Raw genomic sequence first — 288,358 nt, forward strand, 5'->3', positions numbered from 1 at the left:
CGCCCTAAAATTGGTTAGGCAAATGTTGCTGTGTGCAATATTCCCATGGTAAACACCTCCATCCCACATTTTCCAGAACAGCATATTTTTTATTTCTGTGGGTGTGGTCGACTCTAAGTGGGAGTTTTGTATTATATAAACCTTGAATTACATCAATGCAGAGGTAGGCAAGTCTCATTTTATAAGTGGGTGGATTTCATTTTGAGCCCATGCCTCTCCAGCTCCACTCAACAAAGTGTCTGTAAGAATAATTCACCCCTGCGAGGCCTTCAGTGAATGATGTGCTTCGCCCACACCGTTAAGAGGCACCTAATGGTGAGAGTTTGACTTGAGCTCAGTAATAGTGCTTCAAGCTGAAGCCTGTGTTGAATTCCACCCACGGCGCTGAAGCCCTGAAACCTCCTGGCCCCTGCAGGGCTTCAGCTACAGAAGGACGGTGTTATCACATATGGTAAACACACATCTTCAGCTTACACCCACAAAGACTCAACCAGCAGAGCAGAACCCTTTGGGAACTCCAGTCTTTTATGTCTCCAAGCTAGCTGTGATGATGATGTTGTTCTTTATAGACTGGGGTTACATAACCAGATCTACGTCAGCACACGCTTTGCAAGAAAGTTTCCTTTTGCTATTTTTTTTCTACAAAACATGCAACTGCAATGTTGAGACCTTTTAACTGCATATTAAGTTTCCTGTTAAATAAGCATTTTGGCTGGACTATCTTTGGCGATATTCTTTAACTTTTTAATGTAGTATGAGTAATTTATACAGTAAAATAAAATAAATAAGGCTTAGGAATATGGTAGCCTACCTTGTTGTCATCTGCTTGTACTTCTATACCAAAACAAAAGCAAGAAAAAGACTAAACATTCACTTAAGGGGAAATTCCATCTGACAATGAAAATGAAACCTGCAAGCCATTGAGGATGAGTGCAATAACATCTGTTGGGTCGACAATGGATAAGCTTGAATAATGGGGGTGGGAGTGTGACTCACTGCTTTCCAGTAAGAAAGTGATTCAGCTCCCTGGTTCACTGACCTTCAAACATGATGCCCTCTGTGTGCGACAGAATAGTTTAGTTGTTCCCTCAGCTGTCCCCATGTCCATGATGACATCATCACCGCAAGTGTTAATGACCCGTGTTTCACATGCAATCGCTTATAAAAGTAAAGTATTCATGTCTGGGTCCAACGCTGAAATAGTTTTCCGTGGAACACAATCTAAAATGGTCCCCCTGTTTTCCTGTAAATGTACATATGTGTGAATTATTGAGAAAAATACTAATGATCCATTTTTGTCAGTTACAGTAGACATGATTTGAGGCCTGTGGTAATTTTGATGATGACTAATCACAATGTGTCTGATCAGTCCAAACCTTTTATTCGCAACAAGTGCCACTCTGTTGGAACAACTGACCCCTTTTTATATCTGCTTGCTTTGTCTACTAACTGATAGTTGTTTATGATTTTAACATTTCTAGCTACTCCGCAACTAAATTCCTGATGTTGATAATTTACATTCCCAGAACTAAATGTTTAGAAAGAACAAACATTTTAATAACACCAATTCCTGTTAAACACTTAAAAAAACGAAATTATAAAACAGATAGTTCTGACCCTTGATTGGATGAGCAGCATTCGAAGCTGTTGTAAATTACTCTACAAACATACACCTGTGAACTCATTACATAAATATTAAAATAAATATTTCTATGGTCTGAATTTAGAACAGCTAAGGGGGTTTCTGCTCTACATCGTGCCTAAAACCTTTGGGTGTGTTCACACTTAACATGTTTGGTGCGATTAAAACGAAACCTGGTGCGATTGTTCTGTTAGTGCGGTTCATTTGAATAAGTGTGAACTCTGCCATCTGAATCCTGGTGCACCAAACAAGTGGACAGAGACCACTGAAAAGATGAGTCTCGCTTCGCTTACAAACAAACTCTGATGCGGTTCGACTGAAATATGAACGCAACACTGACCAAAGACATGTAAACGAACCAAAAACAGCACATGATGTAAGAAGATGAGACCCTAAAAAGGACAGAATGCTCAAGAATACCTGTTTTTTTCTCGTCATAGTCGTGATGTTGCTCATCACAGTTCGGTACAGGAATCAGAACCGCGTCTCCTTGCAGCAGATCTTAGTTTGTGTGTGTGACAAGGGGATTCCTGATGCTGTTTTGACTCCTTTACACATGAACACTGAACAACATTATACAATTATACTGGTCCGAAACTGGTTCGAAAACCAGTGTGACCACCATTTGCCTCACGCAGTGCAACACATCTCCTTCGCATAGAGTTGATCAGGTTGTTGATTGTGGCCTGTGGAATGTTGGCCCACTCCTCTTCAATGGCTGTGCGAAGTTGCTGGATATTGGCAGGACCTGGAACACGCTGTCGTATACGCTGATCCAGAGCATCCCAAACATGCTCAATGGGTGACATGTCTGGTGAGTATGCTGGCCATGCAAGAACTGGGATGTTTTCAGCTTCCAGGAATTGTGTACAGATCCTTGCAACATGAGGTGATGGTCGTGGATGAATGGCACAACAATGGGCCTCAGGATCTCATCACGGTATCTCTGTGCATTCAAAATGCCATCAATAAAATGCACCTATGTTCGTTGTCCATTTCATACGCCTGCCCATACCATTACCACACCGCCACCATGGGCCACTCGTTGACATCAGTAAAAACCGGGATTCATCTGTGAAGAGAACACCTCTCCAAAGTGCCAGACGCCATAGAATGTGAGCATTTGCCTACTCAAGTCGGTTACGATGACGAACTGCAGTCAGGTCGAGACCCCGATGAGGACGACGAGCATGCAGATGAGCTTCCCTGAGACGGTTTCTGACAGTTTGTGCATAAATGTTTTGGTTTTGCAAACCGATTGTTGCAGCAGCTGTCCGGGTGGCTGGTCTGAGACGATCTTGGAGGTGAAGATGCTGGATGTGGAGGTCCTGGGCTGGTGTGGTTACACGTGGTCTGCGGTTGTGAGGCCGGTTGGATGTACTGCCAAATTCTCTGAAACGCCTTTGGAGACGGCTTATGGTAGAGAAATGAACATTCAATTCATGGGCAACAGCTTTGGTGGACATTCCTGCAGTAAGCATGCCAATTGCATGCTCCCTGATAAAACTGCACATTTTAGAGTGGCCTTTTATTGTGGCCAGCCTAAGGCACACCTGTGCAATAATCATGCTGTTTAATCAGCATCTTGATATGCCACAACTGTGAGGTGGATGGATTATCTTGGCAAAGGAGAAGTGCTCACTAACACAGATTAAGACAGATTTGTGAACAATATTTGAGAGAAATAGGCCTTTTGTGTACATAGAAAAAGTCTTAGATCTTTGAGTTCAGCTCATGAGAAATGGGGGCAAAAACAAAAGTGTTGCGTTTATAATTTTGTTCAGTGTATGTAGCTACGCACATACAACAAGCACATTTAGCCCAGAACAGCATTGTTTAGGATGTTCGGTAAGTTCTGTCACGAAATATACATAATAAAAGCCGACCAATCATGTTGTGAACATATCCCTAAGCCTTTAGGTTCGGTGTTAAAATGCCAATGTAAACACTAAGCGGACCAGGACTTAATTTTTTTTTTTTTTTTTACGTTTTTTGGGTCGAACCAAGCGAACCGAACTACAAGTGTGAACACACCCTTAGTTGTTCTAAATCCTCAGACATCGGCACAGACAGGCCCTCTGAACAGATCTATGACCAGCTTCGTCTCTATACTGGCGTGATGAATCTGATCTTCAAAGGAACTAGATGAAATATTTGAATGCTATCAATCCAAAATCTGATCTGACTTGTGATGCTGCCTGAATCACAATAACACCATGTTCGTTTGTTGTGGTTTGCCGACTGAGCCTGGATTCTCCCAAGGTTTTTTTCTCCATTTCAGTCACCTGATGTAGTTTGGGTTCCTTGTCACTGTCGTCTCTGGCTTGCTTAGTTGTGGACACTTAATATTCAGCAATATTACTGATTTGACTTCACTGACTCTATTAGATGAGAACTCAACATAGCTGGATGAATACATCACTGTTTTCTGCAGAGCTGCTTTATAGATGATATTATCTAATTTCATAATTGATGATCTTTAAAACGGAACTATATCAACACTGAACTGACTTCAGCTGAACAATGACATTGTTTTCTTTTAGAGCTGCTGTTCAGCCAAAATGAACAGTTTGCGGTTTCTGTTGCATTGTCCTGTTATCACTGTAAAGCTGCTTTGTAAAAATCTGTATTGTATAAAACGCTATTATATAAATACAGAGGTGACTTGATTTTGACTAAATTCACTGTAAACCACGGCTTCACAGGGCTTAATGCTTTAATAAAGTATGTATTTTTTTTCCCATGAAACATAAAAAGAGATGTTTTGAAGAATGTTCATGCTGCTCTTTTCTGTAATGAGTGACCAGGTACTCTCAAGGTAAACAAAAATATGACATTATAATTGACATTTTATTGAGTATTATTGACTGTAAATCTTTTCCTTTGAAATCTCATTCACATGTTTTGCCAGGTTGGACGATTATGCCAATCCCTAATATCTCCATTTGTGTTTCAAACAAGAATGTCGTATGGATGTGATGAGAAAATATATAGGCTAGTTTATAAAAAATGTATGTATTAAATTGTAATGTTATTAGATTAAAAATGAATAGATATTATGAACTTGGTGTTTGTTTATTATTTATATTCAGAGCTGCAGGTGCTTGGAAGAGTCCTTTGAGGGGAAGCTAAAAAATGTTACAAACAGGATGTGCTGCAACATGGCTGTGTCCTTTACATCTCATGGCCGTTGAGAATCTCCTCCATCTCCTTCATGATACAAATTTGTTTACCACTTTGAAGAGCGCATAGTTCGAGTAACATTCCAACAGTGCCTCGTTGTTCAGCCATGTGGACAGATCTGTTCATTACGTGTGTGTGTGTGTGTGTGTGTGTGTTCAAACTCAAGGGATAGGGAGTGGATAAGGGTGCAACTCTTCAAACTCACATACATGCACGCGCACACAAATTGGGAACAGCAAGTACAGCTGGCCAGGAAAAACAACAGGGGAGAGGGAGGGACTTTCAGGAAGAGAGGGAAACTGAAGGAGAACAACCTCAACCAGACAGGATCTCATTCCCACAGTTTCTCTCTCTCTCTCTCTCTCTCTCTCTCTCTCTCTCTCTCTCTCTCTCTCTCTCTCTCTCTCTCTCTCTCTCTCTCTCTCTCTCTCTCTCTGTGTGTGTCTCTTTCTCTCTTTTTCCTATCCAAAGTGATAAACATTAGAGCGTCCCTGCATCACAGCATGTAAAAAAGTGTCACACCACGTCACAGTGAACAGTCACAGAAGACACTATCGCTGTTCTCGAGATGTTTGTTTATAGTAGTGTAATCTGTGTAAATTATCATTGCTAATTTTACCTTCCAAAATAGTGATAAATTGCTCCCTTGTGTATTGTGGTCGCCTCTGTATTGTGGCCCAAAAAGCATAAACAAACATTCTCTCATAAACTGAATTTAATGGAACTCATGACAAATGACAATTAAGCACATACCTCCCATTATTATCATTACCATAATGCAAAAAAAATGTATCCAATACTTTTTACTTTAATGCAAATTAGTTATTATTATTGTTTTAAATATGTAAATATTGAGTAATTGAAATGTGTAATTATTACTTCTTAATGTGTCAAAAAGATTTAATTTAATATTCATATTATAAGTAAACCATTCATTGATTCTCAATAAAAGTGTAACACTGTGCCTGTGGCATTATACAAATATTATTCTGTTCAAGCATGCCGAACCAGCCTGACATGACAACACTTGCTCAACCAATAGCGAGTTTGGGGCGGGACAATCTGTTTGTTGACCTGTGGCAAACAGAGGCCGTGTTTGTGAGAATTTGCAATTCAATTTAGTGAGGTACTGAAATTACACACTTCAGCTTTAAATTGTTAATCATTTGTAAATCGTTGTAGTTTCTCTATGCGGCTTTTGATTAATATTAATTCAAATAAAATAAAAATACTTTTACGGTACTTTTACAGTAAAAATACTTTACTACAGCAATGAGTCACCATTGAGAAAAACTTAAATGACAAAAAACGTATGTTAAGTTAATAATAAACTTTATTTTATAAAGCGCCTTTAAAAGCATATTCTCAAACTGCTGTTATAAGAATGTTTTTCTTAAAATAGTCATTTTCTTTATGAAACACACCTATATCTATCTATCTATATCTATCTATATATATAATTTTATTTTAGTGTGAAGATTGAGCTTAACATATTTTTATGAAATTATATAATTTGAAAAAAGATAAAACTTACATAATTGTATATGTTAATCAAAATTTCTACAGTGAGCTCTTAGCTTTTCGTGTAGACTTTGAAATCTCGTCCTCTCATCAAGACAAACAGTCTGGTTGCCTTATGTGGGCCTCAGCAGTACAATCACAGAAACTGTGAGAGCGTCTACCGTAGAGCGCTCCTGCCAGCCAAGTCACCAGAAAAACAAACAATCTCCTGAGATGGCCTCAACTTTACACAGAAGAAAAACAGCAGATGACCTCACATGGCAGAGAATGGCTTTTCCCTTTTCGCTTATTCAGCCGCAGCACTTGATGTCCGCTGTAACATAAAGCAATGCTAATGGCTTTGTTATGGCAATGTGCTACTTCATTAATAGAAGGTTGTGCTAATAAAGGTATGTTAGCTTATTCTGGTGTCCTATGTGTGCGTTTGAAGCTCTGAATGTTTTTGAAAAGGCTTGTTAAAAGCAGCCCGCCTTGAGAGGTGGAAATGGGGCCAAAGTGGTAAACACAGCTGTGACAGACCTCTATTGTCTCAGCTACTCATACAGGGCTTCACAAGACGCACGGAAAAAAGAAAACACAAACACTAACTGGAGTGTCATCGTAATGCAAGATAATACTAGTTACGGTTAAAAAGATTTGATTGCAAAGTTTCTAGAAAAAAAAAGGGATGTTGAACTTGTTTTAGGAAGTGCAGTTTCCAGGTGGTGGTTATCACAATATGCTCGTACGGTTGTCAAACACTCCCTTCCTGTCTTCCCTTTCTGTTTTCTGCTTCACTAAAGTCTGCCTGGTTCTCGATCTAGGAAGACCCCGGGCATCAATCAGTGTATGACCTGATTTTGGATGACAAAAGACTCAGAAACAGAACACACACACACACACACACACACACACACACACACACACACACACACAGACACACACACACACACACACACACACACAGACACACAGACACACACACACACACACACACACACACACACACATTTGATGAGATAAAGAGCTTGGATCATCTCAGTGTTCCAGACCGACTGTTTTGCTGTGTGTCTATGTCCAAGACCAAAATCAACACAGCAGAGATTATGCTCACTAAATATCCCTCCACATCCTCGCAGCACGGCTAAACTGCTTATAATATGAGCAAATCATTTATAATTGTTAGTGTTCTATAATATATGGTGTTTTGGTATTAACATATTGCGCTGTCTACACAGTTTGCTGCCACATAGGTTAAAAAATTTGTCCTATTTAGGGTTCAAGAGTTGTAGTTCTGTTAAAGTCCCCATGAAATCAAAATTTAAAGGGGACCTATTATGCAAAATTTACTTTTACACTGTGTTTGAACATAAATGTGTGTTGGCAGTGTATGTACACACCCACCCTAATAAAAATCCACCCACTCCTTTTTTAAAATCCCCATAAATCATAAGCAGTGTCTCAGAACAAGCACTTTACAGATTCTGGGCAAAGCGACGTCACTTTGTACAGGTCCTGCCCCCACGACCGTTGACGGACTCTGCCGTATTAGCATAGACACACTCACTATAGGGGACCAGGACCTGATCAATTTAGCATAGACCTGCCCTGAGCGAGCTGTACACTGTCCGCCATTGTCTCGACGCCGGAGCCGCTGTAGCAACAAAAATGTCTCGTAAGCAACTCAGGTGTTTTGTTGTTGGATGTAAGAATGAACATGACAGTCTTCATGTACTCCCAACATCAGAGAAGACGCAGAGGATTCGTTTTATTTTTGAAAGGAATGCGCCACCATTTACCTAAATTTGTTAATGTCTGCGTGAATCATTTATCTCCAGACTGCTGTAGCCTAACTCAGTAGCCTATGTATTTTTAATAATGTTTAAATGGTGTAATATTTGTGAATTTGATTATGTAGCCTACTTATCCATTTTCTTGCGAGTGCCGTCAAGATTACTCACTGGTGCTGTGCACTCGCCGCGAGACTCCGCCCACACACTGTTCTGATTGGCTGTGGGTTTTGATTGATTTCGACGCATCTCACTGTCGCGTCGTATCTAGTGTGGACAGACAAATTATTTGTCGCTGGAATCTTATTACATCGTGTCTGGTTAGGACTGCGTGTTAGTTGTAACGAGTGTTTTTGTTTAATTTGTGTATGTTGATGATAGTGAAAGGGCGAGAGAGAGTTTATGGATTAGACTTTAATGCGCACTACTTGTACTGTGTTTTATTCAGCTCTTACATTGATTTTCTGGAATAAAACTGACGCTTCATCTTTTGTGTTATAATAAACTTCATAAAACTCATCAGTAAAGTTTTGGCCATCATTCAGACAGGTTCCGCTACACCAGGATTGTTCTAATTGTTGACAAAAGCAAGATGACAACACAAGTTATAACTGTAACCTGTTCTTACCCCAATGCTGCATATATTCTCTGGCTCTGTAGGCATCATGGTCCGGTTCGAACTGAACACAGCTACTGACATTTTCAGTGCGTGAGATTTTCCTGTTTTGTTGCCAGTGTGAGCTCTTGAAGCTCCGCCCTCTTCTTGAAAGCAGCAGCTCATTTGCATTTAAAGAGACACACACAACAAAAGTGTAATTTTAACATGCTATATAAAAGATATATGGGCATTTTGAACTAGAACTTCATATACACACTCTGGGACATCATAGACTTATTTTACATCCTGTAAAAAGGGGCATAATAGGTCCCCTTTAAGTTTTTTGTCTTTTAGTATGAATATGTTAGCCTTACTGTTAAGTTAGTGTGCTCCAAAACAATGACAGCATTTGCATTTAGAAGATATAAACGTTCAAATCTTACAGTCTCTCACTTCCGCCAATATGGATCAATGATTTTGATGACATCACTCTGCACTTCAGCTTCTCTTCAGAGTTTCTGTCCAGTCAAATATGATTCAGACATTGTAAATATGCTTTCCATTGGGACGAATGAAGTCTGGTTTCACTTCAGAGGGCCTTTAAGGTGAAGATTCCTCTTGGGTTCCTTAAAGCAGCAGTACATAGATGGTTCTCTAAAGAAACTAAGAAGCAAAATTTTTACATCTTCTGATGATTTCGCTTGTCTCTGCGAAACTTTTGCCAACTTGTGTTGGTATGGTGTTTAAGCAGTTAGGATATTGCTAGTCAGTTTGTAGGCTTTTGCTAAGGTGTTCTGGGAGGTTGCTAGAGTTGTTTTAAGTGGTTAAGCTACCGGTATTATATTTTTGGTCATCAATAAGGGGTTGCTCGAGTTATGGGTGGTTAATAAGTTGTTGCTAGGGTGTTGTTTTTTGTTGTAAGGATGTTCTGGTTCATTGTTAGGGAGTTCTTAGTGGTTGTTAGTCTGTGGATCGGCAGTTAGTAGGGTGTTTTGGGCATTACTAAGTGGTTGGGCATGGATAAAAGATCCTACCCCCCCAAATATCCATAGCATTCTGGTCCCTAGTAGAGCTGCACGATTAATCGTTAAAAGATCACGATCTTGATTCAAACACCCACATGATCTTATTCCTAAATGACAGCGATTCTCCTGTGTCTTTTAAACCTTTGACAAAATCACACCGGAACATTCAGATCTGCGTCGGCGCTGCCGCTGAGCCAGAGCGAGCAGTTATCATGTATATGAAACAGCTTCACAAACAGTCTTTTCAACCACACAGTATCATTATTTATGTGTTACAACAATTCAGATTATCACAGAAGTACTGGGATAAAAGTTTATAGTTTGGAAGTAAACACAAATAGAGCAAATCACCGTAAACATTTTTTTTTGCCTCAATTACATCGATTACAAGTGACTGTTAACAAATGTATTTGTCATTGAATCGTTAATTTAAGAGATTCATTCAAAAGGGCTGAATCATCCATTAATGAAGCAAATTAAGTATTTATGAGTGAGTCGTTGAATAATTAATTCAAATTGATTTAAAAAAAATTTTTAATTCAGATTAATTACATTTTTTAAATAGACTGCAGCATTTTATTGCATGTTATTTTGTTTAGTTGTCTGTTCAGAATCGTGATCTCTGTTTGAAACAACAATTCTCAGTTTATCCAGAATCTTTATCTTCTTTAATGTAGGTAAGTCTACATTATATTTTTTAATATGAAAATTGTAAATCAGATAGTTTAGAAAAGTAGTAGCCCACTTCTTTACATGCTGGGGCAAATTATGAGCTGAAGTTTAATAGTTGTAGTAATAATAATAGCAATAGTAATACCGCCTCTGCACCATGAATATGCCTCAGGATCTAAAACCTGTTATTGCCTCCATCTTGTGCGTTTCTTTCAGTCTAAACAGTGTAATTGCCTCTGCCCCTGGGATTAAAACTCGTAATCCTCCACGAGCTTCTGTTGGGGGAGACTCACCTTGTGGGCGGGTATGGGGGCTTTCATTAATCTTCTTTACATCAGATCCCTTTAGTATCTGCACAGAGATCAGCTTTTCCCTTCTCAGTCACAGACATATCCATTCTACTCAGACGACAAAAGAAAAAACACAAAAACAGCCCTATTCATGGGGGATTTGTTTGATATTCCACACCGCTAAATATCCAATCTCTCAGCCAATGTTGTTAATAGAAGTTGATGTAAGTTGTGCTTATAACATATATATCAACTTCTGAGAATTATGATTTTTCACAAGTGCCTCTCTCTCTTCAGTATGTGTATAAGTGTGTTTTCCAACCACTGTGTGACGGATGCACAATGCAGTTCTTCATCCTCAGCAGTGTTCGAGGGCCACCAGCTGTCCCTCCCCTCCATCAAGCATCTAGATTCAGAAGATCAGATGTCAGAGGAATTCCCCTGAGCTCTGAGGCCTCTGTCTAATAGTGTAGAGCCCTCATCTGCGGTGTCTTGCAGGCATGCAGATCCACAATGATTGAATTTGAATGCAATCTAGAATATCAGTCAGATTGTGTACATGTTTGTTTGTGTTTATACACATACCATTGCTAGATGCTTTAGGGCAGTGGTTCTCATAAATGGATTGCAGGTCTGTTCTGATTGGGTTGCAGACAGCAAGTCTGCAATATACATTTCAGGGGCATTTATGAAGACATTTTCTACTCATAAACCCAGAATGCTGAACATTATAATACTTCAAATGAATATTCTTGGAGTTTTTTTAATGTGAAAATGATTTGTTTAATGTTTTTGTCTCTTATGCTCAACAAGGCAGCATTTATTTGATCAAAAATACAGTAAAAACAGAAAATATTAGTACAATATATATCAATTTAAAATAACGGTTCTCTATTGTAATATATTTTAAAATGTAATTTATTCCTGTGATGCAAAGCTGAATTTTCAGCATCATTACAGTCACATGAATCATGATCCTTCAGAAATCATTCTAATAAGATGATTTGATACCTAAGAAACATTTATCATTATTATTAATGTTGAAAAATGGTTTTTTGTTTGTTTGTAGAAACCGTGGTATATTTTTTCAGCATTTATTTGAAATAGATTTCTTTTGCAACAATGTAAAACATCTTCACTATCACTTTTTGATCAATGTATGTGTCCTTGCTGAATAAAAGTATTATTTTTTTTTTTTTTTTAAATGTGCCAACCACAAAGCATTTTATTCTGTAAATTATTGTATGCCAAGAGCACAAAAGCATTGAAATTCAAGAAATACTCAAATCAACAAGACTGTTTAGTTTTTCCAAAATAATTAAATGGGATCTGAGCATAGAAGAGACAATCATAACAGTAAATCACACTTCTGCTGTTGTATTCAGTCAATATTACAAAAAATATTTTTGCAAGGTGTTTAATATTAAGGAATTTTAAGGACACCACAGCTTTAAGGAAACCCTTAAGTGACAACTCTTAGTTCATAAATGTTTAAATTTCCTCTTTAAATGTACATCAAAGAAAACATATCAGTATTAGCAAGAGCATTTTCTGTCTGGTTTCAATTGTTTTGCCATTGCACAGTCCCAGACTTTTTCCAGAGTCCTGCTGTCTACGTACACCCGGATACGGCCTGTCTCATGGCAGTCAGAGCTAGAAAAAAGTGGATTGTTATGCAATCTGGTGTCAGCCTACACCATGATCCACGAATGAAGTATGCATGTAGCCCAGTTACTCGGTCCAACGCTGGCTTTTTCCATCCGCTACATATTGGAATAATTAGGAGTGTTTGGAGGGCCGACACTGATCTGTCAAATCAAAACTTGTGGGTTTTGGAGCAGTCTCAGGGATACTGCATTTTTGATAATCGCTGAAAAAGCTTCTTGGGAAGAAAAATGTGCATTGAACTACTGTTTCCTTCTCGTTATGCAACCATTTCAGGCTCAATAATGTGTTTGAAACAACCATATTTGCGTTATACCTTATTTTACTTAGTGTACAATAAATATTTAGATCTCATTACATCAAAGGTGTCATGAGTTTGTTTTAAATCATTTTATATTTTATAAACGGCTACTGTTATGATTGGCTAACGTCATTGCATAGGAAACAGTATTAACGCACACTCGCTATCGAACGCGAGTAAGTGTTTTGAAAACATTATCCATATATAATCATAATTTACCAGACAAAGTATTATGAAATCATCTGCTTATGGTTTGTGATGCAGCTGCTGTCAGATTCAATACAGTTGCTGCTTCATCTTTCAACTAAAGCTTCTTTGCGAACTCTCCATTACACTGTGCCTCATTTACAAAAGAAAATGCTCTGAACAAACATATAATCATTCGACACGATCCGGGACGCCATCAAAATAAACAATACACACTTGTTTCCGACTCTGGGATCCTTCTCGAGTCTGTACAGAGACACAAACAAGCTGTTTAAACTGGACGCGTCAAAGCGATTGTTCTTTCATTCTTCCATTTGTCCTTTTGTTGGGAGACTCAAGTGTGTGAAGTACATCAGAAACTGAACACGCATCTGTATACTGTATCCAGTGTAGACAGCGTTAGTTATTATAATGGCTTCTAATTGCTTTTGATGTATGCTGTAATTCAGCATACAGATGTGCATTCAGTATCTGAACTATTCGTCGATGTCTTGCTCTGGAGGCGGTCATATGCAAATACATTTGCCCGTGTGATGTCAAAGATCCCGAAATATCAAAAAGAGCCATTTTTGAGCTTGATTAAATAAATGCTTTGTTTATAATAATGATGTTTTAAGCTATGAAACTTGTAGGATGTTTTAATGGTACAAAGACCTCTTAAGTGTCAAAAGATCAAGGAGAATTTGATTTCTCATGTCATGACCCCTTTAACTAATCATATAGTTTGTTAATTGTAAAACTTGTGTAGTTGAGAATATGTTTCACTGAACACACACAGTTTCCCCGATGTAGCAGCTGTTCTCCACTCAACACAGCCATATTAATAGCAGTAAACACATGGCCCAGAACACACTGCTCTATATCACAGGATACAGACCTGGCTTGTGTTCGTTTCGAACAATTACGGACATTCAAAATTAAGTGAATCAGTCAACAGTTTCTCCAAACTGCTCCAGTGCTGACCTATCGTTCTCTTCCCCTTCATTTGGATCCGGGCCACGTCACTGGCACACAAAAACAACAGGTTTTTAAAGCTTTGGCAATAACAAACATGTTTCCCTTTGCGCTATTTATAAGAGTGTTAAGATGATTCAGTAGTGCAACAGAAACAACAGAACTTTTATGGGTTTTTTTCATGTTAAAGAACAAGGCAGAACCCAAGTCACATTAAAAGACAGTGGGGAACAGAGAGCCATTATTGGTCATTAGAAGTGTAAGGCAACAGTTGGATGTGAGTCAGAAATCAACCAGGAAAGGAGGAAATATGCCCCAGATAGTTAAAATGTGGGAGAAAAATGCTCCCATAATAAATTCATCCTTTTTTAATGTGTTATCTAACATTTGCTTTTCTTGGCGTATCTGCGTATGGCTGGGTTTATTATGGGTTTATTGCCCGACTACAGCTACACAATCTGTATTCACTGTCTATGTTGCCTAACAAAAATGAAACTGTGATGGTATCATATGGTAGATGGTAATATCATGGAATAACTTTTTACTCATGGAAATGTTACTGAAGACAATACTGTATTAAACATAATACAGTAATAACACAGTAATACTGTGTGTATTTAACAAACCAGTGAATAAAATGATATAAATCATGTGAAAACTATAAAATACAGAAAATATAATTCAGCTTCAATTATTGCAAACGCAAGAAGTTTGAGTTTGTTGTTTCAATTGAGTTTGTTCCCATTTGACCAGCAGACGGAGAATAACTTCATACAAGTTGAACGTTGCATGTCTTTATCAGAACATGAGGATGTGGTTCCATCAAAAATCTGGTGGAGGTACAACTCCATGGAAACCCAATTTTGACTATATAGTCTAAATGCACATGCTACATCGATTTACCCGTATAAGCTGACAATGCTGATTAAGTTCAAAATGGACACATTTCTACCGTAGCTCTCCTCTCTGAGAAAACCTCTGACTGAAATCTACATTGATCTATAGAGGTTTTCAGACTGTGGAAAAACTATCGATCAGATGTTTTCAATCTCATCTGAAATCAACAGTGTTGGGAGTAACGCATTACAGGTAACTGTCAGGATAATAACCAGAGGATTCAAGTGCAAGTAAAATAGATGTTTATTAACAAGCTGGTCAGATGCAGGTAGAGCGAAGATGAGTAGTATTCCAGAATGAAGGCACTTGGCAGCACAGGGACGCTGAGGACGAACCCGATCTCTCCGGTGACGATGACGATGAAGATGATGATGATGGCAGTCCGGGGAAAATGGAGATGAGTCGGAGAATGGAGACCAGGAAGTACGGCGTGAATAACAAGAGTGCAGGAAACGAACGACACACGGGAACTGGAAACAGGCAGGAACACACGGGAACTGGAGACATGCAGGAACACACAGGAACATCCAAAACGCTCTGACAAAGACAAGGTGACAACAGAGGGACTAAGTAGGGTTCGCTGATCAGCTGCAGCTGGTGTGCTGATCAGCGGCAGTGATCAGCAACCCCTGCCCACACGCACACACACACACAAAATGAAAAAGGAGACCGCAAATTCATAAACCGTGACAGTACCCCTCCCCCAGGAGCGCTTCCTGCCGCTCCCAGAGGAACTTACCTGTTAATTGTAATCATCAATAAGGGAGTGATCCAGAATGTCCCTAGCAGGAACCCAACTTCTCTCCTCCGGACCGGTCAGGTACTGAAATCCGCGTCCCCTCCGTCTCAAGTCCAGAATACGATTGACCAAATACGTGGGTTCCCCGTCTATGAGCCGCGGCGGTGGGGGAACAGGGGCCGGCGGATTAAGGTGAGAATGAAATACAGGTTTCAATTTGGAGACATGAAAAACGGAATGAATTCTCCTGTACACCGGAGGGAGTTTGAGTCGGACTGCCACTGGACTAAGGATCTTGGTGACAGTGAACGGGCCGATGAATTTGGGAGCTAACTTATTAGACACGGAGCGGAATGTTCTTGGTTGAAAGCCACACTTTTTGACCCACAACGTATATGGGAGGCCTTGACCGGTGGCGATCGGCCTTAGCCTTAGTGCGCGCCCCCACCTGGAGCAGAGTCTCACAGGCTCTGGTCCATGTGCGGTGGCACCTCTGGACGAAGGCGTGAGCAGAGGGGACCGCGACTTCGGATTCCAGACTCTGAAAAATTGGTGGCTGGTACCCTAGACTACACTCAAACGGAGAGAGGCCCGTGGATGACACTGGTAACGAGTTATGTGCGTACTCAACCATAGAAAGTTGTTGGCTCCAGGATGAAGGATTCTTGGACACCAAACATCGCAACACTCTCTCCAAGTCTTGGTTGGCTCGCTCGGTTTGACCATTGCTCTGGGGATGATAACCCGAAGACAGACTGACTGTAGCTCCTAGTAATCTACAAAACTCCTGCCAGAATTTGGACACAAATTGGGGCCCCCTGTCAGAGACCACGTCCATCAGGAGGCCATGTAAACAAAAGACGTGATCTACGACAGTCACCGCTGTCTCCTTGGCAGAGGGTAATTTGGGCAAGGGAATGAAATGTGCCGCCTTCGAGAACCGGTCCACTACGGTTAAAACAACCGTCATGCCATTAGAGGGCGGGAGGGCGGTGACAAAATCTAGTGCTATGTGGGACCAGGGTCTCGAAGGGACAGACAGCGGTTGGAGTAACCCATCAGGAGGTTGGTTAGACGTCTTACCAATGGCACAAACTGAGCAAGCCAAAACAAAACTGTGAATATCGTGAGCCATTAATGGCCACCAGAATCGTTGCTTTACTAAACAGCTGGTGCGGTTTACTCATGGATGACAAGCCACGTTGGAGCAATGGCCCCATCGTATAACTTCGGACCGTAACTCCTCCGGTACAAACAATTGACTCGGTGGGCAACCAGGAGGAGGCATTACCCCTTCTAAGGCCGTCTTGACCTTCGATTCGACCTCCCATGTGAGTGTGGAGATAACTACTTTCTCGGGTAAAATGCACTCGGGAGTAACCGGGCGTTCGGATGGATCAAAAATACGAGATAAGGAATCGGGTTTGATGTTTTTGGACCCCGGGCGGTACGAGAGAGAAAAGTCAAAACGTCCGAAAAAAAGTGCCCATCGAGCCTGCCTGGAGTTGAGTCTTTTAGCAGATCTAATATATTCAAGGTTCTTATGATCAGTCCAAACGATAAAAGGTACCCCCTGACCAATGACGCCACTCCTCCAACGCCAACTTGACGGCCAACAACTCTCTGTTAGCAATGTCATAGTTACGTGGCGAGCAGGACGAGGCCGAGGGCCGTGGCAGAGCGGCACGAGGCCGGTGGCGTAATTACTGATGAGCGACACCCGTGCAACGCACTGGTCTCGTATCTTCACTGTCGTTGCTCCTCCTTTATGCTTCCGCTCCTCCGTGAGAGATACGAGACCGGTGCGTCGCGCAGGTGTCGCTCATCAGTAATTACGCCACCGGCCTCGTGCCGCTCTCCCACGGCCCTCGTCCTCGGCCTCGTCCTGCTCGCCACAAATGCATCTTGTCGTCTACGGAAGAGCGTTGGGAGAGAACTGCACCTACCCCTACCTCTGACGCGTCGACCTCCACCACGAACTGACGTGAGGGATCAGGGGCGACTAAGATGGGAGCCGAAACGAAGCGACTTTTGAGGTTGGCCAATACAGCCTCGGCTGTATTGGACCACCTGAACGTCGTTCTGGGGGAGGTCAAGGCGGTCAGAGGTGGGGCTAGTTGGCTGAAGTTGCGAATGAAATGCCGATAGAAGTTGGCGAACCCCAGAAACCTGTGTAGGGCCTTACGGGAATCTGGACTTGGCCAATCTATCACAGCCTTAACCTTGTCAGGATCCATACGCACTCCCTCAGAAGAGACGATGTAACCTAGGAAAGGAACAGACTGTGCATGAAAAGCGCATTTCTCCACCTTGACAAAAAAGACATCAGCGACCCCGCCCATATGCACACACACACACACACATACAAAACGAGAAAGGAGACAGCGAATTCATAAACCGTGACAATAACATGCATTGCGTAATCAGATTACTTTTTTGATGTTGAGTAAAGTAACAAATTACAAGTAACATGCATTATGTAATCAGATTAGTTTTTGATGCAATGAGTAAAGCACCACATTACAAGTAACATGGATAATGTAATCAGATTACTTTTTGATGTAACGAGTAAAGCAACACATTACAAGTAACATGCATTAATTAATCAGATTACTTGTTTGATGTTACAAGTAACGCATTACGTGATCAGATTACATTTTTTGACGTAACTGCAAATTACATTCTAATAACACAAATACATTTATTTACAACCAAAAAAGTTACTGCATATGAAGTATTTTCAAGAACAGTCAAAGTAATAGTAGCCTATGAATTGTAGCTGAAATATAGCTAGTGATGCACAATGTCCAATTTAGTGGACTGATGATTAATCAGAATTTCCTCCCAATGTAAAATCAATACTTGGAATGGGGTGTAGAAATGAATAGTCAATTAACTGATTCAGTTGAAGTATAAATAAAAATGACACACTGTGTGTAGGCTATTGTATGGTTTAAAAAAATGTATTGGTAAAAGTCAATTCCAGGGGCAAATACAAAAATACAAATTAAAACGTTGTTTTCCCACACTGATCTGAACATAAAACAATAAAATAAAACATAATCCTGTGAGGGAGATATTATAATCTACCTTAGATGTGATATGTAAAGGGTAAACAGCAACAGTGGATAATCACTGATTTCAAATGGATTAAGAAAACAGTAAAATAATTAATGCTTTGTTCATTATTAACTCCACAAACACACATGCTTAGGAAGCGATATTATTATAGTCTTAACTCTCATCATAATAAAACAGTGTAAATGGATGTTTTGTTACTGTAGTTATGTTTAACGGCTCTGGTTATGTTGTGTGATTGCTCCCTCTAGTGGTCATTGTCAAAATTATTAGACTATTTTGACTTCTGCATAGTGCTATGACCATGTTGAATTGAGCTCCATTCTGTGTAGCCTACTAAACTTATAAATGTATAGCCTATAGGCTAATAAGATAACTATTTATGTAGGTATGTATAATTATAAATGCTGATGTTTATAAATGTATGCATTCATTATAAAACATTAAAACAAACAAGTAAAACATAATAAAAACAGAATGACAAAATGTGACTCGAAAAATGGTTATGATTATGATAATGATTATGATTGTTCACCGTATCACTCGAGCTATCCTAAATTAACAGATCAATAGCCTATGCCAAAAAATAACCAAAACAGATTTGGCAGTTTTAAGATTTCACTTAAGTATGCTGAATAATTTGTTTGAGGAGTCTGGGCAATTTCTGAGTTTCCCCTGTGGCACGAGCTATATGCATAAAGGGAGGAGTAACCCGTCACACGCCCGTGACGTTGTTTAGTGGACAGACTTGCAGGTACAGTGATTTAAAGTTAACCATGATTTAATGTCGCACAATGGACGTACTTTGGGGAATATTAAATCAATAAGACATCACATTTGAACCGAAGTGCTATGAAACATGAGGATTCACATTCCCTTTGAGCAGAGGTTTTTGTGGCGCGTTTTTGTGCTGCTCTCTTTGACTGGTGGACAAGCTTTCGGAGGTGAGTGTCAGCAAACCCACAGTTATAATATAATATAATATAATATAATATAATATAATATAATATAATATAATATAATATAATATAATATAATATGGGCCATTCATATTTAAAACAACACTTTTGTCGAATATAATTTTGTTGTGGTTCATACATTTGTAGTTTTATCTCAGTAGAACTTAATTTAATTTATTGAAGTAGTCTTAATTCTGTTCAGATGGAACGATTTTTATTCATGCAAACTACAGAAAATGTAATCAGTCAGTTATAAACGGTACATTTGGAGGTAGTGACACATAAGCAGTAATTAATACCTCACTGTAAGTGACTTCTACACATGTCTGAAATGGGATTAGATATAATCCGAATTATCCGATCTGTCCAAGTTCATTTTGTTTGCCTGCAGCATGAATGGAAGCGAACTCTCCCAGTCCAAAGCCAAATAGAGATAGTAATGCATTTTTAAACATCTGAACAACATTGATAGAAGGAGAAAATAATGTTTTTAAGCGTTTACAACTATATGATACTCATATATTCATGACTTCATGGGTGTATTTCCTCTCTATTAAATATTTGGTAACACTATTTTTACAGTGTCCTTGTTATGTTACATGTTATTAATAACTGCAGTAGTTAATATAAATTATGCATAATTACATGCAACTAAACCTAAAGTAATTACATGAAGTTAATTGTTATTACTCAGTCATCAAATGTATAATTACAATGTAACACTGACACCTTAAAATAAAGTGTAACAGAACATTTCATAGTTATGTAACAAGCACACATTTTCTGTGATGTTACTTTGACCCAGTGTTTTTAAGCAAACAGTGCATTAGGATGGATGCCACTAACTCTCTTTCTAACATAGGTGTTTATTGTTTGCTGCTGCTCTGTTTCTCGACTAGTTTATGCAGTAACCTCACGTGTGGAAAAATCAAATAATTACGTTTAATTCCCTACCCCTACTTACTTACTATGGTTAGCAGCATTTTGAAAAGCATATTTATCTCCAGTCATTGTGCTTATTGACTCCTCTTGACCCCTTTGACACAGTGCTCTAGAAATTAAGCTCTTAAAAGGCATTCAGCACATTAAATGCATTAATTGAATTCTGATAACGCATTAGAGGGCAGCAGACACAACAGCACTTAGTCTAAACTGCTTTAGGCACAGCTGTCACAGAGCTGTTCAGGCCGCGTCTAACTCAGATACATACAGTATGCAGGAATAATTCACACACATATAAGGATTGACAAAAGTGGATGGAGTTATGGTGAAGCAATTGTGTGATAATAATGAATGTGTTATATCTCTCAAAAAGCAAGATATATTTCACAATGAAAGATATTAGCTATTTGGATCTCTGTTTTCAGAACATCTTACCATCTGGCATTTTGTTTAAGGAATGTGACCTGTGCCCTTACTGTTGTAAAGTGCAGAATGTGAAAAACGTGTAATGTTTATGTATATGCTGTATTAAGCACACACAAATAACAGTTCAAAATACTTTGCAGCTTCTTTCTACGGAGATGGTTTTGTGCATTTGAAAACAGTTGAGTTGTCCAGTCAGACGTCTTTCCATGTACGGTTCCGAACCTCTGCACCCAGTGGCCTGCTCTTTTTGGCAGCTGGAGAGATGGACTTCCTCTGGATGGGACTGCATTCTGGCAGAGTACAGGTGATTCATTAAATGCATCAAATTCATGTCACTGAAAAGAGGTCTTCATATACAACACTGTATATCCACTTTATTGCATCCAGTAATTTGATGTTTTCTAGCTCTTAATTGCATATTAATACCCTTATGTTACTCATGCATTTGCTAGAATGGAGTTTAACTAATATAGATGAATGTGCAAAACAATGTTTTATCTTAAGAATGCTGTACAATCATTGTAGATTATTGCTGTTTTTAATTGCTGTAAGAGACTGAGATTAGCTACATAGTGAAATATTGCGATCAGTTTAAATGAATCAGTTTAACTATGTTGGAATCTTACAAATTAGTATCCTTCTAAATGATCTTAAACTTATACCCATCCTTGGCAGTTACATTTATCCGAGTTGTAAAATACTGCTTAAAACTGATATTGTATGCCCATTGCCCACAGGCAAAAACAAAAGGCAAGTGATTTCTTGTTGCTTCAAGACAGAAAAAGTATTCACCTCCACTTGCATCACTGTGCTGACAAGTCTTTTCATGCTGAGGAATACTGACATGGTGACTCTGTTACCTGTAGTTAATGTAATATGAGCTTCTTAGTAATATTATTTGATACACAAGTGTATATAAACCTTAAAGTTATTTAGGAAGATCTCTCGGGACAGGAGAGAAATTGACTGTTACTGTTCCAGTTTAATCCAGTTTGTCAAACCTTGTGAGGACTCAGGAGGTGCATAATTTTAGTCAGTGAAACTTAACACATCGATGGGAGACACAAAATTACCCAACACTGTGAAAATAACCCAACAGGCAGAACCCAGTAGTCTGGGTAATAAATTAACCCAGCAAATTTTAGAGTGAAATAATTAGCTTTTTAAAGATGATTTCCTACATTACTGTTAAGATCTTCTGTCCATCTCTGTCAGGTGCGGATTGATCTTGGATCTGGGGAACGGACGGTTCGTTCTGAGAAGGGTATCCCCTTGAATGACCTGACCTGGCATACAGTAGAACTTCAGCATGACCTTGCCAACATCACGCTGACTGTGGACAAAAACTCTATAACAACTGTTAAGATGCCAGGACCTGATCTTGAACTGGAAGTCCAAGATGGGCTTTTTGTAGGTGGTGTTGGGGATCTGGAAAAACCCTACCTCTCAGCAGATAAAACATCTTCTGGCTTTCGGGGGTGTGTCGATGAGGTTTTGTTCAATGAGCATAACCTTCTATCCTCCCTTAGGCCTTACTCTGGATACAAAATGATTCATGAAGTGTCACTTGGTTGCAGCCCAGAGTTTTCAGCCACTGTCAACAATTCAATAAGTTTTTTCAGCTCCAAAGCATACATGTCGCTGCCAGCATGGGACGTACCCCAAGAGGGTGTATTTGAATGTGAATTGCATACAGTAAATTCAGAGGGGATCCTTTTATACAGCTCTGCAGGCCAAAGTGACTATATTGCCCTGGAGATCCAAAAGGGTCACCTTGTTGCTATCCTTAAAATAGGTGCAACTAAGACAGTATTGCGTTCCTTTATGGTCGTCAATGATGGGACATGGCACATTTTGCGGCTCTATTTGTCTCCTCTGAATCTTCAGTTTACTCTGGGTTTGGAGATGCACAATTCTAGCTTTGGGATAAATGCCAGTGCGCTACAGTTTACTGGGCCTCTGTACTTAGGTGGGGTTGATATCAGCACTTACACAGAAATCCACAAGAATGGTTTGCTCTCTATGGTAGGCAAGCGAATTGGAGGAGGGTCGTTTAAAGGCTGTCTTCGAAATATCAGAGTTAATTACCAAAGGATGGGCCTTCCAAAAGCGTTGGTCACCAAGGATATTTCTGTTGGTTGTGAACCAGACAAACGGCTTGGACCCATTACCACAAGTCCATCAATTATTACTATGGATTATGAAAATTTGACAGATGTCCTACCTGAGCATGAGAAGAAAAATGTTCTTTTACTCAAGGATTTGGAGGTCCTTGAAGGCGGACGAGCACCACTTGAGTCTAAACACATAAAGATTAACCTTGAGTTCCGTAAGCTTGGGATCCGACATTCGCAGGTTATGTTTCGCATTGAAGAGCAGCCGGTACATGGGCAACTCCGACTGGATGTTGACCCTAATCTGGGTGAGAACACCTTCAATATGCTGGACCTCTTGCATCGAAGGGTAATGTATGTCCATGGAGGATCTGAGGACCTACATGATTTTTTCATGTTTTCCATCTTCACCAACAGCAAAAAGGAAGTGCCTAGCTATCTCAGAGGGAACCGTCTGCACAGATTTAACATCACTATCACACCTGTCAATGATGCTCCTGAACTTAGCCTTCCTGAGGGCAGTCTCTTCATTCTGCTGGAGCACTCAAGACGTCGTTTGAGCACAGATGTTCTCAGGGCCATCGACCCTGACACTAACTCCACAGACCTGATATTCACAGTGCTTGGAAACCTGAATGCTGACTCAGGTTTTCTAGAAATAGAAGAACACCCAGGCCGGGCAGTGACCTCATTTTCCCTAAGCGATCTAGAGCAAGGTAAAGTGAATTATGTCCACAAAGGTGTCAAGAACTCCAGAATGGCTATCAGGGTGAGTGATGGGGACAAGGTTAGCAACACTGTGGTATTCAGGATCATCGCTGTTCCCTTAGAACACAAGATTGCCAATAACACCGGAGTAGATGTAACCCAAGGTGAAGCAAACTTTATTAGTAACAAACATCTTGCTGTACAAGTGAATGTCCCTAAACAAGCAGTGGATATTCGCTATGACGTCACAGTGCCACCAATCTATGGTGAGCTGCAAAGGCTGCATTCAAGTGGGCAGTGGAAGCAAACAGGCACATTCACGCAGAAACTTCTGGAAAAGGAGCGTCTTCGATACCTCAGCACTTTCCATGGTACGCAGCAAAGTAATGTCACTGACAGTTTAAAATGCAAAGTCACAGTTGGTTCAGTCATTACAGATGAGTTGTTGTTTTTGATTAGAGTACGCTGGATACGTTACAGAATAACCAGAAATAAGGTAGCGATAGATGGTGAACTCAAAGTCACATTGACACCTCAAGAATTCCATGTTGTCACCAAAGGTGCAAGACTTTCGGAAAACGACCTTCACATTCGTTTGTTGACATTACCAAGGAGAGGACATCTTCTTCTCGTTAATAAGATTTTAAAAAAGAACTCTACCTTTAGCCAAGATGACATTACCAAACGCAAGTTGCAATATGAGCTCTTAGAAAGGCCAAAGGATGATACAAGGGACATGTTTCACTTTCAAGTATTCTCGAAATTTGCTATGTCAGGGATTCATGAGTTCAGAATCAGCATCAAAGCAGATATTCATTACATCATTTTAAGAAATCATGGACTTTCTCTCTTGGAAGGGGAGAGCAAGGTCATTACTAAGACAATGCTTTTCTCAGAGACACCCAGCTCCAGAGCAGTACACTACACTGTCACCAGTAGCCCTAAACATGGGATATTGAAGAAAATAAACCTCTCTAATTCCTCTTCCAGCAACGACAGCATAATAGAGTTCACCAATCAGGACATTTTGGAGGAACGCATCTTGTATGTCCATGATGATAGTGAAACCGCGCATGATGCATTTACATTCCTGGCCTCTTTTGGCTCTCTGAAAAGTAAAACCCCAGGCACGGAGGGCACATTTAATATTTCCATCCAGTTGGTTAATGACGAGAAACCCGTCCGTGTTGTGGATAAAGTTTTCCATGTGGTGCGTGACAGCCAGCGGTTACTTACACTGGAAGACTTGTGCTACCATGATGCTGACACAGACTTTGATGATGAAGATTTGCTTTATACCAGACGAAAGATCCCCATGGGTGAGTTAGTCCTGGTAAATGACACCACACACAAGCTTTATCAATTCCATCAGAAGGACTTACAAGAGAAGAGAGTGCTGTTCATTCACAAAGGAGTGAGTTTAGGCCGCTGTGTCCTCTTCATATCAGATGGCAAGCACTATACATCAACTCTACTTGAAGTGTCGGCCCAGGATCCATATGTTAAGGTGGCTAACAACACAGGTATTTTGGTCCAGAAAGGCCAGGTGGCCATTTTAAAAGTTGCTAATTTCAGTATTTCCACTAATATGGATGTCAGGCATGATGAAGAAGTGGTCTTTGAGGTTTTTCTACCACCAAGCCATGGGACTCTTCAGTGCAATGGTATTAAGGCAGATACTTTCACACAACATGACTTGAAGATGGGTCATGTAATATATCATCATGATGACAGCGAAACACAGGAGGACTTTTTTAACTTCACCTGTAAGGTGAAAAGCCTGCATCTGGATGTGAGTGTGGCAGTTAGGGTGTACCTTGAGAGTCATCAGCAGCCCCCAAAGGTCATTCACAATAACCCAGTCTTGGTGGAGGAAGTAAAACCTGTCAAAATCAACAAAGACGTTCTCCAGGTTAGTTTTACTTTATTAAAGTCATTTTCAGACAACTTGGTTATGAATACAGACTATCTTTTTGATATTCTCATTTGGTCTGTTTCAGGTTATTCATGAGGATAACAAACCTTATGAGATTGTGTATACTATGAAGTTGGCACCCGCTCATGGTTTTCTGCGGATATCTATGGTTGAAGAAGATCATTACCACGGCAGTAAGGAGAATCCCATCCAAAGCTTTTCACAGGATGATATCAATAAAGGGCATGTTCAGTATGTTCAAACAGACCATGGATATATTAATGACTCTTTCTCACTTGACGTAACCAATGGCGTTCTAACAATCCATGATCTTGTAGTCGTTGTGGATATTATCCCCTTGCACATCCCTCTAGAGGTGTCCAATATGACCCTGATTGAGGGCTCTTCTAAAGCTCTCAGTCAGGACATCATCAAAGTTGTTAACAAACACTTTCATGGACTCCAAATCTTCTATCTTGTAACCGAGGGGCCTCATCATGGCCGGATTGAACACTCAAGGATCCCCGGTGTTCCCATTCCTTCTTTCACAAGGGCTCAAGTGAGTTCTTTTCACTCTCTCCACTTGTTTACTTTCTCTCTCTTCACTCCCATAAGGCAATTGTTTAAAAATATGTTGTAAACAGCACTGTTTAAGAAAATGTGTCTTTGTACTAATCTTTATTATAAATATTATTAAAGAACTGCATTGTATACTTTTTTTCTTTCTTTGCCACAGGCTGAACAAGGGTTCATATTCTATGTCCATGACGGAAGTGAGACCATGGCTGATAATTTTACAGTCGTGGCCAATGATACAGATATCCGGAAGCAAAGCTTGCCTTTTGTGATTTATGTCAATGTAACTCCCATAAATGATGAACCTCCAGTTGTAACTGTCAACAGGATCCTCAAGGTGAGTTTTCCCCCTGAAACTAATTTGTACTAATTCTACACTACAAAGATAACTGTATTGCACTTACTAACCATTTCTCATCTATTTATACAGTATTTGTGAACTTCAATTGTTTACTTAAATGGTTTAATTAAATTATATTAAACAAAAATAAAACACATACACACACACACACACACACAAAGTAAACCATGACTTTAACCTGGGTTATATCCTTCCCACAGACCTGACAAATTTGTGCATTTTCACAAACATTTTACCAATATCTAATATCTGACTAAAATCTGGCATATTTTTCTATTTCCATCATGGAAAGATTATTTAAAGAACATTGGTTAAAACATAAACTGTGAGGAGGACTAATCTGCAGACGCCCACTGTCACCAGCAGGAGGCTCAGTAAACACATTCTAAAATGGCTTCTGCTGTAAAATAAATAAATAAATACTGTTTCTAGTGAAACATGTTTAACCTCACTTGACAAAACATGACCAAAACTGACAGTATCATGTTTGTTACTAGGTGTGGGAAGGTTCTGTGACAGAGATAACCACTGAGGACCTCAGTGCTGAGGATCCAGATTCTCCTCCTGAGAGCCTAGAATTCATCATCACTCCACCTAGTAATGGGCATCTAGCCCTGAAGAGCGCCTCCTCAAGGCCTGTTCTGAACTTCACCCAAGAGCATATCAATCATGGCCAGCTGGTCTTTGTACATAGTGGTTAGTTCACATTTTAAAGTGCCTTTCAGAACTGCCCATACGATTTGATAAGCCATTTTGCTTGATCTCTCAGTAGGTTTGTGGTATTTATGTTTCAACAGGTGCCTTGTCAGGAGGATTTCACTTTCAAGTCAATGATGGAGTGAACTTTGCTCCAAGGAAAATCTTCAGTGTCACAGCCCAATCTCTGGTCATCAGCTTAGAGAAAAAACAAGAACTTAAAGTTTTCCCAGGTTCATTTTTATAGTGCTTTAAAGAAACCAATATCCGCATTTCTTCTTTCTTGTCACTTTCTTCAACTTAAAACTCAAGTGCCATTTTATACCAGTGAAAATTGTGGTTACACTTTTTAGTAGGAAGAGGTTAGTGAGGGTGTCTTTCACATGAAGAGATAGCCAAAGGACATTATGCTGTAGCAGACTGCAGCAGCTGGACTAGGTTGTGTGAAGCTCAGACTAGCCTATTCATTGAAACAGTAATGGTGCCGTTTTCTGTATGATGTAAAGGATTTATTCCATGTATCCTTTCCACAGGTTCTTCAAAGTTAATTTCTGAAGATGAGCTGCTGATAATCACAAATGACTATGATGACATTTATGGGAATCGCACCATCACCTACACTGTGACCTCACCTCCAAAATTTGGAAGCCTAATGTGGAAACAAGCAGAAAATTCCACACAAGAAATCTCCTCCTTCACCCAAAACATGGTATTTATTAAATCTGCTTCTGAGTTTTGTTTAAATGTGTATGTCTTTAAAAAAATATGATAGGCGCATCGCTAAGATTTGAGCAAGTGTATTCTGCTAAGGTTTGACATTTCAGGGACCAGCAAATGCTCTACTACAGATGTCATCCTCCATATATATTTTGAAGATATGTATGGTTTTAAGCATGCTTTTTGTCAAAATAAAATTTCATGTAACACTATTTGAGCATAATATAAAATTCAGACAAAAATTGTATTCTGGTATTGCAACTTGGGCAAACATTTCTTTGTCATCACAATGTTTGTATGGGCTGTAAGAAATTTTGAAGTTAATTTCACTCTTGTGCATTTTAGCCGAGCCAACCGTTCGAGTGAAATTCAAAACATTTATTTAAAATATGGCTCTTCAACATAATTAGCATATCTAAATATTTAAAATGTAAATATTAACATACTTAAGAAGAAAATAATGCAAATATGTGATAACAAATATGTGAAATGTGATATTAAATAGCATTTATGTGATCATTCGGTCACACTTTAGATTAGGGTCCAATTCTCACTATTAACTAACTATAAACTACGACTTTTGCCTCAATAAACCCCTAATTACTGCTTATTAATAGTTAGTAAGGTAGTTGTTAAGTTTAGGTATTGGGCAGAGTGAAGGGATGTAGAATATGGTCATGCAGAATAAGGAATTAATATGCGCGTTACAAGTAGTAATACTCAGCCAATATCCTAGTAATATGAAGGATAATTAGCAACTCGTTAATAGTAAGAATTGGACCCTAAACTAAAGTGTTACAGATCATTCTAAGTTATAAATAAGCTTAATTACCTTTATTATTTTAGGTGAAAGAACGTGCTGTGCTGTATGCACAGACTAAACCCGTTGCCTGGACCGCTACAGATTCCTTCACCTTCACTGCATCATGCCCCCCAGCATCCCTCCATGCTCACACCTTTAATATCCACATCTCTTATGAAAATATTGGCCCGGAGCATAGGAGTGCACTCTTGACAAATACTGGTAATGCTTTCTGACTTCTCGTGATGTTTATTTGATAAACAAATTGAACACAATTAATATAGTATCTTTACACTAACAACTTCATATTCATTATTCAGGGGCTGTTGTCGCTGAGGGTAGTAGTGTTCTCGTAGATAAATCAAAATTGGATGCCTCCAACCTTTTGGGAAAGTTAGAAGAAGAGGAACGTAATTTCTATGAGGTCTGGTACGAAATCACCTCTCCACCCCTCCACGGTACAATTGTTGTAGGCGAAAAGAACCTGACAAATGAAAGACCAAAGTTCTCCCAATTCAACCTCCACAAGCATGGAGTTATTTATGTACATGATGACTCTGAGACCACTCATGATAACTTCACTTTTGATGTGTGGCTAAACCCCAAAGGAAAGCTTGCTCAACGACCCCAGAATGCAGACTATATAGTATCAGGAATATTTAATATTACTGTGACCCCTGTTAATGACCGGCCTCCTGTGCTCAAGACGGGATCCCCTAGACTCAAAGTGGTCAAAGGGGACACTGTGACCTTGGACACTGAGAACCTTTATGTGGAGGACCAAGACACTCCACCTGAGGAGCTTTATTATACGGTAATCAGCAAGCCTAAAAATGGCTTCCTTGCTTTGGAGGGTCAACTCAATAAGTCTGCTATCACTTTTACCCAGGCTGATGTAAATCAAGGAAGGGTGCACTTTGTTCAAAATGGGGAACCCTCATCAGGGGTCATCTACTTAAGTATAACTGATGGATTCCACAGACCACTCTACAAGCTCTTTAGTGTAGAGGTAGAGAATATCACCATCAGTGTGGCCAACAACACCGGACTGACTCTGTTGCAAGGTCAGACCACAGTGACTCTGACATTCGAACATCTGGCTGCAGTGACCAATGAGAAAGATGCATTCATTAAGTATTTAGTTACAGGCCCACCAAGTCATGGTTGTGTCATGGTTATGGAAGAGCCGGTCACACACTTTGACCAAGAGGACCTTCACACTGGCAGATTATTTTATAACATGACTGACCTGTCATCCTTTCAAGACAGCTTTGAGTTCACAGTCTTCACATCTGAGAGTAACCTGACCAACCAGGTGGTAAACATCACAGTCAGGCCACTGATCCACCTTGGAGAGCATGTTAGGATCCCAGATGGTATCCCAGTGAAGCTAAGAAAGGACGTCCTTGATGCAACAGAATTGGCCTCCCTTAGTGCTAGCGATCCCATCTTTGAAATCCTTGAGCCGCCGAAACATGGCAAGCTAGTCAAAGTGACATTTGACCTTGGAGGACCCTCTCGCTCGCTGGAGTCCTTCACATTCAGAGATGTGGAACAGGGCAGAGTTGCCATAGAGGAAAACATAAATTTCCAAACCAATTATGGCAACACAACAGCAGCCAGGTACAATGTCACAGCAGTCCATCCACTTAATGACTCATTTGTTTTCCTTTTGAAGGCAGCCAATGTTCAGCCTGCCATGGGCGAATTTGTGTATTTAGTAATACCTTATGACCCCATTACAGGGAAGCATTTACTTTTAGAGCCGACCAAGTTGCCGACTTTCAACAGAACAACAAATGCTATGTCACCCATGTACCCTCCATCTCACTTAGATCCAACAACAAGACCACACAGGACTGCTTCAAAGCTGAAACCCCGAAACCGCTGGGGGAACCACACACGAAGCAAATCAACGGTCCCTCATGTGCCCCGTACCACGATGGGCAAGTTGGACCCCTCCCCAAAAAATACATTAGTGAGGATGGAGTCTTTACCAAGACCTGCATCTGATCCCCTGCTCATCATCCTGCCACTTCTGGCCTGCCTCCTCCTGATTGTCATTCTTGTGGTTCTTATTCTTGTCTTCCGGCACCGGAGGGAAAAGCGGGCCCACCCCGCAATGATACAGGCTTTGTCTGGGAACCCTGATGAAGATATTTTAGCCAGAGGTCCATATCTGGGTCAGCCTGAGAGAAGTCTCACTGTTCCTTCGGTTATAGTAACCCCACTCACTCCAAGCTGCCCTGACAGCCCCGTTTTAGAGGAAGTACATGATGCAGCCTTGGTGCCAGCGATTGAAAGAGCTGTGTCTCCATTTCTCCTTTGCACATGGAGTCCACTTGACCCTGATTCCGCCCAGCAGTGTACACCAGCAACACCACCCCTTAAACAAAACCAGTACTGGGTTTGATTCAACTCCTTTTATCACATCCAGATGTTGCTTGAACCAATTTTGTAAACTATCATTGTGCATGAACATCATCAGAGCCAACTCTTAGCGTTACTGGCAGAAGAAAGTATGTTTTTAAGTTTCATAACATACACTGAGAAACTGAGAAAATGTCTACTGTACTATTGTTGACATTTGGATTTTAACCTTATAGACTGAAGGTCTCTTGGCTTAGTGTCAAGGGAAAGATCACCAAATTTCATTTTTGATGTTAGTCTAATTTTTGTCCTGCCACAGCTTAAATCTTTTTTTAGTTTTGATGTTTTGTTACTTACAAAACACAGATAGTCACCAATTCTTTGTTATTACAAGGTCAGAATGTTTTGTGGTTATATTTACCATTATGCAAAGTCAGAAACTTTTATGCAAAAATTTTACCTTTAGCTTGTCACTGGGGTAGTACCCTCAAAGGTACACTTTTGTACCTCCTCTAACACTATTTGCACATTTAGGTACTATATGCATCCTTTAGGGGTACATAAGATACAATCGTGCACCTTTGAGGATGCTACCCCAGTGACGAGCTAAAGGTACAATTTTTGCTAAAAAGTTTCTGACTTTGGATAATGGTAAATATAACTGCAAAACATTCTGACCTTGTAATAACAAAGAATCATTTTTGTGCTACAGATAGAATGAACATGGTTAATTCAGTTCACAGACTCCAGTATGAAATGAATGTTATAAATTTAGATCCTTTGCCACATTTTAGTGGACAAATAACACAAGTTTTTACATCCAGTATTCTTGGTTTATTTAAATACGGACATGTAACTATTCTACTTAGGCCTTCATGTAGTAACAATAAGGGCTTTCACAACAGGTTATAGGAACTCAGTTATAGGAACTAGCCATCATGGCTGACCCTGAGAACTAAATGTTCCCCTAGGGCCATTTTCCTGGTTGCATTCACACTGCTAGTAGGAACTGCGGTTCGACTCGGCGCGGAACGGTTCGGCTCGCTTCGCTTTTCCACTGCGTGGTACGACTCGGCTCGGTACGGCACGGTTCGGTTCGCTTTAGCTCGGTTGCTTTTCCACTGCAGTTAGTACCGCTTCAAAGTGGGTGGGACTGATCGTTATAGTTGCCGTCTCTACTGCCATGACATCATCATATTAAATGCGAATTTTTCGTGTTTCCCCATCCGCTCCTCGGCAACCAACAAGAGGAACGTCTGCACCTCGTCCACTGACCACGATTCAGCCATTTATTTTTTTTAAGTTTATACTCTTTTTTTGAAGCAAATACTTTTAAAACAGGCGCTACAGTGTTGGCTGTTGTCTACTGGCTATTTAAATCTAGCAGGTTTAGTGTCTCGTGTTGTAAATACAATGACGCTGGTAGTGATGATTCTGTCTGACCAATCAGTGATCTGCAGTGTTTTCACGTCACATTTTAGTATCGGTACGGTACGCTTGGAACCTCAACAGAGGTGGTACCATTTAAAGCGAGCCGAACCGTACCGTACCATGCAGTGGAAATGCGTCATAAGTGAGCCGTACTGAACCGAACCGTACCGTACCATGCAGTGGAAATGCGTCATAAGTGTGCCGTACTGAACCGAGCCGTACCGTACCATGCAGTGGAAAAGCGCCAAAGCGTGCCGTACCGAACCGAGCCGAGCCGTTCTGTACCATGCAGTGGAAAAGCGCCATTTGACGCATGTATAGTGTGGGAGTGGCATAGGTTTTCAGAGATGGCGAGAACTGGGGGATTTGAAAGCAATGCAGAGATGACATTTTTATTACTCAACAGGAGAGTTGTTATTACTCAACAGATAAATTGCCATATGTAGGCACCATGTAAAGCATTATCTATTGTGAAGGGTCATTTCATTATGGTTGTCATAGTGCTGTGCTGGAATTTATTTTCAAGGAAGTGTCTATTAATGGGCATAGGCACAGTAGCTTCTTCAGCTAGTCAGCTTGAGATCCTTTCCATTCAAAGTGGTTATATCTCTTAAGCCTAGTAGTGAATGTTTTTGAGCAGCAGGATAAACATATTCATACGCACAGTCATGCAGGTCCAAAGCACAACTCTTTACATATAAGCTAATTAATAATAATTTGTTAATTACAGTGACAATGCATGAGGAACTCACTACTTGTATATAGGCTATAAATATATTAACAATGTAAAGACTACAAATATATAAACTAAGAATTAACTAAAAAGGAATACTTTATTACTGCATACTCAAATGTAAATAAATAAATAATAATAATTTCCTTTCTAAATGGTTGTCAAAAATCACTATAGAACCATAGCATTATGCTGTACCTTAATGCCTTATGTTTATTCATATTTGCTGTTGACAAAGTCTGTCAGATTGGTATGAAATGAGAGAACTGAAACTACTCAAAGGTTCATTTTAGAGAAATATGAAATGGTATGCTGACCACAAAAACAGATCCACCCTCAGAAATATTGCACCACAAATTTCACACTCCTAATAAGCAAGATGGCATTAGCAGGATATTCAACCATGATGCTATTGAAAGAAAGGGAATAGTTACCTTGACGCTCCATAATGCCTAGTGTGCTTCAATGATTATTAATATTCTTCGAACCCACATCTTTGTCCATTTTTTTTTTATTATTGTTTTGAAGTGAAAGATGACCATTTGTGTTTATCTTGTAATGCCTAGAACTTACTATGGGCTTCAGGTTTATGAATGTTTATGTATGCGTGTATTACCGTCTGTGTGACTGAGAGAAAGCATCACTGAGTTAGATACACTAATGTAAAAATGATTGTTCTTATTGTAAAAATGTATATTCTAATAAAATCATTGCTTTTTCTAAAATACTTTGGACGTTTTGAACTTTTATGATTCATTTATACCACATATTAGTGGATTACTTAATTTATTTATAGCTCCAATTATTTAGAAAACAAATGCTTCATAAAAACACAAATGAGTGTAGTCCTTCATTTTCTCCTTAGTGTTGTTTTAAGGGCAATGTATGTGGGCTTGTTAGTGATCGGGGTGTGGAAATAAATTCTTCATGATTAAGGACCCGAGTATGTGAAAACAGACGCAGCCAGTGAGTGGAAAGAGAAGCCTAACTTTAGCTCTTATAAATAATTCAAATGCAGTGAGAGATTGACTGCTCAAGGACAGCTCGGTTTTTACCATAGTAAGCACAGATACTCATAATGGTACGATCTCTTTCAATAGGTCTACTGATTGGCGCTCTGAGGCCTGAGAATGCTAATCTTCTTTGATGGTTGTTTATTTTTCCACTTTTCTTTCATTCTTTTTCAGTGGTTCTTAAAAGTCTCCCTGTAGTCAATCCCTTTATCCCTTAAAACTCACCTTTTTATAACCAAAATGACATATTTAAAAATCTGTAATGTCTTAAAATAGCTTGAATGTAACTCTACACCCTTGTCTCATTTAGTATTTGCGGTTCTATGAATATGCAAATTAGCCCCGCCTCCACTCACTCGCACCAGCTCAGAGCTCACACTTTGACGATCACACGTTGACCTGATTGGTTACAAGGTAGTTTGTGACGTCAGAAACACCAGCGAAACACTGCAGTTTTAAGGAGAAAATACTCTGCAATGGTGTTGTCTTAAAGCATATTAAAAACACCACATAGACATATTAACAATATTAAAACCTTAATTTTCACAACAGAGCGACTTTAAACCTTTTTAGGGGATGGACCACTTAAAGTGTAAAACAAAAATTGTGGATCACCTAATAACCCAAATTTCATGTGAGATTAGGTGAGATTTTCATGAGACTCTTCATCTGTTTAACCAATCCTGTCTTGAGCCAGTTTGCTTTTTGTTATTATAAATAAACTTTTCACAGACCACCAGTGGTCCAGAGTTTGAGAACCACATCTAAATTTTTAAAGTTTCACTTCAATTTTTCTTGCTCATCCAGCTGGTTAAACGGTCTTGATAACAATTAGAGCTCCTAAAATACATCCACTAAGCTCTCATTTACTGTAATTAAACTAGCTAAAAATACTCATGTCGAAACATGGGAGAAAAAGTCTAAACTGAATAATGGAAGTGTTGGTAAACTAGATCCTCTCAGCCTCGTCTGGAATGTCTTCTAGATAAAGAGGGTTTCAGCCCATGTTTTCTAGGTCATTGTTCCTTTGCACTTCTCCTCCAGGGCTGTGAAACTGTGTCTCGTCTTTCTCTCGCAAGCTCTTAATGTAAAACAGACACAGGCCTCTCCCTCGGACCATATTAGATAAAGGTTAATAACGAAGTGAGAATAAAACTTGCACGGACTGAGAAGGATCATAAGCAACCGTAACTGACAGACCAACACAATAAGTCATTCAAATGCATAATGTTTCTTTATATCTGTAATAGAATTCAGCAGAATCAGAAGACTGTTCAAAAGACACAAATGCCTTCAAATCTACTCTTATTTAGCATCACCACAGTTCATAGTCCAAGGAATGAGTCCATACCAGTACAGAGAGCATTTCAGTACAGGCACACAATTACAAGTGAGTGATCTATGTTGTTTAAATCGACTGTAGTTACTAAGCCAATTAAAATGTAAACTTCAAATTGTGGTTATGTTTCAAGGGTTTCAGGACAACTGAAACCAATTAGGGCCGTTGTGTATAATCAGATTATATGATTTTACTTAATAATAACGTAGTCAACATGCTAAGGACCATTGTAAGTTTCTGGTAAGTTTTCATCATTATTTTTTGTTTGTAACTCAAAGCCACCCCAAACACTCCTACAAGACAGTAACTGTATTTTCATGAATCTATAATAAAAAGGCTGCTTATTTGTGTTTCATTTCAGTTCTGGCCATTTGACCTCCTAAGCCTGATCATACATGTCCAGGGCTTCCTCCAACTTGCCTGTGATTTTCTGAAAGAAGCTGATCTGCTGCTGTAAGAAATATTGCATCTGTGCCTTGAAATCACGCACACGTATGCGATGAAAGTGTTGGATCTCAGCTAGCGTAGCGCAGGAGATGATGTTGCAGCGGTCATTGATGCCTCCACCTGCAGTGCCATCTTTTTCCTCCCCGTGTTTCTGGCTCTCCTTGGCTTTAGTGAGGGCTCCTGGAGAAAGACAGAGGATGCAAGTGAACAGAAAAGGGTTAAAAGTCTATAACACACAATCACATCTGCAAAAACACACACATGCACTCTTTGAGAGTCTTCCCTTTTGAACACATTAAAATGCAAGCTCAGACCAGTCATGGCTTCTGATTTATGGCTAACAGCTCTCTTTGGAATTTCTCAAGGAGAAATCAATATTCCCTGTGCATTCTGAAATTAACTTTCTTTACTTTCTAAATTTACTTTCCTGGTCTTATTGCACATGATTCATCAGTGCATTAGTATTCCAAATCAAAAATTGGAATCTTGTATCAAAATGTAACTTGCTCTTTCTCCAAAATAAGAGAGACTTCATTTACTTTTTAACCCCCTCCCCTCTAACTTGGCTCCATTTTGGAATGTAACGCATACTTTTCACAATCCAATCAATTCCAGATGGATAAAATCCTGACCTACGTTTTTTTTTCTTTTCGCACTGAAATATCCTGTTTCACTCTGAGAGGCGAATACGAAAGTAGAATAAGTTGCGAATGTCGTTTCACATTGACTTTACGTATACAATCACATATATTACATCAAAAAGTTTAGTTATGGGATATGTTTCTTACGGAAGCTTGTTTCCACCACAGAAATAAAAAAAAAGTTAATTGTGACTTTTTATCTCAAAATTCTGACTTTTGTTTCTCAGAGTTGAGAGATATAGGCCTAAACTCGCAATTGCAAGTTCTAAAGTCAATATTGCTAGATATAAACTCGCAATTGTGAGTTATAATCAGAATTGTGAGATATAAAACGTCAGTCTTTTTTCCCCTCAGAATTGGACTTTATAACTCGCAATTGCGGGTTTAAATCACACAATTCTGAGATAAAAAGTCGCAGGTTTTTTTCTTCTTTTTTTTGTGTGGTGGAAAAATGCTTTCATAGTTTCTACATCCAAGGATTCAGAAAAACTATCTGTGAGTTAAACTGTGGTGTAAGCATTCAATGCTTCCCTGTGCTGGAGCCCTAAGCTTAGGATTAGAGCCTTCAACACAAAAGCTTTCCCAGTATCAGTTGTTTTGAAGAGACAAGCAATTTCTCTTACAAAACCGCATTAACAATTTGTGTCATAAAAACCCAGAGATATGATTCAGAAGAATGACATTTCGTCAATTTAATTTCACAGTAAAGGAAAAATAGATTAGTCAGAGGTATACACTTCCCCCACTAAAGGGAAGTGAGGATTACAACAGGGTTGGCTTCATTTCACCATACCAACACACATCTCAAGCTGCAAGAACTAGCAGAACCCATATGCTCTCTCTCTTGCACCAGGGAAAAATCAGGACGTGCCATTTGACATACTGCCGAGAGCCTGTTGCTATGTGCCATTTTCTATTAGCTATAAAAAGTTAATGAATCTATTTTACATCAGCAGCTTTCCTTCACTAAAACAGCATACATCCATTTCAGTATGAATAAAATGCTTTTTTAGTTTCATGAAATAGCAATTTACCATACTGATTGAGGTTTCCACTCAAATATTAAGCTGACACTGGATAGTGTGACATTTATTTAAGCTGATGGCAAGCACATCAACCACTGACCTACTGACCTATATCCACATGTTTCTTGCATGCCATTCTAACAAATGGTATTTGAGCAAACACATGAGAAAAATCCCAAACCTTTCTGAACATGGATAATGTCTGGAAAGTTTGCAAGGTGTCCCTGGTAAATCGCTAAAAGATCGGAAATTGGATCCAAATCCTGCCGAGGCTGCTCTGCAAAGTAATCCCCAATGGTCTCATAGACTTCTCCAGTGTGTACAATGGCCTTGTTCAATGGAACTGAGTATACTTGCTGGTCGAATTCAAAGGCCTGACTTAAAAGTCTGAACGCTTGTCCAACTCTCTGATATTCCTTTTTAAAACCAGTGATCTGCTTTCTGGCAAATTCGTTAATTGTGACATTGACCTGTATGAGGTTTTCGTCCATTTTTTTGGTGAACGTTTTGAAACCATCTATGTTGCTTTCCACCTCTTGTAAGTCAAGCGGTACAGCTGGAGGACAGATAGTGAGGAAGAAGTTAGCGCCGACTAAGTGGTCCTTCTCGGCTTTTCGCTTGCCTTGCTTCCAGGCTTTTTCGTCATTGCTGCTGCAGGTGAGGAAATGCTGGAAAACGTCACACTTGGATAAAATAGGATGACTCGTCATGTGATTCATCCACCATATTAAACCTTTCCTCCTCTTAGAAATGAAATCCTCTTCAAATCGACCTGTGGCTTGTTTTTCTGGCAAGTGAGGGACCGAAATGACAGGGAACTTTTCTACAAGTCGCGCATAAAGCCAGTCAAAGTGCTTGTATCTTCTATTCACCTGGCTTTGAGTATGACTGGGTGTGAGTCCATAGGACATATAGCTCTTCATGCCTTTGAATTTGGTCTGTTTTGTGGGGTCATCGATAGTGCAAGTGAATGGATATGGGTTATCTTGCCATTCCGGACCATATTGACCCATATCCACGAATATTTTTTCTCCATCTCTGACCAAACCTGAAGCTTCACCCAAAACAAAAGCCTCGCCGCCTGACTTTACGAAGGTTGAAAACCTATTGAGATTTTTTCCAACTGTTCCTGTGCTTTTGGACTGTTGCGCACTACTACCACGTCGAGACACTGAGGTGTTTGAGCTGGTCGCTTGAGTATTCCCGCGTTTTTCAGGTGTTCCTCCGCGTTCCTCCGACGTCACGCTGTCATCCCAGTCATCGTCCCAATCCTCATCACTTCCTTGGCTCGTCTGAATACTGAGTCGCTGTTGCTTAAGATGTCCCTGGTAGACAGCGGAATGCGTGGGGGTCGACTCGTTTGAGGTATCCCTCCTCTGAGGACTAGTTTGGTAGTAATAGTCTTGACTAGCGGATGTGCCGTTATCGTGTAGTGATGTGTCAGTCCTAATAATCTCCACGTATGATGCAGGGAAGAGTCCCGTCTCACCTCTGGTGTTCGTGCCCTCTAACCAACCATCGACAACCTCTTCACTACTCAAAGTTAGGAGTTCATTCTCTGTCACAGAGATCTCGCCGGGATTTTCAGAGATAAAGTCGTATAAAGCTCTCGCTCTGAGCGCCATAGTTGTGTGGGAACGCTTTGTAAACTCAGTTTCCAAAGTTACAATACACTCTCCGCGCCGTTCCGTTAAATTAACCTCTTCAGGAATTTACGGTCTCTACTTTCTACCAAAACACGTCGAAAACTTTTGAAGACATTATCCTGTTGAAAACAGTTTAAAATTCCTCTCAGAAGGGTATTGAAAAAGTGGGGTTTGTGTCCGCCTGCTGCCTCTCTTCGCTGAATGCGGTCCAGGGCAGAATAATCGAGGGTGGAGCCAATCAGAATAATCAGCCTGGGGCAGAGAATAAACCCAAATGCCCCTGCGTGCAGCACTGTGTCTGACTGTCACCATCATTGTCTTTTTCAAAACATGTTGTCTCCCAATTACCTCATCGTTTCAAAAAGATCTTTTAATACTTTTGTAATTAGTCATTAATTTTTTTTTGGCTCAGCACGTAGAACAGATCAGTATCAGTACCTTCATTATCAGAATCAGGAAGAATCATTATATTTAATGAATGATTAAAACAAGTTAGAACATTACAATAGTTAGAACATTCCAATAGTTACAAATTCCAATAGTTAGAACATTCCAATAGGCCTCGTTACACATTCCATTAGTTAGAACATTCCAATAGTCACAAATGGATGTACAAATGTAATGTGAATGTATCATTTTCTTTTGTTGTTTGTACAAAATGAAGTTCATTTGGGCAGGTTTGGGTGTTAACAAGATAATGTGTTTATTAGAAAGATTCTCAACTGACTTTACTTGCTGAACATTTATAAATTGTCATAAATTAGAATAGAATACAAGCCATTGTGTCCAATTATAAGTCAAATGTAATATAATCTTAAACAGATGAAAAGTGAAACATGAAAAATACTTCTCAAACTTACCTAACAACATGCATGTCATAAACGTATGCAGTTTATACAGATATTGTTATTCACATTTACTGAGTAGGCAAAGTGTTTATAACAGGAAGCAAATTAACATGTGAGCTTCATAATGCATTGTGCCACACAGACAGTCGTTTTATTGTTTCATGGCCTGTTTATCCAAATGAGTAGGCCATTATTGTTTCAATTTCTTCGAAACTTTGTATACATAAACATGACGCAATAGGCCTATGTTATAACATTATAAGCAGAAAAACACAAAAAGTTTGACATTTTGAAAGAAACTAGCATTCCCGAGCACGACGCGTTTCTATGTACATAATGATCAGATTACACAACACGGCTATCCTCCTCCTGTCGCTCTCCTCGAAGAACAGTGTGTTACTTTAACCAGTAGAGGTCACTATCAAACCAAATATCTGGCACCGTTATTTCCTTGTCACGTGATGTAAAAGAACCTGTAGCCTACGATCTCCTGTCACGTGATCGCTTAGACGTTCGCAAAACTTGCATTCTTAAAATTAAACAAACTCCTTCGTTACGTGAAAGAGCGTCGTACGGGCAGTCAATACTATAATATCATATCGGTTTAAACATTCAAAAGAAGTCAGAAACAGAAGGAATTTCAATCCCTGTTGGATGAATGAACGTAATACTCAGCGTGACAGTGACGTCACGTCGAAGTCGTGATGCTTTTCTGTGGCTCGCGAACACACAACAAACAGCGCCTTTCTCCGCCCACACCATTAAGCTGTATTGCACTCGCTGTATCACGTCTGAGTCGGAGTTATTTCGACTTAAAAATACATATAGTGATGTTTTTGAATGTATTAAAAGCCTGAATCCTTTTTTTTTTTTCATCAGGACTTGTTTTATTCACATCACCGTACGTGGGACTTACAGAGGAAGGGGAGTGCACAGCTAACGCTGCTAGCCGCTTTATTAATATATTATTTTTCATATCTGAGAGGCGGGGATTCCAAAGCCGTCAAAAAATCGACTTTTGGATGCATTCAATTAACACCAGCGTTTCATTTCATAGTCGCCCTAACTCAGGACTTCTATTTTCCGTAGACAACAGCAAGAAGCTATCGGGGAAATACATGGATTACCTGGTAGAGTATTCTTTTTATTTCTTTTTGAAGATGGCCAGAGCCTGTAGGATCAGGTGTTTTGTTTTCATCGCTGCTCCCACGAATTCAAATACCTTTCTGAACAGTTATTATGTCATGTTTGTAACTATAACAAATATTCTTTCTCAGTATATTGGTAAATTCACTTACAGTTTCTTGTTTGTTTTGCTTACAAACAAATATTAGCCAATAGAAGAGGGTATCCAGAAAGGATAGCAGGTCTGAGCACTGTTAAATGAAGAGCTTTCCTGTAATATCAACAATTTTTGTCCATCTCTGATACACTTTATATCTCATTTTGTCCTGCTTTTTGAAAAATAAATAAAAAAAGTGTGTATGTAGTTAGTTAAGTAGCCTATACAGTTTTCATTTTAGTTGTGAAGTAGTTTGCTGAAAGGTATGATCATTTATTTAGTCTACAAATCTAATTTCATTTGCTGCTCTGAAGGTAACAAAACCTATGCATGTATTAAAGAAAACTCACATTAGGGTGAGTAAATGTTGACATAAACATAATTTTTGGGTGAACTATGCTGCCTTAAAATTTGCTGCTTGTTTTTTAATGGGATATTTCAGTATTTATTATTACAAATTTTTCCTCGCGCATAATTTTTTTTAATTCATGTGCCCTCATAATCTTTAATCAAAATAACCTCCCCTCCTTGCATCTCCTCTCTGATGACGTGTTTACTGGCGTGAGGGCGGGACAACCTGTCACTCACATGAGATCCACCAATAGCAAACCACAACCATCCAATCAATTCTTCATGGACAAAATCAAGTCCCGCCCTACATTTTATCTTAAAGGGATAGTTCACTTTGAAATTAATTTTTGGTATGTTTTAGCTTACCTCAAGGGCATCCAAGATGTAGGTGTCTTTTTTTCCGCAGTAGTTTCAATTTTGATATTTTTAGGTCAAACCGTTCTTGTCTGTCAGTCATATAATGCAGGTCTATGGTCACGGTCTCAAAGAGCATGCACAGAGTCCAAATTAAAACAATTCCCCGTCGTCCAAATTAAACAATTCCCCATCGTAAGTACACATTGATGGCCTAAGACACGAAACGAGCGGTTTGTGTGAGAAAACGAACAGTATTTATATCGTTTTTACCACTTATACACAGCCATGTCCAAGTGATCTGATCTGACGTGTACGCAGACTGGTGCATAGATATATACACTAGATGTCGCCTTAAAGACATTCGTTCCAATGAATTGCCGTAGACAAGGCGACATCTAGTGTGTATATATCTATGCACCATCGACCTGCATTATATGACTGACAGACAAGAACGGTTTGACCTAAAAATATCAAAATTGAAACTACTGCGGAAAAAAAGACACCTACATCTTGGATGCCCTTGAGATAAGCTAAAACATACCAAAAATTAATTTCAAAGTGAACTATCCCTTTAACCGAGAAGCCATTTCACTCTGATATACATCACAATAGAGAAGAAAAAACTATAGAGTGCGACAGTCTGCTTCTGGAAGTATTTTTTCCATTCATTTTCTCCATAGGGAAATAGATCTTTAACGATAACATAAAAACTTTTTAAAGACAGTCCTACTGTGAGCTACGAAGTTCATAATCGATGCTAATTGCTTCTGTTGAAGCCGTCAGCCTGCATTATTTTAGAGCTTACTTTTGAAATAATCATGTTTAACAGCACAATTCGTGGTGAAAAACTACATTACCCATGATGCTGTGCAGAAAATTCCACCAATCAAAGTCGAAAAGAACAAAATGCGGCAAAATAGATCTTTAGCTCCACCCACTCCCATGAAGCTCTGTGAATGATTGTTTTTTTCAACATTTCTAAATGAGTAGTTTTATATTTCTCCATCGTTTTTAAATCGATTATGCTGTTCGCGATGCTTCATGGGATTGTAGTTCTTTCCCTCACTTAAGCCGTTAGTACACAGTCTTGCACCTTTGTCTTTTTGTCCGATTTTCGATTTTGATTCTCCTCGTAGCTGGTTGGCTTGGTTCATGGCTTATAACGCTTTAACAAAGACTTTTTAAAAATCCCCTATGGAAAAAACGAATGGAAATAATTCTTCCGGAACCAACACCGCTGAAAGAGTGGGCCATTCAGTTTTATTGATGACAGATTTATTGTCATCTCATAGTGACACCAACAGTCACATGTCTCATGATTATCACAACTCCATTAATGAATTTACATGTGATGATATGTGGTTACAGATCACATCTAATCTTTTTTGATAACATTGTGTTTATTATCAGCTTATTTGGCCTCGGCGTGACCTCTTTCAAAGTCCTTTTTTTGCACCATTCGTGTCATATAATTTGCCCACAATTATCAATGTCTGATAATAACGGTTTAATGAGTAGGCTGCAGGCCTACTGTACTGTACATGTTGGTGCTGCTCCACAGCATCCAGTGCCAGTAAACTTCTCGCACATTCGGTGCTTTGATACTTGACTTGGACATACGCAGCGAGGTCACGGGGGGTGCTTCCTTTGGGATGTTCCGGTCAGGATTCTCAGAATAGAACCATTTCCTCAAGAAACAGAGCTGAAAAGGCTGGCGGTGTGTGGATTAGGAACATGCTTGATTATGTATTTTTGTCCTGACACTCTTGACTTTGGGTCAGTAAGGACGAGAGGATGTTGTCAGACCCCTTTCCTCATTAGGTTCATGTTTGATAGAGCATAAAATAGAAGCGCTCCCGAACTTGTCCTTCTTGAGGGTAATATCCATTTATATTTCACTAGAATGTGAAAAGTAGGTTGGACTTAAACACTCCAATACAAGCATATCATAGTTAACAGGTTGTGCACAGCTGTAAACAGATTTTATGCCCTTTTCATCAACAGTGGGCTTAGAAAAAGGTTTTAGCGAGCTCAGTGAAAGCTTTATCAATGTCAGCTCCTGGGACTCATGGCATGCATAGTTGGCTTCCCTCTCCCCGAAATGGGTGGAGCTTAAACCTTTTGCCTTTGTAGTTGGCATGGAAACCCCATCATTGTATCTACGTTTCTGGTATGTTTTTTCCAGTGCTGCGTGTTTCCTTCACGCTTTTTATGTGCTGGCCGTCCGGGGCCAATGGTTTTAGTGTTTGTTCTGGGTTCTAACTGTTCAGGTTTCAGTTCATTCTTTTTGGTGTCCCCATGGTTTTCCATTATTAAAGGACTCAGTGCATTCAGTGCAGAATCTTAGCTCGGTTTAATTATGGATCTGGCCTCATTTGGTCCGTGGTCTGCTTATTTTGAAATGAATGGGAACAACAATGATCCTATTGTGTTGTATTTTATTTTGTTTCCTCACTCTGTATGGTTAATTTGTGCGTGGAATCTCAATGCGTTTTAGCGTTTGTCCAACAGCCATTTTGGTGGGTCTTTGATTAAATAAAGCCGGATCCGATCGCATACATTAATTTAATCCCTTCGAATGTTATTCATTTTACAGGCAACCAAGCTAATTTACAGCCAAATCGGAAGCTTTATGTAATGGTTAACTGAGGAACTAAGGTAAGGCATGAGGAGGAAGTATGTTACTTATTTCTTAGTAGTTAAGCACAAATTTATATTTTATTTTATTTTATTTTAATTGACATGTTTTTCATTTGTAAAATAATGTAACACAGTCCTGAAAATAGGCCTTATTAGAGGTTTATTTTTTTGTCATTTATTTCGTGCTCATTTGCCCTATATTTTATTTACATTTAGATTACCATTACCATGATCTGATGCTTTATATTTTTTATAAACACTACCATTCAAAAGTAAGATAAAAAAAAAAAAAAATTGAATTACTGTATATTATTCAGCAAGGATGCATTAAATTGCATTAAACTTTCTATTTATCAAAGACTTCTGAAAAATGTATCAGGGTTTCCACAAGAATAAAGCAGCACAACCATTTCAACATTGATAATAATTAGAAAAGTTCTTATTTTAAACACCAAATCAGCATATACGATAATGAATAAATTACATTTTAGAACATATTAAGTAGAAAACTGTTATTTTTAAATTACAGTAATATTTCACAATATTACAGATTTTTTTACTAATAAATGCAGCCTTGGTGAGCATAAGAGACTTTAAAGAACTATTACTGACCCCAAACTTTTGAACAGTCATGTATATTTTATTTAAAACATTCAATAGTTGCAGCTGTAATCTCTTCCAGGCACGTTTCTACCAGCCATCGTACCGCCCACCTCTCAAAGAGTATTTGACATACTGTATCTTTAGTATCCTAAAGAGTAATGCAGCTTCTGGTTTTACTAATGGACTTTTATTATTGTATCTTGTGGACATAGATATTGTGAGTGATACTGGATCAATGGCAAATGGATTTTATTTTAATGGTTAGTACTGTGCTATTACATTTTATGACAGAAGGCAATGACCATTCGCTCTTCTTGTTAAAGCTATTAAGCTAAAAAAATTTTTTAGACGTTTCATTGTTGACGGCTGTATTGTTATGTGAAAAATCATATTAGCTCATGGAAAAATATGTGTCCTGGAACATTGTGTTTAAATTGTTTGTTTAACTTTCACCCTGGTGAGCATTAAAGCTTTGGTTTGCGTTTAACTGCCAAAAGCAACAGCAGTAGTTGTGAGCTCGGCTGTCTGTTCAAGCGAGAGAGCAAGTCAGGCAATGCAATGAGGAAGTCAAAGACTAGAGGTAAAGATACAATGATTTACTATTATGAAGACATTTATTGGCTGTTGCAATTACTTAAATGTTTTTGATTTCCCGTGATTGAATCCTTTAAATGTGATGTCACTATTGGGTTTTCAATGGGATCCTGTGTGCTAATGTCCCCAAACATGGTTCTTTTAACTGTTTTTTTTTTAGCAGAGATTAAATGTTCAAATTTCTCTTAAAAAAAGAAAAAGAAAAAAAGATTGGAAGTATGTTTCCTTTTTTTGTAGCCTTCACGTTACACCTGAACTTGTTGCCCCGTGCTTTTGTACTGGATTATGGTCTGATGCCATTAAACAATCATCTCTGCATCCGTTCCTTGATTGCTAAACCATTGGAGACCATCTGAGCACATGCATCTCACTCATTTCAGTGCTTCCGTGACAATTTAACTCCAAATGTTTAACACCAGAGACCAATTTCTGCTCTTCCTAATTGCTTTATAATTAGCTTCAGTGTATTAGGTTTCCAAAACTCTCAGGCACTCCAAAATTAGAGCAGCCTTTTCCCTGGTGTGTTTTCAAACTATCACAGCTTGGGTAAAATTGAGAGGTTTGACACAGAAGCTCTTGAGCCCTGTTTATGCTCTCGGGCGGCAAAGCCCGGACTCGCCCTGATCGATTATCTGCCTAGTGGTTCTGCCTTGTGGCTTTTGCACACGGTATGTCATCGGGGCAGTTCGGCACAAGTCTCCTCTTCTCTATGTGTCTTTGGATTTCCTAGTAGGGCTTAGAAACTTCATGGCATGCTCTATCATGTTACATATAGGTCCTTTCCTTAGTGTTCAGTTCCTCTGGACTTCCTACAGTAGGAGGTACTCCGTTCCCCCTCATTGGTGCATTTGCAGCTGACAGGAGTCTGGAACTGTACTCCTCTACAACCTTAGGTAGTTTACAGAAACCTATAGTCTGGAGAAAGCATCATTGCATTGTGTCTCCAATAGATCTTTTTTTTAAATAAATAGATGTGTTAATAGTGACAGCTTTTGTCTTTTATGTTTTGTCAGGAGGTGACCTGCAAAGATCTGACCCCATATCTCCCACTGATAAAATCAACATGAAGAACATCTCTCTCCTTAGTCAAGAATTATTTATGGTCTCTCTTTTAATTTTCTAATTATAATTGTATTTTCTATTCTCAATTTGAAATGATTATATGGTTAGCTTTGGTAATGTGAAGGAAAAAATGATTTTTTTTTATTCTGGTTTGGTGGTCTACATCCAGATCTATTAAACACCCCATGAAATGGTTGGTGAGTGCAGTTTTCTTGTGTGTGTTAATATATTTTGATGGAAACGCTCGAAAAGCTAATCTTCTTTGCTAAATAACTTTTTGTTTGGACAAAAATATGGATACACCCACATGTCCATGATGTGTCATCAGTATTTTCTGTCTTTTTTCCCACGAGAGAAAGTAAATATCTCTCATTTAATTCTATTTCGTCCATTTTTACGTGTACACAAGCGCTGGAGTAGAGTTGGCCTCAAAGCACAGAGACATGGACTAAAAGCCACAAAACTCCTAAAAGAGGTCTTTAAGCCTTTGTAAAGTGGGTTATTTGTGCCCTGTGTGATCTAGTGCTAATGGTGTGTTAAATTGTCGGTTTATCAGAATGATCTTTTAATGGATTCTCTGAGGTCACTAGTCACAGTGACTCTCATGTTTATTCAAAAGGCTCAGTTTGATTTAAAGGCCATGACAAGCCTCGCTGCTTGTGGAAAAGTGGAGCATTTAGTCGGACCCGAGGAGCCCAAATGCTTTGCACCTGTTCTTCTGTCTCACCCACAGAAGGCAACAGACCACGCTCAGTCCGTTCACTGATCATTACACATAAAAATGGTCAGCGCTGGCAAAAATTGACACACTTTCAGTTTGATTGGCTGACTTTGCAACATCCAGGAGTAAGGGGATGGTTTTTTATTTATTAAAGTTTTGCTTACAAGATCCCGGATTAATACAATGACTTCCTTTGAGGGAGAAAACCAAGTTCCTCTAAACTCTTTTGGTAATGACAGAACTTGTGACCATAGTTGGCTTTGGGAATTGCAGATTAGCTGCATTAAGATGATACTCAAAAATATCAAATGATACTCATTTTTCATTCGTAAGCCATTTTGTGTTGTCTAGTTCTTTATGATCTGGGCCAGAAAAGATAAGATCTTGTTGGTTCAAACGACATACTATCATCATTTGCCCTTGAGCAAGTCTCTCGCCCCAGGTTGCTCCAGGGAGAAAAATGGTCAGAAAATTGACAAATTAATTGTATTTAGGAAGTTTGAGTTGATGTTGCTAAGATAGTGAATGTAAGCAGCCTTGTAGATAACCCACCCTTCTCTTTGTTTATCTGTGGTTTTTGTGAAACCAGTTAGGTGGTGTTTTCAGTGTCACTTTTGCACACTAAATGACCTTAGTTTATTGGCTATAGGTTAAAGTGGTTTATATTTACAAAAGCATGCATGCAAACCAGAAATTAAGCAGGTCAGTTGTTCAAACATCAAACATTCAAACATCAAACGGACCAGAAATGTGATTTTCCCTTTTGAAATGTGATCAAAAGTGACTTTGACTGTCTGGATGCACCCAGGGTTATTTGAATGTATCAGAAACTGCTGATGTGAAAATAGACTAATATAAATGTAGACTCATATACACAGTGTTGTAGTCGAGATCAGCTCATTCAAGTCAGTGTCAAACCGAGTCCATATTATATCAAGTCCAAGACCATGAAAATATGGTTATGGTCTTGGTCCTTAATTCTGACAAGATCGAGAACATGGATATTCTCGAGTCTGAAATTCGAATCATGGTCTATTTCCATGGTCTGGGACTTCAGAGCATTGCAACTCGGTCTTGACTCTGACTCGACCCTGTTGAATGTTCTTCCCTTTTTAAGTGCAGGTTTACAGAATTAGGAATATGTAAACTACATATATTCAAATTAGTGTTTGCATATATTAAAAATTAACTAATAAATTGCAAATTTTAATGTAATTAATCACAATAGATCACACCTTACACCTTATTTTTTTTATATTGAAATAATTTCACATTGAGTGAATAAATGTAGAAACAACATAAAGGCAGTATATTTTAAATATTTGTTTAATGGCATTTTTTTTTTATGAATGAAGGCCAGTATCACTGATACCAATACTGCTACTAATGTCCCTATGAAAAATATTTTTTTCTCAATTTAGCCAGTAATTATAGCCATTCAACATTACAGTTTAATTGAAAGCTATCAATTTTAAAATTTATTTGGCTTTAAAAAACATAACTTTTAATTTAAGTGAACTTTAAAACAGTCTTCACATAAACCCCTTATATAAATATTATATCAATATATCAGGGCTCAATTTATATTGGCCCAGTCAGACCAGTTCAGATTTTTACTTGGCCTGTCAAAATGCACAAAAAGTTATTGTTTTCGTTGTTTTTGACCCACGTAACCTTGTAAATAGTGCTTTAAGATTTTCAGGTAGGTCTTACAGGTAGGGAATATACATAAATTGAACGAAGTTATCACTGCATAAATTATAAATTAAATAAACATCAATCCTTATTAAAGCTACAAAAGTGATTCAGTCAAGAGCTGTGAGTGATTTTTCTCTTTTTCTTTTGCCCATTGATTAATATTAATGACTGACATCATAGCAGCAGGTTTATTAGGTTGCTGTCACTTTAAAGGGGTCATCAGATGCCCATTTTCCACAAGTTGGTATGATTCTTTAGGGTCTTCATGTAAAGTTTGTAACATACTTTGGTTAAAATTCCTCAATGGTTGTGTAAAACAACACCCTTTTTACCTCCTCAAAAACAGCTCTGTTCACAGCGACCCGTTTCGGTGCATGTCTCTTTAAATGATAATGAGCAACTGCTCACCCCACCCCTCTCTTCCGTGGGGCATGTTGACACAAGACACGTAAAGTACTGCCTTGGCAGACAGTATACAAATGGCTGAGGGTGGAAATATGCTAATACAGGACAGTCCGTCATTGGTCGTGGGCGGAGCATGAGCAATATGACATCATATTGCTCAGTAAATCCAAACGGCTTGATTATTGAGAGTGTTTAGGCTTTTTGAGGATAAAAACAAAAGGGGTGAATGGATTTGTTTCATTGTAGGGTGGTTGTGTCCACACTCTGCAAAGACACATTTATACGCAAACACCATATAAAAGTGAATTTTGCATCCGATGACCCCTTTAAGACCGACGCACATGACGCAGATCTGACATGCATCCCATTTTCTTACAACTCTTTACATTAATTTAAGACTTAATTTAACTCATTTAAGACTAACTATGCTTATGAGGATAATTGACAAAACAGGCTTTTTTGGCATAATTGTATGTGTTTATGTCCGTTTGAGCGCTGTCTGAAGTGGCTTCTGTGCGCACGAGTCGTGTGTGTGTGTGTCACACAAGGCACGTTTCAATTACAGATTTGCGCAAAACTTTTGCGATTTTTTTCTTTCTTCTTTTTTTCTTCTAAATGTCAACAAAAAACTAATGCGAAATTACGGCGTTTCCATTTAAGTTTGTAAAATCATTCCAAAAACCATGGCAACAGACATTGGTAGGTTTATGTACTATAAACCAGCCACTGCACTAGCCATTATTACTAATCGAAGGAGATGTATGTGTGTTTTCCAAGCATTACCCTTATTATACTTGTGAGCGGCTCATATCTGCTTCGAGGTCTTGATTGTAGCATTTATTTGAGGTTTAGAATCCATTATTCCTGTAATTCTTTTGTCTTATATGAATTTAATAAAGAACTCGTATTCTGTCCAAACATACCGCGACATCTATATCAGGTGACCTGTAAATGCGCAAAAACTGTTTCCATTGCAATTTTGCAAAATATTTCTTTTTCGAATTACCTCATGCGAGTGTAAAAACTTTTTTGCGATACATTGGAGTTTTTGCTAAATTTACGTGTTTCCATTGGGCATATTTTAAATTTTCAATTTCAATTTGCGCAATTTGAAGGGTAATGGAAACGCGGCTACAGACAGGAGATTCACAGACGTGCACCACTACGGCACTGCGTTCTGTTTTGTGTCTTATCGCGTTACTGTTTTGTTTCACTCAGTGAGTTCTGAGGAAGCCTCTGGAGCTGAAATTCAGATATGGTAATAGACGTTTAGTTTCCAAAACTATAAGCGGTAGACCAATCACAACAATCTGGACCATCTGACCAACCAGAGGAGAGCAAGCTCTCTGAAAGGAGGGGTTTAGGGAGACAGAATCCTTTATTGAACTGTTTTAGGCACTGTGAGAAAAGAGGTGATGCTGCAATGAATAATGGCTATATTTTTTTTTTTTACTTTGAATGCATGTATTTACATTGCATTTAAACACTTGTAGGCTATGGTAGGAGACCTCAGTTTAAAACAGATGTCTTGTTGCGTTCAAAAACAGAAGGTCTTAACATCATGTTTATTAAACAGCATGCTAAAACATCAACTAGTGAATCAACTAGTCAGATGTTGGATGACACCTATCAAGTTAGGGTACTGTTGGTGGTGGAAGTGCAAGCCGGATCAGGGTTTACCGTCCCGAATCGTACTGTACCGTACTGTACCGCACCGCTCGGTGCAAACGAGCCATTAGGTGCATGAGTGTTACAGTAGGAGGGTGGACGACATCTCTTGCAGTCGGCGGCCCACATTGGAGACTGGCTGGTGTTGGAATGGATACGCTAACCATGTATTCTGCATGCTTCACTTCCGTGCTTTGATAAGTCAGGATGTGGCAGTTAGGTCGCAGAGTTCCTCTCGAGCGGGGGAATATCCCACAGTCCAGTTTGACTATTGTGACCCAGGAGCTGCTGGGAATTGGAATCCTTGTCAGACCAAACAGGATGCCACTCAAAATACAGCCCATCAAAGGTGGGAACTGGGTGTAAATCAGCACGGAATAGGAACACAAAAATAAACTTCCTGAATGAGATCCCAGTGCACTAGGTTTGAAGGCTACCCCCGGCCACTCCAGATTCTGCCACCATAACTCAAGCCATCGCTCAATGGCCAGTCACTCACTGCTGAGAAAGACTAAATAAAATCCACATTCATCGGTTATTTAGGGCAAAGCTTGACCTTGTAGATGATGTGATTGTTTGATTGTTCCTAAGGGCTGAGAATAGCATTATTACCTGAAGTGTTGTATCTGATGTTTGGAGATTAGAGCTTGTTATTCAACATGTATACATTTTGAAGGAGGGGTAACGGTGGAGATTTATATCCAAATACCATCAGTGGAGGAGCAGCGAGATGAGCTACAGCTTTGCTGGGCATTGTTCAGCCCCTTCGTTTTATCCTGCAGCAGTTTTAATACTGTGAAAATCCCCATGTGCTCTGTTGACTCAGAAATCCACTACAGTTATGTTAGAGATAGTTCTGAAGGTTCTCAGTTTACTGTTGAGCAACAGCTTTTAATTCTTACTTAATGGAATAAAAAAATCCGACAACCTGTCACTCACATGAATCACAGCAATAGCAAACCACAACCATCCAATCAATTCCCCATGCACAAAGACAAGTTCTACTCTACATTTTTCCTTGTCCCAGAAGCCGTTTCTGATATGTCACAATAGGGAAGAAAAGACCATTGCAACTTCAGTTTCATGTCAACTTTAACTATATAATGGCTGAAAATGTCGTTAGGTTACAGGGAATCTGCATTTCCACAGCGAATCTCCAACTTTTATATCCCTTAAGTGTTTTTTGGGTTCTAGATATTAAAAATGTTTGGCCACCTTCAATCTTGTAATGATAGAGCTGCTTGTGGTTTTGGTCAACCCAACACTTCATCACAACTTCTCCTTCCAGCTAAGTTCGTCAAACATAACTTCTTCCAGGACAGCCAGGAACCTTGGAATTGTGATCAATTATCAGTTAAACTTCACAGACCATATTGCTATATTTGCCTGGTCCTGTACAACATTAGGAAGATTAGGCTCTTCTTATCGGATCATGCTGCACAACTCCTTGTCCAAGCTCTGGATCTATCCAAACCGGACTATTGTAATGCTCTGTTTGCAGGACATCCAGCATCCAGAATGCAGCAGCGAGACTGGACTTTAACTAGCCGAAGAGAGAGCACGTCACACCTCTCCTAATAAAATTGCATGGGTTGCCAGTTTCCGCTACTTCAGACTTCAGTGCCTCCAGAAGCTTGAGTTCTGCAAGTGAACGGCACCTTGTGGTGCCATCTCAAAAAGGCACAACATCACTTTCACTGACTTTTTCCTGGACTGTTCCCTGCTGGTGGAATGACCTGCCCAACTCAACCCGAGTCTTCAGCCATTTTCAAGAAACACTTGATCTATTAATACTAACACTTATTATTCTATTTCTATTTTGTCTATTTTTTTTTCTATTCATAAAAAACCCCCAACTTGTGTACTGTGCTAAATGATAAAAAATAAAATAAAAAAAAAGCCAAGCAAGTTAACTTCTTGAAGTTGCTTGTATATTTAAGACCTTACATCTATGATATAATTTTCCACTTTCCCTTACCTTTATCCTAGAACAAACAGGTGCCGCTTGCTTTTATTGTGCGCCAGCATGTCTTCAGTGCATTTCAGGCATGGGACTACCTCTTCCTCCCAGTCGTCCGATTGTGGTATCAATCATGGTTTGAGCCCTTCCTATTTCCTGTTGTTGGCCCTTTCCAGCTGGCAGTGTGCCCAGCCTGTATTTACCTGGAAGGACCATCATAACAGCAATGTGGAGTATGATGGGCATTGGTGGCCGTTTCCTTATAGATGAAAATGCCTCTAGGGCCTTGTGGAACTTGTGAAAACATCCAGCCCATTGTGATAAGAACTCCAGAATTAGTCCACATTTTGCCTTCCGGATTTAGCCCTTTGTACTCTCAGTGCTAATGATTAATCGACGAACGATTAATTGTTGATTATAATTTAATCGATAAAACTTAACGATGTTCGATTAAGCAAGGTCATCATTAGAGTGTATAGTTTTGAGGCGCGTGCGGCTCATGTGCAAAACACGTGCAACAGACACACGAGGAAAATAAAGCGAGCGTGCCGTAAAGTATTCTAAGTGTATTGATGTGTTCAAGCAATGGTTGGCTAGCTGTTTATTTCCAAACATAATCAACCAAGGGGCCAAAAAACACTCCAAACTAGTGATTCAACTGAACATAAGAACTACTTGTGTAAACGCCACAATAAAAGTACATAGAATAAAGACCAAGTAATAAGATCCTGGTGGATGAGTGATGATCTTCCAGAGTTTTTTTCAGCTTTAGATCCTATTCTGTGGCGCATAGTAAATCAAGACCGTCAATCTGAGCGATCGATCCAATCCAGCTGTAAAACGGTGTCCGATTGGCCTCTTCACATCGTCCCCACTATACCCACTCACCACACCTGAGATCCAGCTTCCAGTGGTTGAACTTTCAAATGACATTGGCAAACACTGCGTCAGGATCGCGACACGATCAGATCCCAGAAGTCCTATAGCTTTAGCCAAGCATCATGTCATGTGTGATCTACGTATCATCTTATGTTGTGTTTGGGCTCGTTCAAGACCACCTGCTCTAAATAAAGATTTGTGATCTACTATGGTTTACTAATGTTTCGTGAAGTTACTAACAAAAACATGGCACAAAAGCATCATGTGTTTACTGTTTACACGTGTGTTGGCGGCACTTTTTCATGCAAATACTTGGTATAGGCCTAGTTTGGTCTTTAACTGAGACAAATATGCTTGTTGTTATCAACGATATATGACACAAGTCTATCTGTTATGTACAATGATTTTACAGTTATTTTTTACGCTATGAAAATAGAGCACTTCTAATATGTCAGCAGACTCAGCAAATTTAAAGCACTTGTTAAGTGATGGTCATATTCCCTATAATCACTGTAAAGCCAGGCTCCTAAGCCAGGGCTCCAGACTAACTTTTTTTATTAGGAGCGCTGTAGCCCCTGACTTAAAATTTTAGGAGCGCAAGCAGAAAATTTAGGGGCACATCTTAAATCACCTTGCAATGCAATTATTCACATTTCCCCCAAAAATAACTGTATTACTAACAAATGCTTTGATAATAAATAGACTTAACGTACAGAAATTACAATGTGCAGTTTTATTTTAAGTTCAGAGGGCTCCAGACTAACATTTGAGGGCAGCGGCACTAAGTTCTACAGAAAGTATCTGGTAGCACTGTGGGATGACAAAGCACTGAGCTTAATTTGAGGTGTAGATAAAATTAACTTGAACTATTATCATTCATAATGTCTTAATATTAATTCAATAGCAAAATGAGTGACAAAATAGATATTAGGGATTGAAAATAGCCAATAAGCGCCCTCAGCAGCTATGTTTACAATGGTAATTTAATTTTATTTATTTTTTTAAATAAGTGTGAGTTTTCCTACTTCTTGAAACTTTTAGTTTTATAAATAGAGACAATCTTTAAAGGTTGAACAAAAAATGTTTTGGTCAACACATTAAAAATAACATTTAAATATGATATTATAGTTTTGAAGTGCTGGAAAAAGATATGTGTAGGCTACTGTTATAACCACAGTATACCGTTACAGTTAGTGTTACTACATTAAATCCATGGTGAATGTTGCTGATCTGTGGACCTAAAGCCTTCTATAACTTGTTCGTTCATGGCACATGTTTCTCCTGGTTTCCACGTTAGCGCTGTTTGATCTGATATGGTTTATAACAGAGAATTCTGCGTTGAATCTGAATGTTTCTCACTGGATCTCGCAACGATGTTATTAATTCTGTCGCGAACTCAATGGATTTCTTCACTGGATGTCCACGATGTAACGGTGTTGCGTGATCGAGATCCGCCCGCGACTGGCGAGAGAAGCTCTGCGCTGTCTATTATTGGTTCGAACTATTAAACGGTCCGTGACGCAGAAATGAGTAGCGCAGTTTTTTTCCGCTTTCATTTTGTTTTGATTTATTAACATGTCACGGAATACTCTATGCTTGAGGCTGAGAATGTGTCTAACTAGCATATTGTGTTTAAACTGCGAAGTGCCTGCACTGTCTGCAAACTTCGTTTTCCCCGCAGTTCTGGGATAGCGACTGCAACATTCGCAGTTCATTAAGTTCGTCTCCTTACAGTACCTCAACCAGCTGAATTCTCGCAGCCAGTCTTCCCGAAAATGGTGGGTTCGGGCCTTTATCACCTCACAAACCTCTGATTCTGAATCATCATCCGGCTGTGTCTGTGACATTGATATTTGTCTCCGTCTCCTTCCCACGGACGTTTACGCGCGCTCGATTATCTCTAGGACCCTCCCCCTCCACACATTAGCCAGTTACAGTGGCCATTCCCAATTCTTCTCACACTCATTGGCATGCCACACATTCCGGATTCATTGACGCGCCCCTTCCGTTTAACGTGTAAAAACAAAACAAATTTACTGGTCGCACATGTGCGACTGGATGAAAAATTCAGTCGCACACTCTCAAATTTTGGTCGCAAAATGCGACCATCTGGTCGCAGTCTGGAGCCCTGTAAGCTTTAAATCGACACCTATTTTGTGGGTTAAGCAAGTGGTTAAGTAACCTGATAAAACTTAGTTGCCCCTCCCCCTTCATATTTAAGAGGTTAAGGTTAACGATTAATCGATTAATTGATCGTTAATTGAAACAACGATTGATTATTGGAAGTTCTGAAAATTGACATCCCTACTTCGTACTATTGTTGAAGCCTATGTGATGGTGATTATCATGCCATATCATGCCATATGTATCAGCCAGTCACCAGAGTGTAAAGATTAGGCCGTTGCTATAGTTGTGTAATTTGCTCTATGCATGATTAACTGGGTAAAGGGAGTGTGTTTATATGCTTGTGATACTTGAGACTATAACATGCCATTGAACATTGAAGTTCAACTTCCACTTTTTGTCTTATTTTGTAGGTCAGTGGCATGATGCCCATTTTTGAGCAGATTTATTAATTGGTTAATAAGTAAACAATACTTTAAAAATGCAATTCATACATGCAGTGTACAGTTTATTTATATTCCGACTATATTTAAAGCACCTGTGCTGTCATATTCATGCATGCTGACAAGCTTGTCCATGAATCAGAGAAGCTTTCCACTATTGTGGAACATGAAGACTTAAAAATACGCCACTGTATGACCCACTGGCTTTGCTTAGAAACTTATATCATCAATTACAGGTCCAACCTGTTTTACATAAAAGTTCATTACTCTCTCTCCTTCCTATGATGGTCTGGTGATAGAGCATTTCTGCATGTGTATTCATACAAAGGTTCTTCCTGCTGTAGCATTGACCAAGTCATTTTCATATTTGTTATATTTTGATACATCATCAGAAGATAGAAGAACACTCATTTGGACACTGTTTGTGCTGCCATCTTGTGGATGTTGAAGTGCTTCTAGCATTTACTTATTAAGGAGCTTCCTGTTACAAAAAGCATATCAGTTTTGAAGAACCCTGCAGGATATATTTTGTTTTTGTCTCTCTCTGAGAGAAAGTGGGCCAGTAGTTGTTGTACTTAAGGTGAAAAATAATGGGTAGTATTACATAAATAGCTCACCTAAAACAATGGCTTCAGAACACTCATAAAAGAGCATATAGGTCATGGACTACATTGAAATGTTTATTGTGCTTTTTATGTTGTTGTCATTTTCTGGAGCTTGACAGCGCCTAGTTCATTTTGCTTGAAGAGAGCTGCAGATTTAAATGAACTATTACTTGAAGTAAAAAGTAAACTTTTCTAGCATTTAAAAAAAAAATTTTTTTTACATTTACATTATCATTTGTAATCCATTGAAAGAAAGCAATGCCCAAACCATACTTGGATCATGGTGATGAGTTCTGAATCTCACTTTGAGACTCACCTTTCCTTCAGAACATGTAAAAATCTAGTAATATTATTTTCCCTGCTTGCTTGGCTTTGGTTTTGTCAACAGAGAAGTATTTCCGAATGCAGCAGGATATTCATTGGGAAAAACAATGTAGGGCGAGACTGGATTTTATCCTCTAGGAATTGATTGGATTGTGAATACTGGTCTCTGTACATCAGGTGGTTGGAAAAGTAGTGAAAAACAGGATGGGTGACACCAGTCTTCGTCTGTACTATTCGTTTAACTGAAAAACATTTTTGTTCTTTGGAATAATGTGCACCGATGAAGCCCAATGAAACCACATTTATAATACTTAGATATGCTTGCAAAAACATTTAATTATAATACATGGCTACTTTTCAGTTACCATCAGTGGAGACAAATGCTTTTTCACCCCATAATGTAAGAAGCAAGCAAAACCTCGACTACTATGTTTGGAAAGTCACTGGCTTTGATTGATGTAAAGCCCAGTGTGTTCGCTAGAGGGCAGCATTTGCTAACCATACACCCAAATTCAGTCTGTATTCAATTTAGAGTGAACCCCCACCACACCCCTCCATTTTCCTCAAAGTCACATGTTTAGGCTGTATGATGTATGAATGAAAGAACTAATGCATGCGCTGTTGTGATTTCTCACTGTATTTGTCACAGTTTACCCTCTTTCAAGTTATCTGTGATCAGCCTGACTGAGTGTCACATGGCAACTTAATGCATTTAGCACAGATATTCACAGCCTGTGTGTGATTAAAGGAAACCACTATTCCAATGGCACTCCTCACTCTCTCATTAAGAGATTTCTCACGCTCATTTATCTCTAAGCCGGATTTTTTGTTGTTAGTAGCATCTAAGAAACTTAAGGCTTAATTTCACACATTGAGTCCTATTATCTGTCAAGAGTTCAATTCATAAAGCAGTGCACGTATAGATTTCATTCTCAGCATGTTAGCTGAAGTTAGATGAGCTGTCAACATTAAGCAACAGTCGGGTTCCCGAAGTGAAAGTTCCATTTATTTTCTCCATAGGGAAATAGATTTTTAACAACCTATAAACCTTTAGAGACAGACCTACTGTGAGCTACATGGTTATTAATCGATGGTATGTGCTTTTGTTGATCCCGTCAGCCTGCATAATTTTATCTTATTTTTTGATTTTTTATAATTGTGTTTAACAGCATGAATTCCTGGTATTAAAGTACATTAACCATGATTCTGGCGAGAAATTTCCACCAATCAGAGAATCGAAACAAGGAAAGTACCTGCCCACTGCCATGAAGCACCATGAATGACATAACAGCTCCCTACACTCTCAAACTGTGTGTGTGTATATATATATAGTACACATTTTTGTACTTTTGCTATTTGTCCGATTTTCAAACACTTTCATGCTTCAAATCTAAGTTTGTAATGCTGATTCACCTCGTAGCTGGTTGGCTTGGTTGATGCCTTGTAACACTTTTTAAATTCCCTATGGGAAAAAGAATTCTGGAACAGAAGCCACGTCCGAAATCGCATTCTTCCCTACTATATAGTAGACGAAAAACAGTATGTGACAAAAGCAGTATGTCCAAATTCACAGTACTGATAAAAAGAGTAGGCAAAAAAGTACCTGGATGACCTTCTGCTTCCAGCGAGATTCTGGTGTGCATATGAAACTATAGGCCTATAGAACATACTTTTTTAGTAATTACTCAAATTCAAAATAAGTACCTACTCAAGAGAGTATGCGATTTCGGACGCAGCCAAAGTCTGCTTAAAAAGTGGGTGGGCACTTGTTGCACTCAATAGCCAGCTTCCTGATAAAGACATTTGAATATAAGTATCGCCCCCTTGAGTATCGGATGCATGAAACGCATTTTCTAAAAAGCAATAGTTAAAGGCACCCTTTTAAAAAAACCTATGTAGAGCTCTCTAAATCAGTCACTTTTGAGGGTCCATCTGGGTCCGCATGCTGTGTAGGCAGTGGAAGGGTTTTGCAACAGAGGCTTTGAGTCTCTTTTAAGAGATAGAGCTACACTGAGCCAACCAGATAAAGACCTTCAGATGTGAAATGTACTTTGTAATTCAAAATATGGCAGACAGAAAGAGACAAATGTAATACAATATATTGCACTGACTGTAAATAGCTTTGTTTTTACTCAAAAGGGGCCATATTACCCATACCATCGCAACATAACACAACGCCTCCTCCTTGTGCAATGTAAATGTCAAACATGCTTTGATCTTCCTTGTGTAGACTGTAGTAGAAATCATGTGATCGGTTTAAGCAGTATTACTGGCTTTCTTCTTTACGTGTGTGTGTGTGTTTTGGCTCTGTTGAAATTTATTGGGCAATTTTTTATTTGCTTTATCACTCAGTGTCATGACGTCAACCGCAGGGCTCTGACAGCAGCTTACAGAAAACAGGTCTGTTTTTTTGGTGGAAATATATTGGGGTGCTTGCTTGTCCCAGAACGTTGTGGTGACTTTTGGCCCTTATGTTTTCAATGGAGGCACTGTGTGGTAGACTTGTTTTTTTCTTTCGCTGTAACTTTTTCTCAACCAGATGGTGTCAACAGATGTCAGATGGCTTTGAGATGTGTTTCTGTTTCTAGAGTGACACACGCATACACCCACAGCTTTTCTCTCGGAGAATCACAAGTCGCCAAAATCGCATAAACACAAAGATGAGTGGGAAGTTTTTTATCTAAATTGTTGTAACCTTTCTAACGTTCCTTCCTCCCCCCTTTCCCCCCTTTCCCCTGTCTTGCCGTCTTTGTCCCGTCTTCAGTGTTTCAGGACATTCTGCTGTAAAGGACCTCCCCCTCCCAGACCAGAATATGACGTGGTTTGCATCGGTCTGACGGGTTCTGGGAAGACCAGCCTGCTCTCCAGACTTTGCAGTGAGGCAACAGACAACATCGTCCCCACCACAGGTCAGCCCACCATCATAGAGCAATACCAGACACGTCCTGCAAACACAAACACAGATCTTTGCACTTCCTCTTTGCCAAACGCTTTAAAAACACCCCCCTCTTTGTATTCAGATTTTACCTTGTGATTGTCTTTTAAAGAGTACTTGATTAAATCTCGGTCAGTGTAGAAATGGAGGTGTTTTTGTGAAATCCTCATGGCCGCAGTTGTTAATCTTGTTCAACTTTTATTTACAGGTTTTAGCATTAAAGCTGTCCCGTTCCAGAATGCCATTTTAAATGTCAAGGAACTCGGAGGTAAATGTTCTCTGTTTTTCATGAGATTACTACTTCTATTTAAATTTTTTAAAATCACAATTAATATATGGGCCAATGACAAATAAGAGTGTCCACGATATATAGAGAAGGAACAAATCTTTTTAAAATGTTTAAAACGCAGATGATAAGTTTTTAGAAAATGTATATTTTTTAATTATTCTGTTCCATATGGTTTTGAATAACGAACTTTCAGAAAAAGTTCACTCTGACTGGTTAATACCTCTGAACTACCATTGGTATGTGGTGATTATGTAATAGGAGGGTGTGGCTCTGAGACTCCGCCTTTAACATGGAAATCTTCTCCGGCTCACTTCTTCTGTTCAGTCCCTCGAAGTTGGACAACCGCGAGTGAAAATATGAACACACTGGAGAGCCGCTTTGTAGTAGAAAAAGCTTGGTACTCACACTTTACGTGACACACTTATCCTGCAAGCTGTCGTCAGCACTTTCCTCCTGACTGCTTTCTTCACTATAACACTATTTGTTCTCTGTAGAAATAAAATATAGGTTCATCTTCGTTAAAGCAGTATTTTTATTTATTTTTTTACCATTAATGACACAGACAACAGCAGGAATATTAGGCTGCTGTCACTTTAAGACTGAATGCACGGACCGAATATACTGACACACATCCGGTTTCTTTCTCAACTGTTCACTTATGACATAACCGAGAGAATACTTGCCGAGACGGGTATTTTGACATCATTTTGTGTCCCTTCAAGCGCAAGCAAACGCTAAAGTGGAATCCATTCGGTGTTCGAGCACTGTCTGAAACACAATTTTTGTTGTTGAAAGGAAAGTTATTGTTGTTGTGTTTATTTTTTTTTATTAAAAAAAAGAAAGTTGGCAAAACATTAACATATTCATCTAACCGTTGCTCTCAGCAGTGTAACCAGCGTCGAATGTTCGCTAACAGTATACGGCTGCTAACGTATTTCAAACTTCTTTTTACCTCGAAGCAAAGAGTATATCAGGGCCTTAAGAGACTCATTGATTTAACACACAGTCACGAGGGTCTGCAGGGCTCCTCTCTATGATATCATGTTGTCTCTCTATGATTATCATATCATACATGTTTGGAATAGTTGGTGGAAGTTTAATAAGTTAATAAGCAGTGAAGCAGTCATCATGATCATTACCGGTGAAAATGTTGCTGTCAGTAAGATTATTTAAGAGGTCTCTCACACCATGTCTACACCAGAAGCACCGCAAGCTGTTGCGACCATTGCAAATCTGTTTGTCCTTCATGTCAGAAATAGCACAGGCATTACATCAGAAATAGAACGGGACATCAGTTTACTGCTGGGGATTTGCCGTGCCGTGTCGTGTCGCATCAGTGTAGACAGTATCAGTGTTTATAATGGGTATTGTCTTTTGTTGCGCACTCTGCTCGCATCCAATGTAGACACTGTGTTATTCTCACCAAGGCTGCATTTATTTGATCAAAAATACAGTAAAAGCAGTAATACTGTGAAATATTATTGCAATTTAAAGGATCTATTTTCTATTTTAATATATATTAAAATGAAATTTATTCCTGTGATCAAAGCTGAATCTTCAGCATCATTACTCCAGTCTTCATTGTCACATGATCCATCAGAAATCATTCTAATATGATGATTTGATACTTATGAAACATTATCAGTGTCGAAAACAAGATTCTTTGATGAATAAAAAGTTCAAAAGAACAGCACTATTATTATTATTATTATTATTGTTACTGTCACCTTAATGTGTCCTTGCTGAAAAGTCTTACTTGCCCTAAACCTTTAATTGGTAGTATATTCAGGTCATTGTAAGTTTTAATAAATTAATAGATCCATACAAACAATTTGAGCATTATGGGATTGACCCATTAGTGAATATCTACGGAAACATCTGTAACAACATTTGAAACCATTATTTCACATATGATCTTTTGAAAAGTAATCTTTGGCAACACATCATCTGACACAGCATGAGGAATATGAATGTTATTTGACACAGATGTTACATGAGGACCCGACCAATAAGGATACAAACTCATTTCTATGATGACTAATAGTTTTCTCTTCAAGGTAAATTGAACCCCAGGAAATGCCAGTGCTTGGATGCGGCACGCAATGGAAATGTTTCAGATGTCACTCGCTCACTGAACCCAGAGCCATCTTGGCCCGCATTTCCTTTTTTCTTAAGAGTGATGGGCTGCAGCTTTGAATCTGTCTTTAAAACGAGTGAGTGATGATAAGAATAAGAGGGTGTTGTGGATGCAGGGAACCCTGGGGGAAAGGAGGGACAGATAGGTGAGGAGAAAAAAGGCTGGATGCATAACTGCTGGAACTGAGAATCCTAAAGGGGGGGTTTCCACCTGGGTCATGAAGCCTGTAGAGTTAGAGAAAAGGAAATGTCACTAGTTCAAAGGAAAATTTTTACCCAAATTTGTTTTAATGCTAACATCATTTATTCACTTTCATGTCATTCCGAACTTTTACGTACTTTCGTCAAACACAAAAGGATTTTTGAGGAATGTACTGGTTGTATTTTTTCATGTAGTTGAAAAGCCAGGGTGGATATAATGAATATGAAAAGTCGACATTAAAAGTAAATTCAACCTATCTTTCTTGTAAATGTATGTTGAAGATCTTATTGTAAATGATTCGTCCATGAATGTTTCATTTATCAAAATGTCAAGACTCGATCTTTGGTGAAAATGAAAGACTTCTCTCTGATGACGTATACAGGACTTTCCAATCATTTAGTCCACTTAAAACTGCCTCTTCCCAATCAACTTCACATTATTCAGTGCAATGCCCAAATTTCAAAATCCAACCACCAACCAATGGATGAACCCCATCTAAAAATTGTTTTTCTTTTTCGATAATCTGTTGCACTCAGATGTACGTCACAATATAGCAGAAAAGATCTGACGCCAGCTTTACATTTTAGCCTGTACCTAACAAAAAACTTAAGAGCATACAAATTACATTTACCACATTCATGATTCTTTTATTGTGCTTTTGTGTCTGTTCTGGAGTTTAAAGGCTTTAAGGGATGGTTCACCCAAATATTTTAATTCTGTCATCACTTACTCACCCTCAAGTTGTTACAAACCTGTACGAGTGTCTTTGTTCTGGTGAACACAAAAGAAGATATTTTGAAGAATGTTGGTGAGCAGACAGGTGATGGTAGCCATTGACTTCCTTAGTATTTTTTTTTCTACTATGAAAGTGAGTGGCTACCGTCAACGGTTTGATTACCAGCATTCTTCAAAATATATTATTTTGTGTTCACCAGAACAAACAAACTTGTACAGGTTTGTAACAACTTGAGGGTGAGTAAGTGAACAAAGAATAAAATCTTTAAAGCAGCACTCAGTAACTTCGGGACTTCTTCGCTGTATTCTCGCTTTTTGCTCGCAGGTTTCTCTCTAGAGCTCCCCCCACAGCTTCGGAATAGATATTTGACAACACTGTCGTAAAAACTCGTTGTTGATTCTCAGACACCAGAGGCTATAGATCAACGACATCAAAGCAGATGGGACGTTCTTTAAAACGTCTTCTTCATTCGGGTTCGGACAGCGTGAGGGAGCGCAATAATGACAGCATTTTAGCAGATTTCTTTTGGCCGTAAAGCAATTGTTTACATTGTTTACACCCGCCGGCTCAAAGTTGCAAGTGCGTATTTTCCGCTCACGGGCACCAGGGGGGTGCGAAACGACCACCATTCAACCCGAAATAAGTAATATAACCATTCCAATGACTCCGAAGCTGTTCAGTTAAGGTAAAAAAAGTTACTTAGTTCACCTTTAAGTCCCCATTTGTTTTAACTGCATGGAAGTGAGCGACCGGCACATTCTTCCTTTTGCGTTCATCAGAAGAAAGTAAATGATTTTTGAGTGAAATAATCCTTTAAAAGTGAATTATTATTATTATTATAGGAGAATTTTTTGGTGAGAAACAGCCCACATTGGGAAGTCATCTTTAAATTGACGAACCTCTGAATTCTCCTTGAAAAGCGGTATAATTATGTCCTATTTTCCTTTTAAGCACTTTGGAAACCTTTCCCCCAGACCTCCAACGAGTTCAGCTCAGTGTCAGGGGCCTGCGGAGCGCGACCTCTTTTCCCCCAAAAACATCAGTGTAGGGTTACGGCTGGGACATTAACCTTGAACCTGACGCGGAAGGCTCATGTCACACTTTATTGATGGAGGTTGTGCGCCGGCTTGACACGCTGGCTCTCCCGTCGTTTCCTCCACTGCCATCGAGACGGTTTACCGGATTCTCGTGTTATTGGTTGGTCTGCCCGTCTGGCCCGTGTTTTGGGTTTGCGTGAGTGATGTCAGGAAGCCAGGAGACGTTCAAAGTGCCGCGCTGTCTGTGTGCATTTCCCATCAGTGTCACGATGACACCCTGTGCGATCTGCTGGGCTGACAGGCGCAACAGAGAAGGGAGACCCACATGCTCACATTTACCATCTCGCAGCGGCCATCTGAAAGCACTTAGCTGGCTCTCTCTCTTTGTTTCTCTGGACCCCAGCCATGATGTAATGATTTCTGCGAAAATGTGCTTTAGTTGCATTATCACATGAGATTGTAATGCACCGGCCCGTTACTGATAAATGCTGTTTTGTTCCGTCACATCGTTCTCTTCTTAATGCACATGTTTATGCATTTGTAATGAAAGTAAACCTCTGCTTTTCAAAGCCCAAGACTCCACAAGACCTCCCAGTGTTTTGATTTTACTTTCACAGCCAGTAGATGGAGACTTTGAGTAAAATTAAACCACAAAGAGACTGTTGATGCACATTTGTGACTGATGGGACATTGTGTTTTGGAAAAACATCCCTTATAGGAAAGAAATATCAGGCTGTATATGCTAAGTAATTGTGCATTAATATTTAATAGTGCTTGTTAAAATTGCAACAGCAGATCAAACGCTTCTTAATTAGATGAGTCAGCCTCGGACATGGCCTGTCTGTGAGGATCCCAAATATTTATTGCGAGTCACAAATTGTCTAAACATCTGCAGAAAACATTATTTCTTCTTTGGCCAGCTATCGCAAAGTGTGTTTGCTATTGCTGTCAGGCTTGCATTTCAGCGGTTGGAAAGCTGTTGCTGAATACCACAGTGGATAATACCTAATGAGAACTGGAAGTATTACATTGTACATCATACACAGCAATGATATCGGGAAGTCGAGCTCTGAAACTCAATCTGATAGGTGGAGTCTGTTTCCAAACATGAACCAAGACCTCTAAGAACAGTTTTAGAGCTGATAATTTGGCGAGGCATGACTAAGAGCTCAATTTGTGGTGTGACAAAGGCTCAGAAGTTTGGAAGTGGAACCATTAAACTAGCGTCCAGTGTGTTTAGCGAGGAAAAAAAAAAAGGATTGCGCAGCTGCTTAGTGTCAAGCAAACAGCTTATACGTCTTGGCCGAACTTCAAGAGCTTTGAATAAAGCTGTCGATTACTGTCTGGCATTGATTTAAGACTCCACCTTTTCAAATAGCATTCTGTTTATTATTTCATACTTGAAGATGAAAACGGAGGAATAAAGCTTATTTTTCGGGTCCGTTATCGCAGGAGAAGATGCACATGAGGCATGCTAGTAATTAATATGGCGCATTCCAATCAGAAAACTCACAAGAATAAGAGGTATAGACAAACTGGTCTCTGTTTTTTCATGGTTAGGGTACAGGCCCCGCCATGACTCACTTTAACTAAAGCCATGCTGCGCTTGTGTGTCTTGGTGGCCACATTTTTGTACCCCCAAATTGCTGTGCACAAGAGAAACCATATGTTCACTGTAAAAGTGGGCCCATTTGAACTGTGCTGTAGACTGGCCATCAGAAGAAACCATTTTAATATGCTCTCAGGGTCGACTTTAAAGAAACACTGTTGCGTTGAGCGCTCTTCATTTGGACACGGCTTTTCCCACAGGCCTCCCCGAGCGGGAGTGCGAGTTGGCATGCGTTCTTTAAGTCATAAAAATACATAATGCAATATCCGCAATGATTTTTGAAAGGAGGTCGGGTTCCTGACCAAAATGCATTCCAGCACTGTTCGATCTGATGCTGTGTCGAAACACGCTGTAGACCTTTTCCCGCTCGGTCGCCAATACGCTTTCCAGAGCTTCTCATTGTGCTTTTTTTGTTTTTGTTTTTTAATGCTTTACGTTTTTTTCGCCTTGGGCACCATCTGATTGATGTCTTAGAGGAAAACCACCTTTTTTTTCTGTGAAGGGGTTAATGTGTGCATTAAATGTTATGACTTCCTTGCTGCGTTCCTGACGGTGTGAATTTATGTTTTGTGTTGCAGGAGCGGACTCAATTAAAAAGTACTGGAGCCGGTACTACCAGGGCTCTCAGGGGGTGGTGTTTGTTTTGGACAGCGCTTCGTCGGAGGAGGATCTGGAGGTGGCGCGTACGGAGCTTCACTCGGCCCTGCAGCATCCGCAGCTCTGCACGCTTCCCTTCCTCATTCTGGCCAACCACCAGGACAAACCTGCTGCCCGCTCTGTACAAGAGGTAACACGATACATGCTTAACACTTCCCTTCCTCACCCTGGCTAACCGCCAGAACAAACCTACCGTCCGCTCTGTACAAGCCGTAACTTTACACTCGTTTAATACTCGTCTAATACTTCCCATCATCATACTGGCCATTACCAATGGGACAAGCCTGCCGCCCGCTTTGTACAAGACCTAACCTAATACTCTCTTTATACCTCCTATCATAATCATGATCATAAACTCCATACAAGAGGTTATCTGAACTGAACACTGAGTCATCATTTATTCCCCCTCATGTCACTCCAAATCTGTAGGACTTTCGGTGGAACAAGTAAGATGTTTTTTTCAGCTATACAAGGATAGTCGGTGGGGTCCCAAACATTCATTGCATGGGTAAAAATACATTTAAAAAAAACAAAAAAACATATTTTATGTTCCACTGACGAAAGAAATTCATATAGGTTTGGAACAACATTATAGGTAAGAAAATGGCGACAGAATTTAAGAGGTTTCCAAATACCACAGTTCCTTTTCAGGCAAGATGTCACTCAGCGCCATAGGCAGCTATTTCCAGTCATGGAAGTACAGCTTCTGTTTACTTTAATGGCGATAAAGTGAAATTTCCAGAAACTTTTTGTAAATGTTTTTCTCATGCTCGGCCTGACCGGTAACCGGCCGGTCAATCTCCATTTTTCTGATTCCGAGCTGGTCCGTTTTGTTGCCAGCGGCACAGGAAATAATGTCAGCTGCGCCTTCTAACTTTCTTCTCTCCTACTCTCCTATGTGGCGCGCACATAAATACGCCACTCAGCAGCTTGTGCGTCGCAAGTACCAAAATGAGTGGATTATAAAAAAATTTGGATGATCAAAATTATGTGAAAATGCCCATCTTGGCAAGTATTCAGTTAAACACAGTCAGTTTTGGAATGTAAATAAATGTTGTGTAACAGTATATTGGATCCGTGCATAAACTCTCAAAGTAAAAAGCAGTCTAATATTCCTGCTGCTGTCTGTCATGTTAATCAAAGAACAAAAAACAAAGAAAATCACTCTCTGCTCTTAACTAACTTTTATAACTTGAATTGTATGCATTAATCTGTATGAAGACTGTCCAGTGTTATTTTACATTTGATTACTTTTATATCTGTAGTTTTTCTTACATGAATACTGTTAGACCCACCGGAAAATCTTAAAGTCGTGTTTATTTAATCTCTCTTTATCCTATTGCATTTATTTGTGCTGTTGTTTGCAATTAGTTTATTTGTTCTTATTTTATTAATGATATTTTACTTGTGTTTTTTATGAAAATAAAATTTTGCATTGAAGAGAAAAAGATTTTTGTTTGTATATGCTGTCAATTATAGTTCTTTGAAAGAAAATCGGAATGTGCAAAAATTGGTATTGGCAGGTCACACTTACAAAAAAATCGGAAATCTGAATCAGCCAAGAAAATTGCAATCGGTGCATCTCTAGTAGCTCAAATGAAAGTCACTTTCAAACCAAGCAGCTTTGTGCTGGTCAACACAGCAATTTCACATGGCCAATTTGCGAAATCTGCGTGAGGAACTTTTCACCCTCATGCGAAACTCCCGATCACACAGGTTTTTATTAAAATGACCCCACAAAAACGGTATATGTGACCTCACCTTTATACCTCTGGTGAGATACAAAAACTTTATATGACATTTAAGACATTTGTAGTAAATTTGAAACGATAATGGCATTAGGCATTGCTCCGCTTAGGGAGGTGGTGTTGCGCTGCTGCAGTTTTATTTTCGCAGGATTCGCTTGTTGTTTGCAAACATTGACAGGCCACAAGACATTCTCCCACAGATCTGCAGCACCCAGCTTACCCACTTTCTCAGGCTTTCCTGACAATAAGTCTTTGTATTGTTGGGAGCCCAAAATACTGGTGGTGTGGGGAAACACTACAGCTGTTGTCCCATCTCATAAGAGTGTATTCATTTTACCAATTGCTCTATTTAAGATTCTGTCAAACATTGTTTCAAAAGCAAGTGGCATCAAAATTAAGATGAATTGCTGACCGCTGTTAGTAATAGCAAACAGTTGGAATGCATGGCATGTCTCTGCTGTCACATTTCTATTTTAATGGTCCCCTTGTCACTTTTATGTTTGGAGGATTGTGTTACGTCTTTTCCTGAATGATTTGGTGTCTGTGTGTTATTTGGCTGATACCATGCGCGTTGGTTTGTGTGTGAGTGTGCATGCGTGCACATCTGCTCCGAGTGTAGAAATCGGTCCGCGGGCTGCAGGGTATCACCCAATGCACAGAGCACTAATTAACTGGCTGAGAAGTAGTCCTGAGTGAGCAGTAAATATCTGCCTTTGGAGAATAACACATCCCTGTTCACTGATGTGTGTCAAAACGGGGCTTTTCAGTTGGCAGCGACACTCGCTTTCCTTGCTGGAGATGCAACTTGGGTTACACAAGATCGGACCTGACCAGCTTGTTTTCCATTTAATTGCTCTCAATTGATTTCAAACTGGATCAGATCTCTTGGACCTCCTATGGGCATTGTTTCAAAGAAGAAAAGATCCTGAGTGCAGAAAACAGAAAAGGAACTGGTCAAATATAAGTGTCTGCCAGCTTTTTAAAAAACTAATCTGCTGTTAAATTAGATTTCCATTTTTGTATATGTGACATTATATCAATCTCATTTTTCTATCCCTTTTTTAATGTTAGTTGATCAATGTCACTCCTATTCTTTGTGGCATAGATTCAGCATGGTGCTGGAAAAATTCCTCAGAGATTTTGTTCCATATTGACATGATAGCATCACGCAGTTGCTGCAGATTTGTCGGCTGCACATCCATGATGCAAATCTCCAGTTCCAGCACATCCCAAAGCTTCTCTGTTGGATTGAGATCTGGTGACTGTGGAGGTCATTGGAGTTCAGTGAGCTCATCGTCATGTTCAAGAAAACAGTTTGAGATGATTTGAACTTTGTGACATGGCATGTTATCCTGCTGGAAGTAGCCATCAGAAGATGATACACTGTGGTCATAAAAGTATGGACATCCATGTTGTTTACGCCCAATTTCTGAGCCGGCCATCGAAATGTTGTAGCAGAAATCGAGAATCATCAGACCAGGCAATGTTTTTCCAATCTTCTATTGTCCAATTTTGGTGAGTCCGTGTGAATTGTAGCCTCAGTTTGCTGTTCTCAGCTGACAGGAGTGTCACCGGTGTGTCTTCTGCTTCTGTAGCTCATCTGCTTCAAGGTTCAACATGCTGAGCGTTCAGAGATGCTCTTCTGCAGACCTTGGTTGTAACGAGTGGTTATTTGAGTTACTGTTGCCTTTCTTTAAGCTTGAACCAGTCGGGCCATTCTCCTCTGAACTCTGGAAATAATAAGGCATTTTCGCCTACTGTACATGCCGTTCACTGTATATTTTCTCTTTTTCGGACCATTCTATTTAATCCCTAGAGATGGTTTTGCATGAAAATCCCAGCAGATAAGCACTCTCTGAAATACTCAGACCAGCCACGTTCAAAGTCACTTAAATCTCCTTTATTCCCCATTCTGAGGCTCAGTTTGAACTTTAGCAGATCGTCTTGACCATGTCTACATGCCTTAATGCATTGAGTTGCTGCCATGAGATTGGCTGATTAGATATTCGTGCTAACAAGCAGTGTATTGTGTACTTGGGACAACGCAGCATTTGCCATATGGTCTATAAGTCTACATAGCCAATAAGAAACTGCAAAGCAGTCTTGCTGTTAAAAGTTGTCTTGAAATACAATCCTCCCTCTATACTACTTCATCTGCACACTCTAGTCTGTGGAGATATTTCAGGTCGTTTTTCATTTTTGCCAGATATAAATTGCTAAACGTATCAAATGGTGGTCTGCTTCGCATTCTGGTTTGCATGAAAGTGGCCTGTACGCCAGCATCAACCTGTTTTGTTTTATATTTCAGGGTGTGAACTGTGATGGATCATCTGTCTTGCCCCGGGATGACCATTTCATTCCAGTAAACCAAGAAATCCACCTATGTCAGGAGTTTTCACATATAATTAATTGACAGGGACCCCCAAATTTTAGGATCCCCTTGCGAGGGACCCTCTTCATAAAATATGCAGGCAGCTGTATATTTTCATGTATGCAGACTCATTTAAACTGTGTTGAAAAATAGCAAGTGTCTTGCTATTCTCTTTTTACTAAAGCCTAAATAAATTATTGAAATGTTATATGGAAAATATTTAAATGGAAACATAATACTTGCTCAGCAATATTAATGATTAATCTCATTTCAAAGCTGACCGCTCTAGAAAGATACAACAACAATACCTCCAACATTTACAAGTAAAATGTTAAAATGCCAAAAGAGTAGTATGTCCGAATACATAGTATTCGAAAAACAGTGGGCGAAAAGACCTCGGATGACCTACTACTTTAGTGCGCATTCGATGGACACTTTACTTTACCCATTATTTATGAAGTAAAACGATGCAACTGACGCTGGTAGGACGCATAACAGTAACAACATGGCTGATGTAGTATGTCCGTATTTCATTTATACTACCCACATTAGGCATGGCCTAATGGTTAGAGAGTCAGACTGGTAACCCGAAGATTGCAGGTTTGATTCTCAATACCGGCAGGAAATGACTGAGGTGAGGCCCCTAACCCCCAATCACTCCCTGGTCGTCACAGCAAAATGGCTGCCCAATGCTCAGTGTGTGTCAATGGTTTGCAGTGGATGGCCCTGTCCCAAATGGCACACTTTCAATGGCTGCCGCGTGCGCATGTCCGTTAAGTCCATGAGAACTTAGGGTGTCCCATTTGTCATTTTATGTGTCAGAAGAGTGCTCGTGAGCGCCCCCTTTGCGGTCGATATGCGCCCTCGGTGCGCACTTTTGCCGAGCCCGCACTGAAGCGAACTCCGCGGCAGACTTCTTCCCGACAGTCAAAGCGGTGTTACATCACAAAAGTGCGGACTCGTAGGAAGACCCAGAGTGCTTAGATTTCCATTTGGGACAGGGTCTATGTGTTTTCACTACTCACTACTCTTAATGTGAGTGCACTAACTTGGATTGGTTAAATGCAGAGGCCAAATTCCTAGTATGGGTTACAACACTTGGCCTTCACATGTCAGTTTTCACTTTAGTCACAGTTAGTATTTCGGTCACAGCTATTGTCTTAACGAGAGAGTCATTGAATCATTCAGTCAAACAATTTGTTTAAAACGGCTGATTCATTCAAGGCCAAAGCAAGTGAGAGTGAGTTGTCGAGTCATTCTAGACAGATTCATTCAAAAACATGGATTCATTTAGTAACGAAACTGAATCTGTCTTGCTCGGACGGAGACGTGCAATGGCTCAACTGCATGTAACTTTTTCCGTTGTCAAAATTGAGGAAAAATGTACAATACGGTGTCTAAAATGTAAGTCACCTAATATTCACTTTTTGTTTATTGAACTGATGTATAAAATCAAAATCACTTTTGTAAACATTCTTATGTTTGGGAAAACAGCACTCTTGCTCTTGTGGTATTGCTTATAAATATTAAAAACAAGAACTTATACAGGGACATGTTTTGCACCATATCTTGGATTTTGGGGGAATTTTTATTAATTATAGACATTTTTGCTTCAAGCCCCCATTATTTTCCGACCTTGGTGGCCCTAGGAGGCCCCTTCTCCTGCGAGACCCGTTTCTAGTGAAATGGGTGAAACATGGCAAAGGCTGCTACTGGTTGAGAGCACTTACTCCGTTTTGCCCAACTGTGTTTGGATTGGAATTTTTCAAGTGTAAAAATTCAGTCTTGCAAATGAAATATGATGCAGGAAGGGTTGTGATTTGTATGTCAGAAAAAATTTAATTTCAAGAGAACCCATTTGCGTTGACTACCAGATTTATGATTATGTTTTCCTTTGTGCTTTGTGAAGATGAGACGAAAAAGTAAATTTAGGAACTGTTGAGATGTTTGAGTGTGAGAATAATACAAGTGATTGAAAATGTGGCAGTGGGGACCAATTGTATTGAAATTGAATAAACCAATGCGCAACTATCTTAACAACCACATGAAAAATAACGTATAATTCTCTCCTCCTTGTGTGCTAACATGTGCCAAGTTGACAAGGGGCTACAATTAAGGTTGCATAAGGGTACAAATGTAGCCATGCAAAGCGTATTTTGATGATTGAGATCTGAATAGGGAACGGCGAATTTCTTTACTTGCAGATATGGAAATCTGTCATCATATCATTGGACTGTTGACAGTCCAGAGCCAAATGGACGGGGAAAAGTTGTGACAAGACAAAATTGATGAAGATCTAATAAGAGAAAAGCCAGTTAGGCAGTTAGTACCATTCAGTTAGTACGTTAACACAAGACTACAGTAGATCCAAGAATTGATGTGAGGGACCAGCTCAGTTCAGGCAGTGCAAAACTGGAATCTGTGTCCTTCGTGGTCACACAGCAATCTGGGTACGAACAACAGACCCGTTTGTTGTTTTCCTCGGGGGCTCGGAATTTGCTCAGCCGACATTGGCATGGTTTTCAGTGCTGGATGCCAAGGCCAGTGTCAGATCAGCAGGAGAAACACCATTCTCCCTCATACCACACGCACACACTCACTCCACTGTCTGGGTGTCTGTCTGGCTTTATACCCCTTCGTCCGTCTCTCATGTTACTTGCTGTGGGAAAGATCAGTGCTGTCCATTTTTGCTTCCCCCCCCCCCTCTCTCTCTCTCTCTCATTTTGATCATGCAAAGATGCTTGTGCCTAATGAACCCCATGATTCAGACCAGAGGCTCTTCACTGGTTTCGCTTCAGGACACAGTTTGATATTGGACATGAAGTGGCAATCCAGCACACTACCAAAATAGTTTATTATGTAAAAGTAAACCAAGATGTCCATAAAATCTAACATTTCAATGTGTTACTATATTTATTAATGAAAATTGATTCATATTACCAAGAAAAACTCAACAAGCTTCTCTTTATACTTTGAGCAGGAAAAGAATCCATTCACTCCACATTTAGGGAGATTATCATTATATTTTAAGAGTTCTGCTTTGCTTGGCCACAGTGCGAAGAAAAACAAAATGTAGCCAACAGTGTAATATGACGTCTGTGAACCTCACATTTTTTTACGTTGGCCGTGGACTGAGCAAATGCAGAAGCAGTAATCAGAAATCCTACTATAACTAGTGACTACCCAAGCTAAACAGCATGTCATGTAATTAATATTCATGAGAAACAAATGTAAATGTCACGATGTAATGGTGGAAATTACAAGGTAAAAATATTAAACATATGGACGGATGAATCTTTTACAATAAGATCTTTAATATTAGAAAAATACATATGGTAAATTTCTCTTTCATGCCAACTTTTAATATTTTATATTCTAATGCAACTATAAATATTTGATCCTTGTTGTAAGGCAAACTATATTTAATATTGTCTGGATTCTTTCTTCTTCAGTTTTGCTCATGGTTTTGGAGAATCAGGGAATGTCGCATAACCAGTCCATATTTCCATCTGTCTAATTTGACTGTCTTCTACCACCAAAATCTAAATGACTTAGACAGAATGAAGATGCTTTTCTAAACCAGTCCTACAATTCTTAGGTAATGTGTTTGACTTTGTTTCAAACCACCATACTAGTGTTGACCATTACAGGTGTGTGTGTGTAATTTTTAAATCCCTTCCTCATGCTTACGAGAAAGACTCTTGTATCTTTGATATATGGTACCCCTGGAGCTCTATGGTCCTCAATTCTAAGGGCTCTGCAGTTGAAACTCTACCCAGCAGAGTCACAGTCACTGGTGTAATTTACTGCCCCCATCTACCCATCTGCTCTTTGGAAGCAGCTCCCCCCATGCGGTAATGGAAGGGGTCAATGTCTTACCTTTAAAAGAATTGCCCGATTTTCCCCTGCATGACCCACACCCCCTCCCCTTCTCCTGTGGCTGATCTCACTGGGTTGTGATTTAGAGTGATAATAAAATTACCACGGCTCTGGAAGTAGACAGGGCACCCGTAACATCTGGCTTTAATAAAGTTATGACTGATAGAGATGGATGCACACAGAACCAACATGAGTGGGAGACACACAGACCCTCAAGCTCCAGAACTGGACCTGTTTCAGATGACAGATTTCTTTGAACCCTCTCGACTAATCCATGCAGGTACCGTTTTTACATCGCTTTCCATACAGAGAAAGCTGGCAAGCAAATGTATTTGGTCTTTGGCTCATCTGCCTTCTTCATGTCCTCACTGACCCTTTTCAATACTCATGCTTGCTTAAGAGTACTCTCATTCCTGGACATTGCTTTCTCGCTAAATTAATTTAGCTATACAATAGAATTGAATCTCAACGTGTTGACCAACATCGAGCAATAAGATGTACAACATACCTTACGGCACTTTATGTAAGTGGTCCTGAGTAGTTTGTTGTGCATCCCTAAAATACATGGTAGAAAAGGGGCGAGGAATATCTTAGAGAAGTCCTCATTGACATCAGGCGCCATCAATTGAATGTTTTTTGGGGGGAGGAATTTTTCCTTGTCCTGAAAGATGTGTTTGAGACACGAAGACAAAGGCCATCTTGTGTGCCTGAAGGAGGTTGAACTGTGGAAGATCTGTCTGGCTGGTTGGACTCTGTATTCTGTCTGGGCTCGAAAAAAAAAACATGCTGGCCAGACTTTATTGTTTGGCTCGGCTGGCAGCCTGACTCAGGGCATTCTGCTGAGAGAGGTCAATGGTGCTGCCACATGCAGTACTTCTGTCTGGTGGCAGTGCCCAGTTTCTGAACAACCAGCAGCCGTCTGCTTGTGTACCATATGGTCATGGATCCTGGATAGACGATGCAGTTGAAATATCCAAATTCTTGCAGTCCAAATGTGTGTTTTTGACAATGTGATGTATCGAGATGCACGCAAACCAAAGAACATTTTTTTTATCAAAATCATGGTATATTATTTATCGTGCTGTACAAAGCATATTACAGGGAGACATCATGTACTAGAACATCCTTAATGGTTCTGTGATTGCAATTAGTGTTGTTTCCTCTGCACTCTGAGCAGACGCATCATTTACAGTCTGGGAGTTGATGCCCACCGTCTGTATAGAACAGACTGTGCAAGCAGGACAATTCTGCAATAGGTCAGATCCAAGCATTGACAGAAGAGCTTCAGGGGATCTGTGACACGTTTTAAATTCTAGCTACATTAGTACTGGAGACCATCTTTTAAGCAGAACTTAATCAGTCTCCTTGGGTTAACCCATACTGCTTTTTCTCCAAGAAGGTGCCGGTGCAAACTGGGAGTCTAATTTCTCTTTAAACACTGTAGAACATTGGTTTTCAATCCTGGCCATGGTTCCAGACCCTCAGAAAAACTCAACCAGTTTTTCTGATCTTTACTGATTTAAGAATAGGCACCTGTCCAGGAACCAGAGTTATGTGGAGAAAGGGGCACCAGATTGCTCATCTTGTAATAGACTATTTATACCTTTGCAGACCATGGGCTCTAATTGAATTACTTCTCCCATGAGCAACTGTTACAATAAGGTATTTTTAACCAATTTGATTTGCAGTCCTGTGAGTCTGAGCGGCAAGCCTTGTCTAACATTTGCGTTTGAGCGTGTTACGCTAGACGGGTGTGAACAAGTGTAAAGGAAAGTGAAATAGCAAATGTATGACTGTCTTCTGGGATAGTATCAAAGTTTACATTTTTGTCTATGAATCACTGCTGATATGGCGTGGGGCTCCCGGTTGGGATTAAGTTTAGGTAAAGTGTTGTTGAAGATATCCAGGGGGGCAGGTTCAGCTCCTTTTAATGTGTTCCCAATGTTCTGGAGCCAGACTCTGTGAGTTATGAGAACTCTGAACTCCACTTCAGTCATCACCGTAACTCAAACACATGCTTACATAAGAGTCGACCAACACTAGTCATGACAACGGGAAGTTATGCTTGTTTGGGGGGGGTCATGGCATCGGAGCAGATGGTCTTTTTCATCTCAGGTGTATGGAGACATCCAGTGATCTCAATTAATTTAGTTCTGTCCACATTTGACAGCATAAACTATCTGTCTGTTGCAGCTTTGTTTCTTTGTTCATGTTGTAGATTTGCAAAGACGTTCCTGTCAAGAGAGATTGAGCAATATATAACGCACATGTATACACCTCTAATACATGCACATGAATACCCGTATTGCTTGGCCAGCACTTTTTGTTTTGAAACTTGAACACGATTTTGGCTAAAGCTCTTCTTCTGAGCTACTTTGTCAGGAATGTTTCTTCACTGAGGAATCCCCAGCGACAGGGCCTTCGTTGCCCTGCATGAAATACTGTTCCATTTATTAATATGAGGAAATCTCTTCAGAAAGGGAGTGCAGCCTCCAGCATGTGAATAGAGGGGGCCCATGGAACTGCTGTGGTTTGCTGTGGAATGAGCCTGATTTAACACATGAATAACAGAAACTAGAGCTCTGCAAAACAACTGGACAGAGTCTCAGCTATTGGGGGAGGAGGTGTGCTCTCCATCGTTTGCTTCAGCTCCATCTTTGGACTGAAAACCTTTTTATGTTTTTCTCTTCGAAATTGATGAATATCACAATGCTTACACATTCCTATCTTTAGAAACTCGTTGTGATATGATCCTTGAAATGAATCTCCCAATCGAAATGTTTGCAGTATGCTGAAGAAATGAGCACTGTAATTGGGGAATTTCTCCCTTTTTGGGGAGCAGATCTGCAGGTGGGTCTGCGTGTGTGTGGTTAAGTGTACAAAGTTCAGAGTCTGATGGATATCAGATGGATTTGTTGATTATAGTTTGAGCAGCTTTGTTGATGTGGGCTTGCCAGCAGGTCACCTGTCAGTGCCTGAGGGGGTACGTCTATGGGTGTATATTCTTTCTTTGTGGGTGAGTTCCTCAAGTGAAGGTCAGTCCACACAGACGTATAGGGCAAGAGGACAACTGATTGGAGGTTGGTAGTTGCACCAATAAGAGACCTTGCAGTCCTGCAATGCTGCAGTTAATTAGCTCAATCCCAGCTCCTTTTTATCCTGTTGCAATTCCAGATGTGAACCGTCAAGCTTTACGCAAATTGAGTTACTGTAAATCTGCTCTATGGCCTGGCGAACACACTATGAAAGCACATAGGCCAAGAGGCTTGTTCACGGCCCCTGACCTGGAACCCATGAGCTTCTGACTTTGTACAGGGGCATCGGTAGTCAGGTCTCTTACAAAGTGATTTAGTCACGGCTTGTCTCCAGTAAGGGTTTATCCTACTGACACCGGAAAGACTTCATATCCAAACATGTCATAAAGAAAAAGATCTGCAGTAAACCAGGTGTTAAAGCCAATCGTGCTTGGAGAACTTGCTGATTTAGTTGGCGCCATGTGAGCCTTGCACATGGCCTGAGGTTAGATTCATCTTGGGCTTACTCATGGTTTCTCAGTTAGGATACACTCTAAAATTTGTGTAATCGTATTTGTGTGCTGATACCAATATCTGATTTCTTAGAACAACATCCGCCAATACCCCTTGGTGATTCTGCTTTTCATTTTTTACTTACACCTTGTTTTACACCTAGTATAATTAAATTGGCTACTTCAAAAAATAAATGATTTTATTGCTTTTGTACTCTTTCTTTCTTTCTTTCTTTCTAATTTGACTGTTTTGTTTTTCCTCCTGAAAATCACAATTTCTTTTTCACCTAAGCCACACAAGAGATATTTTCTTCACCGCATGAGTTATCTGTCACCAAATTTTGATTGACAGGACACGTTTTCACTGCATTTTGGTCTCCTATCAATGTTTTAGTTTACTGAAAACAGGTTTTTGGAAATGCTTTTCAAAATGCTGTGCGTGAACTGGTGAAACAGATTTTGTAATATACTTCATGAGAACCATTTGCACATGGCAACAGTTTATAAAAATTTGCTGAAATTCGACAGGAAGGAATTTTGACTGCAATAGTGGAACACTGATTTGTTTTTTGGGGTCGGTTGTCATAGATAACGTTTACAAGTCAGCCTACAATCGTTGAAATGATCATACAACTATATGGACGAGTATGCATATACTGCATCAGTTAAGTCCATAGACTGTAAAAAAAGATGGACGACGCCCCTTCGCTCTCTTCCATTGATGAGAACTGAAGCCACCAGTGTCCCGATATGGCGCTGACATATTGGAACCTGCACAGTAGCGATCTCGGGACCAGACCTGCGCAGTAGTGAGCAGGAAGTAAAGCCGCGAAATCAATGCTCCGTCCTCACTCTCGCAGAATGCACTCAGGGAGAGTGCATTCTGCACACTTTTTTAAAAAATTATTGCTGTACGACAAGAGGCTTGTTAAAATAAAGTAAATACAATCTCCTTAGTCCTCCAAAAATCCCGAAAAAAATGTCCGTTGGTGCTTCAGTGACTACTTCGCTCAGAGAACCTGTCAATCACAGCTGTCAATCATGACGTTACACATCACGCATCACGTAACTAACTAAAAACCAACTTATTTTTGAAACAGACACTTGAACTTACATCAGCGTGATAAAAACGACAGCAAATGAAAGAAACCACCTTTGGAAAAAAGATATTTGAAGTGTAATTTAATTGTTTAGTTGGTCTCACGTCCCGTTGAATAACACGGGGAGGCGGGGCTTATGACCTATACTAGGACCAGTCACCGGGGGGCGATCGAGACGTTTTGGCTTCACTTTTCAGGGCTTGTGCGGCACGCTTGGTTACACATTCTTCAGTAGTTTTTTACATAAAATCTTTATAGCACAATATCGCCAACTACTGGCCTGGCATGGCAGTGTGGCAACATTTAAAGTGTTTTTGTGATTCTTTTTCAGAAATTTCTATATACATGTAAACAAAGTATAAACCACAGCTGAAAGTTGACCATTCTGATCCATCTCTTCTGTTTTGTATTTTTAGCAATTGTTCAGGGTAGAGATGATACATATTCTGCTGTATCAGCTGCCGTCAGACATACCAGCACTCTGTATCAGCCAGTATCATCTTTTTTAAGTATTTTTCTTGAACGTCACTGGTAGAGTCCGTCCTAAACCTCCTGTCTTTTTTAAATGTTACACTTGCTTTTTTAGGCCTGGATATGTTTCACTGTGAAACAATAGACAAATATGGCTTCGCGTTCCAAGTTTGTTCTTGCTCTTCGAAGCAGCAGGATTGGGTAATTTTGTAGCAATGAAGTCCCAGACAGGGAAATCTTAATCAACATTCTTGGCATAATAGGAAAGCGTTGGCTCAAAGGATGTTTTGTTTGATTTTTCTTTTTTTTTTTCTTTCATTGCACTCTCAAAGGGAAGTAAGAAATTCCAACGGCTTTTTTGGCACGTTCCCGCTGGCTGTCAGTTAAGCTCAGTGTTTGCCTAGATGTGACACTGATGCCATGTATTTCAGTGCTGTGAGTGAGTTTAAATGTGGAATCAGAGGCCAGGCTTGAAGAAGTGCTCCCAGTGGGGTAGTCTCTCTCCACAGCAGGGAGGTCTGGGACTGAGCCAATCAGGTGACGAGACGGGCCGGCTTCCAGAAACACCGCCAAAACAAGAGGAAAATACAGTGTGATTATTTTGTGTCAGGAATAAATAATGCGAGTGCAGCATTTGAAATGATTTAGCCTCTCAGCCTTCACTTTTCACACCTGTGCTAGTGGCTTACTCTGTATTTATTCTGGGCTTCTTTAAGTCCCCTAAGGTTAGAGGTCAACGATTTGGGTGGAATCATAAATTAGGAGCTGGAGGGGAGGAATCACTTTGACAGGGACATTTTTGGATGTTTAAGTGCTGTTGTTCAAGTTAAGGTCAAGGTTTTTCTGGCATCATGCTATTCTTTCAGATCTTTAGAAGGTTCAACCTAAAATTATATTTTCTGTCAGCATTTTTTCAACCTCATGGCTTTTGTAACCTTTGTGACTTACTTCTGTGGACACAAAATAAGACATTTTGGAAATTTGTCTCAGTGTTATGTCCATAAGTGGGGTTCAATATTGTTATTCCTTAAAGGGTTCATTCATCCAATGATCCAATGACCCAATAATTTACTCACCCTCAAGCCATGCTAGGTGTTTATGACTTTGTTATTTCAGCCAAACACAATCTGAGTTTTATTCAAAATATTCTGGCTCTTCCAAGCTTTATAATGGGAATGAATGGTACCTTAGATTTTTAAGCCCAAAAAAGCGCATCCATCCATCCATCCATCATAAAAGTAATCCATATAGTTCCAAGGGGTCAATAAAGGCCTTCTGAAGCATAGTCATGAGTTTGTAAGGAAATAATCCATATTTATAACTTTATAAACTACAACCTCTGGCTTCCGGCAACAGCCTAACACAAGTCGAGTTCCGTCGGAAGAGTGACCTCTGACCCAACCTTTTTTGGGCTAGGGTACCATTCAATCCCATTATAAAGCTTGGAAAAGCCAGGATATTTTGTATTATAACTCTGAATGTGTTCGGCTGAAAGAAGAAAGTCATATACACCTAGGATGGCTTGAGGGTGACGGGTGAGTAAATTATGGAATAATTTTCATTATTGGGTGAACTAACCCTTTAAGTTCTTACTGATGAATATTTAGCAAAGCATACAGTGAGTCCAAATGTAAGCCACATAAATGGATTTATTTGAAGATATAGCCAAACAAAAATTGTATTATGTATACAAAGTGTTATTTATGTTTAAGAGAAATTAGCTTTGAATATAATGAGTATTTAGATATTCATATGTTAAAGTGTAGAACTACACCTGTGGTTACTCTGACTGGACTAAAAAAATTGTTTTTTGCAGATGCTACTTTTTTGTAATTTTTTGAAGTATCATTTTGCATTCAGAAATACCTTTTGAGACCATTGTACATGGCACATGGCTTTTTTAATTCACAATGAGATGATCTTTCCTGAAGGGCTTGGAAATAACTCTTGTTTAATTTCTCTGTTTGTTGCTTTCTATTGTTGCCTTGGAAATTCTGAAAACACAGAGCTGCTTATAATCAGAAGAAACATCCTCTATCTCATAAATGCTGTGTTCAGTCAAGCACTGTCAAGTCAAGTGCTCATCATGTTTGCTCATTAAAATATAATTTTTCTCTCCTGTTATCTAAAGTTTTCCTCCACATCATCTACCATAGCGAACACTGATCGCATTCCTGTCTCCCCTCCCATTTCTGCCCCGTTGAAAAGGACTGGCGCTAGTACTACAAGTTTGTCCTCATATTCCCCTGGCTAATATATTGGAATTTCTTGGCCGATACCACATACTTTCTAACTTCAGTAGAATAAAGATCTTGTTGTTTTATTTTGGAACTCATTTACAGATGAATATTTACAGATACAATTCAGCCTGCGTTCTTATTGGTCAGTAGGGGAAACTTGTTCCAAAATAACAAACACAGCCAAAAGTTTGTTGAAAAATCTTGTTTTAATCTGCAGACTAACAGTCTGATCTCAGGATTGATTTGTTACAGTGCTAGTTTATCAGTTAGATATAGTATAGATAGATATAAATAGTATACCCAGAAAAAAACTTATCCTAGCAATTTTGTTAAAAGTCATGCTAACCATTATGACCACTCTTAAAGAAACAATTAGATGACTAACCTGCAAAACAAGTCTAAGCAGTTTATGCAACTTGTCCATGTTGCCATCTCTCTACAGCTATGTTTCCATCCACCTATTTTTACACAAGTTTTGGATTATTGAAAAAACAAAACAAAAAAAAAACACTGGATGGAAACACAAAGATGTGCATACATTTAAAAAATATGCATATCCCTTGATACGCAACAAAAACACTTTGCCTCAACAGTGGATGCGATTGGATAACTGGACTAACCAGTGGACCAATTTCATTGCACAGCATCTCAAATGTTGATTTATCTCAAATGTTGATTTGGTCAATCTGCAATGCCTGAGCTAAAGTCTATCATTAAAATGTTTTGGTATAATGAACTCCAAGAAGCCTCTCACACGATTGAGTTCCCAAACACCAGGCATCCGAAACGCAAGATAACATGACAGCGTTTATTGCGTTTCGTCTCTGAGACGCAAGTCATTTATGATGTAGGATAAAAGAGCCACAGTGGCTTTCCCCGATTGCATTTTTATTACAAATATTTTGCACCAATTACCCTGGAAGTGGAAACCCTGCTTTATTCTCAAATGTTTTATGTTCCAATTTTGTGCATAAGTTAAATGAGCAAATTTGGATGGAAACAGCTCTTGACTATAGCTTCCACTAAATGACCAATGAATTTGCGACAAGTTTGATTAGATACACCATCTTTGATGCCAACAACAATATACTTGGGAAGTCATTTTTTATCTACCATTAAAAGTGCATAAGCTTATTTTGCACTTTTTTGCGTTTAGCACTATTTTGTTCGTTGTTCTCGGTCCATCAAGTCTATCCACCTTTTTTGCAAAGCGGAAGTAAGCTTTTTTTCTGTGAATGTGCCAGACTTTCGATTCATTAGCTGCGATAGGGAAATAACTTGAAGAATAACAAAGTGCAGTAAACGATGAAGCTATTTGCACTACAAAACAGTCTGTTTATGATTATGATTATTCATTAAAATAGCATGATAGCAAATACCAGTTTCGAATATCAAGCAGCACAACAGACTGTTTTTGTACAGCTAAAATAAGTGGAAGCAAATGACACAAGTTACAAATGGCCGTTAAAAATAAGGTTGATTGATAGTGTAAGAAGTCTCCACCTAATTGAGCCTCATTTCTTTCTCCATCTCTTCATTTCACACACAGATAAAGAAATATTTTGAGCTGGAACCTCTGGCACGAGGCAAGAGCTGGATTCTGGAGGGAAGCACGGTGGACAACATGGACGTGGTAAAGGAGAGCTTTGGTCAGCTCATTCATCTGCTGGAGGAGAAGGACCAGGACGCAGGCAGGATATGACCCAGGGACGACATCCCAGCATCCCTCAGACACTACCCATCGCCAACTCACCACAGGCCAGCACATCTCCAGTCACCATGGCCGTTGTGTAAACTACGTAGTTACTTTAACTTTGTTACTGTGGTGAAACTAATTGAGCCATGGAAAAATGGACTTTGGTAAATCCTCACGTAAGGATGCATATCTGCAGAAAAAGAAGGTACTTCAGCCCTGAAGTTTGATACCTTCTCTCAAACCACACGTATTAACCCAGAACACACGATTACCATTGTCAGTAAAATGGTTATATCAGTTCTTTTTAATACAGACCTAGTTGCACATTGCTCCTAAATAGATGATTTAATCATATGCTTGGTCACGTAGGGCAACTGGAAGTCATGTAGTCCGTAGTTTGTTTTATTGAGTGATTACACTCAATAAAATGCGTGAATGCGTGTTTGAGTGAGTGAGAGTTGCCAGTTTGTACTTTAAAGCCTTAATGTGAGTGATAATGTATTTTTAAAACAAACGTTTCAGTGTGTGTTCTCACAAATGACAGTCTTTAGATGTAATTCAAATTTGCCGTCTTAAATATTTGTGGCTGTGAAGTGAAAAGTGGAGTTATGAGTGATTCCTGAGTCTTAAAAAAACATAATAAAATCTTCTCCTGTCATGTAATATCTCTAAACAGCATGGAGCCGCACTCGATTGGAGATTTAGACAAACAAACATTTTTTGATTTTAAGATCATTGAGGACACGAAGGTGTTTTTATAACTTGGTCTAGTATTATTTCAAAGCTGAACATATCCAGGGTTTTCCTCATCTATCTCTTTATCTTGGATGGTAATGGTTGACAAAGCCCTACTGAAAAATATAACACCGGTTTGACTTTGTCTTTTCACCACAGACACTAAAACCACAATCAGTCCCTGTAGGTGAACACTGACAGAGCCTTCGATTTTTGTATGCATGATGTATTGACCATGTGTTTGTTTTGGATATCGCATTATTTGTTTGTGAATCTTTTTGTATTTCTGTTGGCCCTGAATGTAAAACACTCTCTTTGCATAAGCACGCCTCCTCTAGTCTCCAAGTTCTCCCGTTTAGATGAGTTCCCAGACACGTGAACAGAGGAAACTAATGCAAGAGCCACCAAACCAGTCATGTGCCACATCAGCCACACTTCCAAAAGCAGGTATCCTTTGAAAAACAGCTCGAATGCATAGTCATCGTCAGACTCGGCCATCACCTTGTGTTTTATTTATATCTACTACAATTTTATACCCTCCGAACCAGTTCAGCTGCCTTTTTGTAATTCAAATATTTGTACATTTGTTACAGATTAGTCTCTGGAAAGGACATCTTTGTACTGGAAAGAAAGAGAAAAAAAAAAGTCTAGGTGGACTTTTAGCAGTTTGCCAAGGTGGCATCAAGTCATTCACATGTTTGACAGTGTTTATGTGTATTTATGCATCATTTCCACTGAGCAACATGGAAAATAAAGGCAGAAGAAGGACAAATGTGTTGTCTTTTGTCATTTGCTTGTAGGATGGTATCGTGTTTCACTTTTTCGTCTCGTGAATAATGGACGAGAACATTATCTAGACTTACTGACCTTGACACTGTAATTGGGGTCTTCAGGGGCTCTCTCTATATGAGATCATTTCCTGTCTTATGGTGTTTTTTGGGCAGACAAAAAATTGCAAATAGTTATAATATTTTAACAAAAATGCTTTTCTAAGAAATAATAATTATAGTGATTATGGCAAAATGGGTAATAAGGTAATAATTTTATTCTTTCAAAGGGGCTTTTTGCTTTGTGATATCAAGATACCATCCTGATATTTTTGCCCCCAAACATTATTGAAATTAATTTGAAAAACATTTCCAATTATTTTGTCATTGACCCATTTAACAGTAAGTAAAGCTGTCCTCCTTTTGATATTTTCCCTGGTTTTAGTCATCTGGAATTCTTTGAGCTCTCTTCTGACTAAAGCGCAAGGAACGCCGGCATCTCTATGGCTCATCATCTCAGTAGTGATTAGTCATAGTGTTTCCCTGTCTATGGATTAGTCATCTACAGTGATTTCCAGCTGTCCTCATAACCCACAAAACTACTAGATGGAGGCCGTTTCTTTTCATTGGCTTGTAGGGATTTCCAATAAAGCAGACTCAAAACAAGATCTAGAGCTAAATTGACAGACGACACATTTATAGATGCTGGGAATGTAAAAACAAAACGGGAGTGGGAACGTAAGGCTGCAAAGAATATTGAGAGAACGCCACGGTTGAAAAAACTCTGTGTTTGTAGTCAACATTTCAAACTGGATGACAGTGAGCACAGTTTGAGCCCAAAAGGAGGGGAAACAATTGTAAGTAAACCACTGATCTGTCGGTTCTGCCCAAATTCCCAAAGCAAAACGCCATTGCGTACAGGTAAGAAAGCTGCTGCCATAGTGTGTTTACCACAACGCTGTTTAAAGAGTAGACAGAGTATGATGCAGTTTTCAGTGATAACCCTACTCTTATAACACTGTTTTGTTAATAACCCTTTGTCGATCAGACTCTCCGTGTGCAGGGATACAAAAACGTGGAAGTACAATCTGTCGTTTTCATGAAAGCCCTGGAGCTTGGCCAAAAGTCAGATGACGCAAAAACTTTTGCTGACAAATAAATGTGAATTTCTCAGTCCAGGTAACAGAGAAAGAGTAGACATTCCTTTACAAAAACTACTGAAATTGAAGCAATACAAAATCGGCGATCTTACGATTTAAGTGAACGTTTTTTTGTTTTTTTTTAGGTGAGAGTGGGGTAAGATGCGTCAGCCCCTTCATCTATCAAATTATGTTTACATTATATAAATTATATACATACAGTATATAAAGGGATCATCATGTACACCTGACTGTATTTGACAGATGTAAATGAGGAAAGTTAGTGTTGTTGGATATGCCAAAACTGAAAAGTAAAATGAATTTTATGAATGTTATGCTGTACCTGTGGCTCAACTTTGCCTCCAAATGCAGGAAGTGCTAATGGAACCATTATTTATATGAATACTTTTACAAAATGTTTAAAATTGTTTCGCTTGCTATATATTCAAATATTGGCTGGTTTATGTAAATATGAATTATGTGCAGTATTTATTAAGTTCATATTTTTATTTCAAATGCTAATCGTTCAAATATTCTTCGATTACCTTCCTTAGGGTAAGCAGGACCCCAGTCACGAGACCAGTGTTTTATTCTACACTAAAACATATTTTTTTGTCTTTTTTTTATTATATTTTTATTTTATTTAAAAAAAAAGAGTAAAATACAGTAGAAACATGTTAATTGGTTAACTGTAAGTAACCTTATATATATATATATATATATATATATATATATATGGTGATGGTTTAACACATTATATGTAATTTAACTGTAAAATACTGTCCAATTTATGATTTTTGCAAGTAAAACTATGAATATCATATACTTTACCAAATTATATGATGTTGTAAAAAAACAGTAAAAGGACATTCCCAGAAGTCCCTGCATTACACATCACAAATGATTAAATTTTTTACAATAATTTTGTTTCTTCTTATTTTTGTTATCGGTAATGCACATTAGTGTTATGTTATTTAGTTAATGTAACTTATTAATGTTTAATGAACAGACTGCTTACGATGAGCTCTGATTCATCATGCGGTGCCACCTGTACTATTGTGGTGGTTATCAGTACATATTAAGGTAAAAAGTCAGATTATATTAGTATATTGATATAACATTATATCACTTAATGAAATATACAGTTATAAGTTGTCAAATGGAAACATTGTCACTATTTTTTACTGTGAATTTCTGCCAACGACAGCTGCCAGTTTAACGGGAAATAACCAGTTTAACAGGGATTTTACAGTGTATGACTGGATGTTAAAGAAACTTTCTTCTAGTTTCGGCTGACAGCAGACATCCTGAAATATAACTTTGACCTCTGTCTCATTTCCCCTTGACACTCAGTTCTTCTGACTGTAATTCAGTTAATAATCTCTCAATACAACATTAAAACTGTCTGTGACTTTGCTTTTCTGGGGGCAGTCAGAAAATGATTCCTCTGATTTTGAGATCTGACTTACAAAACCTGTTTTGACAGAATGAAATGTAAATGACGTTGTAAGAGAAAGAACTTCTGAAAGATTCATCTTTTGGTAATGGTATTGTGTCTGGAGAAGAGACATTATCTCAAATAACCTGAGACCATTTGAAACTGCTCGCTCGCGCTATATCCCAGACGAATATTAGCATGCAGACAGATGAACACTTTAACCACGTCTGAAGAACTTCACAAAGCTGTCTGCAAGACAAACTTTCAATATCGTCTTCCTTTTCCCCAGTGTCAGTCTTGTCTGACAGCCTTAAAGTAATCTTCTTAAAATGCTCTCTATCTTGTGCAATGGGAGAGTTTCAGAAAGTGTTTTTTTTTTTATAGTTATTATGAGTTTCTTTTGCCGCTCTTAAAATGATAGTTCAAACCTGCAAGACTTTTCGCTCTTCTGCGGAACACAAAAAAAGATATTCTGAGGAATATTTCAACAGTTTTTGTCCATTTACTCACCCTCATGTCAATGGAAGTCAATGGGGTCCAAAACAACCGCACTGGACCCCACCCGCACTTTGACATGAGGGTGAGTAAATGATGACAGAATTTAAATTTTTGGTTGAACTATCCCTTTGAGGCAAGACACCCCAGGTAGAAAGGGTAAAACATTTAACTAAAAGATATTATCATACTTTGATTGATTACATGAAGAATTGCAAACATTCTGTTGACTTATTAGAGTCAAAATATTTTTACAGAGGGGATTTGGGATATTTCTTTTTTATCACTCCATAAATCAGAAAATACTGTCAACAGCTGGAATAAAATTGTATATCCTATATGATTATGAACAAACCCCTCTGTAAAAACCTTCAGATTATAGTCAGGAATAAAAGTCTGGTGTATTTAATGCTGCCTTCACATGCGATCGGAATGATCGTAAATATGAGTTTCCTAGTTAAAAATTGGACATGATCGCCCTCTCAAGTCGTATATATTTACCTCTGGCAAGCTCAGGGATAATTCTGATACCCAAGTTCCCAAGTTTTGCGGGCCATAAACTTTAAACATGGTGGAGGGCCGAATGACTGCTGCTCTGACAGGTATGCTTTATTAGTTTTTCCACAACAGCGACATCGCCTCGTCCAGTCGTTAAAGGGTTAGTTCACCCAAAAATGAAAATGATCCCATAATTTACTCACTCACAAGCCATCCTAGGTGTATATGACTTAAAAAATATCCTGGCTCTTCCAAGCTTTATAATGGGAGTGAATGGTACCTGAGATTTTGAAGCCCAAAAAAGCTCATCCATCCATCTTAAAAGTAATAGCCTGTATATTGACCGAAATTACAGAATTGTCAGCAATCTGTAGATAACGTGATCAATGTTTATGGTTGTCAATGAATGGGATGTTAAATATTTTGGCTTTAATAAGATTTCCCCAATAAATAAGCAAGAATAAACCTGGTGTCCTCCATGATGCCTTCTCTTTCCGACAACAAAGCGCTTGAATGCGACGAGCTCGTAATCACGACTTCAGAAGTAGGAAGTAGGAAATTTCCGATACCATGTGAAGCGCATGAATAAAAACACATTTTGAGAAACCAACTTTAAAGATATGTATTGTAATTGAAATCTACAGGTGGAAATAAAGTGCAATAAATAAACACAAAGTGTATTTCAGATGTTTCTTTCCACTAGGCTGAAACGACACATTTTGAAATCTCAAAATTGACCAGACAATGCATGAAAAAACTATGTTTTTGCCTTATCAGCCACAATGAAACTCGAGAATCCCAGAATTGCCAATGAAAATGTATTTAACTAGGCCATATTTACTCAAAGCAAAAGGACCATGCGTCTGAAAAGCAAACGACCCTATTGTAGTGCTTTTTTCCTTCATGCAGATGAGAAATGTGCAGTTCCTGCCGCCGTACCTCCACAAGCACGTTCCCATGAATGATTATAATGAGTTAGGGCTGTGACTGGAGTTGCCTCCATTAGTGAATGTAGCGCACATGCCATTTTGCATTGTATTGTAACACAAAGTTCAAATGTAAGGACAAAATGTACATTCCCCTCTTTTCAATACTGGAACATCAAAACCGGCCCGTCTGGGGTAACGAGGCATGCATGCTCATTTAGGAATCTTTCTCCATTAGCGAGTGAGAAAAACTCGTAGTAATGTAAGAACACAATGATAGTCTCTTATAGCGGCGGTCTGTGATCTTGTTTCAAAGCCTCATTCCAGGCTTTAATTGCTGATTGTTTTTAACGGCAGATTCGGTTCCCTCGGATTCGAATGCGATTCGCTGTCGGCTCATTGAAGTTGAGCTTTGAGGAAGCGTACGGAAATTCCATTTCCTTGTTAAAATTAAAACCAAATTTATATGACTGCTAATGGAGAACATTTCTGCAATGGCAAAAACAGTCAACAGCACATTAATAAGCGTGGATTTTCCATACAGGGCCATCAGTCACTGACTCTACTAACAGGCCTCTCTGGTTTTAATAACGCTCCATAAACACTTAAGACAACAGATTGAGTGTATAAACCAAGATTAAGGTCTGTATACTGCGTGCATGAGCTGCAACAGAAACTCTCTGGTTTGCCTTCATCCAAAGTGGACAGAGACAGGCAGAAGAGACTGTTTTGACTGCTGTCCATAGCAGCAGAACTATTCGATTACACCCTCAAGTACATTTCTCATGCTATTTCCAGGCATCAGTCGTACACAGATTGAGCTAAACCTCAGATGACCAGTGGCTGTCTCGCAGACATTGACTGACTCGCACGTTTGTATTGAACTTCTATGAGAGACCCAGCGGGGATCCGGTGGACTGGTTGCTAGAGAGACCCCAATGAACCGTCAGGAAATGACCCACAGAGGTCTGTTCTCTCCAGACTGGTTCTCTCTGAACATGTTGTTTGTGCCACACACCACTTTATGCTTTTTTAGCACTGTCCTTTTTTTTTTACTAATTTATACCTAGAGGGAACAAGGATGTCCTTGCATGAACTTGGCAGAAAATCGTAGACCTTTCTAATGAATGTCTGTTCTGCACTAATAAATATAAATATTGTTTATTACACACACACACACACACACACACATAAAAAAATTACTGCACATTGTGATATGGAAATCGGTACTGATAGGCTACTCATTTAAAGGTAGGGTGGGCAATTTTCTCCAGAAACACTTTTTGTTATTCTGCTTTAAAACTCTCTTCACATCCTGAAAGCAATCAATAATAGTGGTCTAAATATAAAAATATATATATATCTTCTGTGGAAGTCATTGCATTCGGTCTGAAATGCAATAATTGGATGTCCTACCTGCCTGTCAACGTATGTATTTCCATATCTACGCACACCTGCTCGGGCAAACGTCACACGTCATCAGCGCGTTCAGTAAGGTTATAGACACACAGTCACTGAGCGCCGCAAACAAACAGCAGCCGCCTTTTACAGTCTCTCTTGAACCAAAACAACGAGATTTTGTTGCGTTCACGCCATGTTGTAATTGTAAGTACAAGATGGCAACCCATGACATTCTACCCAGAGCTGTTCATGTCCTCAGACTCGGATTTATGCCTGTCAACACTATCAATGACGAAATGAACCCGCAGCAGTCAGGTGCTACAAGTAATAGCTCTGTAATTTGTTTACGTTCATTTTTATTGAAATGTAATGTGCTTTAAATGTACACTGTGTAGTGTTTTAAGTATTTTATTAGCTAAAATCAATGTCTTTATTCATAAATATGTCCTCATTGGTGTAAAATTACTCTCTGGCAATGGTCTGACTTATCCTCGTAAGCGAAGAATTTCTTATCTTTATTTATATTGGACGGGTAAGTCCAAGGAGGCTTCCATGTTGTTCCGCCATTTTGAAAAACTATAATAGCAGAGAGGGACAAAAAGCACTAGCCTACCTCAACGCGTTTCCACAACGCGTTCTCGTTCAGAGCCAGTGTCACGTGACTGAAACCAGCTGAAACGGACAAGGAGATCAGTGAGAGGCGCTTGTCACTGCCCCGGCAAATTTGAAGTTGCCTGCTTTCTTCTCGACAGGTTAGTCAATGTTACGGTCTAAATTACAAGCTTTTTTTCATTGCTTGGTTGTGTAATTCATTATATTGGCAGCATAACAGTAGAACATGTATAGTTAAACTCGATGAAGTGCTATTGGAAGATGTTGTCATAGCTTCTTGGTACATAACGGCTACCATAGTTGCAACACGCATTTGAAAAAGCGAGGCGCTAGACACTATTCGTTTGAATGCAAATTACAATTTCACCGCTAGATGGGAGAAATTTCTTCATAGTGTACCTTTAAAGACATCTCTTGTGAAGCTTTGCTGAATCTGCGTTCATTGTTTTGAAGGAAGCGTGGCTTTGGAGAAGCTCTGAAGGGAGGGCGGGATCTCATGCTTTCAAAGCTAGCTTGCTATTGCTAGCCCCTCCGAAATTACCTACTCTACCTTTAATTTTAAAAGCTTGCCAATGCTTCATTTAGAGTCGAACATCACTGAAAATATGTGTGTCAGATGTCGGTTAATTTACTCTGACTGATTCAGTGTCTTCATTCAATGATTTAAACCAGTATAGCCTGCTTGTATATGAGCTGCTAATAAGAGACATGATAATTTTGTGCTAAACAGTCTTTTTGTCTTCACATTCAGTTCAGTATACAAACACATTCACAGCTTGGGTAAAATATGTGTTCTTTTGCTGACAATTCATCAGCGAAAGCTTGATTATGTGCTGCGCCTTGCATGAAACCCTTTTCTTTTCAAAAAGAAAAATATTTTTTTCTTTTTGGAGCTTGACAGCCAGGATTCAATTCTGTTGAAGAGTTGCATAACAATTCACTTTGGAACACATTAGGAAAGATCTTAAACGTTTTTTAAAGAGTTTTTATTTTTTTAACTGGACAACACAACAAAAATACTACATAGGAAGGGATTTCTTTCCATATGATATAATATTCCACAAAATAATTAAAATATAAATCCTTACTATAGTAATGTCAAGGGATTTTAACTCTATCAGCATAACAATGGGAAAAAGTCTCTGCTCTCTCATGTAATGTCAGCTGTTTCTTAACATCGTTATAGTGGCTGCCTGCTATTTTTCCAAAACAAGCTTGAGACAGTGACACCGTGTTCACTCCTGATTACCATCTTCCTCGTTGCAGGCATTTCAGATATGATTACTCTTCGCTGTCTCTGCGCTATCACAGATGCTGCTCAGCAGGTATCAGCGGGACCGGGCGCCCATATTCCCCCTGCCCACTGCTGATTCAGCTGTCCCGCGAGAGAACAGAGATCTTCCCTGCCAGCACAGACAGACCTCACCTTACTGAACACTTACTTCAGTTTCAGTGACGCCAAAGTAAATTATCACTGGGGCTATTTGTAAATAGCTTAATTTAGGAGTAGTTCACCCCAAAATAAATATTATCCCATAATTGACTCGCCCTCAAGCCATCCTAGGGGTATATGACTTAATTATTCCAGCCGAACACAATCAGAGTTATATTATATTAATAATATCCTGGCTCTTCTAAGCTTTATAATGGGAGTGAATAGTGTCCGAGTTTTTTAAGCTCCATCCATCCATCATAAAACGTAATCCATACTGCTCCAGGGGGTTAATAAATGTTTTCTGTGGCGAAGCAATTCCGGAAACGTCCGAGTCGAGTTCCGGCGGAAGAATGACCTCTGACCCAACTTATAAAGTACCTCCTCTTCTTTTATATCGAAATCCTCTGATATATTTTTTTAAACTTCTTGTTTTAGACTTCTAATTCCTGCCCGCCATTCTGCTTTGCTGTGTCCTCTGCGCATCCTTGTTTGTCAATTCTCACCAAAACTTACACTACGTCCCACGCCATACTTCGGGTCAGAGGTCACCCCTCCGCCAGAACTCGTCTCTCTTGTGATCGCGCGTACGGCCGTTTCTGGAAACCAGTGATTATAGTTTATAAAGTTTTAAATATGGATATTTTTCTTTTAAAAATGCATTGCTTCGTTTCAGAAGGACTTTCTGGAGCCGTATGGATTACTTTTTATGATGGATGGATTTGCTTTTTAGAGCTTAAAAAACTGTATTCGGTGCCATTACAAAGCCGGGAAGAGCCAGGATATATTTTAATATAACTCAGAATGTGTTCGGCTGAAAGAAGAAAGTCATGTACACCTAGGATGGCTTGAGGGTGGGTAAATTTCATTTTTGGGGGAACTGAACCATTCACACCAAAAAGACTAATTATAATGATATTTATTATTAGATATCTATTAGCGTCAACAGTATCCTAAATGCTCGCGCTCTTAAAGCAACTCTATTCTAATCGGCTGTTGTTCATCAGCTGGAAAAATCGACAATACCGTTCCTCTGTTCTGTTGTCGTTATAATTGTGGTCTGAACTCTGCTATTCTTTTATATGTAGAAAGATTTTAGAACTATATCTTTATTGTTAACTGTATAGACATCGTCCTTGGTGTGAACTTTTCTTTAGAGTCTAGAAAGAAATGTTGATATACAAAGGCGCCTGAGCACAATATCTGATGAAGAAAAAACGAAGAGTTTTCCCACACTGTCTGAAAAACATCTCTGTGGGTTTGAATTAACGATAAGCGTCTAATGAAGCCTTGCAAAGCAAAGAGGAGGTGACACTCTCCTTTACAATTAGCCGTCTGTGAAACTTCCTGGCAAATTAGTTTCTCCACTGCAGCTCAGACAGTTCCGGTGGCTTCTGCAGAACTTAGATTGGTGTGTGTGTGTGTGTGTGTGTGTGTGTTCAGATCAATCTGCTTGAGACTAGCATGGAATAACAAATTCCCACTTTTAAGGATTCAAGGTCAGGGCCAATTACGTCCTGAAAGAATTTTCAAAATCCCAACATTGGATTATAGATTTAAAATTACAAGATTTACACTTCACACATTTAGGAATAATAATACTCTCAGTAACTGAAGTAGATTTTTCAGATTTTACTCTTTATACTGCATCTTTACAAATGGCATCATTAACTTTATATACATTAAACATTTACAAACAAATACAAAACTATACATTTATAGCTGGATCTCTAAAATAAAAAAGACAAACAATATATGGCAAGAAAACAATACTTGATTAATTATATACAATATATGATAAACGATTCCTCTCGTCTCAGCACCCCCATAAAAACAGGAAACATGTTGGCAGAAAATAGCATCAAGGGTATATTTTGATTTTATAAAACACAATGCATTGATTCCAACATTATTTCTGTCAAATAAAACCACTGTTTTTGGTGTATGTGTCAAAATCATACATAGACTTTACTGAAAAAAAAGCTGCTTTTGTCAGCTTTGATTGTAAACCGAAGCAGATCTACGCTAAATACATTTATTAGTGAACATTAGATTGCAAATAAATAAAACACATGCAAGTTTTGCTGCAGATATTCCATTTGGGAGGATGACAAAAACTGTTTTAAGCTTTTTTTCTTCACAAATCGTAACATACACTTTTCAAAACACACACAGAGTTACATTGCACATTATAATAAATAATACTCTTCCAAAGACGACAAAGAAAAGACGGTAGACAGTTCATTTATTCAGACTATAAATGTATAAATAAGAAGACAAAAATGTATAAATAAACATCTAGAACAATAAGCATCTTCCACATGTCTGCGGAAAATAAATAAGAGTACATGTATGTACAGTATGAACATGACTCTGTGCTTAAATGGAGTCCTGCTGTTGAATGTGATTTATCCAGTCAGTAACAGAGATAGATGGCTATAATCCGCGTAATCTTCATCATCCTCCTCTTCATCCGTCTCTTCTGAGAGCGCTGCGGAGGAATATAGCAGCTGTTGCATTAGTATAAAACACAACAGCATTCAGGCACAGAGTCTTACTGCATGACTTCTTGCATCTTTCTCCCAAAGCATCTCTAACAATGCTTTGCAATTCACACAAAGTGGTGGGATCACAGCTGAGGGTTGAAGGAGAGCCTGGGATTGAATTTCTCTGTGGAATGGGGCCTTACCTCTGTCTTTTATTAGTGGAGACAATTTCTTGTATTTGTCAAGTCATTGTGCAGAATCGAATCAAATCAAGCAAAGAGACATTACGCAATCCCTTCTTATAAACAAAAATACTGCTTTTGTGGAAGATGACGAATACCACACACAGACTCGGGCTGGTTAAAGATGGTTCTACTTTAAGGCATTAACAAATGTTCTAACTTATCACTGAACCATCTAAACATGTTCATACTAAACATAAAATCACATTTTTTCCACATGAGATTTGTTATGTCCCACATTTGAACCATTATAAGGTTAGAACAAAAGAAATGACATTGTCTAGGAACATTTTACGCGAAGAATAAAGGTATGTTCACAACCAAGAACGATAACGATAAAGATAACTATATTAGCCTCCACACCAGCGGACGATATCGTTCTGTTTATTCTAAGCGATCGCTTGTCTGTCACTTTAAATGCTTGAGCTCGTTACAGGATGGATTCTGATTGGCTGTTCAGCTGGATAAAATCGTTCTGAAAGCGATTCCAACGTCTCTTACGCAAATAATTTAAATATACTGAAAAATATACAGAACAATATATTACATTACATTGAATAATACATAAGGAAGTGCTGCTTTTTATATATTGAAAAATATGTGACAATATATTTACTACTTTCACTCAATTGAGTTATGTTTGTGCAACACAAAGTATCTGAGTTGAATTTACGAGGAAAGTTGTGTTGGTATTACATAAAGGTGCATGTTGAAAACATGTAAAGTCTAATTGGTCAAACACAAATTAGTTGAGTTCAAAGTACTCAATTCTCATGCAAATAGTTGCCTCAGTTATTTTTTGTTAAACCAAAGCAATATTTTGCTTGAGAATGCATTAGAAATGCTTGAGAAATTTAAGGCAATCAGTTTCCACACACTGTAAAAATATTGCCTTGTTGTAACTCAAAAAAATGGAGGCAACTATTTGCATGATAATTTAGAGTATTTTGAACTCAACTAATTTGTGTTTGACCAATTAGACTTTACATGTTTTCAACATGCACATTAATCAACATTTATTAAATATATTGTAATATATAAATGTTTTTTTTTTATTCCACATATTTTCCAATTTTTTCAAACCATTTAATATATAGATCATAAATATATGTAAATATATTTTCTTTGCGTAAGGGAATATATTTTCTCTGCGCCGTAATCGTTTCTCTGTGCCTATAAAAATCCTTATCGTTATCTTTATAGTTATCGTCCTTGTTGGTGTGAACGGCCCTCAAGTGGCTTTTTTCATAAAAAAAATTACATTTTCACATTGTGCAAAATGGACATAACAAATCGACAGTGAAAAAAATGGTTGAGTTTCCCTTTATTACATAAAGATGATAGACAAAGATGTTAGCTGGGGTCAGAAATTAAATTCCGCGGACAATATTTGCCTCTTGGAATTGATTTTCTGGGCATATATTTCTAAACCATATAAAACACACACGCACACACAGCATACCAACCATTTCAAAAACTTCAATTAAAATATATGTCAGAAATATATCTATGTATTAAAATACATGTTAAAAAAACTTTTTTTTTGCCCCCGTATTTTACATTTCTAGGGCATTTTTGTCACTTTCAGTGGTATTTTTGCCCCAAACACTGGTATATTTCTGAGCGTGCACCATAATGGCAACAGGTTTGCTTTTCTTTGTCCATAACACACATGCCTGTCTGTATCACGCGATCATCATCGCGGAGCCGGTCAGCCACAGGCAGAGACAACACAAAACAGAGCACGCTAAGTGAGTTTACGTCCCTATGTAATTTCCACATGACTCGTCACGTTTCTGTCTCTGACGCACAGATAGTGTAACCATTGCGGAGGAGCAGCATGTTCAGAACTGTCTCGCATCCCAAACAGAAATCCTTCCAGACTTGACCTCAAAGATTTCGGCTTAACCTCATTTAAGACATCAATAGATGAGCAAGAGAACATCTGCACCGTCCTGGACACTTCTAATGCATCAGAACGTCTCACTGCCTCTGAGTTAAAACACAGATTGTCTTTGCGAGAGGAAGCTGAATACATGCTCTCTGACAGTCCTTGTGTTTCTTTTTGGGGGCAATGGGAGGGGTAAGAAAGAGGGGTGTTTATCTGGCAGGGGGTGGGAATGCGGGACAAGGGTGCGGCCAGGCTTAGCATCCTCTACTTACAGTTGCAGGAGCCTGAGTGTTTGACTTCCAGGACGAGGCCCAAAGAGCAGGCGGCCTGCCTCATGGAGCACTCGCTCGGGTAGGTGACGTTGTCGCTGGCGCAGACGCTGTCGCCCGGTCGATTCTCGGGACAGGAGTCGTCCTCGCACACCGCACAGCGCCCCCGTCCCGTACGCTTATCCCAAAGACACTTCCGTCCCTCCCGGCATTTGATGTCTTCACAGGACCTGGCGTCTGAAGCATAGCAGACAAACCAGAATGAGAAAGTTATCCCAAAAAATATGATTTCACTTTGTGTAAAACCACTTCTTTGGGCCACACTGAATGTTAATTTTAGTCTTGTTTCACTCAGTGTGGTTTGAGGAGGTATTAAATAACGCAGAAAAGCAGCAACAGTCACTGCTACCCATGTGAAACATGAATGTGTTATTGCAACAGAAAACAGAGTAATGAGAACCACATGTTTAAGGAGGATTGTGCAAGCGCAAGATTTGTGTCTTATTCTCACCTATGCATTTCCCCTCGTAGGCCACTCCAATGGAGCGTCCCATGATGCACGTGGCCCTTCGGAGATGGCAGGTGTTGGCATACACGATCCCGTCATTCCCGCACAGGTACTGCTCCGGCGAGGTCACCTCAGGGCAAAGCCGGTTGCAGGTCACGCAGTAGGCGTTGTTGGTCTGGTCCAGTACACATGTTGAGCTTCCAGGACAACGCACGTCATAGCATGACTCTGGTGAAAAATAATATCCTGTCAAAGTTGGCAGCTTCTGTAGCTAACAAGCTTTTACACACTGAATTAAAACTAGCTTATGCATAAAAGCATATCTTGTATTTATTCTCTCTCTATATATATTTTGGTGGGCATAATATTTTTATTAGAAAGACATGAAGTTATGCATGTTTGGTCAATTACTAGCAAGTTATCATTCTGTTGATTTTAATGCACATTTTAGTTAGAGATTAACAATTAAGCCTTGCTTAGTTTTGATCGCAAAAAGTCAACGTGAAATGACACTCGCCACCATTTAACTTCTGTAATGTGACGTATTTCTGAGAGAAAAAGAATATTCTGTGAAAAATTTTGTTTGGGACTTAAATTTTCCATATTCATTGGATTGTTATATTCAATAACAATAAATAACACCCATAATCAAGTGGGTGTTAATTAAAAGAACGTAACTGAAAATGCGAGTTTGCTAAAAAAAAACACTTTACAATAAGGTTAAATAGTTAACATTAGTATTAAATAACATGAACTAACAATGAACAATACATATGTAACTGTTTTTATTCATCTTTGTTAATGTTAGTTAATAAAAATACAGCTGTTCATTGTTTGTTCATGTTAGTTCACAGTGCATTAACTAATGTTAACAAATACAACCTTTGATTTTAATAATGTATTTGTAAATGTTGAAATTAATATTAACTAAGATTAATAAATGCTGAAGAAGTATTGTTCATTGTTCATGTTAACTAAGTTGATGAACCTTATTGTAAAGTGTTACCAAAAATCCTATATTATCCAATAGGTGATGTCACCGGTAAACAAAAGTTGTTTCAGAGGCAGAGCAGGTTATTATTTTTTGGATTGAAGATTACAAAGACATTCTTTTTTCTTTGGAAGAATGTCCACCTATGATTTGTGCGCAACAAAACGAATCAATCAAGTAAATTTTGTTTTCTTTTTCTCTTAAGTGACCGTACTTTTGCATTTTCCCTGGTACTGCGCAGTCAGGTCAGGGTGTCTCTTGCACTTGGCCCTTAGGAGTACACACTCGTTCTGGTACGTTTTCCCATCGGAGCCACACACGCGCCCTTTAAAGGTGACATTGGAGCAGTCTGGAGCGCACACGCAGCGCGGCTTATTCCGCTTGTTCATTTTGCACCTCTTTCCAGGACCACAGTCCACATTTTCACAAGTCTCTGTAGAATCAATAAAGAAGGTTATGAATAACTGACATATCAGTTCTGTATAAATATTTGTTGTTTAAACATGATCATGTCATTTATGACTGACAAAGGGTTGCACTATTTATATGCTATATACTCAAGTGTTCCTAACATTTCCTGTCTGAAATCGAAATCAAATTTTCCAGATTACTTCCAGTCATCCAAATGAAGAAAACACTCTTATGCGGTACCTTTGCAAGGTATGCAGTTTGGTGCGCCGCCATTGAAGATCAGCCACCGGAAGAGTGTGTTATTGGGTACATCCTCCTCGGTCCACGCCGTGCCCAGACGACCACTTCTACAACAGTCTTCCCGGCTCATCCCAGACATGTACAGAACCTGGCATCTCCCGTTCTTGCCCTGCTGAAGCCAGCAGTTGCCAGCTGGAAAGAGTCACTTTATTACCCCCTCATACATGCCGAATACTATTCTGCTCATTCATCACTCAATATAATAGAATGAAGCTAATTGGAGGCAATTAGTGCCCATAACCACTTCGGACAATCAAAACAGACAATGACCGATTCTTAATTTTTTACCTTGGGTCACCTCAATATTGAATATCTGGTTGCATCTTTAGTGCCAAGTTGCTTTATGACTATTATATGTCTATAGATTTTTGCTGGATCCAGGTAAAAGATCAAACAAACATTTGAAAATGATTTAAGAGGTATTTTTAAAGAAACTTGGGTTGAAATAGCAAATGTTCAAAGAGTCCTTCTGCCATCTGAATCCACTCAAACTCTTCAGAAACACTATATTGAGGTTGTGCAAGCGTTTTGTGCCTTGCACGGAAACATGCTCAACCGTTTAGACATAATGCCATTATAAACATAATAAATGGAGAGAAAAAAATACCCCACTTACTGCACAAAGTTTAACATCATCTAAAAATACGAATCACTTAAAGATCAGGAAGGTGCCTGCAAAGATATGGTTCCTTTTCTAATGAGTTTCGACTATAAATTCTAATAGCTAGGTGTCTTGAAAACAAGTTCACTTATAATTTTTTTTTGTTTTTACGCATGAGAGGCGCCAGCGCGCAAACGCACCATTCAACCTTCTCAAGTCCAAGTCAATGCATTAATGGTTTTAACACTGCAAAATATTCCTCATTCAGACTTTAAAACAGCTCGCAAAGCATAAATGTCACTTTACCTTGTACTTTCTGCTGTTCCATCAAGTGCGCGAACCATATGAGGAGCGCGATCACGCCCTGGCGGAGCCGCGGTAACTGTAGCATCCTCAGAAAAAGTGGAGACAGACGGACTACAGACAGACAGATGTTCTCCCGATGCTTCGCACTCAGTGACTGTCATACACACGGAATCCGTCTCGCTTTTTAAATCTATATGGGGTCTCGAGTTGGATGCCTGTGGTGGGCGGTCTTCATACTTCATAGGGGGTGGGGAGAGCATTGTAATAGTTTGCCCACCGAAATTTATCAGGTGACATTTAAGTCTAGAAACTTTCTCCCCTCAAGAGCAACATTATGATTTGGGGCTATGTTTTTAATAGGGTTCAAAGAGTTGGATAACAGCAGCAAAGTGATTTGGGGCTCTGTTTGCATTTATTGTGGATAAAAGGCTGATTATTACAACAGTTATTTGATATAAATAGTTTTTCTCTCAACATATGCCAAACTTTGAGCTTGAACTGTATCAAACAGAACCCGGTTCTGGTAAATTACAGAATAAATAGTTTATTTTTGATGTGATTAAAAAAGATTGAAAAAACTTTGATTGTTGTAGGATTGTAAATATTCTCAGAAAATTCAAATGCTCAGTGTTAATACATTGGGAGGTGCCATGCATCTGAGCCTAAATAAAATGTAAGGTAACACTTTATTTTACAGAGTCCTTGTTACACAAGTTACATGTAGTTACAAATCATGCATAATTACATGTAACTAAGCCTAAACCACTCCCCAATCCTAACCCTGACCCTATAGTAAGTACACGTGGTTAATTATTATTACACAGTACTTAAATGTATAATTACACTGTAACACGGACACCTTGAAATAAAGTGTAACCAAATGTTGGAATAGAGCATGTGCCCAAAGGAACAGGGCTGAAAGTTTTATACTTTCTATTGCCATTACTAGCCCTGTGCTCGAGGTCTTGAAAGGTGTCTAAAAGAAAGGGAAATTAGGTTTAAATTTATGGATATTCCTGCAAATATTAACTGTTCAAAATCATGTCAACTTGGTAACAGGGTTGACTTTTTAAAATCGCACCAGCCGACAAACATAATAATATATAAGATGATGAAAGAGAGTTCACAAGGGGATGAGACTGGTATTATGAGATTTTTTTAGTTAAGAAATTGTACAGTATTATACAGAAAAGGTAAGCTATAGTTAACAGGGTTGATGCCTAACTTGGAATTTTATGCGTTTTATTAAAAATGTCTATTAAAATACATGATAGAATACATAAAAAGGTTTCAAAAGTTACTGGATTTTTGCTGATGTGTTAAAAATGCCAAGAATTTCACAGTTAAAGTCAGTTTTTACACGTCAATGCTGGACACAAAATGATGGCCTATATAACAGTAGTATACTATAATATTACTATAAACTGTCACAAAAAAAAAAAAAAAAAAGAGTTGTACAGCAAACCAGACAATATGAATAGACAATATGTCCATCAATGCAACAGCATCTCTGTGCCGTGGGATTCATATGAACTATTTGAGTCCTCTGCTTTGAATAGATCCAGACAGTTTTCCATCCATTTCAGTTTGGATGATAAGCGTTAATCTTTTAAAGTGGTCTATTACTGTGAATTCATGACGGGTAATAATAGACTCAAGGATACGGTCATTCTAATAATAGTTGAGACAGTTGTTTGGTCCTCCCCAGGGTCAAACCTGTAAATATAGCACAACAAATCCTCCTTCAAAAGGAAGCAATCAGGGTGTTGAGTTACACCCCGTCTACACAACTAGTGACGCGACACGACAAACTCCTGTGACGCTGCTGACGTCGTGAACTTGCAGTGTAGACCAGGTGTTTAGATGAGTGTTACATCCATGCAAATAAGTTCTTATCAGATATTGTGGCTTCTTTATTGGCTTCTGTGGTTGAAGAACCGTTAACATCTACGGAATCTTATTAAAATGTTCATAACACTAAGAAGAAATGATTTTTTTTTAAACTGTTCACGGAAAGGTTCTTTGAGGAACTGAAAATAGTTCTTCTGTTGCATCGCTACAAACAGCTATATATTCACTGATAAAGAGTGAACTAGTGAACTGGGCCATTCACCAACCTCAGAGTTCAATGTCCTTAAATATAATGTATTAGCACTTTCTCTTAATGGTTACTATATTTAGAGACTCGTGTGTAAAACACTACATACATATATAACATTTATAAGCTTCAAGTATACAAGAAAAATACAATAAAAACAACGGATCAAACGCACATCTCGCCATTATTATACGAAAACACCCTTTTGGAACCTTTATTTTAAAGTGTAGTATATCCTTATTTGCTTCTAGTAACTAATACAATACTGACAAGTGACTTCAATTAGTAGGACATTTTTGGCACTGAATTCAGAATAAGGATTGTGGCTCAGGAACGTTAAGCCAATTTAAAAGGCTTCTCGAACAAGAACAAATGAAGGGCAATGACTTGATTTTGTTCAGAATTTATTGGATTGATTGGATTGTGGTTTGCTATTGGTGGATCTCATGTGAGTGACAGGTTACCCCGCCCTCCTGCCAGTAAACACGTCACCAGAGAAGAGATGAGCTGCAAGAGGGAGGGGAAGTTATTATGATGAAAGATTACAAGGGTACATGGATTTAAAAAAATCATATGCTCAAATAAATAATTTATAATAGACTAAATACGCCAATATTCCATAAAAACAAAACAAAACAAAAACAAGAATGGTCAATTCTGATTTCATGGTGACTTAGTAGGCCTACCGGTGACATAAAATAGATACTAGTTTTAATAAATAAATGTTGAGTCGGCTTGCCAGATTTGTCTGAGGTAGCCGCTGCCTTGCTGTCCCTCTGTCGGAAAATTGGGAGAAATGCAAGACTCTGCAAGTGTCTCCTACCACACGTTGTTAATAACTATCACTGTGAAACGGGGACATACGTTGCACAGCTGTGGTCTGTGGTTAGAGATGTCACTGGATTGATCGAATGCCACACAGAATCGTCTTACTGAACAACAACAGCCATCGGCTGTTTAATAGTGGCGAGACGTGCGTTTGATCCGTTGTTTTTATTTAATTTTTCTTGTATACTTGAAGCTTACAAATGTTATATGTGTATGTAGTGTTTTACATGAGTCTCTAAATATAGTTACCATTAAGAAAGTGCATTATATTTAAGGACATTGAACTCTGAGGTTGGTGAACGGCCCAGTTAGACATGTGGATTTGGAGACATCTGCCGGTGGATGATGGAAATGCGGAGCTAATTTCAGGAACGGGTTAAATAGGATAAAGGATAGGATAAAATGATAAAATCTTATAGAATACATAATAGAGGAGGGAAAGTGCGAATTTATAAATTTGAATTTTAAGCCTTTACATTTATTGAATTCCTGAATAAACAAAGCACGACCTGTCTGTTTCCTGGCCATGAGTCAGCTGACCTGAAGCAGAACCAATGGGATTCGGGCTATGAGGAAGACGAGCTCGAGCCTCTAGCTGACAGCAGCAGCACGCGCTGCGAGTGTTTGAACTTTACGTGTGTCCGGCCAATGTACATACATGAATACCGAGGTAAGTCTGCTTTTGAAATATTACATTATTACATTATATTACTTAATATTACATTTTCTGATCAATAACCTGCATGCAAAAATAAAACAACTAATCACATTTACATAAACTTGAATGTTTTGCCAACAGTTAGGAAATTGTGCATATTATCATAATAGCCCATATGTCTACACGTTAAGCAGGTGTCGGTTCTGTACTTTGCAAAAAGTGCCGAATTAACAGGACTTAAAGCGGAGAACATCACTGTTCCGTCAAACATAACATCTCTACAGCTGTGGCAGGATTTGGAGACCAGACATCCGAGGTGAATTATTATCACAACTATATTAATACTTTTGTAGGATTTTTAAATCAGTGATATTTACACTGCAAGTGATCGACGATCAGTCCAACAACCAGAGACTTTGTTTATGCGTTGCTCTCCTTTGCAGTGTACAACTTCACATTGTTATTGTTATTAACAACATTAGTATTACACATGGTAATTATTATTGTTACTTAATATATATTTTTACTTCTAATATTAATTAATTGTTATTATGTGTGTATTATTATTAATAATAAAGTAATACATATAAATAATGTTACTTTCTGGCATATTATGTTAACTAACTTTATCATGTCATTAATATATATATATATATATATATATATATATATATATGTATATGTGTGTGTGTGTGTGTTTCATGTAATATTGGGTATTTGCAGTGTCAAATATTTCATGCATATGCACAAGTGTCTTTCTTTGCCTTCTGAAGACTTGTTTAAATTGTATTGTACTATACATGCTCTCTAAATCATATAAATAATGCTTATAATAACAAATGATCTGTTGTAAACTATTATTTTCTGATTGAGCATCTGTTAATTTTTCTTTTATTTTCTATTGGTTATGTTCTGAATCTGATGAGATTTGATCTTGTTTGCCAGACTGTCTGTGTTACGGGATCAGGTGGTCCTGGCAGTGCGGCAGGAGTACGTGCCTCTGGGAGCGCAGCCCTTGACCCTCAGAGAGGGAGACGAGGTGGCCATCATACCACCCCTTAGTGGAGGGTAACGAACTACCAAGGTGTGCATCAAATCTGATAGCCTACCTGTCTGTCTGTATATATATTAACATGTTTTTTGTTTATATATATATATATATATATATATATATATATATATAACTTTTTTGTTTAATGTTTTCTTTTTTTTGAAAGGTATGGCTGCAGATCAGGGTCAAGATCTAATTACACTCACGACGGACAAGCTTTCTGCTGATGGCGTCTCTGAATCTGTGACGTGTCCCTCCTGTGGCGCTATATCTCTGTTTATTGGTCAGTCTTTTGTAGTTGGATCATTGCTTCTGTTTAGAGTTGGCTTTCTTACAGATACATATCTTTTTTTTTTATGATTAATTTAAACATTTTAGAAACACAAGATCATTACAAAAAAGGCTTTAGAGAGCAATATGAAAATAGCAGAACTGTTGTGCGTCTTCGAGCAACACACAGCAGTGTTTAGTTTCTGAATGAATCCGTGTATTGAGTGAATCAGTCGGGTGAACCAATGATTCAATGGCCCATTCATAAAGAGAGCCATTTACTTAATTTCTGAATGAATCATCCGTTTGAACATATCAAATGAACGACTCAATGACACGACTCATTTAGACATTTTCTGCCACCTACTGGCAGTTTTAGTTTATTATTTATAGTATTATTTCATAAAAAAAAATTATTTAATTTTTCCATATTTATAAAAATTCTGTCAATATATACTCACCCTCATGGCCGGCGTTGAAGCCTAAAAGTTTATGTGCCAAACAAAGGGAGTTTAGGTCAAGCTGGAGAGTTTTAACATGCAAGAAAGGGCTGACAAATTTGAATAAAAATATTGTCAAGGCCCTTGAGTTTGAAATTCGCATCCGAAATTTTCACACGTTACAAAATAAATACCACCTCACGATATGTCAATCACGCTTGCACACTGCCTCCGAAACTTTCGTCCGTCATAAAAAAATTCGGATCAGGTTCGATTTTCTGCGTTTTTCGCCATCCTTAGCAAGCATTTTGAATGATGTTTTGACAATTCAGAGCCACCGAATCACGAATACGAAAAAACGCATGCAAAATTTTCGGACTCGGTGTGCAAGGACCTTTAGGCTGCTAAATCTTTTTTCAAATTTTCTGTAATTTCTTGAAAAATATTCTTTATCCAACATGTTTGAGATGGTGGGCGAGGGCTCTTCCAGTTCAGTCAAATTAGACATCTTAGACATCGCTTTACAAAATTTGTAAAGTGAGTGGACAGTGAAGGACCGGAGCTGGACAGGTCCACAACGTACGAGTTAGTGTGGCTGGTCCCAAGTGATGCCTATCACATTCTGGATCAATGGTTGGATTCATCCGAGCAAGTCTGCATTTAGACCAGTGGGATCTATGAACCGCCTTGCATTGTATTAGAGCAAGACGTGCACAGAGAGACGAGGAGTGAACCCTTTCCAGAACGGCCTCTCATGTTTCTTGGTCTATTTCAATATTAAGGTTAAAACTGTTAGTTGGTCACATGATGCAAAGGTACCATGTATGTCGAGACTCGAGGAAACCCTGATCCCTCCAACAAGCATATGCACCGCACCATCCAGAGCAAAAGGGTGAAATGAATGATTTGAATGTAATCTCCTTTTTCAGGGACTACCAGAGATAATTTTGAGGGGAAGAAAGTAATACGGCTTGAATATGAGGCGTACATTCCAATGGCAGAGTCAGAGCTGAGGAAGATCTGCAGTGACATCAGGACAAAGTGGCCCAGCGTCAGGCATATCAGCATACAACATAGACTTGGGTGAGTCTCGCAGATTGTTTAGATTATGAGAGTTCATTGCTTGATATTTGCACATCTAAAGAATATTTGTGTTCTTTCCCTGCTCTGTCCACAGTGTGGTTCCTATAACAGAAGCAAGCGTTATAATAGGGATCTCATCGCCGCACAGAAGTGAGTCCCTGGAGGCGGTGAAGTACGGCATCGACACACTCAAAGCCACTGTACCAATCTGGAAAAAGGTATGAATATACCTAGTAGTGCATGACCTCTGTGTAACCCTAGAGAATGAATAAGGTACAAAACAAAAAAGGAGGTGATTAATCTTCAGTAAATGAGATTTGTCAGCCTCAGGAGGTCAAAATAAACGTTTATTTCCTTCTTACATTTGATTGGAGGTTTGAAAACCATAATGCGTCACATAAAAGCAATTTGTTTGATTCTGTTAATTTCTTGTAATAACAAGCTTAAACACTAAATAGACACAATTGATGCGACTTAAATAAATTAAAATGTAAATAAAGTAAGCCTGAATAGCAAGGCTGCAGATGTTTCTCAGTAGAGACTAGCTAGTTTTGTGCCAAATGCTTTTTGGTGGTTATTAATAAACTTAAGTTTACAGTAAGTTTTGGACAATATTTAATGAATCACTTTTCCTTGCAAACGTAGTAATAAGTTTGATAAATGCTGTCGACACGATTTGTGTAAATAATGAGTTTTGTCTTCCTGCCATGTTGTAGTTTTAAGTGATACTACAACATGAAATGTTACTTTAAGGAATTTTTAACAGTGCAAAGATTACATTTTAATCATTAGAATTATTTCATTAAACATTTTTGATGCAATAACTTGAATATAAAGTGTGCATCATGACTTGTGGTTATAATTATTGGATACAGTTGAGAAGGTCAACAACTCAAAATACAGCCATTTGTCCTGCTAGTTTCCATGCTAGGTTAATAGTATATAATCAAATAGTAAAAAAACAAAAAAAACAATTGTTTGTGCCTCTATTAGGTATAATTAACTTTATTAAGTATTATAGTAATAAAGTTATAAGACATGACAGATACCCTGTTTGTGGAACACTGGCTTTTTGTTTCTTTATAAGAAATGATGGTTACACTTTATTTTAAGGTGACATAGTTACATTGTACTTACTCAAATAAGTGCTGAGTACTATTAATTAACTTTAGAGCTACGGTAATGGTTACTTGTAATGAAGTACATGTAGTAATGTGAAACTGTCACCTCAAAATTAAGTGATACCGAAATAAAGTGTTACCAAAAATTATAGTTATATAATAACTTGTAACTTGTTAATGATTGCCATCAAAGTGTAATAAGTTCTCTTGTGCAATTGTTTACAACATGTTTGTAATTATTTTGTTCTTTTCAGGAAATATATGAGTCTGGGCAGCCTTGCTGGAAAGAGAACAAGGAGTGTTTGTGGGCGGATGATGGAAAAGATTCCAAGGAAAGCTGAACTGTTAAATGAGCAAATGGGCTACAGTAAATCTCGTGAAGCATCAAGACTTTTTTATTGAAAAAATACAAAGCTCAAGTTCTCCTGTAACACCTGATGAAATGCAAATACAGATTTTCATCAAACAAGTATATATTCTTCTCTCTTTTTTTTTTGTAAAGAATAGAAAGTTTTACAAAGGTACCAGTGCAAAAACATCATGTAAACATTAAGGAAAATCTTTGTTGCTTATGTTGCCTTTGATTAGACAGGCCTCTTTTCCTGTCACACCATCAGTAGAAGTTAAACCCTGAATTAATACAAAATCATACCTACTTTTTTATATTAACTGTCATTTCAAAACATTAAATAAAAGTTAACATTATCAGTAATTCCTAGACATTTCAAAGTATTCGAGTGTTTATTAACAAAAGCATTATACACTGCCCAGGCCCCCCAAAAGAAGTCGCTGTTTGAATTTAAATAGGCAAATTCTTAAGAGTTTATGATTGAATCATAAATGCAATGTTTCTAGCATGTTATATATTTGGTAACAGTTCTTCTAACCCTAACTGATGGAGTGTGTAGATTTTCATTTCTTAAACAGCGATGTAGGAAGACGCATCATGGCCATATTCCAGGATGACAATGTCAAGATTCATCAGGATCAGATTGTGAAAGAATGGTTGTGAGGAGGATGAAGAATCATTTTCACACATGAATTGGCCAGAGTCCAGACGTTAACTTCATTGAGAATCTTTGGGATGTGCTGGAGGAGACTTTACAGAGCGCTGGACTCTTGCATTGTCAATACAAGATCTTGACCAAAAATGTATGCACCTCTTGGTGGAAATAACATCACAACATTTATTTCCATTGAGAGGTGCATCAATTTCTGGTCAAGATCTTGTAATATCTTGCTTATTTAAATCCAAACAGTGACTTTTTTGTGGCCGGGTAGTATATAATGTATACAAGATATAATGTTACATTTTTTAAAAGTATTGCCTGCATTGTTTCTTATTACTAACTTTATTAATTCATGCAAGTATTCACTATCTTTTACTCGTTTAGTATCAGTAAATCTCCCTGATGTTTTATGCAGAGTAGCACGGCTTATTACTTTAGTTATTTGCTCATGATTCTTGCATAGTACGTACAAAAGTGGCAGCTGTAGAATTTACAGAAAGAGTTTTACAGTGTGTTGCTTTGGCCATAACACATTTACACATTTATTGTATTTATTTTATGTTATTGCTGAAATGGTTTCACTATGGTTTTGTAAACGCTTCACTGATATAATAAAGCACATAACATAAAGGCCCCGATATACTCAAGGCGAAGTTCTTTTTCGTTCTTGGCTTAGGGGGAAGAAACAGCGAACCTCCAGACCCCGCCCACATTTAGATGAATATGTAAATACGTCCTGCAAGCTTTCCTTTCGACAACAAAATAAACAACAAAAATGACAGCGGTGAGAAAACAAGACTTAAAGCATCTGATCACAGTGATGTGGATTTTTGCACAAGCTCTGCAATTCAGCACTCCAGTCATGTTATTTATATAGCACTTTATACAATAGATTGCTTTAAAGGGTAACTAAACCCCTGGTCAGAGCCTGACTCCACCCACTGGCAATATTTGAAAACTGCTGGAAAAGTGGGCAGAGCCCAGTGTATCTGAGACCTATCTCTCTGTAGGCAAGGGCGTGGTCTGACATCAGAGGGTACCACAACTTCCAATAGGAAAATTCAACTGCAGTAGCCACTGTTCAACCTGAAGAGGGCAGCACTCAGACGTTTTTACACCATATTTTGTAAAATTAAAACACTTTAAACACAAATGTCAAAAAAATTACTTGAATTAATGAACAGCACTAATAAAGCCCCATTCTTACAGATCATTAACTAAAAAAAGTTGGTTTAGGGTTTAGTTACCCTTTAAAGAAAGCAGCGTTACAGTATTAAACATGAAAATACTATGTGTCTCTTTTAATTAGAATTACAACTCTCCAGTGTGCTCATGTTTTTACTCGCGTCTGACCTCCAAGGACTGAACAACAGAAGAAATTAACAAGAAGGATTTCCACATCAAACACGGCGGAGACACAGCGATTACATAATCGCCACGGACCAATGGAAGGTGTTTACCAGTCAGAACAAACTTTTCCAGAAAGTTCGCTATAGCAAGCTGTTTCGAACTCCCGATTTAGCTTGAAACATATCGTTAGCCTTATGTGTTTGGTAATTTTCGTACTCAACTATAAAACAAATGATCAGATGTGTTCAAATAAGAACTCAAAGGTCCATGTTTTCTCATATGCCAGCATATGACACCAATAATCAAAAGACACAATAGTCAAAAAGATCTAGTTAAAAACTAACTACTCAGAGGAAGTGGTAAGACTGTGCCAAAAGATACACCCGCTAGCAGAGAAAAAGCATTTGAGAAATGAATGGGATTGGAATACCAGTTGAAAGTTAATGCATTGTAATCAAACCGGCAATTTCCAGTTCACTCTTTCTAACCCTGTTCTGGACATTTGTGTCTGGGAAGAAACCTTTGACATCTCCAAATATGAGTCTCGGCCGATCTCTCAGGGCGCCTCACTGTTTTCCTTCAGTTCCTGATCTTCCCCTTCGTTCTCCTCGTCCTTCATAAGGTTTTGATATTTCCTCTTGAAGAATCCAAGCTGAACATAAACACATTGGTTTTTAAAGGAAGACAATGGCACAAGATGTACGCTGAAAAGACATTGTGAGGAAAAAGCTAAATTAAGCACCTTCCAAAGCAATGCCACGGCAAGAGCCAATAATAACAGACCGCCGATAACACTCCCTGCAATGACGCCCACTGGAACGTCCCCTTTAGCTCCAGGCTGGCTCACTTTGACTTCAACCTGCAATGAACTCATGTCAGTTGTCTCGACATGGGTAATGACTGTCGACGTTTGAAGACGTTTGAGGAAAAGTGTTCAAATGATCCTGTTGTATTTTGACCATACCTTCAGCTGTTTCTGCTCGATGAACAGTAGGTCCGGTTGAGACGTCTCTATATCAGCTCTCACAGAGAGCACGACGTACAGGAAATCAGCCTTGAATGGGCAAACAAACACATTGTTAAAGTCGCCGTGGTGAAAATCAAGCTTTTAATGTTGTTTATATGTCGATGTGGTGTTTTTATTATTTTTTAAGTCAAACCATGTGCAAATTCATAAGTCTTTTCTCCTTAAAACTGCAGTGAACCAAAGACAGTCTCAAAAAGACGATTTGAAATCGCTGGTGTTTCTGACGTCACAAACTACCTTGTAACCAATCTGGGGTGCGTTTCCCAAAAGCATGGTTAGCCAACTATCTTCGCAATTCCGTCGTTATCAGCATAGTTCAACGAGTCAGTGTTTCCCGAAACCATCGTTCTAACGAACATCCGCAAAAAGCATCGCAAAGTTATGTAGTTGGATCGACAGCTCTCGACCTGTGGTTAGAAGCAAAGTTTCTAGTTTGCATGACATGTGGACTTAACAAATCCTTATCTTGAGCAAAATAAGCAAGCTGACATTCCAATACCATTTCCTGTGTCTTTTATTTAGAATACATATAAATGTCATTTACGTCTTTTAGTTTGTCAAGAGATTTAAAGCACTGTTTTTGAAGAGTGCGCATGTGCGAATGTGCTACTATGTAAGAACGAGCCTATGATTGTATCTGGAAATAAAGCAAAATAACTGAAAAAAATGACAAAAATGTCTGTAATTTATAGCAAAACATCTTGCGTTAATTCGATCTCAAACAGATTCATTAAAAGAAGTTATTAGCCTACTCAGACACAAGTGCGTGACGTCATAAACCAACGTGGTTGAACGACCACTTTGCGACACTACGGTTTCGGGAAACAGTCGTGACTAGCTATCGTACTATGGTAGTTAAGCAGCGAGTTACGCCGTTGTTCGGGAAACGCACCCCAGATCAATGTGTGATCGTCAACGAGTGGATCTCTGAGCTGGTGTGAGTGAGTGGAGGCGGGGCTCATTTGCATATTCATAGAACAGCATAATATACTAAATGAGGCAAGTGTGTACATTAAAAGTATTTTAAGGCAGGAAGAATTTTATTTCAAGGAAAAAGCATTTAAATATGAGAGTTTTAAGGAATAAAATGATTGACTACAGGTGGACTTTAACCCCAACACTTGTATGAGAAAAGTAATGAGATGAGTTCACTTACCATTGCAAAGGTGCCATTCCATATGTTTGTAGTTACATTCAGGTAATAATCACTCTTCTCCTCCAGGTCCTTCAGGACGCATCGCATAAACTGACATGTGGCCGTTTTGCAGTTCTGGTGAACAGATGATCAATACGGTTATGGCTTTGCGGATGGAAATTTCAAGACATCCTGTTATTTGTAATCATGAGACGGAATTAGTCATCTTGACTTGTAAATCAACATCTAGATCTAATTAAAAACATTATTACACAAATAATTATTACTGGGTTTCATTCTTCATTTATTATTACTTCCTTTGTGTGTCGCAATCAATAACAGCAGTGAATGCTTTTTCTCTTTCTCGGATTTCAGGAAAATATTAGATCAAGCACTGACCAGTTCCTCTGTTCCTCTGAAACTCTCCTCAGTGAATCGGGCTGGATAAGGTTTCTGACTGATCTTAAACGGGTCGATCAGATTGCTGTCGGTACAATGGAATTTTTCAGCCTGTTGCAGGAAATATCATCATCAAATCATTTCCACATGCTCAGACACTGCTTTCAGTCATATATGGATGATTAAATACATTGGGTGTAAAAGAAACCGTTATTGCTCCTCACAGGTGAAGTTTTAATGCTGGTAATGTACAGGAGGGGATTTCCCGCTTTAGTGCTGCTTGGCAGCGACACATTGAGGTAAACCAGGCTGACTGGGACAGTTCCTGTAGAAACCTGTAGAAATAAATAAATACACTCACATTAGCAGGCTGAATCACTACCATGAACTTCCTTTTCAGAGCAAACCAACAGATGGTGGTAGTGAACAGCCTGAAGGATTTATCCATTTCACTACAGCATGAACTCACCTTTAAAATAAAGTTAAAAGCTGGGCCGATGTCCCTGTAAGCCCTTACTGTGGTTGCAAAATTTTCCTCTTTTTCCAGTAAATAAACATCTAAGTTTGATTCTCTGAAAAAATTAGAAAATAATAAAGAAACATTTAAACATTAAGAAATAAATGTTATAATGGGGTTAAAATGTTTTATTTAACTGGATATCAAGCAGAAATAGCGGAACCACTCAACATTATTTTAAAAGAGGTTTTAAAACAGAACCGAAATATAATGTTTATGTCAATAACTAAGTTACTCAGGATTTTTCGCAAGAAGGGTTCCCACACTTTATAACCAATTAACTTTCATGATTTTTTTTCCATGACTTTTCCAAAGTTTGGGATCAATAAGATATTTTAATGTTTTTTTAAAAAAAGTATCTTGTACTCACCATTAATTTGATCAAAAACATAGTAAAAACAGCAATATTAAAATACAGTAACTGTTTTCTATTGTAATATAGCCTATTTTAAAATGTAATTTATTCCTGTAATCAAATTTTCAGTTTTCAGTGTCACATGATCCTTTAGAAATCACTCTAATAAGAAACATTTAATAATTTTGTAGAAACTGTGATACTTTTTTTGTGTGTGATAAATACATAAAGTTAAAAATAACAGCATTTATTTGAAATATTAATCGTTTATAACATGTAGATGTTTTAACTGCATGGCACTTTCGATCAGTTTAAAGCATCTTTGCAGAATAAAAGTTTTTTTTTTAAATGCCCAAAGTTTGAACGGTACCATATGATTACTAGAGGATTTTAAAAAAATCACTTTATCGAGATCACAGTCACAAAGAGCACGTTTTATCAGAAGACATTATTTAAAACAGAGGTAGAAAATTTGACACTGACAGTTTTAATTTCTGAAACTTTTCAATGACCTTTTAATATTGTATTAAGTTCCATGACTTTTCCAAGAGTGGAAATCACACATTTGAAATGCTCCAATATCATTTAATGCTTTCCTGAAATGTGGGAAACCCTGTACAAGAAAAATTAAACTAGCACAGCCTAGTAGACTGCAGAATGCAACAGCTGACCAATCAGAGTCAGGCATTCCTGATAGGTGTTTAATAAAGGAAATGTTGTAATGTTATAGGGTGTGTTGTCTGACCTGCTGAGGATGATCTCAGAGTTGTATTGGACAGGAATGGATTCGTGGAAAATATTATCAGCGGGAGTTTCCTCTGTGCTGTCACTGCAGTGCAAATAAACCAATCAAACATTGATTAACATTAATTCATCTCCTTACACATTACTAAACCTGTGGATCTTGAGCTATGAACTGTCACATATCATTTCTATATTTACCTTAAAGCCTCAAACACAACTTTGGCATCTTTTTCAAGCCGTTTCAAGTTAAAGTCAAAGTATACCACAAACGTAACCTGAGGAAAAGTAACAAAATCGTTAAAATCATATCAGTCAGATCTGAAGACGAATGCTCGCAGATGTCGGTCTCACCGATTGGTCTGTCCTCAGGGCTGGATAACTCAATTGGCAGGTGAGTTTGTCTGAATCTTTCATCAGAGTGCACTTCACCTCTGTTTCATCAGTCTGAAATATCAGAAAGCAAAAACAGCTGTTTTGAACACAAGAACATGCCAGTGCTTTTTAAGTAAAACACAAATGCAGTACACAGTATATTGCACTTAAAGCGATAGCTCACCCAGAATTCTGACCAAAAGCTGTAGGATTTCATCAAATATATCTTCATTTGTGTTTCGAAGATGAACTAAAGTTTATCTTATGGGTGTGGAACAACATGACGGTGAGTAATTACTAACAGAATTTTCATTTTTGGGTGAACTATCCCTTTAAATTATGGGTAGAATCTTCTGGTGAGCCTGCCAGCACCACCTGAATCCTGCCCAGTTTTATTAAAATTCTTTTCACAATCATATATTGTACTACTGATGTCAAGTAGAATATAATGAATGAATTGTTTGGATTAGTTGTAAAGTACCGGTGTTGTAAAAGAAGCGTAGAACAGGTTACTGGAGTGGCTGACTGTCACCCGTGCATTGTATGCATTTTCTTTCCTGTTCATCACTGTCACATTGAAGGAGAGTCTTCTCTTGTTCTGGCTGACCACCAGTGGAGTTTTGCTAGAAATAATAATAATAATAAATAAAAAAACACACTTATAAATACTTGATTTTTTCACTCTTGTTCACAGGCGATGCAATAGAAGAACTATTTTGGATTCAAAGAACCTTTCAGTGAGGAACCTTTTTTCATAGTGTGCAAAATATCATTTTATTCATCTAAAGATCCTCTTATGGTATGGACATATTCCATGAAATATTAAAGGTTCTTCATGGAAGCTTCAATGCTAATAAAGAACCTTTATTTTTAAGAGTGTAAGATATTTATATGGATGTGTTATCGAAACTTTTCACAAAAGAAATTGGGTGCTAGTTAATTAGATAATTTCCAATTTCCTTATAAGAGATCATTTATTAACACTTCTGTCTGGTTTAAGTCATATGGTTGAAGGAATCTTACCCACGTTTCTCTTCACTCTCCACACTCAGTACCAAGTCACTGAGGCAAACTTCATCTTGGCCACAGTCCTTTGAGAATGGGATCTGGACCAAACCAAACCCCAGAGATAAACACAAGGATTTAGGGAGAGTTTCCTGAACAAAGATGATGCATTCTTCTATTCTTAATAGCCTAAGTCAGAGGATTTTAAACTGGGGTCCAGGGGGTTCCATGGAAAATTGGATAGATTAAAAAAAATATAAAACTATTACTGTAGCCAAGGTATAGGCAAGGTATACTGCCATACCCTTCCATCCCCAATTGACACCCCTGATCGAAAGGTTATAAATCCCCTGACATAGTTGATTCATTTGTTTATTATTTGCCCCTTTTCTTAACACATGCCCATCACAGTAAACCACAGGCACTTCAATTTTGGTTCTCGCAACACTCACAAAAGACTCCCACGCATTGGGACTGAAGACGTCTAGAACAGGGTTTGCGTCTGGATAGCTGAGAGCTATGTCCACGCGCAAAGCAATTGAGTTGACGAGGTCAGGGGTCTCGTGCACATACACATCATGCTCTTCACACGTGTCCTGCGCAGAGACGCTGATGTCTTTCTGGAGGACCCGATCCAAGTTGCTGAAATAACCTCTAGGGCTGACCCGAGAAGACTGCAGGTCAGCATCCAGGGTCAGGTTGTACTTGATAGCTGTTTTTAAAAAAGGATGTTTAAATGCATTACTTCATCTGACCAAATGTGTCCATCTCCTAAAAATATATGACCCAGACCAGAATCAGTATCCTTACCCACTGGGCCCTGTGGATTCGTTGGTTTAAATGTTGCGCTGAAACACACTTTAGCCTTGAAGCAGGACACCTGCCTCCCACTGTTGCGACACGGTTTACTCAGGATACTGATCTTATCAGGGGTGAAGGAAACCTTGGCTGTGACCACTGCAACTGCGCTACTCCTAAAACCACAATGAAAGAGTTCAAGAATGCATCAATTAAAACTCAACCGTTCAATTGATTTATGGGTTTTGGAACAAACAGGAGAGTCCCACAGAAAGTTGATGCTTAGAGAATTGCTGAGGTGAAAAATGGGATTCCAGAGGACAGCTGGAGCGATCATTTCGCTGGCCACAAACATATCCAGATATCCCACCATGACTGAGGCCGTCGATGCAGCTGTTACACACTTCACTCAGTTGTTGAAGGTGGGCCGTTAATAAAGTATTACAAATTAGCATGGTCTCCTGTTACATGGGACGATCTAATCGTGAATTGGTTCAAATTCTCACCAGAGTTGGACGACTTTCCCAAAAGCCCCCACTGTGACATCTGGGATCGAGTCTCCATTTATATCTCCGCTGGCATCTAGAGAACGGCCAAAGTACTTCAGCGCTGGGTCCAGTTTCGTTCCAATAATTTTCTAAATTTGTGAGAATATTCAGAATTTTGGCACTTGCAATTACATTTTATGTGCTGAGAACTCAATGAAGTGTTTCGTTCTACCTGTGAGCTCTGCTTTCTGATGGTCTTTCTGTCTCCATAGAAGATGTAAATGGCACCATGGCCATTGCCTTCCAACGGGGCACCAACCACCACGTCACTGAAGCCGTCCCGGTTCAGATCTGGGACGACAGTGATGGCTGTCCCAAACCGAGCATTCTTTTGAGAACCCTCCAAAAAACCCTGGTTACTTAAGATACCCTATTAAAAGATAAAATTAACAATAAAGGGGTTGTATTACGCGGCTCTCTGAAATGTCGCAACATTCCGAGGTCGGTGAATTAGTATTAATCTGATTAATTGAAGTATTAAGAGCTCTGACGCTGCGTCTGAAATCCATACTTAGTAGGTACTACATTTGGTTTGAAACTTACTTCGCGACCACTAAAAAAGTATGTTCTATATAGTATGAACGTGTGTAGCTTGAATGAAATTCCGACGTATTACATCCGCCATGTTGTCACTGTCATGTGACCTGTACTGTCAGTTGCATTGCTTCAGCGTCATTCACAAATCCTTTCCTGTGGCCTCATGGGATAGTAAAGTGTCCATCGAATGCGCACTTCAGAAACTCGGCGGAAGAAGTAGGTCACTTTTCGCATACTGTTTTTTGAATACTGTGTATTAGGGACACACTACTCTGTTGCCATACTGTTTTTCTCCTACTATATAATAGGGAAGTATTTGATTTCGGATGCAGTGCGAGTCGAACGTCACATGTTGATATCTCATAATTACGGTAATTTACAACATGGTGTGAATGCAGCATTAGTGTATATAAATCTCTTTTACAACCTTCGCTTTATTAGTAGGTTATAGTATACTGTAGCTAACTACAGAAAAAAAGAGAAGGAAATAAGCACAATATACAAAATCACCTTGGTAATGGTGAACAGGTAGACTCGTCCCGTCTCAGACTTCTCCTCGCTCATGTACATCGGAGCTCCAACCAGCAGCAGATCAGTCACTCCATCAGCGTTCACATCAACGGGACAGAGAACGCTGCCAAAATAAGACCCGATCTGCAAACCACAGACACCACAATTACATAAAACGTACTCGGTTACTAACGTAACCTCGGTTCTCTCTAGAAGAGGGAACGAGTACTTGCGTAAGATATCTTACGCTAGGGGAAAACCTCTTTTCCTCGAGATATTGAAGCCAAAAATTATCCTTAATTTTGCAATAATGTAAAACGCATTGCAGCAGCATGCAGACATGGGCGAGACAGCTCGCGCGCCCATTGGCTGCTCTGCGGCAACTGCACCAGCCTATCGATAGAGGCTCCTCATGACGTCAGAACCAATGAGGGCGCTTCGCGCCCATTACGTCATGTCCCGCCGAAATCGGGTGGGGCCAGGGCTATAAATACGGCCCAGAGAGGCTGGTTTGGTCAGTTTTTCATCGCTGAAGCGAATCAGAACATGACGCATGCACGGCAAGATACGCAAGTACTCGTTCCCTCTTCTAGAGAGAACCGAGGTTACGTTAGTAACCGAGTACGTTCTCTTACGAGAGGTCTCTCGTACTTGCGTAAGATATCTTACGCTAGGGGAACACAATGTAAAACGCCGTGCGTGCTTGAGACATAACACTAAAGTCCCAAGGGCAGGTGCCCGGGGCTCATACAGTGCCTAATCACAAGGGACTCACAGAGAATCCGGGAAGAGGGGCTAGAATAGCATCATTCCTGTAATATTGAGCTCTGATAAGAGCATGTTATATCAAGTGTTCCACACAGCCAGGGCGAACTCAGCCTGGACTGGTAAATATGGGGGACTTACGTACTGCCCACAGAAGTATATAGGCGATCAGTGATCGACGCTCTAGCAGTTTCAGCATCCCGAGCCGACAGCATCGGGCGGGCAATACTGAAAAATTAAACCGAGAGCAACCTAGCTTGCAAAGCGGGAACCTCGAGGTTATAAAACCTTATAAATGTAGACGGGGAGGCCCAGCCTGCCGCCCTACAGATATCTTGCAAGGCAATCCCACTGGACCAAGCCCGCGACGAGGCCATACCTCTTGTGGAGTGCGCTTTGAAACCTATCGGGCATTGCAGGCCCTTGGATGTGTAAGCTAGCGCTATAGCATCAACTATCCACCTGGATAGACTCTGTTTTGACGCAGCTAGTCCCTTAGAACGTCAGCTGAACAAAACAGAGAGCTGCTCCGTCTGTCTGAAAACAGATGAGCGAGACACAAAGGCTCTTAACGCCCTGACCGGGCAAAGGAAGCCTGCGTCCCCTTCCTCCTCAGATACCGGCAGGGCCGACAGGGAGATAACCTGTGCCCTAAACGGTGTGTTGAGGGATTTAGGAACATATCCGTGCTTTGGTTTGAGTATGACTCTCGAGTCATTCGGCCCAAACTCCATACACGTCGTGCTCGCTGAGAGCGTTTGCAAATCCCCTATGCGCTTCACTGAAGCGAGAGCCAGAAGAAACACTGTTTTGAAAGACAAGGGTTTCAGGTCTATTGACTGTATTGGCTCGAATGGGGCACCTTTCATGGCTTCCAGAACCGTGGAAAGGTCCCAAACGGGAACTGAGGGTGGTCTGGGCGGGTTAGCCTCTTAGCTCCTCTAAGGAAGCGAATTACCAGATCGTTCCTTCCTAATGACTGGCCAAGCGGTGGTTCAGCGAACGCTGCTATGGCCGCCACATAAACTTTGAGCGTGGATGGGGTTCTGCCCTTATCCAGAAGCTCTTGTAAAAAGGAGAGAACCTCCGGCACCCCACAGCGTGAGGGTGAAGTGCCACTCGCTGTACACCAGCTAGTGAACACAGACCATTTTGAGGAATAGAGCCGCCTCGTAGATGGAGCTCTAGCCTGCGTGATCGTGTTTAACACTCCCGCTGGGAGGTTAATGGGTACCCGTTGATGGCCCACACATGTAGGGACCAAAGCTCCGGGCGAGGATGCCAGATCGAGCCGTTCGCCTGCGAGAGGAGATCCCTCCTCACCGGTATCGGCCACGGGGCGGTACTCGTCAGCTGCCTCAGGACTGGAAACCAGACTTGGTTTGTCCAAAATGGGGCGACGAGTAGCACTGGGCATCCACTCTCCCTGATTCGCTCTAACACCTGGGGTAGGAGCGTGACAGGGGGAAACGCATAGAGCGGGCAGCGGGGCCAGCGTGAGCCAGCGCATCCCTGCTCTTGGAGAAGAATTCCTGACAATGAGCGTTCTCTTGAGACGCAAATAGGTCTATTTCCGCTCTGCCAAATGTCCTCCATAGCATTTTGACTGTCTGTGGATGTAAAGACCATTCTCCTGTCGGCAGATTGTTTCTGGACAGTCTGTCTGGTCCCACATACAGATGGCCGGGCACATACGCTGCCCTGAGCGAGCGCAGGTTGTGCTGAGCCCAGACCAGGAGGCGTTCCGTCAGCCTGTGAAGGATTCTGGATCTGATACCTCCTTGGTGATTTGTATAAGCCACCACTGACATGTTGTCCGAACGGACCAAGACGTGGTGTCTTTTTATCTGGGGACAAAAAACGCCTCAGCGCGTTGTCGACTGCCATCATTTCCAGGCAGTTTATATGCAGAAGCTTTTCCCGTTCCGACCACTGGCCGAATAACGGTCTGCCCTCGAGCAGCGCTCCCCATCCCGAGGTTGAGGCGTCCGTAGACACCACCTTCACACTCAAGGAAGTCCCCAGGCTTACACCTGACCGGTACCAGTCGGTCACTGTCCAAGGTTTCAGAGCTGCGACGCATTTCTGATCGACCTTGAGGCGCGCGAGGTCCAAGCTCTGCGCGGCGCGCGCTTTCAACCAATACTGCAGCGGGCGCATGCGAAGCAGACCCAGCTGAAGCACTGAGGATGCTGAAGCCATGAGACCCAGCATCCTTTGAAACTTTTTGAGCGGGACTAAAGTGCCGTGGCGAAAAAATCTCTGTCATGCGCTGAATACTTAGTCTGCGCTGCGGCGACAGCTGTGCTGTCATAGACAGCGAGTCCAGATCTGTGCCCAGAAAAGATATTTTCTGACTGGGAGACAGTGAACTCTTTGCCCAATTGACTGTGAGACCTAAATTCTCGAGGTGATCGAGTAATATGGTCCTGTGTTCTATGAGCTCCGACTGTGATCGAGCTAGAACCAGCCAATCGTCCAAATAATTCAGCACTCGTATGCCTCGGAGCCTGAGGGGTGCGAGCGCTGCATCCATGCACATCGTGAATACGCGAGGTGCCAGGGATAGGCCGAATGGCAGGACTGTGAACTGATATGCCTGGCCCTCGAAGGCGAATCTCAAAAATCGCCTGTGACGTGACGCTATTTGTATTTGAAAATAAGCGTCTTTCAGATCTATCGACACGAACCAGTCCCCTTGGCAAATTTGCGAGAGGATTTTCTTGGTCGAGAGCATTCTGAACCGTCGTTTCAGAAGTACTTTGTTTAGTCGTCTTAGATCTAAAATGGGTCTGAGACCCCCGTCTTTTTTTTTTTTTTTTTGGTACCAGAAAATATCTGCTGTACATGCCCCCTTCGCTCTGAGCTTGTGATAGGGGTTCTATAGCCCCTTTGCTCAGTAACTTCGCTATTTCGGCCCGAAGTAGGTGTGCTACTTCCTTTTTCACCGTAGTATCGATTCGCGCCGCTTTGCGTTGCGGGCGTCGACCGAACTGTAGCGAATAGCCTCTTTCTATAATGTCTAGCACCCACTTCGAAACCCCGGGAAGCCTTGCCCATGCGTTTGCACGAATGGCTAGGGGTTGAATGCGAAGCGCGCTCTGGTCGCTCAGCGACAGAGGGGCTTCAGTGTGCTGCAACATAAGCGTCGCGCTTATGACATTTGAGGCAGGGGGCGCGCTGATAACAGCGGGCAGATTGCCCGCGCTCGACTCCTCTGCGGTGGTCAATCGAGAGGGGGAGGGCTGGGCGAGTCCCGTAAGACCTGTCATGTCCATGTTTGAATGTGGGCGTGGGATAGCGGGCACATTTACAACACTGAGAGCATTGTCTGCCTGAGCAGAGCGAATGCATGTTGGTTTCGTTTTACAGAAACCTTGAGACATGCAGAACGTAGTGTTTGTGGGCACTGGGCAGTGGGCACATTTACCACATTTAATGCGCAATCGATCTGGGTCGATTTCATGTGCGCGAGCCCTGTGTGACGGGCTGTGTTTCTGTGTAGGAATGAGCACTGGGCATTTTGTCTACACTCATAACACCATCGGCCGTGGCCGGAACACCAGAAAATACACTCTATGGGATTTATCTGGGTAGCCGTAAAGCGGCGTTTGTGTGCAGGCAAGCGGGCTGTGTCGCCGACTTATTTACTGCAGAATACACTGGAACAGTCGCATTTACTGGAACTGAACGAGCGAGAAGTTGCCATAGTAACAGAGAGCGTCAACACGCTGGCGTTTGTTTGCAGGTGTGCGTGTATTACAATAGACTCGTCCACTGCAATATTGACATTTTCCAGAGAAATGTGTGAGAATGGAGGTAGTGACACACGGAAACCATAGAAACGGTGCTTGGGTGCAGGCGAGCGGGTTGTACAACGCGCTCGTTGGCTGCAAAAATACACATCTGCAGTCGCCTTTTCAGGGAACTGACAGAGCGAGCATTGACGGCAAAAAAAATTTTTTTTTTTTTTTTTTGCCGTTAGACCTGGGATCGAACGCGGGTCTCTCGCGTGAAAACCTGAGAATCTGCCACTGGGCCACAGGGGAAGACTCAAAGGAATTTATATAGCGCGAGTATTATCAGAGAAACCTGTGTTTCTGTGTAGGAATGCGCACTGGGCATTTTGTTTACACTCATAACACCATCGGCCGTGGCCGGAACACCAGAAAATACACTCTATGGGATTTATCTGGGTAGCCGTAAAGCGGCGTTTGTGTGCAGGCAAGCGGGCTGTGTCGCCGACTTATTTACTGCAGAATACACTGGAACAGTCGCATTTACTGGAACTGAACGAGCGAGAAGTTGCCATAGAAACAGAGAGCGTCAACATGCTGGCGTTTGTTTGCAGGCGCGCGTGCATTACAACAGGCTCGCTCACTGCAGTATGACATTTCCAGTCGCCTGAACTTCAGAGGGGAATGAGAAATGTGTAAGAAATAGAATTCGGCCCGGCCGCAGCGGGACATTATCACTCTTTTCTCCTTTCGCCAGTGACGCACGGGAACCATAGAAACGGTGTTTGGGTGCAGGCGAGCGGGTTGTACAACGCGCTCGTTGGCTGCAAAATGCACATCTGCAGTCGCCTTTCAGGGAACTGACAGAGCGAAGCATTGGAGGCATAATTAATCTGCCGTTAGACCGAGATTCGAACTCCGGTCTCTCGTGTGAAAAACCAAAGATTCCGCCACTGAGGAGAACACAAAGGCTTTCAGATGCACGAGCATATAAGAGCGTCAACATGTTTTCTTCGGCGTTTGACGCGTGAATGGGGCACAGAAGTAGCTTTCTTGTACGTAAAGAAAACTAACCCCGACCGTCCGCTTCCAGCCTCCCCTGTGAACGGCGCATTTTGCGCGGCTCGAACAGAGGGAGAGAGAAAACTAGCCCCGTGACCGTCCGCTCCTGACATCCCCTGTGAACGGCGCGTTTTGCGCGGCTCGAACAGAGGGAGAGCAGGTATCATCCTCCAAGCAGGCAAGGCAAGCGGGCGCACCGGCGAGCTTTGCGGGTTGGGGGGGGAAAGGGGCGTCTTGAAAAAGACGCCCGGCTCTTTTAGTGCAATGAGAGTGTGTGTCGCGGCGGCGAACACACACACATACACAAAACACAGTAACAGAGAAAAGGATATGTACGCCGGAAAGCGTCAGCAGAAACGGCGACTGAAGGCGGCGAGATGTCGACCAGCAGCTTCAGATGCACTAATCCCGCTGGGTGCTTGCAATCAGACGGCGCGGCTTCCTCTCAGGATCCAGCGATGCGTGAGCCCGCTGAAGAGATGAAAAACTGACCAAACCAGCCTCTCTGGGCCGTATTTATAGCCCTGGCCCCACCCGATTTCGGCGGGACATGACGTAATGGGCGCGAAGCGCCCTCATTGGTTCTGACGTCATGAGGAGCCTCTATCGATAGGCTGGTGCAGTTGCCGCAGAGCAGCCAATGGGCGCGCGAGCTGTCTCGCCCATGTCTGCATGCTGCTGCAATGCGTTTTACATTATTGCAAAATTAAGGATAATTTTTGGCTTCAATATCTCGAGGAAAAGAGGTTTTCCCCTAGCGTAAGATATCTTACGCAAGTACGAGAGACCTCTCGTAAGAGAACAGGACTTTACTGTATGAAACTCAAGGTCATTGAGGGTCAAATGTACCTGATCTCCTCTTTGTGAATCTATGACCACAGGTTGGCTCTTGCTGTCAATAATGTAAACTATAACCTGTCCTCTGTGAACGGCACGAGGAGCACCGGCCACATAAAACTCAGACGAGCCATCAGTCACAGAGCTCACAGAGTAACCTGGATATATGACAGGGGAAAATGTACACACAAAAATGAGTCACTTATCTAATATGCTACCTTTTGGAAAAAACATTCCACTGTTAATGTTAAAATTATGATATTTCAGTTCATTAGATGCAACAAAACGACCTATACTGCTGGAACAATGCTTACCAAGTAATGAACTGTGGTTTCTATCTTCCAAAATTTTCTCAAACGCAGCTTTGGGCAAAATGTCTGATTTCTGAGCAGTTTGGTGAACAATGGTCCCGATCCAATTATATGCTCCAGCTGCTCCCAGTAGGATCACATCCTAAAACCAAGACTCAATGTAAACCACCAGGAGAAAAATACATCTAGAAACACTGATGGAAATACACAGACATATAAAGCCAGCACCTTATTTCTGGTCTGGTATGCACTGAACCCCACTTGAGACATTTCCAGTTTGAAATTATCCCCACTACCTTTTCCAACACCTAAAGACGTCAATGAACAAAAACAAAGAAAATATTTATTGACAATATATGTTTGTAAAGAAACGCATGTCTGTTACATTACTCTTAAAGACTTTCATTTATATGTAACACACAGTAAAATCAACATAATCATGGACCTTCAATGTTGAAGATTCGATCTCCAAGAGTCCCGACAATCTCTATAAGCGTCGCCTCCTCAGACACATTGAAAAAGTATTTCTCGGATGGATTACTGGCAATTGACTTAATCTCAGCGATGAGTTTGCTTGAGTCAATGTCATTCCTTATATAATATCCAAGCACCTAAAAAAAGTGCAAAAATCCACCTCTTCACAACATTCATAAATGCTGAATATTAAGACCCATATATGAATTCATGCCTTCACTTAGGACTGTACATCTTTTTATTTTCACTAACCGCAATGCCAAAGCGAGTAATATTTTGGCTCTCGCATGCCGCAATAACGGTTTTCCTCAGATTTGCATCATGTGACTCTCCATCAGTTACCACCACCATCACTTTAGTTGCCCCAGGACGACCTCCGTATTTGGCCAGGAATGCCTCCTTTCTGTGAGATCCAATCACCCGCAGAAATCCACACAAACCCACCAAGGGAAAAGAAAGCATTTAGTGCGAAAACTCTGTAAAGCTAAAGTGTAAAAACTACTTTATAATCACAGTTATAGTGGTTTTGTATATATACTATGTCAACTTTGGGCACTTTTTTTGTTCCAGGAGCAATTTATTTCACTTTTCCCCCCATTATGTTATATTAAACGAAAGAAAGTAAACTTTTTTTATTGTGTCGTCATTATTTTTGCTGCTTTTCAAATGCCTTTTATGTAAAATAATTTTCTTTGCTTGAGATATTTGATATATAAGTGATCTGTGAAGGAAACAAAGAAAAATCAAAGTACTGTAACTATCACTTCTGAGCAGAATATGTACACTGTAAAAAATGATATGATCAATAAGTTCTCGCAACTTATGTTTTTACATTGATTTAACATCAAAATAAGTTAAGCAATAAGTTATACAAGATTAACTAATTTTTAAGTTAATGTAATTTAAGTTGAAATTACTTAAATATCCAAGTTGATTGTACTGAAAAATTGAAGGCAGAAACTTGGGCTTTTTTTTTTTATAAAGTTGTAATTGTCAATTTATTGTGCAAAAAATGTAACACTACTACTATTCCTGCTACTACTACGAATAAATTAGCCTTAGTTGGACAAAACATCAACCATTCCCCCCCAACCGATGCACCACTGTCATTTCCATCACAGAATAGTAAACACAGTATCTTTATGTGATATGGAGAAATCTGTATGGAGGAAATGTTCGGCTTTGAGACATAAAAAATGAAAAATGAGATTTAAGATGAAAACAATCTGCTGCGATGTACATATGTCCACTGTTGGACTTTTTTAGAAGACTATGTACCGTACATGTAAAAAGTGTGTTTTATAAGATTTTATATAAAAGTCATAAATTACATATGCAGTTTACTATATTTTAGTAACAGTAATTCATTGGAAGTTGTTCAGAAAGAATCATGCATACCTGGCAAAATCAATGGCTTTGAAAGTATTAGTCTCTGATCCTTCTTTCTGCTGAATTTTTGAAGCTGCTTTAATCATGGCCTCTTTTGTCTGATAGGTATTCAGGTTAAACTCAAACGAGGTGTCAACGGCGTACTGCATCACACTGACCTGTCACAAACGAAATCAGAAATATATGTAAACAATCGAGACAAGAAAAACAGGTTAAACTAATTGTACACAAGCAGTCTGACTGGCCTGAGTGCTTTGAGGTCCAATGTCTAAGTTTTCCAAAAGTTTCTTGAGAAAAGCGATGATTGGTTCCCATGGGTATATACTGTTGGATCCATCCAAAACAATGGCAATGTCCATAAAACTGCCACAAGCTGTTTGAAAGAGAAACAAAACAACATAAATATTAATATTCTGCTGGGTATTCACAATGGAGATTAACCTGACGAGTAAACGTTCAGAGACAGGACATGGAAGTGTGTTTGTACTTTGAATGGCAGGGGAAAAGACCGACTGGAGTGTAAACTGTGGGCTCACTTCAGCACAGATTCCTGGGTAGAAATACAGACTTCCACAGAGCTGAGCCCACAGAGGACCACATGTCTGAAACACAAACATAAACATAACTTAATATAATAACAACTGAGCACATGACATCCCACATAAACTAACTGAAAACACAAGTAGAAGAACCTATTTTTCAAAGAAGCAGTTTTTATAATTAGAGCCACACGATTCATTGTTAAAAGATTGCGATCTCGAATTCAAACACCCACACGATCTTATTCCTAAATGGCAATTGGCAGTGGTTACTTGAGTAACTTGATACTTCAAATACATTTTTTATCAGTTATACAGTTTTACCAGCAGGTGGCGACAAGTGACATTTGTAATTAAATTATTCAATCAAGAGATTAGTTCAAAAACGCTGATTCATCCAGTGATGAAACAAGTTTTTATGAGAGAGTCATTGAATCATTCATTCAAAATTAACATTTTGTCAGAACCTCTAGTAAATTGCTTGTTATTTTGTTTAATTGTCTATTCAGAATCGTGGGAGAATCATTCGTGATCTCTATTTAAAAAAAGAAAAAGTGTGATTCTCAATTAAAGGGATGGTTCGGAGTAATTTCAACATAGGGTCCTTTGCACCATGACCTGCAAAGGTCCTTTGCACCCCCCCCCCCCCCCCCCCAGAAGCCTTTTTCCTTGGTCGAACATTATTAAAGTTAGAGCTTATTTAGAGATATCAGCCGAATGGCTTAGTGCAGGTGCTAATGGATCCAAGGTTGTATCTCGTAAAGTACCCCACTAATAATGCCCAGAATGGTACCAAACTTCTACAGTAGTACAAATAGGTTCTGTACTCATAAAACGAGGCATTGGAAAGTTTGTAAGTAAATCAGGAGTTTATTTAAAAACACTTGTTTAGAATTTTTGCATAAATGTATGTAGATGCACACTTTTCCAATGAGCCTGCAATGCATCAGTCTTACCATAAACCCGCTGTTTTTGGTTGTTGGAGTTAGAGTAAGACCTAGACTCATGTTGATGTTGTTGCTGTTGGTGATTTTGGGCATATCGACAGAATCTGAGGGCATATTAAACATAGTGACATCATCACCTTTACTTCATAATGTTCGTTAATTTCTTGTTAAAAATCCAAGAATTTGCTTTTGAACTTCACAGCATGAGATTGCTCTGTGAACAGATAACACTTTTTGATGTACTGTATCTCACTGGGAATGATGGGAAATGTTTGCTTACTCTGAAGGTTAAGAGCCTGACAGCTGGTTCCAGGCTTGTTAACCTCACACTTATAGATTTCTCCCCTCCGATTTTGATCGTATCCCTTCCATGGAGAACCCACGAGGAGCCTGAGGAACAGTATTAGGTGTTAGTTTAGTCCTACTATCCTGAAGTACAGTTTCAGGTGAGTTTGCGGAGCACATAGCAGTTATTAAGGATATTCTACAAGACAGGATTGCACAAACAGATTTAATGAACAGTAGCCGTAGGGTGTGTTTTTAAAAGCGATTACGTGTGTGTAGGTGCACTGAACAACCAATATATAATCTAAACACACCCACTTAATTACACAGAATATCACTGCAAGGTCACCATAATGTGATAAATGGCTCTGCCCAGACTAAACACAACATTCCTCAAACAGTGACACACAAACTTCCCATCCTGAGACAGAAAAAACAACATCAGTCCTCATTAAACAGACACATTGCACAACAGCTTATATATATATAATAAACAATACAACAAATATACCATTGAAAAACAATTCCGCTACTTTAAATAAAATATATTTAAACAGAAATGCATCAAGTTAACCTAAATGAGAATGTGAAATGTTGATCTGGCAACCAGCTGAAATAAAGTAAGACTGTTTTCAACTAAAACTTTTTATGTGTTTTGGCTGTTGATTTACACACCAATGGCGTTTTGGTGGCCTGAAAACGCAAACTTTTGAAAACGGGTTTCAAAGTGCCAGTTTTTGAAAAGGATACCGTTATTGCCTCCATGTAAGTAAGTTTGTGAAATTGTGACCTCATGCGCATGTGTATTACATGTTCATAGTGTTTCTTTACAAAATGACATCGCCACCTAATGGCCTGGCATCAGTAATCCAGCGTTTTAGTCGTTTTCACGGATCTGTGTGAACCTGGTGTGAACGGGCATCGTTTTGACAATGTTGCCGTCTGTAAGTGAAAAAAGTTTTAGTACAATCATTGTTGTGTAAACCTCCCATAAGTTTAAGTGTATTTAAAAAATAAAATATAAATACACTTAAACTTATTTTATTTCAGCTAGTTGCCTTGCAATACTAAATAACTAAAACTAATTACAAAAACACAACATTTCTAAACTTTAAAATGAAAATAAAACAGACAATACAAAAAAGATACTAAAATAACACAATATATATGTTATTATTTCAATTAAACATTAAAATGAAACAGACAACATTTATAAATTTAAATAGAAAACGTCTCGGTTACGTATGTAACCCTAGTCCCCTGAAGAGGGAACGAGACGCTGTGGGAACGCCTCTGCGTGATTGCGTTATGAATGTGATTGAAATTCTAAGACAGACAAAAAACATCGGGGACATATTCACATAGAGCGCTTGCTGAAGACATTTGAAGCTGACGCTGTTTGGTTCAGGTGTGCTTTTAGTTTCCTGGTCGATAACGTCACATGACGTTCCATCACGCCCCTTGAAAGGGAACTATATGGTAACAGGGATGCAAATTTAGGCTAAATTAAGCTATTACTCAGTAGGGGCTAGCTAATTTGAGAACAGTAATTGTTTTTTAGTCATTGATAAATGTTTGTTTACCATAATTTAAAGAAAATGAAATTGTTACAAACAGCATTGAATGGTTTAGTTTGACAAACAACATCAATACAATTGTGTAAAAATTAAGAAAATGGAATTACACTTACTTCTGTTCAAGCCATAAGAACTGTTGCAATTTAACAACATCTTAAAAATGTTTGTAATGGGAAAACAAACATGTTTTTGGTCATTAAAATGAGTTAATCATTAACAGTATTTTGAGTTTCAACTCAGGAGATCATATCAAAAGTTTGACATTGTTGTAAGATTGTAATTGTTGTGAGCAGTTAGGTGGCAATGTTGGACAGGACAGAAATCAGCATTTTAAGAGGGAGGATACAGACATGAAGCAGTTGACCACCTACGTGTACTAGAATAATTCTTAATGAGATTTTTCTATTTAATAGTTCTCACGACAACTAAAAACTAAATAAGGAAAGTTCAGGGGATTTTAGAAACTGACGTACATCAATATTCAAAGTAAGTACACCAGAATAAATAGGGTGAAACAGACTCTGTGTATAATAATACCTCATTGTCTATGGTAACGGCTTCTCTCTAATGTGTTTTGTGGGAGGCCAAACCAGATCAGTCAGACGGAGCTAATGCTGGACTCACAGTGAGAATGATGACATCAGCAGCATTCACAAAAGCATGAACCATCTAACAAACATGATGTCACCAAAACCGTCCAACGCAGCGGCCCACGCTAGAGCAGGAAATGCCTCATCTGACCTGTTGCACAAGAGAATGTTAAGAAATACTCTCATAAAGCTTGTCTAGACGGTGAAGGTGACGGTGACCAGAAGCGAACAATAACATACCTTATGGCCACAACAAATTATATGAAGTGGCCCAGCAGTCATCAAAGTTACAAATGTTTAGGGAAGTTGTGCAAAGTTTAGATGTAAGTTTTCTTTGTGTTTTAGAGGAAAGGTTGTATATTATACCAACAATTGTGTGACTTATTGCGGTTGTTTTAGATCATGTGTTAGTATGTGGGAATGAGGGGAAACCCTTCATTTCCTTGCAGATAGATTCTAAAGAACCTTTATTGCAATCTCCCAGATGCAGGAAAATTGAATGAGCACAGGAAGTGTGTGTATGTGTGTGTGTGTATTGAGTGGAGTGATATACTGGAGGGGGAAACAGCTATCAGAGTGTGTGTGCAAGTAGACATACATACTCAGGCCAGCAGGAATGGCCCTATGATTTCCACGATGTGGAAAATGCAGAATCCATTTGGATGAAAATTTTGTAAAAATTATTATTGTAAAAGTTCAATAAGTTATTATATTGTTAAAGTTTTAAGAATTTAATTGATTAGACATTAACTTTGATTATTAAAATGTAATTAAACCAATCAAATTGAATCCAGAAAAATATAACTGGAAAGCACAGAATCTGAGAAAAAATAAAAGTATTTGTATTTCTAAAAAGTATTTTGAATCGTTGATAAAAAGTTTCACGATTTAAATTTAAATGTAAATGTTTTTTGATGACAAAAATTTCATTGGAGTCCATTTTTTTTTTTTACATTTAAAAATACATTAAGAAAAAATACAACGGAATTTGGGAAAAAAATAAAACAGATTTCATAGGGCCCTACATTTTTTTTTTTTATAAATTCTAATAAATTGTTGATAATTTATTGTATAAATTTCACGATTTAAAGTAATTACACATGTTTTCTGATTACTAAAATTTAATTTAAGTCCATAAAATTTTTTATGGAATAAAAAACAACAATTTAAATTAATTATAATTTTTGATGTCTAAAATTCCATCTAAGTACAGAACATTTTAAGTGGAAAAATAAATAAATAATAATAATTCCAGAAAAAAAAAAGAAAGAATTTGGACGAATTTTTTTTTTATAAAAGGGAATTTTGGAGAAAATCAAACAGAGCACTAAGTATGTCGCAGGCCTGTTGCTCTGGTCATGTGACTCCCCTCGAAATCCAATAAAACCTGAGAATTGGGATATAGTTTTTCAAGTTATGTTAGTATTTAAATGTTCCTTTTGTAGAGTATGTTTTTGGAAAATAAAGAGTACCTCAATTCTCAAATAAAACTAAATCCAACATAGGGACAGACAATTCTCACAATAATTAAATAAAACAAATAGCACGCAATTCCCATTATATCTTTCACATCTTACCATTTTCCTTGACCGTTGCTGAACTGTTGTACAGAGTAACCAAACTGTTCTTCTGCCGACCCTGAGAAGATCTTAGCTCCAGAAGTCCCCACATTAAAACCCTGAGAGTTATCGATGATGAAACCTGTTGAGACATGCACAAATCAGTCTTTTGTCTTAACAAATATAGCAACATAAACATATATTACCAACAACACATCTGGTCTGATATGCTGCATAATATCCCCTGAAACGGAGTTGTATTTTTTAAGGTATGTGATATGTAGACATGCCACAGCATGAATGTGAACCTGTGAGTGACTGTGCAGGGAAACTTTGATGTGGGGATTTTCGGAGATAGTAAACAATATTTAGTCATAAACACAGAGATAACCTCCTCTCTGTGTTTTGCAAGAGCTTTATGGGTCAGTGACATGAGTGTGGAAATAATAATAAAGAGTATCAAATAAAGTTTTCTTTTCAAGAATTTTACTATTTTAATGTGGCTTTATTTGCTTAATGTTTTACTTTCTGTCCCCAAGAAAATATGAAAATGAATTTTAACCAAAATGAAGTTTTTGTATATGTGAATTGCATTTTATATATACGAATAAAAGAGCACCATGTCATTGACCCTTATACCTTTTCTGATTGACATTTTGACATATTGTGTGTTATTTGCAGGTCCCATCATTGAAATATTGTGAGACGTCATTGGTAATGTAGACATTTTAATTCCATTGCACATAATTGAGACTGTGTTGAATAAAAACCTATAAAGAAAAAGCTAGAAATTGACCTCAAGTTGATTTAGAGCTTCATGAGATGTAGAAACATGCCTGAGCAGGGTTTATCTCTGATCACTCAACTTACGCTCTCAAACATCCCTGCGCATCTGCATTTTAATCCTGGCTATCTCTGTTTATATTTATATTAATGTTTTAATCTTAAGTTCAGTAGAAAAGAGATAAAGTGCTAAACATATGTCTGAGCGACACAATCCATAACACCCTGAATGAAGGAACATATAGAATCTCCTCTTACAGAGTTCTCCATTCATTACTTATAGAGACAGTCATCACACAAAGAGAGCCTTTAAACAGTGTGCGGACACATGAAACGAGACAGAGGAAGAATTAAGCATGAACATGGATGGAGACAAAAAGGAGAGGTCAGACTGTGGGGTTAAAGAGAGAGAGAGAGAGAGAGAGAGAGAGAGAGAGAGAGAGAGAGAGAGAGAGAGAGAGAGAGAGAGAGAATGTGTTTCCAGTCCAGTGCCTGTTTAGACACTGATCTTTGACACCATTCAGACAATGACTTCGACAAGCATCCTGCAGTGCTCCTACACCATTTTAACCATGATGTTTTGACCATTGTGTGGATTCATGTGGGATGATTACTAATAATAATCTGGATAAAAAACATACTAATTACAGCGATCCCATTAAAAAGAACCATTTTTAAAAACCCTCTGTACCACTAGTGGAATGGTGTTATGAATGGAAAGGTTCCATGGATGTTAAATACTCTATAGGGAACCACTGATGCCAATAAAGGACCTTTATTTTTTAGAGTGTAAGTATGTTCATGCCTTGTCATAATTAGTGTAAATTCGAGATTATGACTAGTGTCCACTCCTGTGAAACACCGATTATTACTTGCTTCAGTTCAAATTAATAGTTAGCACAGCATGTTTGCATATGAAATATAAAAAAAATGACTTGCATTTACATTAGCACAGCTATTGCTGATTGAATGAAATATTAAGCTACCATAGCTACACACAAAATAAAAATGCAACCACAAGCTGACCAAAGGCTGACAAATTGCTTGTCACTGTAATTTCATTGCATGGCCTCTGGTTAGGGCAAGGTGTTACACTTCAGCAAAATGGTAACCACAGAAACTTCAACACAACTTAAACTTGTAAATGTTGAATAACTTAACATCAAACACTAAAAGGTCTTTCTCTTTACTCAAAAACTGATAAATAACACTCAATTTTAATATTTACAATCGAGTTTCAGCAAAGCATGATGGGAACTAAAAATCAACTTAATGCCAACAAAAATTATTTGTGTAATCCCAACTCTCAGAAAAAATACATTTTTCATTTTCATTTGAAAATGAAATTGAATGCTAATGACGATCAAAATACTCATTTTGTTTCAATCATGATAACCCTCAAAGTGGTTTTGGTTTTGAATATGGCTATTTTGACAAGCAGAGCGGTGAGCCGGGGAAACAAAGGTATAAACATATAGGGCCTGTTCAAAAACCCACACATGCGATCTCTGCCACTGGAGAGTGTGTGCATGCAACAGGAAGTAAGTGCGCAAGACTGTCCCAGGTCTTAAAAATAACAAAGCTCATTGCCTTTAAATGACACTAAACCCACACTAAGAGTCTCCCATCATGTTCAGGAGCTCAAGTGCCCTGAAATCACAAGATGTCAAGGAAAACATTCCACTGTAAGCTAAATTAATTAGATATTACATAAAATTTGGTAGTAAAACAAAGTGTTGCACATTTTACTGGTGCAAAGATGGGTAGGCCAACATTTGCAACTGATTTTTTTTCTCTTAAAAGTAGCACTATGTGACTTTTTCCCCTTTAGCAGTTAAAAAACAAAACTGCATGCATTTTGCAGAAGAACATTGTTTTGGTTGTGCTTTGGTGACTGTGTGGATGAATTTGGTCATCCTACTGCTTATAAAGCAGCCACTTCCAAAGTTTAAAGGGACAGTTCATCCAAAAATGAGAAATCTATCATCATTTACTCACCCTCAAGTTGTTCCAAATCTGTATGAGTTTTTGGTTACACTTTATTTCGATAGTCCACTTTAGACATTCTACTAACTATAAGTAACTTTTCAATTACATGTCAACTAACTCTCATTAGAGTATTAGTAGGCTGTAGTAGACTGTCAGACTGTTAGGTTATGGTTAGGTGTTAGGGTTCGGGTTAGGAGAATAAGTTGACTTGTAGTTGCCAAGTTACTTATAGTCAGTAGAATGTATATTGGGGGACCAACAAAATAAAATGTAAGCAAATATTAAGCTAACAGTCTACTAATCCTCTAATGCCAGTTAGGTGACATGTAGCAGCAAAGTGTGCAACACTTTGTGCAACACTTTGTTTGTAGAATGTCTAAAGTGGAGAATAGCAGAATAGCAAAAGGTAGGTTACAACTGTACTTCGGTTTCTTTGCGGGGACACCGCCTGCTATGTCTATCGGCTCGCTTTCGGGATAAACTTTCCGCGACTGCACAACTGGGTTATAGGTTACCAGGTTGAGGTGACAAACGGGTTGAAATTGTATATGGTGTGTGGATTGTGTGAATATAATGCATTTAATACAAGATCTGGCAACTGGTCAACATTAGACAAACATATTGGTCCGGGGTATTATTTTTTAATAACGCAGGTTAAAATACGGGAGATTTACAGGAAAATAATACGGGAGGACGGCGGGAAAGAAGGGTAAAATATAGGACTTTCCAAGCCAAAACGGGATACTTGACAGGGATGGTGTATTGTCTCATTATTAAAATTTTTTTTCATTTTGAACAAAAAAAGTTACAAAGTGCACCTTTAAAATATGGGGTCGTCTGTTAATACTAAACAGACATTTAGAAGTTTATTTTAAAAAGCAAAGTATTGAAAATTTAAATAAAGCTCTGTAAGTATTTACATTTTTTGCAACACTGTAAGTGTGTGGGGATCAGGTAATCAAAAGTTCTGGACACACTTGCTGTCTTCAGGCCTAGTTGAACACTTGGGTTATATACAGGAAATATGTCATGTAGATAAGGGGTGGGGTCAAGTGCAAAGACCGCAGTTGTTGGTATTTGGGGGAGGTGAAGGCTTTCAGAGGATATTACGTATTGCATGTAAAGAACCCCATCAGCCTGTGTCATCTGTTTCATGAGAAAGAAAATGAATGCAGTATTGATTATTCAGTTTTTTACTGAACAAAAACTTACATTTCATTTTTCATTTTTTTTATCATTTTGAAATGCATGAGACAGATATTTTTATAAAGCATGTTAAAATTGTCACTTTTTGAGGGTGAGAAAAAACGTACTGTTTTGTGTCTTTTCCTTTAAATGCAAATGAGCTGCTGCTTCCGGCACAGAGGGCGGAGCTTCAAGAGCTTCCTTTGAACTCACACAGACATGCACTGAAACTTGTAGCCTTTTATGTTCAAACCGGAGTCAGACAATGATGGAGAGACTCAAGAAGAAGTGACAACATGTAAAATGCAACAGGACATTTCTGAATGGTTAGTTGATGAATTTAGGTAGCTTATGTGTAGTTATCTTCTAGTCATTGATATAGTCATATTCTGTCTTGATAATCTATAAATTGCGTTCTGGAAGCAAATATCTCCCTTTGCTTTGAACTTTGAGCGTTGTAATTTTGCAGATGTTGTTTATGCTCAAACAGCAACATTACACACTAACTAAAGTTAGAAAAGTGAAAAAATAATCAACCACCCCTTTAAGTAGTCAACTCTGTTATTTTTTCATTTTGTACAGTAAAAAACAGAATAATCAATACTGCATTCATTTTCTTTCTAATAAACATTTAGTTCTTTCCAGACCTGGAAAACAGGGTTAATAGCTAAAATAATTATAAAGCTGTCAACCCTGTTACCTAAGGCGCAGCTATATCTCATTTAGACTGATATGGCATGATTCATCTATTAACACTTAAAATAAAAAATTTTTTTGTCTAATATAATGTTTAAAATCATACAGAAATGCACTTAAAAAAAAAAAAACTTTAAAATAAGAAAAAGAAAAGTCACCTAAATTACCCTTTTTTGTTTTTCAAAGGCCATACTAATATCTTTGATGAAATGCCAAACTGCATATAGTTTACATGCACATCATACTTTATACAGTGCAGATCAAAAATAGTCAAATATATGTTCCTCACAGACCCAAGAAAACTATTTTCTCAAATACACTGAGTTTTATTTCACCTACAACACAATTTAGCACTGTTCACACATTCATTTTGGCCGAATTAATACAACAACAAAAAAAAACTAGCATGTTTGCATAAGTTGGCTACTTACACAGAACACTGAGAAGTACCTGCAGCAAGTTCATTTTTAAGTCCACAGTGATATCCAGGATCAACATGAGCTCTCCAGTGTATCTGCATCTAGTTCAGTGTGAGCGTGTGTGTGTGTGTGTGTGTGTGCTAGGAATGAATTCTGCTTAATGCAGAGCCATGGGTGGAGCGTGAAGACTAGCTCCACCTCTCTGGATGTAATTTGGGCATAATAGGTTCAACCACACTCTAACCCTACACCCATAACTCTATCCCTCCTCCCATTAGATCCACAGAGGTGGAGCTGGACATCATTTAGCATTATTAAATCATTCAATTCTTAAGTTCTTTTACACCAATCATTTTTATTTTGCATTTTATGTTGAGTGCATACAAGTGAGGGTGAGCTTCTTTTGCATGATCTCCCTGTCATCGACAACAAGTGTTTTGCAGGCTTCTTTTATTCAAAGCTGCAAGAGTGCAAATAAAAAGACTAATTTGTTATGTATACTCAATACATCGAATAACATGAGCTAGAGTGTCAAGAAAAACCTAAGACACTGTTGCATTTTTGTAAAATCTTTATTTTTACCAATCAACACAAAATTACACACAATGTGTTAAAATATCTGCGTTTTTAATTAGCCTACCACACCCATTTTGAGAGTGCTCGATTTTGCCAAGTTTGACGCATTCCTGAGTCAACACATTTTGTTGATCCTGGAACAACATTCCTGTCCGAAAATGTAAGCATAACCCTATCCTTACCCCTAAACCTAACCCTACCCATAAGTTTCCCCTAAAACCAGAGGGAAATAATGGTGAATAACACTGATGTAGAAGCACCTAACTCTGGTTGTAAGCCTAAACTTGACATAAACTGTAAACTTGAAACTCAAATCTGACTGGTTGATTGGAATGTTGATTGGAATGTGCTCACACACACAAACTAAACCCACGTCGACACATTAAAACACAAACATGTATGGTAAAAGCTGGGTAAAAAAGTACACTGAATAGGTTAAAGGGGAACTGAAACGCCCTCAGATCATTTGGACGCAGCTGTGTTCAAGAGGTAAAAACGATATAAATACTGTTCGTTTTCTCACACAAACCGTTCGTTTCGTGTCTTAGGCCATCAATGTGTACTTACGATGGGGAATTGTTTAATTTGGACGATGGGGAATTGTTTTAATCTGGACTCTGTGCATGCTCTTTGAGACAGTGACCACAGACCTGCATTATATGACTGACAGACAAGAACGGTTTGACTTAAAAATATCAAAATTGAAACTTCTGCGGAAAAAAGACACCTACATCTTGGATGCCCTTGAGGTAAGCTAAAACATACCAAACTTTAATTTCAAAGTGAACTATCCCTTTAAGATGGCTGCACCCTAGTACACACTAAAAAAAAATGGTTCTTCAGCGGTTCTTCAGGGGTTCTTTGCGGTGGTTAAGGTGCTATATAGCACCACTACCATTTAAAGAACCTGTTAAGCCCAGTTTGGTTCTTCAGCGGTTCTTTAGCGGTTCTTTGGGGTGGTTAAGGTGCTATATGGCACCTCTTATGGTTCTACATAGCACCATTTGACAAAGGTAGGTGCTATATGGCACTTAAAGTGGTTCCCCTATGATTACAAGCCAATGAACCACTTTTAGTGCTATTTAGCACCATTTTTGTTTAGTGTGTAACATAACAACAAACTAACATCACTGTTTTCCCCCCTTTTAACTACTTCAGCAGTTTTAAGTGCCCTACTACAAATAACAATGATAAGAATGATCTGTTATATCACCTTTACTTCCTTTTTCATTTCAGTTCCCCTTTAAGCTTTCCATTGCGACATGGTGTGTCACAAAAGAATATGATGCAAATCAGTTATCTTTTTCCGAAAGCTGTTGGCGCACACAGAAAACATTTAGTTATATTAATTAAACTGACCTAAGGCTTCATGTGAAAATGGTGCTTAGAGTTTTTAAATGAAAAAGTTGTTAAATGTGCAAAAAAAATATAATTTCATGTTAGTTAATGGCTGTATAACCGACCCGTTTCACAGACGACGCTTTTCCAGAGTAAATCTAGCAATGCTTTTTAAAATATATATATATTTTTTTTAATTAGGTATACAATTTCACATTCATAAATTAAAGTTTACTAATAAAACCCCAACTTTAGGGTTTTATTAAGTGAAGGAAGGCTATAGACCGTATTAGAGACTCTTTGAGGCCATACTGAACAACACGAGTCTAATAAAACCATAACAATGCGCATCAATCTCTTTAAGATATGCTAAGTATTCCGAAATAGCCAGAAGGAAGAGAAAAAGGGAAGATCTGGCCAACAAAAACAAGGATTAAACCAAGAACATAATTTAATCTGCCCCTGGGGCTTGAACAATCACAGCATGAGTCATTCATAATAAGTATTTCACATAGAGGAGTTATAACACTTGTCATCGTACTGCGAGTTTGTGCCATGAGCGAGTTAAACTTCTCAGAAACACTTCTCAAATAGTGGTCTGAAACTAAAACAGCAGGACGTTAGCAACAATAGACAAACTTAAAATGATGTAAAGACTTGTTTCTACTGAAGCAAGTTAGAACGAGACAGGAACTGACAGAGGCATCTCACCCAACCCCCTCTGTCTTTAAGGAGACACATCACAGCTCTCATGCAAGTACAAACTCATTCGTCCATACTTGAGAACGGAGCACAACTGAGCAAGGAGCGATTAAGTCCAACAGTTGTGAGATGCTTTAAAATACAGTAATATTATCATAACCGAGACCTCCAGCAGAACCCGGAAGGCAGCAAACTGAATATCAGTTATTTATCTGTACATTTCGCGGAACCATCGTTGTCATGTGTCCCGTTCATGCAGGATTCTCACACAGACCCTCTTGTTCTGCCTGGTCCTGTTCATTCCCCTTCTGTGGCAACCGCTTTCTCTTGAAGAAGCCAACCTGGTGGGAAATCAGCATAATATTATATTATATTATATAATTAATCACACATTTTTCTGTAATTAATCGTGATTAATCGCACCTAACATTAAAGTTTTTAATATATTTTTATATTGTAATACTTTCACATTGAATCTTCAAAATAATGTAGAAACAACTTAAATATATATATATTTAAAAAATTTGTTTAATGGTATCTTTTTATATGTTTATATGGTATCTTAATGGATTTCCCCCCTCAATTTTAGCCATTAATTATAGCTATTCAACATTACATTATAATTAACAGCTATCAATTTTAACATTTAATAGGCTTTAAAAAAAAATCTTCACATAAACCCATTGTAATAAATGTACTCCTTTAATATATCAGGGCTCAATACTAAGGTTTTTCCTACTGGCCCAGTCGGGCCCGTTCAGGTTTTACCCGGCCTGCTAAGATGCACAAAAAAAGTCATTGTTTCCATTGTTTTTGACCCATGTAACCTTGTAAACAGTGCTTTACGATTTTCTGGTAGGTCTAACATGTAAACATACAGAAATTGAATAATCAATCACTGCACAGTCTTCACTGCATAAATTATAGATTTAATATAGATTAATCCTTATTAAAGAAACAAAAGTTATTCAGTCAAGAGCAGTGAGGGATTTTCTCTTTTTCTTTTGTTCTTTGGGTAACATTAAAGGGATACTTCACCTCTGGAAAGATGAATGTGTATTTAAAATAGGTCATTTATGTAGAAGAAATGTGAAATTATTTTTGAATTTGGAGCTTTCTAGGCTGAGAAAAGCCAGAAAATGTTTTTTTGGCTTATGTGGATGAAAGACATCAACTCCCAGAATGCACTTGCTTCGCTGCGCTTGGATGCCACTCCCAAGCCATGCCTACCGGTAAGAGAGCGCAGTTAAACAACAATGCTAGGCTACTAGTGAGACTCCGTGACGAGTTTGCCCGGGATTTCGAGATCGCCCAAAATGTCCGGGATTCGGCTTTTGCGACTGTTCTACAGTCGCCATTCATTATCTTTACTGTGGCGAGCAGGACGAGGCTGAGGGGCGCGGGAGAATGGTGTGAGGCCGGTGGCGTGATTACCGATGGTCGCGCTGCAGTCAAAGACGCACTGGTCTCGTATCTCTCACGGAGGAGCAGGAATTTTCTTAGCAATGTTAAAACGCACATCAGCCGATCACATGTTAAGCGTTCATGTAAACACTACATTCAGATTCACCAATCGGAATGAATTCAATTAGATTGAAACAAAAGGTGTGCATGTAAATAATGAATGGCGACTGCAGAAAGCAAAAGCAGAATCCCGGACATGTTGGACGATCTCGACGGCCGGACATGTCCGGGAAAAAGAGGATGGTAACCCCTACTACTCAGCTTTCTCCACAGAACAAGAGCCTGCTAGCTTAGCTTTCAAAGAAAGACGGCTGACACTATGTGTACATTCTGTGAGTGAGATCCCACCTCCTATGGGCGAGTTGAAAACATGTGGGACAGCCCCTCCTTCTGGCTGTAGTCTTTAGCCTCTGGCCAAAAAATCCTCCGATGACGCAAAATTACGATTTTTGCGTCATCGGAGGATTTTTTCCAGACAAAAAATACATAAATCTCTCGTCTCAGGGGGATATGAGGGAGGAAAGCACGGTAATTCGAAAATACTACAGGTTTTCTACTAATACAAAGCTTAATGTTAAATCCTGAAGTATCCCTTTAATCACAGACAGCAGCAGGTTTATTAGGCCGCCGTCACTTTAAGAGCTGACACACATGACACGGATCTGACACGGATCCTATTTAAAGGCACACTATGCAAGATTTGTATCTTATTATTACAGCTTCGAAATCATTTCGATGGTAAACAAACTCATAGTAGGGTGAATCATCCCTATAGCAAAGCAGGGGGGACGCCGCTGGCAAAACCAGCAATGCAAGTTTGAGAGGTGGCGCCCCGACAAATCTCGAGAGAATCACGACTTGCTTTACGGCACGACGTCACATACATCAACAACATATGAAGCAGCCTCTATGGAAGACACTCGCACGCATTTCAGACGTGAATCATGGCAGAGTCGACGAAGAAAGCGCGGTCGGAAGAGTGCAGAGACGGCTCTGTGTGAGTGGTTTTACGACAGTAACGTTAAATACAAGTACTCCACAGCGACTCTAGGGGTCGCTGTTTGAGAAAAATGGAAACTGCATAGTGTGCCATTTTGACAAAGGATGCTGCTTTAAATATTAAATAATAAACGAGTTAAACTGAAATCATTTTGACAGCTCTAATTATATTATATTATATTATATTAGAATGAAGCATTTTACTTTGTAAAATGACAGTGCAGTTGAACAGTATTTGTAATTCATGCTAAAACAAAGAGCACATACCTTCCATAGAATCACTGTAGCTAGAACTAACAGGAGGAGTCCGCCAATGACACTTCCTATGATAACACCAATAGGAATATCTCCAATCGCTCCTTCTTTACTGACTGTAATTTTTATCTGCAGCAGAGTCAGGAAAGATTAGATAAAGCATATCAATGACACATAAAGCAATACCACTGTACAGTCCAGACTAGCAAAGGTTGTTTTCAACTTTTTGACAGGACTCCAAAATATGATAATGCCCTTTCCAGAAATATAGTGTGAGAAATATATGAAAAATACTATTTAAGGACAGTATTATAGCTTTAACAATATTATATACAGTACATATTATATACTGCAGACATACATGTACATATATACAGTATTATGTATACATACACTACCGTTCAAAAGTTAGAATAAATACGATTTTGTTTATGCTTAATATTTTTGTGGGAACTATGATACACTACCATTCAAAAGTAATGAATTAAAGAAATTAATACTTTTTATTCAGCAAGGATGTTAGCCTACAAGGATGTATTAAATTGATAAAAAAAAAGTGACAGTAAAGACATTTATAATGTTTCTGCTTCAAATAAATGCTGTTTTTATTTAACTTTGTATTCATAAAAGAAACCTGAACAAATTTATCACTGTTTCCACAAAAAGCAAATAAGCATATTAGACTGATTTCTAAAGGATGTGGACTACATGACCACAAAGGATGTGGACTACATGACCACAAAGGATGTCAGACTACATGACCACATATTTACATATATGTAAATAATTTACATACATTACATATTTTCACAATGGGGTATAAAAGTAAACTCTGAAACATGTCTGAAAAACTTCTGGTTCTGAAGTAAAATTTTCTAAAGAAGTTCAGATATGGAAAAACAAGACTAATGTGCTGATTAAAACAAGCATACCAACTTCCCCATTAGTTCTGCAGTTGAACAGAATGGCTATGGTGGTCAACCAACAGATGCACCAGCTGAAACCAGCCTTAAAAGCAATGAAAAACACTGGTCTTTTCAGCAGTGTTGATCATTGCTCAAACAACTGAAAGAAAGGGTAATGAACTGACCTGTTGTTGTTTGTGTGTGATGACTATGAGATCAGGCTGAGATGTTTCTATTTCAGAGCTTCCAGCCACCAAAACGGTCTGAAAATCCGCCTAGAAGAAGATAAACATGGAGTATGAACTGAAGTATCTGAGAGATATCAGACATGATAAAACAGTTCAAGAGACACTTACAAAGGCAAAAGTGCCCTTCCAGATCCTTGCGGTTATGTTTACAAAGTAGCTGGTTTTCATCTCCAGATCTTTGAGGACACAAGTCATGGGTTCACATTTTGCCGCCTTACAATTCTGGAAACGAACAAATGTATGTTACACAAGTTTGGGTTCAGTAAGACATTTCAGCGTTTTTTTGAAAGAAGTCTCTTATACTCACCGAGGTTACTTTTGATAAAAAAAATACAGTAAAAAGAATAATATTGTGAAATTGTATTACAATTTAAAATAACTGTTTTCTATTTGAATTAGTGGTCGACCGATATTGTTTTTTTGATGGCTGATGCCAATATCTTAGAGAGCAGGTGGCCGATGGCCGATATAAAGCCGATATTTATATATATATATATGTATATATATATATATATATATATATATACAGGGCCTGAATTTCATTTTAGAAAATGGGGGGGGGGAAATCCCCCCTTAGGTGATTCTTATGGGGGGGAATTTTTTATTTGAGGGGGGAGTTTAGACTTTTTTTTTTTTTTTACATTTATCTCGCCTAAATGTTTGCTCACTCATTACAATGGGGTAATTTTGTTCTTAAGAATTTACACAACTCAAGGAAGCTTGATTTCAATCTTTGAATTAAATTGAAAAAAGTAGCACAAATAAATACAATAGAATAAAGATCCCAATAAAGAGAAATAAAGAGAGAAGTGTTTGCTTAGGTCTAACACTAGTATTCAGAAATACTACAGAGACTGTAAAATAACACTGGGTAGTATTTTAGTCCTGACTAAATTAAATACATTAATCCTGATTCCTTAAAATGAAAGCTATGTTTTGTTGTTTTGACAACCAAATGAATGACAGACACATATGGCTGCTGTCCCTTTAAGAGCTATAGTGCACGGATCCTGTGTTCATTATACGGTCACGTGCGATATATGCTCATTTAAGACATAACCGACTGTGTTTAGAGGATACTCACCAAGACCGAAATTGACATCATTTTCGTATGTTTTTGACTGTTAAAGCGATATAATCCACGAAAAATAACTTTTGTTACCCGCGAGCTGTTTGTGAGGGGGCTTTACTCTGTATGTGTGCAGAGAGAAAAAAACATCTCTCAGACAGCGCGCAAGTACTGAATAGTTTAAAATCGCGTGAATGTTTAAACTGGTAAGACTTAAAAAGACGTGCAAATGGTAAACTTTAGTTACTCATGATGCAATGCTGCATGCGATTATGCAAGTGACAATTCCGTCTATCCCGACTCCCGAAACGCGAGTGTATTATCGCCGCCTGCAGCGCTTAACGAGCTGATAGAAGACGCAGCACCGCTGAATCACTCGCGCTGTTTGTGAAATTGCGTCTCGCTGACAGTTTTAAAATGACTGATTTGATTGTATAATCTGTGTGGATTAATTTACAAATACAACCTACATGCTTAAGTGAATCAATGTTTGCGGGAATTTCCCGCATTATAAGTGGGAGACCTGCGGGAATGATACAAATTATGCGCAATACCCGCGCCGAAATTCAAGCCCTGAATATATATATATATCTTATGAAAGCAAACGCTTTACTTTTTCGCACACCATTTTCTTTGTTTACCAGTTCTGTCTAACAAAGTATAGATATGACTGACAGGTCGTAAACTAATGAAGATGGAGAATGTGAGTGAATGCTGTGTGATCAGCGCCGCCCGCCAAAATAAAAGTCTGGAGCGCCGTCAAAATAAAAGTCCCATTTCCAACACATCGGCAAAATCAGAAAAACGTATCGGCCAATGCCGATATTTCAAAAATGGTAATATCGGCCGATATATCGGCGTTGGCGATAATCGAATTTGAACCACTAATTTGAATATATATTAAAATGTAATTTATTCCTCTGAACAAAGCTGTATTTTCAGCATCATTACTCCAGTCTTCAGTGTCACATGATCCTTCAGAAATCAGTCTGATATGCTGACATCAATACTTTTAAACTGTATTGTATGTGCTGATTGTGCAAGAAGGCCTATGTTGCACTCTGTAAATTTCACATTAACGCACACACACACACATACTGACCAGTTCTGTTGTCCCTCTAAAGCTCTGTTTAGTGAAGCTGGCAGTGTAAGTTTTCTCTCTGATGTTTAACGGGTCAATGAGGGCTTTGCTGTCACACTGCACATTTACAACCTGCGGATCAGAAACACCGCTTAAATTATCATTTTCATTTTGATCCCAGCCTGGGATTAACAGCATAATGTCAGTGAAACTATTGAAGCTGTACTTTTTAATCGAGCGTTAAACTTACAGGTGCTGTTTTGACTGAAGTCACATATAGTAAATGGTTTCCAGCCTTAGTGCTGGTGGGCAGTGAGACGGTCAGCTGAGCCTGATCGATCGGGAAGGTTCCAGTCGAAACCTGCAGAGAGACATGCTTCAAATAGCTATCGCATATTTCACATTGCAAACACTAGAGGGAACTCGGGACATATTAGTATAATATTATTACATTTTTAATTGTTTTGACTCACTCGTAATGTTATGTTGAATTCTGGGCCGATGTCATTGAAATCTGAGACTGTGTGTTTGACTTGATCCTCAGCACCAATGACGCAATAATCCAAGCTTATGTCTCTTGAAATATTATTTAAAAGATTTATTTTTAAAACACCAAAAAATTTATAATAATTATATATATATATATATACACTTTAACATTATGATCTGATTAAGGTTGTCAAAGCATCATAACATTAGTCCTGACCTGGTGAGGATGATTTCGGCATCATACTGAACTGGGATGGATAGAGAGACCTTGTTATCTGATGTCACTTCCTCCTTACTGTCACTGGAAAATATTATGCAGGGTTATTCACAGGCTAAACAAACAGATGCACAAAAGTTAAAACAGAACTGTCTTAAAATAGTGTCTTTACCTTTGCACTTCGAAGTTCACAACAGCATTTTTCTCTAGTTGATTCAGGTTGAAATCAAAGTTGATCTCGTATGTTACCTAATGAGACAAAATGGAATTATTACAATGTGTTTTCATGTTATATAGGCACTTTCCATAGACAATGATTTTTATACAGTACAAACTGTATATTCTGTCCCCTTACACTAACCCTACCCCTAAACCTACCCAGGTGAAAAGGAAATATATTTAAATTGTGTTTATTTTGATATATTTAATGCATTTTAAGTGTATTGTATTAAATATATATTTAATTGTGTTATTTTGGAACCTATTAAAGTATACTAAATGTACTAAAATATATATTTAAGTTCAATTTTAAGATAATAGTAATATATTTTATTATACTTAATTGTGTTAAAATGGCCCTATTTTAAGTACATTTAGTGTATTTTATTAGCATTTCTTTATATTGCATTTTTAAAATATTTAAAATTTACTTTAGAAATACAACTTAAGTATATTTTTAATTTTATATTAATGTGTTCCTAGTATATTTTAAATATGATATCAGCTTATTACTAATGTATTAGTAGAACAATATAAGACCCACTTTTAGTACATTCAAAATGTATTTTTTCTGCAAACCCATTCTTTATGAATTTAATATATTCTAATGTATTAAAAGTAGTAAAAAAATATGTTTTAAAAACACATACTTAAAATATTAATGTGTTCCCAATATATATTAAATATGATATTAGCTTATTATTAATGTATTAGTAAAACACTATAAGACCCACTTTTAGTACATTCAAAATATATTTTTTTATGCTAAACCATTCATTATGAAATTAATATATTTTAGTGTATTAAAAGTACAGTTAATATATATATTAAAAAACACACAGAAAAAATATTTGTATAAAACACAAATACACTTTGAAAGATAGTAAACTTTAATGAACTAGTACATGAAAAATAAACAAAATACATTAACATAAAATGCATCTGTATAACAGAACAAACAAACAAAGTGATATAAAAAAAGATAAAGTTTTAATTTATTTAGAATTTAAGAATTTAGTTATTAAACTTGGAGTTGGCTTCATTGTTGCACTTTCTTCGGATTAAGGCTCTCACCTCAGACACTGTCGTGGTCGGAAACTGTTTGATCACAGTATCTTTGAAAAGGGAAAAAGATTATTATTATTTTTTTAAATATTAATGCAAAATGAACATCTGTAAAATGTAACTGTTCCCTTTCGAAAGGGAATTGCACTGTGTATAGGCGCCCCTTTTATACTTCTTTTTTATACTTTATACTTAACAGTGTTTTTGGTTGTCACCAAATTCAATTGCTGTGATTTTATGGCTTTTCTCAGCTGTTCTCAGGGAACCAATGTTACAGTCGTAAAGACAATTTTTTAATATGGCATGTAATGCTTAGTTCATATATTTTAAAAGTAGACATTCAATATAAAATGTTAATATAATGCAAATAAGGAGTTCAAAAAGAACAAACATCAAGAGCCTCATTTATAAATGTTGCGTACACACAAAAGAAGGCGTACGCCGCTCTCTACGCAATACTTTATTTATAAAAATACTTTATACTACGCAATACATTATTTATAAAAAGCAAACTTGACAGGAAAAAGAGCGGCCCTTCACGCAAACTCTGACCCAGGCGTACGCCCAAAAACGGGTGAAATGAGAAATTGCAACAACGTTGGCAGATGGAAGAAACACGTGAAAGTGTGTGAAACTGTAGACCGTTGTGTAAAAGAAATGACAATACTGCCTCTCATAAATAACATGAAGCTTGCTTCACAAAGCAAGTCTTAAAATTAACAGCCTAACACCCGTTTGATTGATCTGCAGTGTAAAACAAACAAAATCAAAAGAAGATTACCTAACAGAAATGCAAATTAACACATATTTGCAAAAGGATTGTTCTGCAATAATATTGGCATTATGCAATTTATTCTCATAAATAATATGGTAAACAGAACAAAATCAACTGATATTTTCGTCAATTTGTCCGTCTGGTGGAGCAAATAGGCCTAGATGCAATTATAGACAGATAGAAAATCTAAATAAAATTATAGAGAAAGATAATATAAATATAATTTCACTCAGCCTAGCCTATCACTTAAAGCAAATATATCCACAGCCACACCCTAAATGTCCTCACCAGCGGCCACGTTGGATCGTTTAGTGAAACTGACACATATCGGCAGATGAAGTAAAACCATAAGTCTTCAGTCATAATGATAAATGTTCACAATAACGCTTTAAATAAAATAATGAGCTAAATTGTTTTACTTCTATTTAAACATTTAGATTAATCTCATTAATGGAGTTATACACTTATACTATGAAATGTAGGCTACTGAAAAGATATAGGCTATATATATATATATATATATATATATATATATTTATATATATTAGGGATGTGCGGTATACCGGTACTGCAAAAATACTGGTATATATTATATTTCAAACGGTACAATATCATCATTTCGGTATTTAATACCGAATATTTAATCATATTCGGTATTTTTGCTGAATTCGGTATTTAATGCGCTGCTGTTCCTAAGTGCGCTAGTTAAACTGACGCGGGTCACGCGAAACCGGCAAACATGACAACGAAGGAACACAATGGATCAAGCAGATGAAGCTCATTCTAATTTCTAGACGTCCGAAATTAATAAATAGGGCAGTATGAGTGAAATAAGGCATTACTTTGCCTACAAAAGTAATGAGAAAGTCAAAGCAACAGACCTCAATGCACCGCTCTGCAAACATTGCTTTAAATAATGTGTTTTGCCACGAGAGGAAACGCATCAAATCTGTCACTTGCTCATCCCGACTTGTTCAAAGAGTTCAGAGATCGACAGGTCAGTCCATCAGTAAACTGATTTAATGTAGGCTTTTATTCACAACACTGAACAGCGCACATACATAAGAGCTTATCAACTAAATGTGATACGGTAAACACGAAAGCTAAAATCTGCTCACATGACACGCTAGAACCAATTCAGTTTAGGTCTCATCATTTTTACACTTTGAAACAATCATATATTAATTGAATTTGAATGGATAGAGACAAGTAATATTAATTTTAGTAGTGATAGTAAAATGAATGGCATATTACTGCCGCTGTGGCAAACCCTAGATGAATAAACCAAAAGAGAGAGTTAAAATAGTCTGCTAGTTTGTCAACATCGATTAGGTAACCTGACCTAACAGTATTATAGCATTTATTAAGCTAGATCAATCAGTAATTATTATTTAAATATATTAATACATGTTTAGCATATTAACATTACTTTATGCAATCGATTAAACTAATATGAACCCAAACACAAACCAAATAGGATGAATAAATGCTATAAATGTTGATAATTCTGTTGACGCATGACAGCTAATGGTTTAAATGTCATTTCACTATGATATTATTATTCTAAATTAATCTATAATTATATATATATATATATTAACTTATTTTAATGGTATAATTTTTTTTTTTTTTTTAATCAAAGTTTAACCTACTGAATATATGTTCCCTGACTGTATTTTTTATTTTTATTTTTTTTACATTTTGATACTTTTTCTTTGCACATTTGGTACTGGAGTTTAAAGCATTGTTTTTCAACCAAATTTTTCAATTAACTTAAATTGTGAGGCTGTTTTTTATGACCTGTGGTATCGATTAAGTATCGATACCGAGGTATTAGGTTCTGGTACCGTACCGAAGCAAAAATTGTGGTATCGGAACATCCCTAATATATATATATATATATATATTCATTAAATAGCCTATCACTATTTGATTAATTTATTTAAAAACAGTGCAAGGATATGCTACTAAATTATTTTTATTAACGTAATGTGACGGACATCCACATTTCATATTTTCCTAACATTTTGTACCATTAAACGTTATCATGTGGATTAATAATCATATGCAAATGGGGATATGCATAGTAAAACTAGGCGTTTCACGGACTATTTATGGGCAACTATTGGTTCTGTGCTTACGGACGTCCTATGTTTCATCCGTACGCCACTTCTGACGCAAATCCTACGCAAAGCTATATAAATGAGGCCCTAAGTCTGGCTGAACAACAGTGAAGTCTACATGTTATGTTACTGTATCATAGGCAATTTAACTGATTAACTGAAACAGTATACCCATTCAACAAGTATAATAATTATAATGCATAATGCCAATATTTAATATTAGAATTAATATTTGTTTTTATCAGTCCCCTTTTAACTTCAAGACCAAATAAAAGTGATGTACAAAAACACATACCGATGAGGGCTTGCACCTTGTGAGGGTCCAACTGGTCTTTTGATTGAGTCCCGGATTTACCAGTAAGGGTGCATCTGGCTAAAATTTCTCTTCCAAAAAGTACAGTGGCCAATTCTTGAGTAAAAAGAGAAGCTCGTGACTTGTTCAGTCTGTCATAGACTCTTTTAGGGATTTTTACATCAGAATCACAGAGGGAAATCTAAAAAACAAACATAACAAAAAAAAAAACATCAATATATTCCTTTATAATTCAATTAAAAAGGTATAATTTTTTTACTTGATTCAGATCACTTACTGAAGTGTTCATGCACAAAAATACAGATAAAACGATACAAATACCACTTTTCTTTATCATAAAGAATTTTACCATTTCTGAGGTTTCAGAAAGACACATCTCATTTGAATTTGGGCTTGAGCTGAGTGGGCCTCTCTTCATGGACTCTAGGACCTCTTTGAGAGATGCTACTATCCCTGGAAGATCTACAAGACAAAATTAAGATGCGTTATACAAAGTAAGGGCAGGACAAACACTAATTTATGTTTTTCCTGTGTACATGTACTTGGTCTCTTTTTTAAATGCTGACATATATTTTGGGTAACACTTTATTTTGATAGTCCACTTTAGACATTCTACTAACTATAAGTAACTTTGCAACTACATGTCGACTAACTGTCAATAGAGTATTAGTAGACTGTCTGCTTAATATCTGCTAACATTTTGTTTTGTTGGTTCCCCAACAGACACTACTGACTATAAGTAACTTGGCAACTACAAGTCAACTTATTCTCCTTACCCAAACACCTAACCATAACCTAACAGTCTACTGACAGTCTACTACAGCCTACAAATACTCTAATGAGAGTTAGTTGACATGTAGTTGAAAAGTTACTTATAGTTAGTAGAATGTCTAAAGTGGACTATCAAAATAAAGTGTAACCATATTTTGAAATGAAACATTACTGTAACTTCCATGTTATTATTGCAGTAATTAATCAATATTAATAAAGACAGAAAATTCCATTAAAAATTACAAGTTGGTGGCAGCTGGTACACTTGATGCTACGACTTGATTAAATGTAAAAAAAAAAGCACAAGCATATAAATGTATAACAGTCATGTTTATAAAAGCTTCATAAATCTGGAGAAAATAACACATGCTACTGTATTATCTGTATTATCAGAAAATCAAATTTTTTTTTCAGTCTGTCTTAAAGCAATACTTGGCCATAGCTGTTAAGAAAATCACCGTGATGACTTTTCCTCCCCATGCTCCCTTTAACTGATCAAACACAGACACCTCCATGAGGCATCATATTAGCTTCAGCTAAAAAAAATAGTGTAGTTTTTTAAAGTATTTTATTATCTAAAATTGAAAGCTTTAAAAAAGACGCTAAACTTTTCTACTTTCTTATAGACAAATCAATGTTACGGACTAAATTACAAGCTACTGTTGAATCATATGAAGAGTATATAGTAATGTACGTACATAAAAAAAGGAAGAAGGCATCACTACAAATTAGCATAGGTCATGCTTTTCACCTTAATTCATACTATAAAATTTGTTTGTCCGTTGCGACAAGTTAGATTTTGTTTTAAATAACAAACCTTTACCTTTCAAAGCTTTGACAACATCAGCATCAAGCTCAACATTGGTTTTCCGGGGAGATGTATTCTGCAAAAGACTTCTATCTCCATATTCATCGTCACTGTCTAGTACAGCCTGTATTTGATACATTGGACACAAGGTTAGAAGAGGCTCAATTAAACATTTTGCTTAATTAAACATAATTACATTTCTAATTAATGTGTATATTATGACTCTATGGAATTCAAATACAAATCTAAATTTGCATTATTCAAATTTGTTGAACAGATTTAGTGAAATGAGAAAACATTTTTAGAAAATGTTTTACAAGTAATAAATATGTTTCCAGTCTTAATGATTGTAAACTAAGAAATCAGACATCTGTAATAGAACATTTTGCTGCTTTAGGAATCTCCTTCTAAGACAAAGTGTAGACAAGTTTGTTCTTGGTTGAAGTAACCTCTTGTTGATGTTTGAATTATTACCTCTTTAAACCCGCACCCATAAACGGTTTGGGAGTTGAGCATGCCTGTTCTTGGTATTGTTTGAATTATTATCAAACAAAACTGAGGCTAGCTAAACCCCCTCCTCCTAATCCGCGCAATAACACCCCAAACCCCACCCCACATCCGGTGACTGTCTGGAATAGTCTGTTATGTTTCGTTCTTGCGGGTTAACTCTGTTTGTAGCTTAAATGTTTTTTTTTTCTGTCTTTGTGGAGACTAGGCTGTCTGAAGAGACAGCATTTTACAGTGTGTTCAGGGGACAGCAACCCGGTCTCATCCCAAGACGTCACATACTTACGTGTCTTGACCATACGGCAACATGCGACGCAAAGGGTACCACTATAACGTCAATATGAGACGGAGACATAAGCGCACCAGCAGCGCCTCCTAGCGGTACCCCTAACCCATACCCAAACCTAACCATTAACCACCGTTTTGGGATGAGACTGTGTTAGGGACAGGCAACTAGAGGATGGTGAGGAGATGTTTGTGGTTGGTGAAAAAAAATGTTTGGCATAAAAAAGGTGTGAGATCACTTAAAGCACCTTTAAACCATAAGGATTGAAGAATCCAAAGTTAACTTGACATTTAGAGCCACAATGTTTTACTTTAATTAGAAATAGATCAGAGGGGGAAAAAAACCTGAAATGTTGGAACAGAAACAATGCTTACTCTCTTTTTTGTTGGTCTAGGTATGTTTTCAAACAAGTCAATTTCAGTGTTATCTGAATCATCCGACATTGGAGTGGAGGTTACAGGAGCTGCTTTTTTTCTTTTCAAATCCTGAAGGTCTCTTTTCAACTGGTCTCCCATTGCAACAGCAGCTGCACTTTGAGATGTACTTGCACTCTTAAAAAAAACACATTGTAATTAACATAAAAAGGCAGACAAGCGATTTTAAACACAATTATCCTGAATGTTAAGTTAATCCACAACCTTTACGGCCTCAGATGTTTTTTGCCCTTTCAGAATGGTGGTCTTCCAGATGTCTTCACCTCTCTTAAAAGCATCTCTCTTTACAACTAAGTCCTTGTAAACATCTGTAATTACAATATATATATATATATAAACAAACCAATAAAGGGATATCCAACGTGAAGTTAGTAATTCCTCATTGTCATCATTTATTCACTCTCATGTCATTTATTCTTTCATCGTATTTAAAAACAAAATAAATATATTTTTACAAGGTTTTTTTTCCATTACAATTTTGAAAATTTTCATTGTAATGAAAAAAATTTCATTACAATGTTGACATTTTTTTTGGGGGGGATGGGGGGGCTACCCTTTTAGAAAACTCTAATCTAGGTTGCGCACCAGTTTTAAGGATGCTATTGTATGTTTTGTTCATAATTAGTTACTACTTTTGAAATACAATATAGTATTTGAATAGAGAAGATATGAGGATTTAACTTGACATAACTCTGAATTGAACCATGTTACAGAAATAAAAGAGTAAAATAACACTTTTACAATTTCCAAAATAATCATATTTCTGTTATTAAATTTAAAATTTTAAAATACATCCTTAAACGCCTTTTCTATATAAATTCCAGAAAGGATACGAGAAAATAATATTTTTTACTAGCCCTAACAAGTAGATTAAAAACATTCAATGATAAAATAATAATATTAAGTAAACCAAAAAGTATAATAATGAATGAATCATATTTTTATTTTTAAAATGTAATAACTTAACAAACATCTCAAGGATCTGTTATATCCAACATTATCACGATTTCAACTCACACAGGTGGAAAAAAAATAGTTGTTTGTTATTTTTCACCAACGAAAAGTTATAAACAAAGAGACTCAACTAACTTACTCGACTTAACATGACCTGGCGGTTTAAATATATATATATATATTTTTAACTTTACAATAGTGACTATATATATATATATATATAAAACTCTTATATCAATATTTATTTCCGTTTTAATTTTACAGTACAAGTTATTTAATTGGTTTTGTTACAAAACTTTTGTAAAAGCAGTGGATGACTACGTTCGCTAAGACCCGCCCCCCTTAGTTACTGTCGCTACGCCCGACAAGCTACGCCGCTCTCATGCCCACACCATGTTCTAATGCAGGGAAAATACATCGTGGAGCAGAGAGCAGACTGACAACACGCTGACAGACAGGACAGACCAGCTTAATTTTCGGTTACTTTTTATAGTATACATATTAAACAAAAGCTAACCTTTCATATTTGAACATTTTTAAAAATAAATGTAAACAATAAATACCGTTTTGTGGGTCTTTAATGTGTCTGTCACCTCGCTGTAGGGCATCAAATAAAGCTGCTCGTGAACCAATCATCTCTTCCTTCTAGTTCAGTTATAGCATTCAATAAACATGAAATAAGATAAGAAGGGATGTTGTTTTATTCGCAGAAAGACGTTAGTAGTACACTCCGTTTCTCAAGTTTAAATCCTCCCATGTTAATCTCCCATCTTGTCTAACTGAGTTGTCGGAAAAAATGGCGGATGGCGAAGTATGATTGGTCAGATCACCTGTCAATCAAGCTCCCTACGAACGGTCAAATTGACATGAAAATCGACAGCCTAATATTACCAAATAGCCTAACATTTTCTAGAGTTAAATATCATAAATCTGTATATTTACAACACAAGACAACATTGTATTATGTTCACTGGGTTAAGTTGATGTTACTTATTGTCTAAGTGACAATCGATCATACCTTAATGTGGTGTAATAATCACAATTAACAACCATTTAGTTTTTTGCAAACACAATGTGCCATATTCGCACAGTTATTTTATGTCAATGCCTAGAATAACAATTTACTAAATTGATAGCTAGACGTTGCTCTCTTTAGTGTCAAGTTAGCGGTAAAGTTATCCATATAGGCTATCTCATAGACTATAGCATCGGCATCAACTTCTGAAAATATTTTCTAAACACAAAATTTGAATAAAGCCACTTATATTAATCACTAACAATTATAAACTTACCACCAAGAAGTAGGATTTTTGCAGGCAGTATCTTGATCTGTCCGTGTCGGCTTCGACTTGGCAGGCGCACCTCTATGTAACCGTCTTCACTTTCGAATTGTTCGCGGGAGTTGACCTGGTTTTCTTGTTGTCTGTGTTCTCTTAATATAATATCGGTGCTATCCACTTTCACTAGGTCAGAGTCAGGGAAATAATACAGTGCATAGTTTGGAAAAGACATGATTCCTGATGTTGAAGTATCCATATGGCTGGCTAGTTGGAAATGTAATACATAGCCTACAGTAGGCCTATCCGTTGCCCCGCCTGCCAAATTGCGCCAACTTGAACTTTGAAATGGCGTTGTGTGATTGTACGATTGGTTTGAAATGCTTGGCTCTGATTGGTCTAAATGAATGCACTGCGAATTACAGCCTATAACAGTTTATTATTATTATTATTATTTTTAATTTGAATTTGACGCATTGGTCTTACATTACACCGAAATCTGTTGGTGAAATAGCATTTGGTACCGAAGTGTATAAATACAAAGAAATGAAGAAATACAAATCTTTCCTAATTACACAAGATGAAGAGATTCCGAAAACGACAGAAAAACGTCGCCTTAAGAAGCTGGATACAAAAAATAAAGAGGTAAATGACTTTTATTTTTAATCGCTGTTTTAAACATTTAATTGTCCTGCACTGTTTCAATACAACACTATTAATTATTTATTATTAGATGTGCATAGTATTTCTGCAGTGGAAAGGTTTCCAACAATGCTTTATTTTTCTTCCAGGAATTGAAACAAATCTTTATGCCATTTCTTTCTATTCAGAATTCATCCCATGATGGTTACAAGAACTATATGTCAATAAATGTTGCTGAATTTCCAAAAACAACTAAATACCGGAGAAGGAAAACACCGGTAAAATTGTTATTCCGTCAGGTTTGAAGTAATATTAATTAATAATAATCCTGACGCCACTATTATATGATTAGCCTAAGTGTCTTTTACTTAGTCTTGTAAGGAGAGTAATGTTAACATCAACTTGTTGAATTTTAGCTTTCGGTTAATTGCGAAAGCAATGAGGCAACCAAGGAAAATGACAGTGTCCACAATTCTCCGTGCCCAAGACCAGCAAAGAGATACAAAATGGAAGACCAAGTGCAGGAAAAAGTTGAATGGGTAAGTATGAAATATTGTGTCAACATCAGTTTATTATATAAAATTAAAAATAATTTTTGGTATTAAGTCTGTGAATTATCTAAGAAATATAAATATATATATATTAATAAATGTAGAATGAATATATATATATATATATATATAATAGAATGAATATATAATTATATATTCATTCTATATAATTATATATTCATTCTATTTATTACATACTTCGCAGACTTAATACCAAAATTTTTTTTTTTTTTTACACATTGCATGTCCATCAGGAAGTCATTCATCTTTCATACAGAACATTTACATTTATCTTTTTTTAGAGTATTAATGTGAACAACATTGATCAAAGAGGGCAGCCTAACCAGTTCAACTTGTGCCAGTCTCTTGAGAGTATTCATCATCAAACAAACATTAACTCTCAGGTAAATATTTTTTATTTATTTATCACATTAACAATTTGCATATGTGGCCATATGGCTTATGTGACAATACTGTCATATCATATCATGAAAATATTATATATTTCATGCCTTTGTTGTCTGTTACAAATTAATATTTAAAAATAAAAAATTTATCATAATTGTGAAAGTGTTACATGTTTATTTTTCTTTGTAAATTCAATCATTATTATTAGTTAATTGTATTAATCTATTATTTGTTTAGAGCTTTAATTCCTTTGGGGCAATTACTTTAGACTGTTTTTATATTTTCATATATTCAGACACTTAATATATGGTATGTATTAAACAGTTACAGATTAGTAACTGGGACAGCTGAGTACAGTCATAATTCTAACAGCTGAGGGAGGCTGTTGTGAAGCAATAATATAACTAATATCAGTATTTTAAAAGTGTTAATTTAAATTGTTCAACACAAAAGTTGATGCTTGAAAAACTCAGACATGCATCTATATTTAACAGATAATTGTAGATAAGCCTGTTTGTGAGGGACGCCCTGACCACAATGCTGATTTGAAACAAGAACCAGAGATACCTAACCTTGATCATGGACCAAACTCAAATCCATCACAGGTATTGTAATAAAGTATTTATCGTGTGGCTTTGTGTGCCATCTATGAGTAGTAGCCATGTAATAAATTACATTTATAATTATATCAAACACAAAGTTATCTAGCTTTGTAGCATTTACATGCTGGCTCTTCCAAGGACCATGAGTCAATGCAAGTTGCATGTGCAATATTTGCATTGGTGTTTTTCATCTCTCGGCAAGTTTTCTTAGAAAAAAAAGAAAAGGTAGAGAGGTAGAGCATGGGCTAATCTTTGTTTTAATTCAGATTATTTTATTTTAAAACTTTGAGATAGATCACTGGGCCTGGCAGTGGGCCATTACGAAATAGCCAAGACTAATTGTCACCTGATACCAAATAAATTCAACTTCATAAATAGGCCTTTATCCATTGCAAACATATTTTATTATTAGTCTTAAAATGTCCATAACATAAAATCATTTTAGAGCCACAACATTGTCAACATATTATAGTTTGACTTGTACTCCACTGCGCAGATTTCTAAACACATGCTTCACAGTGCCGGTGAATAGCGTCTTGAGCTCAAACAACGCTAAGAGAGCGCTTACGAATGGTTCAAACCAACCTTATGAAAGTGTGACTTACAGAAGCAGACTGATCTCATGATATAGCGTATGTATGACACGCCAATTCGTATTTCCATTTGTGGCTTGTTTTCAAGACACATAATTGGCAATTGCTTTTTAGCATGTTTATCAACGCCGTTTGGCCTCCATTGACTTAACATTAAATTACTATAAATATATATGACCTACCCCAACCCCGTCCCTAAACCTAACCGTCACTGGGGTTAAGAACATTCATGACTCTTCCCCTACCATCCTAGAAAAAAAAAAATATCGCTCCCCAGATATAGATATACATTTTGCTATAACATTTAACAGCATAGACATACACGCGGAATCACATCATACACGCGGATAGCTCGAAATGCATATAGATAACACGTCACTCGGCTTTAAAAGTGGCGTGTATATTTACGCAAACATGATGTCATGTTGTACAGAAGATATACTTAGAGTACTAACGTGTCATCATGCCATAAAGTTAAGAGAGAGGTTAAGGAATAGGTTAAGAACTACTTAGCAATAAGAACGTTTTGGTGAACCAGGCCCTGTTTATGTAGTTATTCAATTGTTTATTATATTATTTTTTATTTATTTTCTTCCTGTAGAAATCAGATGAAGAAGAACTCATTTACCCAGGAGCACCTATCTCCAGAGGACAGAGTCTACTTCTTTTGATGTCCTTCATTTTGAGACACAACCTCACAGGGACAGCTCTTGAAGACCTCCTCAAATTGTTTAATGAACATTTCCCAGGATCAGTTCCAGCTACTTCTTACCTATTTCATAAAGCTTATGGGCAGTATGGACAATATGAAACACATTTTTACTGTTCTGGATGCACCAACTATATAGGTAAGGTTAATGGTCAGACACAATGTTCTGTATGTCACATGTTGTTCGATGCTGACACAAATTTAAAAAATGGTTTGTATTTTCTGGTTTTGAAATTATCTAGCCAAATTAAGGACATTCTGGAAAATCCTAAGAATACATTAGAAAGAAAAATGTCAAGTAATGGCATTATTAATGACATACATTCCGGAATAGAGTATGAAAAACTAATCAGGAGTGGTAAAATTAGTGAAGAGGATGTGAGTTTACTGTGGAACTGTGATGGTATCCCAGTTTTCAAGAGCTCCAATTGTCAGCTATGGCCAATTCAGTGTCAGATCATTGAACTTGACCCAAAAGAACGCAAAAATAATATCTGCATACCATGTATTTGGTTTGGAGAGAAGAAACCCAATATGACAACTCTGTTAACTCCATTTGTTGATGAGCTTCAAGAACTGGAGCAAAATGGAATTAAATGGTCAGACACACAGAGCCAGCAACATTCATCTAAAGTGCACGCACTGATTTGTAGTTCAGATTCAGTTGCTCGTCCACAAATTCGAAACACGAAACAGTTCAATGGCATATATGGCTGTGACTTTTGCTACCATAAAGGAGGGGGTTCATACTCTTATATAAGTCCTGAACCTCTTCTCAGATGTGAATCTGAGCATTTTCAACATGCTATGGCTGGTACTCCTAAGCAGCCTGTAATGGGAGTGAAAGGACCATCTCCTTTAATGAAACTAGCAAACTTTCAGATGATCAATGGGTTTGTTCCTGAATACCAGCACAGTGTTTGCCTAGGAGTAACTCGGCAGCTAATGACATTATGGCTGGATTCCACTAACCATGATAAACCATGGTACATGGGCACAAAAACCGAAGAAATTGATAAGCAGTTACTAGCAATCCAGCCTCCAAGAGAGTTAACTAGAGTCCCACGTTCTGTAAAAGAACGCAAATTTTGGAAGGCCTCAGAATGGAGATCTTTTCTTCTATTCTATTCTTTACCAGTGCTTTGTGGTATTCTTTCTAAGAAATACTGGAACCATCTCTTCCTTCTTGTTTTTGGCATTTATACTTTGCTTCAAGAAAAGATACAAATGGTTGATATTGATAATGCAGAAAAAGCACTGAAGAAATTCGTTATGGAATTTCAAAAACTGTATGGCACGGAAAATATGTCATTTAATGTGCACTTGATGACACACATTTCTGCAAGTGTGAGAAACTGGGGACCTCTGTGGGCTACATCCACATTTTCTTTTGAATCTTTCAATGGCACACTATTGAAATTCTTTAATGGAACCACGCATGTCCAACAACAAATAGTCAAGAGATTCCTCAAGTGGAGAGACCTGACTATTAAAGCAGATAAGCACATGAGGAATGCCAAAGACACAGTCAAAAAACTGTTTGATGACATGCAAAACAGTAAGCAAAAGACGGCTAAATCAACACAACTTTCAGAAATGGTTAGGGTTTTTGGTAATCCTCATCCAGTGACCATTCCAGTACGGCACATGCTTGCTATACAGGATCTTTTTGATGTCAGGGTACAGCAATGCTTGTATTATGAACGTTTTATTATCGATGGTGTCCTTTATCACACAGAAACTAACAAACGGCTACAAAAAAGAAACAACTCTGTAGTAGAGTTAACTGATGGCACATTATGCAAGATTCTGAGCATTGTGGCATTTAACTCTGAAGGTTGTAATGAACAAATTAGCTGTGTTTTGGTTAAGGAGCTTTGCAGGACTGCAAGACCCCTTTGTAGGGATTCTGACCTTAGAATTTCTTCCAAGTTCATTCATGAGGTAAAAGAGTCAAACACTATTTATGCAGTGCATACACAGTCTTTAAAAAGAAAATGTGTAATGATTAAGTTGAAAGACAAAATGTATGTTGTAGCCCTGCCAAATAATATTGAAAGGGACTGAAATCATTGCAGTTGAATTGCAATTCAACACTTTAATTAGTGAAGTTTAAATGAAATGCTCTCTAAACTTTGTTTTATTATTATTCCTTTTGCTATTCATGAGCTTTGGTAAAATGTAAGAATTAAGATTTAGAATGTTTAAATTTTATAGTAGGCCTATGTGTATTTTTTATATTGATGTGTTAAAGTACTGGTGTTCACATTCAGGTTTTAAATGGATTGTTCAAACTGCCTTTTGTCATTACTGCACTAGTACTGAAAGATAAAATGTTAAAGCAACTGTCGTCAGTGGATATCATTTATTTTGACAATTATTTGCACTTGTTTGTAGTGAACTTGTGATGTGGAAAAAGACTTTTCACAAATAATGTGCATTAATTATTAATGTCCATACTAATTAATGCAAAATATTTGATGTACATGTTTTTGAGGTGCAATTAATTGTTATTAATTATTTTTCAAAATTACAAAAAAATAAACAAAACAAATTGATTTAATACTCCCAGAAAATAAGTGCATTACTTAGTTATTTAAATTGTATTGCTTATCATAATTATAGCAAATAAATTAAGAAAAAAATGAACAGTTACACATAAAACACAATATAAAGTGTGAAATAAACATGCATGCAGTTTTTAAAGCATGGTAGTTAGCTATATTTCTTAAAAGCATAACTGAGCACATATTTGAAATTTCAATAATTATAGCCTTTGTAGAAATATATTAAAATTAATTTCAATTACTGTTTAATTCACTTCATGTTAGGACTTGCATTTTTTAAGCTTTGCCACACAAAACAATTTGTGGATGTGTTATTTAAATATATAAAAATTTAATTCACAATATTATTAAAAAACCAGGGCTAAAGCATGTGCTATTACATAAATATTAAACATATATTGTAGGCCTTTACAATAGTTATAAAAAAGGTATTTATTACCAAATAAAATATTAATTGTTTTGCTATACACAAAGTAAATATAAATCAACTTTAGTTACACAAGTATTGTTTTTTTAAATATACTAAAACTAAACTAACTACAGTAACATATGTTTTCTTTAAAAACACTAAAACTTCACAAAAATTGTATGATTGTGTTTTTTAAAGTTATTAATCATATATATATTAACAAAGTAGCCTACTTTATAGCATACTTTTTAGAAATATATTAAAATTACACTTGTGTTTAGCATATTTCTAAAAAGTATAATTAAGCATATATTTATACCAAAGTACTTGTAGTATACTTGTTATAAATATACTAAAATGATGCTTGTGTTTAACATATTTCTTTAAAGTATAATTAAGCATATATTTATTACCAATATACTTCTAGTATACTTTTTAGAAATATATTAAAACTATGCTAGTGTTCAGCATATTTCTTAAAAGTGTAATAAAGCATATATTTATTACTAATGTACTTCTAATATACTTGTTAGAAATATACTTAAATCATGCTAGCTATTAACATATTTATTAAAAGTGTAATAAAGCATATATTTATTACTAATGTACTTCTAGTATACTTGTTAGAAATATACTTAAGTTATGCTTTTTTTTAGCATATTTCTTAAAAGTATAATTAAGCATATATTTATTACCAATGTACTTCCAGTATACTTTTTAGAAATATACTAAAATCATGCTAGCTATTAACATATTTCTTAAAAGTGTAATAAAGCATATACTTATTACTAATGTACTTCTAGTATACTTGTTAGAAATATACTAAAATTATGCTAGCTTTTAGAATATTTCTTAAAAGTGTAATAAAGCATATATTTATTACTAATGTACTTCTAGTATAATTGTTAGAAATATATTAAAATTATGTTAGTGTTTAGCATATTTTTTAAAAGTGTAATTAAGCATATATTTATTACCAATGTACTTCTAGTATACTTTTTAGAAATATATTAAAATTCATGTAAATGTATTTTTAATGCACTTCAAATAAGCATGTTGATAATACAAATGTATTGTAAACATACTTTTTGCATTTAAAGTATATTTTTAATACATTTAATACTACGTCTTTTTCACCTGGGTACCCATCTCAGAAAACGTTGAGCATTTTTACATTTTCAAAAATCATCACTTAGAATGATTTAAAAACTGTTTTCCTCATGGGGACCAAAAAAATGTCCCCACAAGGTCAAGCATTTCAGATATTGCCATCTTTGTGGAGACACTTTGTCCCCATAATGTAGGGTTTACCCGACACTAATTTACCCCACACACACACACACACACACACACACACACACACACACACACACACACACACACACACACACACACACACACACACACACACACACACACACACACACACACACACACACACACACACACACACACACACACACACACACACACACACACTTTTCTCTTACCGTCTGGTCAGGCGCCAGGAATGGGTATCCAACTTTGCAGTCGAGTGAGCCTGTTTTTGAAGTGCATTTCACCTCAGTGTTATCACCCTGCAAACATGAGCAGGAAAGTTCACAAATGCAATTTCTCAAACACAAAGCAGAGAAGATTTATTATGTCAAAGCATAAAATGGTGCCCATACAGGGGGTGTTACAGAGGCGTAGAACAGGTTGCTGGAGAAGTTAGCGGACACTCTTGTGTTGTATGCATTTTCCTTCCTGTTCATTACTGTCACTATGAAGGAGAGTCTTCTTCGGTCAGGGCTGACAAGAAATGAAGATGAGCTGCAAAACACAACAAAGTCTGTCAGGAATCTGGTCCTTTGATATCATATATACACATACATAGCCATGGGGATAGAAATTGATTATTTTGAGTTAACTCCTAAAGGAAAGTTCACTTTAACTATCATCTTCTAAGGCAGAGATGCCCAAACATTTTTGCAGCCGAACCCATTTGAGCTTAAATATTTACTTGTACCCCCTGAAAATATGTTTCAAATATCTTTAGTGAAAGTTTTATTTTGATTGTTTTTATTCTTAAAATATTTATTTTATTGCTTAAGTATTAGCTTTTTATCAACTCACAAAACAAAAATAAAAAATATGAATATATATTGAATGAAATATGAACAAAATTTCAGTCTGGGCCTCATTAAAAGCTATTTTGAAGTTTTACAGATTTCTTTTATGATTTTTTTTTCTGATTAAGTGTTATTTTAGTATTATTTAGTTACTATTTTAGTATTTATTATATCTATATTTTGAATTTGCTTTTATTTTAATATTTTATTTTTTTATTTTAGTTTGAAAAAATGTATATTTTTTCAGTGTTAGTGGTAATTTTAGGACTTCAACTTCAACTTGTTTATTTCAGTTAGTTTCAGTTATTTCTAATTTTCATTTAAGTTTATTAAGTTTAAGTTTTTCAGTTATAATTTTATGTTTTATTTTAATTCTTTTAACAAAAACAATTTTGATTAGTTTTAGTTTAATAATAATAAAAACACTGGCCCATATTAGAATTTGTATATTTGTACCATATATATATATATATTTAAAAAATTATATATATATATAATAACTGAAAAACTTAAACTTAATAAACTTACTAACTGAAATAAACAAGTTTAAGTTGAAGTCCTAAAATTACAACATTATATATATATATATATTTTTTTTTTAATGTAAACAGGGATTGAAACGACATGATTATATCACATTCGAAAAGGTGATTGTATAATGAATGTACATTTTTAGGTGAACTATCCTTTTTTAGCAGTTTATAGACACTGGCCCTTTAAAATAAATAATAGGTTACCTTGGTACACCAACAGCTTTCACAGTCAGCTTCAGGTCACAAGTACATTTATCATCAGAGCCACAATCCTTTTCAAAAGGGACCTGAGCAAAAAGAAATGGATTTTTGTCAAAGTTTAAAAACTTTGAAACAATTGACGTTGGACGTACTGACGCCCTTAATTAAATTCAGAGGGAATCTTACAAAAAAATTCCATGCTTTGGGCTGAAATGCATCTATGGCAGGGCCGTTTTCTGGATTCTGTGGACTGATGTCGACTCGCAAAGCAACTGGACTAGCAAAATCAGGGGTCTCCTATTACACCACGAAAACAACCATGTAAAATTATCATTCAAGCACTTATAAATGAAACAAAGCTATAGTACAGTGAGCACTGTTATTATGAACAGCATGAGGCTTGTAGTAACTGGCAAAAACTCACCTGGACATAGACTCTATGATCAACACAGGTTTGTGTTTTAGAGACGCTGACAGCTTTCTGGAGAACACGCTCTGAGTTGTCAAACTGGGCTCTTGAAGTGGCTCTTGATGACTGCAGGTCAGCGTCAAGGGTCAGGTTGTACTTGATATCTAAAGAACAGTGATTTCATTCACTTTCATGGAGATTTTTAGAGAAATGAACATACATGAGATACAAAATGCATGAGACGACCGTACCTACTTTACCCACTAATGTAGTGGGTCTGAATGTTGACCTGAAACAGACTTTGGCAGTAACACACGGCACCATCCTTCCACCGAACATGCAAGTTTTACTCAGAATGCTGATCTTCTCTGGGTTGAGGGAGACCGTTGTTGTGATAACTGCAACTTCCCTAGACCTGAGATCAGAAATTCTCTATAAACATCACAATTTCAGTAAATTATTTACTAGATCTTTAACAACTACACTGAGACCCTCACCAGAGCTGCACTACATTCCCATCTCCTCCGACCGAAATATCAGGGATTGAGTCACTGTTCATATCCTCATGGCCATCTAAAGAGCGTCCGAAGAACCGAAGCGCCAGGTCCAGTTTGGATCCAAGAATTTTCTGCACAAAATAGGAAGACTTTTCTTAGTATAAAGGTCAATGACAAATAACAATGCTCATGATAAAAAAAATTAAGGAAAAAGGAGGATCTTTAAATATTTATATATACAGTAAATCAGTAGACCAATCACAACAGACTGGGCCATCTGACCAATCAGAGCAGAGTAGACCAATCACAACGGACTGGGCCATCTGACCAATCAGAGCAGAGTAGACCAATCACAACGGACTTTGCATATTCATTGAACTGCATATACTAAATGAGGCAAGGGGAGTTATACATTCAAGCTATTTTAAGGCATAAATAATTTTTTTCAAGGAAAAAAGGTTTAAATATGTCATTTTGGTGATCAAAGATGAGTTTTAAGGGATAAAATGATTGACTAAAGTGGGATTTTAAAATATTATATATTATAAATTACATTATTATATTTTATTAATATTATTATATTGTTGCAATTATATTATGTTAAAATATAATTTTACTAAGAATTATAACAAAAGAATGTTAACTAAAGGTTTTCATCAGTAAATTATGGAGTGCTGCAAGGATCTGTGTTAGGCCCCCTGCTATTTTCAATATATATACTGCGTTTTGATAATATTATAAGTAAACATGGAATTAGTTTCCACTGTTGTGCTGATTATACATTTAAGGATAAGGTTTTCATGGCTGGTCAACAACTTAACCAGCCACACTTCCTTACTGGTTATTTCAGCAGGAATATTAAAATTAAAATGAGTGCCTTCTACCTGTGAGCTCTGCTTTCTGATGGTCTTTCTGTCTCCATAGAAGATGTAAATGGCACCATGGCCATTGCCTTCCAACGGGGCACCAACCACCACGTCACTGAAGCCGTCCAGGTTCAGATCTGGGACGACAGTGATGGCCGTCCCAAACCGAGCATTCTCAAATGCGGAGGGTCCCTCTAAACTGCCCTGGTTGCTTAAGATGCCCTAAGAACAACATGAGGCAAGAAATGGACAGTCTTTTTAGGACATGCTTTGAGTGAAGATTGAGTGATTGTCTGAGCATGGACAGCAAATCTTTGTCACCTTGGTAATGGTGAACAGGTAGACTCGTCCCGTCTCAGACTTCTCCTCGCTCATGTACATCGGAGCTCCAACCAGCAGCAGATCAGTCACTCCATCAGCGTTCACATCAACGGGACAGAGAACGCTGCCAAAATAAGACCCGATCTGCAAACCACAGACACCACAATTACATAAAACAGGACTTTACTCTCTAATGAAACTCAAGGTCATTAAGGGTCAAATGTACCTGATCTCCTCTTTGTGAATCTATGATCACAGGTTGGCTCTTGCTGTCAATAATGTAAACTATAACCTGTCCTCTGTGAACGGCACGAGGAGCACCGGCCACATAAAACTCAGACGAGCCGTCAGTCACAGAGCTCACAGAGTAACCTGGATATATGACAGGGGAAAATAAACAAAAAATGAGAAAAATCTAAAATACTCGATATTTTTACATGGCATGTACCGTGTGGGGTAGTTTAAAATATTTTTGAAAGAAGTCTCTTCGGCTCAACAAGACTGCATTTATTTGATCAAAAATACAGTAGAATTACAGTAATATTGTGAAATAATATTACAATTTAAAATAACTGTTTTCTATTGTAATATATGTTAAAATGTAATTTATTCCAACGCTATCTCACGACCAATTCGTACGAATTCGTACGAATGATAAAAAGTTGGCTAATTCGTACTAATTCGTACGACCTCACTCGTACGAATTTGTACGATTTGTCTAAACCCACGTGATGGGTAGGTTTAGGGGCGGGGTCAGGGGTAGGTCATTCGTATGAATTCATACGAATTGGCCAATTCGTCAAATATGTACGATTTTGCAAAAATCGTACTAATTCGTACGAGTCAGGTCGTATGAATTCGTACGAATAAGCCACTTTGTAGAATTTGTACGTTTTCCCGTGAGATCGGGCTGTTTATTCATGTGATCAAAGCTGAATTTTCAGGATCATTACTCCAGTATTCAGTGTCACAAATTCCTTCAGAAATCCTACTAATATGATGATTTGCTGCTCAAGAAACATTTATTATTATCCATGTAGAAAACAGTTGTGCTGTGCAATAGTGGAAACTGTGATACATTTCTTTCAGGATTCTTTAATGAATAGAAAGTGAATCTTTTGTAGCATTATACATGTCTTTACCATTTATATCAGTTTAATGTGTTTTTGCTGAATAAAAGTATAAATGTCTTTTTATTTTTTTACATATATTTTTTTAATAATCCAATATCTTAGATGTGATTTTAAACATACATGACATCTATATTAGCTTTTGGTAATGAAAAATCATTACAATTGAATTTGCGACGCAATGCTGTCTCACCGAGTAATGAGCTGTGGTTTCTGTCATCCAGGGTTTTCTCAAAAGCATTTTTGAGGAAAATGTTTGATTTTCCAGCTGTTTGATGGACAACGGTCCCGGTCCATCCATACGCTCCGACAGCACCCAGCATGATCTCATCCTGTGGAATAAAACATTTTCTGTGAATCAGTATGATACATTAGAGATGTGTTAGACCGCTCCATCAGATACATGACGTGTTGAAAGATTATTGCCACCTTTTTTTTGGTCTGATGTGCGCTGAATCCAACTTGGGACATCTCCATTTGAAAATCTTGACCTTGACCGGTGCCTTAAATAAAACAAGACAAAATATGAATATGCTTATCCTGATTTAAAGGTGTACTTTAGGTAAAAGTGCGACCTGTTTTCACTGGATGAAAAAACACATGTTCGTGAATGCAAGATTTACCTTCAATGTTAAAGATTCTGTCTCCCAGTGTTCCCGCGATATTGATTAGAGCTTCCTCTGATGACACATTGAACATGTAGTTCTCTGTCGGAGAGCTAGCGATCAATTCAATCTCCTCGATGAACTTTTGAATATTGGCACCTTTTTTGAGAATCTGTGTGAATTCATTAATGAGACTTTTACACCAAATTCATTCATTATTTTGTTTGTTTTGTTGTCCAGTAAAAAAAATATATATAAACAAGCTTAAAACAATATGAAATACATTTAATTAAAGACATATTATAAAAATTTTAAACTATTTCTGCATGCTGAAGCCTATTTACATCCATATGATTTCATTTTTGGTAATGAATCTCACTACTCATTTGATCTAATGTTCTTCATTTGAACAGATTTCATGTAATACCACAGATAAAAATATAATCGTCAACATTAAAAACGTTTGATAACACTTTATGTTAAGGTGTAATACTAAAGTAATAACAAATTATGCATAAGTGACTAACCCTTAACTAAACCCTAACCTTAACCCAGTACATGTAGTTATATACTTATTACTGATTAATTACATTGTAACAACATCACATTAAAATAAAGGGTTACACTTTTAATATTAATTAACAATGTACTTACTATAGGGTTAGGGTAGGATTAGGATTTGGTTGAGGGTTAGTTGCATGTAATTATGCATAATTTACTGTTATTACCATGGTAAGTATATGTAACATATGTAACAAGGACACTGTAAAATAAAGTGTTACCAAATAAAGTTTCTGTTTTATGAATGTAAAGCTTTTTTTCATGCTGATCTCTCACTTACAGCAATGCCAAAGCGAATGATGCCATCTTGGTCAAATCTCTCAATAACCTGTGGACCTTTATAACCATCAGTAGATTCTCCATCCGTCACCACTACCAACACCTTAGTGGCACCTGGACGCCCACCGTTTTCTGGTAGGAAAGCTATTTGTCTGAAACACACCATCACAGACGTTTTTTTTTTTATACAATAAATTAAATAAATAACCAAATGAAAATGTTTATTAAAAAAATAAAAAATAAAAAATGGTACCTGGCATTGTCAAGTGCCGCAAAAGTGTTGGTTTCTATTCCAGTTTTTTGGGTAATTTCCGAAGCCTCTGAAATAACTTTTTCTTTATTCTGGTCAGAACTAAACTGATAAACAAAGGACAAGTCCTCTGAATACTGCATAATACTGACCTAAAAAAGCAAAAACAAAATCCAAATTAAATCATATCGTATAAATCAAAGACAAAATTGAATCAGGATAAGCTGCATAACTTACTCGAGTTTTATCTGGTCCGATATCAAGATTTTCCAAAAGCTTGGAGAGAAAGCGTATAACGTCATGCCACGGATATATACTGTTTGATCCATCCAAAACAATGGCAACATCCATTGGCCCTCCACAAGCTGAATGAGAAATTCAGATTTAGAAGATTAAGAACGACTAATTTACCCAAGAAAACATGTATGTGGTAAGTATAAAATACAGTATAAAATAAGATGTAGGCTACTTTGAAGGGCAGGAGAGAAGGCCGGCTGGAGTGTAAACTGTGGGCTCACTTCAGCACAGACTCCTGGGTAGAAGTACTGACTGCCACAGCGCTGAGCCCACAGAGGACCACAGGTCTGAAACACAAGCATTTATTCTTAATCCATAACTGAGTGTCTTCAATATGACAAGGATTGAATGAATGTTTTTGAAGAAGATTCTGGTGACACAATGCTATCACATCATACCCAGAGCCATAGAGAGAGAGAGTTGCGACACTCCCATAGACCTCCGTTGTAAATAATGGCGGCGCTTTTAACCGCCTACTTCCGGGATATGAAGATCGGAATAGTTCCAAACACTGTCATTTGGGCGTTGGACACCATTCACTTACATTGCTGCGCGTCGAGTTGTTCCAGAGTTAAGTTGCCGAAATATCGACCTCTTTTGAATTGTCAACTGTCTATATTGTATCAGAGGCCCTTTGCGATGCTTATACTGGTCTTCATTTGTACATGCACAGCGTAATTATTTATATTTTATGTTGGTTGTTTCAACCAATTTTCAAGCACTGCCTGCTAGCTAACGTTAGTTAGCTAGCGCGACTTCGTCAGCTAAGAGTTCGGTAATGAATCGCTACCACCTTTATAGCAACTTTTATTTAATTTAATTTTTTGGGATATACTAACTTTTCATTATGTTATTATTGTCTTGAGTGAAGCGGCTTGTGAGAACAATGCTGGACCTTTAGGATTGTTATGGCCATCACCAGTCCTGTCTGTTTCATGGATCACCTGCCCCTGGTTTTTGTTTTTCTTGTTCACACACACAAGCACACATTTTTGTTGTCTGTCATTGTTTAATAAAAAATATTTTATTTGAAAACCTTCATTTGTATCAGCCATGCTTAAATTCGTTTTTAATCTGTTATAGTTTTGATAATGTGTATGGCCTTAATCTTAAAATAATATTCTTAGTCTTAACATGATCATGTTTCACGTTGTGGTCCTGGGGGGTGGCCACTTTCATCAGAAGAAGTGAGCTAGCTTCTAAGCGAATTCTGAACGGACCGCCACGGCAGACCTCTTTGCGTGATCACGAAGGTAGGCTAATGGCTGAATCAAAATTTATAAGCAAAATCACGGGAATCAATAGCCTAATACAGCCCAGTTGTGCTAAAATAAATATCATGAGACGTCCATCATCAGATGAATGATAGGCTATGGAAAAGTTAAGTTAGAGCCGCTAAAGCCAGTGCTACTACCCATGCGAACATGAACACTAAGCTTTTCCCTCCAAAAATATAGCTTAAAACTTATCTCCAAATGCAAAACTGACATTAACAAAATGCAATAATGCAATAACAGCTGAAAAAGTACTTGGGTGTGTGTTTTATTTTATATTTACCGTTCAATAATGCAATCGCTGCTGTCTGTCCCATAGAAGAACATGACAGCCAGCGTACGTTTTGGAACTATTGGGGCTTACATGAACCACGTGACAGCCATAGCGGCGACATCAAAGAGTGTCGCAACTCTCTCTCTCTATGGCTCTGATCATACCATAAACCTGTTAGGTTTAGCTGTTGGAGTGAGAGTCAGACCCAGACTCATGTTGATGTTGATGCTCTGCACACCATCTATGCTGACAGAGTCTGCGAAGACACACATAAGTGGGAAAAATCGAAATCCTATTAGTTATATTTTAAAGTCGGCAGGAAATCAAAATGGAATATTATATAACTTCCTCTTGCAGCGTCATCTCTTCTCTGATGTTGACTGGCGTGAGGGCGGGGCAACCTGTCACTCACATGAGATTGACCAATAGCAAACCACAACCATCCAGTCAGTTCCCCATGGACAAAATCAAGTCCCGCCCTACATTTGTTCTTGTTTGCAAAGCCGTTTCACTCTGATACACTTCACAGTAGAGAAGAAAAGACTATCGCAACTTCCGTTTCATTCCGACTTTTACAGTTCCTTACAAAAAAAAGTGCTGTTGTTTCAGATAGCAATACAATGGTGCTGAATGATAGGCTATCATATTCATTATGCATTTGCATGGTACTCCATGGTATTATCATCGACCATGCCCAAGGCCCATGGTAATACCACAATACTTATTTGTAAGTGCATTATTATTTTAAAATAAAGAGAAATTTACCTTGAAGGTTTAGTTTTTGGCAGCTGGTTGGACCGCCAGTGTCACACTTATAGAGGTCTCCTTTTCTATCCCGAGGGTATCCGCTCCAGGGAGAACCTACCAGCAGCCTGAGGACAAGAAACACACTTTCTCTATGCAATCAAACAGATCATGCAAACAAACTTTGCATGCAGAATTTGGCCAGTGATTATGATATTAAACCTGGCAGAGATTTTCCTCTACTAAAACAATGACACAAAATTCCCCTTCCAAGAATAAGACAAAAAAGGAGGAATTTCCTGATAGGAATTAGTCATTAAAAAAGTTGTCTCATTTTCCCAACTGTAATCTGTGACTGTGTCTCAATGCATCAGTCTGACACTTCCACAAATAGACTTCACTGTATTTTTATCTTACCATTTTCCTTTATTATTGCTCAACTGTCGTACAGTGTACCCAAACTCTTCTACCGCAGGACCTGATGAGAAGATTTTGGCACCTGCAGTTCCTACATTAAAACCCTGAGTGCGAGTAGTAAAGAAACCTGCAGGAAAAGTTCACATTCTCAGTGAATTTAGACTAATGTCATTTGAGAATGTTTGCATGTTCTACAAACACATCAATATGGGACATCTGACAGTGGTAAAACTTTCTAGACCAGCAGTGTGTCGGTATATTTCAAACAATACTAGTCGAAGTGAGAACCCAACCCTTTTAGACTTTGCACCAAACACGCCCTCACAACAAACTATGGGACTTACACTGATTTATCATGCACAAAAGTATATTTCTTTTCTAAGAGTATGGATGGACATAATAAAAATAAAAAAATAATAAAAAAAAGTATTTTTCTCATTACTTTCATTTTGATGTGTTTACCATTATTATCATTTGAAATGTGTTTAATACTTTTATTTTATTAATCTTTAGGCCTCATATGTAGCTGATTGACTTAGGGTGAGATTTTGTATTGCTGTTTAGATGTGGGCAAGAGTCTAAAACCGATCTCGAAATATCTGAATGCATGCGTTTTGTTTCCTGTTTAAACGGTCATAGAACATATCCGATCTGTGTCACATATGAGCAAAAAGTTGGAATTGGGTCACAAGCAAACACCTCAGAGTTTGAAAACTAGTTTTGTGTGTCGGTTTCTATGCAATATACTATGAAAAGAGGAACTTTTATAATATCAGAAATAATTTTAACTGTTCATTTATTATTTGATTGTCTGCTGTTAAGAAATAAAATTTTACTTAATCATCTGACTGGATCTCCTCCATGCATCATTAAGAAAACGTTTTGTCATGGGGTAGGAAAATAAAAAAACTTAATTCAAGATACATTTTATTGTCAGTTTATCATCTTATCTTGTACAATTTAAGTTTCTCTCTTTTTTTCTTTTCTTTTTTTAGATATTCAGTGGGTATTTAAAACAATCATTAAGACAAAATCTGAACATCCAAATGTAAACATGTCAGTCTCCTCAAATGTATAAAAAAGTACAAACTATAGAGATTAATAACAAGTAAACATAATTTGATAAACATAAAGTACTCACTCTGCAGTAATATCAGTAGTATCACAACTTTTTCCATTTTGTCCACTGCTGGAGAAATTGTTAAGGAGAAGGAGCAGACAGTGTTGCCTCCAAGCAACATAATGAAACAACCTGAACTCAGGCTCAGTCAGGGTAAAAATTACTATGACAGGATATGATGTCAGCTCTGGCCAGATTTAGATCTTCCTTTGATGTTGACATTACAAAATGCAAACAACTGACCAAATAAGGAAATTCATAGCTGTCTTAAGAACATTTCATATAAAAACACACCTTTTTCACACTTTATAAGAATCCAAATGGAAAAGTGAAGAAAAGACAAAAAAATTATAATAATAACAACAGGGATAGACTTTGTGGAAACCAATAAAGGATCACAGAAACACAATTTACAAAATGATGTTATAAAAAAAGAGATTTACAACAAGTTTAGACAGTGCGCACAGGTGCGCCACCTCCATACGGTCTTTTCCTGCGTTCCTATTGGCTGAACTGGACTAGGCTGGGCGTGGACAGGTGGGCGGAGGGGCGGAGTCAAGCAGCGGAGGAAGGTGAGGCACAGCGTTGTGATAGTCATACTCAACATGAGTGATCCCACCGCGGACCATGACACACAGACACACACTCACACACACACACACACACACACACACACACACACACACACACACACACACACACACACACAATGATTAACCCAAGTCTCCTGGCGGGATTTTATCTCTCAGACAGACTGGGAGTTTACCTCACTGGCATAGTTTCAAAGCAAACAGGAAATATTTCCACTGACATATCTGTTGAATTCTGCAATTCCGCTGAAGCAAGACTCATGTAAGCCACAACCTTGACATATGGCTAATAAAATATGTTTCCAAAACTTGGGTTTCATAGGCCTATGTTATTTAAAAGGCACATTTTTACAAACTTATCATGCATCTATAAAAACTATAAACATAATAAATGGTTTTTGACTAGACATTAATGTGATCAAGGAACACTAACCAATAATTAACTTAAGCTATACTTGTACAACAATTGGTTCCCGTCGTTAAATTTGTTTAATTGATCGTTACATCCTTGCGCCAGTTGGCGGCGACAGGTGACAGTTTCATTCACGTTCAGACAGTTTTAATTCATTTCATTGATTCATTCACTAACGGAACACAACACAACTTTATCTGCTTTACTTTATCTGTAATTCTGCCTTTTCTTCACTTGGACCTATTTAACTTGAAGGATGCATATGTAATTATGCATATGCTCATTTTCTGCAATGTATTTCAGTAAATAAAAACACACAAATATGTCTCTTGAAGTGTCTAAATTACAAAATAAGCATTTATTTTTTCCCCCGCACATTTTCTTGACAGCATGTGCAAGGCTTTTTAAATCCGTGCTGAAAAGTATGTACAATTTGACAAACCAGTGCATTACATAGAAACTTCACAGCAGAGTGTCTCACATGTGCCCAAGACCGCTGGTCTCCATCTGAGAGTGAGGCTCGATTATCCTGCATGTTTTAAACAACTTATATTAAAACACTTTTTATGTGTTTGAAACATGAATACATGAAGAGATTGTGATATTATTTACAATAGAATCATGGTGGCATCTTATTCAATGTACAAGAAAAAACATAGATGTGACTAGATGATACAAATATATGACAGTTAATGTTAAAGTTACAGTGGCAAATATAAAATGGAGCCTGTTAACAACCTTTTGAACCACACAGCAATAACTCTTTTCATGCCAACCTAAAAGAACAAAAATTGTGTGTTGAAATGACAATTGTATGGTAAGCTGTATACAGATCATAAGCCAGTACCACATGAATACGAAAGAAAGCCCTTGTTCTGAAACTACCTACAGAAAACCATCTTTACCAATGAACGAGTGTTCAATTAAACCACTAATTTGACTAAATTAAATACAAATAATTTAATTATATTTAGTACTCATATTCTAAAACAGAGTTGAGAAAACTGCTCATTCTCGCTGAATGTGATAAATATTCACACTTGAGGGTCGAGCAAAATTTCCAGCATCTCTGCCACATCTATAGCATCCTGCACTTTCATATTTGTGGCAAAAACGGGAGCATTAAAATTAAAATATATTGAAAACAAAATATCTTTTCACTGATGCCAAACAATGGCAACATGCGTACAGTAGGAAAAGCTTGCAATGTAAGTTTCACAAGATGCACATGGTTTTTACAAAGAAAAATTTAAATGGGAAGGAAATAACTGGTTTTGAGGTTTCTATACTACTTTTTTTTTTTAAAACAGTCATTGGCTTAATGCAAAATTAACAAATGTAAAAAGCAAAGAAAGATTTCTTCTTTCCATTCAGAGAGTCAGTGCAATGCATATGTACACTATGTTTGATTTCACCCTTTGCAATATGTAATTCAGTCTCATGTTTTGCATTTTGCATAATTTAACTACACTATACATATGTCAAGTGGTGTGCACTGTGGGTTTGACTATTTCTGATGTTTCTATTATGACTATTTCCTCTTAGGGATCGGTATATATACACACACACACACACGTGTAATTTTTTGTTAAAATATTTCTCCTACTCTGGCTTAATATGAACAGGCATCTGTAAGTCAGTGAATTTCCTTAGAAGTTATGAACACAGTTTCAGTGGCAATCTCAAAACATTGCTCTGTTTCCTGGACCTTCCCAGCCAGCCCGACAACAGCAAAATGTACTCAACCAATGGTGTGAGTTTAAGGCAGGGCTGTCGTCCAATAGGAGAGTGTTTGGAAAACCTGTTTGAAAACAGTCAATGTTCAGTTTGGTGGTGCTAGTTGGTGCATAAATTACACACTGTAGCTTTAAAATTTAGTCAAGTAATTGTTTTTCTAATATTTACATATGGCAAAAACAAAATGAAGAACAAAAAAAAAGTTGATGGCAGTCCAATTTTATGATTCCAGACATTGAGTCTGCAAACCATCTGGAATACCTGAGAAACACTGCGGGCATCAAGACACTTTCTACCTCAGAAAACATGGCAGGTATCAGACTGAACACAGATAATGCAATTATTTTGATAAAGCCATTATTTCATTATTAAAACGATCTTGCAAACATAACTTTATATACACTTTAAGCTTTACATTTACAGTACAGGCCTTTTCCTCTTCATTCCTGAAGACAAAAAGCGTGAAAAACATCAGTGCCAAAAAGTTGCTTCGTGAACAAAAAGGAATGTGCCAATATTCATAGCCTATAACACTAATCAAAACAAATGCTTTGAACTGAAAACTGTACACCGCTTCATCGAAACAAGCTCTAAAAGTGAGTTATTGGAATAGACCTCCATATATAAACCTGCTGCCAATAAGAGTGCATGGTTCTGATTACAGGACTGTAGATAACTCTAGACGTTTCCAGGACAGGTTCCTGAGCCTTGCTATGCTGATGATGAATGCCGTAGGGGGGTTACAGATGAGGGTCCGTGGCTGGTGGGATGTTGAGTTCAGGCTATAGATGAACCTTTGATGCTTTGCTGTTCAAAGCTTGACTCTAATGGTTTGGCAAAATGTCCACCAATCTTGTGGCGTCTCAGAGGTTCACTCGAGTTCACATTCAGTCGAATTTTACAGTGAACACATGAAGATGAATCAAAGTGTCAAGCAAAGCGCTGGGTTCTCTTTGGTGAACCCAGACTCCGATCTTCATATTTCTGAATGTTCCTAGAGATGGTCCTGCTGTGTGATCTCGGTGACCTTGGCTAGAGGTGTCGTATGTGTTGACCTGAGGGATGGAGGCTACAGAACCGCAGGCTTCAATCAGACTCCTTCATATCTTCCTCCATGTCTTTAACTGATTTTCTCTTGAAGAATCCAGCCTGGAGGAGGACAAACAGAGTCAACATTCAACATCACTGAGCAATAGCATGCTTGCACTGAAGATGTGCAGTATAGGATGTGCAGAGGTGAGCTAACATAAGCAAAATAATGATGCTTACCTTCCATAAAGCGAAGATAACAAGTGCCAGTATTAAAAGTCCTATAAGAATACTGAGGATAATAATCCATAGTGGGATTCCGCTTTGTATGTCTTTGGTGACTTGAATCTTCACCTGCAGTAAAGATGTAACATTAGTCACATTTTAAAAGCTAACATGGAATACTAATGGCTAATTTAAAGGTGCTGTAAGAGATTTCAGCCATTTTGAAAAATTAGCTAGTTAGCTAGTGACTACATTCTGAGGGAAAAATGAATCTTTCTCCTTTAAAAGTAGCCGTACAACCTGACACAATACATATAAATTGTAAATATATATTTTTATTTTATTAGTGTCTCATTTGTTTTAGAGACTAGGGTGTGTTCACACTTGTAGTTTGGTTAGCTTGGTTCGTTTGTTCTGGGCTAATGCTCTCGTTATATGTGCATAGCCTACATATGATGGTATTTTGACCAGCTAAGAACTTATGAAGAGCTTATAAGATCTGTAAAGGAGTCAAAACAGCGTCAGGAATCCCTCCGTCACACACACAAACAATCTACAGTGAGGAGACACGGTTCTGATGCCTGTACCGAACTGTGATGGGCAACATGACGAGAAAAAAACAGGCATGCTTGAGCATTCTGTCCTTTTTTAGGGTCGAATCTTGTGACATCATATTTCAGTCGAACCGCACCAGAGTTCGTTTGGAAGCGGAGCGAGACTCATCCCTTCAGCATCTTGGTCTTCTTGTTTGGTTGCACCATACATGCCAAGTGTGAACACACCCTTAAAGTAGCAATGAAACAAAAGTAGTGATAGATCTTCCAAATTTTGAAGTAGATCTGAGTGAAATGGATTATCAAAAAAGAAAACGATGTAGGGCTGGATTTGGTTCGATCCATCGGTTGTAATGTAGTGATGTCCAACAAATCGTTCTTTGAACCGGGTCTTTTTAGTGACCTGGTTAAACCACTTCACAAAATTATACTGAACTCTCCGAAACAGTCTTTGGCTCGAGTCAGCACAGATCTACAAGTTACTCAATCAAACTCACTTTCTGACATGCCTGACAATATATATGATCCTATGATGCCGGTTTTTACACACTGAACTGAGAACAGGACATGCACGCAGCCCGGCATGCTGAGAAGTGAGTGCCAAGGGTTTCATAAACGGGGTAAAATGTGTTTTTGATGTCTTTTGCACACACAAAAAAAGCATAAAGTATAACAAATAAAAACTATTGGAAATATAACAGTGATCTAATCGATGGCAGTAGTTCTCGAGTCAACAGCAGTAAAATGATAGCAGTTCCCTCTCGAGTTCTCGAGTCACCAGTACACTGAAACACTTCAGACTTGGACATGTCTGAACAATTGATTGTCTGAACAACTAAACAGAGCAGTTCACTGGAATGAGGGGTCGAGATAAGCTTTTTTATGGTTTTCCATCCCTGCTGCCTACAGCTCAGAATAGTGACTAGTAACGGGTTTGTCAGCATTGTACAACATTTTAGGGTGATTCCAGATGGATTATACACATGACATTTAAGGATCAGGTAATTGGCTGGTACGAGGAACAGTTTATGTGCGGTATCAAAAAAAATCCCTTACAGCACTTTTATATATAGACTGAGCCTGATGCAATTTTTAATCTTAATGGTCATGAATTTAATGTAAAATGCTGCTTATATTGATATAAGTGCAGAATCCAGGGCTGGCTTGTTTTCATACCTCTCTGGCCTTGATGTTATCATTCAACACAAACAGGTCCGTGTTCTTGTTCTCCAGCATGGCATGGACACCCATGTAAATGCTGGAAAATTCTCCCTATAAATGATACATTTTTCAGACGGTAAAGTATATTAATACAGCATACTGACAGATCATACATAGCAGAACGTGAAAGTTAACAATCAAGCGGAAGAGCGTACTTTGATGAAGGTGGGTCGCCACACTCTGAAAGTGGTGTTGATCTGGTTGAAGTCTCCAGGAGGGATGGAGCAGCTAAAGGACACACAGGGATGTCTTTCTTCTTTACAACTCTGGGAATCAGAGAAAAATTGAAATGCGATCAGATACCCATTTCCAATTCACATATTCATAAGAAAAGCGATGCTTACTCACCAAAAGATAGATGCTCAAGGACTCTTTTTTAGGATTCACTGCATGAGGGTTGTCAGGCTTGATGTGTAAAGGGTTAATATATGTTTTGGCATCACAGCTGATGTTCTATAAGAACAAAATGAGGCAGTTGAGATATGTCTGAGCCAGTCATGTAGATAGGGCCACTTGAGGAATCTGAGCACCTACCGCTGTGTGCGTGAGATCTGTGAGGTACAGCAGGAAGTTTTTTGCAAACGTTTGATAGGGGAACATTATCGTAAGCAGCAGTGGAGGACTCGGCATGTCAGGTTCTCTCTCAATCTGTTCAACACAATCAGAAATCAGTCAGAATAGGGCTGCACGATTAATCGAGATTAAATTTCACGCGCAGCTTGTCAGAGCAGCACAGATCTGTGCCTTATTCTGTGTAAGAAGCCACATTATCTTACAGAAGGATGCTCAACTGTCAACATTAAGTACAATTTTTTTTATTAAATATTGTCTTTTGTTAGACAATAGGTTCATAAATGCTTCTCATGTTTGGAAAGATGTTTGACGCGTGTTGCTTTTTCAAATGCACGTTATAAGCGACTCAAACTCGCAGTGCTTTCAGGAGGAGCAGAGTTTACTACTGATCACAGAGCCGTGCTTTACTGATTTTATAATCACAGCCTTTGTGATTTCATAATTGCACTAAGCCAGATCGGTTTGTCAAAACTAAAGTTCTGGATCAACGAAGCATTCACACTCAAACCAGTTTAAATGAATCTGGATCATGTCCACACCCAAAACAAGACAATTTCACATTGGCATCAGACTCCATTTGACTCCAAGATGACTCCTTGGTGACATAGTTTACGCCAATGTTTTATATTACTGTTTATATTAATGTTTTATATAACTATTATGACATAGACATAGTTCTCCTTCACAGTTCCTCATTTGATTTTTTTCTTTTGACCACATGATAGTCTCTCGAGGGCCTGAAGGAAGTGATTCAAACTCCAGGTGATTCAAACTCCAGTCTTACCGTGTAGCTGATTTTCACCTCGTCTCCGATCACACTAGTGTGGTTGAAAAAATTGGGTATTGTCTCCTTCTCTTTCAATATGATGTGGTCCTCCTTCATGTACTTGTTACTACAATAAAAACATGAAATGACAATCTGACCAGTACTTCTGATTTATATAATTTTTTTACAAAATATGATTTTTAATATAAAAAAAACCCCATTCAAACATTGCAAACTGCTTTTGTTAAATCTAGAGTTAACATCAGTTGAGTTCAATTCTTTTGGTCTTGGCAAAGCTGATTGGTTGGTTTAAACAAGGCACTTACGAAATGAATCGCAGGTTGGCTTCATGCTTCACAGGGATGACAATACTCACAAAGTAGTCTTTCAGCGCTGAGTCTGACCCCTCACTATCACTGTGGGGAAAAATTCATTCTATACATCAAAATATCCTTATTCTCTATTTGATCAAGTGAGTCAAACACAGTAAAAAGAAGATTTCATTGATAACTTTTAAAGGAGTAGAACGTAATTCTTACGTTGTTGCAGTAACATTAATCACAATGTCCTTACGAATATGAGAGGGATTGGGCTCAAATTGGATTTTGAAGCTTTCCTGTTGGATTGAAATAAACAGTGTAAAGAGAATGAAATATAAAAATGCTATTGCAATTTGATTGCAGAGGCAAATCTCACCGTTTGATCAGTTTTAAGGAAAGGATATCCAACTGCACATACTATTCTGGTATTATTTGTTTCACAGTCCTTCTCTTTAGGCTGCAAAAAACACACACAAAAAATCCATTTAAAATGTAATAAATGACTTGAACATTCACTGATTTGTTAGACCAGCCGGCACTGACTGATCTACAGTATCTAAAACCAAGTGTTATTTACATGATGCCATTACAGTTGACTTACCTCAACTTTCACATAGTTGATATTTTCCGTGTGGCTCAGTGTAACCCTGGTATTATAAGCACTGTCTCCACTGTTGTGGACGTTGATGTTGACATAAAACTTCTCTTGGTTGCTTTTTATGAGAAGACTATACATATACAGAAATAAGAGATAGACAAAGTCAGTTTGCATCCAGTGCTCTGGTTTGCTTCTGTTATCCTGTTTCATGCCAAGTGGACAAATCTGAGGCAGGACAACCCGACAGGGAATATTTATTCTTTCAAAAGTCAACAGAAGGGGGCAGCACACGACAGGAATTGACTAAATACATTGGAATACACCAGAAAACATTTTACAATATGAATAAAACAGCCACAATGACATAGTCCTGTCATAATTATCTGCATTGTCAATCTACAACAATAATTATATTGAAGACAGAAGAATCAGAAAGACATTTTAGGAAAATAACATGAAGACTGATCACATTTTAAATGTTACTATTAAAATACCTTACCTTGAGATGTTTGCAGTGGCTTTAAGGTGTAGATTAGCAACACACTTGTCATCATTCCCGCAGTCTACTAATGCGATCTAGAGCGAAAGAAACACAAAGTAAAGTAATAAAGGAAGATTTATTCTGAAATGCTTGAATGGTCCTAAAACACACTTCAAAACATCTTCATCCCTTTAAGTTTGCTAAACAATGTTTGCCAAAACATTTCTAAATAATTTTCCTGCCAGATTTCGTTTTACACTCTTTTCCAACGATGTAATTTAATTACAAGCAGTTTCCCGCAAATATTTGTGCCAGGAATTGTTTTCTTGACTGTGTGCTTTTTCTGAAGGGAGGACAAGAACAACAGAACTTCAGGGAGTAGCACTGGCAAACACTAGTGATGTCTCCAGGAAAAGCGGCTCTTCCTCCTGATAATCTTATCTCGTGAGCTGGCAAAGCTGTCTGCTTGGGAATTAGTGTGTGTGTGTGTGTGTGTGTGTGTGTGTGTGTGTGTGTGTGTGTGTGTGTGTGTGTGTGTGTGTGTGTGTGTGTGTGTGTGCAGAGAGATACCGAAAGTTAAGATGAAAATAAAACATTGAGTTATATAAGAAACCCCATTCCTGATAGAATGGGAGTAAAAAGAGGACTTATTCCAGCCAATCACAACCCAGCACGTTTAATCCCCCACTATACTGTATGCATACAATACAAATGTTTCCTGCCGTATTGTCTACTGAATGGTTTTTAAACTGGTTAAACTAGTGAAACGCAAGGAGATTCCATTCCAAATTGGAGAGAAATTTCACAAAATATATTCCTAATACATTTAAAGCTGTCAAAGTTATCATGTGTATTTAAATATTTAACACTTAATATAAATATTTTAGTTTTTCACTTATTCACCAAATTTGATAATACATTCTCCTTTCTAAAGACTGCTCAGAATTCATGAGATTAATCATGATTATCTAATTTAGCATAAAAATAATAATTTCGTACTATTTCTAAATGCAATTCAAAGTAGTATAGCCTACACTAGTGATGGGTGCTTTCGAAACACGCTTTGAAACCTTTACGAATCATTTGTTTTGAACCATTGATTCAGAGTGCCCATCAAACTTGAATAGCAAGCGACTCTTACTGCACGCACCGCAACAGACTTTTAAAAATGGTGGTTGAAAATGCTGCATGAACTCAACCAATCAGCATGTTCAGTGCCCAAGTCCCACCCCTGAAAGTTCCTGAACTTTGAAAAAGTACAACCATGTGAGTAGGGACTTTCTGGGGGGCAAATCTTTATCCGGAAATTCCCAAAGTCCCTAGATCCTGGGGAAAGTTCCTGCGGTGGAAACGCAGCTATACGGAGCCGTCTGCTCTCGCTGTACTTTGATGTCATACACCGATCGGTCTGCACAGTGCCGCTTTAAGTCAAACACACCTGAAGTCATGTGATTTCATTAAACAAGGCTTCTTTGCGTCATAACTGCTTCGAAAAGTTTCTAAATTTCAATGGTTTGAATTTCAATGGCAATCTCTGTGAACACATGAGCCAGTGTCTATAGGATAAATTTTATAAATTTGTATACATTTAATGACACATTTGTATAATAAAAAGGAAGAGTTAGTTATTGGTCAGATTAACCAAGCTCTCTATTAAACAAAAACAAAAAAGTGCTAGAAATTTAATAAAATAAGACATACCTGTATTATAAAGACACTTCATATTTAATGGTAGCCTAATGGATGATTTGTTAATTGCATTTAATAGACAGGCATTTTAAGCTCATTGAAACAGTGAATCATTTTGCAAAGCAATTGGTTCAATTGATTCAAAGCTTTGAAAAGCTTAGTATCTCCCATCACTATTATATGCACATCCCAAATTTGTCAAAAAAAGTCAAAATCAAAGAAATTTTAAACAACAGGCACACTGCTGTATCTGCTCCCACGAGACTTGCAACGTTTAAAGCCAAACATGGTCCTTATTTGGTCAAAACATTTCAATTTATTAAAGTTTCATGGGAGCAAATAAAGCAGTGTGCTGGTTTTTCATTTGTGATTTCTAAATGAATCTCATATATGTTATATATATATACACAAATAAAAAAAATTATATGTAAACAACGTTGTCTTTATAATATCACACTGGACATTTTTCTTTAAAAAAAAAGCTAGAACAACTAAATTACAACAAAAAACATCAACAGCATCTAATGTACAAGTGGTCGAAAAGTACAAATCTCACTATTAAATTGTGCAGAATCATACAAATATGAATGATGACAAAAACAAAAAATGTACAGTATGTTTTTATAATCAAGTCATCAAATAAATGTGGCCATTGGGGAAAGTCTTGGCATTCCCTTTGCCAGCCCATCCCTGTTTCTGCTAATCAAAATCTCATTATAACTGCGTGTGAGAGAGCAAACATGGAGAAAATCTCTCAGCGCTTGTAAAATTAGAGAGACTTCATTAGACTAACTTACAGCTGCCACCCACATTTACTCCTTTTAATGAGCGTTATAAGTGGAGCGGTTACTGGAGCAGTGAATGTTACACTCTATGACCTACACGTATAAACCTCAGATCAGATTCGGCAAAAGGAATTAGAATGAGATCTTACAGTCTTGTTGAGTGACGTCGGTAATTCCCCATCTAGGACTGGACCCTTGTCTTCATCCACTAAACCGAATTCCAGCGTGACCATAATGGGGTCTCTGAAATCCAGTTTATCCTGTGGGGGATAATAAAGGATGTTGCAAATTTTTTCAGCTTAACGTCAGCCAGACAACTCAGAAATGGTATCAAATTCATTCTGTCGCTAGCAGCCAATTATCAACTCTGTATTATTGGTTTGTAGGTCATATTCTGATATTGATCATGCAGTATTGCAGTTGTCCATCATTAACACAAGGGGGCGTCGCCTCTTACGGCACGTTCTTTTCGGATAGCATACTTCCTCTAGAGCTCAGAGGACAAGTATGCACTGAAGCGGTACGTGCTGTAGTCTCTCAACGGAGGCTGGGAGTGACTCAGGCCTTTGATCAGAGAACCTCTGGCTTTTATTAAACTCAAGTCCTCTACTTTCAAACACTTAGTTTTATGCTCTTTATCTACTGAGAGACGTTAAACGTAACATAAGCTAGATCAGAGGCAAACAGATACACAGTTAATGGTTTCAGAGAAGAACGGGGGCTGGTTTTATAAGAAGCCAGTCTGCACACACAAGGAAGGGAGTGTACAGTCTGTGTCGCAAGCTACCACTGCTTTACATTTATTCAAAGCAAAACACATTACATTCAAGAAGACATTTGAACATATTTAATACATCTTATACTCTGAAAATGTCGAATTATCTGGTACTGTAAGAGGCTTATTGACCAATGATGATATTTCCTGTTTTGTTTGTTTTTTTTCCCTGTTGGTAGCACCGCATGACGGACAACGTTTTTAAAAAGTTTATAATAATTTAACAACAATTATTCAATGCTTTTTCTTTTCAAAGAAATAATAATTAAAGATTATGCCAAAAGTAAATAATAATAATTAAAGATTGTGATAATGAGGTATTTTTTCTTCATTATGACATCAGGACGGTTGTACCAACCTGACATTTTTCACTTCACACCCCTGAAAAATATCAAAATTCAAATTCAAAAATTCATCAGAGAAGATGTCTATTCAAGTAATTGTATGCATTAATATAATTTGAAATAAACAACTAATATAACTATAAACATCTTTTGCATCTTTACATCTACATCTATAAACATCTATTTTGATTATCGCCTTATTTGCTTGACTTTATGCGCTACATTGTTACTTGTTTGAAAAAGTAACTTGTTACTGGAAAAGCTACACTATTAAGTTACTGTCATGTAGAGCAGTGCGATTAATCGTAATTGATTTTTGATTTCGATTTTACCCTAATGGTTTTTGCCATAATCGAGCAGCCCAACTGTCATGCTTCTGAAAATTGTAGTTAAGTTAGTAGCGCCGCTTCTTTATAAAAATACATGCACACAAACACCATATAATGTACACAAAGATAAGCTAAAAATCCCAAGACAGAAGTTTGTGCAGCCCTAACAGACCTCAATCAGGGTAGCGCCATATTTAAGTTTTGACAGGAATGAAAACGAGGCTGTGAGGGACAGAATACAGTGCGTGAAACTCCATGAAACAGTTTTAAAATGATGTGATCCAGAACCTTTATACAAAGAACACTGTAAGAGTTAAATTCAATATGGCGTCTAACATAACTAAGGTCTATACTTGCATTGAAAAACTGATTTACTTGCCGACGTGTAGAAGATGTGCTCTCTGCAAAGCTGGTTAACGATCAACTCGTTCTTCTGCAATCTCCTGTCCTCCGTTTCGTTAAACCGTCCTCTGGCAATCGCTCTCAGCGAGTCCAGCGTTAAATTGTACCTGATGACTGAAGGGAAACGGCATTTAAAAACACAGAACATTAAAGACTTGATTGACAAAACCTAAAGAAAGAGCAACAGTGACTCACGAGTTCCTGTGATTTGTGTGTCTTTGTCAGACTTCATTCGATATCTGAAACACACACTGGTCTTCACACATACTGTGGTCCTCCCGTGGACCTGACAGGTCTGCTGCAGATTGATCTTGCTTGGGTCGAAGGTCATATCGGCATGAAGCTCTGCAACATCCCGAGACCTGGATTAAACAAATTCAACAAGATGTTTGTGTGAATGGAGCAGCATTTGGAGGATTACTAGGTGTGTCGTTTCATTCCGTAGAACAACAGCTGGTCCGTAGATCATAGACTGATTTCAGTCCAACTAAACACTTCAGATGGTCTCCAGAAATATCATATGTGGTCAATTACAGGCGAACGGAGAGCTCCTAAAAGGCTGGGAGGTGCAGCTTGGGGAGTGAAGATGGCAGAGGTCACTAGACTCCATGGCTTTGCTCTACAGTCGTAGAGTCTCAGCATTTGGGGTCATTTTGTGGCCACTCTGGAATCTGTGATCTCTACAGGGGGATCTAAGAAAGGAAACGCTGCCAAGAGTTTACTTCGTGCTTGGAGGCACTCTCACACAGATTCGGAGCCCAACAGAAATGGGTCGTAGCGGAGGGACATAACCCCTGACGGACAAGCCTCTACAATGTGGGATGTTTAGGCTGAGGTCCAGATTTGAGACAGCTGCTGTGGGTGGGAACCAGGAAGACAGAGGGCAGCGAGTTCATATTTCATACCCATGGCTTTTTTAGATCCAGACATTAGTGGGAATTTAAAATGTTGCACTACAGAATAGATTCACTCACATAAAAATGACACTTTAAGTCAAACACACTCACCAATAAAGTGCGGCCCCTCCTATTCCTCCGATAGTGACGTCAATGATGCCATCGCCATTCAAATCCATGATGCCGTGAATTGATTGGCCAAAGAACTTCATGCTCTCTCCATCTCCTCCAGCAGCAATTCGCTAAACACAAACAAACACAAATAACATATTTATTTTATTATTATAGTCATTATATTACTAACATACATTTGATTAATATAGCTTATATTAATATAAAGATGGCATTTAACACAGTCAGGGATAGTTATGTTTGTTCTTAGTTTAACTTTCTAGGACTTTTAGTTAGTATTCATTAGTTCCTGTCTTCCTTTGTATAGAGAGCCTAAGTCCCTCCCCTTCCGGTGAACCACCATGGGACCTTATTTCGGAAAAATATTGTATGGTAGTCAATGGCGAGAGACAACAAATATTTTGATCTCGTTTGAATTTTGCCCTGAATTACACATATGATGTTTGTCCATTTAAAAGATACATTTTAAAGTCAAGAAAGTCGCAGTTTGATGTAAAACTATTGAGGTATAAGACTGTGAAAATACGTAATTACAAAGACTACAAAGCCAAAAGGCGCACATGTGACGTCATACCTTTTCTCTCAATGAATGAAGCTAACTTTACTGAAGCTAACATCTGTCATTTTTTCTATAGTCTTACGTTATAATCGTAACGTTACGCCGTCATGCCTGAGTGTTTTGTACCAGACTGCACACATACGTACATAGTGCGAGACGAGAGATGTAGTTCATTGAGCGATTTTCACATAAAACTAAATGTTACTCTTCTGTTTTATGACAAACTGCGACTTTCTTGACTTTCATAATTATCTTTTAAATTGACAAACATCATAATGTGTAATTCAGGGCACGGTTCAGACGGAATAAAAGATAAGTTGTCTCTCGCCATTGACTACCATACATATTTGTTCCGAAATAAGGTCCCATGAGCCGGAAGCGGAGGGGCGGGACTTAGGCTCTCTATAGTTCCTGCTCCTTGTCTGTAGTCATGGTTACCAAATATTTGTTATTTGTTTCAGCTGTGTTCACGCCATTACCATCTGTAAATAAGTTACTCTGTTTCAGTTCTCATTTGCCCGGTCTACATTTGCGTTTGCTTCTATGTATGAATTACCAGTTGAATTGTTATTAAATTCTGCATTTGAACTTTATTCCTGATCATCATCTGTCTGTCTGCCCCTTACTAACAAACACAATATTTATTTTATTATTAAAGTTTATATAAATGATATAATTATTACTTCATAATATGAATTAAACAGAAATACAATATTTTATTAATACATTTTATATTAATACAATAAATATTGCATTATATGAATTAACCAAGAATACATTATTTATTATATTAATATAAACATTTACATTCATATAAATTAAACTTCTAACCCAGCTAAAGTAAAAAAAAGAAGAAGCTCAGTTTAGCTACGTTTCATTGCCCAACCTTATTTAAATGTATCAAGTAAAGTTAAGATATAATGTACAAGTATATAGGCTCCAGCATCCCTGCGACCTCACATGATACAAGTAGTTTGAAGAATGGATGAAAGGATATACAAGTGACTCTGTACATCAATAATTAATATTTAAAAAGCTCTGCAGTTTATCACAAATACAATGTAAACATTAAATATTAATGTTACTGTACACATGTTAAAAAGCAATATGTTTATACAGGGGATCAGTCTTTCTTACCACCAAAATGTTAAAGACCACTTGATGATATGCTGTCAAGATTCCTTACCTGCACATACTTCTCTTTTATTGATTTCTGAGAACCGTGGTAAATATACACCGCCCCTCTGTGGTCGTTCTCCAAAGGCGATCCGATCACTATGTCATTGAAACCGTCCAGGTTGAGGTCAGGAACGGCAGCGATTGCAGTGCCGAAGCGTGATCCGCAGGGCTCGTTCTTACTGAAGACTTTACAGTTGCTCCGAGAGTTAGCAGTACAACAGGTCTGATTGACCGGCTTCAGCGTCATCTCATGCTCAAACAGCCCATCCTGAGGGTAACAATCAGACACAGAGTAAATGCCTGAGATACTGCAGCTCTCAGTGTGGCCTACAGTCCCGTGGTTGAGGATATAGGTAAAAAGAAATGGAGGTTCCAATGGAAATTTCAAGAAAATATAAAATATAAACAGATGGAGTTAAACAGGAAAGAAAAGACAAATGGCAATTCAATATGCAAATAAACAGGAAGTCTGTAAATTCAGTGATTTGGAGAAAAAACTAAACCAAACAAATAACATGTGGGCTCTGTACAGTGCTGCCATGTAACACTAAAATGCTTCACAAAGAAACACTGACCAATGGGCAAAACCGATTTTGCTCCTTTTACATCATTATTTGGAAGCTCTTGAGAGCAGGTGCTCCACAGAGGGCTGGTATTTTGCTGGAGATATTACAGTTTCATTCGATTTCCATTCCCATGATGCCAAGCTCTCATTCCAACCCTTTCCCTGCTCTGGGACCACTTATTTCAGGCTGAACACCAACGCAACACACAATCCCTGAAGACAGATCCAAATTTACAGCTACCACATGCTCCCGGGCTGGAATGAAGGTACTACACTCCCCTACACATGTTTTCAGTATGTGGAATGAGGCATATCACACACAGATTAAAGACACACACACCTCATTGAGTTTGTAGACGTAGACTTGACCTTGTTCGTCTCTCTCTGGACCCATATACATGGGAGCTCCGACCAGAAGGATGTCAGTGTAATTGTCACGGTCAATGTCATGCGTCTGGAGGACGCTGCCGAAATACGAGCCGATCTAAGAAAAGCATGACAGAAAAAAAAATAACATCGAGAATGAAACTGCAATTTAAACGCAAAAAGATGAATCACAATATGAAACAGAAATATACTTCATAGCATATATATATTTCTGTCATGACAACTCTCGGAGTGTATTGGCATGGTAATGGGTATGATAATGTTGATATATTTGGTCTTGGCGGAATAGATCTGCTTCGCTGCTGCTGCTTTTATTGCTGCTGTGCTGTAGGTTATTGCTGTTGCTGCAGAGCAAATACGGGACTTGCTACTGCCAATACATACACAACACGCTGATGTGAGCAAGTAAGACATGCTGCTGCTGTACAATATAGCGTACATGAATTACCCGTAGCAGATCTGTACAGGTGGAGCTGGGGAAGGTGGAGGGTTTCTGAAAGCACGCTGCACTGCTAAGGCAAATGCTACCCAATTATTTGAAAGTTGAGCAGCGAGCTCATTGGCTACTGCTGCAGCAGGAACCAATCATCTGTGCCCTATAGATAACAATGAGATCTGTACAGAGTACAGAGACCTGTACAGAGAACAGGACCAATTAGCCTGCCCCATCTAAAGTTTCATGACAGAACTTATATATAAAATAATTTAAACAAAAATCTAAAGTATTTTTTTTACTGTAACACCGGAACAATGTCCATCTACAATGGTAATGACAAAACACTCAAAAGAGTCATTATAATTATAAATTCAGATTTTTTTTTCTATTGAATTTCTTGTAAAATAATATACAATATAATTTCTTTATATCAAATTTTTTTTTTTTTTAGGGGTGAAATGTGATCTAAGCTTGTTTTGAAATGTATTTTAATTTATTTTATTTTTAAAAAACAACTTTTTTTAGGGTGAGTTGTAATGAAACATCTTCTGATGCTACACTAGGGCACATCATCAGTGATGTTTCCCAAAGGTGTTTCAGGTCTCTCAAACATCAGATCCTCTCTCCGGCGACCCAGGTTGATCAAGCCTCAGCTTGTGCACTAGCAGCACTCTCCCATGGATTTGCTCTCTTGATCCAGAGTCACCTGAAGGCTTTTATTTTGCGGCCTCTGTGCTGTTATAGATGACCCTCCTCTTCCTTTCACCTGTTATGCCGTGTGCAGTATAAGCCCTAAAGAGGGACTGTCCTTCAAAGCCTCTGCACCCTACCTCCACAGGTAAGCACCTTGCTCCTCATCCTTGTGTGTGTCTGTCGCATCCTCCATGTTGCACTGTAAGCCACAGCATGACAATATTCTTCATTGCTTCTGACACCAGAATGATGTCAGGTCTAAAGGTGGTCTTGACAACATGCTAAGGGGACCTGAGTTCTGGAGCCTATTCCAAAGAGAGCTACTTAAACGGTAACTAAACCCTAAACCAACTTTTTTTAGTCAATGATCTGTAAGAATGGGGCTTTATTAGTGCTGTTCATTGATTCGAGTAACTTTTTTGACATTTGGGTATAAAGTGTTTTAATTCTACAATATATGGTGTAAAAACGTCTGAGTGCTGCCCTCTTCAGGTTAAACGGTGGCTACTGCAGTTGAATTTTCCTATTGGATGTTTGCGGTACTGCGTGACGTAAGCAGGTTCCAGCTCACAGCTCACCACGCCCTTGGTACAAGCTAGCGTAGATTTATCTGTATTTAGTACAGTGATCAGGAGGGTATGTAGGTATAGTGTTGCTGGTTGCAACAGCACTGCTGGACTGCATAGCTTTCCAGCAGACTTGGAAATTAGGCGCCAGTGGTTGCATGCACTTGGCCTGGAAGACCGTGAGTTCCCGCCTAGAGCTCAAGTGTGCAACCTGCATTTTACGCGGGATTGCTTCTCCAACGCAATAGAGGTGGAAATGGGCTTCTCCACACAGCTTGCGCTGAAAAGCGATGCAGTGCCAAACACTACTTCTCCTGCATGGACTCCACCACCGCAGCAGCGTCTTGATGTGAGTGATCATATATATTTTAATCACAATTTATGGTTAGGCTAAAGTTAATCTTCTGGGGTCGACAAACGCGCCGGCGCATTTTGCTGGATTTTTTCACAAAGCAGCAAAATATGAATATGCCTATAGAGAGCGCGCGCTATTGACATCAACTTGATAAAACTCAGATGCATGTACTTTACGTCGTCTTGCGACCCTGTGAGTCACTCTCCATTTTAGAGTCTGACAGCAGGTCTCAGGTGCACGCCCCCCCGCTCAGCCCCGCCCTCGGTTCGTCCCCTCTATCTCCGCTGGGGTCTGCCCACTTTTCTAGCATTTTTTCAAATAATGCCAGTGGGTGGAGTCTGATCACATTCTTTCAGCCATCCCTCCAGCTCCTCACAGGTGTCCTTAAAGGATGCTGTATCCTTAAGGCTACTGTCAAAGATCTCCCCCAACTTTTCACAAGCTTCTCTGATACCCCTTTTCCAGCGACACAGTTCCGGTGCGGTTTCCCAGCCTTTGTCCATTCTCGAACAGTTCCAAGCATTTCCACTGCAGAGAAGGGGGTTCCCGGGCCAGAAGGATCGGTTCAACTCCAGCCCTAAACACGTACTGGTCTTGAACCCAGTGTGCGAGAGAGCGAGTGAATCAATGTTTCAGTTTTTCTACGAAAAGGACAGATAAGAGTACCGGTTCTGGAAATTGTAACGCATGAGCACGCGATAGTTTTCTCGTGCTCACGCAAAAGTTTCTTGTGCGCACGCGAAAGTCTGTATATTTTTACTTTTTGCAAAGGTCCCCTCAGGGGCTCAGTAGAAATTTTATTAGAATGTGTTTTAAAATATTTAATTATAATGTTTATTTTTTAAATGTCTATTTTATTTTGATGTTGGGGTTTTAAAATAAATTTTGCATTTATTTATTTATAACATTTAATTTCTTTATTTCCTTTTGATTTAGGGGTGAAATGTCATCTATTTTTGAGAGATCCACCCAAAATTGCTTGAGATTTTAATAATGAATATTTACCTGCTCTCCATTCAACGTCTGTGTTACGTTGACATTTTCTCCGTCGAAGCGGTACACCGTGACACGCCCGCTGTGGTTAAACCGTGGTGCTCCTGTGATGTACAGCACTCCATTGGGTGTGTACGCTGACTGCACATCATAACCTGCAAGCAAAACCACACTGCAACCTTTACTACCACATAACTAACCCAATCTCTAAAACAATTTACAGCAGTCTGCATGCTTAATATGAAACAGCTGGGGCTGAAATCATAAACGGTTTCATAACCGAGGACACAGACATCGTTGGGAGTAATGTTAGAATAAACCAACTTGACTGATTGTAAATATTTTTCCTCAAATCAGCATTTGCGAAACGGCGCTTCCATGCAGCTCGTTCTCCAAACACGTTTATCAGGCAGAGTCATTTCAAGTCAAGTCAATTTCAAGTCCCTTTGTTTCACTCTGGAACGACATCCTTAAAAGGGGATGTGCAGAGAGTGTGAGCATTTGCACTTACCGTGTGAGTGTTTATGGGATGGCAGAAGACTGTGACAATGTGTTTAGACTACTACCACAATACTGTCTTCTATAATAAGCTTCCCTGCCTCTCTGAGATGAATATTATGAAGCATATAACATTCCTGATATGCACATAAAGCATTTTTATTGTTGACTATTGGTACCCAAAAGGTATAATCATTCATGGCCTTGGCCTTACACTTAACATGCCTTAACTAGGCATGAAGTTCAGAGGTGTAGCTAGTTACCAATGCTGTGACAAAGCCAAGGCTAAGCTGTTGTTTCCAGGGATGGGACACAATCTCAAACACACAACATTTGCTACAATTCTCCCTCCCTGCATCTTTTTCTCTCCACTCTCTGCTCTTACTATCAATAAAAGTGGCAAAAGACCCAAAATAATTGGTTAAATGTTGATTTCTTACCTACGTATCCCGCCATGCCTTCGTACCTCTGCACCTCAGGGTCGTGGAAGGTGGTTTTTTTTGGAACGACAAACTCATTCCCAACTTGCATCACTACAGTCCCATTCCAGTCGAAAGCCCCCACGGCTCCCAGCATGACACCTGCCTGTCAGAAAGACATTTAATACAGGAATATGACAAGATCAATATGTAAGTCAAGCAAGCACGTTTGAGCTTCAGCTTACGATATTTGATCAGCTCTACATATGCGTGTTGATCAAAATGTATATGTGAATAAAAGCCTAAATTAAATGTTCATCATATAAATCAATCATGCCTCTTCAAAAGACTTGGATTAAACCACTCCATTCATATGGATATCTTTTACAATGTCTTTATGAACTTGAAGCTTCAATGTTTTGTTGGAATAGACTTTCAATGGAGAGATAGAAATCTCTCAGGTTTTATAAAAAAATATATTGATTTGTGATTTGAGAATGATGAAAGTCTTATGGGTTTGGAACGACATGAGGGTGAGTAAATGACAGAACGTCACAGAACATCACTAAATACACAGCATTTCCACTTGTCCCTCCTTTTATAAAAAAAAAAAAAAAAGAAACATCTGGGTTACAATGAGACACTTACAATGGAAGTGAATGAAGCCAATACAGAAATATTAAAATCCATGACAATGCATTGCCTAAAACGACTGTAAAAAATTATGATTTAAACAGCTTTACAGCTCAAATAAAACAGACGTTTAAACTGAAGAATTAATTCAGTGTTTTTATAAAAGGATCAGCTTCACATTTCTGCTTTTAAAACCTCAAACATTTTTCCCCATTCACATCGTAATTGCCTTACCCCAACCTCCATTTTTGCATTTTCAAAGAAATATCCTTTACCATTCAATATGCAAACCTGAATGAGATCATTTACAGTATATACAAATGTTTCTACAAACAATTTACACAAAATTTGTTCAGTTCGCATTTTATGACTGAGGCCCAATGTGTTTAGAGATTTCCCAGCAATGCATTTGAAAATGTCTTACTAAAGTAACACTGTCGTCTCAGTAAAATTGAGAAAGGATGTGACACACTGACACACTCAGAGAGCTCTTCCCTTTCTGATTCAAAGCTAAACACTGAGCCGTGTGTCTGTTTCCTCTGTCGCTACGCGTGAGACTCCAGCAGCAGGATGTCAGAATAGGTAAATAAGAGAACTGCATCTGATGTAATCTGATCTATATCACCAGATTCACGAGAGCAGACTGTCTGAACACTTACTTTAGACGTGTGAGCGCTGAATCCAGACTGAGACATTTCCATCTCAAAGGAGGAGGTGTGATTCCCAGATGTGGCTGTTAGATATAAAAGGGGGGGGGGGGGGGGGGGGGGGGGGGTTAGTTAGGGCTAATCATTCTTACTTTTCAGATTCAAAACAGATTCATTTTTATGAATCTGACTTTAAAAAGATTAACCAGTCTTGAAGGAAAAAATGAGATGACTAAACTTTTTACCGGATTCATCATCTACCATGTGAAAATCGTATGTCCACTTACTTAAGGTTAGGGATCTAAAATGTTTTATCGTGATGCATTAGGTACATTACCCTCCAAGGCAAAGATCTTGCTTCCTAAGGCATCGACGATGGTCACTAAAGCAAGTTCATCAGACACATTGAAGAAATGATCGCTTCTGAGCTCGCTAGCAAGGGATTCAATTTCGTCAATAAACTTCTTCACCTCTAAAGTGGTTTTATTCTGCCGATTATAGTCGCCAAGGACCTATGAAAGAAATATTTTTTCCTACTGAAACCACTGAATTCATGCAGCACAGTATTTGTTATTTGTTTTATATTATTATACATGGATGAATGTACTTACAGCAATGGCAAACCTCTCAATACCATCTTTTTCACACTCATTTATGACACGTTTCAAGTCGTACTGGTCATGTGACTCCCCATCTGTGACGATCACCATGACTTTTTTGACCCCTGGTCTTGCTCCTCTCTCCGCTGTAAAGGCCTCTTTCCTTTAGAAAACAAACAACATCAGGTCAAGATTCTGCACAATGTTTATGACTTCATTTGTCTGAATAGACATTTTAAAAATGATTATTATTATTAGATGATTTTTCTGAAATACATCAGGGTCCAAAAGTCTGAGACTAACCAGTGAAAATTGCTTTTAATTAATAGAACTGTTTTCATTACAAATGATATTATCAGCGTAACAACTTGTGTTAAACATGAATTTGTATTTCTTAGTTCCCCTTTTGTTATTCAGCACACAGTTTATCATAAAGCTTCGGTTTTACATTTTTAGCTAACTTCCAACTTTAAAAGTAAATTTTGAATCATATTTTCACTGTGGCCTCAGACTTTGGGACTGAACGGTATGCGCAGCACCTTGCTATATCAATGCCGAGCGCGGTCATGGTTTTGTGGCCGGTTCTTTGAGGTATCTTGCCGGCTTCAGTAACAAGGTCTTCAGTGTTACTGAACTGGCTGAGATTGAAGACATGGCCGACATCATCCCCGTACGACACGATGCCCACCTGGAGAAGCAAAAGCCCGGACAAAAACACACACACACACACACACACACACACACACACACACACACACACACACACACACACACACACACATAAAGTTCAGGTGGTGCTACCAAACATGGACAGTTTGGGTGGCCCCCAGACACTCTCTGTCTGTCTGATGTCTAAATGTCTGTCTGTGCTGACTCAAATGTGATGTCATCCTCTCAAAAAAAAACCTCTGGCCATTTATTTAGCCATGGAATATGTGGTCTTCCCCCAGCTCAGCGTTCCGGGGCCGTATTTTCCAGCGGCGTGCTCAAGAAAGCCTTTATTTCCTTAGAATCAAACCACCCAGTAGCTTCTCCATGGAAAGTCTTTATGTAATACTCCTTGTAATGATGTTAGTATAAGATGATGACAGTAGAGGAACACAACTTGGACAAAAAAATATGGCTTTGGTTTTCAACAAGTACACTCTTTGGAAAACAAATCCAATCATTTAAAATCTCATCTAAAGGCAGAGTTCACACAAGAATGATGACATTATGTATAGATGTGTTGTTATTGTTAACTAAAACTAAACTATTAAAAAATTGTTTTTGTTAATTGAAATAAAGCTGAAAAACTGAAATAGAAATATATATATATAAATGAAATTTCTGTCATTAATTTCTCACCCTTGTGTTGATTCAAACCTGTAAGACCATTGTTCATCTTAGGAACACAAATGAAGATATTTTTGATGAAATCCGAGAGGTTTCTGAATCAGCCACAGACAGCTACGTTATTACCACTTTCAAGGCCCAAAAAGGTAGTAAAGACATTGTTAAAATAGTCCATGTGACTCCAGTGGTTTAACCTTAAATGTTATGAAGTGACGAGAATACTTTTTGTGTGCAAAACCCCCCCCAAAATAACGACTTTATTCAATAATTTGTTCTCTTCCGTGTCAGTCTCTGATGCTGTTCGCATAGTAAACACAGTGCAGCACTTCCTGGTTCTACGTCAGAACGCCGGCTCATTATTGGCCGACACTGTTCAATGACATGAGGGTGAGTAATTAATGACAGAAATTTCATTTTTGGGTGAACTTACCCTTTAATTGGAAGTACTCAAATTTATAAAAAATAAAACTAAACAGAAATATAAAAAAAATAAGTTGTTGCATCTTTATAAACAAAAATAAAAAATGGACAGATTAATGTTGAAAAAATGTCAATTTACAAGTTTTCTTTTGTAAAATAATTTTTTTCCCACACTTTTGAGAGCCATGTCTCTGAAACCATGATAATACATGACTTGATGACCCGTTCACGAATCGGTCATCTCTCTTGCGTTGCAATTTCTTCAGCTCGAAATAATGTGGAACAATTTGTTTTTATGAGATGTAGTACAGAAAAAAAAGTATGATATTATGCTTTGGAAAGAAGTAAATTGAAAGTTTCCCAAAATAGAAATACTCTGATGAAGTACTTGGAAAAATGTACTCAAGTACAGTAACAAAGTAAAATACTTTGTTACTATGTTAAACATCCATTGACGCAGTAAGTGGATATTTTATTTTAAACTGGTGTGATTTCAAAGGTATTTCAAAGCAAGACTACAAGGTTGTTCGACAAAGCACTATAATCCAAAAAATCTCACCCGGGCTGGTCCGATTTCAATGTTCTGGAGGAATTTTTTCAGGAAGTCAGTGATGGGATGCCAGGGGTAGATGCTGTTGGAACCGTCCAACACTATGACAATGTCCATATCCTGCTTGCACTCTGAAACAAGCAAACAAACGTAATGTACGCAAACAAACGTAATGTACTGGTTTACTGGTGTAATTGTAATGAGGGTGCTCTTCATTACAATTACACCAGTGAGAAAGAGAAATAAATATCACATTGCTTTCGTTTAAATTACAGAGAGGCAGCTGAAGGCCATCAGCCACTGGTGGGTTTACATAAATACATTACATGCACACTAGCACACTTTCAGTACATAAAAAAAATAAATGTATAAAACATATTGAGCAATGAAATTGGATGTGACGGTGACAGTGTGAAAGTGATGATTAACCACAGCTTATATGTGACCTTTCATCAGAAACTCAATATAGTCTGTATATGGGCCATTCTACAGAACTGGTGCAAACTGCTGTCCAACAACAAAAAAACACATTTAAAAAGAATTTAAGTATTCAAATCTTAGATGTTTACAATAATATTTAAAATATCATTAAGCTTAATATATATATAATCATCATTTATTGGGTACTTTCAATCTGGATGTGGCTGTCCCGAACCCTAATCCCTAAATTTCAGCTTGTGAAAATGATATTGAAATGTTTTCCATTGTTGTTTTAAAAAATATAATTAGATTTCTTTTAAAAAGTGAAGTAAAGAAAACAAAACATTTTATATTTTATATTTAAATCATGAAACTTTATGTAAAAAAATTTGTACCGCATTTTCATGTCACTACCGAAACAGTGTGTGTTTCAGTCCATTGGCTGAGACTGATTTGAACCACACCCCTACATTTTTTATCAGGAAATATTCCTGTGTGCCTCTCTCTCATAGCCTCTTTTTCATTATAGATAGGTATCATCATTTTGAGGGAAATGTGTTCAAAAGTCTGAAAATCTGTGTGTAACTTTAAGGAACGTCACTACCAAACACATTTTTTCTGCAATTAAGGAAACTTATTTGGGTATTATTCCATTCAGTTTTGTTTTATGTATGTACAACTGTTCAGAACTGTGCTAAGTAACCATATGCTGGTTATCATCTTTGAGTAAGGCTCAAAAGTATCTTAAATTGTCACTATCGAAACAGTCATGACCGAAACATGTCATCATTATTTTGGTAGTGACAAGAGGGAACACAATCATTTATTTGGAGGAAATAAACAAAATGTTAGTACAGTTATGCAAATCATTAGTATCTTAGTATGTTTTAGTAGTGTTTTAGTATGCAAGTTAAAATTCTGTAATGTGATGTGGTCGCTACCAAAGCATTATTGTCATTACCGAAAATGTGCCGTCACGACCGAAAAATCCATGTTTTGTCTAAAATAAAGTATAGTGAATTATCAGCTAAGATGATATTATAGTGTTTGGTTCAATGTAAATTCAAACTAATGAATCCTTAACTTTGAAATCAGTATGATTAACTTGATGCCTTTTACAAGGAAAGATTGGATTCAAAATACAGCAAATCTTATAAATTACACTTGAAATATTTTTACATTTTTAATTGTTATTGATTTACCTGTAAAAACTTTTAGAAGGTAGATGTAAACAAAATATTAATAGGTCAATATAAGCCTTCTTATAAAATGATGTATTATTGTGTTTCGGTAGTGACAAATTTGGGGAGACGAAAAATATTCCAAAACTTTCTGAAAATACAATATGATAATTAACTGCACAATTACTAGAAATGTGTACCTTGGATATTATACAGTTTGCATACAAACAAAATTGTGGAAAAAGACTAAACATTTTCAAGACGTTTCCAACTCTGACTTTGAACCAATTCAGTAGAATGGCCCGTATATCTATACCATGCAAATAAAGGCTTAGCCTGCATGTCTAAATGCTAACCAGAGCATTGTAATTTTTCAATTTGCCTCAGAATCAAATTGAGAATTTGAATTTAAACATGAAATGATGCAACTGTCTTTCCTGTGTTTGGAGATGAGCTAGAAGTTGCTATGATACTTCATACAGTATGTGTGTGTTTATAATGAGTCACTGGCTCCATGTTGCGTTGGTAGATGTCAGCTTTCCTAAACTCTGTCCTAACATGGACATGCGAGGCTAGGGGGACCGGCTGTGGTTTACATGGCTGGAATGCGCTAATGTACACTCACAACACGTGTGTGTCGTACCTTGTACAGTTGGAGCGATGGAGTTGAGGACTTTGAAGGAGGAGCTGACGTTCGTGCAGATCCCAGTGATGTACTGCTGCTTTCCACACATGTAGCCATACTGGGGACCACAGGCCTGTCCAGAGGGAACGAGAGAGAGAGAGAGAGAGAGAGAGAGAGAGAGATGTCTATTTCTTAACTACTCATATAGAGTTCCGTTATATACTTCATCCAAAAATCCTAAAAGAAGGCTCCTGGAATGTTTATCATAACTGGGACCCAATCCTAATGGGTTAAAAAAAGATCCTACAGGATAAAATGAAATTCCTACTTTTCCATTGTTTTTGTTCAGAATGTCAGTTTACCCAATCAGATTACATTTGATTCATAGAGGATTCCGGTTTGATCCAATTAGGTTTGAGTCTAAATTAAAAAAAATTCTATGATTGTTTGATGACTAGAAAATCTGTATTTTTTGTGAACTGCAATCACAGATTGCAGACAATTTGTTCATAAAAAAAACCCCCAAACGCAGACATACTGTGTGTCATTGGCTGTTCTATAATTATAAACATTAACTGGAAGAAAAAATAGAGTGTTTCCATAAAGTTTTTTCTTATGTAATGATTTAAAAAGTCTGTGATCAGGCACTATTAATAAGCAGTGGCTAAAGTAACAGTGTAAGGCACATCTGCAGATGTTCCCTACCAGAAACCCACTGCCGTCTGGGTTAACCACCAGCGTCGTCCCCATAGTCATGTTTTCCTTGACTTCATTTATGTCCGGAATTGTTGTGTTTGCTGTAAGAAAAATAGACAAATATGCACTCTCAGTGTTAAGTCCCATGAAAAGAATATCTAGACAAAAACACTGCATTTTCCCATAGGCAGATCGGACGATTTTTTCCTTCTATTTGCCTTTTAAAAAACTAAATTCATTGCTGGTGTCCTTTAGGTGGGGCTTAATGGGGGGAAAGCACATTTTTGCAGTGTTTTTGTCCTTTCCTGCTTAAACAAATCATGTGAAAACAATGTAAGCCACAGGGTCTGTCATGTGAAGAAAAAAGTGAAATGACTGAGGGATTCAAGTGCTATCTGTTCTGACATCAGTTCCTCTTGGAAGTGTCTCATATTAAGGTAGATCCTTGAAGAAATGCGACATGCAACATTGAGTTATCTGGTGAAAGATTGTGTAATTATGTTCAGTTTAGACATTAAAATGCATTTTGGATCACTTCCTGTCTAGGCCTCCTCTGAGAGTCAGACATTCAGGCAGAGGTTAGCATTCAAACACACAAACAGAGCAACACTACAGGCTAATGAATCTTACAAACAACACACACATTATATCATCGATTCAAAATGTGCAGTGATGCAAAAATGCTCTCTTAAAATAAGCATCTCTTAAGAGAATACAGTACGTGCTTGACTCCCATTGCACATTCAGTATTCAAGACGCTACTGTAAGATGCTGTGTGAACGGGACATTTCGAGACTCACACCTGTGTAAGCACACACGGTTGTCAATCCCAAAAACTGACGGTGTAAACGACCACATTTAACCTATCTTTCGATTCATTGGTGCATGTTTTTTTTTTATTATAAATATTTCAGCTAAAATGAATTCCAGTCAGACATTTGTTTTACTCAGAAATATGTCACATTACTGAAGTAAAATGGGTTGAGCACACTGAGTCTCATTTACTCATTTTTATTATTTACTAACTCAATAATGAAAATGTGTTCAGGTCCTCTGTACTAGCTTGATATTTTCACTTGTAGTGAATCGCTTGGATTGTATCATTCCTCATTTGTAAGAAGCTTCAGATAAAAGCATCTGCTAAATAAATGTAATAAATGTAAATGACGCTTGAGTCAAGGTCAAAGTCTCTCTAGCAATCAGTATGCACTCTTCTTTTCCTCTTCTATTCTCAGAATAACACCTCTAGAAAGGAGAAACTGTAGATATTTCAGTTGTGCGGTTTTCTCAGTGCATCTGTTAAAGGGATACTCCACCAAAAAATGAAAATTCTGTCATCATATACTCCCCCTCATGTTGTTTCAAACCTGTGTGAATTTCTTTCTTTTGCTGAACAGAAAGGAAGATATCTAGAAGAATGTCAGTAACCAGACAGTTTTAGATACCATTGACTTCCATAGTATATTTTTTTCCTACAATGGAAGTCAATGGTATCTAAAACTGTCTGGTTACTGACATTCTTCTAGATATCTTCCTTTCTGTTCAGCAGAAGAAAGAAATTCATACAGGTTTGAAACAACATGAGGGTGAGACGAGTATATGATGACAGAATTTTCATTTTTCGGTGGAGTATCCCTTTAAAGGATATAATGAAATGGTATTCACGGTAGGTAGTCACTGCCAAATCAATAAAACTCACTCAACTGTGTGTAAAGGCTTCCTAAATTAAATGATCATACCAGTTCATCAATTAGAAGGATGAGACTCGATTCCTTTGCTTTCCTCAAAGCAACTAAATATGTGGAATGCACTTTGGTGACTAGTAATAAGGACAAAGCAACTTGTACCTAAACTGTCAACATAAGATTTCATTTGCAACCCAGTGTACTTCTGTCATGTGACGTACTGTTCAATAGTTTGGGGTCGGTAAGATTTTGAAAAGTTTTTGTAAGAAGTCTCTTATGCTCACCACGGCTATTAAACGGATATTAAAAATACACTAACAACATTAATATTGTGAAATATTATTATAATTTAAAATAACCGTATATACTGTATAATATAACTGTAATTTATTCCTGTGATCAAACCTGAATTTTCAGCATCATTACCCGAGTCTTCAGTGTCACATGATCCTTCAGAAATCAGTCTAATATGATGATTTGATGCGCAAGAAACATTTCTTATTATCAATGTTGAAAGTTGTGATGCTTATTAATCTTGTGGAAACTGCAATCAAATAAATAAATTCAGGATTGTTAAAAAGTGGGCGTTCGTACTGTTAATAAAAAGTAAAACTGATTCAAATGAATCAATATGACAAATAAATAGACTAAATTTAAAGGATTGATCAAAAAGATGTAATGATGAATGATGTGGAATAAGACCAAGTATGTGCATTTCGAAAATAAACAGTGTTTCATGTTGACTGTAGGAAATGCACTGAGGAAGCGGGCACCATTTTCCCTCCCTGGGTGTGTTATTTTGGAAATTCAAGAAAAAGGAAAGATGATTTCACAACCTGTTTTTCAAATCTGGAGGATTTTGAACACCCTGGTATAAACTCAAGAACCAAGGTGCCATGTTGGTGCATGGCATACTTCTCTTCTGAAATCCACTAGTACCCTTGAGTCATACAGTAATGTCTGAGACAGTCAAAGTGCCAGTTTAGAAACTATGACAATTTCAGGGCAACTGAGGTAATGTCTGTTACCCTGTAACCTGTTTTTCTTGTATAAACACAGTGAATACAGACAGAGAGTACACAGTAATGAACAAAAATAGTCCATGGAAAAACACGATGGCATTACCGCTTACAGGAAGGACACCTCTCACCTGACAAACTGAATTTTTCACATCCAGTGCTTTTGTTTTGTCCCACGGGGCACCTGTAGACGTCTCCGGACCGGTTAACCGGCTGTCCGTTAAGAGGAGAACCAATCAGAACCCTTCAGAAAAAAGAGCAGGAAGTAGAGAATGGGGTCATTAATCCCTGACCACAAAAAAACATTTGGGATTTGTGAGAAAGTGGAAGCCCGCTGAGCCAAAGTGCAGTTGATTGATTCGCCAGTTTTCCAGTGGGAAAGAAAAGCATAACATAAATATGCACATGCTTATTTTTAAATATTACTTTCAAATGGAACATATGTGAAATGTCAGTACGACGGGGAGCAAAGAGTTTCTTTTTTCGTCACAATAAGAGTTAGAGAGAGTTTGACTACGATATTGACGGATATGTGATGGTTTATCCTTGAACCCCACTGTGATTTATGTGCTTTACCGTGAGATAACGTAAGGCTGTTTACGTTTCATTATGTTCTGTGGTACATCTGAGTGCACTTAGCTGAATAAAGAACATTCGCCGTGTTCCTCAGATTTCTAATGGTGGTTTTTGACAACAGTGCTAAAAGTAGACATCCTTGTGTAAGCATGTAAACAAGTCAAGTCATTAACATTCTTGTGCACAAATGGGCCTTGACACAGCAGTGGTAAACACAATCTTCACTGGTTACAACAGTCACCAGTCACCTTATAGTCTACTCTACAACAATATATTTTAGGAATATTTTACAAATTTTGTTATTTTTTAATATCCTTTATGTTATTCCAAATCATTGGAAGCTTGTTGGCGCCATGGAATACATTTTTTTAAAGGTAATTGCGACATTTTATCTCACAATTTTGACTTTTTTTTCTGAATTCTGCGAGAGAAATCTGCTATTTCAAGTTATAAAGTCCGAATTGTGAGATATAAGCTCGCAATTGCTAGAAAAAAAAAGTTCTGTAGTGGTTTGCGTCCGTAGAACACAAAGGGAGACATTTTGCATAATGTCCTGGCTGCTCTTTTCCATACAATGAAAGTGAATGGGGACAGAGGCTGTAAAGTAAAAAAAAACAAAAAAAAAACACACAGATTGGCACCAAAAAAGCACCATGGAGTTTATCCACACAACTATTCTAAGTCTTCTGATGTCATATGACAGCTTTGTGTGGGAAACAAACTGGAATTTAAGTCACATTCGCAGAAAAAATTCTAAAATGTGATGCATGAATCCATGTGGCCACAAGACATTCAAGAATCAGTGATTTTACATGATGTCGTTGATGTCGTAGACCACTTCTAGGATAATTCAATGTTTTTTGACCACTTTCGGAGTTCAACAACTGAGCGTCGTCATTCTTGTTCAATGTATGGAAAAGAGCAGATGGATGGATGGATGGGTGGATGGATGGGTGGGTGGGTGGGTGGATGGATGGATGGATGAGTGGATGGGTGGATGGATGGGTGGGTGGATGGGTGGGTGGATGGATGGATGGATGGATGGGTGGATGGATGGGTGGATGGATGGATGGATGGATGGATGGATGGATGGATGGGTGGATGGATGGGTGGGTGGGTGGGTGGATGGATGGATGGATGAGTGGATGGGTGGATGGATGGGTGGGTGGATGGGTGGGTGGGTGGATGGGTGGATGGGTGGATGGATGGATGGATGGATGGATGGATGGATGGATGGATGGATGGGTGGATGGATGGATGGATGGGTGGATGGATGGATGGATGGATGGATGGATGGATGGATGGGTGGATGGGTGGATGGATGGATGGATGGATGGATGGATGGATGGATGGATGGATGGATGGATGGATGGATGGATGGATGGATGGATGGGTGGATGGGTGGATGGATGGATGGATGGATGGATGGATGGATGGATGGGTGGATGGGTGGATGGATGAATGTTTTTCAAGCTTTCCATTAATCAAATTTTGCTGTTTCAACTTTGCTGTTATTTTGATCATCAAAAAACCTCTTGTATTCTGTAAAAGTCAATCCAAATCAATTCTGTCAAATAATCTAACGACCCTGAACAGATTATTGGCAAGCTTTCCACCTCAGTCAAGGCCACCTGTGAGAGGTTTATGTAAAGCTGTCCTGGGGTTTTCACGCCAGCTGAGGTGTTTCTCAGGAGGTAGAAAGTTAACCTTTACAAGCAGAGCTAAAACCTGGACCAATTTTTAAGGGGCTACAGATGTCTGAATTCACTAAGGTTTTCCTGAGTGGAACTATTTCCTACAATAGGGAATCCTTTCCATTTATTTATATGCTTAATGGAGTTAGCAGGCCTGAGTGCATTAGCTTGATGTCTTTATTAGAAAAAAACAAGAGCCATTACAAAAGCAGACTACATCAGTGGTGCTCAGAGGTTTACCATGACAATTCTAGCATTATTATGGAATTGTTCAGAGTATATTTTTAATATGATTTAAATGAAATTCTGCATCCAAACCATCTGCCAGCGTCATGACGCTTACACATGTGTATTGTTTTAGTTGAGTGTGCACAATGGTAAACAGAGGCATCAAAGACCAATCATAATTCAGTATGTAAATAAAATACAAACAATGACATTGCTGTCAGTTCGATTTTGAATGGTGAATATTCTAATGTAACTGCTTACGATATCCATATCAAAAAGTTCTTAAATATATATTACATTTATATAAATTCCAAAATAAATAGCAAACAGAAGAATTTGTCTGAACGTGAACGGTGCGACAAAAGACAATAGACCCCATTATTATCAGTGATAGTGTTTACATTGGTCAATGCAACACGACAAATTCCTGACACTGATGCCTTGTACTATTATTGATGCATTTCAAGTACTCGCGATACTTCTCATAGGAAGGATAAATGTAGACAGCTTCTAGCTGTTGCAGCGCGGCACAATGCGACACATCAACAGTCACGTCCGGTGTAGAGACATGGTGTAAGCAATTATGTAGCTCACCACTTTCCCTCACTGTTCTCGAATTGTTGGATGGTGTATCCGAACAAGTCGTCCACTGGTCCACTGAATGACATCCTGTTCTTCTCGTCCACATTGAAACATGACAACCACGGCAGGAGAACTATCAAGAAAAGACACAATAAACATACAAGACAACATATAACATACAGTAATGTATCTCACTTTATCTTCTACATAAGACGAGTTTGTCCATTTAAAGAAGTATTTCCAAATGAGCAGATAAAGGCCCTAATAATGATAGTATTTATTTGATAGCTAATGTAATCTCTGTTTGGAAGTCTCCAATTCCAAATTTGTTCCATTGCCAAAACAAGACGAATGGAACACAGCAAGTGAATGCAATTATTCAGCTTTTTATTAATTGCTAAATATTTATTATGAATAATAATTTACATCAATAAATAAACTCAAAAACTTTCCATTTCCCTTTTTTTGTTTAGAGAGAGAGAAAATGGTCCCAGTTGTGCATGCCCAGTTGTGTGGGAATGAAACATGGGAATTCTACAGGGAGTATACACGCACAGTAGGCAGAGGAATTTCACAGAGCAATGTGGAGCAGCCGTCCTGACCTCTTGGACAATGTCCTCTTCATGAAGACAACCAAAATCTGTCCTTTAGTACTGTATATAAAAGGAGAGCTAAATATAGTGTTTAAATGCTTCATTGTGCAGAGGCCACAGAGAGCCTTTTCACATGTTGTGTGACATGAAATTCCTGTCATGATTTATTCAATTCCTGGATTTGGAAAGGAATTGTGAAGATTAACAAATCACTGTGGTGTTGAGTAGGTTCCTGGATCTGGGTGAGAACACCAAGAGATAGAGAGACAGAAAGCCAGTTGTACGTATTCCCTAATGTCTGTTGTTGATAACAGTCATGTACTGAGCTAATGAATGTTGAGTAAAATGTAGGGCTTTGGTACTTTGGGCTCACTGCTAATGTCAAGACTCAGTGAGGGAACAGAGAGGCAGTGTATGTCCGTGGGCACGCCTCATGTGAATGTCCACTCAACAGGAATTAAGATTTCCAGCTATGCCTCCAAACCCGGTTTCCATTGAGTCTTACTTCTGAGGAGGATGTGCATGATGGGTGAACATCTGAAAAACCAGACCAAAGACCATTTATACATATGATGAGTAAGACAAAACCAGAGTGTTTTGGAAAAGCAAGCAGAAAAAAAATAAGCTGTAAAAGAAGAAACATGTTCATTTGAGACGTGCTGACTCTTTCTTGGCCTGAGGAACTGACGCTTTGTTTTTAGTGAGATTTGCAAGTTAGATAAGCAGAATGAATTTCCTCCACAATCTAGAAATAATGTGTTTTGTAAAAGCTGAAGATAAACATGAAGATGCTAAAGAATATGAAGGTGGAGAAGACTAACACAGAGCTGATGAACATGATGAAGCTGAAGACTAAGAACAATCTGAATATGAAGACAAAGCTGATAAAAGGCGATAAAAATTATGTAAAACGAAAAGAATGAAGAAGAATTTGAAAAGGAAGTCTTAAAAGAAGCTGTTGAAGCTCAAGTAGGCCAAGAAGAATCTGGAAAAGATAATGACAAATAAGATACAGAAGGAGAACATAAAAAACACTGAAGAATCTGAAGAAAATGTGCAACAGAACACATTTCTTTTGCACACTAATCAATGTGTTTGGGAAAAGAAGAGCAGAAAGAAGACGGTGAAGAAGGCAAAGAGGAAGCTGAAGTAGATGAAGACAATGAAACATGAAAAAGATGATGAATAGCCTACAAAGAATGATAAGAGGAAGAAGTTGAATGAAGAAGAAAAAGAATTTGGAAGAAGATGTTGATGATGATGATGATGAAAAAGCTGCAAAAGCCTCAATGGAAAATCTAAAGAAAAACACGATGAAGAACCTGAAGAAGAACATTCGCAAGTTAGATAAACAACAAATGTCCTCAAGCATGTTTTTGATGTTTTTGGAAAAGCAAGAAGAGCAACAAAAGTATGACAAAGAGACAGAAGAAGACAGACAGAGACGACACTGAAGAAGCAGCAGCAGAACAGGAAGAAGAAGAAGAAGATATGTGCCAGCACATGGGCCTTTCTTATCCTGAGGGGCAGCTGTTTTGTTTTGGGTCGGATTTGCAAGTTAGATAAACAGAATGAATTTCCTCTGCAATCCACTGACTCTGTAAACAAAGACATAGAGAGCCAAAGGCAACCGGACAGCTGGTTTCCTCCTCGACTACGTCTATCTCCTCACAGACGAACACCATCCTCTAAAGCAGGAGAATATACACTTGTGTTTGTAATGTGTAACGCGAGGAAAAGGCAAGACTTCCTGCTGAGGTTTAAAGCAGGACGCGCTCGCAGCACACAGTGAGCTAGTGCTTTGCAAACGCGCTACAAATCATACACACACAGCGCTTATGCAAACACAACGACACACAAATCTCTGAAACCTTGGGAATACACCCTTAAAAACACTCTTGCATTAGATTTCAGTCATTTTTGCTGGATTCATGATAATGGTGAATGGAAAAGTTTCATCCATTCTCTCAATAAACTTGATTGATTTCAACCCGCTACAATATAGAGAAAATACTAAGTCAATTAGGTGATTCAAGATGGCCACCAGCCAAAGAGGCCCTTTGCATTGATCACAAATGGAGAAGAGATGCCCAGACGCATGGATCACGGCTCTACAACATCAATATCTACAGTCAAGATTCAACCGTCTCTCTCTTAAAGAGGAATTATGCATTTTTATACATTTTCAATTTTCTTTAGTGTGTAATGTTGTACTTTGAGAATGAAAAAGGTCTGCAAAGTTACAAAGCACAAATATACAGTAAGTGTGCATTGTACCTGAAACGCCTCCATTGTAGTCTTGAGTTTTCTTCCAGGAATGAACATCCCAATATTCCTCATTTAAATAATTCCCGCCCAAGGCATCCGCAAAATAAAAAAAACGCGGCGTGTAGTTAGTTAGTTGAGTTAGTTAGTAGTGTATTGAAACTCGCAGATATGGTTAAGGGGTGGGACATTTCCCAAATATGCAAAGTGTTTGACCAATCACAACACACTGGTCCAGCCGACCAATCAGAGCACACTGAGCTTTTCAGAAGGAGGGGCTTCATAGAGAAAGGAACTAAACAGAGCATTACTGCCAGACTGGGAAGAGAGGAGCTGCAACAATGTCAAATATGTGAAAAACTGTCACAATATCAATTCCAATTAATTTGGGTATATATTTAAATTTGCTTTTGATTACATTGGCTGCATTGTATGTTTCTGCGTGCAGCTTGTAAGGACAACTCAACAGAAACACATTTCCTGCCATTCTTTTTAGTACACAGTCTTTTTATTATTCATATTCAATACAGAAAGCAACTCTTCTGTGTATGCCTCTTTTTTTGTCTTGAAATGTATCAAATATCAAAAGAATCAAAAGTCTCACACATGGATCAAAAGCACTTCATGCAAGTCACAACTGAGCATCTGCTAAATGTTTCATTTCTACTTAACAGGACATGCTTTACATGCAGGGCTAAAGTATAAAAAAGAAAAAGAAAAAAGGTAGCCTACACACATCCACAAATGGACAAAAACAATATGCAGACAATACGAAAGAATCGTAGGCATGTTTTGATCTTTCTATTCTTCCAAAGTTTTCAGAAAGCATGCATGACCTTTTATGCTTTCATTTCTGAAAACTTTGCCAAACTATTATAACTAACATAGCTGGATGACACTTCACAATGACATCATAGTGACATCATCACAATATTATCATCACGCCCAAATGTTTATGGTACAAGCCTTGGTATCCGTGGAGATATGACAAGAAAACTGGGAACACATTTTGGATCGCTACAAGCTGGTAAAGCTCCAAGCTTATATTGCAGATAAGGTCAAAGCACGTTAAATGACGCTGTCTTACCCCTTCAGGTTTGATCATGTATCATATGTTTAGTGCCAAAATGTGATTAATTGTATAACGCTGTAAAATGTAGTCATCCAATGCTGGCAATGTGTTGGATTTATCTGTGTTAAGACTTTTACATCAGCCCATTTGGCAGCAGGAGAGCAGTGTGATTGAGAAACGAGGCCTGGGTCGAGGCCTTGTCTGGCTCACACATGCTCTTTCATGACAAAGCAGATCTCAAGATAATTAAGTAAATGTGTCCTCATGCACACACTCCTTGTCGCTTTCTTTCCTGGCCAAAAGGGCTGATATATCTGAATGAATCGGAGTACTGACATGCACACAATGTAGGATACACTTCCTTGGTTTATTAAGTTCACTAAAACGACAATATAGAATAAAAAGACATTAATAACTATTTATATTATAACCAGTATGTATTATAGTATGTCCTAACAAAATCTGGCCATTACTAATGTGCTAATTAATTAATTGTATATTTTGTTTATTTAGTTAAATTAGGGTTTCCCAAACGTGTGTTTGCAAACCCTTGGTGAAGAATTTAATACATAAATATTGTAACTTTCAGTGTAAAATAACATAGTTATTAGACATATAATTATCGAATATTCTTTTTTTAAATAGACAATTGTAATTTATAACAGTAATTTGTATTTCTTCATTTTTATAGAGTTACAATAATAATATAATAGTAACTAGATGAGTAAAGTTTGTGAACAAACTTTGATGTTGGCTTGAGAAAGCCTGAAAGTTTGAAGTACTTGTAAAAGCTTGTGTGAAATAGTTTAGAGAGAGAGAGTTTAAAAAGCTTAAAGGTTTTAAGGTTGAAGCAGTTTTAGAAGCTTGAAATTTAAACTATTTGAATTTGAAGTAGTTTTAAGTTTGAATCAATTTTAAAAGCTTTAAGTTTTAAGGTTTTAAGTCTCTCAGACAAATTGTCATATGCGGTTGCTAGGGTATTTCGTGTGGTATAGGGTGTTGCTATGTGGTTTCTGGGGTACTCGGGCGAGTTCCTAGGGTGTTGCTATGCGGTTTCGAGGGTATTTTGGATGGTTTGAGGGTGTTCATGCTAGATGATAGATCAACAACTAAAGCACAGTCGAAAAAAGTACATTCAATAGATAAACATATGACATTAAAGGTGCACTGTGTAATTTTTAGCGGCATCTAGTGGTGAGGCTGCGAATTGCAACCAACAGAAGTTACGGAGGCCGACAGGAAAGATGTCACCGTCTGAGAGAGCAGAGAGTAGTCAGTTAAGCAAGAGGTTTCTTTACAAAGATAAATTAAGAAATAAATTATTATTCAGTAAAACGATATGTTATTGCGAATATTATTGTTACTTGTTCATCATTGTGTCAGTGTTTTATTCGCTGACTTTAGCTAGCTTCTTTGCCCGAAGAACAACATAGTGACGAAACGCATTTGTCCGTTTAGGGCTACTGTAGAAACATGTCGGCGCATTTCAATGTAAGGGGACCCGCGGTGTATGTAGATAGAAATGGCTCATTCTAAGGTAATAAAAACATAACAGTTCATTAAGTAAGGTCTTTATACGCACTGAAAACATAGTTATGTATATGATATTGCATTTCTGTCAACAGATCCTCCTAAATATTACACAATGCACCTTTAATGTGTTACTATGATTGTTTTTTTTTTGCACATAATGTAAAGCTTAGCCTACATGGATACATTTACTATCTTTGTTATTTGCGCATTGTTTGAAAGACAACATTGGGTGAAATGTGGAATAACATAAAATACAGAAAATTAAATGTTTTCTTAACCAATTAAATAATAAAAAGAAAACAGCAGATTAATTGGTTATTAAATAAACATTAGTAAACATTAGGCTCTACAACAGATTCACTTGTTTTATTCAAACGCAACCATTCCCACAAATGTAGTGGTAAACGCAATTTGCACATAGAAAGGAGGTGCTTTCGCTTCGAAAATAACAACATTTTATCCATTTTAAATAAAATCATTTTATTTGAGCACATGTACCATTGCTAAATTAAATAAGCCTGAAATGTCGCATGTGAAAGTGGCAGAACTCTTTAGTGAATTCACCACACAGGCCCAATATACTGTTCCTGAATACTCTGCCTTCAGATGTGTCCTCTGGAGGACCAGCGTTTTACTGGCCATGAAAAAGTACGCCCACAGAATGACATAATGCTCCCTGCTGATTACAGAAGCTTTTATTCCAGTTTCCTCCGCACTAGCAGGGAGAGAGACCCCTGATCATGTTCTGTCAAACGCCCACCCTGTGCAAACACTCACACACAAACACACCCAGACACTCCCCGAAAACTGTGGTTCCCACACAGTCCAGCCACACGGAGCACAGATGGGCCAGGAACCCAGGCTTGCTCAAACATCACACAGAAATGTTATGAGACTAAAAATACACATCGCGGGGCGAAGCGGGTCACTTCCTGCATCTCAACCCACAAAAATAATGGCCAGAGAATCACTAACACATACAGTCAGGAAACAATTTAAGGTAACCTATTGATGTTATGACATCCCATATGACAAAATAAATATAATATACAAATAATGGGCCAAATATATTGCTAATATAACATGTATCAAATATAAAATGTATTGCTAAGTTTAAAATAAATGAGCATAAATACATATATTTACATTCGTTTATTCAATCATGACAACTTTCGGAATAGTTTTAGCTTGTTATTGTATATGGCAACGTTAATGTATTTGCTCTTGGTGGATTATATCTGCTACAAAACAAATATGGACTTGCTTCTGCTAATAGATACACAGACACACTTCTGTGAGCATGTAAGATATGCTGCTGCTGCATAAATAGACATACATACTGTAAATCCCATAGCAGATCTAGACAGGTGGAGCTGGGGGAGGTGGAAGGTGTCAGAGCACTTCTGAGTGCTGCAGCGCTAGCTTACAGCAAACAATGAACCAGACAATTTAAATGTTGAGGAAGCAATCTCATTGGCTGCAGGATCACCAGAGGCCAATCAGCTTGTGCCATGCGGTAATGATGTAATTTTGTGCAGATGGCATGTAAAGGACCTATTAGCCTGCCCTGCGCCCTCTTTTCTAGACTGAACAACTAGCCTATATAAATATATTTTCTGACCAGACAAAAAAAATCTGTGTTTGATTATCCAGGACATTGACATATTCAGATTCTGAGATCCCCTCCAATCAGAAAGCAAAATTAGCCACAAAATAGATGTTTTAGCAATTATTGCAAATTAGGTCAAATAAATAGCGCTGCCCTCCTTCCAAAAGGAAAAGGTTAGTCTGTCTATCTGCAGCATGAGATTAAATCGAAACATCCCCCGTGGCTAATCACAGAATGTCACATGTGCTATAGCACGGCTCTGGAAACAGTTAGCTCGTTCTGCTGTCCCGCTGGAGGGGAGTTCGATTCACTACAGCAGACATTATCCAGTTCACTTCCTGGAGCTGTGCTGAATGCCAACATTCCCTGAGACTGCCGTTTTACATGCTGCTGAAATTAACAGTCCTACATCATGTACATGGACTGACTTATGTCTCACAGCTGGAGTGGCCGTTCAACTCAAAGCTTGCCTAGTTGTCCCGGATGGTACTTGATTCATGTGAGTTTGGGGATGAAGTCTCTGTAGAGGGCAAAGTTCAAGCTAAATATTATGGTGAGATGGGGGGGAAAAAACGGCAGTATTTTATAGACTGGCAGCAAATGCAAATATATGGTATAAGCACACATTTCAGATATCATTATACAGACACAGTAGCAAAAACCATTGATATGGCAAGATAAATGATGATGTTTCTATTTAGTGTGCCTTAGAGGCTTGATAAAATAAGAGCTCTGTGTTGTCGTGCAGCACATCAACATTATTAATAAAAGTAAAAGATTTACTTTTCTGCATCTAGAAGATATATGCTATTTGTTGTAGCGCTTAAGTGGAGATAATGCGATCATAATAGGGGCATTCTTGCCTTTTCTTCGCAAATACCATGTGAAGTTCAATCACATGACAGATAAAAAAGGCTCATAAAGATGAACATTGTTTAGCTTTCTCTTGCACTGTCCTCCTAAATACAGCCCACTATATTTTATTTTAGTAACGTATCTTTATATAAAAAGATTTTATATATATATAAAGGTATAAGCAAAAATGTTGTCACATTATTTAAAGGGGAAATACACGTGAATTATTAAGGAATTAGGGAATAAGTATCTGGATTCTCTTTTTCTCTTTTTTCATCAGTTCAATAAACAAGAAGTTAACAACATTGAGTTATTTACATTTTGATTTTAGACACAATATTGAGAGTTACTATGTCTGCAAACAAAAGCAATTCCAAACAGCCGCTGTAGTGAAAGAGTGACACAGTAGTGAATGAATACAGAATGAATCAGTGGTTTTGAACAAACTGGTTGAGTGAATGATTCAATGACTTATTCTTAAAAACTGCGTCATCTGACCTACCTACATTAGTTGCGTTACTTCACTGCTACTTCACAACTCTCCTCCCGTGGCCTCATAGGATTGTAAAGTGTCTATCATACGCACTTCATAATTTCTTCGGAAGTAATAGGTCATTTACTTTTCACAAACTGTTTTATGAATTCTATTAATTACTGTTTTTTATAGTACGTAATGTATGAGCATTCGGATGCAGACAACCATGAATCAGCAGTTTTTAACGAATCGGTTGAGTGAATGATTCAATGACTCACTTATAGTAACTTGTCGCCACCTACTGGCATAACGAACATACCTGCAGAAAGAGACTCTGAAAAATCCCACACACTATATCAGCTAAATAATGTTTCACTGCTTACATTTACATTGAAAAAACAAAAATCAATCAATAAATAGTGGTGTTCAAAACATAACAGAAAAACAAAAGTTTGCATTAGCATAAAAACATGATAAAAAAATGCAAAACACCCAACATGGAATTTGACAGTTCTGTCAACTGTCCTGAATCTGATACTCCTATACTATGATGTTCACAGTTTCCCAGCCAGCTCATAAACAGCGACACATGGGTGAAATAGCACCTGTATAGAATCAGTTCCCTCTCATTATTTTTATGCTGTGAGGTTTATGGCCTTTGAGAGAGAGGTCACCAGGTTGTGTCCCTCGGGTTATGTTTTAAAGATGCTTCAAAATGTCTGGCTGGTTATGTTGAACATTTAATGGGAGAACAGGGGTTTACCCTGTAATGTTTCATTACTACAGAAGAACTCATTTTGAGGAATGCTGCTTTAAAAAGAACAAGCGCTTCTGAAACGGCATCACAAATCTGACATCACAAATCCCTCTCACTTCTCACCCCCAACCCTCTAACTGCCTGGCTCCTTCCTGGTATGTAACACCCAAACATTTGTGTCTGATGTGATCTGTGCTACTGTAGTTGACCTTTTCTATCGAAAGCTAGAAGGTATATGACAGAAACAAGAGAGATGCAGTACAGTAACTTGTGGCAAGAGACAATATGCTGATTCAGAATAAACGTAATTGCATATTTGTCATATAAACTGTGTCTCAAACTATGGATGAATATTTAAGAAATATAATTTACAGTATTTTGTTTCAAAAATGTGCTTTTTTACAGTTTTCATCACATTAATGTAACATTCAGAAAGTTGTGACGTTCATGCACTACAAACTGATAGTTGCAAAGCTACTTTTCCTTAAATTATGCTTAATTTACCCAGTAATGTAAAAAAATAAAATAATAATAATTTATGTAGATTACGGACGTATTATGTTACAGTTTTGAGAAACTATATAAATTTCAATAAAATGTGTCTAAGCAATTGAGAAAAAAAACCTGAGAATAAATTGATTTTTGCACTAGCAGAAAGCAGAACAGGAAAATGAGATCAACTGCAGAGTTTCCTTTATAGTTCTTACAAAGAAGTGCAAAGATCTCAGCAAATTTAAATGCTAACAATGATAGTCTTCCGGTCTCAGAAGTGTTACTTCCTATGTATCCTTTTTTAAGTATGAGACCACAGTTGTGTGTTTCAAACATGTAAGAAACTGTTAGATAAGAAACTAAGAAAAAATAAGCTCTGAAGCCAGATGCACTATTCATAACAAAAGTTCAGTTCATGTCGTTCCAAACAATTATGACTTTCTTCTGTAAAAAAAAAAAAAAAAAAAACTGTCCATAAAATTAACATTAATGGAGTCCAATGTTGTTTTGGACCCCATTGACTTTCATTGTATGGAAAAAATCACAACATTCTTCAAAATACATTTGTTAGAAAGAAAGTCATACAGGTTTGAAACGACATAAGGGTGAGTAAATTATGACAGAATTTTTATTTCTGTCTTGACAACTCTTGGACAACAACCTGACCATTTAAAGGTTGAACAGCTCATTGGCTACTGATACAACAGGAACCAATAAGCTGTGCCCTATAGAAAATGATGTGATTGCAAACAGATTGAGTTAAGGACCACTGTGCCATCTAGAGTTTCATTTTTTTTTTTTTTTTTTGGTGTACTACCCCTAATTGTAGATAACTAACCTTATGTCATTCTATAAGCGCATTTGTTTTTTGACCAACTAGAAACGAAAGACATGATTTTCCTTTCAAAGTCACTTGTAGATCAAATTTGGAGATGTTTTTGAAGCTCTGGAAGCTAAGTATGTGCAGATGGGATCAGAAACTTCAGTCACTGGCATATCTGATGGATCAGAGGAATGGAGCAGCACAGAGAGATGTGCCAGCCTCCGGTTCACTCGCCCAAACAACCAGCAGTACTTTTCCAGCTCTTGACAGCCTACTGGCACAAAGCAGATGACAGGAGCAGTTTTCCCAGCAAGCAAGAATGTTTAAAATACCCTGGAACACGGAATACTTCCTGTGATCATGTCATAATAGCAAGAAAGCGAGCCTTATCTCAACAATTAATAAGAAATGTTCCAGATCGCGTAGTCATGTATCATATTCAATGTGAATGTTTTCACAGTAGCTGTTTGAATAGTTGTTTAAGTTGGAGGCTCACCAAAGCAGTAATTATATCTATTATAATCATTTAAACTGAACTGCCCATTCTGTGCCAGTTCTCAGAAAAACTAAGTGGTTTGCCAAACTTTATTGATGCCACTATGATATTTTCCATGAACAACCTGCTCATGAACTCCTCTTTGGGTACCATCAACTCCAAATTTGCCAGGTCTGGATATTATTTCTCTCAGGAGCTGTGCAGTATGAACCATGTCCACTGTCGACAACCATCTTCTGCTATAATTATGAGTCAGAGTGGTTCCTTTGAGAGGACTGGGGCTTGTCTGCATGTAATGGAATGCCATTTCGATGTTTCCAAGTATGGAAGAAGACAGTTCAAAGCAAGGTCTTCTGGGAGATTTGAAGCCCTTGCCAGTAAGTCCTCTAGATTTATAACTGTGGAGATCTTCTTAATGCCAGCGAGAGGGGAGTGGTAGATGGCTAACTTCAGCCCGCCTCACTCTACACTTGACCATTCATCTCCTAATGACTCTATTTTTGGTGCACATTATTAAATTAGACGAAATGAATCTACAGTTAGTCATTTTAGATGCGCAGGCCAAAAAACAAATCACTCAATGAAGTGAAACGAGGTTAATGAGTCTGCGCTGAAGATGTGTTAAGGGATAGTTGATCCAAAAATATTACTCACTCATCATTTACTCACCCTCATTTCTTTATTCTGCGAAACATAAAATTATATATTTTTATAAATGTTTTTGTCCTTACAGTAAAAGTCAATGGGGTCCAAAACAAAGTTTCACATTTTTCAAAATATCTCATTTTGTGTTACACGGAAGAAAGAAATGAGGGTGAGTAAATGATGACATTTTCATATTGGGTTGAACTATGTCTTTAAATTCATAAACAAACCGTTCCGTTGTTATGAATCTGTTAAGCATTCGATGAATTCATTATTTATCTGAGACAGTGCAGGCAATCTGTACATAAAGCACACGCAGAAGGAATGCATTCCTATCAAAGCCTGGAGATAAACCGGACACACCGCTAATCCATGGAAAAAAATCTCAACATTCACAAAATGAACTTTAATGTATGCATTAGTCTACGATATAGTAAATATTAGTAAGATAAGTAAAATATACAAATTTTAGTACAATTGTAAAATATAGGTATATATACACACAGTAGGCTATTGCGATAAATATTAGAATTTTTTTTAAATTAGAGTTTTAAGTCATTGTGTGCACCATTTATCAACATAATATTACAGAAAAGTCATGATATAAAAATACAAACAAAAAACTGTTTTTAAATTTTACGTTTTTTGTTTATTACATTTTACGTATTGTCTTATCCAATTTAGAAAACAGTTCTGTAAGCAAGCTAATTATAACAAATATAATAAAAAATGTCACATCTCCACTGACTTAACAGCCACACCTAAAGACATTGTGAAAAAATTATTTATAAAGAAATTACCCAATCTATATACACAATACAGCTTTTTATACCATGTTCCACACCCTTTAGACATGTATGATATGTATGTCTTTGATGTCCCACACATCCATATACACTGCTGACTGAAAACAGATACATTTTCTGGTCTCAAACCAAAAACACTTGCACGTTCATCTCCATTAGGAATTCACACGGCTTAAATGTCGCCACAGCAATAACCACATCTGGGTCTTTGGGGATCTGGAAGAGCCAAACATGGATTTTCCCTGTTGTCCACAAGGGTGCTGATCTGTAAACTAGCAGGATCTAAGCGCAGGTAAAGGACAAGACCTACAGTATACTAACATAAGACCACCAAAAGGTATCATGGTGAATTACTGAATGCTTCACAGTACCATCTAAGCATTTTCAATGTTATTTATACAGGTAGGGACCACCAAGTGTGCTAACCAATAGGGACTTGACTAGAGTTAAGTGTACTGTATGAATGAAGCAACAGTGTGTGATGAGCATGCACCTAATGTGAGTCAATGTGAACCTCTATCTGCAGCTGCATCCACAACTTAATTCCTTAACGCACGTCACGCGCCTGCATCACATGCATTCCTAAGACTCTGAACCCAAGGACACATCTGAGGAGCTCTCTTCATTTGGTTAAACATTGAGGAAACACTGAATGCTATTCCTCATAAAAAGTTGCCATTTAATAACATTAATTACATTTTACAGGAAAGGTGATTAAAAAGTTGTCAATATGCAAGCTTCATGAACAACAGCCAAAATGTTGATTTATATTTAAAGGTCCCCTCGTTAAGTTTTTATTTTTTGTTTAGATGGCTTTAATTCATTCCAATAGTTGAATGGACTTTATACTGACACCTATTGACTTGGATGTATGAAGTTTGTTTACACTCTGGCTGAAAGTGCCATATAAATTAAACATAATAATATTGTTGTTATAATATAATAACTAATAACTTCTTTAATTGCACAAGACAGCAGGTGTGATCCCAACAGGGCAGCTGGCATAAACCCGCTTTACAGAATAAAACAGCTTATTCAAGAAGACTGATGTAACTGGAGTCATTATGTAATTCAGTTGGTTTATTTTAAAAAAATTATATTAATTTCTTAGTGTTTAAAAAAAAATTAACTAGCAAAAAATTACTGAGTGCACCTTTAAAATTCACTGTAACTCAGAAATGCAGTATGTCAGTGTAATTGTGACAATAATATAGAAAAGCAATATCAAAATGTCAACCAAGAGATATGTCCACTTGCTCTAAACGTGAGACTAGTATAAGTGCATTGTGAGGGAAACATTTTATACACACTGTACAAGCATGGACGTGGTGTGAAGCGCAAAAACGCAGCGTAAATAAGCACTCAAGTAATGTTATCTACGTCTACAAAATACATAACAATGAATTATGTTCAGAATATCTTAACAGCCCGTATTAGGGAAAAGTCGATATAGCCTTAAACCAGATCGTCAATAATATATGATGGTCCTCAGAATATGGAATGATGCACCGAATAAATAACGCGCACAGTTTCGCTCTCGGGTTTTTTACACAATACCACTCATGTAACAGTAACCACATAAAATATGACACGATAAAAGAAAAGCTTACCCAGAAGCGCCGCAAGCGTGAAATGATAGACTCCAGAAAGCATCTTCCCGGTTCCCTGTCAGAGCCTGGATACGAGGCTCCTTCCCTTAGAAGCGCAAACACTCAACTGAGCAGCAGACCGACTCTCTGGAGGCAAAGACTCGATTCAATTACTCTCAGACTGAGCTAGAGGGCATTTCCTCTGCTGCAAAGCCAATGTCTCAGTGCAAGTCAACAGATATCACACCTTATGTCTTCACTTCTTGTTTGAGTTTGCCATGCGTATTTGAGAGCATGATGGGTGACGGACGGTGAGGGAGGGTTTAGCTGGGCATTAGAGGGGAGGATTCTTCCTTACTCAGATTCAAGTAGCTGAATTAGTATAGAAGAAAAAAGTTTTAGGCATTAGTAATATTATATATCTAGCCTATGTGCATTTTTCAAACGTATACACAATTCAAAAATATCAATAAATAATAATAAAAACAATTATCCATATTTATTATTATAGTTACAACTGTGTATATCTGACTGGTCTAAACTGGTCATTAGCTGGTCTGAGGTGGACATTAACTGGTCTAAACTAGTTATTAGCCGATTTAAGATGGTCTAAACTAGTCATTAGGTAATCTGAACTAGCCATTAGCTGGTCTAAGCTGGTCATTAGCTGATCCAACCTGATAATTCGCTGGTCATTAGCCAGTTTATTAGCTGGTCTATGTTAGTCTGTGTAGGGGCCGTTTACATGACTCTGTTTTCAACTAGAAACCAAAAACTTTGAATACGTTTTTGTCATTCGTTTACATGTCAGTGATGTCTTGGGGGCCTGAAAAGGAAAAGACTTGAAAGCCTCTTTCAAAGTGAATGTGTTTTAAAATGATACCGTTATTGTCTCTGTGTAAACCACAAAAACTGTGACGTCATGCACATCTAGTCTTATAGTCTTATAGGCTTTCAGTCTATAGGCTCTGTGTTTCTTTACAAAGTGACATCGCCAACCACTGGCCTGGGATCAGTAATACAGCGTTTTTTGTTTTTTTGCGGACCCATGTGAATGACGATCTTTTTGACAACACTGACAACGTCTTTACGCTAAAAACACAAATATATTTTTTCAGTTTTTAGTAAAATGTTGTCGTTTAAACATACCCTTGTTTACAGGGTAGACATACTGTCTAAACCCTGCTGTTGTTGTGTCTGTTCCTTTTTCTTGCAATAGTCTTGCTTAGTCACTTCTGTTCTCAGAAATGCTGGCATTACGTTGTTAACAATGCCATCAGTGCTAGTCTAGATACCAAACACTGCCATCCTGTCTCAACACAGTTATTCTGACACTAGTGTGCTTCATATTCATTACCTAGCTCTTCATCAAAGACTAAAGTAGCAGCAAGCCCGGCGCCCACCTTGATATCAATTTGACGTCAAAAGTTAGTCAAGACTTGATCAAGATACTGCATATCATTTTAAGGTCAGTTTGAAAGGCAATGTCTTCCAGTGGTAATCAGGTGAAAAGAGATAGTTAATACCCACACTGAAATTGGTTTATGATTATGCAGGTCAATATGTTTGACATTCATCAAATCAATGTCATGGATTGGTTTTGACGTCATTGATTTGTATATTTGACCTGTTTTTTGCTGTTGATTTTGACATCAATTTGATGTCTTTTCAACATCAATTCAGATAGCTGGCAGTCAACAGCTGGTCTAAACTACTCATCAGGCAGTCTAAACTAGTCATTAGCTGGTTTAAGCTGGTCATTAGCTGGTATAAATTGGTCACTAGCGGCATGGTTTAACCTGGGGGCGTTTATAAAACTGCGTAGGATCCTTACTAAAACTGTACGTGCGCTCGAAAGCCAAAAAGTTGGCTACGTGTGTGATGTTTTAAGTTTAACGTAGTGCAGCATTCTCAGCACGTTCGGACTCAGTAAATCACGACCAGCCTCCAGCCAGGGTGAGCATCCAGCCACAAGTTCTACAGACTTATTAAGTACGAGTTAACTGAGGGAATTAATGAAGTCTATCTCCAAGAAGGAAAGAGATGAGGCTGCTGATATAGCTGCGCTTCAGAGCAAACTCAAGCAGTGTGAAAAAACGACAGCTTCGGCGTCAGGAGCTTATGGAGCATATCACATCATTCCTGAGGGAAGAAGGGGACGAGGCGGAGGCGCAAAGTGTAAAAACTGCCACACCACCGAAGAGATCACCTCCAGAAAACTCACCTCATCCATCAAGTCATTCTTCCTATTCATCACAGTCACCTGACATTGAGTTAAAGGACAAGGACATGTGAGTGCCACACAAATAAATGTAAGCACACCTACTGCAGAGGCAGAGCACTTTAACCCTGGCTTCGTACCAATAAAGCCACTCACTTCACTCCCTTTGTACTCACCAATTTCGTCTGGTATGTTACCCGCCACCGTGCGCCAACACCAACATGCTACAAGAGGAGAGACTGTGCCATTACTGCTTAATACACAGTTTTGCCCTTATTACGATGCTGGAACTGCCTTTCAGTCTCGGGTGCAGCCACAGATAGTAGCTCCCACGCCAACCTACCAGCATCCCAGAGTGCCTTACATCTATACAACAGTGGCACCTTCTCCACGACAACCTGTCGCAGCTCCACCTGCATTCAGTTTTTCAGTTCCTCACTACAATGCCTCCAGTAGCGTCAATGCCTTAAACCCTGCACAGTGCTTCAGTTCCTGCCATGAACATTCCTGCTCTTACAGGCACTTCTCTACAGCCATTGAGCCAGCCACTGAAGCAACCAGAATACTTGGTGCCTCACCGCCCTTTGCATGCTGCCCCCCAGCCAAAGATTCCTGATTTTGTGATCGACAGTGAAAGGGAATTCGCTAATCTGAAGTTATAAGTTAGAACATGCACTGTATTTATGATTAGGACTAGGAAAGATTCACGGTTTTCTTTCATCTGTCATCAGATATTTATGCTACAGCAGTCAGCTTCACTAAATGGCCCGACGCGTGGACATTTAAGAAGGGATGGATGTTTGCTTCAAGTTATAGGCTAGGTGAGTGAAATTATATTTGTATTATCTTGTATATGTGTAATTTTCTTCACATTTTCTGTCTAAAAGTGACCAAAAAGCCATTTAACTCCAGCTCACCATCGGTGTCGCCAAACTGCTCCGTCTCCAAAATGTTCGTACGCATGGGTCAGAGTTTGCGTGCAGGTGCTCAAATTTTCCCGTCAAGTTTGTTTTTATAAATCACAATTTATGCGCCAAAAGTGGTGTACGCCTCTTTCATGGCCTGTTTTGTGCATATAAATGAGACCCCTGGTCATAAGCTATCCTAAACTAGTCAATAGCTAGTCTAAGCTGGTCATTAGCTGGTTAAAGCTGGTCATCAGTTAGTCTAAACTAGTTAGTAGACAGTCTAAAGTATAAATTAGCTGCATGGTCTAAGCTAATCATTAGCTGGTCTGACTACCCATTTTAATATCAGTGTCAGGTAAGAGTAAGATGCTTGTCTAGATTTTGCTGCTCACTTATATGGGTTCATCATAAACAGCCACTTCTAAACTCGAGAAGTTTACTTAAATAAGGTTTTTCATATTTAGTGAACACTGCTGCAGTTGTGTCTGTTCCTTATTCTCAAAATCTTGCTGAGTCACTTCTGTTCTCATAAATGCTGTTTTTACATTGCTACAATGCCATCAGTGCTAGATACTAAACACTGCCCATTAAAGCAAATCTTACTAGTCATTAGTTATACACCATTAGTTATACACCAAAGATGTACACTTATTTCATCAAAGACTAAAGCAGCACCAAGCGGATTCTGGAGAAATCTTCCTGCAATAATTAAAATTTTCAGATGACAAGTGGTCACATACATTGAATCTCAAGAATCTCTGGAGAAAAGGACAGTTTACATTATTCCAGCTTCCTCTGTTCTCATATAATCACGTTTCAGGAAAACACTGATTAGCGTTTGTGTGTGTGTGTGTGTGTGTGTGTGTGTGTGTGTGTGTGTGTGTGTGTGTGTGTGTGTGTGTGTCTTTTTTTTATCAATTTCCTACACCACGCCCGTCTGGAAGGCCTCCTCTGAAGAAGCAGACACAGCCTGTCACAGAAGAGATCTTACACATCCTATGCATGTACGACATATCCTACAAACAGCTTATAGGTATGTATATCCCAAACAAATCCCCCTGACTGAAGGAAATGAGGCAGGTTTGACTGACAAATATTTTGCCAAAAGGTCAGATAATAATCAGTATGGGGCATTTCAGATCAAAACATAACTAATGATTTGTAAAGAAAATCCAATTACTAATTATTATTTATTATTATTAAAAAATCAATACAAATCATGACTTCAAGACACAATTATTATTATTATTTTTCCTCTGAGGAACTTGATGATCAGGTCATGGTTCCCTAAAGACTTAACCTTGTGTCGTGATGTGCCGCTATGGCGGCCACATACACTTTCAAGGTGGAAGTGGACAGCCAGGCCTCCGACCTCTCCTGCAGGAAGGAAACCACTGACCTGACTGCGCATCTCTGTGGGTCTCTGTGCGCAATAATAATAACTGAAAAATAATTGTTGAAGTATTGGGGAGGTATTGGGGAGGTATTGGAGGAGGTATTGGAGGAGGTATTGGGGAGGTATTGGGGAGGTATTGGAGGAGGTATTGGGGAGGTTTTGGAAGTATTGGTCCTCGGATACTCGTCGCCGTGCCAGGCGTGTTGCTCGGTTCCCGGCTCTCCGTTGTCGGCCTGGGATCCCCTGACATCGGCTTTGTCTCCTTCAGCAGTCCCGCGGATGTCCTCGGCCACTTCAACCTTGGCTCCTACCTCTATCGACTCTGTCGTCCTAACTGGGCTCTGGGTCTGTCCCATCTTGCCACTCCTCCCGTCATGGATGCTTCCACCGTCTGTTCCTCCGTGGAGTCTCTGCCGGTCTACCTGCCTGTTATTGCCAGCCCTTCGCTTGCTTCTCTTCACCCTTCACCTACTCCTCGACCTCCTCCAAAGCCCTCGCCCTCCCTCATCCCGTTTGTTTTTTTGTTTTGATTACAGCGCAAGGTCATGCCTTCTGTGAGGGGACGTTATGTCACAAACATTCATTCTTAGTTTCATTATCATGGATTTTTGGTTTGTTTTCACTAGTTTCCTGCCACTCTTTAATTGTCATAGTGATTATTTTTGCACAGGTGTTTATTATTATTTCTTTAATTTGCCTTGTACTTAAGATGCCGCCTGTTCACTCCTCAGTTGTTCAATCTCTTTAATGTTGTGTTGAGTTTGTCTGCCTGTTGTTATTTCTAGTGAGTGACTCGAAAATCGAGTGTGGATTATTAAAGCTACACTGTGTGATATTTTCCCCCATCTAGCGGTGAAATTGTATATGACTACCCAGTGAATATTAGTTTCTGTTCCTTTCAATTCCGAGGGCGTTTTAACTCCTACGGTGGCCGTATTATTCCAAGATTAACATGGCTTCCAGTTCGACTTCGTCCATGAGTGTTCCTTCAAGTGATGAGGTTACTTTAGAAAACTATTACAAAGTGCATTTAGTTATTCCGTCGCAGCACAGATTTATGTTACAAGGTAAACAATATTTTTCACCATTGACATGAGGAAAAGTAATGCAAGTTATACTAGAGGTCATTCTGGCGTTATGCACAACCATGCTATGGTTAGACAAGCAACTATAAAATTTCGAATTTACACGAATTCCCTGTCGAGAAGAAAGCAGGCAACTTCGGCGTCCGTTTTAAAATCTTTGCTCCTCATGAGCTCTTTCCATCTGGGAAAAGTTACTCCAATATTGACTTTGGTCTTGCTGATTGGCCTGTCGCGTTGACGTTTTAATTCTCTCTTTCGCTTCCTTGGCGACTCTGCTACATGTCCTCGAAAATAGGCGTGATCCTCCATCTTCAGCAATCTTTCAAATCTGCCGGCAGTCACGAGTAATCTCCCCCTCGCATTCGTCACGGTGTCACTGAGTGTAAAACGCGAAAGGCGAAGCTTGAATTTCCAGGTATGTCCCTCTTTGGCGAATGTATTTTCAAGATGGAGGCGCAACATGGCTGCCACCATTCGAGCGACTCGCGCGTATTTATTATAAATGGCAGATTTTACGTTTACGAGAATACTTTATTAGTTGGTGGAAGTAATTACACATGAATGAGCACATATACTTTTGATAGAACAAAGTGTTTTTTGCTAAGAATCAACTTAAAAAGTTACACAGTGTAGCTTTAAAGCCATTTTACCTGATCATCATCTTCTTGTTCCTTTCTGCTACTGAGCGTGACACCCGCATGTCATTTTGCATGCATTATTGACAAAAGGGTTCATTTCTTTGCAACCACATGATTAATTTCCTTACACACACAAACAACTTTCATAATTTCTTTTGTGGCTAGTCTGTTTATTCTGGACACAGCATCATCTTGATTAGTTATCCCGGTAGAACAGGAAAGCTTTCAAGATGTTCTTTGCTTTTCAGCAGACAGCCTAACAAGAGCCATTATTACAGAAGATGCCTGTAAGATTGGTTTAAAATAATAAAGTCGTCTTAATGTGGGGGAAAAGATGTTTGATGGAGCACAATGAGTCCTCTTACAACAACATAATCTGATTTGTTGTGTCCAGGACAGTCAGATGTCTGTTTTTAAGCCTATGTTCTGTTCTTTTCTTTTAACCCCCATTTTCTGTATTCTTTTCTGGATAAATATTCAATAAAAAAATATAAATAAAAAAATTCAGAATGTAGAACTCAAAAATAACCAATTCCAGATCACTCATCATGACTCATCGTATTTTATCAACAGTAGCATATTTGTGAAAGTCAACATCCATGACAGCTCACAAGAGGAACATGACAAATGCTAGGAAGCATGAGACCACCTTTCCACCTGATATGTGGTCTCATGGCACACATAGTTCAAATCAATGTAATTTCACCTTCTGCCCATTTGGATCACTAATGATTATGTGGGAACTGGTGTTGTGTGTCTCTGTGGTTTACCCCATACACACCCACTCAGTCATTTGGCAACATCAGCAGCACTTTAAAAATGTTGCTACATTTTGCAACATTTTGGTAAACAGTGTGATGAAAACTTAAACACAGTCATATGTGCTTTTAAAACTGAGCAGCGGCTTTCCATTTAATTTAATGACAGTTAATTTGGAAATTACTGAATCACTGAATTACACTTGAATAATCAAGCACTTGTTTGAAAAAGTAATAATTCTGTAGAAATGTGTTGGACAAAGTGATATGGATCATTAATGAAGATCCAAAGTGCCCTTCACCGCAGTGTCACGTCTGCTTGTTTTTGTGCAACTGTGTTGGCTTGGCATAGATCTGTGTGAACTTTCTTAACGGAATTCCATGTATGCCAATATTTTTTCCTTCCTCCCGCCGTCACACTGTTTGCAATTTGTGGTCACAAATCCTGCAGATTTCCAGCATTTAGATTGATTTGGAGCATGTCAGGTTCTTTACGAAGTTCGTAAACTGAAGAGACAACACAGACTGTGATAAATCAATGTGAAGTTATATAATGCAGTGACCAGTGACAAAAATAGTATATTATCTGTAAAGTATTGTTATAGCTGAACACATGAACACATTTTTTTTTTTTTTTTTTTCTGGATGATGTTTATGGGTAAAACTTTTATTTATATGCAATATAAGTTAGTTCATTTTTAGGACCAAACAGGGTCCTAGAAACAAAACATAATCAGAAACCCAGGAAAACTAAACTAATCAGTGCTGGGAAACAGGAACCAAGGGAAACACAAAATAACATCAAAATAAGAATCCAAGACGTGACAAAATTATTATCATTAATTATTAGTATAATTTATTTATTTTTCTTATTGCAATGTAAAAAAAAAAAGAAAAAACGAAATTAAATTAAATTAAGCTGTAAAGTTTATGGTGCATACGTCATACTATTGGTGGTAGTTCCTTAAAATTATGCTGATTTAAAAGAAAGAGTGCTGCATAATGAGAATTACCACTGAAACCCAACATTTAAAAAAGCCTAAATGAATTACTATGTAAAACAATGTCACAATGCATAATGTTCCTAAAAATAAGCTTAATTTTCTTTATTCAACAAAATATTATAAAGACTATTATATAGTAAAACGTAATCTATTAGTCTGAGATGAGCCAAAAAACATGGCAGTTTTAATACATTTGATTCTGTACTTTAATTTACATTGTCATGTTCACTGATTGGCAGAAACAGAATATCCCTTTTCTGATGGGCTTGTTTGACAGGTCTCAGCAGGAGCCCAAGCTATCAACACCAACCGTAAGAGTTCAGAGGCCCCTCAATGATCATGTTTAGGAGTTTGAGAGTTCCACGTGTCTGGTATGATTTAGGAAAGAGGGCAAGAGGGGTAATGTAACAAGAGGAGAGAAGAAACCAGCTACCTAGTCCACCAGGACACTTGAGTTCAAATGTTGAATGTCTAGCCATCAGAGAGAAACTGGGATGATATGGCGATATTCTCATTGAGATTCTAACACTCAGGTCACGCTTATTGCTGTAATCTAATGCTCACTTTGGTCTTCATCCGTGACCACAGCGTCTTTGTGGAGGGTCTGTCATGTGTGAACCCATTGCGTCTGATCAATGCCCTGAACTGCGATAAAAATCCGTCACAGTGGGGCGTCTCATGTTCTTTCACCCCCGCTTTTGACACACCATTCAACATGTTGTTACATCACATCTGGGAGACCATGTGGCCCCACTTACTCACTTGACAGAACCTATCACTGGGTCAGGTTTTGGAGCCAGACCACCAGGCAATGACTTCTGCTCTCTCTTGACCTTGGTTGCACTTCACCTGGTCTAGATTAATGGTAAACAGAGTCCTGGGTTAGTTAGTCTCCCCCCTGCAGGTCTTTTGTCAAAGCTGAGGCAGTGCAAGTCTTGAGCAGAGGGGGGTCCTATTGTTATTGACTTCCTGCACGTCTTCTGTGCAGGGAAGAGGAAAGGGAGGTTACTGCGTGGTTTGGCAGCCATTCGCAAGAATATATCAATGGAATTAATCTGGGCGTATTTCATCAGCACATTGAAATTTCTGCAGCAAGTTGTGTCATTTCTATGCTAAAGGAACTGCATTGGTTAAACTGTGCTCAACACATACAATATTAGGGCCAATGACATGACATTCATTTTCCCATTAATTTATTCAAAAGTACATTAAAAATGCAACTCACATGTCTTCTATTTGTATTTGTATTTATTTTGATCTCCATTAGCTGTAACAAGTACAGCTATTCTTCCTGGAGTCAAACTAACATGCTTCTCTTCAGACAGTTTTACACCAGTTTTTCACAACACCACACACCTTAACAATGTTTAAAAACATTGGCATGTCTAAACACCACAAACCCCCCACCCACACACACACTCATGCACTCCCACACACATATACACACAGTATATACAATACATATACATAGGACCTGATTTCTACAATTATTTCAGCAGTAAAAGATAGATTACTTGACTCATAGTTAATTAGTACTATCATATCATAGCCCTTACAGTAGCAAAAATTCATCATTTAGACAAACATTAGACATCATTGTGACTGACTGCAACCTTAAGTTTACATTCAACTAACACGAAAGATGCTTTTTCACAAGGACTTTAAATTGGTATTTGCTATTTGCTGTAATAATATCACTTGGCAAAATGTTCCAGTTATACATTGCTCTATACATTACTGTACTTTTTCCACAGTTGGTTTTCACTTTGGGTAGTTTGAATCTACCCTCCGTGGCATGCCTGGTTTCATAACTGTGTTCATCAGAGCTAAAGCATAGCTTTTGCTGAAGCACATTTGGAATTTTGGTAATGACAATGTTTCTTGTCAAATTTAACAATGAGGCTAATAATCTCTCCTTTACTTGTAACCATGACAAGACATTATGCATCATGTTCACATTAGTTCTTAGTGGGCATCGAAGTGCACACCGAGCTGCTCTGTTTTGAACTGTTTGTATGGCCTTTATATGTGCTGCTGCAGCACAAGACCAAATCTCGGAACAGTAATCTAATTGTGACAGTACAACAGTTTTTATAACATCTGCAGTCATGTTAAAAGGCAACATGTAGGAACACCTTCTAACCATCGAGAGACCTCTACCCATCCTGCGTACTACTGCTTTTATGTGACTAGACCATGATAATTTATTGTCCACTTCTATACCAAGTAGTTTGGTCTCTTGTACTTGTGCAACATTTATATCCTTGACCACAATATTCAGTCTGGGTTCATTCAACAGCATGTTTCTGGTTCCAAAAATTATACTTTTTGTTTTACTAATATTTAGAACTAACTTGTTATTTGTGACCCACTCAATTACAGATTTTAATTCCTCCATTAAAACAATTTCCAGTTCTTGCACTGTACTTTGTGAAGAATAAATAGTTGAGTCATCAGCATACATTGCGATCTTTGCCTTTCTTAAAACCAATGGCAAGTCATTTATATATATAGAAAAGAGAAGTGGTCCTAGACAGCTTCCCTGTGGTATGCCACAGCAAACAGTTTTTTCCTCCGATAAACTTCCATTAAAAAAAACAGTTTGTCTCCTGTTTATTAAATAATTCTGAAGCCAAATTAATGCTGCCGAACTAAACCCATAACATTGCATCTTTCTTAACAGAAGGTTGTGATCAATAAGATCAAAAGCTGAGCTGAAATCTAACAGAACAGCTGCTGCAAACCTTCTGTTATCTATTGCTGTCAACCAATCAGTTGTCATCTGAGCCATAGCAGTAGTGGTTGAGTGTCCTGCTCTGTATGCATGTTGGAAATCTGTATTTAAGTCATTATCAGAAAAATATTCTTGAATTTGTTCAAAAACAATCCTTTCCAAAATTTTGCTGTCTACTGTTAGAACTGCAGAATGGTACAGTGCTGCTTTTTGGTAAAGGTACAATTTTAGCCATTTTCCAAGCAAGTGGATAGATACCCTTATCAAAGCTCAAATTTAGAATATAAGCAACTGGAACCGCAATTAACCTTGCAACAAGTTTTAATAATCTTGCATCAATATTATCTACACCTGATGGTTTTTCTTTACATTCTGTTAGTAACTTTTCAACCTGGTTCACAGTGACGTTCATAAACTCAAAACTGCAAGTCTTTCCTGACATAATGTTATTTATAATAAAAGTTTCTGCTTTTGTATTATTTGTTTGTTCCATATCACCTCGTAGTTTTTCAATTTTATCACAAAAATAGTTATTTAAGTGATTGGCTATATCCACTGGCTTTGTAATAAAATGACCACAAGACTCCAGAAATGATGGAGTATAGATCTAGCATTCCTTCCCAACATATTATTTAGGATACTCCATAATTTCTTGTTGTCATGCCCCTCATTTATAATCAGATTTTTATAATGCCACTTCTTTTTCTTTTTGTTTAATTTGGTTACGTAATTCCTTATCTTTCGGTATACCTGCCAATCTGATTCATAATTAGAAATATTTGCCACTTTCTTAGCCTCATCTCTTTGTTCCATACAGTCCTTAAGTTCAGTATCAATCCAGCCAGCTCTTATGTTCCTTACTGTTCTCTTTTTCAGAGGGGCATGTTTATCACTTACTTCTAAAAACTTTTTGTTAAATGTTTCAACTGCATGATCTGGATTATTACTCCTCAAGACATCATCCCAACAAATATTTCTGACATCCTCAATAAAACCATCTTCAGTAAAGTGTTTATATGATCTTTTAAGTATTATTTTGTGCCCTCCTTTAGGAACCCTGGTTTTTCTTACTATTGCTATTAGGTTATGATCACTGCAGCCGATTGGGATTGATATTGCTTCAGTACAAAGATCACCAGAGTTTGTAAAAATATGGTCAATCAGAGTCGATGTTCTAGATCCATTACTCGCATTGCAAATCCTAGTTGGCTTGGACACAACTTGTATCAAGCCACATGCCTCAGTGATAGAATGAAGCTTATTCCTTGAAGGACATTGTAGTGAGTTCCAGTCTATATTAAAGTCTCCCATAATATAGATTTCATTTTGATTATCACACACATTGTCTATCATAGTACATAATTTATCCAAATAAGCTAAGTTTGCATTAGGAGGACGGTAACAACAGCAAACCAGTAACGGCTTTAAATGTGGAATATGGACTTGAAGCCATAATGCTTCAATCTCATACAACATTAAGTCTGTTCTCATTTTTACCGGTATATGGTCCTGTATAAAGCTAGCAACTCCACCACCCCTTGCATTTCTGTCTTTCCTATAAATACTATACCCTTGGATATGAAGTGAGGAGTCTTCAAATGTGGAATCCAAAAGAGTCTCTTCTATGACAAACATGTTTTTATATAAACATGTATATTTTGGTATTGTAATTTAGGAAATCTCATTTCAGAAATGTCTGAGTGATAAAGATGTCCTGATATTGTAATGAAAAATAAATATTTTTTGGGTGAAGACCTGTTCACACCCACTGAAATGTTCGGCATGAAAAATCTTTCAGCTGAAGGACAGAATGAAAGTGCAGTTTAACTTTCTAGCAGTAGGTGGCACTTATGGAAAAGCAGAAATGCAGGTGTGTTTGTTCATCACAATGCTGATTATGCCCTATTTGTATTTTTTAAATTAATATTCTTATGTTTATCTAAAAAACAATGTTTATGACCATAAGCATGACTCTTATTCTTCACAGTGTGATGGAAAAGAGATTAGAACTCTCTGAAAAAAAAAATCTGTCAAATTTAAAGGCATGTGAATGTTCATTTCACTCTGAACTCAGATGTGAGTTGCTCAAACTTCAAATTAAATGTTTATCACAACCGGATTTTCTACTGAATATTCATCTTGGAGTGAACAGGCCTTAAGCCGACTGTGAGTATGCACAGCATTCTCCCAGTATAATAGAGATTGGAATAAAAGTCTTCTTCTATAGTCAGTTTTCTCTGAGCAACAGTTTGTATCTTGAGCTGCATCCAAAACCACATATAGGCCTTCTGTTAAGTAGGTACTACATTTGGATTGAACTTGCTTTGCGATAGTTAAAATAACACTTATATATATAGTAAGAAGGTGTGAAGTGTGAACGATATTCTGACTTACTATATCTATAATACAGACTTTCAGCTCCCTCCAAAGATTTTCTATTGGGTTCAGGTCTGGAGACTGGCTAGGCCACTCCAGGACCTTGAGATGCTTCTTACGGAGCCACTATTTAGTTGCCCTGGCTGTGTGTTTCGGGTCGTTGTCATGCTGAAAGACCCCATCCATCCTCCCCTCAATATGGTGCAGTCGTCCTGTCCCCTTTGCAGAAAAGCATCCCCAAAGAATGATGTTTCCATCTCCATGCTTCACGGTTTGGATGGTGTTCTTGGGGTTGTACTCATCCTTCTTCTTCCTCCAAACACGGCGAGTGGAGTTTAGACCAAAAAGCTCTATTTTTGTCTCATCAGACCACATGACCTTCTCCCATTCCTCCTCTGGATCATCCAGATGGTCATTGGCAAACTTCAGACGGGCCTGGACATGCGCTGGCTTGAGCAGGGGGACCTTGCGTGCGCTGCAGGATTTTAATGCATGACGGCGTAGTGTGTTACTAATGGTTTTCTTTGAGACTGTGGTCCCAGCTCTCTTCAGGTCATTGACCAGGTCCTGCCGTGTAGTTCTGGGCTGATCCCTCACCATCCTCATGATCATTGATGCCCCACGAGGTGAGATCTTGCATGGTGCCCCAGACCGAGGGAGATTGACCGTCATCTTGAACTTCTTCCATTTTCTAATAATTGCGCCAATAGTTGTTGCCTTCTCACCAAGCTGCTTGCCTATTGTCCTGTAGCCCATCCCAGCCTTGTGCAGGTCTACAATTTTATCCCTGATGTCCTTACACAGCTCTCTGGTCTTGGCCATTGTGGAGAGGTTGGAGTCTTTTATACAGGTAACGAGTTCAAACAGGTGCAGTTAATACAGGTAATGAGTGGAGAACATGAGGGCTTCTTAAAGAAAAACTAACAGGCCTGTGAGAGCCGGAATTCTTACTGGTTGGTAGGTGATCAAATACTTATGTCATGCAATAAAATGCAAATTAATTATTTAAAAATCATACAATGTGATTGTCTGGATTTTTGTTTTAGATTCCGTCTCTCACAGTTGAAGAGTACCTATGATAAAAATTACAGACCTCTACATGCTTTGTAAGTGGGAAAACCTGCAAAATCGGCAGTGTATCAAATACTTGTTCTCCCCACTGAATATCACAAATTCTCTCCTCATGGGATGGTAAAGTGTCCATCAGGCACACTTCAGAATCTCACCGGAAGAGGTCATTCGGGTAATTTTCGCTACTGTTTTATGAATACTTTTACTTTTTGCATACTACTGTTGACTAGTTGACCCAGGAACATGCCTTACTAAGCAAAATCACAGTGACCATACCCTTATATAGTGCACTTTTCGAGGTGACAGAGATTTGTAGTGGTGTCTGAAACCAAGTGGACATTATCGAGTGCACTCATTCAATCCCATAATGCACCTCAGTAACAACTGATGTACACTCAACAGATAGTCGCTAAAGAATAGCCATGCACCGTGAGCATCACACCAAATGAATTCCTGTATCTCGCCAAAAGATGACGTCCTCAGCACTCAGTTTCCCAATTTGTTCACTGGTTTTCATTCACTTATTCAGCAAACTGATAGTGGAGTAATGTAAGGAATAGTGAATGAAGGTTCACCAATATGCTGATAGCAATTTACCTGAATAATAACACCCTGTTTAAAGTTGTCATGAAACGGAAGTTGTGATAAAATCTAGGAAGGGACTTTTCAGTCGGCAATTGATTGGATGTTTGAGGTTTGCTATTGGTCGATCACATGTGAGTGACAGGTTGTTCCGCCCTCGGTTCAGTAAATACATCATCAAGAGATGTCACTGAAGGGGAATAATAAATTATTTATAATACTGCGTACTTGCGTAGAATGTTTCTTCCCTAAAGGCCCAATATTACAATATTATTAAATATCAAACGCACAAAATGAATGTTTCTCTTAGCATTTATTTTGACTTTTGTGTTATTGATTATGACACTGCGACTGCAGAGGTCAAAGCATGAGAGTGAGGTCGCAAGTTTTAATGCCTCACACCCCTGCTATATCACTCACTGTCTGATTCCCTCTTCCTCACAAACACTGACTACTGATTCAAGCTCTTCAGATTGCATCAGTGTTATTGTTGTTCCATCAAGCCTCGATGATTGTTCTTGCATGTTTTCGAAAACTAAAGACCGAGCTTCCTCTAATTGTCTCGACTTGAACAGATGACATATTAAATGCTTTCAAAAAAATTGCAAGCCTGTTATGCTTGGTCTCATTTCACACATATAGTGAGCTTCTGGGAGCACATGGCATTGGCTAGATATTTAGCCTTGGTTTTGTTTATGAACTACGAGGAATGTGTCCTTGGCTTTCTATAATAAAGTGATTGTAAACACTGTTAATTTGCGGTTACGTTTTTTTTTCCTGCATGATTTTGCATGTTGTTTGCACCATATAGATCTATAACTTTGATTTTTGTAAACAATAAATGATTATTTTTCAAACAATTTTTCAAACAATGTTTATTTTATTGTATTATTTAAACAGTGAAGCAATTTAATAATAAAAAAAGAGCACACACAAAAACATTATTTCAAACTACTCAATAAGGCTTTTTTTTTCAAGAATGTAATTATTTTTATACCTTTTTTCTTCATTATTATATCAGGACATTTGTATCACTCTGGCCTTTTGACTTTATGCCCCCCAAAAACTGTCAAAATTATTCAAATATATAAACATGCTAATCACATAAGAGGAGCATATGTCATTGTAAGACTGAATTACATTTTTAATGTATTTCTGAATAAATTATTAGATCCGGATCTTTGCGCCGATGGTAATATTGTCTTTCAGCCTCTTTATAGATCTTCTAAATGAGATTAGTCTACATGCAGCTCATTTATGATGTAGAGCAAGAAAAAAGCTTTTTAAAAAGCTGCCCATCATCTGCATTTGCTGTCCCCTCCGCTCCTAACTAATCCACAAGAGTTTTTGTAGCATGGAGTGACATAGCATGCCATTATGGGCCACTGCACACTTACCTAAGCCTGCTGATGTATCCGATGTGCACAGTCAGGGAATGAGCCGCCTGTATGGCAAGCCGTTTTAGCTTAAAAGCATTTAGCGTTACTCGTCATAATTGCATTTTTACTAGTAAGAATTAAATTAGAGAGCTGTCTAATTCAATTCTTACTATTAACAATTATTATTAAAGAGCTCTCAAATTCAATTGTTACTAGTAAGAATTGAACTAGAGACCTCTCTAATTGAATTAGTGTCACGTGTCAGTGCTTGTTTGGACTTTAAGTTTGTGTTTTGATTGGTTCCTGTTTTCCTTTGTTCTTTTCCCGCCACTCCCTCGTTTCTATGGTTACTGTCATTTAGTTCATCTGTATCACCTGTGTTCCGTTAATCAGTGTCATCTGTGTTTGTATTTAAGTTTCGTCTGTCCTATCAGTCTTTGTCTGATCTCTGTTACATTTAGTGTGTGTCTGATACAAAATGATGAAGTGATATTTCCCTCATAGTCACCGCAGGCAGAAAACAAAATAATAGGAAGTATTAAAATAAGAGCAAGTACTGAACACAATCAAATATTTGTGTCACTGTCACTTGATGGTGGATCTGGTGAAGAAGCTGTCAGTGCTCAAAATATTGATTTTGAAGATTTTGAAGATCATGAAAAATATTGTTTTGAGAATATGTTGGAGATTGCAAATATGAGCCAGATGCTGAATGTACTGGGAAATGAGCTCTAACGAGAACAGTATGATGGTATAAAACATCTGCTCAAACTAAACCCTTCCAAGCTCCAAAAGATAACAAAATATGCTTTATTTTATTCTTCTGTAATTGTTACTCTAATATCAGGAGAGTTTTATATTATTGCGTCAGGTAAAGATCCATCCATGTTAGTTGTAGATCCGGGTCGCTAAAGACCTGAATATGTGATAATACTTGGCGAAACCCATGCATTTAAGACTTAAGCTAAAGTGGCTTGCCATAGCAGTGGGCAGCAGTGTTTGGGGTAGGAGAATCTCTCAGCATGTGTGTGTGTGTTGTCTTAAAGGTGGCGCTGGCTGAAGGCTCACATGAGGATCTTTATGGCTAACGCATGAGCCAGGAAATGGCTCCAATATGGCTGGAGTGGAGGTCTTCACAGCTGACCTTTCTGGAATGATTTAAAGCTCCTGTCAGCGCAGCTCAAGCTGTTCGATGTGTGAAAATCCAGCAAGTGAATGTTTATTTCTCTTTTTAAGGCCTGTTAATTGGTTTCTCTACTTCCATTATTGAAATGATCTGTTTTCTTTGATGTGAGCAGCAGGAGCTAGAAACTAAATAAAGAAAAACGTAAACTTTTCATTGAGAGTTATTACAGCAATTATCATTGATTTACTTGTCTGCATTTGCGTTTCAAGTTTCCGCATAGGCTCATCACCAGTTATGATACTCTTAATTACTCTGTAATGAGCATAGTGAATGAAATACTGATGTTTTAGATGAGCCGTTCATGTTCTAGTCAATATGGGTGTTTCTTCAGCTGTTTGGCATGGGCTTGTGCACGTTTATAAATAGACTAATCTCCCTTAAAATACATTTTACACTCTACTAGTTTATTTAATCTGTCCAACAGTGTATACATGCATCTGTCATTTTTTTTTCCTGGAAGTCATTTCCACCACAGGGTAATTTCCATCACATGCGAAATAACGTATTTTACAGTATTAACGATTTTGTGGTGGAAATTACTGTTGTTATATTGAAACTAGTTATATTCATTTTTATTTCGTTTGGTTATTCAAGTTTAATACATTAACAATTCATATTTTTATATTTTTCATATAAGACAAATAATAAAATTGACATTAAATAAATGCTTTTGAAATGAAGGAAAAATACATGATTTTGAAATGAATAATTTTTTTTTTTTTTTAAATGTCATTTTAATGCAACTAATGTTAGTTTTTTAATGTTAATCTGTCTATAGTGTGATAGCTCAGAGTCAGCATATAGGAAACATAGAGAATTATCATCTTGTAAAGGTCCTCGTGCTTCGTCTTCTTGGATAACACACAAATATGTTACCAAAATGGTCAGGGAGGCAAGGCATTTGGATGTGACTGTTTATTCAGGACCTTGTTTACACAGGACATATTTCAATACCTTTTGGGGATAGTTCCTCAAGGGGATTGTGGAGATGCAACCTCTGAATCATCCAACCTCTCCTTTCCTCTCAGTTTCTTTCTGTCTCACTCACAGACTTTGGCCAAATAAGATTAGGCTGTAAAACCCCTCATCAGAGCAGTCTACAGCGCACAGGAACCATGCTGTCCCATTACTGCAGAACAAGCTAAACAAAACGTCCCTGAAAGGCCCGTCCTTCCTCTGAACAGTCAGCAATCATCAAAACTATCATCATTGATAATGAGTGCAGCTGGAAGTGGAATAGTTTCATAGTATACATATCTGTAGTTCTCACACAACTGCTGTAGATATCAGTTACACTGTCGGCCACGAGGGGCAAACGCCGAGCTTTCTGCCCACTGTGGGAACACATGTGTGAGATGTGCATTGCTTCTTATTTGTCCTTCCTCTTCCTGTCTCTTTTTTATCTTAAATTCTGAGAAAAAAACAAAAAACAGACTGATTCTGCTGGTCTAGTTTAAATTAGTTGTGCTGTTGTCCCATCAACAGTTTAGCTGGTGGCCCTTTAAAACAACTAAATAGTTGTGCTGGGAGAACAGCTAATTGCATTAGGGTAACATTTATTTTATTTTATTTTATTTTATTTTATTTTATTTTATTTTATTTTATTTTATTATTTTATTTTATTTTATTTTATTTTATTTTATTTTATTTTATTTTATTTTATTTTATTTTATTTTATTTTATTTTATTTTATTTTATTTTATTTTATTTTATTTTATTTTATTTTATTTTATTTTATTTTATTTTATTTTATTTTATTCAGCAGCAAAGTTAAATGTGATGCAACAGGCATGTTCCATCTGTGGAGTTCAGTTTTAAAATAGCAAGTGTTTAGTCTGCCATCTAGTGGCCGCTAATGTTTTTACACAGCAGGCCGTTTAGTGTCTGCTTCATTTCGAGCAAAACCAGCTGCTTAACCACAGGACAAGCAGCTTAAACTAATGTTAACAGTGTACATTTGTTGGCACGGTATGTTTTCTTTGTTTATTTTATAACATAAAATATACTGGCCTGAACATCGTGTTCTGGCTGGGGTCTCAGATGTTTTAATAGTTCAAAAGCATAGGCTTTTAAAAATTAACTATTTAAAAAATGAGTCAATAATTCATAAATCTTTCTTCCAAAACATGTTTTGTCTTACACTAATTCGCTGTGGCAAGCCTATACGTGATTATATTTTAGAACAGACAGGATGCTTTTTGCAGGAAATTGTGTAGGCTACGTCACTCGTCTGTGCATGTCTTTTGTTATATCCAGAAAAGTTCCTCCAGTTACTTGACGCATTGGGAGTAGCATAGTTAGGTTATTTGTCACAACCAGAGGTCGTGTTAACCGAAAAATCTCTGTCGTTGACGATTTTATTTTTTTGCAGTTACATGAAAAATCTGACAGATATTACACTGAGGGTGAGGTATTTTAACTTGTAAACTGTAATTCTCACCCCTGTCCACTGGCGAGTGCGCTCTTGCTGACTATCAAGTTAATCTATCTTAACATACTGCCTATGTGTGTGGTTTAGCAGCTGCACAGTAGCCCAGAAAAAGGCTTTCCAACGGGTCATTAACACGGCCCAGAAGATAGTCGGTTGCACCCTTCCTACAATGGATGATCTTCACAGTGCTCGTTGTGCTAAAAAAGCTCAGAGCATTATTAGAGACATTTTCCATCCCGGCCACTCCTTGTTTGAACTGTTGCCATCAGGCAGACGATACAGGACAATCAAATCAAGAACAAATAGATTTAAAAACAGTTGTTATCCAACAGCAATAACCACCCTCAGTGCCATAAAAAAAACATTCGTAAAACAATAACTATGACAGAATGAATGGTGGTATGTGTGTGTATCTCCAATGGGATGGGGAGGATGTATTGATTATTAATGTTTTTTTATTGATTTATTGATGCACAGTTAGTGCATTTATTGTCATTGTAACCTGTACAACGAAATTTAAAAGTGCCAGACAGTTAGTCTGGCACTTTTAAATTTCGTTGTACAGGTTACAATGACAATAAAGGACTATACTATACTACTATACTATAAGTTAATGGTCAACGAATGGCTTTTCTGAGCTACTTGTGTTACAAGCTGTTTTATTGACGTCTTTCTGCGGTTGAAACACTGATCGAGCGATTACATGAGAGACATGATACAGATTTCGGTAAGTTGGACTGTACTTTTCAACATTTTCTGATGTTGTTTCAAGTTTATTTCGTTCTGTAACAGTAAAGAGAAAGAGATGATCGCATTCACTCGCATAACATTTTATTTATTGTTAGAATTTTTTGATAAAACAGAACATTTTTGAAAGCTTAGACTTTGTTTCATACTAAAAGTAACAAAGCACAAAGCATATTGCGATTTATTGGACAAACATTCATGATGAAACCTGAAAAGCGACTGAAAATGTCTAGGTTTCGACCGTAACCTGTAACAGGGAACAAGACACTGCGTCGATTGATGTTAAGGGGGAACGCCTCAGGCGTGACAGGTGTCTGAAATTACTATCAAATCACGGCAATCCTATTGACCGGCGACAGCCCATGAATCATTAACGTGCGACCTGGAAGTATATAAGGGTGCCTTGCAAACATGATAATCACCTTTTCGTCTGGAGGGACTGTTTGGTAGGCAGGCCCCGAGGCATGGGGCGAAAAGACCCAGTGTCTCGTTCCCTGTTCTCAGGGAACAGAGGTTACAGTCATAACCTAGATGTTCCCTTTCGAAATCCCCGGCTTCAAATTTAGAAGGGGTCCCTTCTAGGGAATGTGGCTAGGGAACCCGAAGGAGCCCCAGCCAATCACTATTCAGGGGAACATACTCATCCGAAATGCCACCAGGAAGGCCTGACCTGGCGTCACTTACATTGGACACTTCAGCCTGGCCAACTTCCTGTCTGTCCGAAGACAGAGCCTCTAGACACTTGCCTTTATGTAAGGCATCCAACCCGAGGGACTGCGAAGCTGACAGTGAACCACTCGGCCCAGATCTCAGAGACGGGGTATCCCGGAGAGCATGACTCAGCAAAGCGCTTACAACCGTTGCCAGCGAGGGGAGTTTCTCTGCTCGATCCACCGATCTACACAGCGTTTGTGTTTCAAAACACTGAGGAGGCCTGAAAAAGCCTAAGGGCTGATCTAACTGGGAGGCCTCACAAGAGGCCTACGACTGTCTGACCAGACTCAGGAGGCCGAGTACTCATAGTGACCCTCAATAAGGGGAGCACATGGTCTGCCTGGTAGGAAAACCAGGCTGTAGGCTAGATAAAAGAGGTTCCGGGAGGGAACCAGAAGCAGAAAATTACCATTAGTCATGCCAAGGCGCAAGCTTGCCTTCAGAAGCTGCCTGCTAAGGCCAGCTGAACTGATAGCTAGCGGCCACTAACTGCCAGGACCCAGCGTCACTGGGAAACCACTTACAAGGAGGCCTGGTAAGGCCTACAACCTGATAACCAGAGGGCTGGCTACCTAGTGCCCGCATTTGGGAACTCGCCTTTAGGGAGGCTTAGTGAGACCTACTACCTGGCAGCCAGTTACGCTAGCTGTGCAGTTGCCAATCCTTGGGACTTTGCCTTCAGAGAGTCCTGATGAGGCCTACTACCTGCCTTCAGGGAGGCCTGGAGAGGCCTACTACTGATAGCTAGCTAAAAACTGGTTATTGCTATGACCCCTGATTCCGGGTGTCAGTCCGACTGAGCTACATGGGGGCCTGATAAGGCCAACTGCCTGACAGTGGTCAATCCTATTCAGCTGATTATAATCGGGGCTCACCTACAGAGAGGCCCACTGAAGCCAATTGGTTGGCCAGAGAATTAACAGTCGAACACCACATGATGGGGCTCAAGGTCAGGGAGGCCTTGCTAAGGTCAACGCCTGACCATCAACACCACTGTTTATATACCCCATCACTCAAGACTCACTTAGAAGATTTGAGAGGCCTACTAGGCCTGAAGCAAGTCAGTGCTGTCAGCCAAATTCATACTGCTAGGGACTCGCCATCAGGGAGGCCTCGTTGGGCCTACTAACTGATAGCCAGTCTATTCTGCTACAAACATATACCGTTGGGAAGGGAGGCCTTGCTAAGGTCAACGCCTGACCATCAACACCACTGTTTATATACCCCATCACTCAAGACTCACTTAGAAGATTTGAGAGGCCTACTAGGCCTGAAGCAAGTCAGTGCTGTCAGCCAAATTCATACTGCTAGGGACTCGCCATCAGGGAGGCCTCGTTGGGCCTACTAACTGATAGCCAGTCTATTCTGCTACAAACATATACCGTTGGGAACCATACTACACCAACACAAATATTGAGGCCACCCACAGGAGGCCTTATAAGGCTAGCTACCTGGTCACAGCTATAATGTATGTCACACAACGTTAGGACTCCCTTCCGAGGAGGCCTGTTTAAGGCCTACTACCTATCAGTGAGTCTACTGCCCGAACTACTAAGGCAAACCACCTGAGGTAAGCTGGCCTACAGTGCCCTCTTGGGGGCTGTCCAGTCAAGGAGGCTTGCTGAGGCCTACTACCTAACAGTGCAGCCTTCGTTGGCAGATAAGCTGTTTACACAGCGCCTACAGCATCCAGGTACCTAATTATATTGCCCATGGCAGTGCACTCAGCAAAAAATGCAGCACCCTTTAAGCAAGGGGAGTACAACATACACCACTCTGCCTCAACGGAGACCCCAGAGTCAGGAGCCTACCATCTGTACGCATGGGAGTCAGCTCATGGCAATGCTCTGGCTTCAAGGGAGCATACTTCAGAAACCAAAAAGAAGTGAAGGTTAGAACTTTCCGCTCAACCCGAGCCATAATGGTGTGAGGTAGGATAATACAGAACTGAATTATCCCTGAAATAATAATAATAAAGGGGAATATCACCACCAAACCCTGATATTTAACAGGGTGCGGGCCAGCCAGCAGCTCTAAAGGTGACAGATTGCTTGTAACCCAACCACCTACAGCCCGACGCTCGAGCAGTAGCTCAGTGGAGTCTATTCTGGAGGCCCAAATCCATATGCTAGATCTGCACGGCGGGGTCGGGCAGACAAAACCCAGTCTCTTTGTGAGGCGAAAGACAGCCTAACCCTGCTTAAGAAAGACCCATTGTACCGGGGAGGCCTTATTGAGGCCTAACCCAGGTTCTTTATAAATCATGCCTCTGCACCGACCTGCATTACTCTTCTCACCCCAGAACGCAAAAAGGGGGCAGGCCTTGGCCTAACGAGGAGGCTGTCATATGGGGATGCTAAAAACCTACATTCACAAAGTGAAGGGCCAGAGGCAGAAATGCTTTAGCAGAACGCCTCCACTATCCCTAGCATAGCCTAGGCCAGCTACAGAGGTGAGGCCCAGCCTGTAAGCATAGATCTACCTGAGGGCTCGGAGGAGCCACAGAATTTTTTAATTTTTTTATTTCATACGAGGGGCTGCAGAACCGCTCAGCCTACTGAAAACCCAAACAGAGCACAAGGGGGCAATGTTCTTAGGACCAAAAAAGGTCAGACGGTCCTGTGGGCCAGACATAAGATCTATCGGAAGCTCTAGCGTCAGTCTATACTCCAAAACAAAATAATTTTGTTGTTGTTTTTGAGAGAGAGACCAACTATTCTACCCTGAGGTGGCTAATAGCCCGAGGGCTAACACAGATGTGTGTAGAAAAAACAAGCGGCAGCATAAACATTCCCATTCTTCTTTCTAGAATGACGTTCTACCACTTAACTCTCCGCTGATAACCTATTTCATATGAATGAGCGGCGGCCTCAAATTCTCTCACCATGAGAGGAAGCCTAAGCTATAAACATAGTTTTACAATTAGAATAAGCGGTGGCACACCTCGCCGCCTTTACATGCCTGAAAGAAGCACTCTCACAAACCAAGCCGAGGATGCAGTCTTTGCATCGGAGAGTGGGCTATTGTCTTCTGGAGAAGATGATAAAGTTAAGCTGCCCCCCTCCAGAGTGGTTGCTCATGCTGAATTCAGAGTTGACGGCGACCAGGAACACCATCTCTGGTTGGACCTGGCTGAGATGAAAGACACTGAGAAAGTTTGTTTTCTCGACGTCCCCATTTCCCAGGCCGGCCTGCGTGTATGGGATCAATATTGGATCTGCGTGTCTTGAATCGGGGTCCTTCATAAGCTCCCGTTCATGATCCTCACATGTGTTTCAACAACCCCCAGGATTGGTTTGCTGCGATCGACCAAAAGGACACATACTTTTATGTCTCGATTTTACCTCGACACAGACCGCTCCTACGGTTTGCTTTCAAGGGTCGAACATAGCAGTACAATGTCCTCCCCTTTGGGCTGTCCATGTCTCCCCACGTCTTTATCAAAGTCGCGGAGACTTCCCTTACCCCACTCAGGGAGGTCGGCTTTCGCATCTTGAACTATCTCAACGACTGAATCATTCTAGCTCACTCTCGGGATCAGTTATGCGAACACAGGGACCTGGTGCTCAGGCACCTCAGCCATCTGGGGCTAGAGACCTGCGCAGGACGGATTTTTCAGTCCCGCTCCCGCAGGATTCAGTCCCGTTCCTGCAAAAATATGTTACCTTCTCCCGCTACAGCCCACAACATTCATGTTTTGTCCCACTCCCACCCGCAAAAGCCCACATAAAAGTATAAATAAAAGTATATACATTTTTTTCTCTACCTGCATGAAATACTTTCAAGTTAGCCTACGTGTCTCCACCACCTACACATCAGCATACACGCTCCCGATAAATTATTTGTTATTAAAGCATTAACATTCACAAACCACTGTTAATTTAACATAAAACAAGCAGGCTACTGCGTGCATGGTTTGGCATGACTGAATGCGCGCAAAGTGCGGCCGCAGCACGCTCCGTGTGGCCATCACACCGAGCTGCCGCCAAACATTCACCCCCTCTTATCAGACCTTGCCTATCTACTGGCCAAAGTGCCCTTAGAACAGGTGTCCAGGCATGTTGTTGTTGCATCAAACAGATGCGCTGTTGTGCAATGGGAGTGCAGCTTCGGGCTCCTGGACGGGACCCTGACTGCACTGGCATACCAATTGCCTGGAATTGCTGGCAGTGCTGTTCACCATGCATCGGTTTCGACAGTTGCTTCAAGGAAAGCATGTGTTGGTCAGTACAAACAACACTGCAACTGTTGTGTAAATCATCCAGCAAGTCAGGGTACGCTCACGTCGCATGTCACAACTCGCCCACCATCTCCTCCTCGGGAGTCAGCAGTGGCTCAAGTCGCTGCGCGCTGTTCACATCTCGGGCAAGCTCAATCATGCGGCCGACATGCTCTCAAGACAGCTCATGTTCACATGCAGGAAAATGGAAACTCCAAGAGGTCCAGCTAATCTGGAGTCGATTCGGGGACGGGTCCCTCGGCATGGATGCACTGTCACACAGCTGGCCCTGGGCCCTACGCAAGGATGAGGAGCAGAGCTTGATTGTTGTGCTCTACTGGTCCACCCAGACCTGGCTATCGGACCTGATGCTCCTCATGACAGCGCCTCCCTGATGGATTCCTCTGAGGAACGACCTGCTTTCTCAGCGAAAGGGCACCCAATGGCACTCAAGTCCAAACCTCTGGAACCTCTACGTGTGGTCTCTGGATGGGACGTGGAAGACTTAACCTCCACTGGCGGTGCTAGACACTATCTCTCAAGCTAGAACCCCATCTATCAGGCGCACTTATGATTATGCGGAAGACCCCCGGAAATGCCCGATCACCTCTGAGCTTTCCTTCTTGCAAGAGAGGTTGGAGTGGAGGCTGTCCCCCTCCACCTTGAATGTATAGGTTGTCACCATCGCAGCACATCACGATGCAGTTGATAACATGTCACTTGGAAAGCACGACCTGGTCATCAGGTTACTGAGAGGCGCCAGGAGGTTAAATCCTCCCAGACCGTGCCTCATCTCTTATACATTGAGTGTGCTGGATGAATGGGTTACTAATGTAACCCCCGTTCCCTGAAGGAAGGAATGGAGATGTTACATTTCTCCTGCCACAGCCCTGAACCACCGCAGAATGGCCGGGATCCCTGTCTCGGCTCCTCAGCAAAACATGAATGAGAACTCCGGGTAGGAATGGCTCGGCATGAAAATCACATTGGCCAATGCCCATTGGCTCGTTTAGTTACCACTTGAAGGCGATTGGGCTCCCAGGCGAGACCCCAATACGTCAGTCGACATAACGTCTATGTTCCCTCCTTCAGGGAACGGGGGTTATATTAGTAACCTAGACGTTACATGTACCTTTATACCTGAAGTATCATGTCGAACTATAAGTCATAGGAACATATTTGAAAATTGAAGGGTAAACAAGGGGTAATTTTAAAACATTCAAACATGAAAATAACCACAATCTATTAAATTTCACTGTAATAATAACTAGATGTAGTTATGATGCAATAAAATTGTATATGATGGACAAAAAAATACACTGAGAGATTCTTCAGAATATCTTTCAAATATTTCTGTTCCACAGAAGAAAGAAAGCCATTCAGATTTGGAACAATATGAGGGAGTAAATGATGACAGAATTTTCATGTTTGGGCGAACTATAAACAAAGAATATTCATTTCAGTCAAATTTTGTAAATAAGTATATTAGAGGTCTCAAAATTCTCACTCTTTTTTGTAACTTGATGAGAACAAAAAGATCAGGGCAAAGATGAAAGCTTTGAGAGCAAAAAACAGATTTGATCCATTAATTAATCTCTTTCTGTGAGGATGAATTGCCCCGTTGAAGTGCAGCTCTTCTTTCATTATTTGATCTAGAGCACAAAGGTGCCTGTATGGTTTAGAGCCGAGCAACAGTATAAAGCATAAGATCTTTTCAATTCACCTACATCGAGTCTAACAACCGAGTCATGTGGCGAAATAGTGAATGCACTGATCTGATTATATTACCCATGTCTCATAGTTAAAAAAAACATTTTGTTATAAACATGCAATTTCGTTTGACGAAAAAGTGGAAATTATGACATGTAGAATAACTAAAATAAATGTAAAAATAAATAAATAAATGATCTATCATAGAAATCACTTGCTCAAAGAAAGATATCTTGTCTGATCTCTGATTAAATTTCTATTTAATAATAGACAAATGGCCAATGCACATTAATGTACTTCATGATTTTCTGTGTCTGTAATTGAAGTTGCATTTTAACATCAACCCATTTTTGAATTGTTTTTCATAAAATATTTGTCTCCCTGCTTTCTGTTTGGCAGGTGAAATGAGCAAATAGTAATGAACAACTGTTCAAATTTGTGTTTTTATAAAAATTTAAAAAATAATCAAAATAAATGTCCAGGCTTGTGATGGAAGATTTTGAAATTCACAATGAAATAATAGCCAGTGCTATTACCAAACTTTAGACAAAATGAAAAAGTACTAAGGGACAGAATTTTTAATAAACAATGAAAATAAAAATCTGCAAATGACAATCCAATGAAAACTCGTTTATATTATTCATAATAAACAAAAGAGACTTATAATGTAAACAAAGTACAGTTTAAAAACAAAACACAACAAATTACAATTATTTGATAAATATTAAAATATTATAAAATATAAAAAATAAAAGTAAATGGTTGATCAATGTTTCAACATCTAGTATGTCATGCTAATACCACTTTTTACTTTCCTTGTTTCCGCACATTTGCTAAATTAGCATTTTAATAAAAGCTTCTCAAAGACGTGGATAATTACGGTTGAGGCTTGATATTTCTCACTCAGTTTTGTAAGTTAACAATAAATAGGTGGGGGCAAAGATGAAAGCTGTGAGAGCAAAAAGCAGAGATTTGATCCATTAATTCATCTCTTTCTGTGAGGATGAATTGCCCCGTTGAAGTGCAGGAGCTCTTTCATTATTTGATCTAGAACACAAAAGGTTGAGAGCCCAGACCAATGGTATAAAGCAGCATCTCCAAACAAGATCTTTTCAATTCACTTACATGCTCAACAGCAGAGGAGTGGGGCGAAATAGTAGATGCATTGATTTGATTATATTCAGTTCAAAACACGCTCCTACATAAGAAAGAGGTCCTTCAAATGAACCCACACAGCAAAGAGGAACAGTCCTAAATATGGAAACCTCCCTTACTCAAGAACAAAACATCTTTGGGACTTTTAGACCAACAAGGCATTCAGATTTCAGCCAGTTTAAATTTTTTGCTTACAGTTTCTTAATACCTGATTGGTTTTCAGAAATGAATGTCTCTCTCTCTGACAATGGACTGACCGTCGTGGTCTGACATTATTTAGATTAAATTTTGGTCAGAGAAACAAAAATTTTGAAAAAGTACCTGATAATTATAGACATCTTGCAATATATATACAGTATATATATATATATACATATTGCAAGATGTCTATTAGGCCACCATGACAGCTGAACAGCAGGTGGGTTTACAATATTATTACATTAGATTTCAATAAATAAATACAGTAATTCTACATAATAAAATATAAAACACATGAATTTGGACAATTCATAGTTTAATTTCTAAGTTAGAAACACAAAAAGAGACACACAGGTTCATAAAACCACATATCTAATACATTGGAAAATAATAATAACCAGAGCACTAATACTTTGTCACATTCTGTCCTGGCATGAAAATCCTGAGATTCTGAGCTTTAAACACAATAATTGAATTGAACATACAAGACTTGTGTGCTTCTACTAACGTTCACAAGTTTTGGATCAATAATATTTTTATTTTAAAGAAATGGAATACTTTTATTATTGTATTCAGCAAGGATGCATTCCATTGGTCAAAATATACAGTAAACACATTTATAACGTTTAATATTAAATTAAAACATTAATTGTTCAAATACATTTCTATTTTAAATAAACACTTTGACCTGTCTATTGATTTAAAAAAGTAATGAAAAAAAGTATCATGATTTGCACAAAAATATGAAACAGCACAACTTTTTTCAGCATTGATAATAATAATATTGTTTCTTGAGCCATTACATCATATTAGAATGATTACTGAAGGTATGGAGTAATGATTTAATCAAAGGAATTAATTACATTTTAAAATATATTGCAATGGAAAATATAATACATACAGTAATACAAATAATACAGTGTATATATATACTGTATATATATATGAAGAGTTCAGATGCAAAAGAAATTTTCTTCTTGAATGATCATTTTTATCAAGCTTGTATATTTAAGTTCAGTAATTTCATTTTCATTGCTATTTAAGTGAACTTACTGAACTTAAATATACGAGCTCGATAAAAATGATCATTCAAGAAGAAAATTCATATATACACTCACCTAAAGGATTATTAGGAACACCATACTAATACTGTGTTTGACCCCCTTTCGCCTTCAGAACTGCCTTAATTCTACGTGGCATTGATTCAACAAGGTGCTGAAAGCATTCTTTAGAAATGTTGGCCCATATTGATAGGATAGCATCTTGCAGTTGATGGAGATTTGTGGGATGCACATCCAGGGCACGAAGCTCCCGTTCCACCACATCCCAAAGATGCTCTATTGGGTTGAGATCTGGTGACTGTGGGGGCCATTTTAGTACAGTGAACTCATTGTCATGTTCAAGAAACCAATTTGAAATGATTCGAGCTTTGTGACATGGTTCATTATCCTGCTGGAAGTAGCCATCAGAGGATGGATACATGGTGGTCATGAAGGGATGGACATGGTCAGAAACAATGCTCAGGTAGGCCGTGGCATTTAAACGATGCCCAATTGGCACTAAACATCCCCCACACCATTACACCACCACCAGCAGCCTGCACAGTGGTAACAAGGCATGATGGATCCATGTTCTCATTCTGTTTACGCCAAATTCTGACTCTACCATCTGAATGTCTCAACAGAAATCGAGACTCATCAGACCAGGCAACATTTTTCCAGTCTTCAACTGTCCAATTTTGGTGAGCTCGTGCAAATTGTAGCCTCTTTTTCCTATTTGTAGTGGAGATGAGTGCATTGTACCCGGTGGGGTCTCCTGCTGTTGTAGCCCATCCGCCTCAGTGTTGTGGCTTCACAAATGCTTTGCTGCATACCTCGGTTGTAACGAGTGGTTATTTCAGTCAAAGTTGCTCTTCTATCAGCTTGAATCAGTCGGCCCATTCTCCTCTGACATCTAGCATCAACAAGGCATTTTCGCCCACAGGACTGCCGCATACTGGAGGTTTTTCCCTTTTCACACCATTCTTTGTAAACCCTAGAAATGGTTGTGCGTGAAAATCCCAGTAACTGAGCAGAGTGTGAAATACTCAGACCGGCCCGTCTGGCACCAACAACCATGCCACGCTCAAAATTGCTTAAATCACCTTTCTTTCCCATTCTGACATTCAGTTTGGAGTTCAGGAGATTGTCTTGACCAGGACCACACCCCTAAATGCATTGAAGCAACTGCCATGTGATTGGTTGATTAGATAATTGCATTAATGAGAAATTGAACAGGTGTTCCTAATAATCCTTTAGGTGAGTGTATATATATATACTGTATTTTTGGTCAAATAAATGTAGCTTGGTGACTTTTCAAAAGCCTTACCAACCCCAAACTTGTGAATGGTACTGTATATAAAGAAGTCCTTCATCGTTTTCACAGTTAACTGTCAATCATTGGCTGTTTAGTCAATACTATATTCCTGTTGGTCCTGAAACTGCAGCCTCCGGTATTGCAGGAGTACTGTGTTTACTCGCTGATGTCCGTGGCACTTGTTGTCAGGCTGTTGGGTGTGTCTGGATAGTGAGCCGATATTGACACAACTTCACCTCCAGCAGAACAAGGGCCTTCCTTTGATAAAGAAAGCTGAAAACCAAATCCAAACAAATGAACAATAGTGCAAAAATGATGTATCCATTACGCAATGTTAGTAAGTAATCTTTTGTGTATCCTGATATTTACCAAGTGCTGGTATGATCTGTGTTCAGCATTCTTTTGCAGAATAAAGTCGGTCAGTAGTTTCCATGGGGGGCTTATCCTCATGTCACTGTCCTGACTCTTGGGACTGGCCAGCATTAGATCCTCTGAAACCTTTCATCAAGACCAAACAACAAACACCACTTCAGTTTTATCCTGCAAACTGTCTAAGCCATAGGCATTGGTAGACTTTAGGGGAGTTCCTTGTTACAGGATCTCTCCTCGCTCTTGATTCCAGTAAAAAAAAACAATATTTGGAAAAAAAATGCACTTTGGAATAATTAAGATTTTTAATGTTTTTTGAAAGAAGTCTCTCCTGCTCACATTTATTTGATGAAAAATACAGTAAAAACAGTAACATTGTGAAATTTTATTACAATTTAAAATAGCTTTCTTAAATATATGTATATATATATATATATATTAAAAAAATTTTTTTTTTTTTTTTTTTTTTTTTTTTTACTTACACTTTTGGTAGTGTATTACAGTTTCCACAAAAATATTAAGCAGCACAACCAAATTTCAGCATTGATAATACCATAGTAAATGTTTGTTGAGCATCATATCATCGTATCAGAATGATTTCTGAAGACTATAGAGTAATGTGATTGTAATGTGTAAATTATGTTTTAAAATATATTAAAACTGAAAACCGCTATTTTAAATTGTAGTAATATTTCACGATATTACTCCTCGTTTCCTCGGCTCCACCTGAAATCATAAAAATATGTTTTTTTCCCCACAAAGTGACCCTGTTCAAAAGTTAACACTGCGTGTCGTTACCTGGAAGATCCACGCCTGTTTTTTTTTGTTTTTTTTACTTGATGGTTGCTCATGAGACCCCAGTACTAAAAAATTACGATCTTTAATCAAAATAACAACCATTTCCACCAATCATCCAAAAGTGAATGTAGTGTGTTGCCTTGAACATCAGCTTTCGATCATCCAGGTAACAACACACTATTGAGAAATCCCTCTTATCTGAAAATGATTAACATTCTGCAAGAGTAAACTTGTGACTTCAGCTGTACATATATTTAATATTGCCTTTCAAATTACCTTTGGTGCAATAAACAATCCTAAACAGTTTCTTTTTCTTGCTCAAGACACATTGAGAAATAAAAAAAAAATGTTTAAATCCTTTTTTTCCTGTAAAAAAATCCTATAACTGGGCTTGCTATGTGTAAGTCCTGTACCTGCTCACTCGCCAGACAGCCCTCGAGCTGCGTCTGTGTGTGTCTCATCATCACACTTATTTTCTTATCTTTGCATCTCTTGTTCTGGAACCAGACGCGAATGACCCGAGGACTGAGGCCCGTCATTTCCACGAGCTGCTCTTTCATGAGGGCGTCGGGTCTGGGATTGGCACTGTAACACGTCTGGAGCATGCGGAGCTGGGACTCGCTGAGAACCGTCCTCACGCGAGTGGCTCTCTCTGACCTCGAGGACCAGGACGCTGAGGATCTCATGCCCTCTGTGATAGACACATATACAAGGAGACGTTTTACCAACATCACTCGTTTACAAACAGCAAACCCTTCAATGTTGAAATGTGGTTGACATAATGTCAGTTGTTGTTTCAATAACATCTAATGCTAAATGGCTGTAAAAAGGTTAACAAAAAAATTATAAATCAATTTATTATAAAATTAAGACATTGAAACAACGTCACAGTAGTCTATGCAGCCAACAGGAAACTTTCTAGAAAGGTTCTCACAAAGTTACGTTCTTCCAGTAACATTAATAAAATGTTCGTTCAAAGTTATCTGGTCTTTAATGAAGTTCTCAAAACGTTAGCTCAAAAATATTATTTTTACATCAATAATGAAAGTTTTTTTTTCCTAAGCGTTTTAGTTCTAGCATTTTTTAAATGTTGTTTCAGAATGTTTTTAGAACTTTCAAAATTAGCATTCCCAAAATGTTTATAAAATTGTAAAATGGAATGTTTCATTAAAGGAATAGTTCACTTAAAAATGAAAATTCTGTCATAATTTACTCACCTTCAAGTTGTTTCAAACCTGCATGAATTTCTTTATTCTGCTGAACACAAAGGAAGATATTTTGAAGAATGTCATTAGTTGACTGCAGCCGTTGACTTTCATAGTAGGAAAAAAAAAATACTATGGAAGTCAATGGCTACTGCAAACTGTTTGGTTACAGACATTCTTCAAAATATCTTCTTTTGTGTTCAACAGAAGAAGGAAACTCATACAGATTTGGAACAACATATGGATGAGTAAATGATGACAGAATTTTCATATCTGGTGAACTATTCCTTAAATTGGAATGCAAAATATTTTTGACAGCTGGGATCAACATTGATTCAATTTGCAAAACGAAATTCAACAGTGATTCAACCTCGAGGTATGATATAGATTCACATGTGAATAAACATTTAAATGCTGGCTGGGATTGAGAAGCTTGTAGACTTACCGGATGGATCAGCAGTCTCCTTCTGTTGGTTATTTGATGCACACTTTAATTTGTAAAAACACTCATGATGGTCTGTACAGAGCAGTTGACCGTCCCGCAGAACATACTCATCTCCAGGGAGTAACGGACGACTGCAGCTCTCGCATCGAAAACACTGGATGTGATAAATATTCACTCGTGTTCGCATGACATACTCCTCTCTGACGAAGGCTTTGCAGCATCTTGCACATTTACTGCTGCATAATCTGACAGAGAATATAGGGGGGGGATTTATCATATAAAATAGCACTTTATTATACATTGTATATATATTTCACAAATGTATGTATATGTAATCCTATCAAAATTGCTGAATGAAATATTTACATGTTTTGGAATTTTTCTTCCAACACTTTTTTTTTTAAGTTGTAAAAGTTTTTTTTTTTTTTTTTAAGTCCTTTCAATTAATTGTACCTTATTTAGTTAGAAAACTGGGTCATACTTTATATTAGGTGCATGTCTTTATACTTAATTTTTATTTATTTTTATTGTAAGACAATGTACTTGTCATGTTTTGCATGTTTTGTGTTCATGTAGCCTATTACAAAACGCTTTTGCTGCTATTGAGGTGGGATACGAGTGCGGGTAGGTTTGATGGTATATGGGTAGGTTTAAGGGTAAGGGTAAGAGAAGGGTCAACATGTTTACTGTAAAAAAAAGTTGCTGCCTTAAATTTTAAGTTCAATCAACTCGGATGTTTAAGTCATTTCAACTTAAATTACATCAAACTGACTTTAAAAATGAGTTGAATCCTATATATATATATATATACTTTTTTATATAGAACATTGCTAAACCTTTTTCGTTAAAGCAATGTAAAAAAAAAAACCTAAAAAAAAAACATATCAATATACAGTATGTTGTCATAACTTATTGATCATATAGCCTAATTTTTATTTTTTATTTTATTTAAAGTGCTACGGCCAGGTATTTTTTTTTACATAGATGTACATACGTACACGTGCATTGTATCAACTGATTAATTTAAATGTTAGGCTATAGTTATAGACAAGTGGGACAAAAGCTGCAATAATAGGCCAAGTTGTGATGAGCAAAGCTTATGTTTGCTGTACCTGTGGTCTTTACAGAAGGTTTTCCCGTCTCTGATGAAGCAGGTGCGGGACTCGTCCAGACACTGATGGCACTCCGCGCACCTCAGACACTGCGCGTGCCACTCCAGATCAGGAGAAACCCGCAGGATGAAGCGATCCTGGATCTGATGCCCACAACCCACGCAGGATGAAGTCAGCTCATTTCCTTTAATAACAAGTATAAGCCTACATTATTTGTATTTCTAACCTTTTAATTGTGGTGACATTTCAAAATACAAATACGCATCTCATCTTACGCTGGCCTATAATTAAGTTGAACTTTTGAATGACAACTTACTGTTCTGTGGATCTCCCATCATGTCAGGAAGCAAATGTAACAGCGCCGTTATCTTCTAAATGATAGCCTAGCCTATTAAACACTAAAGAGAATGAACTACACATCTAAAGGGCCACTAATGTACGTCTGGCTCGCTCCTCTTTATTTATTTGATGTGACGTGGGTGCAGGAGCACCAATCAGGCGCTCACCCGCCACCGGAATCCCCGCCCTCTAACACTTAGACACGCCCACAACAGGTACAACACATCAGGTACCTGATGATGTTCTAGCCTATATATTAACAAAGAAATAAGTATAGAGGATAATTGCTAACATCGTAATTATATTTCATGGGTTTTATATCTAACTATAAAATATTGACATATTAAAGAAAACTGATGATAGATTTGAATAGAATGATTTGACTATTGAAGTTCGATTCACATCTAACAAATATGTTTTTGTAATGATATGAATGAATGAATGAATGAATGAATGAATGAATGAATGAATGAATGAATGAATGAATGAATGAATGAATGAATGAATGAATGAATGAATGAATGAATGAATGAATGAATGAATGAATGAATGAATGAATGAATGAATGAATGAATGAATGAATGAATGAATGAATGAATGAATGAATGAAGCTTTATTATTGTGTCATGCGGATACGCCCAGCCCGCATGGACTTACAAGACACCAACATTAGTAAGCATAAGTAAGAGGATTAATATACAAGATAGATATACAAGACAGACAGGTCCAGAGTACATCGGATACATTGCTCCCAAATAAAGACAAGCATTAGAAACAAAATAATCAAAGTAATAGTAGCCTACATATGTATTCAGATACATGCATGTATGTAATCATATACACGTGTATTCTCATTTATTCAAATAACCACCCATATAAACCCATAATCCTACACAGAACAAAATTAAATCTAATTAAACAAACTAGCTAATGATATTAGCAGTGTTGTAAGCATTATATTTGTTAAAGTCCCCATGAAATCAAAATTTAAGTTTGTTTTGGCTTTTAGTATGAATATGTAAGTCTTACTGTTATCTACAAGCTAGTGTGCTCCAAAACAATGACAAAATTCACATTTAGGAGATATAAGTGTTCAAAACTTACAGTCTCTCACTTCCGCCAATGGAGCAATGATTTCGATGACATCACTCTGCACTTCAGCTTCTCATCAGACATTCTGTCAAATCAAATGCTCTCTAAAATCTAAAGCGCCCCGCCCCCTACATTATAAATAGACCTGAAGCTGCATCACACATTTATTGTTTTCCAGTGAATGGCACATATGCACTATAGGGGATAGGAAACGATTCAGACAGTGTAAATATGCTTTCCATTGGGGTGAATGAAGTCTGTGATAAACAAAACACTATTGGTTATTTAAAAAAAGGGGAGGAGCTGTTCGATATGTCCCGCCTTGTCTTCCTGTTTCAGTAATTAGGTCAACACATTGAATAATGCTGCTGGTGTCAAGCACTTCAGTGGGCCTTTAAAAATTTCATAAGGCTCCCCAGACGTTTTGAATTACCTTTCCTGGTTACCAATAAAGATTTATTTGTTTGCTCAATCCTGGTTCCATTCTGGAATATATAAATGAATAAAATAAAATAAAGTTTGATTTACTTATTTATCTGATCATAGTTGTGTAGCCTAAAATGATCATGTGTATTAGGTTGTCACACAAAAAGAAAGAAACACATGCAACTTTCAACGTTAAATTATGGTTATGAAAATGAAGCCTAACATGATTATTTAAGGTTGTATAGGCCTAACTAACATTCCTAGAACGTAATTATTTTGTTTCCCAAAAATAACCGAGAGTTATGTTAACGTTAAGGGAACATTCAGTGTTTATCTGAATTCGTGACTTAAAACTAAGATTTCATTGATTTCTATACGCCTATTTTTATTTACAGGGGCGGCAATACAAAAATGGGTTCAATGATAGTCGGAACACTGTTTAATTTATTTTGTCACAACACAGAGAAAACTATTTTATAATGATAATGATACAAAAGTGTCATCTATAAATATGAATTTGTCACCCACAGAAATAGGATCAGCGCGCAACGTTCACGCAGACGTCACATTACATGCGTCATTACGTCATCAACGTCCGCCATATTGAATAAGGAAATAAGAGTGGAAGAGGTGGAACGTCCCGGATGCATGTAAACATCCACGTCAACAGAAAGTATATTAATGAAACAGTTATAGGGGCACGGAACAGCGTGAATATAGACATTACCTGTCGGATGTATAATTAAAAGACTGTTAAACACACTGGTGTTTTTAGGCTTCTGCAAAACAATGACTTCGCTAACGCAGAGAAGCTCGGGCCTGGTGCAGAGACGGACCGAGGCCTCGCGTAACGCCGCCGCCGCGGATAAGGAGAAAATCCCCGGAGAGGATGAGGACGAGTCCCGCCGCGGAGAGGAGGAGGAAGAAGACAAGGGAGACTCCAAAGAAACACGGCTGACCTTGATGGAAGAGGTGTTACTGCTCGGACTGAAGGATCGAGAGGTTCGACGTGACATATGTGTCTTTGTTAGTCAAATGGTCGCCAGGAAGCGGCTAGTTAAGATGAGGACTAGATAAATCCCGTTAAACGACACAGATTAAGTGTCTTAAGAAACAGCTGTTTGGAGACCTTCAACATTTAGCCTGATAGGAGGGTCCCAGTCGTGCATTTCGAGTAAAATATAGCAAGAAAGCATAGGCCTCTAAGTGTTCTGTCGTAAATGTGAGTTATGTAACTCTTTATAACTAACGTTACCCCTGCACAGAACAGTTGCAACATGATAGGCAATTCTTGTTGATGTCATATAAAACTAATGCCGTCCGGATCATTTATGTATTTTCATGTGATATCTGCCGATGTTGTTCTTCGAATAATAACTGAATAACTTCTGTCTTGCTTAGGGTTACACGTCATTCTGGAATGATTGCATATCATCTGGTCTGAGAGGGTGTATGCTGATCGAGCTGGCCATAAGAGGACGCCTGCAACTGGAGGCATCTGGAATGAGGAGGAAAAGCCTTCTGTCCAGAAAGGTGTGTGTGTGAATATATTTATTTGTTTATTTTTTGCTGTTTACACTTCATCTTGACTCTTTATACTTGATTGTTCATCAGGTTTTGTGTAAATCTGATGCCCCCACTGGAGACATGTTGCTGGATGAGGCATTGAAACATATTAAAGAGACTCAACCTCCAGAGACAGTCCAGAGCTGGGTTGAGTTGTTAAGTGGTGAGTTGTGAATATATTTGACGTAAAGTTACTTATTTTTAGGGGTAAATTACACAGTTCCAAACCTGTATGACTTGCTTTCTTCTGTGAAACACAAAGGTATTTTAATAATGTTTCATTGGGATTTTTATTTATTTTTCATAAAATGAAAGTCAGTGGGATTCAGTGTTGTTTCAATCCCCTCTGACTTTAGTTGTTTAATCCAAAAAGTTGAAAAATTCTTCATAAACTTTTGGAACGACATGTAAATGATGGCATAATTAAAAAAAATATATATATTGTTTTGCCTTAAAGTCAGTGTGAAACATTGCAAACAATTTTACTTCTGTGATCTGATTCATTTCATACAAAATAAAATAAAAAAGTGCGGTTAGGGATATTCATTTAGTTGTTTTTTTCCTAACCGACAACCGAAACCCGTTAACCGATAAGTTTGTTAAATTAGAATTAAATGTAATTAGAATGGTTAAGTGTGTGTGACCCATTTAAAAATAACACAATTTGTTTTCCAGGGATTAGTTTTACATGCGCAAATAGCAGAATAAACAACAGAACATGAGGATTCGTCGTCACATCATGCACCTGCAGCGCTTCTGTGAACAGAGAAAAACAGAATAAAAGCATATTTATAATAGGAATAAATACGCAAAATAGATTTCACTTAAATATTAACAGATTAACAAAATAAAATGAGAAAACTGTGACAAGTAGGAGCCTATATGATAGGCACAAAGCGCATCCTGTTTGTTTTCTTTAATTTACAAAAGCACAATGTTTTGTTTTTATTGTAAGTGTACAGAAATAAATGTAAACCGTTTCTAATGATGTCTTACTCTTATCTGCATTACCATAATGGGAGTTTTTTAAGTTGTTTCCGCTTGAATTGTTGAAACCATTCAAGTGATTTCGCAAGTGACCTCACGTGCACACACACAACACGTCAGCTCAAAATAAAGAATAGTTTAGCATCCAAATACATTATGAATATGGAAACATCTGGATTTGTGCAGGCTATATGAGCCCAACGCCGGTTATTGTTTTGCTTTTAATTAATACATTTTGGCTGGATGTTTATAGCTACTTTTATAGTTCATTTTTGTTCTGTTCTATATACCGTTAAATTTAAAGGATTTAATATGGAGTGAGGGAAACTAAAATAGCCTATATGTATGTTTATAGTGTTTTTAATATTTGTAAACAGTACAAAATATAGTACCGGTATTTTTTGCATTAATGTAATAAAAAAATTGCCGTTTTTTATTCTCTCAAAAGCTAAATTTTATATGTGTAGAATTTTTTTTTTTAACCATGCAGAAAATGTTTTCAAATATCTTGATGAATTGCGTTTAAACCGTTTAACCAATAGTATTTATCAAAAAATAAATTTATTTCGGTTAACCCGGTTAATTATAAGCATCCCTAAAGGCGGCACTTGATTTTATCTGCTGGGAATTAATTGGATAATCAAAAGTGGGTGTTGCATAACAGAACGAAGCCCAATGGTTGGAGGTGTTGGAAAAATAAGAGGAATTTGTGGCACCATCCAAAATGAAAGAGTTATTTTGATATAGTGGGCTATTTTAGTATAGTTGGGTATTTTAGATGTCATGTTGATTTTAAGCTTTGTTGATTCAAATATGCTACAAACATCAAAAAGTACTAGAAATGGATCATTCCAATTCTAGTCAATTTCAAAGGCCCTTTTTACATTCTTTAGGTGAAACTTGGAACCCGCTGAAGCTGCACTACCAGTTGCGAAATGTCCGAGAGCGTTTGGCTAAGAACTTGGTGGAGAAGGGCGTCCTCACCACGGAGAAGCAAAACTTCCTGCTTTTCGACATGACCACCCACCCGCTCACCAACAACAACATCAAACAGCGGCTGGTGCGCAAAGTCCAGGAGGCCGTCCTAGAGAAATGGGTCAACGAGCCCCAACGGATGGATAAGCGTCTGCTGGCTCTGCTGTTCCTGGCACATTCCTCTGATGTCCTAGAGAACGCCTTCGCTCCTCTGCTGGACGACCAGTACGATCTGGCCATGAAGAGGGTGCGTCTGCTCCTGGATCTCGAGCCGGAGGCCGAGGCTGCCAAGTCGGGCGCCAACGAGCTGCTGTGGGCGGTGGTGGCCGCTTTCACCAAATGAACCTCCAGAGTAGAGAGAAAGGGACTCAACTTTGTGCTCATGGCATTGGACTCAGACCACTGGCCCCAAGCTTGGTTGATTCGGACTGATATTGGTGATGGTAATGATGGAAATACAATTTTTGAAGGAGATGATGATGATGACACTTGGAAAGGGACGGCTTTTTCTCATTGTCACAGATCTGACTCTGACCTTCACAAAGGTGTTGCCCTGTCTACGTCTAATGGCCAATAGTTGCTACATGATTGCAATTCACTGTGAGGCTTCTTGTAGTTCATGCACTTAGATCATAAAGTTCATGTAAGAACAAAAGTGAGCGCCATTGAAGGAGGTGTTTTGTAAAGGGTCTGTTTCCCTGTACTAAACTAGGCCGTGACTCTAATCCTAATTCAGATCCTGGTATAATTCTACAGTAATCTCAATCTCCATGTATCTTTGAATAAGGAGCCACAACTTCCGAATACACGGGCTTGATGATCCTTGTCATGGTTTCAGTTGCTTTTCCATATTCAGCAGGAAATGTTCCGTGAGCTTCTGACACCTGAATTGGGTCTTGAATTAACAGAAAATAAACCATTTCACATTTAAAAAGACTGAAATGCAAGCATCAGTTTTTCTCCGGTGCTTTAAAGATAATATGACCCTTCTTCCTTGCAAGTCTTCTTTCCAGAAATCCACTCTTTCTGAATGCTCGAAGAATAAAATGTTCAAATGTGTGCTAATTATATTGGTTTAAATTCAAAGACAATTTGCTGGCGATTCTCATCAGCCTGTGTATAAAGTGACTAAAACCTGATAGTGATTGTTCTTTTACTCACAGCCTTTTTGTTTAGCTGATCAGGAAATCCAGTTCATCTATTCAGCCCAAGATTCACAGCTATATTAATTCAATCTTACGATGGGTTTTGTACTGTAATGCACCACAAACAGGTCAAGGAAGCATTGAGCTCACGTAGATCCCAAGTCAAACATCTGGGTTTAAGTTGCCTCATAACTTTCATCCATTTCATGCGAATGCCAGTCAAACACTAGCAGAGCCCCGACATCAAGGAAGGCTTTCATTCCCGAGGCCTGTCCATAGTGATCACTGCATTGATGTAGCCGTCTCGTCTCATATGTATGGTTTCATTCATGTCATAATATCTCCTCTTGCTATATTTCCAATTTTTATACTATGTTTTTAATCATTTTTATTTTGTTCCTTCCTTTAGCTGTTAGCACAATATTTGCCGGAGTCAATTGTCATGTCTTTGGTTGTCTTCTGTCCTGAAAGAGGACTGGTAATGAACGGGGTAGGGATATGCCCTTCCAGTGAAAGAAGCAGGTGTTTGACATGTTTATTTTCTGTTAGTAAAAAAATACGTAATGAGCTGTAAAAAATAGAGATGGTGTGAAATGGATGCCCTGATTTGTACATCTGCTTTTTATCATATAATAAAGGAATATCTTTAAGTGCCTGAAAGGGATATGAATATTAGCTGTCCTCGTTCTTTAAGTTATGTACATTGCACTTGGTTTTAGTGCTGTGACTGTATGGTTCTGGTGTAATGATGCAGTCAGATCTGGTTTGTTGCATGTCGAATGCCCTGAACATGTACAGGGGATTACCAAGCCATGATGATACATACCAGAGCACACATAACCTCATGAATGATTGCACTAGAAGGTAAAGCACCGCAGTGAGGTTTTTCCTCCAAACGCATAATGCAGTTCAGATAAGATTGAACAAGTTCAACCAGTTCAGTAAATTAATGTTGATTCAGAAACCGATCTGATGGGTTTTGCTGTATGTTCTTGATTCACAATAAATGGCCGGCTCATAAGAGTCGAGTGTTCGTGAGCAGACTTTACTCACTGGTTGCTCTGTATATTTTTGATTCACTTTTAAATGGCTCATACAAGTCGCCAAAACAATCTCATGTCAGTTGGTAAGTTGTACATTTTGGCGAATTGGTGGCTATTTATATGAATCTCTACGATCTCATTTGTATGTTTTTGTAAGATTTGCTGTAGGCTATGCTCCAGAGACTGTAGTTGAGGGTTGGAGCTTGCAGTTTACGTCGTATACATTTCTATGCTGTCAAATCGATTAATCGCATCTAACATAAGTTTGTTTACATAATATTTGTGTTTGTGTATATATATATATTTATATATATTATATGTGTGTGTGTGTGTGTGTGTGTGTGTGTGTGTGTGTGTGTGTGTGTGTACTGTATATAAATACATTTTGAATTTAAACACTATGTGTAGTATAGGCCCGGGGGTTTTCAAAGTGGGGGCCGCCAGGGGGGCGCAGCAAGTAAAAAAAAATAAAAAAAATAGCGACATTTTTTTTATTTAAAAAACGTAAAAATATTTGTTAATATGAGTATTATGAAATAGCATTATAATAATTTGTTGCATAGCCTATCTGAACATTAAAATTGTAATGCTAATCTTTTAGAGATGATGATTGATCGGCTGGTGACCGGAATTGGCCTATTTTCACGTGATTTTCAGTCTATGTCGATTTTATGCCGGTCAAATGGACTCGGGCGCCGCATGATTAACATCGCGCAACATCACGTGCACACGGAACACATGTAGGAAACCTTGTGAATTACGGCCATTTCAGACCGCAAGCTGAGGGTTTCGGCTCCGTGTCTATTTTTGCTGCGCTGCTCACGCTCAATTAAAGTGAAAGCACACTTTTGAGGGTCAAAATAAATATGATTTCACACAAAAAGTACCTAAAATGCACATAATTTGCATGTAGAGTGTGTTTGAACAAGAACTGGAGTAGGCTATGTCAGAAAAGAAAATGAAGACTCAAAAATATAAAAGAAAATGTACCTATTTGAACTTGTTTTTATTCATCAGTTTGGGTAAAAGTGATGATTTATCAAATAAATATATATCGAAAATAAATATTTGTGTGTGCAGTAAAGTGGTTAGAAAAAAATGAAATCGGTATTGGCTAAAATCTGTATCGACTGGTCAAACTCAATGACAAATCGGAATCGGCATAGAAAATTGTAATCGGTGCATCTCTATAATCTTTCTGATTGGCTGGTATCAAACACCATCTTCACATAATCTGATGTTCACCTAGATGTTTTATTTATTTATTTCTACATTTGCCGTATATTGTCGATGGGTTCAATAACACATCCTGCAAAAAGGGGGCCTTGGCCAGAACGTAGTGGTATTTGGGGGGCCTTGTCATGGAAAAGTTTGGGAACACCTGGCATAGGCTACACAGACATGCACACACGCAGACATAGTCTATATAATGTAGGCTAATATATACACATATATTATGTAAACACACAATCTCTATGTTAGATGCAATTAATCGTGATTAATCTATTTGGCAGCACTAAAATTTCATTCAAAATCACCACCTCGTTAAATAGGCCTATACATTTTCCTGAGAAAATAAATAAATAAATAAATTTGAGGAACCAATCACACACATGCAAGCAGTTTATTTTGTAGTCGTTGTTATATTTAATCAGTTTCAGAAAACAGTCAGAAACAGAAAGTAAACATTTCATTTGCTTACAGGAAGTTGTTTAAGTCGATTGTCACGCAATCACATGATAAGTAACGTCATGTTACCTGTCAATTATAGATTTACATATTACAAATAGCCTATATCAATAAAAAATATATAGTTTTGTCCAAAAAGTTAGATATTAGCTAAATACCAATGTTTCACAAGACAACCCGAAGGCTACATTTACAAATAAGTGCTTTAAAAATTCCTGAACGTGTGTATCATACTGGGAATTATTCGCAAAAGAATAAGCCAAACACAATTGCAGGTCCTCAGAATAAAATATACAGTGCTTCCTAACAAATATTTGGACACTTAAAACAATTACTGCATTCGATATATCAAGCAAGTTATTTTTTAATATTTTTTTTCTAGTCTCGAAAGTCAGTTCCCCTCAGTATGAAATAGGCTTTATTATCATTAGACTAGGCCTAAGTACAAGGCTGTAAATCAGGACCTCCAGTTCGCACTATCTCTACTGTGTAGCCTATTGTTTACTAAATTCAGAATTGTTAAGAAAAGAAGTCCAGTTGTAAACGAGCTCTGCGATTCGACCCGAATGAAAACTCCTCCAGTTCAAATCCCCTCAGAGAAACAGGCAAGATATGGTCTCAGAATAGCACAGAAATGGTCCACAGTGTGTCGATGTCCTCGCGGGACATCCTCTCCATGTCTTCGTCCCGGAAATCCATTCCTGTTCAACTTTTTGTTGTTGTGGTTTTTGGAAGACGACGCACCTCGTCTTCAGAATTGAATCCTCTTCAGATGTCAGGTGTACGTTGGTTCGGGTTCCTTCTTTTTCAGCTTTTCCCGTCGTTCTGCATTCTCTGGAGAGCGATTATGAGCTCCAGTAACTTGTATTTCCAATCCAAGAGATCTCCAATTTTGCGCAACTGCTGCGCGCACTCGACAACAGCGGCTTGCTCTGTATGGGCAAGAAGTGAAACTCGTTACGTTTCAAGTTGTAATCATAGGTATTTTTAAATATAATGCTTGTTTGAAACATATTGATTTACCTTTCTTTGCCATTTCAGACCGTGAGTTGGTTTTCGGCAGTGTGTTCAAAGACTCAGACTGGATGAATGATCAAGCGCTCGTTCCTTCAGAAGCGGCTGACTGCAGTGATATCACTTCTCTGAATTATTGTTAGAAGCCTTTGCGCTTAAATAGCTGACATGACGTGTAAACAACGTCACCAACAATTCCCGTCGACGTGGTATTTGCATGTTTCCGTGTTTTTACATTGCATCTACCTGTTCTTCATCAGATGAAGGCTGTCCCATTGAACTGATCAAATGACCACCTTATGCACTTACATAAGCAGTAGCCTAGCCTACTGTACACTGTGTACATTGTGAGAACGATAACAGAGACTGTAAGTTCTAATGAATCTGTATAACCTATAGCCTATAGGCTACTTGTTTTTAGAAACCATCACTGAACCACAATAACACGATAACATGACCTTATAAAGACTATAAATGGGGAAGATGGGTAAGTTTAAGAACAATGTTTATTCAGCCTATTTTAAATTGTAACATATTTAGATAGCCTATAAGTTTATCATGTAGATACTTTAATGCATCACTAATCTAATTATCGAGACAGCTGAACTTTTACAGAATATGACTTTTAATATTCTTATTAATATGTTTTTTAAAGTGTCATACTGAATGAACTGTGCTATTTTAAAATGCGTTCAGACAATTTAGTTGAATATTTGAATAACCAATGACAAAGCATGCAGAATACCATAAATATTATTCTAAAACTTATGTATTCTATGACTTAGCCTATATATGAATATTTACATATTGCATATTTTTTAATTGAAGATATGTCATATTGCAAGATTATGAATTCAAACTGAATGATTTAACTCAAATAATGAATCACAAATATATCTGAAATGTACATCAAACTCATGGAATTATTGGAATAACCCCTGAAAAAGAATAATGCTTTATAACATCTACATTTTACTTAAAAAAACATATTTTTTACTTCAAAATAAAAACAATATTTTTTACTCCACAAATCTAAAAACATCCATCATTAACAAATATACACAAACTTTGATATTTGCCAAATACAATGTCGTGGATCGTTAATTTTTCCAGAGACACAAAATTAGATCATTTAACCTCAAAATGGTTTCTACTGTCAAAATCTAATGTAGCCTACATGTAGGCCTACAGATGAAATAACATTGATCCTATAGGGATTTATAGCCTATAAACACATATAAAACTCCTAAATTTCCTAATCATTGTGATTTAAATGGAGTTTCCATCGTGAGCTGAAAGAAATTCCATGACAAAATAATTCCATCTTGTTTTAGTTTCACTTGTTCAGTCTTGCTTCTCTTCAGGAAGTCTCTCTTCTGGACGCTGATTGGTAGAGGTGAGCTGTCATTTGCATTATCTTATCTTATTACTATTCTAAGAAAAAGAAGCAAACAAATAGTTCACTGTGTTCATTTCTAGGAATGTGGAAGTGGCAGTATTTTTTTATCACTTGACGTGTGATAACATTTAGCCTACTTTTGGAGGAATAAAAATAATAAAACCTGGAGCCTATGCTTACTGTCACGTGATGCAAACCACGCTAATTAATAGTGGTAAAAAAAAAAATTAGGCCATCAGGTTTATTGGGTTATTATCTCTAATTTAATTTCATAAAAATAAAATAGGGCCTGTATAATTATTAAAACAGCATTATTTTGTTTATGCTCTTATTACCCTACTAAAAAAGAAAAAAAAGAAAAAAAAAAAAGAAAAAGATGAACCTGTCCTGAACACAAGATTGCTGTAAAACTAAAGGTAATTTGTTCAAGAGTGTCTAGCAGCGGTTCTTCATGAAGGCAACATGCAGTTCCAGATTCGCCCAATGGGGGAAGCATAGAGCAGATGAGATGACGTCACTCCAGCCATCAACATTGATTAAAACCATAGACTGTAGATAAAGATTTTTGTGATCGCCCCATCACATTAGTTGAGGTCCTCGAATCTATCAAAAACGTAAAGGTTAATAAATCGCCAGGTGTAGATGGCCTCACTTCAGAATTTTATCAAAGATTTGCAAAAGATTTGGCACCTTTTTATATTAGAACTAGAAGTAATTTATGAAAGTTTTAGTGTGGGATCTCTTCCCTCTACCTTAACACAAAGTTTAATAACTCTTATCGCCAAGCCTAAAAAATACTTATTATTAATTGATAATTGGCGTCCGATTAGTCTTTTAAATTGTGATTATAAAATCTTTGCTACAATTTTTGCAAAACTTTTCAAAACTATTTTAGAGGACATTATAGATGAAACGCAATCAGGCTTTCTAAAGAACAGACACATGTCAAACAATATCCGGCTGGTTCTTGACCTGTTAGACTATTCAGAGTTAGTGAGGGATGATAGTTATATGCTTTTTCTGGACTTTTATAAAGCCTTCGATTCTATTGAACATGGTTTTATATTCAAAACTTTAGAAAAATTTGGTTTTGGGAACCTGTTCATTAGAGCAGTTAAAATATATGTCAATGGGAATTCTTCCATTAAGCTTAAACACGGTACCTCTCCAAGATTCGAATTGCAGCGGGGAATACGTCAGGGTTGCCCCATTTCGCCATACTTGTTTATATTGACTATTAGCCAATCACATTAAGAATAGTGCCTTGCAAGGAGTCGGTATCATGGGAAAGGAGTTCATCATCAGTCAATTGGCTGATGATACCACCCTCTTCCTTAAAAAATTCAAACCAGATTCCCTTGGCTCTTGATACTGTTAAAACATTCTCCGATGCTTCTGGGCTTCATCTCAATGTGCTCAAATGTGAATTAATGCCAATCAAAGAATTCTCTGTTTCCAGCATATGTAATATCCAAGTCAAAGAGACAATAACCTACCTTGGAATAGTAATCTCCAAAAACTCAAAACTTAGATGTATTTTAAACTTTTTGCCCATCATAGAGAAAGCTAAAAAAAGATTTAATCAGTGGCTTCAGAGAGAATTATCTTTGAAAGGTAGGATTCTTCTCTCCAAGGCAGAAGGCATCTCACATCTGACATATGCAGCCATCTCATTAGACCTTGATAGAGTAATGTGTAAAAAGATTGATCAACTACTATGTAATTTTGTATGGAAAAATAAGACGCATTATATAAAAAAATCTGTTTTGTCCAACAGCTTCAGTAACGGTGGTCTCAATTTAGTTGATTTTGCAACGTTAAATAATACTTTTAAAATCAACTGGTTGAGGAATTACTTCAGAAATCCATTCAGTATTTGGAATATTATACCGGAATATGTCTTTTCTCAGTTGGGAGGTTTGAATTTTCTATTGATGTGTAACTTCAGCATTGAGAAGATCCCTGTTGCTCTCTCTAATTTCCACAAACAAGCACGATTGGCATGGTCTATGATTTTCAAACACAATTTGTCTCCAACCAATTACTTCATTTGGAATAATACGAATATTTGTTATAAACATAAGTCCTTATTTTTCGAAAACTGGTTTAAGAGTGGGATCAATCGGGTTAGCCAATTATTTAAAGCAGGGCTATGCAGTTTCGGGAATTTCTTCGCTGTATTCTCGCTTTTTGCTCGCAGGTTTCTCTCTAGAGCTCCCCCTACAGCTTCGGAATATATATTTGACAACACTGTCGAAAAACTCGTTGGCGACTCTCAGATACCAGAGGCTAGTAGATCAACGACATCAAAGCAGATGGGACATTCTTTAAAATGTCTTCTTCATTCGGGTTCGAACAGCGTGAGGGAGCGCAATAATGACAGAATTTCTTTGCCGTAAAGCAATTCGTTACATCGCGAGACCTGATATCACGCGATACCTTCTGACGCTGCGGCCGGTGTTGTGCCGAATTTCGACCCCCTGCCAAATTATTACCCCCCTCGTTGAAGTCAGTACCTGATTGCCTAATCCTAACCCCACCCCTAATCCTAACCCCTCCCCCACAACTAATCCTAAACCTACCAATACTAGGGGGGTAATAATTTGGCGGGGGTCGAAATTCGGCACAACACCGGCGGCTTGCCGGCTCAAAGTTGCAAGGGTGTTTTTTCCGCTCACAGGCAATAGGGGGGTGAGAGACGACCACCATTCAACCCGAAAAAAGTAATATAACCATTCCAATGACTCCGAAGCTGTTCAGTTAAGGTAAAAAACCTGCATAGTTCACCTTTAAAGGGATAGTTCACTTTGAAATAAATTTTTGGTATGTTTTAGCTTACCTCAAGGGCATCCAAGATGTAGGTGTCTTTTTTTCCGCAGTAGTTTCAATTTTGATATTTTTAGGTCAAATCGTTCTTGTCTGTCAGTCATATAATGCAGGTCGATGGTCACTGTCTCAAAGAGCATGCACCGAGTGTGTATATATCTATGCACCAGTCTGCGTACACGTCAGATCAGATCACTTCGACATGGCTGCGTAAGTGGTAAAAACGATATAAATACTGTTCGTTTTCTCACACAAACCGCTCGTTTCGTGTCTTAGGCCATCAATGTGTACTTACGATGGGGAATTGTTTAATTTGGACGACAGGGAATTGTTTTAATTTGGACTCTGTGCATGCTCTTTGAGACAGTGACCATAGACCTGCATTATATGACTGACAGACAAGAACGGTTTGACCTAAAAATATCAAAATTGAAACTACTGCGGAAAAAAAGACACCTACATCTTGGATGCCCTTGAGGTAAGCTAAAACATACCAAAATTAATTTCAAAGTGAACTATCCCTTTAATCAGGATGGTTACTTATTTACTTATCAAGAATTTCTCTCTCACTATAATATTCCCGTTACTCCAAAACAGTTTGCCACTGTATTTGGTGCTATCCCTAATGGTGTCATTATGCTATTTAAGGGCCAAAATAGTTTTTTGACAAGTTCTGAAATTCCTCTCCCAGACCCAGCTGACACGCATGTAGGCAGGATATGTTTTAAATCTACATTAAAAAATAATAGAGGTATTCGTTTTCTTTTTCTCAATGATTCTGTTTCCACTTCTCATGTTGTTACAAAATGGAACGCATTAGTGGAAAATATTTCATGGAAGAAGGTTTGGACTCTCCCTAACAAGTAGCCTACCTATTGGTAAATAAGGTCAAAGAGATTTCTTTTAAGCTTATTGATTGATATTATCCTGTCAGAACGTTCATGGTGTCAAAATTTTAATTAAGTACACTCAAAAAAATGCTGGGTTGTTTCTGTAAACAAATTGTTGGGTTGATTGTGCTGGGTCAAAAAGTTGGGTTGTTTGGGGTACTGTAAACACATTATTGGGTTGCGTATGCTGGGTCAAATGAGTTGTAAGGGGGTCATTCACAAATGAACCGCTGGTTGGGTTATTTTAACCCAGCAACTGGTTACCTTTTTCATTCTTTGCGGAACTTTCTGGATTCTTCTTCACTTCTGACTCGAGGAGCACACCACTCGACTCGGAGCAGGCAGTGTTTTATGGTAAGTTAATATGAATGTTTACCTATATTTTTAATAAGTTGTGGTGGTAGCAGCAAGCTAATTTCACTGTTCAACATACAGTCTTTGATATGGAAGTGTGAGGGGTAACGTATTTATTCTGTGAAACATTAATTAGCCACAGCTAGCCAGTTAGAATTTTTGACAAAATGCTGCATCGTTAAATCCTTAGTTGAAATTAAACCAGCTATATCAGCAGCCTTTTTGAACATTTTAATTCTAAATTCATCATGTAATTATCGTAGGCCTATTCATTGTGGACGTTGCGTATTTAAAAGTGAGAAAAGCACTTTGTATGAAATCCCTACGCGCAGTTTCCCTCACAGGGCTCGCACGTAAAATCAGCGGGAAATGAGTCTCTAATGTAGGCTACGTTAGGCTAGCTAGTGAGTTGTGAGTGAAAAGTCTGCTGGCGTAGTTTTAGAAATACTCGTCTGAAGAAGTGACTGAGGTAAGTTCCAGCACAGTCTGCGTGTGTCTTCTGTAATGTCTCGAACCACCGTTTCTGCCAAAAAAAAAGGCTTTCAAGAGCTTGATATAGCCTTTTTTTTTTAAGTAAATGTATGACTTTCAATCTTTATAAACATCGACTAAGGAAAGGAGAAATAAATGGACAGGCGCCAGTTTTGAGAAGAAAAGTATACCCGTAGTTGAACGAATGATCGCCAATATTTAAAACTTAATTTTTTTTAAACTTACATGATAGCCTACCCTACCACCATGCATGTCATCTTTCATTTTATTGTGTGCAAGTTAACATCTAAACGAGGCGATCATCAGCGCTGCCAGTCAGGAGATTAATGAGCAGCTTTGTGGGTTTGTGAGTTTTAATGTTAAAGACACTATATCAACATTACAGTAATATTTTACTTTTAATAATAATGTTTTATTTGAATGCCTTAATGTTGATAATATTGGTCCAAATTACTCTTTTATTACTATTACTATAATTCAGTTTGCAAATACTACACATTTTGTTTGTTTTTCAGATTTGGTCAATAATTTTAATTGCATATTCAATAATAAATTGATACTTCCACAAAAAAAGCTTAACTTGCATGTCAGTTTTATAGCAAAACTCTAAGTGATTGTCCGGGAAGCAGACACACTCTGTCAGTTTAAATCTAGAAAAACGCATCTCTTTAACCTGGCATTCATATAGAACATTATACATTTCTATTATTCAAATCAGTTAAATGATTATTAGGCTGCATAGGCCAGCCGGAACCGGGGACACTTTCCTATAACACCTGATGTACTCATTATTTAATAAGAAAAATGGCCTCTATGCTAATGTATGTCTTTCTGTTCATTCTAAAGTTTACTGAAGTCAGCCGGATCCAGGCCGTATCCAGATCAGAAGGTGGACCTGCGCCTGGACCCATCCATGACGCATCCCTGAAGGGCCAGCCTCATCAGCCCTGTGAAGGCCTCATCGACACGTCTGATCCTCAACAAATTTGTCTCCATACCGGTGTGATGACTCCGACTTCCAACCAGATGGAACTGGATAAATATTCTGAATGTTCTGATCCAATCTGACCTCTGACCTGTAACGCTGCCTGGATCATAATCATACACTGTTCGCTCGTTGACCAGAGGAGAACTGAGCGACTGAGACTGGGTTCTCCCAAGGTTTTTTCCTCCATTCTGTCACTGATGGAGTTTTGGTTCCTTGCCACTGTTGCCTTGGCTTTTGGCTTGCTTAGTTGGGGACATTTAATATTCAACAATATTATTGATTTGCCTTAAGGTGGACGATGACGCAATTTTCTTCTAGAAACAAACTTTGTTGTATTATATTCATGTTACAGTATCACTGTGAAGCTGCTTTGATACAATCTGTATTGTAAAAAGCGCTATATAAATAAAGATGACTTGACTTGTGTAATCAACAGGTGAGGACCAACATGGTTGAATATTTACAAAATGAGATGACCGGTGAATTGCTGCACATTCTGTGCCTCAGGGATGAAATGAGGGGGACATGTCAGACCTTTGACATTGATTAACATTTGTATTTGATAAAGAAAAGTATTAAAGTAATGTATAAAATAAAAAATGAGATTGAAATCATACAGTGGCCTCTCTGGTTTATTGTATTACAGAGATAATAATTATTTTACATTCATAATATAACAAATATTTGTTAATGGTTCTAATTTTATTAAGGCAATGCAACAAAAAATAACCCAGCACATGAGTAAGACTTAACCCAGCAAGAGGGCTAATTTCACCCACTGGTTGAGTCAAATGAATGACCCAGAAATATGGGTTAAATGGTAAAACCCAGCACTTGGGTCAAACCAACCCAGCGCGTGTTCTGTCCAATAGTGACCCAGCGGCGTGGTTAAGGTTGGGTTCTTTTTTAACCCAGCAGTTTTTAGAGTGTATAGATGCAAATTGTACTTTTTGTGATTCACAACCAGAGACTATATTACATCTTTTTTGGCATTGCGATCATACAAGAAAACTTTGGCAAGACATCTGCCAGTTCATTGTAAACTATATATATAAAGACTTTGAGCTTTATTTCAAGGATGTTTTATTTGGGTTTTTCATTTTTGAGAAGCAATATGAGAATATATTTTTTCTTTGCAACTTGATTATTTTGCTTGCAAAATTTTTAATCCACAAGTGTAAAACTATGAAAGAAAGCCCCAGTTTTTCTCCCTTTCAAGATGTTAAGATTTATATCAAATCCTTATCTACCTCTTGTAACAAAAAGGCAACTAAAACTTTGAATGTATGCTCATTTGTTTGGCGTTTTTGTATAAATCTTTTATTGTTTTTATTATTATTATTATTCTATTATTATTATTTTATGTTTTGTGGTGAGAATATTTATTTATTTATTTAATTTTTTATTGATACTTCCTCATTTTTGTAATTTAATTTAATTTATTTTATTGTATTTATTTATTTAGTCTTTTTCTGAATTCAAATGTGATGTAATATTTATCAGTCCCTGAACCTCTGGCTTTTCACTTTTGTATTTTGTAAGTAAATGTTTAATAAAAAATAATAATAATAATATTAAAACGAATAAAATACATATTTATTTATTTACTTACTTATTTGAATTATGTATTACATAATTTCTTCTAACACATAAATGCATCATTCCATACTAGTAGCATGTTTACAAGTGAGCTATTATATTTCAAAAGAAATAAGCTTTTATAAAGATGTGACGGTATGGACTCCAGTTAATAAATGTTTTCTTTAAAACAGAGAAGGGCCAAGAAAGAGTAGAGATGGGCAAATAAAAGTAAAAGTAAAACACAGGCTAAAAGAACTGATGTGAATCAGAGTAGCCTAATAATAGGCTAACTTGAATGCGCGATAAGACCAGTAGCTGGCATTCATAGTAATCAGACAGCAATAATACTGGGGAAAAGTTTACAAATGTCTAGAACACGGACAGATAAAGCTAAGCTTACAAATTACCCTTCAGTTCAACAGTTTATATCCTAAACGGCATACGCCGTTGCAGTTTAGGTGGACCAGCAGGTGGCGCTGTTTCATAACATATTATCCCAGTCATGGAAGACAAAAGTGTCGGGAAGTTACTTTTCACAAACTATAATATTGAATGACTGAGAATCTGGACAAGAAGGTAAATTGATACTTGATTTGCAATTTAGACCCTGGATTATATTATTTGCATCTCGATCTTTATTTTCTTACCGAAGGCTTAGGACACGCGTTAACAACCCTGTTGGGAAATCAAGTTTAAAGGGATAGTTCACAAATTTACTCACCTCGTGTCTTTCCCATCCATCCAAAAGCAGATTTACCTTTATAAACTGATGTTTTTCAACTGGGGGCCTAATGGCTACTTCTGGATTAGACTCAGATACAAGTCAGATTTATGAAGTGATAAAAATGTTGTAAAAAGAGAAGCATTTAGATCTAAATTAAGCAGTTGTTCTTGTCAATGCACTGATATAATGATGCATGTTGCTGTTGGATTTGACACCAAATGAACACCTGTCTGGAAGAAGTTGTGTGTTTGTCTGTGTGTGGCATCTAGTTGTTTTTGCAGACGAGAGATGCTTTACACCAACAGTACCCAACTGTTGAAAAGCAGCAAAGGGACCTTTTATAGCAGGTCTTTTCTCAGTACACGCTGCATCTGGGTGGGTTCTTTTACCATCAACAAAATATTGATCACAAAAGTGTGTCATTAGTTGTGGACTATTAAGTTCATGCCTGATGCATTTTTGTATTGAAGTATGATGACTGTTTGCCTCTTTTGGTAATTTAATACAGGGTTTGTCAACCTTTAAGCTCTAAGCCACCCCTTCTGATACAGATTTATTTATTTTTTACCATAAATTATAACTAATTCAAAAAAAAAATTGGTTTTGTTATGATCTTTTTTACATTTTAAGAATTCACTAATGCTCACCAAGACTGCATTAATATGATACAAATACAGTAAAAAGTGTATTTATAATATTTTTGTTAAATATTCTTACAATTTCAAATAACTGTTTTCTATTTTGAATATATTCTAAAATGTAATTTATTCCTGTGATCAAAGCTGAATTTTCAGCATCATTTCTCCAGTCTTCAGTGTCACATGATCCTTCAGAAATCATTCTGATATGCTGATTTGATGCTCAAGAAACATTTATTATCAACGTTAAAAGCAGCTGTGCCGCTTATTTTTTTTTTTTTTGTTGAAATCATGATACAGTTTTTCAGGATACTTATATGAAGAGCATGAATGGAGGATGAGTGAATTTGATTAATAGTTCAAAAGAACAGCATTTATTTGAAAAAGATTTTTTGTAACAATGTGAAAGTCTTTTCTGTCATTTTTTTTATCAATTTAATGCATATTTGCTGCATAAAAGTATTGCTTTATTTGATTAATATGTATTTATTTATTATTATTTGTAAAAAAGAATTTTTAAACATCAGTCCACAATCTCTTTGCAAATATTCATGCCCTCTTTCTCTCTCTCTCTCTCTCTCTCACACATACACACACACACACTTTGTGCATATTCAGTTTGTCATTGTTTGCAGACAAGGTTGCATTCTAGTTTTTGACAGACAGGTAATGTTTTCCCATTTAGGCCACATAATGTTGCTCAGCCTCATTTAATTTACTGCATACCATTTAAGACGTGGCTCTGTGAGCCTCTGTGATCAGGAGAGAGCTGTCAGCTCGGCTCGCCTGAATGCCTGCAGCTGAACCGGCTGTGGGCTCAGCTGATGACAGGGAAGTCATTTAGCTCCAGTGACAGGCCTGAGAGAGCGAGAGCGAGAGCTTGAGACTGCTCTAAAACCAGTGCTCACAAAGGAGAGAATAGAGCTGCTCATGAAGGGATGCTTTGTGCATCAGGGAGGATGAGCCCTCCTGGTCTCACACCCATAGATCCGGTGCGATCGCATCATGCATACCGCCGACGTGCCTGTACAACCCACTATATTCAGTCTTTAGTATCGCTTCTCATGCAGGAAGAACCTCAGGTGTCCGAAGACGCCGCTAATGCTGAAGGTGTCGATGATCTTTGGCCTGCTTCTGCAATTTGGAAACTCCTGGCGTACGTTCTCCGTGACCTCGGGTTCAATCATAAAGCGCTGAGGAAGTGTGGCCTGCTTTTTCAGACAATCGGCAGTGCTGCAGTTTTGAGCTAACAGTCCCTAAGGGGCCCGAAGACACAGCGAGGGTCCTGAACCTCGATGTGATGCTGTTGAAAGACAGGATTTCCCTGGACAGGAACCTTTCCCTCGTCGGACCCCCAACCTTCTCTGGCCCCGTGACCCCGTCCTGTGCTGGAGGGAGTGCGGGAGGCATGAGCCAGGACAGGAAGCCACGAGTCTTCCACAAGCTCCTTGGGGGTCATCGCTAGTTTCCCTCTACTGTAGCCATACTTGAGCCGCCCTCTCGTCCCATTGTTCTGGCCCAGTAAAGCCACACACGTTTCCTCAAGAGTTATTTTTGCCTGCTATGCTGCCTTGATTTATAATGGTTTCTGTCTTGAATGGGTCTTTCCCTTTTTCTAAAGGTGAGGTCACTTTTACCATTGCTCTGAGAAATTTCTCGGGCGAAATCCAGTCATTCCAAAAGGAGCGTGTGCCATCAGGAGTTTTGCGTGAGGACAAAAAAGTTCAGATTTCGCTCATGTTCTTGTTGGTCACGTGAATTCACCGCGCAGAAAATGCGCGGTGAAAATGATGCGTCAGCAGAAAATGATTGATTTGAACGTGACTTTTTTCTGTTCTGTGTCATACATTGCTACATTATTGGCAATAGACAGTTGACCTTTTTGTTGTGGAATTTCACTGATTTCACTTGTGCTGGTTGGTCACATGAATTTACTGCACTGTCCACCAGAAAGCTGCTTGGTGACTTATTTGTGAGCTTTGCTTTATACATCGCTACACTGACAATAGACAATGGTCCTATTTTTGCACGCCAAATTTAGCTGAAATTCACTAATGTGATTGCACCTTTAGGGTGGAGTGGCAAAATGGCCACAATGCAAAACAGCATCTACTCATTGACCAAGCATCTACTGCAATAGCTTTAGCTGTGCTACATCAACAGCACGTATGAATACTTAAGCATGGTCCAAAGTCAAACTGTGTTATAATGCGTATTCACTGCAAGCACTCATTAGGGTGTGGCAGTTTGCCTAGGTGTGATTACAGTCTGTGGCCATTAGGTACATTTACATTACACATTTCTTCATTTGGCTGAGGCTTTTAATCAAAGGGACTTCTAATTAGGAATTCTACAGCACAAACAGGAAGTGCTACAAGTGCTGCAATACAAAATTCTAAAGTTGTACAAGCTAGTACATAGTTTCTGGGCCATCTGTACATCTATCTGGACACTTAAAAATGTATTAATGTCATTGCATTACATACAACACAACAAAACCGAGTATGATTTTGACAGATTGTGTCCAGATTGTGTCAGATTTAGAATAATACATGATTATTTTTTTATCCATCTTGTCCTATAGGTTATTTTTAGTGTACACCACCATTTGAAAATCTGGGCCGATAAGATTTTTAAAGTATCTTATGGTCATCAAAAGCTGTGTTTATATAATCAAAAATACACCAATTTAAAATAACTGTTTTCTATTGTAATATATTTTAAATTGTTATTTATTCTAGTGGACAGCTGAATTAACATCTTTAGTGTCACATGATCCTTCAGAAATTATTATAATGATTTGATGCTCAAGAAACATTTCTTATTATTATCAATGTTGAATCCGTTGTGCTGCTTAATATTTTTTGGAAACATCATACATTTTTTTTCTTGATTCTTTGATGAAAAGAAAGTTCAAAAGAACAGCATTTATTTGAAATAGAAATATTTTGTAACATTATGTCTTTATTGTAATTAATTTAATGTATTTTTGCTGAATAAAAGTATTAATTTCTTTCAAAAAAGAAAATAAATCTTACAGACCCCTTAAACGTTATTGTTGTTGAGCTTAGTTGTTATGATTATGACAAATGGTTCAACCTTTACTAAACTGTGCTGAAAATGGTGTTATTTCATTCAGGTCAATCAGTCCAAAAGGCAAATTGAAAATTTTCCAGGTACTGTGGGGACATCAGAGCTGTGTGCTATAGAGTGACTGTACAATCAGTGAGAAAGGGCCGAGCACTGAGCCCTGAGGTACACCAGCGGTTAGCTGATGTGACTTAAAGAACCCACACACTACAGGATAATCAGGCAGATTCTGGGCCCAATTCTCCCCTTCCGATAGTCCTTGGTAAATTCCTAAATATCTTGATGTTTCTATAGATTATTTTATCAGATTTTCCTGTGGTGGGAGGTGTGTTAAGAGTGATTGAATCATCAGGGCCACCATGTTGAATATTAACAATCAGTAATCCTGTTGTGTGGGGGAACCCCGAGGACAAACAAACTCTGTAGATTGTCACGTGAAACGAAACCCAATCAGAAAGCGAGCTGATGGGAGACGGAAGCGTAACACGACTTCATCCAAATCTTCTTGTTTCGCAAAATTTCTGTAAAAGGCAGGCCAAAGACTATTATTGCCATTTTTTCTCATATTTGTTTAGTCTAAAGTTAACAAGATTTCCCGTGTCACATGCAGGTTGAAGTAGAGAGGATGCAGGATCTATATGCAGCAGGCCTTTATTGAACAAACTCAAAAATCTTTGACTCAAAACTCAGGATTCTCACAGGCAGGAACAGAACAACCAATATAGAATACAGATGCCGACAGACAACTAGACAGGGATAAACCAGGGCTTAAATACACAGGGACTAAATCAAGGAAACAGACACAGCTGACATGACTAACGAGGCACAGGTGAGCAGGATACTGAATCAAAGAGAGACACTGGGAAAACTGGGTCACATAATTAACAGGCAAACATGAAGTAACAAACACTACCCGACACGTGTTCACAGTCGGGACTCTGGTTGTTTGTGAATGAATCTGTTAAGGCGGGCATACACTGTGCGATTTCCGTCCAATTTTGAGCCGAATTCTGACTCGTGCGACTCTTTTTCGGGTCGGGCCGATTTTCAGCTTTGTCGTGCGCAGGGGCGTTTCTAGGTTCTAAAAACATCAGGGGCTGAGCCCAAAACATCAGGGGCTGGGGGTGGTTAACAAGATAACATGATTCGACACAGAGAATAATGTATATTGTAGGCTTATATACAGGGGGCAGACTGGTTCATAAATTCAGCCCTGGGAATGTAGCCACACCAGCCCACATTATCACACAGACATGCTAGTTAGGGGAGTTCGGGGGCATGCTCCCCCGAGAAAATTTGGATTTCTCTGACCTACATGTGCATTTTAAGGTGTTTGAAGGCCAAAAAAATTGGATGACAATTGCTTTAAAAGCATGTCAGTGGGCAGTAGCATGAATTACTTGTCAAGCAGAAAACAGATTCTTAAACATGAGAATGAGGATAAATGTTGAAATGAATGATACACACTATAAAATGGAAATGCAGAATGTTTCTGCTTATTGCTGACAATACACAATCACATATTCCAAACAGGAATGGCCTTAAATGAGAAATCTTTCAAGGATTATTTTGCATAGATGTTACATTTCAATCAAACACCAGTGCAATCTTTTTGTGTCCAGAGGCAAATGAGCAATTTATATTAGCATTAAAGACTGGTTTCAGCAACTTGTTTCTTTCTTGAGTTAAAGGTAGCCTACAATATGTAAGAATTTTGCATTAAAATATCCCAAAATCTCAAGGCCAGTGTTATATATTTTGTTAAGTTGATTACTTACAATATCCCAAATGTTTCCAACTATTTTTAAATAATGAGAAAATTGCGATTTTAACCAAGGAAACGGGCTGGGAGTCGCCAGTCAATTGCGTCATATCCGCGTTACCCTCGGTTTCCGCTCGTACTGCGTGGAGTCCTGGACAAATGCGGAAGTGCTGTCGTTATGGAACACAATTATTATTTACTGATTGCAGCTGGTTCTGTCGACAAAGCATGCTTAATTTTATATTTTCCAAATGTAGCATTCGGTAATAGTTACGTTTATGCAAGGAAAGTATTATTGCTTTAGGTTTGTGTTTAGTTTATTGACATTGTTTATCACGTCTGGTGTTTATGGCCATGTAAATAAATATAGCATGTGTTATACATAAAGATTAATCAGTATTTTGGCAAATGATGTGGGCATGTTCGAATGTACTTTTACAACAATTGTTTAGAACACGTAAAACTGCCCCGCGTTATCACAACAATGAATTCGACAAATACAGTAACATCTATGATAACCAATTTAGTATTAAACCTTACTTTTCTTGCTGTTAATTCATTTTAATGAAATAAAAGTGTGATGAGGTTCAAGAGTCAGGAAGAAGACGGGTCGGCGTGACTGAGACTCGTACTTTATTAAAATAAAACAAAACAAACAAAAGTCGCGCATTCACCGTGGCGACGGCACAAAACAGTTCAAAACTGAGAGCTCGGATCCACCGGTTTTCTTTCTCTGCGTCCAATTTTCTCTCCAGTCTTTTTTTAAACGAGTTCATATGATTATTGCTTGCTATTAAAGACATACTCTTATTCATAGAAATGCCCACATATCAGTGAACTTATTACATAAAAATGCTTTCAAAATTTAATTATGCAACATTCTTTACAGAAAAATATCCCACAGTTATATATAAACTGACTACTTGCAAGTAATGTATTAAAATTATCTTCCTTTCTGTTTTACAGGATTATTTTTTTTTTTTTTTTTAAAGATCTCTACAATATCAAACTCAACAGCTCTTTTTTTTTTTTACTGTATTTTTATTGAAGATTTTTCAAGCTTTCAACAATAAAAAAAAAAATGGGGGAGGAAAACAAATAAAGAAAGGAAAGAAAAAAGAAGCAATCACTAGAACAGGGGGTATGCATTCTGTTCAGGGGCAAGCATATTTTTACATATAATCATTGGTTGTTTACATTGCAGTACTCAATCCATTTTTTCCAGTTTTTTAGAAACAAGTCCTTTTTAAGTCTCAAAATAAAAGTAATTTCTTCCATATTATATATTTCTTTAACAGTTTTTATCCATTCTCCAAGCAAGGGGGTGTCCGGCTTATACCAATGCCTTGTAATGCTCTTCTTACATGCTACACTCAATATATTAACAAGATATATATCTCCTTTCAACACTGAATGTGTAGTGTTTCCCAGATACAATGTATTGACATTTCTTGATATTTTATAACCTAAAATCTTTCGGATCTCCATCAAAACCATGTTCCAGAAAGGTAATATTTTTGGCCAACTCCAGAATACATGTAAATGGTCAACATCAGTATGTCCACATATGCTCCAGCATAATTGTGGTGCATAATTTTTCCATGCAAACTCTTTCCATCTCTGTGAATAGGTAGTCGTATGTTGTGTCTTGCAAGCAAAATACCATTCTTCATTTGGGATTTCTTCCCCTAATTCTCTTTCCCATTTCTGCTTAATATAACTAGATGTGTTTTTTCTATTCTCCATCATGGCCCGATAGAGAGAAGAGATTATTCTGGGATTATTCTTTGTATAGGAGTCAACTATCAACTCTACCAGTGTATTCGGCCCCGTACTATCCATTTTTTTTGGACTCCCTTTCAAAGTAATTCCTTATTTGTAGATACCGATAAAAATAATTTTTTTCCAAATCATAATTTTCTTTTAATTCAGCAAAACTTTTACATTTTCCATGTGTAACAAAGGTGCACAAAGCAGTCAAACCTTTAGTAACCCATCTCCTAAATCCTACATCGAGGAGCCCTGGTTTAAAAATTTTATCTAATGCCACCCATCTTAACAATTTATTCTTATTTTTTAGGTTATACTGCTCAACCAGTTTAAACCATATCTCAAGTGTGGTGACTGATATTTGATCTAGATTCTTTTTTGATGCCAACATTTTTTCTTTATCACCTAAAAGGGACTGTATAGGTACACTCTGGTTTGCAAGCTCTATATCCTTCCGTTTCGATATGTAGCTAGGGTTACAAAGGCATAAACATGGTCTAATTTGTGCAGCGTAAAAATATTCCAGTAAATTTGGTAGGGCTAGTCCACCTTTGTCTTTTGCTAGCTGTAGCGTTGTGTATCTTAATCGAGGTTTTTTCCCCTTCCAAATAAATCTTGAAATCGTCCTGTCCCAGGCCCTGAACTGAATCTTAGGGATCGTTACTGGTAAAACTTGGAAAAGATACAATAATCTCGGGACAACATTCATTTTCACGACCTCTATTCGCAAGCTGAATTCCATAGGTAGAGTCGTCCATCTCTCAATGTCTCTTTGGATGTCCTTATTAAAAATATTATAATTATTACAATATAGTTCTGAATATTCTTTTGTTAGAAATACCCCCAGGTACTTAATGTGTTTGCATCCCATTTTAGGTTATATTTTTTGTCTAATTAGTTGTGATGGGGAATAATTAAATGATAGAACCTGAGTTTTTGAGACATTTAATTTATATCCAGATAGTTTCCCATAATCTTCCAGTAGGTTCATAAGTAATGGGAGAGCAGTTTCAGGCTCCTTAAGATAAATAATGACATCATCAGCAAACAACCCAATTACATGATGGTCATTTCCAATTCTTATCCCACCCAATCTTCACTTTGCCTTACTGCTTGGGCCAAGGGTTCAATATAAAGAGCAAAAAGAGTGAGGCAAAAGTGACGCCAAGGGGTCCTGGCCAAGCGTCCATATGTGACGAGCTGGGAGTGAGAATGTGTTGGTTTTAAAGTTTAAGGCACATCGTTTTGAACAGATTCATTATTTTTTACTCCAAAAACGCATTCTCATACAATGATCGTATTTCTCCATTGGGTGAGGTGGATTATCATATCGAAGAGTGAATAAATCAGTAAGTTAGTGAATATAACTTAACTAAAACATGAATTAACTTTTTTAACTACTAAAGTAGTTAGTTAACTTCTATCAGAGTTAGTACTGGCTGCAGTTAAAGTCCTAATTGTTGGTGTTTTAATATACATGTACATAACGAAAAAGATGAATTGGGATTGGCATTTAAAAACATTCTGAACTCTACTGGAGTTAGACAACACGTGTCAGGACCTACTCATTGTCGTAATCATACTCTAGTCAAGTCAAGTCAAGTCACCTTTATTTATATAGCGCTTTTTACAATACAGATTGTATCAAAGCAGCTTCACATTGATAACATGAAAATAATTGCATCATCGTCCACCCATAATAAGGCAGATCAATAATATTGTTGAATATTAAATGTCCCCAACTAAGCAAGCCAAAAGCCAAGGCAACAGTGGCAAGGAACCAAAACTCCATCAGTGACAGAATGGAGAAAGAAACCTTGGGAGAACCCAGGCTCAGTCGGGGGCCAGTTCTCCTCTGGCCAATGAGCGAACAGTGTATGATTATGATCCAGGCAGAATTACAGGTCAGAAGTCAGATTGGATCAAAACATTCAGAATATTTATCCAGTTCCATTTGTTTGGAAGTCGGAGTCATCTCGCCGGTATGGAGAGGAGTTTGTTGAGGATCAGTGCCGATAGTCGTGTCGATGAGGCCTTCACATGGCTGATGAGGCTGGCACTTCAGGGATGTGTCATAGTCACGGATGGAACAGGAGTCAGACAGGTGGTAAGTGAAATGTAGCTTTATTAACAGAAACACGGAACCATATGGAGATATGGTGAGTATGCAAGCAGATGATAATCAGACAGGAACTTAACTGAAGAATAATCAGAGTCTCTGTTTCAGATGGCGGCTAGAAGATCTCAGGAAGAGGGCTGAAGACTGAGGAAGGCAGTTGCAAGACGGGATCCGGCTGACTTCAGTAAACGGGAGGGACTGGTTGACACTTCAGGACTGCGTTGTCATCGTGTCCAGGCGCAGGTCCTTCATCAGATCTGGATCCGGCCTGGATCCAATGGACTGCGGTGAACCTCGGATAAACAGAGAGAATAATATTAGCGTAGACGCCATCCTTCTTATGATGTAACAAGTACATCAGGATTTATGGGGAGTGTTCCCGGTTCCGGCTGATCTAATCTATGCAGCCTAACATTGAATTATAGAAGTCTATAATGTATTATGTGAATGGTAGGTCAAAGAGATGTGTCTTTAATCTAGCTTTGAACTGACAGAGTGTGTCTGCTTCCCGGACAATGGTAGGAAGACTGTTCCAGAGTTTTGGTGCTAAATAGGAGAAGGATCTACCGCCAGCAGTCGATTTTGATATTCTAGGTATTATCAACTGGCCGGAATTTTGAGATCGCAATAGACGTGAAGGACTATAATGCGTTAAGAGCTCGCTCAAGCACTGCGGAGCTAAACCATTTAGTGCTTTGTAAGTAATCAGCAATATTTTAAAATGTATACGATGTTTAATAGGGAGCCAATGCAGTGTTGACAGAACAGGGCTAATATGGTATAAGGAATTGTGCTTGTAGTTTAGCAGAATTAGTTCAGGGGGTTGGTGAATGAGTTACATGTTGTGGTCATTGTGTCTCATGTACCAGAATTTGTGTGTAAACAATTGAGAAAAACTGTATTCTCTCCTCTAAAAAATATTTTATATTTACTTACAGTAAGATGTGTGTGACC

At 38.1% G+C, this 288,358-nt stretch overlaps 13 protein-coding genes and 2 long non-coding RNA genes across 19 annotated transcripts in view; 6 read left to right on the plus strand and 9 right to left on the minus strand.

The window, feature by feature from the left end:
* rasgef1bb (RasGEF domain family, member 1Bb) overlaps positions 1 to 8,891 on the minus strand; it is a 22,549-nt gene extending 13,658 nt beyond the window's left edge. The window contains exon 1 of one of the 3 annotated variants that reach the window (XM_082158571.1): positions 8,744 to 8,891. Coding sequence is in view for 1 of the 3 variants with exons in the window: in XM_082158568.1 (XP_082014694.1) it covers positions 812 to 822 (11 nt within the window). In the remaining 2 variants the exon portion in view is untranslated. Of the gene's footprint in view, positions 1 to 811; positions 925 to 8,743 lie in introns of those variants that run through there. The other 2 variants (XM_082158568.1, XM_082158570.1) reach the window with 2 other exon arrangements.
* A 10,108-nt stretch (positions 8,892 to 18,999) lies between these two features.
* LOC309489150 (chondroitin sulfate proteoglycan 4-like) lies at positions 19,000 to 32,150 on the plus strand. Its single transcript, XM_082157724.1, has 10 exons — positions 19,000 to 19,485; positions 21,009 to 21,172; positions 22,084 to 25,602; positions 25,691 to 26,164; positions 26,342 to 26,518; positions 27,040 to 27,238; positions 27,340 to 27,471; positions 27,772 to 27,947; positions 28,802 to 28,979; positions 29,078 to 32,150. Exons 1-10 carry the CDS (start codon positions 19,401 to 19,403, stop codon positions 31,168 to 31,170), a joined length of 7,197 nt encoding a protein of 2,398 aa, XP_082013850.1. The 5' UTR covers positions 19,000 to 19,400; the 3' UTR covers positions 31,171 to 32,150.
* A 3,369-nt stretch (positions 32,151 to 35,519) lies between these two features.
* Positions 35,520 to 39,635, minus strand: snx18b (sorting nexin 18b). The gene is made up of 2 exons (XM_082157728.1): positions 37,938 to 39,635; positions 35,520 to 36,270 (listed from the first exon to the last, which is right to left on the minus strand). Exons 1-2 carry the CDS (start codon positions 39,379 to 39,381, stop codon positions 36,023 to 36,025), a joined length of 1,692 nt encoding a protein of 563 aa, XP_082013854.1. The 5' UTR covers positions 39,382 to 39,635; the 3' UTR covers positions 35,520 to 36,022.
* A 1,335-nt stretch (positions 39,636 to 40,970) lies between these two features.
* arl15b (ADP-ribosylation factor-like 15b) lies at positions 40,971 to 87,851 on the plus strand. Of its 2 annotated transcripts, XR_014202419.1 has the most exons (6): positions 40,971 to 41,380; positions 60,731 to 60,875; positions 61,110 to 61,169; positions 67,489 to 67,697; positions 84,452 to 85,780; positions 85,927 to 87,851. XR_014202419.1 is itself a non-coding variant. In XM_082158228.1 (5 exons), exons 1-5 carry the CDS (start codon positions 41,273 to 41,275, stop codon positions 84,602 to 84,604), a joined length of 675 nt encoding a protein of 224 aa, XP_082014354.1. In that variant the 5' UTR covers positions 40,971 to 41,272; the 3' UTR covers positions 84,605 to 87,851. The 2 variants fall into 2 exon arrangements, 1 of the variants encoding a protein (XP_082014354.1); XM_082158228.1 differs by having other exon boundaries at positions 84,452 to 87,851.
* A 7,807-nt stretch (positions 87,852 to 95,658) lies between these two features.
* Positions 95,659 to 102,321, minus strand: fstb (follistatin b). Its single transcript, XM_082157097.1, is given in 7 exon segments — positions 95,659 to 96,532; positions 98,933 to 99,166; positions 99,441 to 99,665; positions 100,643 to 100,861; positions 101,080 to 101,271; positions 102,047 to 102,135; positions 102,137 to 102,321. Coding segments are annotated over 7 exon segments (1,212 nt in total). The 5' UTR covers positions 102,307 to 102,321; the 3' UTR covers positions 95,659 to 96,449.
* Positions 102,322 to 106,575: 4,254 nt separating this feature from the next.
* Positions 106,576 to 110,065, plus strand: LOC309489159 (molybdopterin synthase catalytic subunit). Its single transcript, XM_082157734.1, has 5 exons — positions 106,576 to 106,714; positions 106,848 to 106,964; positions 108,321 to 108,474; positions 108,569 to 108,692; positions 109,850 to 110,065. The coding sequence occupies exons 2-5, from the start codon at positions 106,850 to 106,852 to the stop codon at positions 109,934 to 109,936; spliced, it is 480 nt and encodes a 159-aa protein (XP_082013860.1). The 5' UTR covers positions 106,576 to 106,714; positions 106,848 to 106,849; the 3' UTR covers positions 109,937 to 110,065.
* Positions 109,968 to 139,185, minus strand: itga2.2 (integrin, alpha 2 (CD49B, alpha 2 subunit of VLA-2 receptor), tandem duplicate 2). Its single transcript, XM_082157725.1, has 29 exons — positions 139,059 to 139,185; positions 133,993 to 134,116; positions 130,244 to 130,353; positions 129,973 to 130,067; positions 128,965 to 129,079; positions 128,723 to 128,850; positions 128,487 to 128,635; positions 127,341 to 127,491; positions 127,060 to 127,225; positions 126,843 to 126,922; positions 126,618 to 126,756; positions 126,316 to 126,461; positions 119,903 to 120,046; positions 119,028 to 119,225; positions 118,814 to 118,944; positions 118,320 to 118,483; positions 117,962 to 118,221; positions 117,528 to 117,610; positions 116,986 to 117,127; positions 116,484 to 116,576; positions 116,331 to 116,407; positions 116,134 to 116,217; positions 114,986 to 115,088; positions 114,741 to 114,851; positions 114,517 to 114,627; positions 114,139 to 114,252; positions 112,920 to 113,009; positions 112,698 to 112,814; positions 109,968 to 112,607 (listed from the first exon to the last, which is right to left on the minus strand). The coding sequence occupies exons 1-29, from the start codon at positions 139,123 to 139,125 to the stop codon at positions 112,512 to 112,514; spliced, it is 3,588 nt and encodes a 1,195-aa protein (XP_082013851.1). The 5' UTR covers positions 139,126 to 139,185; the 3' UTR covers positions 109,968 to 112,511.
* Positions 139,186 to 149,539: 10,354 nt separating this feature from the next.
* On the minus strand, positions 149,540 to 155,029 carry LOC309489158 (protein insensitive-like). The gene is made up of 4 exons (XM_082157733.1): positions 154,479 to 155,029; positions 153,234 to 153,346; positions 152,867 to 153,065; positions 149,540 to 149,723 (listed from the first exon to the last, which is right to left on the minus strand). Exons 1-4 carry the CDS (start codon positions 154,600 to 154,602, stop codon positions 149,623 to 149,625), a joined length of 537 nt encoding a protein of 178 aa, XP_082013859.1. The 5' UTR covers positions 154,603 to 155,029; the 3' UTR covers positions 149,540 to 149,622.
* A 4,007-nt stretch (positions 155,030 to 159,036) lies between these two features.
* Positions 159,037 to 160,537, plus strand: LOC309489162. Its single transcript, XR_014202358.1, has 3 exons — positions 159,037 to 159,102; positions 159,417 to 159,518; positions 160,017 to 160,537. It is a non-coding gene; the product is annotated as an uncharacterized lncRNA (long non-coding RNA).
* Positions 160,538 to 165,567: 5,030 nt separating this feature from the next.
* On the minus strand, positions 165,568 to 176,452 carry LOC309489153 (integrin alpha-2-like). The gene is made up of 22 exons (XM_082157727.1): positions 176,313 to 176,452; positions 175,172 to 175,298; positions 174,776 to 174,882; positions 174,175 to 174,266; positions 172,635 to 172,749; positions 172,403 to 172,530; positions 172,169 to 172,317; positions 171,917 to 172,067; positions 171,094 to 171,247; positions 170,900 to 170,973; positions 170,664 to 170,802; positions 169,567 to 169,712; positions 169,341 to 169,484; positions 169,038 to 169,241; positions 168,154 to 168,284; positions 167,908 to 168,071; positions 167,672 to 167,820; positions 167,434 to 167,544; positions 167,251 to 167,333; positions 166,073 to 166,214; positions 165,862 to 165,979; positions 165,568 to 165,719 (listed from the first exon to the last, which is right to left on the minus strand). The coding sequence occupies exons 1-22, from the start codon at positions 176,410 to 176,412 to the stop codon at positions 165,661 to 165,663; spliced, it is 2,787 nt and encodes a 928-aa protein (XP_082013853.1). The 5' UTR covers positions 176,413 to 176,452; the 3' UTR covers positions 165,568 to 165,660.
* Positions 176,453 to 177,622: 1,170 nt separating this feature from the next.
* On the minus strand, positions 177,623 to 223,981 carry itga1 (integrin, alpha 1). Its single transcript, XM_082157726.1, has 30 exons — positions 223,721 to 223,981; positions 209,702 to 209,822; positions 206,741 to 206,853; positions 203,915 to 204,006; positions 203,228 to 203,342; positions 200,993 to 201,114; positions 199,218 to 199,366; positions 198,691 to 198,841; positions 198,417 to 198,591; positions 198,092 to 198,165; positions 196,821 to 196,965; positions 195,895 to 196,037; positions 192,793 to 192,936; positions 191,895 to 192,155; positions 190,129 to 190,259; positions 189,317 to 189,483; positions 189,099 to 189,235; positions 187,421 to 187,531; positions 184,816 to 184,892; positions 184,320 to 184,446; positions 184,095 to 184,175; positions 183,938 to 184,014; positions 183,725 to 183,814; positions 183,417 to 183,525; positions 182,594 to 182,707; positions 182,408 to 182,512; positions 182,215 to 182,325; positions 182,015 to 182,110; positions 180,300 to 180,413; positions 177,623 to 180,179 (listed from the first exon to the last, which is right to left on the minus strand). Exons 1-30 carry the CDS (start codon positions 223,761 to 223,763, stop codon positions 180,117 to 180,119), a joined length of 3,558 nt encoding a protein of 1,185 aa, XP_082013852.1. The 5' UTR covers positions 223,764 to 223,981; the 3' UTR covers positions 177,623 to 180,116.
* On the plus strand, positions 184,899 to 187,414 carry LOC309489161. 2 transcript variants are annotated; one of them, XR_014202356.1, is made up of 3 exons: positions 184,899 to 185,313; positions 185,360 to 186,646; positions 186,723 to 187,414. It is a non-coding gene; the product is annotated as an uncharacterized lncRNA (long non-coding RNA). The 2 variants fall into 2 exon arrangements; XR_014202357.1 differs by having other exon boundaries at positions 184,899 to 185,309.
* Positions 223,982 to 253,241: 29,260 nt separating the features above from the next.
* Positions 253,242 to 260,812, minus strand: isl1b (ISL LIM homeobox 1b). The gene is made up of 6 exons (XM_082158504.1): positions 258,812 to 260,812; positions 258,496 to 258,679; positions 257,384 to 257,628; positions 256,147 to 256,424; positions 254,936 to 255,064; positions 253,242 to 254,839 (listed from the first exon to the last, which is right to left on the minus strand). The coding sequence occupies exons 1-6, from the start codon at positions 258,831 to 258,833 to the stop codon at positions 254,723 to 254,725; spliced, it is 975 nt and encodes a 324-aa protein (XP_082014630.1). The 5' UTR covers positions 258,834 to 260,812; the 3' UTR covers positions 253,242 to 254,722.
* A 159-nt stretch (positions 260,813 to 260,971) lies between these two features.
* golph3b (golgi phosphoprotein 3b) lies at positions 260,972 to 265,695 on the plus strand. Its single transcript, XM_082158505.1, has 4 exons — positions 260,972 to 261,354; positions 261,754 to 261,885; positions 261,967 to 262,081; positions 263,799 to 265,695. The coding sequence occupies exons 1-4, from the start codon at positions 261,142 to 261,144 to the stop codon at positions 264,221 to 264,223; spliced, it is 885 nt and encodes a 294-aa protein (XP_082014631.1). The 5' UTR covers positions 260,972 to 261,141; the 3' UTR covers positions 264,224 to 265,695.
* A 1,978-nt stretch (positions 265,696 to 267,673) lies between these two features.
* Positions 267,674 to 270,226, minus strand: pmaip1 (phorbol-12-myristate-13-acetate-induced protein 1). Its single transcript, XM_082157735.1, has 2 exons — positions 268,781 to 270,226; positions 267,674 to 268,689 (listed from the first exon to the last, which is right to left on the minus strand). Exons 1-2 carry the CDS (start codon positions 268,791 to 268,793, stop codon positions 268,565 to 268,567), a joined length of 138 nt encoding a protein of 45 aa, XP_082013861.1. The 5' UTR covers positions 268,794 to 270,226; the 3' UTR covers positions 267,674 to 268,564.
* Between the last annotated feature and the right edge of the window lie 18,132 nt (positions 270,227 to 288,358).

This window comes from Leuciscus leuciscus (assembly GCF_965113295.1).
Source record: "Leuciscus leuciscus genome assembly, chromosome: 24".
Classification (NCBI taxonomy): Eukaryota; Metazoa; Chordata; class Actinopteri; order Cypriniformes; family Leuciscidae; genus Leuciscus; species Leuciscus leuciscus.

Coding starts and splice junctions, on each gene's coding strand:
- golph3b (XM_082158505.1), top strand. CDS start 261,142: ATGACTTCGCTAACGCAGAGAAGCTCGGGCCTGGTGCAGAGACGGACC. Junction 261,355..261,753: donor TCGGACTGAAGGATCGAGAG/GTTCGACGTGAC, acceptor TGTCTTGCTTAG/GGTTACACGTCATTCTGGAA. Junction 262,082..263,798: donor CTGGGTTGAGTTGTTAAGTG/GTGAGTTGTGAA, acceptor TACATTCTTTAG/GTGAAACTTGGAACCCGCTG.
- LOC309489150 (XM_082157724.1), top strand. CDS start 19,401: ATGAGGATTCACATTCCCTTTGAGCAGAGGTTTTTGTGGCGCGTTTTT. Junction 27,472..27,771: donor AGAACTTAAAGTTTTCCCAG/GTTCATTTTTAT, acceptor TCCTTTCCACAG/GTTCTTCAAAGTTAATTTCT. Junction 27,948..28,801: donor CCTCCTTCACCCAAAACATG/GTATTTATTAAA, acceptor TTATTATTTTAG/GTGAAAGAACGTGCTGTGCT.
- itga1 (XM_082157726.1), bottom strand. CDS start 223,763: ATGCTTTCTGGAGTCTATCATTTCACGCTTGCGGCGCTTCTGG. Junction 204,007..206,740: donor TGAAAAATTCAGTTTGTCAG/GTGAGAGGTGTC, acceptor TTTTTCTTACAG/CAAACACAACAATTCCGGAC. Junction 182,111..182,214: donor GGCGACCCACCTTCATCAAA/GTACGCTCTTCC, acceptor TATCATTTATAG/GGAGAATTTTCCAGCATTTA.
- LOC309489153 (XM_082157727.1), bottom strand. CDS start 176,412: ATGTTGCTTGGAGGCAACACTGTCTGCTCCTTCTCCTTAACAATTTCT. Junction 169,713..170,663: donor AAACCACAGCTCATTACTCG/GTGAGACAGCAT, acceptor TCATATATCCAG/GTTACTCTGTGAGCTCTGTG. Junction 165,980..166,072: donor ACGCCTCTGTAACACCCCCT/GTATGGGCACCA, acceptor TCATGTTTGCAG/GGTGATAACACTGAGGTGAA.
- LOC309489158 (XM_082157733.1), bottom strand. CDS start 154,602: ATGTATCAAATACAGGCTGTACTAGACAGTGACGATGAATATGGAGAT. Junction 153,347..154,478: donor TGTTGTCAAAGCTTTGAAAG/GTAAAGGTTTGT, acceptor TTTGTCTTGTAG/ATCTTCCAGGGATAGTAGCA. Junction 149,724..152,866: donor CAAGGTGCAAGCCCTCATCG/GTATGTGTTTTT, acceptor CCCTTTTCAAAG/ATACTGTGATCAAACAGTTT.
- arl15b (XM_082158228.1), top strand. CDS start 41,273: ATGCATTCAATTAACACCAGCGTTTCATTTCATAGTCGCCCTAACTCA. Junction 60,876..61,109: donor CAACATCGTCCCCACCACAG/GTCAGCCCACCA, acceptor TTTTATTTACAG/GTTTTAGCATTAAAGCTGTC. Junction 67,698..84,451: donor CTGCCCGCTCTGTACAAGAG/GTAACACGATAC, acceptor TTTCACACACAG/ATAAAGAAATATTTTGAGCT.
- snx18b (XM_082157728.1), bottom strand. CDS start 39,381: ATGGCGCTCAGAGCGAGAGCTTTATACGACTTTATCTCTGAAAATCCC. Junction 36,271..37,937: donor CATTATCCATGTTCAGAAAG/GTTTGGGATTTT, acceptor GTCTTTCTCCAG/GAGCCCTCACTAAAGCCAAG.
- LOC309489159 (XM_082157734.1), top strand. CDS start 106,850: ATGGCTGCAGATCAGGGTCAAGATCTAATTACACTCACGACGGACAAG. Junction 106,965..108,320: donor CGCTATATCTCTGTTTATTG/GTCAGTCTTTTG, acceptor CTCCTTTTTCAG/GGACTACCAGAGATAATTTT. Junction 108,693..109,849: donor CTGTACCAATCTGGAAAAAG/GTATGAATATAC, acceptor TGTTCTTTTCAG/GAAATATATGAGTCTGGGCA.
- isl1b (XM_082158504.1), bottom strand. CDS start 258,833: ATGATGGGAGATCCACAGAACA. Junction 256,425..257,383: donor GGAGACTGCTGATCCATCCG/GTAAGTCTACAA, acceptor TGTCTATCACAG/AGGGCATGAGATCCTCAGCG. Junction 255,065..256,146: donor GCTGTCTGGCGAGTGAGCAG/GTACAGGACTTA, acceptor TCTTGATGAAAG/GTTTCAGAGGATCTAATGCT.
- itga2.2 (XM_082157725.1), bottom strand. CDS start 139,125: ATGTTGATCCTGGATATCACTGTGGACTTAAAAATGAACTTGCTGCAG. Junction 129,080..129,972: donor CCAAAAACAGCGGGTTTATG/GTAAGACTGATG, acceptor TTTGTGTTTCAG/ACATGTGGTCCTCTGTGGGC. Junction 126,923..127,059: donor TCGAATCTTCAACATTGAAG/GTCCATGATTAT, acceptor TGACGTCTTTAG/GTGTTGGAAAAGGTAGTGGG.